This window comes from Thalia democratica, chromosome 3 (assembly GCF_965202585.1).
Source record: "Thalia democratica chromosome 3, ktThaDemo2.hap1.1, whole genome shotgun sequence".
In the NCBI taxonomy this organism is placed as follows: domain Eukaryota; kingdom Metazoa; phylum Chordata; class Thaliacea; order Salpida; family Salpidae; genus Thalia; species Thalia democratica.
Window position 1 is genome coordinate 42379956 of NC_139167.1, and position 288358 is coordinate 42668313.

Genomic DNA, 288358 nt, shown 5'->3' on the forward strand with positions numbered 1-288358 from the left:
ATTTTTTAATATTGATATATTTTTTAAGTCATTTTTATCAACATAAATTAAACTTTCTACTAAAAATAAAAGAAGGAATTGTACTTTCAAAAACTTTGTTTTGATGCTTTGAACCTTTACTTGTAAAATTTCACCGATTGTTGTGCTTCGCTTTGAAACTAAACCAAGAAATTCTATTAAAATGTCAAAGTTAGTAAAAACATCTCTAATAAAAATTCTCATATGAGCAATAGTTTTTTTTGTCAGTGCTCTCATATTAACAGATTGATTAAAGTCCTAATTTGATTTATACGACTATAACCTTAATGCATTTCCTAAACACGACGTCTAGTTGTCATTGAAGAAATAAACAAAAGCTTTTCATTACCGCCAACATAAATTCTTTAGCAAAGTTTTTAATTATAAACGGTATCTCATTTTAATTAATAAATTTTGCTACTTTATAACTTGCCTTAACAATTTTTTCTTATCATTCTGTAGTTACTGAAGATAATCATGTGCTTTATGAAAAAACTGACTTTGGTGATTTGTTTTTTATCGTTTCTCGCAATAAATCCTAACTAACGTATTTTTTATTCTTGTAGCTCGTCTTATATTTTACAATTCCTATTTTTAAATACAATATTCTTATTTCAGATAAAAAATTGCTAAAATGCTTAAAAAAAAATAAGTTTTTCTACTTCGCTAATGACTGAATAGAATTTTATACTTTTGTAAAATTTGTTTAAAAATCTTAATTGTCCATTCCTGCTGACTTATATTTTTTTGGCATGTAATTTATTTACTGTTAATAACCTTCGTTATTTCTTTATGTTGTGAACTTTATTTTAACTGGGTTGCTACATAAACAGGCTATTTTAAAAGCTTGAAAACTCAGGTGTGTGTGAAACTTTTATTTAAATCACTTTAAAGAAATCTTTCAATTCTCAGAATAGTTTTTATGACTGTAGTGTAGTTTACTGATTGTAATTTTTTCTTTTTTTCTTACATTTTGTGTACTTTTTGATAATGATGATATTTTAACTAGGTATTTAAGCTTGATTAACAACTATTTAGTAGCTTTTTTAACTTTTAATAAACTCAGGCTGGTTTGATACAACTCAGACATTTTTGCTTTTTTAAGTGGCAACCATGTAAAATACTAATTACTAATAAGATATTTTATTAAAGTTTTCGAGAATTAATTATGTTAAAGAATTTGTTTTAGATTTTTGGAATACAAACATGTAATAATTTTATTAAGTTAACTAATTAATAAATTTCCTAATGAGTGTAAATTATTTAACACGCAAAAACTTTTTTTGAAGTAAATATTCTTAGAAATATGAAAAAAGGGTTAATGTTATAACAAGTTTATTAAATTAACCCGTAAATTGTCTTTCAAGTTAGGTTTTTATAGAGAGTTAGGTTGTAAGTAAAATTACAAAAGTATTAAGTTTAATTTATTAAGTGCTTATGAAAGTACATAGTTTATTAACACTTAAGTATATTAGTCAATGTAAACTCTATTCTAATAAATATTAAAAAAATAGACATTCTATGTATAGCTAAAAGTCGTTAAAAAAAATATGGTGAATAAAAGTAAAACCTTTCTTTAGTGTGACTAAAACTAAAACCAAAATATTATTCAAATGTCACTAAAACTAAAACTGCGGCCCGCGAAGACTTTGGAAACTTGAAATTTGGCCCGCGACCACCAACTGCCTGCCGACCCCTGGTCTAGTGTTTCTTGATTAACGAAATATTTTATGAAACTGCAAAATACCTTAATTAAGGCAAAAGTTGAACAATTTACCGAAAAACTTAAGTTTTTTTAAGTTATTAGAACATTAAGCAATGGAGTTTTTGTCCTCAAGTATTTATATAAAATATTAATAAATATTAATTAGTAAGTTTTGAAATATGTAAAATTAACTAAGAAGGAGCCAAAACATCCCACTTTTTCTATTGATTCTAGCACCAACCCAATCAACCTTGACTTAAAAAAGTCATAAGGCTTTCATCCTAAATAGTTCAGCTATACAGTGCTGTATAAACTATGCTTTAAGAACATAAAATAAAGAAACAGTTATGTGTTAAAGTTCTTAAGCCAAGAAAAATATCTGAAACTTTCCTTTATTTTGGAATAAACATTTTAACACGATGACTTGCAAAATTTCAGAATTTATCATACAAAAAATATTAATGGTAGTAATATTGTAACTAGGCATTAAGAGCTATCTAGTAAGTTTGTTTGTTACGTCAGTCGAAAAGTTATGTTAAATATACATTTTTAGTAAAAAGTACAAAATCAATAGTAACTTGTATTTTATACTTGTACTTTGCAACCTATTAAGTATTACAATGTTTTCTGTTCAAATTTCTATGATTTTTTGGGTAAAGTGCTAAAAAGTACAGATGAAACATTAGTAAAATCTAGAGTATATGAAAGAGGCAACAAAAGGACTGAAACTCCTACAAATGAAAATCAACCTGAACGTAAAAGGCTAATTGTGAAATTTACAAGATTCAATGTCGATAGTCCTACACTCGATCATGCAATCGAGGAAGACCTATCAAATGAGTTAGAAAGACAACATGAGTGGAAAAAATCTTTCCCGTCCAGTGTTCAAACAACCACCATTAAAGAAAATGCTGCAGAAAACAAAAGTAATGTTCAAGGCCAAAATGCTGATGATGACGTTTCGGTCACACTTGTTGATGTTTCTGATTCTTGGATTAGTATAAAATAAAAACAAGTAAGAAGGCTAAAGGTTAAAGAAATGGCTGAAGTGTGCGGACCTTATTACAGTTGTGGTGGAAACAGAAGCAAAGTTCAAAGCAAAGTTTTTTCGAAGCCACTACTAGTAGTCGGTCAGAAAGCTTATGGTTTAAAAAAATCGAAAACTATATTTTAAAGATTACAAGGATGCGTTGAAAAGAGTGAGAAGTTACCGACTTGTAAGAAGTCAAACAAGCACAGTTGTTCGAAAGAAAGTTTCTTCGAAGCCACTATTCGTAGTTGGACGTAAAACACCTTGTTCGAAAAACAACAAAAACAGCTTTAAAGATTACATTGCATGCAAGGCTGGGTTAAAGAGATTTACTACTAACCGAAACGTAATACAAAACCAGGTCAGCAAAAGCTTTCAGTTAAAAACAAACAGAAAAAAGTTAAGAGATATCAATCGAATATGCGAAAACACGCATATCAAAAGATTTAAAAAACGGTTATAAGTTTTCATCGTAAAAAGCTCCAAGTTAGTTTAAAGTTTAAACCACTGTTATTTTTATTTAACTCCTTTTATAGTTCAAAATTTTAACAATATACTTATTCTAACTTTAAAAATAATTTGTTACTACTTTTTTCACACTTTGATTTATTTTAGTCAGTAATACTACGTTTTTTTATTTGATTGTACCAAAATAGTTTTTTTTAAGTTGTAATTTAAAAAATTTAATGAAACTAGCTAGCTTTAAATAGTAATTTTAAACAACGCTTTTACTATTCACTTTTAAAATTTTGTAAAATAATTTATGTATCATGCATATATCTTAAAGCTCTAATATATAATGTTTCTTTTATAAATGATAATTTGTTTAGTTTTTTAGTTACATTTAGTCATAAAGGTTTTTGTTTTTGATTATTGTTTTAGTGGTGTTGTTTAACTTAAACTAATATTTTTTACCTTTCAAAATCAATGCAATTTTTATCGTATATTGTTTAAATTAATGGTTTATCGTATAAAAGACTTTAATCCAATTTTACTTTCTTTTATTTTACTAAAATTTTTTTAAATATTAAGATATTTATAGTTTAGAACTAATTAATTTTTTTAATACAAACAAATAAGTATTTATTTCTTGTAAAAAAGTTCTATAAACAGTTTATCTTGTAAACAAGTAGCACATTTTTATTTTGTTAGTTTAATTTAATTTAAATGTTGTTTTTTAGACTTAATCTAAAATGGGTTATCGTTGTTTAGAGCTTTTTAACAACTTTTGCTGTGTTGAATTTTCTATGTTTTAAAACTAAAATAGATAGTAATTTAGATACTATTTTTATAGATATTCTTAAACTGAACTATACAACTACCACTAAATTGGTTTGAAAAGGGAATTTACTAAGCTTCTTAACATTTTATTACAGTATATTTTTATTAATGTTGTTAATGATTAATATTTCTTAAGTTATTTTGTTTTGTTATCATTAGTTTAATGAAATTTTTATACTATTAAAAACAAAAGGAAACTATGTTTCCAAAGAGTTGCAGCTAGTTTTTGTTATTTTGGTATATATGTTAATTGGATTGTAAACAGTATTTTTAATAAATATTAGCTGCAACTCTTTATATGGAAAGCTTCATAGCTAACTTTTAGCTATGTCGGATGCACCTTTTGTAAAGTTTAAAAATAAGTTACTTTCTTAACTTTAAGTAAAAATAAAATTACATATTTTAAAAACTTTACAACTGCCTGCTCGTTGGTCTTTCTGCTGAAATTGTTTTAAAATTAAGGTCACTTTTAAGACTTAATCCAATTGACTAAAGTTCATCAACTATATAAAAAGGTTTAAAATTAATGAAAGCTTTAATTTATTTGATAAAAGTATAATTTTGTATTAGTTAAATACTGTATAAGCTTGTATATAGTATTCAATGTACATAAAAATTGTTTTCCTTACAAATAAACGGTCATTATATCATTTTATCTGTAAAAAATGGACACGGGTCAGTTTTGCACGAAGACACTTTTGCTTGGAGGTTCACTTTTGCATGAAGACATTTTTGTACGAAGGGTTAGTTATGCAAGAAAATAAAAAAAAAAAGGAAAAAGAAAAAATTATAACAAAAATTAACAAAAATAAAAATACTGACCAAGGGTAAGGGGTAACAGTAATGATAAAAATGAATAAATAAACAAAAAAAAATTGTAAATATTTTCAACAAAGGGTAAGACTAATGGGTAAGAGTGATAGCCTTTGCTTTTTATCACGAAATTTAGAGTATCGGTAAGTTTCAAATTACGGCCCAGTATGACTTATTCAATAGTTCCGGACCCCTTTTGGCCTCTTTGCAGCTTATGGCTCCCAAAATTTTTTAAATGACCCTGACACAAGAGGACCTTCTGACCCATTTTGGAAATTCCTGATCTATAATTATACTAAATGTTTTCAAAAAGTTTATTTGTGTTCTAATTATCTTTTTCTTAGTTTTCATTGTTTTTTTAAAATTTGATTGGTATTTTATTAACTTTTTTTTAAGTTTACTCGTTTTTTGTTTGATAAAATTTTTCTTGAAATGGAAGTTAATTAAATTTAAACGCAATGCTCAAATAAACCTGTTACATGGAAATATTGATTTTAAATGTTAATTCTAAGCATAGTTTTTAAACAAACTTCTTATGGTAATGCAAACAACCCGTTAGTTTTTATATATAAAAAAAGACAGATAAAAATCTATCTGAGTTATTCGAAAACTTTTTGTTAGTGGTTGTAATAATACTACTACAAAATATACATTTAACATTAAAAAATAAGTGCTACTGAAACAGAATAGTGTAAAGGAAACTACAAATAAGAAACTTAAGTCTTAGTTACACCTACCTTGTTTTCTTTTCGACCTTTAGGTTTACAGTTATTATTAATAACTTTTAATGTCCACAACTTTATATCTTTCTGTAATGCTAAATCGTCAAAATTTCTTCCAATTATTATTTTTGCATCTTAAAAAAAAACTTTAAATTAAATAAATATTCATAAAAAAGTTTTCGTTTAGTTTTTATTTGTTTTTTAGTCTTTTACTAACAGATTCCATTTAATCTGCAATTTTTTACTTAGTGTTAAAAAAGTCATATATCTCATTCACTTTTTTTATATAAATGATTGATTTCAACGAAGCGCACGCAATAAATTTAAAAATAAAATTTTAAATTCAAATAAAAGAAAACAATTGAAAAGAAAAGTATGTGTTTACCTTATCAAACATCTTTTTATCAAAGTTAAACTAAACTTAAAGCAAAACCAAGCCGCGCATAGGAAATAGTTTAATAATTTTTTGTACTATTATTATTATTATTATTATTATTATTACTTATTTTTTGTATTTTAAGAAAAATATTTTATACCAGTTACTAAAATAAACATTTTAAAAGTTCATTAGTTAACAACAAAACAAAATACAGCGAATATTCAATCTGAGCAAACTGTACTAAACTTTATAACATCAACTACTGTGTGATAAAACCTTTAAAATTTGTAAACTTCAAAAACTCTATAAAAATTTCGAATCAAGTAAAAGGTCTTTTTTTACTAGATCCAAATTATTTTAGGGTAATAATTTTTACTTTTTCAAACTTGCTGGGTCATATCTTTTACTTAATTTAAGTTTTCTTTATTTCTTATTTTTAGCTATCACTGTTACCCCTAACACTTACCCATCGTCAATAATTTTTTTTTACTACCACTTTTACCCAATCCTTACCCTAGCCCCTCGGTCAACATTTTTTATTATTTTTAATATTTTTGTAATTTTTTGTTTTTGTTTATTTATTATTTTTCGTTTTATTTTATACTGTCACTGTACCCCTAACCTTTACACTTTGTCGGTATATTTTCATTAATTTGTGTTTTCTTTTTTACTTTCGTTAAAAATTGACCCTTCGTGCAAAAGTGTCTGTCTTTGTGCAAAAGTGGCCAAAGTAAAATTTGTTTGAAAATAGTTAATTATTTTCCTAAAATATATCTGGGGCCATTTTTTTACTTGTTGAATACTGAGGTCATTTTTTTACTTGATCATTGAAATGTTGCGTCAAACCCATCATTGGACACATAAATAAATAGTCGCATTGGTAAGGTCTCAGGCACTTTCGCTTGTTTGACTGCAAGAGTTTGAAATAACCAAAAGTTAAGCATTTGTACAAAGGCTAACGTTTATCGTTCCTGTGTATGCAGTATTCTGCTATACGGTAATGAAACATGAAAATTAATACTTTTCATCTACGATGCCTTCGTCGCATCCTTAAAATTGAATGGCAACAAAATATCACCAACGAGGAAATGTTGAGACGTACTGGTCTTACCACCATGGACTTTACCCTCAGTCAGTGCAGGCTTCGCTGACCTGATCATGTTCTGAGGATTGGTGCTGAGCGAATCCCAAAGTCTCTGTTATATGGCGAGTTGGTCGTTGGTAAAGCAACCGGGGTCGTCAAAATTACGTTTTAAAGACTTATGCAAGCGCGACATAAAAAGTTTAAATATTAGAACTGATAAGTTAGAGTTGCTTGCAAATGACAGCGCCAAATGGAGATCTACTGTACACAATGACTGAAAGAAAGGGGAAAAATACTTTAATAAACCGAAGAAGATGAAGAAAAGAGAACCAGAGTAAATTTTGGTTATTTATATTTATCATCTGATTATTTTATTTATTGCATGACTAGGATTTCTAATTTATTATTATTATTTATTTTTATTCTCTATACACAATTAGGCATAGCCGATCCCGGCTGATAGCGGGCCTTTTATTACTTTCATATAGATACTAGAATTGTTTTTAATTGAAAAAAAAGTAGCTTATAACTAAATCAATCAGTAGTTAATTTCTGAGATTGTAATAACGAGTTTAACAGTTATTAATTTAATCAATTCTTATGCAGAAAAAAGTTACATAAGTTTTGTGGTAGATTATTTTGGTAATCATTTCTGGTAATAAATTCGCTAGTTTACTCTTTATTTGCTTTTAAACTTTAGCAACTTTTGTTTTTAAGATATAGTATACTATACTCAAAAAAGTTCGTCTAAGGACCTGATGTACGAATGAAATAAGTCGTACACCACTACAATTCATTACGATCAAATAAAAACTATCTTTTAAAATTTAAAGTTTTAAAAATCAACAAATGAAACACACGGTGAAACAAGTAATAAAATTTATGTCGAATATCAATTGGGGTATGCTACAGCATATACAGTGTCCGTAGTCGCTAAACAAGACTTTTGACGCAATCCTGCATTAAAAAAAAAATAGTCTATTTGTATTTATAACGTAAAAGTTTTTTTTTTATGCGTAACTTTTTACACAGTAAATACCCACTTTTCAGAAAAAATAACTGTGTCTTATCTACTAAATATTATTATTTATTATCATATATTCTTACTTGGTATATTTTGCTTTTAATTAAGTTAAATAATGCGTTTATAATTTTTAAACCTAAAAAAGTATCTAATTTTTAAAGTAAAAATTAATAATAATTTGCTTATTAACATAAAAATATTAAATTAAGTTTTTTATATGAGTTAATTTCTAATTACCAAAAGAAAAAGCATTATTTCTATTTAAGAAAGATCAAATAATTGTATGTAAATAAACGTTAAGTTAATATACACGTTAAAAGGTATCCGTAGTGTACGACTTGATAACCACAAGGTCGGATCCCAGGACCAAATATTTTGAGCGCTCATTCTGTCGTTCAATAAACAATTTAATAAATATGTCAGATACTTTTTTCATAGAGTACATTATGTTTATCTATTTGGTATAACAAAAAAGTTGAAAGTTTGTTTTTTGGTGTTTGTTAGGAAACTAGCAAAACTTTTACTAAAACTATTCATCTTAATTGTAATTTTCTAAAAACTGAAGCTTGCATATAACAAATGACAAGCAGACCTACAAAACATCAGTTTAAAGCACAAAATAATGCACTATAAACTTTTGAGATAAATTTTCTTTTTTAGTTATTATTTAAAATAATTTTTCCCTAACTTTAAAAAGTTACAATCTAATATACTGTTTAAATTATTTTTTTTAATGTGGTCCTAGGCCAGTTTGACGATTCCTGGCTAAATTTTAATCTCTTAATTTTTACACTGGTTTTAATCTTAGAGCTTTTGATTTTAGATAGTTTTACATTATAATAAAAATATTTGTATTACTTCTGGTTGATCTTATTTATTGACTAAAGTAGAGTAGAGCTCTTTTTTACACCAGGTCTATTGAACATATTTATGAGGTGTATTTTTTTCTTTTTTTAATAGAATAGTGTGTAATTTTTATGTTTATTAAGACATTTAACATTGATGTTTGTTGTGACGAGAAGGAAACCTATGAAAAAATACTTTTCGGCGGTTGGGTAACATTTGTTAGACAATTATGAATTTGCAAAATACTATAAAAAAGAGAACTTTTCAGTTTTAGTTAGAGCGGAGAACTCTTTTAAGCTACATATTCTGTAAGCCTTATGCATTCATCTTTAAGGACCAGTTTATGTAAGCAGAAAAAGTTTGTATACCAAACTAGACTTTTTTAAACTTAAAGTAACTACTTTCTCGTAAAATTAATTCTTTAAAGTGTAGTTTTATTTTCATTTTTTTGCTGGTTTATTTTAGTTTGATTTCAGTCTAACGAGTTTTATTAGCACAACAAAATTCTACAATATAAGCATTTAGTTAGTTTTTGCATTCGATTATTACCTCATTTTATATTTTAAAACTTTAAACTACAGTATATTCTTATTTCAATTTTAATTCAGTTTAATTTAGTAAGATAAAATTTTTGATAAGACTTACTACGAAAGATCTCAGATAAGTTTAAAGAAAAAAATGAAATGTGTTTTGTTATATATTTTAAACAAGTTATGCACTTGAAAAAAGCTGTAAAAAAATCATACAGTAGATATTTGTTAATTTTTCAAAGTTATGGTAACTAGAATATGTTAAAAGTATAAACTCTTTTAACAAGTTAATTTACGCAGAAAAAAAAAAAGAATATATAACAATATTATTTAAAGCAAACTTTATTCATTTGTGAGCTATATTAAAAAGAAATCAATTACTATAATTTACTTCTGCTAAAATAGAGTTATCATACATAAATATATTAGACATTAGCAACTTCATTAAATAAGTTTATAGTTTTCTAAAGTATTTTTAGTAATACAGCAGACTAGTACAAAAAATATGAAATAAAATCTATACTTTTAGTTATATAATAAAACACAGTTTTCTACATTTATTTCACATATGCTGTTGCGTATGATAGTCAGAAAAACGTTACTTTTTAAATAATTTTTGTAAATTTTAAAAAAAATTTAAAGACGTTATGACGCAGTGATTGATGTTAAAAAATTTAGAATAGTTTGCTCAGATTGGTTACACGCTATATTTTGTTTGAATTAAATATATAATTTCTTTAACACTAAGTAAAAAATTGCAGACTATATGAAATATGTTTATAAAAGATTACACAACAAATAAAATCTAAACCAAACCTATTTTATAAAAAAATATTTAATTCAAAGTCTTTTTTAAGATGTAAAAAGAATAATTGGAAGAAAGTTTGATGATTCAGCATTAAAGAAAGATATAAAGTAAGGGCCATTAAAATTACTAATGAAAACTCTATACTAAAAGTTTAATTAACTTACATGGTTGGTGTACTGAGACTTAAGCTTCTTATTTTTAGTTTCCTCTACATTATTCTGTTTCAGTAGCACTTATTTTGTAATATTAAATATATATTTTGTAGTAGTATTATTACAACCACTAACAAAAAGTTTTCGAATAACTCAGACAGATTTTTTTTTGTCTTTTTTATATGTATAAAAACTAAGTGGTTGTTTGCATAACCATAAGCAGTTTGTTTAAAAACTATGCTTAAAATTAGCAATTAAAAACAGTACTTCCATGTTACAGGTTTATTTGAGTATTGCGTTTAAATTTAACTAATTTAGTTTTCAAAACAAAACAGGTACTCACAAAACTAATTTATCAAACAAAATTACGAGTAAACTTAAAAAAAAATTTTTAGAATACTAATAAAAATTTAAAAAAAAAACAAAGGAAAACTAAGATAACAGAATTAAAATACAAATTAAATTTAAAAAAAACGTTAAGTGTAATTATAGATCAGGGTTTTCCGAAATGGGTCAGAAGATCCCCTTGTGTCCATTTCAAAAATTTATGGGGCCATAAGCTGCAAAGGGACCAAAAGGGGGTTAGGACTAGTAAAGAAGTCATAGTGGGCCATAATTTGAAATTACACTAGATAGACTGGATTTTATGATAAAGAGCAAAGGCTATCACTGTTACCCATTACCACAAGTCGGTATTGTTTTATTCTTCTTTTATTTGTTTGTTTATTTTTATTATTACTGTTATTCTTAAGCCTTGGTCGGTATTTTTATATTTGTTAAATTTTGTTATTGAATTTTTATTTTGACTCTCGTGTATAATTTTCACTCGTGAAAAAATTTCTTTATGCAAAAGTCAACCTCCAAGCAAAAGTCTCTGCATGCAAAATTGACCCGTCTCCATTTTTGCAGACATTGAATAATGTATTTATTTGTATATAAAACAACTTTAAATGCACTTTTATTCTATATAAATAACTTTCTTGAATACTATATACAAGCTTACACAATATTTAGTTAAAACAGAATTACACTTTTATCAAATAAGTTAATATTTTGATTAATTTTATAACCTTTTTATATAGTTGATGCACTTTAGTCAATTGGAATTAGTCTTTAAAGTGACCTCAATTTTAAATCAATTTCAGCAGAAAGACCAACGAGCAGGCAGTTGTAAAGTTTTTAAAATATGTTATTTTATTTTTACTTAAAGTTAAGAAAGTAACATATTTTTAAACTTTACAAAAGGTGCATCCGACATAGCTAAAAGTTAGCTATGAAGCTTACCATATAAAGAGTTGCAGCTAATGTTTATCAAAAATACTGTATACATTCCAATTAAAGTATTTACCAAAATAATAAAAACTAGCTGCAACTCTTTGGAAACATAGTTTCCTTTTGTTTTTAATAGTATAAAAATTTCATTAAACAAAACAGAATAACTTATGAAGTTTTAATCATTAAACAACTTTAATACAAATATACTGTAATAAAATGTTAAGAAACTTTTTATTTTATTTTTAAACAAATCTAGTGGTGGTTGTATAGTTCAGTTAATGAGTATCTATAAAAAATAGTATATAAAATATTGTCTGTTTTGATTTAAAAATATATAAAAATTAACACAGTAAGGAATGTAAAAAAGCTCTAGTCAACGATAACTTATGTTAGATTAAGTCTAAAAAACAACATTTAAATTAAACTAACAAAATAAAAATGTCCTTTTTGTTTAAAAGATAAGCTGTTTATATATTTTTTTTACAAAAAATAAATACTTATTTAGTTATATTATAATAACAGATTATTTTACTAGTTTAACTCATAACAATAAAATACTTAATTATATAAATTTTAACTTATGAAATATTTTAAAATTGAAAAAAAATGTTAGTAAAATAAAATAATGTAGACTTAGATTAAAATCTATTCTACGATTAACCAAAGTTACATTGGTTCTGTAAGTTAAAAAATATTAGTATAAGTTAAACAACACCACTAAAACAATAATCAAAAACAAAAAACTTTATGACTAAAGATAACTAAAATTATTTTAAAACTAAAAAACTAAACAAATTATTTTTCATGAAAGAAAAATTATATTTTAGAGCTATAAGATATATGCATGATACATAAATTATTTTAAAAAATTTCGAAAGCAAACGAAATAAAAGCAAACCCATGAGTTTAAAATTAATATTATAAGCTAGCTAGTTTTATTTAGTGATGTACCGGACCCACAATTTCGGGTCCGGCCGGACCCGGATCCGGACTTTTTTTTCAAACTAGAATCCGGCCGGAACCGTATCCGAACTTTTTTTTCAATTTAGAATCCGGCCGGAACCGGACCCGGACTTTTTTTTCAAATTAGAATCCGGCCGGAACCGGATCCGGACTTTATTTTTAAATTAGAGTCCGCCCGGATCCGGATATCAGACAAAAATGACAATATCCGGCCGGACCCGGACCCGGATAGTGAGTCCGGTACATCACTATTTATTGTATTTTATAAAGTTACAACTTAAGAAAAAAACTATTTTAGTACAATTAAATGAAAATACGTAGTATTATTGACTAAAATAAATCGAATTGTGAAAAAAGTAGTAACAAATTATTTTTAAAGTTAGAATAAGTATACTGTTAAAATTTTGAACTTTAAAAGGAGTTAAATAAAAATAACAGTGGTTTAAACTTTAAACTAACTTGGAGCTTTTTACGATGAAAACTTATAACCGTTTTCTAACTCTTTTGATATGCGTGTTTTCGCATATTCGATTGCTATCTCTTAACTTTTTTCTGTTTGTTTTTAACTGAAAGCTTTTGCTGACCTGGTTTTGTGTTACGTTTCGGTTAGTAGTTAATCTCTTTAACCCAGCCTTGCATGCAATGTAATCTTTAAAGCTGTTTTTGTGGCTTTTCAAACAAGGTGTTTTACGGCCAACTACGAATAGTGCCTTCGAAGAAACTTTCTTTCGAACAACTGTGCTTGTCTGACTTCTTACAAGTCGATAACTTCTCAATCTTTTCAACGCAGCCTTGTAATCTTTAAAAACAGTTTTCGATTTTTTTAAACCATAAGCTTTCTGACCGACTACAAATAGTGGCTTCGAAAAAACTTTGCTTTGAACTTTGCTTCTGTTTCCACCACAACTGTAATAAGGTCCGCACACTTCAGCCATTTCTTTAACCTTTAGCCTTCTTACTTGTTTTTCTTTTATACTAATCCAAGGATCAGAAACATCAACAAGTGTGACCGAAACTTCATCATCAGCATTTTGGCCTTGAACATTTTTTTTGTTTTCTGCAGCATTTTCTTTGATTGTAGTTGTTTGAACACTGGACGGGAAAGATACTTTCCACTCATGTTGTCTTTCTAACTCATTTGACAGGTCTTCCTCGTTTGCATGATCGAGTGTAGGAGTATCGAAATTGATTCTTGTAAATTTCACAATTAGCCTTTTACGTTCAGGTTGATTTTCATTTGTAGGAGTTTCAGTCCTTTTGTTGCCTCTTTCATATACTTTAGATTCTACGGGTGTTTCATATGTACTTTTAAGCACTTTACCCAAAAAAATCACAGAATTTTGAACAGAAAACATAATATCACTTAATAGGTTGCAAAGTTAAACAAGTATAAAATACAAGTTACTTTTGATTTTGTACTTTTTACTAAAAATTTATTTTTAACATAACTTTTCAACTGACGTAACAAACAAACTTACTAGATAGCTCCAAATGCCTAGTTACAATATTGCTACCATTAATACTTTTTGTATGATAAACTCTGCAATTTTGCAAGTCATCGTGTTAAGATGTTTATTCAAAAATAAGGGAAAGTTTCAGATATTTTTCTTGACTTAAGAACATTAACACATAACTGTTTCTTTATTTTATGTTCTTTAAGCATATTTTATACAGCACTGTATAGCCGAACTATTCGGCTTAAAAACACTATGACTTTTTTAAGTCAAGGTTGATTGGGTTGGTGCTTGAATCAATAGAAAAAGTGGGATGTTTTGGCTCCTTCTTAGTTAATTTCACATATCTCAAAAATTAAAAATTAATATTTATTAATATTTTATATAAATACTTGGAGGTTGAAAATCCACTGCTTAATGTTCTAATAACTTAAAAAAACTTAAGTTTTTCGGTATATTGTTCAATTTTTGTTTTTAATAAAGGTATTTTGCAGCTTTATAAAATCTTTCGTTATTCGAGAACCACTGGACAAATAATATTTTATTCATTTAACAATACAGTTATAAAATAATGATAAACCGAATTTTTTTTTTGACTACATCCATAAGTAAAAAAAACGAAGTTTTATATAACTTTTTTCAGTTTAAGTAAATGTCTCAAAAACAAGGTTTAGTCTAGTATCTGGAAAAATTGATATGTTTTAAAAAATAGTCTTATTTGCATAGCTTTTTTAGATTTTCTTATTTTTTCGAACATGCAAAAGGACCTTATTTAATTAAAAAACTGAACAAAAGTGTGCAAAATGCTATAAAATAATAATTTTTTATAAAATAAAATAAAAATCAGATGAGTTTACTTACTCAAGTATATTTTAAAAAGTAATGACAATTTATATCTATTATTGAATAAAAAACAACGGTGTTTCCCCTAATATTTTCTGAACCATCAATTTAACTTTTTTTTTTTAATATTCATACCCTTAACCCTAACCCACCTTTTACCTTTTTTTTCGCTCTCAGCAAGTATTAGGGGATTTCCATCACATCAACAAAAGGACTCCTTTTTTATGGTCCGATTGTAATCTAATGGTGTTTTCCCTTTTAATTACTGAGTAAAAATTTTTTTTTATTTTTTTTTTATTTTATACCCTTATCTCTAATCCACTTTAGCCAAACATATTATAGTTTTATCAAAAACAAATTTTTAATAACTAAAAATAAAAAGCTATGAAAAAAAAACTTTTTATTTTGCTGAATCAGCAAAAACTAGGGAAACCTCCTCAAATTACAACAAGACTCCTTTTTCTATGTGCTTTAACATTGATCCAATGAGTTGGTGCATTATCATAATTTTATAAAGAATTTATAAAACTAAATAATTTAACACAATTGCAAAAACAAATCAAAACACTTAGTATTATAAAAACAGTAACAAAAAAACAGTAATGTAAAAGATATTATAATTACAGGAATACTACTAGCTTAGTATTTTAGGCTCTTTGTAATAAATATTTTGTATGTTCTTGGCTTGAGCTCATCAATACTATTCTTTTGTTGATTCAATTTATATTCTGATCTAGTATTATTAAGTTTCCCTTTGATCAGTTTGCAGGTTTCTCTACCTAATTTTGGATGTTTTGTAGCTGTCTTTATATTCAACTAAACTTCATTAATAAAGTTCTTTTTGTTCTCCAACTAAAATTGTTTTTATAGCTTTTTTACTCATATATAAAAGCTAAGATATAAAACATATTCATCGAAGTAATTTAAATATAAAATTAGTAGCATTTTGTGTTTGTATTAATTTCGTCTAGCTTACCATTTTCGTTTTACTTTTTATGATTGCTGTATAGAAAGAAATAATGTACAAAAGTTTTCATACTAAAAATTATACATCAACAAATTTAGGGGCTATAAGCTTCAAAAAGACCAAAGGGGGTCGTGACTAGTAAAGGGGCCATTGAGAATCATAGTTTGAAATCTGCACCAGATATTCTGGAGTTTATGATGAAAAGAAAAAATGGTCTTTGGCGTATTCAAAAGTAGTTTTGAAACTAACACTTGATCAGGGCTTCCCAAAGTGAGTCCCTTAAAACTTTATGGGGCCATTAGCTGCAAAAGGGGTGCGTAAGGCTATCATTTGAAACTGACACTAGATTTTTTGGAGTTGTTGATAAAGAACAAAATATAAAGTCTTAGGGTAGTTTTTTGAGAAATTTTATTAGAGGAGGCCATTGCTTTATTTTTTCAAAAGAGACTAATGAAAATAAAGTTTGGAAAACCTTGCTTCAAAGCTTCCTGTATGATCTTTTAATCAACCTGAGGCAAGACGCTTTTTATTTTCTGTTTGATTCCACGTTGTATAGTTGAGTTATTCAGTCTGAAAATCTTATGGAGTTTTTGATTCAAGGTTGATTGGGTTTGGCTAGAACTAATGGAAAAAGTTGTAATTTTTGATTATTTGTTTTGTTGTAGTCATTTAATTACAATTACCATTTAAGTCTACAAACAATAGGATGCAAATTTTATAGTATTTTAGAACGATTATTTCTATTTTATATTTCTTCGTAAGCAATGTTTGTAACAAAAGCTTATTATCAATTAATTATTCTTATATTTCAGAATTCCGTTATTTAGTCTGGTATTCTTTTTTCAATATTTTGTTTAACTTGACATAATTTTTAATACACATCTTTCATAAGGAACCTATTGAGTTCTTCATCTTTGATATCTTGTATCTTTAAAATACTTTGAGCTTCCTGAGTTTTAAATATCGTCAAAAGTTCAGATAAAAAGCGAAACAAGGTTTAATAAAAAACGAAGTAAGCTACATCTATAATATTAACATGTGAACTATGTTTAGTCAGATAAGTTGCGAGGTTTATATTTCTCAACCACAATTATTTTAATATGTCTGTAATATGTTCTATGTTGCTACGTTTGCAGCTTCGAACAAGTTTAAACTTACCTTTAGATTACTAAGATACTTAAGTTTAGTAATAACTAATATTTTAAGATACCTTCTATTAAAATATTAAGATTATTATTTAAATTTGTTTTCATTGTATATACATCTATGTTTTTTTGTAAAAGCAGTTAAAGTGTGTTAACTTTATATTCTAAAATATCTTACGGTGAAACAAATTCGTTTTTTTGAAGAAACTAACTCCATGATTTTACTCAAAATGAAACAGACAGCCGAAGCTTATATCGGCAACCCAGTCAACGATGCTGTGATAATAATGCCTGCTTACTTCACTAATTCTTAGAGGCAGGCAACAAAGTATGCCAGCATAATATCTGGACTCAATGTTTTGCGTATAATTAACAAGCCTACAGCTGCTGCTTTTGCGTATGGTTTAGACAAAAAAGCTGTCTATTGTTTGATATTAAAAAAATCTATAGTACTAATCTATACTTCCTTGTTTGACTGATAGACTTTGCTCTACTACTTAACTCTAAAATAGCTATCCAAAACACATTTAATCAATTACTAGTTTTTTTTAGCATTTCAATTTTATAACTTAATTTTTCATTCAATAACAAACTAGCTTGCATGAAATTTTAAGTAACAATTAGTAAAAACGATTCTTATTTGATTAATACTAAGTTTTTATACATGTTTTTTAATTATAAAGTTATTTTCAAACGATAAATTAATGTACTTAAGTTACTACTACGTCGATTTTTTTCAATATATTTTTAAACAGCTGAAAAAAGAAAAACATGTGTTGATATTTGATCTTGGTGGAGGAACGTTTGATGTCAGTATTCTGTGGCAACTGCTGGTGTTACTCACCTTAGCGGTATGTTTTAAATTATTTTTTCTATACAATATGTTACAAAAGTCATATATATATAAATAAAGAAGTTCAAAATTATTTTATCTTTTACTATGTTTTTTTTACTTATACGTTTATTTATTTTGTTATCTCTGACAAGCTGCTTAAACACTTTTGTTTGGTCTTCAAAAACTTATAACTTAATTTTTTTAACTAAAAATATAGTCTAAATTTCTTTGATGGTTTGGAATTTTAAATAACTGTGCTAGTATTTTATGTTGACTAAAAACTATTTATAACTTTAAGAATTATATTTTAGAGTATTTGGAAAGATATAAATTATAATGTTGTTTTGGCATTTAAGTCGACTACCACTTAAACGTTGTACCATTAGAATTACTATAGAGCAATAACTTAAAGCTAAACCTATATTTATAATATTTGTTTTAAATACAAAAAAGGATTTACTTAACTTATTTGCAACTCTTGTAAGTTATTACTAATACTTCCAAAACAATTTAGTTCGTTGCTAACGATACTTTACCTTCTTAAAGTGTAATATGTACAGATGACGAATCATTTATTTAAAACTTGTTATTATATTTAGTAAAATTGATAAAAATCTGTACATAAACCACTTCTATAGATTCGTATCAAACACAGTCTAGCGTACAGTTTATACAAACTTTTTTAAACAAAATTAATAAATTTAGCAGAGGGGTTGGTGAACTGCGGACTGCGAGATACTTTTAAGCTAAATACTTTTAAAAGAATTAAAAAAAATATTTTAAGTAAGCACTTTCAAGGTTTTCATTTAATAGTTAATTAATCGTAATGCTCTATAAATTCTTATTGTATTACATTATGGTTTAAAATTGTTTTTTTATTTTTAATATTATATATTGTTTATTGAACTATAAAAAAGCGCTCAAAAAGTTTGGCCTAGTGACCTGGTGAACAAATATTTTTTATTGCATAAAAATACTTACTTATTTCTACAGATTTCATTACTTAGTAAGTAGTTCTCTACGCATTTTTACTTATCCGTATCCTTTTATTAATCAACTAAGTTTGTTAAAATATGAAAAACTAGTACTACAATAGTCAATTATAGCATTATCGTCGTATATTATAGATAAATAATTTTAGATTAACTTGGTAGTTAATTTACAGATTTGATAAATTTGTCTCAGCACTTAGATCAGAGTTTTCGAATAGGGCGAAATTTTTGTGCAATTTTAGTAAGTAGATGTCTAAATAGCTAGTAAAAGAGCGAAAACAAGAGAAGTTTTGAACTTTAGGGTAGTCGTAGAATTTTTAATCTTTAGCATGCTGTTTTAATAACTTTCGGTTGTTAAAAAATTTTTGACCTTGAGATAAGCTTTAAACAAAAACAATCCTTTTAGCTCAAGTAAAATTTGAGTGCTTAGGACATGGTTTCTCTTGTAGGTGATATCGCCTCTCTCTGGAAAAACTATCAGAGCACAATATATAGTAAGGCAAGCTTTTGTTTTATTAACAATTAAATTGGTGATATCAAGTAAATTTAGATAATAATTTAGGAATTTTTAAAATTTTGCCATGGGGCAATCATAATAATAAGTTTGGGAAACCATGGTAAACATTAGGCATTCTAACCTATTATAACAAAAACTTAACATAGCATATTATTTTTCGTAAAAAATCTTTCTCAGATTAGTTTTTTAAGAACAAGTTCTTACTATTTAGACTTACATGAGCACTTCTAAATATTTATAAAACATATTTATGTTTGAAATGTGGCTCCTTATACAAATTTTAAAGAATTTGAATTGCCATGTAGCCATTGAGAGCCTATACTTCTATTGGATTAGCTAAAGATACTAAAGTCGTGAGTGAATGCGATATTCTTTGATTGGTTTATATTGATCATGTTTCATGTTTGAATAGTTATAAAACTTTTTGTAACAATCAGATTAGAGTTTCCCAAAGTAGGCGATGTCGCCTAAATATTATTGAAATAACTGTTCAAAAATATAGGTTTAATCGTTTGCTAACAAAATCCTAGTGAAATAACTTACTGGAATACAAATAAAAACAAACTGTACAGTAATCATTCATTATTGTACCAACATATGTTTCTGTGTGTTAACGAATCAACACACTTCAACTGGGTTCTGTAAAAAAATAATTACTGTAATGAAAGAATAGAAGCATAGAATAAAGTAGGTGTATACATGTTTTCATAAAAATAAAATAATTTCTACAGGTAATAGTTAATAATAGGTAAAATACTTAATATTAAATCTGACTGTTGAAAAACTATATAATATTTGTAATTATTAATTCTAAAATAAGTAAAGTAAACTAAAGTACACAACAAAACAACAAATCTTTCACGTTAATGGAAAGAATAAGTGATTCAAATTTTACTGTTTTTTTATTTTACTGCAAGTTTATACTTAGCATATGACCACCTAGTTTACTTATTAAATATTTAAAATATATGTATGGGATATTTAATTTAAACTCCCGACTGCTACTTTATCAATCAATTATTTTATTAATTATTAAATACAATATATATGTAATTTAAGTCATTGTGATTTTATGTATGTCGATGTAACTTAATTATTGATAAGTACTTTGTAAACTCAATAACAAGTTTTTTTTTGTGTTTCGTTTTTCTTAAATTTAAATTTTTTTCATTTTTGATTTTTACATTTGAACTAAATCTGCTTCCTAATTGTATACAGCTTTGATTTAATCATTTAAAGCATTTAATATACAATATACATGTTACATCGATTTTCTATGACTTTTATTGTCATCACCGTTGTTAAGTTTTATTAAATTTTATTGATTCACTAACTAATGGTTGATGTTTTATTTTTGTTCAAAATAGATTACAAACATAAAAACTAAATTAACAAACTTTGCAATACAAATTAAATAGTTGAAATAATCCATTTATATTGTGACGTAATTATTAGATGTAACGAATGTATTTTGTTCATTCATTGACAGTAAAATTTGAATCAGTTATTCTTTCCATTTACGTGAGTGGTTTGTTTTTATTATGACTTCTTGTTTTGTTGTGTATTTTAGTTTACTTTACTTATTTTAGAATTAATAAGTACAAATATTATATAATTTTATAACAGTCGGATTTAATATGAAGTATTTTACCTTTTATTAACTATTACCCGTAGAAATTATTTTAATAAAAACATGTATACACCTACTTTATTATATGCTTCTATTCATTCAAAACAGTAATTATTTTTTTACAGAACCCAGTTAAAGTGTGAAAATTCGTTAACACACAGAAACATATGTTGATACAATAATGGAAGATTACTGTACAATTTGTTTTTATTATTTGAGGTATGTATTAAATTAAAATTATAATATATTTCGTACACTCATCACAAAACAGTGATTATTTACAAAAGTTTGTTAATGTATATGATCAAAGTAAAGTGTAATCTTAATTTAATATACTTGTTGTAACTAGTATTTGTTAGTGTTCTTTTTACTTTTTTATGTTTAGAAACAAATCATTTCATCAATATCAATGAATTAGTTTACTAACACGTATAAAATATTCTTCATTTTTTTTTAAACTAAATAAGTAATAATATAAGACATAAATATTAATTATAAGCTTGTTTGCTATTAAGATTACTCCGGCCGGAAAAGAAGCAGAATGAACTTTGTATATATATTTTTTTTTATCATTTGATTATCAAATTAATTGAATCACTAATATTTTTAATTTATGACTACAATTTGTTTTTATTCTCTATACACAATCGCGCATAGCCGATCCTGGCTGATAGCGGGCTTTTTATTATTATTATTACATAGATACTAGCGTTGTTAAGAAATTTTTTAAAAAAAGTAGTTTTTAGCTAAATCAAACAGTAGTTAAATTCTGGGATTGTAATAACGAGTTTAAAAGTTATTAATAGTGTGTATCAGGGGCGTAGCGTGGGGAGGGACGCTGGCGCATGCGTGCCACCCAAAACATAAAAAAAAGAAGTAAAAAAAAATTGCAATATCTTTATCCTTTATTGTTTATTTCTTCTGCTTAATTTGCCTTTTTCAACTATTTTTTCTAGTTTTCTAAAAGTAAAACAAAATTTCGAATACCAATACCAATAAGACAAGTTACAACTGACAAGATAGGGAAATTAATCAGTATACTGATTCGGTGCGTAATTGCAAATGCGCACCGATGTTGATGAAAAACTCCATAAGGAAAAGTTTTATAACTTCATTAACTTCATAAGAATTTAGACTCAAACAGTACGCAACTAGTTAGTGCACTGCAGTAGTATAACCTTATGACAGATTTTTTTTTAAAGGAGAATACTAACATTTTGTTAACAAACCATAAAGCTAAACCTGTTTTATAGTGATAATGATTTAAGAATAAACTAATTGTAGAAAAAATGGCAATAAACAACTGCTAATAAAATAAAAATAAATTAATAATTAGAATAAAAAACATTAAAAACATAATTTAAAAGAAAAATAACAAAAAGCAGAAAAAAAAAATTTAAAGCAAATAATAAATAAACAGTTCATACTGTGATTACAGTTTTAATCTCACTATACAAAATATATTGTTTAAATTATCTAAACTTAAAATTTTTATTAAAAGTAGTTTCTTTTTTTATTAAGATAACAAAAAACTATCAGCCATAAAGTTTAAAAATTAATCAATTTTTTTAGCAAGTTATTTTAAAATTTCTTTAGCCACATCATGAATAAGTTTATAGCAACTTGTAAAACAGAGTTTTTACAATCAATTTTTAGTCATAATTGATTAATTTTAAATTTAAATTTGTTTTGTTTTAAATCAAATTTTAAATGGTATTTAAAAAAAAATTCTTTCTACCAACTATTTGTAATATTTAAAAATGCTATTCCCTAAAGATCTTAGAAAAACTGATTTTAAGATAAGTGAAAAGTTGTATTTCTTGTGAATTTTTAAAACCATTGAAAAAGTTGACCTTAAAAAATTTATCTTTTAAACATTTTGTTTTGTATCAGAAACATTTAGTAAAATCTTTCCACACATTCAGGATAACTCAGGATTTTATGAAGTTTTGGAAAACTTTAGTATGACTCAGTAAAAATCAGGATAACTCAGAATGTTTTAAGTATTTTTAAGCTCAGGCTGACTAAGGATAGATTTGTATGTTTTTTTAACTCAGGGTAGATTTAGTGGTTTTAAAAGCTTTGTTATAAAGCCTAGTTTCTGTTAGTTTAAAAACATTCTTTAATAAAATTTAAAATGCTTATGATGACATATGACATTTTAAAACTAACTCAGGACAGTTATTTTGACTCAAAGAGTGGCAAGGCAATCCTGATATCTTCAAAGTTAATTGTTTTTTTTTTTTTAAATATGTTTTATAATATTGATGAAAAAGTAAACATTTGTTTTCATTAATTTTTAGATTATTATTTTAGAAAATATGCAAAGTAATATTTTATGGAATGTTGCAAGTCTAAAAATATGTCAGATAGGAAAACTATCTGAAGTTCAAAAGCTTGAATTGAAAAATAGCAGACCAAAACCAAATATTGCTATTACTCAAGACTGCAGTTCAAGTGGTATGAAATTTTTATTTTTAATTTTGTTTATATTTCAGGTTTTCTTCATTTGTTAATATTTTTTTTTACAGTTTTATATTGTACTATAGGTAAAAATGTAGACGTTAAAGAAAAAAACTAGCTCTTTAGATTTCTTTAAGCTTGCAACATTTTTTCTTCTTCAATTCTACAAAAAAAATAAATTTAAAAACTTTCAATTTTAATACTGAAGATTTAACATTTTTATATAAAATATAAAAATAGTATATTAAAAGCTGCAACAAACTAAAAGTTAAGTTATTTTGAGTTTAATACAGTTCTTTGTTGTTGATAAAAAATAGTTATTGAACATTATTTAGAAATTGCACAGAGAAAAATGTTTTGAGGTATTAATTGTTATACTTAGTTGAGTATTTATTTGTAGTTTAAGACCATAGGGGTGGGGGGCAAGCTATGTTTTTTAGAAGATGATCTTATTAAAAAAATTTTTTTTTAAGCTTTAAGATGCTTTTTGTTGTTTTAAAAAATTCGAATTATTTTTTGAGATATGACCAGTCAAAGTCGGGCTGCATAATAGGTTCCCTATTTTATTCAAAATCTATCTCCTCCTACGTTTTTCAAGCAATCTTCTTCAAACTTTAACAGTTTAATCTTTATACAATAACAGAAATCATTACTTGTGAATTTAAAAATTTGTAGTAAAGTTTTTTTTTTTTTATAAAATTTTTATTTATATAATTATCTAAATTCATGAGTAACATTTTTTTTTGTAATGTAAGAAACATTTTCTAAAATTTGAAGAAGATTGCTTGAAAAATGAAGTAGGAGATAGTTTTTTAGTAATACTTTAAATTTACGATAAAACTGACCCCGAAAAATTTGCGGCCCAAAAGTTTTAATTTAGGGGATTTTTTGAAAAAAATTTGTGCACCCTCTGACCAAAATACCACGCTACGCCACTGTACACCACTACAGTTTATTACGATCTATTAAAAACTATCCTTTAAAATTTAAAGTTTTAAACACCAACAAATGAAACACACGGCAAAACAAGTAATAAAATTTATGTCGAATTGCAATTGGGGTATGCTAAAGCATTTACAATGTCCTAGACGCTAAATAAGACTTTTGACGCAATCCTGCATTGAACAAAAATAGTTTATATGTATATAATCTTACACTTATTTTTTGCGTAACTTTTTAAACAGTAAATACCTACTTTTCAGAAAAAATAACTGTGTCTTATCTATTAAATATTATTGTTTGTTATCATGTATTCTTATTTCGTAGATTCTACTTCAAATTAAGTCTAAAAATTCGTTTCTAATGTTTAAACCTAAAAATTATTTAATTTTTAAAGTAAACAATTAAGAACCATTTTTTCATTAACCAAAAAATATTAAACTCAGTTTTATTATATGACTTTATATCTGATCACTCAAATGAAAAGCCTTATTTCTATTAAAGAAAGACCAAATAATTATATGTAGGGAGAAATTAAGTTTATATACACGTTAAAAGGTATCCGTGGTGTAAGACTCGATAACCAAAAGGTTTTTTCGTGCACCGGATCCCAGGACCAAATATTTTGATTGCTTATTCTGTCGTTTAATAAACAATTTAATAAATATGTCAGATACTTTTTTTCATAGAGTATATTATGTTTATCTATTTGGTGTGACAAAAAAAGTTGAAAGTTTGTTTTTTTGTGTTCGTTAAGAAACTAGCAAAAAAACTTTTACTAAAATTTTTCATTTTAATTGTAATTTTCTAAAAACTGAAGCTTGCATATAACAAATGACAAGCAGACCTACAAAACATCAGTTTAAAGCACAAACAACTTTTGAGATATATTTTTTTAAATTTATTATTAAACACAATTTTACCTAACTTTAAAAAGCTACAATCTAATATATTGTTTAAAATTAGATTTTAAATGTGGTCCTAGGCCACTTTGACGATTCCTGGGTAATTTTTGTTGTTGTGGCTTCTGATAACCAAAATGTTTTTTCGTGCACCAGGTCATGAGGAACAATAGTTTTTTGGGCGCTTTTACTGTCGTTCAATAAACGGTTAACTGTTGTTAAAAAATATATTTAAATATTATTTACAATCTTGCTTAAAATATAAAAAACATTGTTATGTTCAGTTAAATTTTAAATATTAGAAATATATAATATGTTTGTAACTATAGTAAAAGTTATTAAAACACTCTAGTTTTACTCTGAGAGCTTTTGATTTTAGATAGTTTTACATTATAATAAAAAATATTTTTTTACTACTGGTTGATCTTTTTTATTGACTAAAGTTGAGTAGAGTTTTTTTTACACCAAGTCTACTGACCATATTTATGAGGTGTGTTTTTTTCTTCTTCTTCCAGTAGAATAGTGTGTAGTTTTTGATGTTTAATAAGACTTTTACTATTGATGTTTGTTGAGACGAGAAAGATTGAGTTTTGAGAAGAAATGAGAAGGACAAGACGTTAAAAGAAATCCGTGGTGTGCGACTCGATAACCAAAAGGTTCTATGTACACCGGATACTAGAACCAAATATTTTGAGTGTCTTTTTTATGTCGTTCCATAAACTATAAAGAAAAGTTTTTTGTAAAAAAAATCATACAATATTGGTTGTATATTTGTTTTTTTTTAATTGTAATAACTAAAATATGTTAAAAGTATAGACTCATCTTAACAAGTTAATTTACGCATATTAAAATTGAATATATTGATACTATTTAAAGCAAACTTTATTCATTTATGAGCTATATTAAAAAAATATATTACTATAATTTAGTTCTGCTGAAAAATAGATATTGTACATAAATATGTTTGACATTGACAACTTCATTAAATAAGTTTATAGTTCACTAAAGTATTTTTTGTAATACAGTAGACTAGTAGAAAAAGTGTGAAATAAAACTTATATATTTAGTTATATTATAACAAAGTTTTCTACATTTATTTCACATATGCTGTTGCATATGATCCTCAGAAAAACATTTGTTTATGAGAAATTTTATAAAATGTTTGAAGTTTACAAACTTAAAGACATTATGACGCAGTGATTGATGTTAAAAAAATTAGAATAGTTTGCGGGTAGGACTTTTTATGGGTAGTTTTAAATATTGGGTACTTTTAATTGCAGCAATTTTGCAAAAAAAAAGTACCAAATATTTTGATGATGTTATTAATTTTACTTTGGGTACTTTTGAAGCTTAAACTTTCTTAACAAAACAAAACTGCTGTTGGCCTATGATAAATTCACTCTGTTAGTTTTTCTAAATATGAAAATAACTATATCTGAAATAAAACAATAGAATGTAAATAAACATTTCTCTATTTAACAAATTGTAGAAATATAGTTTTCAACCTTGATATTTTTTGTGTAAGTTACAATTTTAAATTCAAGCACAAATTAAGCTATTGACTTTTTAAATTTTTCTTTTATAGTTTATTAATGACTTTAAGTTATCATATTTTATCAAAATTTCATTTTTTTACTTGTTGAAGTAGTAAAAAAATTACAGATTATTAGGTGATTTTTGTTTTAAGTACCAGATTCTTTCAATTTTTTTAATTTCACAAGTTCAAGGTTTTTCCAGTTTTTGTTTAAACTGTCAAGTTTTTAGATTCCAGGTGTGTAGGCAACCCTGCTCAAATGTTAAGGAAGTATTCCTTTCAATATTAATTAATAAAAAGAAAAAAGATAACATTTAAAACCTACTGTACTCTCCTATTTTAATGTTCATATCAAAAAATTGTTTTGGTATAAAAAATCTGTATAAAGCTACTTGTAGTTTAGATTAATATTTATAAAGTGACATCAACTTGTAATAAAAGTGATCTACACCCTTCCTGTACCTAAGGTGACTCCTAAAGTTTTTTGAAATTTTACTCATTTTTTCTATATTAAATATATTTTTTTAAATGCAAATCTTAGTTACTTTTTTACAAAAATCAAGTGATCAGAATTTCAAGTCATTCTAGGATTTAAGACAACATTCCAAGATTTCCATAAGCATCTAGGTTTGATGGCCACCCTGTTAGCTTTATTTCAAACTAAAAAGTGGTAGCTTTTATACAAGTACATAGCTTATGTAAAACTAGTTCAAATTTTTCTATGACTGAAATTCATCAATAAACTATAAAAGAAAAATTTAAAAAGTCAATAGCTTAATATGTGCTTGAATTTAAAATTGTATCTTACACAAAAAAATATCAAGGTTATATTTCTATAATTTTGATAACATAGGGAAATTTTTAGTTACATTCTATTGTTTTATTTCAGATATAGTTATTTTCATATTTAGAAAAATAAACAAAGTGAATTTATCATAGGCCTAGACAGCAGTTTTGTTAAAAAAGTTTAAGCTTCAAAAGTACCCAAAGTAAAGTTAATGACATCATCAAAATATTGGGTACTTTTTTTTGCAAAATTGCTGCAATTAATTTTATATTGCCATAAAAAGTATTAATGAAAATTCCAAACCAAAAGTTTAAGCAAAATACAGGGTTGGTGTAACTAAAAATTAAGTTTCTTATTTGTACCTTCCTCTACATAATTTGTTTCAATAGCACTTATTTTGTAATATAAAATGTATTTTTTGTAGTAGTATTATTACAACCACTATCAAAAAGTTCTCGAATAACTCAAATATATGTTTAACTCTTTAATTTATATGTATAAAAACTAAGTGGTTGTTTGCATAACCATAAGCAGTTTGTTTAAAAACTATGCTTAGAATTAGCAATTAAAAACAGTACTTCCATGTATCAGGTTTATTTGAGTATTGCGTTTAAATTTAACTAATTTACTTTTCAAAACAAAACAGGTACTAACAAAACTAACTGATCAAACAAAATTACTTGTAAATTTAAGAAAAAAATTTGAGAATACTAATCAAAATTAAAAAAAAAAGGAAAACTAAGAAAACAGAACTAGAATACAAATGAACTTAAAAAAAAACGTTAAGTGTAATTATAGATCAGAGTTTTCCAAAATGGGTCAGAAGGCCCCCTTGTGTCCATTTAAAAACTTAGGGGGCGATAAGCTGCAATGGGGCCATGTCTAGTAAAGAAGTCATAGTGGGCCATAATTTTAAATTACACTAGATATTCTGGATTTCATGATAAAGAGCAAAGGCTATCACTGTTAGCCATTACCACAAGTCGGTAATGTTTTATTCTTCTTTTTTTTTGTTTATTTAATTTTATTATTACTGTTATTCTTAAGCCTTGGTCGGTATTTTATATTTGTTAATTTTTGTTATTATATTTTTCTTTTTACTCTCGTGTATAGTTTTCACTCGTGCAAAATTAACCCTTCGTGCAAAAATTTTTTCATGCAAAAGTTAACCTCCAAGCAAAAGTGTCTTGATGCAAAATTGACCTGTGTCCATTTTTGCAGACATTAAATAATGTATTTATTTGTATAGAAAACAACTATTAATGCACTATTATTTGATAAAAATAACTTTCTTGAATACTATATACAAGCTTGCACAATATTTAGTTAAAACAAAACTATTTTTTTAATCAAATAAATTAATATTTTGGTTAATTTTATAACCTTTTTATATAGTTGATGCACTTTAAATCAATTGGAATGAGTCTTTAAAGTGACCTCAATTTTAAACCAATTTAAGCAGAAAGACCAACGCGCAGGCAGTTGTAAAGTTTTTAAAATATGTAGTTTTACTTTTACTTAAAGTTAAGAAAGTAACATATTTTTAAACTTTACAACAGGTGCATCCGACATAGCTAAAAGTTAGCTATGAAGCTTTCCATATAAAGAGTTGCAGCTAATGTTTATTAATAATACTGTTTACAATCCAACTAACGTATTTACCAAAATAATAAATACTGGCTGCAACTCTTTGGAAACATAGTTTCCTTTTCTTTTTAATAGTATAAAAAATTCATTAAACTAACGATAACAAAATAGAATAACTTAAGAAATATTAATCATTAAACAACATTAATACAAAATATACTGTTATAAAATGTTAAGAAACTTAATAAATTTTATTTTTAAACCAACTAATGGTAGTTGTATTGTTCAGTTTAAGAGTATATATAAAAAATAGTATCTAAACTATTGTCTGCTTTAGTTTCAAAAATAGAAAAGTTAACACAGCAAGGAATGTAAAAAAGATCTAGTCAACGATAACTAGTTTTAGATTAAGTCTAAAAAACAACATTTAAATTAAACTAACAAAATAAAAATGTGCTTCTTGTTTACAAGGTAAACTGTTTATAGATTTTTTTACAAAAAATAAATGCTTATTTAGTTATATTATAATAACAAATTATTTTAATAACATAATTAATAACTATAAAACATTTAATGGTATAAATAATAACTTAAGAAATATTTAAACACCGAAAAAAAATGTTAGTAAAATAAAATAATGTAGATTTGGATTAAAGCCTATTCTACGATTAACCTAAGTTACATTGGTTCTGAAAGTTACAAAATATTAGTGTAAGTTAAACAACACCACTAAAGCAACAATCAAAAACAAATATGACTAAAGATAACTAAAATGATTTCAAACTAAAAATTTAAACAAATTATTATTCATGAAAGAAACATTATATATTAGAGCTTTTAGATATATGCATGATACATAAATTATTTTACAAAATTACAAAAGCAACCGAAATAAAAGCAAACCTTTGATTTTAAAATTATTATTATAAGCTAGCTAATTTTATTTTATTTTATAAAGTTCAACTTAAAAAAAAACACAATTCTAGTACAATCAAATAAAAAAACGTATTAAGGCCATAGGGGGGGGGGGGGGGGGGGGGGGGGTAGAAGCCATTTTTTGACCAAAAATTACATATAGACTTATATTATAGTAAATTTTATAATCTTTCAGATGCTTTTTTTACATTTTAAAAATATTAAGTAACTTTTTTTTTATGACCGGTTATATAAAGGGTTGTCTTTATAAAGGGAATATAAAGGGTAACTTTAAAGCCGTTTTGCTCGAGTTTTTAAAAACGGGCTTTAAAATCTATCTTCTCCTTCATTTTTCAAGCAATCTTCTTCAAATTTTCAGGAAATGTTCCTTACATTATGGGAAAAAAACGTTATTTGTGAATTTTAAAAAATAAAATTTTATGACAAAAAAAAAAAAAAAGTGCTTTTTTATCAAAAAAAAATTTTTTTTTCAAAAAAAAAAAGGTATTTTTACTTGAAATTTTTTAAAGTCACAAATAAAGTTTTTTTGTTATTGTATAAAGAATAGACTGTAAAAGTTTGAAGAAGATTGCTTAAAAAATGAAGGAGGAGATAGATTTTGAATGCATTAGTCTTTTTTCGCCGTTTTAGTTTTTCCTTCCCCATAAGGAACCTGTTATGCGGCCCGACTTTGGCCGGTCATATCTCAAAAACTAATTCGAATTTTTAAAAACGGTAAAAAGAAACTTGAAGCTTAGTAAAAACTCTATAAAATAAGATCAACTTGTAAAAAACATGGCCTACCCCCCCCCCCCCCCCCCTATGGCCTTAATATTGACTAAAATAACTCAAAGTGTGAAGAAAGTAGTTAAAAATTATTTTAAAACTTATAATAAGTATAGTCTTAAAATTTTGAACTATTAAAGGGAGTTAAAGAAAAAAAAACAGTGGTTTAAACTTTAAACTAACTTGGAGCTTTTTACGATGAAAACTTATAACCGTTTTCTAACTCTTTTGAAATGCGTGTTTTCGTATATTCGATTGCTATTTCTTAACTTTTTTCTGTTTGTTTTTAACTGAAAGCTTTTGCTGACCTGGTTTTGTATTACGTTTCGGTTAGTAGTAAATCTCTTTAACCCAGCCTTGCATGCAATGTAATCTTTAAAGCTGTTTTTGTGGCTTTTCAAACAAGGTGTTTTACGGCCAACTACGAATAGTGGCTTCGAAGAAACTTTCTTTCGAACAACTGTTATTGTCTGACTTCTTACAAGTCGGTAACTTCTCAATCTTTTCAACGCAGCCTTGTAATCTTTAAAAACAGTTTTCGATTTTTTTAAACCATAAGCTTTCTGACCGACTACAAATAGTGGCTTCGAAAAAACTTTGCTTTGAACTTTGCTTCTGTTTCCACCACAACTGTAATAAGGTCCGCACACTTCAGCCATTTCTTTAACCTTTAGCCTTCTTACTTGTTTTTCTTTTATACTAATCCAAGGATCAGAAACATCAACAAGTGTGACCGAAACGTCATCATCAGCATTTTGGCCTTGAACATTACTTTTGTTTTCTGCAGCATTTTCTTTGATTAATGTTGTTTGAACACTGGACGGGAAAGATACTTTCCACTCATGTTGTCTTTCTAACTCATTTGACAGGTCTTCCTCGTTTGCATGATCAAGTGTAGGACTATCGAAATTGAATCTTGTAAATTTCACAATTAGCCTTTTACGTTCAGGTTGATTTTCATTTGTAGTAGTTTCAGTCCTTTTGTTGCCTCTTTCATATACTCTAGATTTTACTAATGTTTCATCTGTACTTTTTAGCACTTTACCCAAAAAAATCATAGAATTTTGAACAGGAAACATAGTATCACTTAATAGGTTGCAAAGTTAAACAAGTATAAAATACAAGTTACTTTTGATTTTGTACTTTTTACTAAAAATGTATTTTTAACATAACTTTTCGACTGACGTAACAAACAAACTTACTAGATAGCTCCAAATGCCTAGTTACAATATTGCTACCATTAATACTTTTTGTATGATAAACTCTGCAATTTTGCAAGTCATCGTGTTAAGATGTTTATTCAAAAATAAGGGAAAGTTTCAGATATTTTTCTTGACTTAAGAACATTAATTGTTAGGGTTATATGCTGCAAAGCGGACTTTTCTCCTTGAGAATTACTGCTAATATTTAAATAAATACAAGATGAAGACATTGAGTGTATTTTTTACATCTTTACATTTTATTGTCATCAAACCTAAACATTCGCAAATTAAGAAGCTGTGTAGTAAACCAAAAAATTAATATTAAATTATATGTTTGATTAACCACAAGTTTGTTTTTGTTACACAACTTAATATCTTAACAAAGCTAAAGGTCCTGACTCTTAGATATGACATTAAACTGTTCTGGTGTACGATTTGATAACTGAAAGGGTTTTTTTTGTACACTAGGTCCTTGGACAAAAATTTTTGAGCTAATTTTGGCGTTCAATAAACAATACTATACATTTGATTACTCTTTTGGGTTAAATGTTTAACTTTCTGTTATATAAGTAAATATAAGGCATTAAAAAGAATCTCTTCAAAATGCAACTACGTTGATGTAATAAACTAAAACATAATGTTTAAGTTTTTCGTAAGACTGTATTTGTTAAACGTATTTGAAATCTTTATAGTACAGGTAGAACTTAATAAATAATAATACTGTGCTCACAAGTAATAAATTTTTAGCATTTAACTAAACTACTTATTGTATGTTTTAAATAACTAGTAGAATCTAATTTTCATAATCACCGATTAAATGAAGTGAGGATTCTAACATTATGACTGGACATTTTCTAAGATAAAGTTAAACTGCTTAGGTGTGCGACTCGCTAATTAAAAGATTTTTTGTACACAACGCCCTTGGATAAAAGTTTTTGAGCGATTTTTTTTGTCCTTCAATAAATAATAGTGTGAACAATATTTAAAATAAATACAATTTTAATAAAATCTACTGAAGTCTGAACAAATCTTTGTATCTATCTAGTTTTTTAAATACTAAATATGTTTATTATTTAAAGTATTTATGGTTAAGATTTTTTTTTGTTTGAAGTATTAATTTTAAGTGTATAATTAGATTAATAGTTTTAATAGTAAGAAGGTTATAAGTTAACTAATATCTGAATAAAATTTTAAACTTTACTATCTAACAAGAATTTTCGTTTAAATGTTATCTATTTACAAAAATTCGTCAAAAACTTAATGTAATTGCTTTTTAATTGAATTAATTTGAGTTAGTATTCAATAATTCGAGTAACTATATACAAAATATATTATAGATTCGGTTGTTTGTAACAAGTTACTTGCCACTACCAAGTGAAAATATTATAAATAGTTAAAAAATCAATTTACTTTTTAACGAAATCGAATATAGGTGTTTTAATTTGAAAATAAGTTATAAAATATAGAAAAAGGTTAAAAAAATCATGACCTGATTTACAGTATATTCTTCCATTAATTAAGAAAAAAAAAAGCAATTTTATTTAAAGCTAAGTAAAAAAAATAGTAATTTAATTATTTTGTAAAACATTTACACTATACAATATCGTTTTTTAAATTTAAAATTTAAACTAAAGAATTAATTCTTTTTTATAGTTTTTATCCTTCTTAATTAAGTAGCTTTTTTTTTTTTTGTTTGCATAAATTCTTTTGTTTGTTTAAAAATTAACGATCTTTTATTATTCACTTTCCTTTTTTGTTGCTGAATTGACTTATTAGCTTACATATTGTCTTTAATTAGTTTGAGTTGAACTTTGAAAAATAGTACTTATGTGCATATTTTGTGCTCAGTAAAGCTTAGTGAACCAGTAAAAACTGGTGTATATTTAAAGGAAAAAAGTTCACGTTTGGCAAGACACCCATACTTTTTGTATGATAAATTCTGCAATTTTGCAAGTCATCGTGTTAAGATGTTTATTCAAAAATAAGGAAAATTTTCAGATATTTTTCTTGACTTAAGAACTTTAACACATAACTGTTTCTTTAATTTATGTTCTTAAAGCATATTTTATACAGCACTGTATAGCTGAACTATTCAGGTTGAAAATCTTATTACTTTTTTAAGCTAGAATCTTAAGGTTGGTGCTAGAATCAATAGAAAAAGTGGGATATTTTGGCTCCTTCTTAGTTAATTTTACATATCTCAAAACTTACAAAATAATATTTATTAATATTTTATATAAATACTTGAAGACGAAAAATCCACTGCTTAATGTCCTAATAACTTTAAAAAACTTAAGTTTTTCGGTATATTGTTCAATGTTTGCCTTAATTAAAGTATTTTGCAGTTTCATAAAATATTTTGTTAATTAAGAAACACTAGACAAATAATATTTTGTTCATTTAACAAATACATTTATAAAATAATGATAAATTAAATCTTTTTTCTGCTACTACAACCACAACTAAATAAAATAAATGATAGTTTTTTTCAGCTTAAGTTAATGTCTCAAAAACAAAGTTTAGTCTAACATCTAGAAAAATTAATATGTTTTATAAAATGGTCTTATTTGCATAGCTTTTTTAGATTTCTTAAAATAAAATACTTTTTGAACATGCAAAAAGATCTTTTTCATGAAAAAACTGAAAAGAAAAAATGTGCAATATGCCGTAAAATAATAAGTTTTTATAAAATAAAAATCATATGAGTATATTTACTCAAGTATAATTGAAAAAAGTAATGACAATTTATATCTATTGTAATGTTAGGCTTATTCGAAAAATTACAAAATAGTTATTTATTTCTAAGAACGCTAAAATCAAAAGATATTACGTAACAAAAGATAAGTTTTGTCGTTTTTTGAAGACACTTTTTTATATGGCAGAGTTGAATGATAGGGCTTGAGTTGACATTATATGTATTGAAAGTAACATGTTAAGGCTTCAGAGAACTGCTATCTTGTAAATACTGTTTATCTCTCTTTATTATCTTTAATTGCAAGTTTACATTTCTAATTTATTTAATAATAAAATTTAGTAAAAATTAGTTTTTGTATAATATACTAGTGATTTATCTAGTACAGTGGTCGGCACGCTACTTCAAATCCGTGAACCCTAAATCACAAAATTAAAATCTTTGCACCCCAATTTGCATTCTTTAGCGCCGCTAGTGTTTAAGAATATGTAAACACTTTTAATCGTTTTTTTTTTACAAACAATTTGGTAACACTCAGCTAATTTTTACACGCTAACTTTAACTTTATCAGTTTACCCTATCTATTTCAATAAACTTTTAATATCAATGATCAAATTTTTACAACAATATTTTACTTGTATCACCCAGGTCTAAAATACTAACTAGTACTAATTGGTACTTTTAATTGAATGTTAAATTTAAATATTTAGCTAAGTTATTTTAATAATTTTTTATTAAGTGATTAGTATCTGTGTTTAACAAAAGTATTGCCACAAACAAATAACAAAAAAAAAAGACACCAAAAAATATCATAAAAAAGACATAAAAATTATCACAACTAAATCCGTTTGTTGATCTGGAACTGTATGTGTGGGTCGAAGGTGGAAGAATTTTTACATAATAAAACAGAATAGAACTAGGAGAGTACAAAAATGGTCGTTTTATTAACAACAAAATGGTCAATTAGATATCAAGGTCGAATATGTCTTAAATGTGGAAAGATTAAAAAAAAAAACTTTAAATTACTTTCTGCGTGAAAAAAAAATCATGTACCCCAAAATAAGTTTCATGCACCCCAAAAGTCTCGTGCACCCTAAAAGAAATTTAATGTACACTAGTGTGCATCAGTGTACACCGTGCCGACCACTGATCTAGTATATTAGTGGTAGTTTATATATATAAGTATTTATTTTATTTATATATAATAATTTAGAATTATTAGATCCTGTTAAATCTTCATATTATTATTAGTTTTTGTTATTGATTCCATATATTTATATTCCCTATGTTGATATGCATATTTGATATTCTAATATTGTAAGTAACAGTATTTTAAGATGATCTCAAGTTACTCAGAGGCAGTATCTGTTCCGTCGTGGCTGCCAGGCCCTGCGAGTGGACATGGTGACCCGTACCAAACACTTGGCAACAATGTCATTGTAGAACACAACAACCAATTAGCAACTGACCACCAAATAGCTACATGAGACACTTCTTCAGCAATAGAGCAGGGATGGGATCTCGATAGAGCAAAACAGGGGAGCAAACAGCTTGAAAGATTAGTAAATGAGAATGCATTTGAGATCGAGATGGCAAATCAGGAGCAGAAGCGACTGGAAAAACTTATCTTAGAGAGAGAGGACGAGGCGTGAGCAGGAACGGATTGAACGTCAAAACCAAGAAGTTGAGTTGATACTTGAGCTCATGAAAGCCAGGTGAGAGGCACTTGAATCTCAACTACGACTTGTTAGGATGGATCAGTAGCTTCAGGAGGTGAAGAACAGGGTTAGCAGACTGAAAGCTACACTCCCAGCAGTGAGAGGGAGAGTGATTGTGGGTTACCAATCTCACACTGAAGCTGTTCACTCAATAATTAAGACCACCCCCAGACAGCTAAACCCAAACGCCAGTTGCCACATCAAAAAACCAACCCTACCTACCCAAACAATTATATAAGAAATATTATTGCCAGTTAAAAAATTAGATTTTTCCAATGTACCAGATGAGAAATCAGTTAAACCCGGAAGTTCAACTAAGAAAAATGACATTTTTAGGGCAGAGGAGCTGCCAAAGGAAACGGTGTCCAAGAGTTGTACAAAGAGGAACCACAGTGACATCCAAAAGGCAAAAATGTCACCAAGAAAAGAAACTTCAGCGTCGTGCACAAAAAAATGCAGTTAAGTGGTGGATAAGGAGTTTTCACCTATAGCAAAAGTTATTAGTAAGCCTGATCTTGAAATTATGGTTGAAAAGCAAAATATGAAAAAGTATTTAATTGGTTTACCTTTCACATATGGCCATACATAACTTGAGATGTATCTGATGTAAATAAGTTTCATTCTTAATTTTTTACAAATGGCGGCACAAATAATCTAAAGTCTAAACTGATTAAATATTAGGAAGGTGTTTTTTTAATTTTTGTAAGTAGTAATTTCTTTATTCAATTCTTATTATAATTTACTAAACATTAAAGTACAGTAATAGTATTATATTATATTGCTAGCAAACTAAAAATGTTTATAGTATTATTATATAATAGTACTAATAATAAGTAATTTTTCTTTGCTAAATATGGGTTGCTTGTTTATTGTGTCTTTTTAAATTCACTTATTTTCCTACAATTTTTTCTTTTACTTCTTTGTTGACAGCATAAAAAGACAATTAGTATTTTTGTAGATGAATAGTAGTTTGTTTAACCCCCTATTTCCTTCAGAGTGTTGTCTGAAATAGATGAATAGATATTTTTTGGTGTAGTTTTTTTTTTCTCTGCAGTAGGCTTCGGCTTGTTGGTATATATATATTTTTTGTTTTTTTTTTGATTCAATGGGTTAGTTTTTTCTGTTTTTGTTTTTCAACAGTTTATTCAATAGCATTTCCTCAACCGGTGAAGGTTGTCACTGACAGCCACTGAAAAATAACAGTAGCAGATGCATTTCATCAAGAGTTCAACAGTAGGAGTGAGCAGCATGTTGTCACAGATAGCCACTGCAAGATGACGGTGGCAGTCACATTTCATCAGCGAGTCGACAGTATGATGAAACAATTCTTTGTCACAGACGGCCACTGCAAGATGACAGTAGCAGTTGCATCTCATCAACTGTCAGGAAGCAGTCCACTGCAAAACGATGGCAGCAGTCCAATACTCAAAACTGTCAGCATAGCCGGAGACAACCAGGCTAAGACCGTGGAGATGGCCTGTGGAGAAGCAACGATGTTGGAGCCAGCAGCGGGTTACTGATCTGAGGAGGAGAGTCAGTGAAATGGCGTTTTGGAAATCCTGATTGGCTGCAGGATTTGGTGAAATTTTGCAAGTTTAACACTGTAAATTAATGATATTACTAATTTTTTTTTTGCTGAAAGTATTTTTTTAATAAAATATATAAAACTGAATTTTTATGCTTTAATTTTTTTATTTTGAGTTTACAACTAATATGTTACTTTAAAATTTTGATACATAAAAATGGTAAATAACAATTCATTTAATTTTTCTTTGTAAAGTAGTATTATTTTAGTTTTAAATTCAAATTAACTGTATCAATAAAGATTTCACTGTTAATAAATATTATCTTAAAACTAACTTTTATTATAGTTTAGTTGCATTTAGTACACCAAATTTTTTATATTTTAAGTTTTTATTTTTGTAATTAGTGCTAAAATTTACTCCATTTTTTTAGGTACATAACAGCAATGTATTCCTAATTATTTTTGTTTACTTTGCAATTAAATTGATTGACTGCACCACATATTTCTTGACCATGTGGCAACCCTGCATAGATATTGTAACTAGTATTTGTTAGTGTTCTTTTTACTTTTGTTCGTTTTCAAAACAAATCATTTCAGCAACACCAATGGATTTGTTTGCAAACACGTTAAAAATATTATTCAAATTTTTTAAACTAAATAACTATTAATATAAGACATGAATATTAATTATAAGCTTGTTTGTTATTTAGATTACAAACAGCTTAAACCTTTCGGACTCCAACTATAAAAGTGTAAGGATTCAGTTTAATCTTTGTTTAAAAAAAAGATCCCGGATCCGGTCGGATCTTAGTTTGAAAAAAAAATATTACGCAGTGCAAAAGTGACCCGTTACCCTAAATTATATATAAATTATACCATATAAACCTATATTTTAAGACCAATTTTGTAAGTTGCGCTTATGGTAAAGTAAGCTTTGATTCTTTTGCTGATATTATAAAATTCTTAAAATTGAAATATATATAAACGTATACAAAAAAAGTTGTCATCAAATTGTACATTTTATTGTTTATTATTAGCAGCTATTTTTATACTACTTTTATACATGCACAAAAAAAAACAAATAGTTAGAGGGCCTTTTTTACGCTTATTTATTTTTAACATCAAGAAGAACTTTGTTGCTATTTTTCTCTGGAATGTATTTAGAAATTGCCTCTATAAGTTATCATATAAATAAATTTTGATTGAGTTTGAGAGAACTAATCGAAAAAAGGTAATCAAATACTAAAAAATAAAAAATATCTTCAGAATGGATGTAAGCGAATCAATGTCAACATTAAAGAAGTTTCTGTTAGGTTTTTTAATATTTTTCTGTATTACCTACATATTTTCCCCTGCATTTCTTTCTGTAAAATAAAACTGATTGAAAATTAGTTTTGTCAAGCTTAAACTATGATTTAAATTAAGAAAAAATATCATGAAATCTAGTTTTTTCTTCTAAAAGCTTTAAAATCAAGTTAATATATGTTAATAAATTAAACGGTAGTAAAAAGTTAAAACAAAAAAAAAAAAAAAAAATACATACTTAAAATACTTTAAATAATAAAAAGAAATACCTTTAAATAATTACTACTATTCTAATTGACTTTTACTCGCTTAAAACTAAAAGTAATTTGCTTAAATAAAAGTATTTTATAATGAACATTATTTTCTGTTCAAAGTTTATAAAAAATTTAAACGTCTCAAAAATCGACCCGGTTAAAAATCACAAAGCTGTGATAAAAACACACCACAAAGTTTAAATCATCAATGAAATAAATAAATAAAACAATTATTAATATTAGAAAAATAGAATTATACGACATGATTAAAAATTTAAAATATTATAACAGTTAGAAAGTTGCTAAACGTGAATTTGTGTTAAATTAGTTAGCTTTAAATAAGAATTATAGTTAGTCTTCCAAGTACTAATTAAGTTAGTGCATATTATTTTCCTAGAAAAGTTATAATAACAAAAATGTTGATAGTAATAAGTTTAAGTTTAATTGTTATTGAAAAAAGCTACTAAAAAAAATTAGTAAATATTTAAAAATCTTTTTTTTTTTGTAAAACCCCAGTTTTATTTTAGTACATTTATATACCTCCTTTTACAAATACAACCAAGTTGATATAATTAGTATATGTTTACCTTAAACTTAAGTTTTAAAACATTATTATTTCATTCGAATTGTGATGCTAATGTTAATCTTTAAGTTAAACGGAAATTTGTTTCACGTTCAATTAATGATGTAATGGTAGTATCAATATATGTAATAAAAACGTAAAGCAAATACGGTTATAAAAGTTCAAGAAGGTTATTAATATGTATATAACGATGATAACTTCATAGTAATAAATTAACTAATTATTTTAAAATGCTTTTAAAATAGTTATATTTAATCGTGTTTTAAAATTATAAATTTTATCACTTATAATGTGAACTTTATTAGTTAAGTATTACGTTTTTTGTTTTTTTTTTCGTGCTAAAAAGGGAGATCAAAGTTTTTTACTAGCATAAAACAACAAAAATGTTTAACTTTTTTTTTAACCAATAAAGTAACAAAAATTTGTTTTAGTTGACGTTTACACAAATAAGACTGCTTAAGTAAATAACCAAACTGTTTAAAAAAATCATTTTGTGTTACGTAGTACAAATTTGTTCATATGTTAACCTTTAAGTAAAAATAATAAACATTAAAATACTAAACTAACCAGGGGATCGAGCTCCTTTTTGTCGACTAACTTAAAATGATTGACGAAATAAAAGAAATGTTTGTAACATGCGTTTATATGAGCTTCGGCTCCCATGCTCTGTGATATGTTTATTTCAAACTAGCTATAATACAGTTTAATGTTTATACAGCTTCAATCATTTGTACTACACAAAACAACAAACAGCTGGTATTTTACAAGTAATTTCAATAGAAAAAATTTACTTCCCAATTTTGACGGGTGCATGACTATTCAAATTCCGACAATTTTAACTCTAAAAAAAATTACAAGGCCACAACTTAAAAAGTAGTATTTATTTGAAAAAAATATATATATATATGTATGTTGGTCTTATTGATATCTACAAGCCATTTTTTTTTTCTAATTTAATTTTAAAAGTAAAATATTAATTTTTTTTTTTTTGATATGGCTAAACTAAGTTTTAAAATATACTTATTTTTAAAAATTTGCTAATATCTTAAATAAAATTTTATATTTTACAAAAAGAAAAAAATGGCTTGTAGGTATTAATAATACCAACACACATATTTCTTATTTTTCTTAAATATATAATACTTTTTAAGTTGTGGCCCTTTGAATTTATTTTTTAGAATTTGAGTTGTCGGAATTTGAATTGGCATGTATGTAACCATTTTGACATCTATTCATGATGTTAAGTTATAAAAGAATAAATGTAAAAAATTGAAACCACAACCGATCTACAGTTAAACTAGTCTACCTTATTAAGGTATTGTAAAAAATTAGTATTCTTAATCCTGCTTTTACTACTAGTATTAGTACTACTTTTATTATTTAAAAAAAGCATTAAAGTCAAAATCTAGTTTAAGCATATAGTATTATAGTTATGAATATGTTTTAATTTTAAAATATATAACTTGATGTTTTCGCTCTAAAAAATAACACCTCAATCCTTATACTTTCACGTCTAATTGATACCACTGTAATAGTTTAAATTTTCAGAAACTAAAACATTATGTATTTTAATCATGTTTTTATAGAACAAATTTTTACTAAAATAAACATGACACTGTTGCAAAAGACAATATCTTTTAAAACAGATGAAAATAAATATATAAAAATGACCGCATTTTAATAGTTGACGTCTTTCCATAAAATTTTAACAACCAAACAAAATTGATATTAATCTGATGCGTTTAATATGAAAAGTCATTTTAAGAAAAGAAAATTGTGAGTTATAAATCTACAAAATTAAAAACATACAAGTAGAAAGTAAACTCTTCTCAACATATGCTGTAAAAAAAATTATTTTCAATAAATATGTTTCTTTACTTCTTTAAGTTTTAAATTTTTATCTTTTATTTAAACAGAAAACACTTTACCGAGAAAAAGCAAATACTTTTACAAGTTTATTATGTTGCCACAAAAATTGTTTATTTTAAATAATTTAGAAAAAAATGTTCAAATATAAATTTAGCTAATATATTAATTAATATACATGTAACGTAAAAGAAAACTTTAGTGTTTTGAAATTAAACATGTAAAAAAACACTGAATATTTATTTTTTTATAATATTTTAGGCATAGGCCAAGTACAACCAACGGGCCGGATCCCTTCAGTCAAGCAGAAATAATTGACTTGCTACGTTTTTTTTTTTCGATAAAATATGTGCAAAATCAAATAAATTTAGAGTATTTTAGCTAATAAGTATAAAATGTGCTCTAAATTTTATCTTAAGTTTTTAGTAGTGCTTGGTTACAAATTGGTTACAATTTTGCTTTTTAAGGATTTGTGACAATATGGCCACAAAGACTTTTTTTAAGAAATCCGGCTCGCCTATTATAAAAATTCCCACTTCTAGTCTAAAGCATAAGAAAAATGAAAATTCTACCAATAAGTATGTGTTAAATACCTGGACTCTATCAAAATGATGAATATATACATGAACAAAAACTCTATGAAGACGAGTCAATATTTTTTTGCATGTACTTTGAAAGGATCTTGGAAAGGGAACACCTAAAATTAAAACATATCGTAATATTTGAAACAAAAAAGCAGTAAGCATCATAACTTTTTAAAGTATGTGTATTGTTTAAAAAATTCCAAACTTAAATTTTAAAAAACCTTAACAACATTTTTTAATTATATTTTAAAAAACTATTATTTATAAAACACAATTTATATACATAAAGATAGTTATAAAAAATCAGTCCTCATCAAATACAAATGAAGATAATAAAAACTAATTTTCACTAAGTTTTTTAAAACTTAGCTATTTTTATATAGTTTGAACTATAAGTCTAAAACCTAAATATTATTTGTTTATTAGTTATTTATAATCTAAACATCAAGAAGTTTTCAACAGACTCTTAATTATGAAACTAATAATTTGTGTACAAATTAAAGTTTAAAAAAGTATTACTTATTCTAAACTGCAGAGAGCTGTAGTAAATAATCTATTTAAATAAAAAACCTCCAAAACATTTTTGAAGTAAAAAATATTTTTTATAAGTTGTACCAATAAACAATAACTTACCAACTTTTACTGGAAAAATGTTTTCATCATTGACAATATTTTCAATCCATGCCATCAACTCATGAACATATGTTCCAGCTGTTACATTAGTTGGTTTTTTATACTTTTCATTATTGCTATCTTGCCATCTGTACTCATACCTAGGCCCACCGGACATAACTGGACATGACTAAAATTTGTATATTTTTAAAAACTTAACTAGTATTCGATTTTAACATTATAAAAGGTTTTACTACTATTAGCAGCAAAGCATAAGCATTAGGTATTAAATTTAAAAATAAAAATAAAAATCAACGACCATAAAAGAGGTACTATATTTTTTTAATTTTTTTATAATTATATAAATTTATCTTAAGAATATTTTAATGAAAATTCAAATAATTGGAGATATAAAGTTCAATTTTTGATAAGTACGCAAAGCCTTTTTAATGGAGAAAATTTAAAAAATATATATAGATATATCATTAAACATCAGTAATATACATAAACTTTTACTAAAGTATACTTTACTTTAATAGTTTATTATAATTCTTTTTAACACTTACGAAAACAGTTAAAACTATATAAACCTCCTGTTACACAAACAAAATATTAAAGAGTTGTTTAAATCAATCTGATGTGCAACTTTAATTAGTATAGGAGAAACATTGTTAAAAGAAACTCATCGACTAAAATTTATTCGTGATAACTTTATCATTATAAACCAAAATAAACAATAATAAAATGCGTAAACATATATATCAAGCTAGAGCAACACTATAACACCAACTCGGTTTTTCATTGTTATGTTTTTAAAATTTTTATTATTATAGCACTCAAAAAAATCAAAATATTATATTAAAAAAGAGCTATTTACAAAGCTGGAAATTTAATCTAATAGTTCAAATTAACATAAAGTTAACAAAAGACAAGTGGTAAAACATGAGAAAAAAAAATTATTGAAGTAAATTAGCTTAATCTGATTTTAACTTTTTCAAAAAACTATTTTCACTTTCTTAAAAGCTGATAAAACTAGGCTGAGTATTTCATGAAACCTCAAAAAAGATCCAAATTATTTAAAAAACATGATGTAACTTAATAAATTTTTAGATAATGTTCGATATTATACAAAACTTCTATGCATTTTATAAAAATATAAAGTATAGGTATTTAAAAAAAGTAACGAATTTGGGTTTGTTAATAAAACTTAGTGATAATAAAAATATCAAAGGAAAAGTCGAGCATATTAAAAAATTATTTTTTATCAAGTTTTACTATACGTAATAAAAAATAATGGATAAATTGTTATGAAATTTCAATTGAACTATCACTATTACTTACTCATTACTTAATAAACAACAAGTTTTATTAGAAATTACCGAATTATATAATAAATTATATAATTAATAAATACAATAATTAATTAATTTTTTGCTTTTAATGGAATCGAAAATTGGCAAAGTTGCCCATAGCCATAGTTTGCTGACCCCTGCATAAATTCTAAATTAGAATAATGTGTTATTTTAACAGGGTTGTTAGACACCCATGCTATTTTAATATTTTGTAAAACTTAGGTTATTTAACCGAAGTGAAACTACTACCGCAAATTAAAACGACAAAAAAAGACTATTTCACTAAATATCTATCTTTTCCTACATTTTTTGAGATAACTACCTCAAACTTGCAGGAAATGTTCCCTGCAGTATTTAGAAAGTTCTGTCGGATTGAATTTATAAAAAATATATAAAATAAAAGTTTTTTTTTAACAAATAAACAAAAACATAGTTTTTTTTTTTATAAATTTTTTATCTTTTAATTTTTCAAATTTTGTTCCGACAGATTTTTTTAAATATTGCAAGAAACATTTCCTGAAAGTTTGAGGTAGTTATCTCAAAAAATGTAGGAAAAGATAGATTTTTAGTGATTTCTAGTTATTCGCCCTTTTAAAAATAGTATTCTATCTAAAATAAATACATTTTCCGATTACAAAAACACCATATTGAATAAAAATATATTTATTTATTTAATTTTTTCTACTAACTATGTGTCCTAAAAATGTTTAGTTAATTCAATCCATTATTTGCTTTTTTAATTACTAACTCTAGGGAACAAAATAATAATTAAATAGTTCAATAAAAAGTACCTCATCGGTGCAAAACTCTAATACTGTACCATAGATAAGGTTAATCCTGTTAAAAAAATCAACAACATGAACAGCTATCCAATCATTTTGCTCTTCTCCAGGAGGCAAAATAACTATGGACTTTAAATCCAATCCTATCAAGAAAAGATAACATTTAAAATATATTTAAATTATTTATTGATTTAATATCTCAACCACTCAAAAAAATAATGAAAATACTTAAACATGCTTTAAAAACATATTTTTAAATCTAAAAAATTATATTGAACCTATACTGCATAATTGATTACACAAAAAAAATTCAGTCCATTCTTTTAGAATGTAATAAATAATGGATATTCACATTTCTAACTATTATAGTCAATTAATTTTAAATTAAGAAACATGGGATACTGGGGTCCACACAGTGGACTGTAAACTAAAATTAGTAAAATAAAAAAAAAAAAATAATAATAATGTCAGTACTCAAAAAGAGTCACATTTCATCAAGTTCTTTAGAGGCATAGGGGGTGTAAACACCTTTTTTTGGTAATTGATCTTATTTTATATAGTTTTTACTAAGCTACAGGATGCTTTTTACAGATTTTAAAATTAAAAATAATTTTTAAGATATAGCCGGTCAAAGTCGGAGGCAACAATAGGATCCTTATGGGAGGCGCAAACTAAAACAGCAAAAATAGACTATTTACCTAAAACTCTATCTTCTCCTACTTTTTTTGAGATAACTACCTCAAATTTTCAGAAAATGTTCTTGATATATTTAGAAAATTCTGTCGTAAGGAATTTAAACAAAAATAAAAAATAAAAATTTTATATAAAAAATAAAATAAAAAAGTTTTTTTTAGTTTTTTTGTTATAAAACTTTTATTTTTTAATTTTTTTAAAATTCCTTTTGACAGAATTTTCTAAATATTGCAAGGAACATTTCCTAAAAATTTGAGGTAGTTATCTCAAAAAACGTAGGAAAAGATAGATTTTTAGTGATTTCTAGTTATGTGCTGTTTTAGTTTGCGCCTTCCATAAGGATCCTATTGTTGCCTCCAACTTTGACCAGCTATATCTCAAAAATTATATTGAATTTTTAAAATCTGTAAAAAGCATCTTGTAGCTAAGTAAAAGTTATATAAAATAAGATCAAAAACTAAAAAAGGGTGTTTACCCCCCCCCCCCCCCTATGCCCTTAAACTAAATGTTTTTAAACTTTGTTTTTATTTATTTAAAACTTTTTAGACAAATGTTTGTTTATTAGTCCTTATTTATAATTTTATGTAAAACCTTTTTTTATAGATTAGACTAACTTTAAAAATACATATATATAACTGAATTATTTAAATGAAGTTTCTAAATTGTATTTTATACACTAAGATAAGTCTAGGATAGGGAGTGTCAAACATATTTTTTGAAAAAAAAAACATTAGCCCTTATATAAAAGTTAACATTATATGCTATGACATACTTTTACAGAATTAAAAGAAATTAACTTTTGAGATATAGTCAGTTCCGTGATAGTTTCTGAAACAAACTTATAAAGAAGAAACTTTTTATTGTATATTTTCTCAGAACTCAAAAGATATACTAAACATTTATCTTCTCCTTCGTTTTAAATCAACTAACCTCAATTTTGAAGAAATTTTCCTTGCATCAAAATTAATCTTATTGTAACAATTTAAAAAAAAAATTATGAGTTTCATGAGCAAAGGAAAAAAACAATTTATTCTCACTCAAAATTAATAAAAAACTTACAATAGGATTGTATATTATTAAATTAAGATTAAACTAAGAAAGTTTAAGAACAATTGCTTAAAAACTATAGAAAAGAAAAAAGTTTTTAATGAAACTGTTGTTTTTTATTTTACTTCAGTCCATCCATAAAGATCCTATTGAACTCTCCAACTTTGTACACACAAATGTCAAAAACTAATTTTAATTTAACATAACAGTAAAAAGCAACTACTAGCCAAGTTTAAAATAAGATCATCACCAAAACAGTGTTCATTAGATTTACATAAGAATTTAAGGGCATAGAGAGATAATCATTTTTTTACAATTTGATCTTATTTTTTACCGTGTTAAATAAGCTACAGGTTGTTATTTACAAATTCCTAAAACTCAAATATCTTTTTTCAGATATAGCCATTTTAAGTTTAGGAGTACAAAAGGATCCTTTCAAACGGCAAAAACTAAAACATCAAAAAAAGACTATTTCAGTAAATATTTATTTCCTCCTACCTCTTTTAAGAAAAATATCTTAAACTTTCAGGAAATATTCCTTGCAATATTTAGAAAAAACACTCTGTAAGGAAATGTTAAATTTCTGATTAAATTCACTTTTTCTTTTATTAAAAAACTAAAAATATACCTACATTTTAGATTTTTCAGTCTTTGATGTTTAAGTTTTTTTTTTTTTTGAATGATTTTTAGAAACATTGCAAAGAACATTTCATAAAAGTCTGAGCTATTTGTCTTAAAAAACATAGGAAGAATGTATTTTTAGTGAAATAGTCTTTATTTTTTGCTTTTTTAGCTTTTGCCTCTTACGAGGATCCTATTGTACTCTCGAACTTTAACCAGATATATCTCAAAAACTTGTTTAAATTTTAAGAACCTGTTAAAAGCAACTTGTAGCTTAGTTGAAACTCAACAAAATAAAATCAACTTGTAAAAAAAGTGACTTACCCCACCTCACAAATATTTCATCTAAAACAAAGCATTATATTTCGGATTTAAGTATTAGTCTAATTTACTTGATTGCAACTGGACAGTAGTAATAACAGATTTCTTATTTATTATTCAAAGAAATTAATTAATTAGATCATTTTAACTATTTTTTTCATGAATAAAAAACTTTTAACACATACAATGTCTTTAAATATACTATTTTAGAACATTGATAAGACTATGATAGCAAATTAAAAAGTATATCACATATGTAAGTACTAATAATAAATAACATAAAAAAGTAAACCTGATTTCAAGCTGGCTTGTGCTTTTTTGTGTAAATCAAATTTAGTTGTTCCTGGATCAAACCTCTTTTTAGGTCGGAAAGTTCTTTCTTTTGAAAAAACACTTTTAAGCTTCAAAGGCCCTCTAGACATATTTACAGAACAAATAAACAAAAATAACAGTAAACTAATAATTCAATCTGTAAAGAAATATAGTTTTTCTTATTTTTATATTTTAAGTACTTATTTGATTTGAGTAGTTTGTTTGATTAATAAATATATAATCTTTATTTTTTAACAATGGACATTGGAGGATGGGTAATTTGCTTTTTTTCAAACTTGATCTTATTTTGTTGTAATTAACTAAGCAATAAGTTGCTTTTTAAAGACTTCAATATTCAAAACAATTTTTGAGTCAAAGACTATAAAAGGTTCCTTATAGAATGCGCAAACTAAAATGCAAAAAAATACAACTTAACTAAAAATATACCTCCTCCTGTTTTTTTTTGAGATAAATACCTCAAATTTTCAGTAAGTGTGCCTTGCAACATTTATAAAAATCTGTAAGAACATTTTTTCTAATTATTGCAAGGAAGATTTCTTGGAAATTTGAGATATTTATTTCATAAATGAAGGAGGAGATATATTTTTATTTATTCAGCGTTTTAGCTTTCTCCTCCCATAAGGAACCTATTGATTGTACTCTCCAAATTTAACCAGTTATATCTTAAATGTTATTTTGAATATAAAAAATCTGTAAAAAGCAACTTGTAACTCAGTTAAAACTCTACAATAAAAGATCAAGTTTCAAAAAAAGTGAACACCCCTTATATGCCCTTAATTGACTGTTATTAAATAAGTAGATTAAAAAGTAAACAAAATATTATTTTTCTTAAATTAACATAAATTTTATTGGTTTTTTTTATAACTTAAATGTAATTGCATAAAAAAACATAATCAACTATTTTGTTAAAATCTTTTCAAAAAATTTGTTTTATCATTAGATAAAGTTTCAAAAGTATTTTGTTTGACTGAATTCAAATTTTCTAAAATTACTATCAAAAAGTCAGCTTGAATGACCAAAAACTTGCCTGAGTTTCTGAGAAAATTTAACAAATTAATTAATATAAGCAAAAAACTTTGGAAAATAAAACTATTAATCAACCTTAAATACCTTTAAATATCAAAATAATTACATAAGGACTTGATAAAAACGCAAATTAATAAATATAAAACATTCAAAATAAATAACAAAATGGTCAAAGATTAAGGAAAAATATGAAAACTAGCCTGAGTTTTTCAAAAACAAAATCAAACTAGCTTAAGTTGGCCTGAATTTTTCAAAATTTCAAACTAGCCTGAGTGTGTGGTGACCTTAACAAAGAAAAATACTCAACTATAGAGGTAAAATCATATATTTAAAAATAAAATATAGTTAATAACTAAACTTATAAAATGCTACAGAAAACATGCTAAATAAACAAAATATATGAAGATAATTAAAGGCATATAGGGTCCAATTTTTATTTTTTAAATAATTATTGAGTCTTAGTTGAAAGCCTTAAGTATATACTGTAAAATGCTTTTTATAGAACAAAAAAAATTCTAATGAAATAGTGAGATATAACCAGTTTTGTAACAAAAAAACTGATACAATAAAGGGAATATAAAAAAATTCAAAGCAGACTTTTTCATAATTAAAATGAAATCACTAAAAATCTAACTCTTTCTTCAATTTTAAAGCAGATTTAAAATTAAAAAATGTAGAAGATAGATTTTTAGTGAAATAGTCTTTTTATGCCATTTTAGTTTATTCCCTAAATATAACAAAATATTGAAACTAAATTTCATATAAAACCTAGAAAAAATTCTATTCTGAAATGTTTTTTAACTTCTTAAAACTTTCCTGAGGTTTTTATTTAAAAAAAATAAAACTATTCTGAGTCAACCTGAGTTTTAAATAAATCAAAACATCACAAGTTATTCTGAGTCTGTGACAAATGTTTAATAAAATGTTATTACTGCAATTTTTTCAGCATTAATTTTCTAGGAAATTTTAAAAATCCCTATAAATTTTCCTTCACCTTTTTATTTGAGCTAGAGACCTTAAACTTGTTGTAAACATTCATATTATAGTAAAAAAAAACAACCTTGGGATTTCAAAATAATTTTTTTTTTTAATTTAGATTAAACAACAAAAAACAAAAAAGTAAGTGATGTTTTAATAGTTTTTTTGTTGAAAAAATTCCTGAATCTAGTCGATTTAAATACTAGTAATGGACTTTCTGTTAAAATTTGAAGAAGATTGGACTTTCTGTTAAAATCTAAATAAGAAGCATATAGATTTATAGTGAAATAGTCTTTTCTTGTTTTTTTTGTTTTGAGCCTTCCATTAGGAATCTATTCAGCGCACTGACTTTGATCTCAATAGTTACTTAGAAGAGTTGTCATTAGTATCAAAACAATAAATGTATTTAACTTTTTATCAACTTATTGTTAAATTTGTAATACTTAGTATTTACCATCACAAAACCATTTTATTTTATATAGTAAATGTTTTTTTATATTATCTAAAGATAAAAGTTAAGATTTACGATCTATCAAGCTTTAGATAAAATCTGTCACTAGTTAATGTTTAGTTTGCTGTTTTCTACATGTTTACTTAAACAAAAAATATTCTGATTAGTATATAGAATTTTATGTTTATAGTTTGGTATTAGTTAATTAAAATTTTGACAACAGCCGATTGTTGATTTACTTTGGTAGCAGTGATTACATAGTTTGATTATGGATGTATTTTATTTTACAAATATTTAAGGATTTGAGCTTAATAATTTTCTAACACTTTGTGTTTTTAATGAGACACATTTTAATTAGACTTTAACCTTGAAATTGTTTGCCATAAGTGTCACCAGGGTTTTTCATTAAAACAATAGATTTTACTTTAAGATAACTTAATATTGATTTTATTTAAAGAATGAGGTAGTATTACACATGTTATGACCCTGTTATAGAGGGAAAAATGGTACTTAAGATTTAATATCATTAAAAAATATTTAAATTGCTTCACACCAACTATGATGTCATTATGCATGCCTTTGCTACAGTTGTATAACATTTATAATGATACACTTAATTTTTTTTTTAGTTTTTTGAAACTAACAAATTTGTTTATACTTTTGTTCAACAAACTGACTAATGATATGGGCTTATAATCAAAGAAAATAATCGACAAAAATATACAGAACCGAAACATGGACTTTTGTATGCTGTGAGACAAGCTTAAACTAACAGAAGGTTTGATCATACCAATTTGATTATCAAACCACAAGCGTATACTAAGACCAGTTTTGTCCTGATTAAGATGCATCAGTCTATCACAGCCGAAATTTTGCAGCTATCAAACTACAAAAGACTTCTAATCATGAAGTGACCGGTTGCTAGTATTGATCAGTGACGTTAGCATTGTCTTTTGCTGTGCAATGCTTAATTCATTGTCTAATAGACAACACAGCTGGACAACAGATGTAAAACATTTACAATGATATACTTAATTTTTTGTCTAGTTATTTGAAACTAAAAATTTATACTTTTGTTTAACAAACTGACTGATGATCTAGGCTTAATTTGAAGGCAAGGAATTAGTGCTAAAATTATCTCAAATTAAATAGAGTACTTTATTTATACTTTAATAAAATACATACATCTGGATAAACTCAGGACTTAATAATGCCTAGAAACTATTCTTTTTCAAGCAGATTACACAAACAGGGTTGCCAAATGTTTTTGGAAAATCTTCTCCATGTTTTCATAACTTCTTCCGATTTTTAAAATTACATGTTTTAGTATCTATTTTAAGGTTTAAATTAATTTGGAGGTAAAAAACTGTTTTAAATTGTAAAACGACATTGAATAGATATCTTAAAGCTTCTTGAAACATGTTTAATAAAACATTTTTTGATGTTGACAAAAAAAAATTATCTATATGATAGATTTATTGTGTCAAATAGAAAATTTTACTACTTCATTAACATGTATAAGTTGTTTAAAATTCCAGATTTTTTTTTTAATTCAAGGTTTTTTGGCAACCCTGCACAACTTTATTCATGTGTATGCTTTTTTTTTAGGGTAGAAAAACTTTTTGTAAATAAACTGACTGAAATGAAAACATGTAAAAAATTGTTTTTTTGAAGAAATGTAGTGTCTTATTTAGATTCTATTTAATTTTATTTTAATAAAGTCATTCCAATTTAAATTGAGAGGGTATCTTTTTATAGTGTAATTGTCAATATTATTCTGGTAATATATGAAGCATGTCATTTATAAACATAATAAACAATCTAAAATGTCTTTTTTATTTTAACAACAACATTTATCGGGTCGGCTGCAATTGTAAAGTTTTGAATTTTTTTTGTTCATAGTATTATGCAAATAAAGTAAAGCGATAATACAGCAGTAAACTAAGAACAACTATACCCTTATCCCTAACCCACTTTACCAAAAAAAAGTAATAATAAATAAGTTATACTACTCAAAACTTTAATTTAAAATAGTTAAAAAAAAATTCAATCAGAAGCGCCTTAGATTTGCAGCTAATGCATATTAATTAAAGTATGTTAGTTACACACAGCATTTAGATGAATAAAATTTTGAATTCACAAAACAATAGGTAATATAATTGGAGTGAAAAAACTTTACGAGAATCTAGCATCACACCATAAAATTTCACTTAACCGATTTTAGCTATACGACAAAATTACAACAAAAAACTGTTTAACTTAAAAAAAACAAACAAAGTTATTTTACTATACACTTTTAGTTTTTCTAATGTTGTTAGCAATTTATAACTATCGCTGCACAGTGAATTGCAAAGAAAAGCTGTTATTTTTGCCATTTTCTTGTTGATAATTAAACTATTATTTTACAGCAGATTCACGATAGTCAATGATTTTTCAGCTTTTCTAAAACCTTTACTTTTCTACTTGTTGAGACATGAAGATCTAAAAGTAAAATATCTTAGCATTTGTAACTTCTTAAAAAACAAAACCTGCTAGTTACGGTGAGTATTGTCGTAGTTAATTTCTTTTTAAAAACTTGCCGAAAAACTAAAAAAAATGTTATTTAATGTTTATACAATCAACTAAAAACATCGAAAAAAATGTACAGAGCCGAAGCTTGGACTTTTGTATGCCGTGAGACAAGTTTAAGTTAACAGAAGGTTCGATCATACCAATTTGATTATCAAACCACAAGCGTATACTAAGACCAGTTTTGTCCTGATTAAGACGCATCAGTCTTTCACAACCGAAATATTGCAGCTATTAACCTACAAAAGACTTCTAATCATGAAGTGACCGGTTGCTGGTATTTATCAGTTACGTAAGCCTTGTCTTTTTCTGTGCAATGTTTAATACATTGTCTAATAGACAACACAGCTAGTACGTTCATATTGAATACGATCAACGAAAAACATTGGTGAAAGTCTACAGAGCGTATGCCGTGATTACTTTATGACTTTGTAGATTTATGACTGTAAGTTTTTCGGTTGCGACTGACTGATGAGTCTTATTGAGGACGAAACTGGTCTCGGTATACTGAAGGCTTGTGGTGTGATCCTGATGATCGAAGCTTCTGTTAACTTAAATTTAAACAAAAAACTGTTATTCAGTGTCCGAACTTTTTATTTTTGGAATTCTGAAAACTTGCTGCACATTGCAGAAAAACTTCAAAACCTTTTACAACAACACTTTATGATAGCACGCATGCTCAAGATTATAACCATATAGTTCTTTTAATTTGATAAATATTTTGTATTTTAGCAAAAAACTATTAGTACTGACCTTCAAAACCGAAATTTGCTATAAATAAGACAAAATTTACTTTCGTATACTTTAACTATAAGAATCACTGAGTTTTGTGAAAAACTCTAATTTAAAGCTTTGTTTAAAAATAATAAAAGTTAAAAAAATGTTCAAAATAAGATTATACTTGTTAAACTTAATGTGTAATAATTTTAATTTAGTTTTTAAATCAGATTTTTGTTATACAGCTAACCCCTATAAAATACGTGTTATTAACATTTATTTGATTTTATTTTTTATTGCTACGATTTAATTTAAAAAAAGTATACTTTTTAACGACTGTTCAAAAATGTATATTTTAGCAAAAAAGTTTTGTTTTGTATTAAGTTTCTGTTTGATTAAAAAAAAATTTAGACTTTTATTTGTAATAGTATTAATTTTATGGTGAGTTATAGTTCCACAAAAAAGAGCTCAACTGAAAAGGAGCAAATAAACAGTATTTAGACAAAAACAGGTGGGGATACTGGAGTTTTTAAATACCAATTCAATTAGAAACACATTCTAAGTTTTAAATTTATTCGCATGACGACGTTTCGACTTTCCATTAGTCATTATCAACAAAATACTGTGAAAAATAACTAAAAATTAGTGTTAAACAACTAAGTATACAAAAATTTAAAGTAATACAATATATAAACATTTATAAGTAAAATTACAAACTACAATAAAATAATATGTTACATAAATATTTACAAATCTTTAAACTAATATATAGCAAACTAATTAATAATTCTTAGTGAATTGGTAATACCAGGTTTAATTAATTGTTTATTTAAAGTTGGATTATAACGTTTAATTAGCAGAGCTTCACTTATCAGGGTCTCAAATTCATTTCTACATTCTATCAAAATTCCAAAATTATTAACAGTTGTTTTTTCATTTTTACAAACATTACAATTGCTAATGAGGTCAGATACAGCTGTATTGCCTTTTAAATGATCTTTAACTCTTTCTACTAATGGTCGTGAAGTGAATACAGTATACTTAATACTCTTATCATAAGAGCATTTATACTCATAGACCACGTTGGATTTTAATTCATAGGGTGTCTTATATTTATTACTGAAGTAATTGCTTACTTTTGTCGTGGTAAAAATTACTTTGAAGTCTTCGATGTCTTCGAAGGCTTTTCTTTTTATACTCATTACTAGGTTTTCCAATATAAAGTACCTTTACGATATTTTTGAAGTCTGAGCTACTTAGTTTTTTCTTAGTGCAGTCTTTATTAATGTTAATAGATCTTTCGATTATGTCATCAACTAATTTCTTTGGATAACCATTTTTAAAGAATTTTTCTTTTAAATTTGTGATTTCTTGTTTGTAAATGTTATGCGTAGAAGCTATAATTCTTGCTTTGTTCACAAACCAAAGTATTAGAGCTCTTTTCCATTTAGTTGGTCCCACTGCACTAAAATTTAAAATTACTTCTGAATTAATTTCTTTTTTGTGTATTTTTGTTATTATCTCTTCTCTCTTTAGTTTGATGTTAATGTCCAAAAATGGGAGTTCGTTTCCACCTAATTCATATGTGAAGTTAATAGACTTATGTAGTTTATTTAACTTTTTGTAAAAGCTTTCGAATGAAATATCTTTTCGGAAGATACAGAATATGTCGTCGACATATCGAAGGTATAAAACAAGTTTTAAAATAAAATTTCCTGAAATGTGGGCAGGTGTAAAAGCCTATATATACCTTGGTTTCGATCTGACTAGTGATTGTCGCCTTATATATAACATTCTCCTGCAAGCACTTGCCACTTTAGGGGCAGGAGTCTTTGTCGAGGCAGTTGCACGTCTTATTCTCTTGGTCTAACTTATGGTTCAATTTACTTAGTATCTTCTTGTTGTGGCCACTTATTAATGATTTGACATTTTCCATACAACAGTACGATACTTTGCAATTGCTTCTGTTAAAAACTGTTTTGAAGTGTTTGTCAATGAGATCCAAGAATTTTTTCCCAATCTTAGATTTGACTGATTGGCAGTAGGGAGGATTAAAGAACACAATCTTTCTTTTTTGTTTCCGTTTCTTTTGTCAACAGGGTTGGTTTTGTTTTCATGTTTAAGTTTGTGTTTGAAGTTAGACTGGCGTAGAGCAACTTGATAACTATGGTTTGCATTATCAAAGGTTCGTTGGTCTGAAGACAGCCTATTTAATATTTTCTTTATCATTTTAGGTAGGTTTTTCTTGATCATCGTCGGGTGGTTGGAGCTATTGTTGATGTATCTGATTAAGGTATTTTCTTTTCTATATGGCATATAGAAAATTGCAGCTAACAAAATCAGACCAATTATAGTCAAATTAAATAATTTAGCATCCAAACACAGACTGTTAAGACTGAGAGATTTGAAAATGTTTAATGGTGAAATTGAATCAAAAGTCTACATCAACCCTGACAGAACTCTCTTGGAAATTGAAGCTTTCAGAAAATTGAGAAAAGAAGTTAAAATAAAGCAAGCCATCGCTGATGAGAATAAATTGGACATAAAATATGTTATAAGGAACAATAAGATAGTTGAACTGACAAAACAGCCCTTTCGTTACCGCTCCCAGGACATCTGGGATTAGTGGAGGAAATTGTGAGTCAACGGGTATAAACTTATTAAGTGATAGGATTAATTTTAACACTAACAAGTTTTCCTATATAAATTGTAACAACAACTATTTAAAAGTTTGTTACACTAATATAAGATCTGTTTTAAATAAATTTTATATTTTAGAGAACTATATAAATTTGAATAACATTGATTTATTTTTTTTGACTGAAACATGGTTGACTAATAAGGTCAACGATGCCACAGTGTGTCCTTTTAACTATAACATTTACCGAAGTGATAGGTCTAGTAGGGGTGGAGGTGTTGCTATCCTTTTCAAAAATTCGCTTAAAGTTATTAAAGTTAAAAACGATTCTATCTCTACTAGCAACATCAATTTTGAATACCTATGTGTAGACGTAATTTTTAAAAAGATGAAATTAAGATTTTGTTGTGTCTACCTTCCTCCACTGTCTGCTAGATGCGCACTGACTGTTCAAAATGTAATCAAAATGTTTAAAATGGTTTTTCCAAAAGAGTGTTCTTTTTATGTTCTTGGTGATTTTAATATGCCAAATATAGATTGGAGGATTCCTAGCACAGATTTCAATAAACCCCATGAGTGTTTTCTTGGTTTTTGTACAGACAATTTTTTAACCCAAGTAATTGAAAATCCAACCCATAAGAATGGTAACATTCTTGATCTCATAATTTGCAATCATTTTGGTCTAGATAGAATCATATCACACTCAACTAATTTTCCATTAACAAACACTTGTGACCATAACTTGCTTTCACTAAAAATTAAAATTGAAAATAAAATAGTACCTATTGCTAAAGAAGTCTCATATGACTATAAAAAAGCAGATTTTGAAAGCATCAATGATTTCCTGTCAAAAATTAATTGGACCTCTTTATTTAAAAATTCAGAAAATCTCCAGCATTTCTACGATCAATTCATCAGCTCAATCCAAATCTCAATCAAACGTTTTGTTCCAATTTTTTCTAAAAATAACAAAAGTAAAAAATATCCATCTCATATTAAAAAGTTATTAAAAGAAAAAGCGAATCTATACAAAAAAAGTAAGACAAATAAATCACTTTTGATAAAATACAAAAACAAGTCTAAAGAATATCAATTAGCTGTTAAAAAATACAACTTTGAATATGAAAACAAATTCTGCAAAAACCCAAATTTAAAAAAGTTTTATAGCTACGTGAAATCTAAACTTAAGTTAAATAATTCCATACATCTCTTATATGATAATGATAAAAACAAAACAGTAACCTCAGATTTTGAAATAGCAACACTTTTTAACATAAATTTTCAAAAAGTTTTTAAAAAAGACGAGAGTTACCAGTCTTTTAAGCTACCCCAAAAGAATTGTAGTAAGATGCAAAATTTTTTCATAACCTATGAAGACATTATAAGTTCAATTAACCACTTAAAAGATAAAATCATAAGAACGCCAGAAAACATTCCACCCTATTATATCAAGCATGTTATCCAATCAATAATATTTCCACTTTCATTAATATTTAATTGCTCTCTAGAACTATCTGATGTTCCTAAACAATGGAAAACATCTTTTATTATTCCTGTGCACAAGAAAGGTAATATACACGATGCATTAAATTACAGACCAATATCTCTAACAAGTAGCTTTTCAAGAATTTATGAACATATTGTATCTGTAAAAATTCTCAATCACCTCTTTGATAACAAATTATTAACTAACAAACAGTTTGGTTTTGTTCCAAACCGCTCATCAACCATTCAACTGTTAACATGCTTACATTCTTGGTTAGTTCCTTATCTCAAAAATGAATTTACTAAAGTAGTTTATACGGATATTCAAAAAGCCTTTGATTCAGTATTACACAAAAGATTATTAAAAATTTTAAATCAGTATGGGCTACATGAAAGCTTAATTGATTGGTTTGATAACTTTTTAAATAATAGATCACAAAGAGTACTCATCAATAATACGCTTTCTGACTCTTTAACAATCTACAGTGGAGTACCACAAGGTGGTGTAGTTGGTCCCCTTCTCTTTTTAATTTATATTAATGATATTTGTTCAAACATTAATATTAAAAGTGAGTTAAGCTTATTTGCAGATGATGCCAAAATCTTTAGTCAGTCAAATACTTCATTACAACTATCTTTAGATAATATTTACATATGGTTAAAAACAAGAAAACTAAACTTAAATCCTAGCAAATGTAAAATTCTAACCATTAACAAAAAAGAATCTTCTCCAACTGACCTCTTAATCAATAACATCAAGTTACCAGAAATTAAAGTTTTTAAAGATTTAGGAATTTATATTTCCAAAGATTTGAAATGGAATGAACATATCAACTATTTATATAAGATTGCAAAAACTACATGTTATCAAATATTGAAAAGTTTTAAAACTAATTCTGCTTCAATTCTGACAAAACTATTTAAAACATACGTTCGCCCTAAACTTGAGTTTAGTACCCAAATTTGGTCACCCCATTTAAAAAAGGATATTAACAAAATTGAATCTGTGCAAAGGAGTTTTACCCGTCATATTTGTAATCGTTGCAACATATCTTACACGTCATATAATGATAGAATGATTAAATTTGGATTGAAATCACTGGAATATAGAAGATGGGAATTTGATTTATTAATTCTTTACAAAATTATCAATGGCAAATATAAAAGTTTTTTTAACCAGTTTTTTAATTTTTCCCAAAATAAATATCAACTAAGAGGAAATAATTTGAAAATAAAATGTAAACATGATTTTCAAAACAGTCAATGGCAAGGCGCATTTTTTCACAGAGCAAAAGCTATGTGGAACAGACTACCTCAGGATATAGTATCTTGTGAGAGGGTAGAAAAATTTCGTTTAAAGCTAAAAAGATTTGACTTAAATACGATAAATACCAGTAAAATTAACTAATTTTCCACTGTAACAAAAGGAAAAATATTCGTTTCCCTACGCCTCCCCCCTACAAACTATTAGTTTACTTATATATTTTGTAGTTATGAATATTGTTTTATAAGCCATGATTTTAGACAAACTTCTTTACTGTGTGTACTAAGTAATATATAAATTTGAATTTTTTGAACTGAATTTACAATTTAGTTCATTTGTTTATCATATTGTGTTTAACTTTGTGTTTCCATTTAAATTATGTTTGTATATATATATATATGTATAATTTATCTTAAAGTTTTGAATATAAATTTATTTTCTTTTTCTCTTTTTGTGTGTCCTGTTTAAGTGGCTCAGGTTTTGATGCCTGAGTCCAACATTGCACAATAAACAATATAATAATAATAATAATAATAATATGACAACTGTTGGATAGATCTAATGTGATGTCTAAGAAGTTACATCTTGTCATACCGATATTTTTAAAGATCTTTATCGTAAGACCATAAGAAAGAATTCCCACTCAACATCGAAATCATCCCAAGCAAGAATCATCTAGGTAAAATAGGCAAGAACATACAAGAAAATATTGTAAGTAACACAAATAAAGAAGTAGACAACGATAACCCAATGGAAAAATTCATACGAAGTAATAGAATGGTTTGATCATATAAATGAAAAATCGAGCAAATGTTTTGTCAACTTTGACATTCAGAAATTTTTACCAAGCATCAAACTGATATACCTTGAAAATGCAATAGAATTCGCAAAAAAATTTACAGAGATAAGTAAAGAGGATATAAAAGTCATAACCCACACTTGTAATTCAGTAATCACTTACGATGGAAAAGTATGAACCAAGAAAGATTAAGAATCATCTTTCGACGTCCCAATGAGGTCATACTTCGGAGCTTAGTTATGAAACCTTATTGGCCTATACATTCTTGGTAGATTAGGGAAAACATACATGTCAAACCAAATAGGCCTATATAGGGATGATGATTTAGCAATCATCAAGCACAAAAACAACCAGGACCTTGAGAACATAAAAAAGCAAACGATAAAGATCTTTAAGGATATCGGTTTTAGTATCACAATAGATATTGGTATGACAAGGTGTAATTTCTTTGACACCACATTAGATCTAGCACATCAAAAGTTTATTTGTTTGGTTACAATAACAGTGGTTCAGTCTAAATTGCAGCATTTTCTCTTTAGCTATTCTTTAGATTATTTTTTAAAGTTACTGTTTTGAATTAAACTCAGAATACTTACAAACTTCTTCTGTTTTTTCTAGCATGCCCAATTACCCATGTAATAGTTTAGTCATAGATATACTTTTGAACAGAGAGTTAAGTATATAAATAAATGGTAATCTGAGACTTGTGTTTAAAGTAAACTTGTCATAAATTAATATAGATTTCTAATGAAACCTATAGAATTTAAAAAAGATTTTTTTAAATTATTTAACATTACATTTAACATCTACTAATTACTTACAAGGTGTTACAAAATAAACATTATTAAAATAATATTTTACTTGCATTACCAATAAGTTTAAAATAAATCTATTTTATGTTATATAAAAGCATTAAGTAAGAGCACTTAAATAATCGTTTAATTGAGTCTAAAAAGTTTTGTTGTGATAGATTTTTTTTTACTTCACATGAAACTTAAATTGAATTATTCTTGAGTTATACTAAGAAGATTTTTGTAAGATTTACAAAAACTTTGTTTATACAAAATTTCAATTATACAACAAGTTCAGGTAATTCTAGTCAACTGTGACCACCTTAAAGTTTTACTGTTTTAACTGTTGTTTGCAAAATCATACCCATAGAGCTCAACAGAAATATTATTTATAAAACAAACAGTCATCCAGAGAGTAAACACTCTTAAACAAATTTATTAAAAATCATCTTTCTAAGCAGTATCTTACTCTAATAATTTACACAGTTTATACAAAAAAAGGGATCCTCATTTTTATCAGAGAATAAACTTGGTGATTCAGATGATATAAAGCAATTTAAATTAATTCATTGCATACATCTATCACAATAGATAGAATCTACCCTTGAAGTTTAAAGTCTTTTTTGAGGCAATTTACTTTATTTTTAACATTAAAAAAAGCAAAACTATGTGTTTCAGATTTTAAGTAACTCATATGAAACAATATTTCTTCATGCAGTTATGAACAAATTAACAAACAATTAATTAATTTGATGTTTTTACAAGATCTTTAATTGAGTTTACTATGATAGCTTGAGAATTCCATGTTTTAATAACTCTGATAATGCTTCTTTAGTTCAAGCGTACTTCCAACTGCTTTCCTTTCTGAATTTTCTAGCGTGGCTAAGGAGGTTCCTACTAGCTTTTGTCACAAAACAATTTTACTAGCATTTACGTCCTCAAAAGTAGCGGTATGTAAAATTTATACATATAAGCAACATGCAAAAAAATACAAGTTTTAATATTTACTTGTTTCGTTTAAATATTTTATTAAAATAGAACATGAACAAATAGTAACTGAAATTTAATTTATACTTGATTAATATGGTCGGATAATATCCCGCAACTAATTTTTTGTTTGTTAAATCTATCCTCGACTAGAAACAAGAAAAAAAATCTCTTTAGAAAGTTTTTAACCTGAAGGCCAAGATTCTAAAAAAAAAAACTGAAGTTTTGTTGATTGGCATGGCGAAGTTACCAAAAAGGACTTTTGCTCAAAAAAAAAAGATAACTTAAATTAAAAAGTCAACCCCGAATAAAAAATATTTAAACATAACTTAAACAAAAACATTTTTATTTTATTTTACATAGTTTGGAAAGAAACTTTAAAGTTTATTAATGATTTTAACGAATATATTTTCAAAAAACTTCATAAGTAAAAATGATACCGGTACTTTTTGCAATATTTCAAGCTCTAAGCTTAGTAAACCTAGAACGACTACAAAATATGGCAAGTAGAGACTATTAAGACACATTGAAATTTCTGATTAAAATAATTCCAGTAGTGTTAAACTAGAAAGGTTTGTTATAGCTGATTTTTATTAACGAGTATCAAAATTTGAATTTAAGGTCCGAAAATTAGTGGACAATACAATGCTGTTACAAAAAAGTATTTAAGAGTAGTACCGGAAATAAACTTTTAATTTTGGTTTTTGCATATGCAGCGATTACTGTTTTAAGCCTTTTCGGGCAGTCTACAGTTATAGTTTGTTGAACGACAAAAAAGAAGACGCTTAAAGTATTTGGTCCTGGGACTTGGTGCACGAAAAACCTTTCAGCTATCGAGTCGCACACCACGGATACTTTTAAATGTCTTGTCCAGTACACAGCTTGAAACGCTCAGTTATAGCTTAAGATAGTAATTTTTTTTAAGGTATACGGTTTAATTTAAGTGAGAATTTTCTTTGTTTCCTTTTAAATTATTACTAGACACATTTAATTGAAATATAAATGTTATTGTTTCATTTAGCTGTTTTCTACGCTTGTTTTACGAACAAGACAGGCTAATCAAACGCCTAACCGATACTTCAACCTGAAGTTTAATTTTAGAACAAATCAACATAACTAAAGAGTTTAGTCAATAAGAAGTTTGCATTAGATACTTGCCAGTTTGTAAGAGTGTTTTTTTATATATACTTTCAACAGTTAAAATATTTCATCAAAACAGAGTTCTTCAACTTACCTTTTTTATCAGTTAATAGAATAGTTAAACAAGCTAATAGTAAATGAATATAGAATAAGAACTTCAGATTTTATTACAAAAGCATCTTCTAATTCAGTGGTCGGTCAACGATATATTTTACAGCTAATATAAATACTTTATTAAAACATTCAAAAAACTTAGTTAAACTCTTATTTTTATAGCTAATGGTGCTTCATTATAGCTAATTTTGTATTTTTTTAAGTTAAAATAATGTTTTTATACTGATTAACACATCTGTTTTAAATAAGTGCGGCCTAAGACTTATAAAATGCTGTTAACCTCTTTTTCAACTAATGAAATAATTTAGTTGTAGAATTTTAGTAGTTGTTTCAAGAATATATTTTCTGTCTTTAGTCTAGTTCAGGGGTCGGCAGCCTTGTATAAGTCGCGGTCCAATTTTTATAGAAAAAATTGCTCGCGGGCTGCACTAAATAGAGAAAAGTCTTCGCTGACTGCTGTTAACTAAACATAGTTTTTATAATCAATACAAAGTACTGTTTTAAAGCAAAAATGTGATGAAGTATGCATCAAAATAGCATTAGTGGAGAGTAATAATGGAATTAATAGCTTTATTGTAACTTTTTAACATAAAAACTTCTCATTTTACTGTTTTTAAAATGTTTATATTTAGCTAAAAAGTACTTTGCTGGTTGCACAGTTTGGCTTTAAGGGCCGCATTTACCAACCCGTGGTCTAGTTTAACCTCGAAAACTAAGTAAAAGTTAGTTTAATACGAAGAACATAATTGATTTTTTATTACAATGAATAAAAAACTGTAAATATATTAAAAAATTATATTGAAGTTTTATTATACTTAAAAAAAATAAGAACTATAAGACACACAATGAATAAGAAAATTTACATAATAATTGTAGTTACTACGCTCCACACTAATACCGTTAGAAGTTTTCATCAAAAAAAAGATAATATTTGCACTTATTTTAAAATAAATTATACTTCGTAATCACAAGGAATAATAAAATTAAACTGTTTATAAAGATTTTAATTATTGAGATCATATAGCTTGAAAATCAGCAATTAACTATGACAGGGTTGCCAAAATACTTTTGAGAAATTTCTTCCAGGTTTTCCGAATTTCTTCCTGGTTTTTAAAAGTACACGTTTTTGGGTCTATTTTTTATTTAAAGCTAGTTTTAAGGTTAAAAACTGTGCTAAGTAGTATAACAACATTAAAAAGATACTGTTAAGCTACTTTAAATGTATTTTTTAATAAAAGTTTTTTGATGATGACAAAAATTGTCAAACTAAAATTTTACTACTTAACATGTGAAAATTGTTTAAAATTTCAGGTTTTTTTTTCAAAATTCCAGGTTTTTTAGGGGTTTGTGTTTAAAATTTCTTTTTTTTTTTAAATTTCTCAAATTCCAGGTTTTTTTGCCTAAATTGTCAAACTCCAGGGTTTTCCAGGATTTTTGGCAACCCTGCTATGATTAAAAAGAATATTCGAAACGAAAAGATATTAAAAACGAAAATAATTTTAACAAAAAGTTAAGCTAGTGGTAAAAGTGAAGCTTAAAAGAGCAAAAAGATAAAGTTAAAACTTTGAAATAGTCAGTGAGTTTTTTTTTCTAACTGTTAAGTTATAAAATGTTTTGATTTTCTATAAGCAAAAATTATCTATTAAAAAATTTTATCAATTGCATTTTTTATAAAGATACCGTCAGTATTTCAAAACCTTAATACTGATTCAATCCGACTAAAATTTTAATTACAACTTAAATCGAATGAAAGGTGTTGTGGTAATAGTTAAAACAATTAACTAAAAAAGGCAATTTTTTTTTGTACCAAATATAATAAAACTTATACTGTACATTTTAAATTTTCTAAATTTCATTATAGGTTTTTAATTTATTATGGTCATGACTAGTATCACAAAATACATGTCTGACTGTCTTTGACTAAAGGGGATGAGAGTTTATCTTCATAAAACCGTCGCTGTTGTTCTAAATCACGTTGAAACAATTCTTCTAGTCTCTGTAAAGTGTTATCAATTTAGGAGATGTAAAAATTATTAATATAAAATATTATTATTTTTTTTACAACTACTGTTTTATTGATTGATTATTTTTAGTGTAGTTTAATTAAATGACTGACTATAGATATTACTTGATAAGTGGTAACCATAATACAAAGTATCAAAGTTCTACAAAAATTAAATGTTTTATTTGGAAAATTAGATACTTTTGAAACTTATCAGATTACTAAAATTAGAATCAATAACTAAATTTTCAAGACAAAATTGTACTAGAAGTAGCTTTGAGTCAAGCATGTTTTATTTAAAAAAATATAGTTTTAGCCAGAAGAAAATGCAAGAACAAATTAAAACATTAACGAATTCTTGCAACTCAGATATAAAGTTTGTAAAAAAAAGAAGGTTTTTTGAATTTATATGATAATTATTTCTTTTTGAAATATTATAATTGTCAGTTATATCATAAATGAACTTTTTTTTTTTAATTAAAAAACAAAAAAGTATGTAATTAATTAATTCTAAAATAAATCAACTTTAAATAATCAATAAGTTCAAGTAATATGTTTATACTTTTAATAAATCAAAAAAAATATTGAGAACATTTGGAAGGTTTTGTCGTTTAGTAATGTTTAACACACAAAAAATTTAATAAGAATTAGTTGTTTTATTTCTCAAAAAGTGTATTTTTTTACAATTTTCTTAAGTTAGCTTTTAAAATGGTAAAACATATAAATTAAATAGAAAATTTGTATAATCACAAGAAAAAATTAAAAACTATAGAAAAGTTTTTAGACAGTAATGAATATATTTTATTGTTAATTAATTTTTCTAACAACTCATTAAGCTGTTTTATTCAAAATTTATGTATAAAGCAAATATTTTTTTGAGAAAAAAAACTGCTAGTTTAATACCAACTGAGCTAAACCACTTGTTCAAAAAAAAATAATTGCCAAAAAATATATGCTAGTATTTTAAATCTGTTTTGGACTGATTAAATTAATTTATTTAAAACAAACTTAATAAGTTAACTTAATTTAAACAAGAAACTAATTTACTGATATTATATTTAGTTACTTAAAAGTTTTTAATTTAGAAAATTTAAAGTTAATCTTTAACCATGAAAACCTTTGTTTTTGCTTTTCTTAATAATATAGTTGAAGAAAAAAAGGTAATTTCTAATAATTCAAACAATTTATTTAATTAAAGAGTAATTAAAATAATTTCTCAAAAACTGTTGACTTTGATAAAATCAAAAATTAATTAAGGTGTTATATTTACATATTTAATAACTTTAAATAAATGAAGTATAAGGACTACAATAAAATCATTTCTTTTTCTCACAACATATATTTTTGATTTACGGCAACTGCAAATTTTCAAGGTTTGTTTCTTAAATTGTCTAGTTTTACTATAATAATTTTGATCAACGTATTAAAAAAATTAAAATTGGGAGAATTATATAAATAAAACGTTGTTAACCACATATGTTTGTATTAAAAACAAGCTACAAATTAGGCGCGCGAACTTTTTAGCGTACATATTTCTTTGTAAAAAAATAAACTAGGCGGTTTTACGCAGCAAAAAAAAAAGAAGCATTTAAAGTTATGCCATATTCATAATTCGAATGCACTACGTTATAAGTTACTCAAACCTTAAGTTTATGTAAAAAATTGTCTAATAATGAGCTGGGAAAAAAATTAATTTCATGCTTATTACTTTAGGACTATAGTTATAGAGACGACTTACACGTTTTAGTACAAAAACTTTAGTCAGTGTTACATATTTTGTAACTATACTAAATTCAAAACTAACAGCTAAGGCAATACCTTATACAGTAAATATATTTCATAAGAAGTTTGGATAAGTATTTATTTTTTTATTTTGTTACTTAGCTTATTAGTTTGCTGTGTCGCTTTAACACGTATAATTATTTCCATGAATAACGCTATACATTATTAAATACTTTAAAAGTATAACACTTAAAAACTTTGAAAAATCAGTTTCATGCACTTAAAAATAAGGCTTCATATCTAAACTTAGGTTTAGAATTCACAATAAATCAAAATAATTTGACTTCCCTTAATTGATTTTTATTAGGGTTGCCAACCTTTCAAGCAAAATAGCTAGTCTATATAACCAAAATATATCCGGAGTTTATCAAAAATCACAGTTATGTTTTTGTATTTTAAACAATTTACATTTCTTTTATCTATATAGTAAAGTTGTGTTTTACTTATAATCAATACAAGTATGACTGTAAACATATGATTGAAAACTCTATGATTATAAAACATACATTTTCTTTTTTCTTATATTTTATCTAAACCAGGGTTTCCCAAACGTTTTTTTCAAATGGCCCCTTTTAAAGAAATTAAAAAGGTTATTGCCCCCTCCAAAAACACCACTCAAAAAACTACTATTTGAAACACCTGAGACCTATTTTTTTTGCTCTTCATCTGCAACTCAAGAATACCTAGTGTAAGTTTCAAATTACTTATAAAAACTCCTAAGACCTTTTTTTGCTCTTCATTTGCAACTCAAGAACATCTAGTGTAAGTTTAAAAGTTTTAAAATCACCCCCCCCCCCCCCATTTTGCCCCTTTACTAATTATTGCCCCCCCAACTTACTAAAATCGTCCTCACTTTGGGAAACCATGATCAAAACTAATAATGTTATGACCATCAATCTTAATATCAGCACTCAATTTTTTTTTATGTTTACTTAATATAGAAAGTTGCAATACTAAACATTTTACCTTATAGTTGTTATCAAGATTGCAAAACTAATTGGTGGTACTTAAGTTGACTAATAACTAAATCAATTCAATTTAAGTTCTAACAAAAAAATTGTCTGAGTATTTTTTCGTAAAACCAAACTGGCATGAATGCAAGGTAACCCTGTTTAATGCTTGAAATTTCGTAAAACAGACGTATAATACAAAAACTGCTACTAACATTGTTTTTCATAAACTAAGATTGATGAGATATTAGATAAGTTTTATAGTTTAGTTTCTTGTAATACTTTTAATATTTTGCGTAAATATATAATCTACAAAACATTCTTAAGATTAAAACAATTAAGGTGAACGCGTTTTAAAAGTTTTGAAAAATTTACTGCACTTCTCAAATAGTAATTAGAGGATCTTAATATGTGAACTAAATAAATTAATATTAATCCTAAACTTCTTAATTTCCCGACAATTTCCATATACAACTGTAACAAGCTAAAGAGATTGTAATAAAAGTATTACTGGTAAGTAATACTATAATATAAAATTACGATGCAAAGTTAAAGAAACGAACTAGTCCAACTACTTTTTGTATGTTTTTTTTATAGAAACCAAATTAGAGTTAATTATGGCTTATAGCTTTTCTTTTTGGGAGGAAAAATTCAAAGCGGTAAACGGTTTATATAGTATGGTGTAGCAAATAATAGTTTAATATTTATTTCTTAATCATAATATATACTTTATAATTTCATTCATAAATGACAAATACTTGAAATTTTTTTTTACGTTTTAATAAAATATATTTTTATCGAACAAAAAGTTTACTGCTTTTATTTGAAAGTTGTTTATAGAGTTATATGGCTTCGAAGTGTTTAATAAAGTCGACTATTTAGATCTACTTTTCTACATCGCCTGTTTTAACTAAATTTTACAATGTGTAAAAAACAAATATACTCATGATAGATGTATTAAAAAACGTTTTAAAAAAGATTTTTAATTTGACTCGATTTTATTTGATAGCACTTTCTGCTTTATAAAAATTAAAATATACGAGTAAAAAAAGTTTTACTTAATCAAAATAAGCTTTGCTAGTGCAGAAAAAAAAATTGGCAGGTTTAAAACTAAGACAATTAAATTTACTACTGTCAGCAGTGTTCGAGGTGAAATTATTTGCATATTTTTGTTACAATACATATACTTTTGTTTAAATACAAATTACAGTTTGTTTATATATTTTTATATAATTATTTAAGATTCGTTAAAATTTATTGCAGTAAGGAATCACAAATAACTTTATTTTTATCATACTTATTAAACCGCTTTAATTTGTAAGGAATATTGCTCAATTTTTCTTGCTGAAGATATTCATATTTTATTTAGTCTTATTTTAAGCTAAATTTAAAGTTGTATTCGTTTAACCTAAAGAATAAAAAACGTTATTAATAACTAATTTTATAACAGACTTTACTTTAGATCCGTGTTCTAGACCAGGTTTTTCCAAAGTAAAAAGGATGCGAGAACGTAAATAAGTAATTAACTAGTGAAGGGGCGATATTGTAAAAGGAGAAATAATAATTGTTTTTTATTTTTGCCAAGTGTATACCCATCAATTTTTGTACACAAATCAATGTTACTTTTAATTAAAAAAAAATTTAAAACTCACTAGGGCAGGGTTTCCCAAAATTACTTTAAAAAGGCCCTCGTTGAAGAAATTAAATAAGCTTTGACCCCCTCTCTAAAAACTAATTTTAAATGCGCTTATGACCTTTTTTTTGCACTTCATCATCAAAAATATATTATCCACAATGAATATTATAAGTTTCAAATTATAGCCTTATGCGCAACTACAGCAATCAAATTTAAACTTTTCAAGTACATTGTATCAAAAAGGAACTTCTTTAATTAAAAAATCATAATAAATTAAAATGTAAAATAAAAAAAAAAACAATTAATTATCGCTAAACCGGCATTTGAACGTAAATACCTGTTTTAATAATGATACTTACTTATTTTTATCAAATTTGCATCATCAAAAACAAACAAAAACTATTTATTTAAGGCAAATAATACTAATAGTTTTAAAATTTAAATTTTTAGATTTTTAATTATTAAGTAGAAAACTTAGTCAGATGTTATTATAATTATATACTTTACAAGTATATTTTAGTGGTGTAGGTAGTTTTGATAGTAACTTTGTAAATTTTGTTTAAAATTTATTGTGAATCAATAGAATATAAAAGTTAAAAAAGAATTTGTAAAAAAGGTAGTAATTGAAACTCAGCTACAGTAAAATATTTTAAAACACCCTAAGAAAATTAAGTTGTGTTTTGTAATTAATATATTAATTGTACCTCATTAAGTTGAAATAAAAAAAACAATTACTAAAAAAAATTATTTATTAAGTAAAAAATAAGCTAAAACGTGATATTAAGCTTTTTACTCATTAAAAAACTCTAATATGAATAAATGTATTTTTATTGAATTAATCATTTTAATATTATTCCATCAGAAGTGCTTATAAATTTGTTTAGGATATTTTAATTAGTAAGTGACAGTCAAGATTTTTTTGCCGGAATCATTAGAACTAAAACAAACCAATAATTAAAAGTAAACGTTGAATTAACCGATTTATTTTCGATCCCAGCATGTAAATTATAAACATTAGATTGTTCAAAAGATGAACAACCAAATTTGATAACTTTAGAATTGCAAAAACAAACTATTAAATGTCTCACTATGAATAATTATTTTTTCAATCAGCTAAGACAAATGGCTTACTGAACATACTTTAACCTTGTTTAGTTCAAGTTGCTTTTGTTGTTTAGCAATTCACTGATGATTGTTTGCTCATTGGTATCATTTTCTACTTTTAAGTCATCAGGAGAAACAAAATCTGTTGTCGTTTCTTCAACTACATCGCTTAAACTATGTTTATATGGTTGTTTTTCTTCTGATAAATTATTTTCTAAATTTAAATTGGTTGTTTTATCCTCTAGCCTAGTGTCATTGTTTTCATTTGTTGGTCTATTTTTTGATTGCAGATTATCAAAAGTTTCTTTTTGTCTAATACTAATATTACCGCGTGATGAAAACCCTTCATTTTTATTTCTGATTCTAATAGAAGCAAACGATGTAACGCTTATAGCATCATTATCAAATATTGGTGCTTCAGAAAAATCTTCCGCTGATGAAGCAAACTTAGGAACTGTCGCTTGTTCATGAAACTCATCAACATAAATATCTGAGTACTTTCTTATTAATTTCTTTGCAATATTATCTGTAAGTACATCTGCTTCTGTTTCAAGCTTTGATTCCAACTCCTAGTTTAACCATTTTTGTCTCATAACAACAATTTCGCTATAACGTGGTCAGTAGAAACAACGGCTAATACTATTTTATATAATTAAAATGTTGCAGCAGACTCAAATATCCACTGCACATCATTAATCGATAAAAATTATACTACAGTTTACAAAAAAAGTTCAATTATTTAATTTAATACTTCATTTCTGGAAAAATATAAATAATTAATCACTTTATTTTAAGCATAACTACAAATAATATTTTCTTTTTAAATTATAAAAAGGTTAGCATTTGAACAAAAAGTGTCATAACTGATGATCCCCAAATGAAGAGTAATAAATTGTAATTAATAAACTACTAAAAGATTAAAAATGCCTTTTTCATCGTGAGATTCAAGGTGAAAATTTCTTTTTTATTTTTTCAAAACTAAAAATATACAAAAATATCGAAAAAACAAAAATATATATTTACGTTGAAATTATTTTTTTCAAACAGAAAATATTTAAAACTACTTAATCATACAAAACTTTTAATTAAAAAAAATTAAACAAACTTGTTTCCTTGGTCTTAGTCCTTCTCTCCAGGCTTTAATATCGCCTTGATAACTTTGATCGACTATTTTAAGTTCTTCAATTTCCCGTTCAGTAAGTTGTTTTTTCTTTTCATTTTGTAGGTTTTGAAGTTCACGAATATCTAGTTTTTAAAAATTCTATGAAAACTAATGACAGTTAGCTTCAACGCATTAAAAAAAAATATGACACCTAAAATATTTTATATCGAAAAAACTTAACAACGTAAAAATATAGCAAAAACTTTATAATATGAAAACTATAATGAATTAGAGAACTTTGGAAATTTTTTTAATTTATAACAAATATAAACATGGTAGTGAACAGTGAGAACCTACTAAATAAAACATATCGCTCAAAACTAGATAAATATTTCGAGTTATAGTATAAAATAAAGTACTTGTTTAACATTTATATGATAGATAATATGTCGTTCGGATAATTTGATTTAAAGTACTCTATACTTTATGGACAAAGTAGAGCAACATATATTTGACATAAAACAAACTCTGATTTTACATACTTCTCAGATTTGAGTTTGATGCATAAACATATGAAACACTTGTCAAACCATTGTTTGTGACAAGATTTAAATTGTAAAAGTCATATATATATAAATAATGAAAAAAAATCTTACTTTGTTCACAACGTGTTTGAAGCTCCCTTTGTTGAATGGAATGCTTATTGTTCAAATCTGTTTTCTGCTGACGCTGCCGCTTGCTTTCGCTTAAACTGAACTGTTAATAAAAAATTAAGATGATGTTAAATACTTTTACAAAATAGCATATAACAAGCTTCTGTTAACTATTATTACCTTGATTTTTATTTTATATGTAATAAGGATCTTAATTTATATGACCATCATTATAAAAACTATTGTTGCTAGCAGTTGCTTTTTTATTCCTTATTGTAATAAAAAGGCTTATCAAACCTATCAATATAAGTTTTTTAACTAGAATTGTTATTTTAGGAAAAAATATTCATAAAAACAAAATATTTTATAACATTTTTTAATGAATACACTTTATTATAAAAATTTTGTTTTCAGTACTCAATAGTATAATGAAATTAAAAAAATGATATTCGACATTAGTTTTACAAAATGACAACGTAGATTGACTTGAAATAAGAAAATTTTAGCTTCAACAAAAATGTTTTAAACTACTTTTAATACGTGTTTTCAAAATATTTAAAAATAAAAGTAAGCATTGAAACTAAATAATTCACAAACAATTATTTTTATTTAAAAGTGATTGCAAAATTACTACACAAATAATGAACGTTAGGAAAAATATAATTATTAATATATAATGGAGAAATGCAAGCAAACTGTTAAAGTACAGAAGTTTCAAACTATTTATTTAATACATTTATTATTTGAACTTAATAAAAGTATATAGTTAAAATATATTGAGCTTTAACATAAATATATATTTACATAAACTATCCAAAATATAAACTTAAGCGTTTTCTAATAACAGGGTTGCCAAATGTTTTTGGCAAACTTTCTCCAGGTTTTTAAAAGTACACACTTTTGGGTCTATTTTTAGTTTAAAGTTAAGTTTAAGGTAAAAAACTGTGTTAAATAGTATAAAAACATTGAAAAGATAGTCTAAAGCTACTTTAATTGTCGTTTTTAATAATCTTTATCTATATGGTAGAATTTTTGTGTTAAATCGAAATTTTACTACTGAACATGTTAAAAATTCCAGTTTTAATTTTCAAAGTTTCTCAAATTCCAGGTTTTTTAGCAACCCTGTAATAGATATCCTAGCGAAAGTAGTTCACTGGAATATATAATAATAACAAACTAAACCATATTCTTTCTTTGTTACACTAATCAATATTTATTTCGGCCATCATCAACAAAGTTGAGATGTTCGCGCTATCAACAACTAATAACGAACTTCACCACACGACCAACAACAACAGCATCCGTGAGAACCTACGACCGGTTTCGTCCTTATTAGGACTCATCAGGCAAGCATAGTCGCGAAAAACCGCTGTTTTGATCTTACCAAGCGGGCTTAAGTACAAATCATTGAAGCGACCGTTTGAGGGTAAAGTTGAAAAACCCGTTAACACACAGAAACATGTATTAGTGTTATAAAGAAAGAATACTATTTAACTCGTAATTATTATAATTACATAAACAAACTAATTGAATTAAAAAATAGTTTGCAGTAATGTAATTCAAAAATCAACAACGTGAATTGTTTCTGTACATTTACTAATTCGAGAAGTAGGTTTTATTTACTAGTTTACTTCTTTTATGCATAAAGTAATTTTTGTAACAGAGAAAACTTTGAAAAACTTGAAATTTTTTTATCTTATAACATTAGGATGATGCAAATTGTTTGCTTTACAAAAAGTTCAATTACAATCAACATAAAACAGTTTTAACATGTAATATACTTCAGAAAAACAATTAGTAAACATCTAAATTAGTAATTGTATTATGTAAGTAAAAAATAAAAACAACTTTTATAGTCTCTAAGTAATTAACCAAAATTAATTCTACTACTTCTTTTTCTAAAACTAAAATAAATGTACAATGATTACTAGCTACTGGCAAAATTAATAAGTGAAATATCTATTTGTTGAGAACAGTTGCCGAAAAAATTACAATTTGAGATGATATTATTACTAATAAAAAACGTTACATTTCTTTCTTTTTCTCTCAACTTTGAGTCACTGGTATACCCAATCAACATGTCAAAGTTTGATATAAATCCACTCTATTTTAGCAAAAATAATCTTATTTTACTAAGTACTTTAATAATATTTTATTAGTACTGCTCTAATAACGAGTATCAAAATAATCGTAATGTTAAAAAATCACAACTTAGTTTTAAATATATATACAAAAGATTGTCTTCAGAGCTTTGTTTCTAGCTTTTATTAAATTCTAAAAACGTTTATGTAAGTATTTGACAAAAACGGCCAAAACAAACGGACTTAATAACTTTTGTTTGTAAAAAAATATTTAATTATTATTAAAAGTGTTATAAATACGTAAGTGTTGGGACCGTTAGTTGATTAAAGGCCAGAAGGAATCAAGAATTTTTTAATGAAAACATTTTACTAAAAATTCATATCAATGTAGCTGATTTTTGATATTAAGTAAAGTTTAATTGATATTTTTTAAAGTTTTTAGTCGAAAAAAAGTATAAACTATACAAAAATTTTATTACTACAAAAAATGCACAATTTGAAAAATGAAATTTTTAATCAAAAATTAGGCAATCAATAAAGTTTAAAAAAGCATTTTTGAATGATTATACAACTCGAAGGGTTTCATTTTTAACTTTGGAAACTTTTGACGAAATCACATATCGTTTTTATTTTTAGAACACTAAAAAAACCGTAGTTTTATAAAAATATTGTTTCATCAAGTTGTAAATTAATGTTTCACGCCTGTTGTTAGTTAATTTTCAAAAGCATAATTTGTTATTGATTTAAGTTGTTTTTTTAGCTAAGTTATTTTAGCTGGAACTGTTTAACTAAGTATTTTTTTTTACATATCATTGAATATGTTTTTCTATTATTAAGACAAGTTAATTACGAATTTTGATCAGTACTTTGTTTTAAGTTTCTTATATATAAAGTATTTTGTTATTCATGTAAGCTTCACAAAGTATTGGCAAAATTTTCTTATTCTCAATAAAAACAGGAATTAGGATTATATTTCAGTTTTTGTTTACTAAAAACTAAAGAACTGGATGACATACTAAGATTTTTAGAGCGAGAGCTGAATTAAAACAAATAGTGAATTATGATACAACCCAATTTTTCCTAAGGTAATAGACCATAAAGAGAAATTGTCAAAATTAAACTCGCTTCTTTTTAAATTAAAAAACTAAATGAATAGACGCATTTGGTAAAATGGCAAATAGATCATTTTACGCTTTTCAATATTTATGTCCACTCTTTTAACCCATACTTATTATCGTTTTTGTTAGTATACACCTTTTTAGATTCAAACTAAAAGTACAAAATTAAAAAAAGGGAAAGTAAGAAGATCTTCGAAATGCTTGAAAACAGCTACTTTTTGGTTAAAAATCCCGAGGAATGTATTTCTCTACAAGGAACTTGTTTAAGACAATGGCTTGAGCAAGGACAGATCTTTCCTAGCGGTAGCTGTCAAATTTGCACGAGCGTACAAAATTGCACTAAGACACTTTTGCACTGGTTGAATTTTTTTTGTATCATTGTTACCCCTAACCCTTACCCTCAGTCGGTAGCTTTTTTTTTTATTTATTAATTTTTTTAAACCATTTTTATTTTATATTTTTAATAATTTTTATTAGTTGTTTTTTAACTTTTACTATCACTGTTACCCCTAACCCTTACCCCCGGTCAGTAACTATATTTTTCTATTATTTTTTTTATCAATTTATCTTTTAGATTTTATTTCTGTTTTTTTTACTCTCGTGCAAATTGACCCTTGATGCAAATTTGTCTTCGTGCAATTTTATCCCCTCGTGCAAATTTGTCTTCGTGCAATTTAGTGCCCACGTACAATTTTGCCTCCGTGCATTTTAGTCCCCTCGTGCAAATTTGAACCGTTCCCCTTTCCTAGAGCCAAGACTAAGTCTATTTCACTAAGCTAAGGAATACATTAAGTTTAAAGTTTTGTTAAACTTACATAGATATAAACTTAAATTCCGTAGTTTTCTATATTTAGTATTTTTTATATTTAGTACTTTTAGTTGTTATACAATTAAACAATTAGTGTTTTTCTAATTAAGATTTGATATAAAATTGATATTTATCTAATCAAGATATTGTATTTTTTAGAACAGATTTCTTGATAATTCGGTATAGATTTAAACACATTAAGTAAATATCTTTTAAACTTAGTACAACTTTTAACTGTGGTTAAAACAGGTTATTATTTCTTGTTTAAATATTAGATTGTTATTAAATTAAGAAGTATTAGCAATTTACTTGTTTTACTCGGTCTTTACTGCTTAAAGACGAATTTGCAAAATGAGGCTCTGTCGAAGGAACTCCAGCTTGGTGGTTAGGGGAGTACACTGAAGATATTCTAATAGACTTTTTGAACATTGACATGCGAACTTTTGCTTCTTTCTGCTGAATCTTTGGTAGTCTCAGTTTTTCAATTCGTTGCTTACTGAGCAACTCATCTTCCATTACTTTAAATTGTCGATTCATTTGTTCTATTTCCTGACAAACATCAACACATTAGTTTTACGTGAAAACTGAATGTTTCTAAACAAAAATTAAAATAAATGCGATAATTTTAGTTTAAAATTTGTGATATATTCAAAAAATAATAATTACATATATATTATGAACATTGAATGCATATATTCATTAAACTTTAGTTTTAGAAATATTTTGAAAATTATAGTAAATTAACTTTGAATACAGATAATACAAATAAGATTTAGATAAATTAGTTAACTTTTTCTACGACTATATTACTTACTTTTTCACTTCGCTGTTTAAGATGCTGTCTTTTCAATTGAAATCTGTCTTTTATTCTGTGTTTTTCTACTTGAAAATGTTCTTGCTTATGACTTTCTTCCAACTTCCAAGTTTCAGATTCTTTTGCTAAAATTTTTTATTGCAATTAACAAACTAAGAAAAATACTACTTCAGCTATAATTTAAAGGTACACTTTTATCCAATTAAATTTGCATTACACTTGGCAATGATTCAATTTTGAACAGCTTTATGTAAATTGTAACTTAAGTGGCAGAAACCTTTAACTCGAAACTTTTTTATTTTTAATATTTTCAATCATGATTGAAACATTCAAATAGTTTCCATTTAGCTTAATAATTAAAATCCAAATTTAAAATATAGTTTGAAATAAAAATTGTTTACTAATACAGTTATCAAATTAAGCTTGTTGTTTAGTTACAACCAAACAAAAAAAATGTTTTTGTATTGTTTTAAAAACATGTATAAACAAATATAAAGCCTTTTTTATTTAAAATTACAATATATTTATTAAACCATACCAATTATTTAAGCTTAATAATAAGCAGTACAGGTGAAATACATGTTATAAAAGAAGCTTCCACTTCGTAAAAATTAAACAATCGAGTCTAATATTCAATACAGGGAACATGAAAACTAATTACTTTAACCTTTTTTATTAAGACGTTGAAAAGTGTATTTATAAGCACAAGTAGAATTATATTACTTGTACAAAAAACAATGAAAACGTCTTACTACCTATGTAAAAAAAATCATAATTTTTAATTTCGAAGCTTATGAAGAATAATAATAGTATTTATTAAATTTTTTTATTGTAATAAATTATAACTTTTTAAGATTTCTCATGGCTAGTCAAAAACAAACCTAAGTCATAATTTCTGGTATTTTTGTAAACATTTAACATTTTCATAACTAATAATGACCTTGAGAGAACAATTTTTAAATAAATAGTTCTTAGTAGAAGTTTAGGAAAAGGTTAGATAGCAAGCAAACAGTTCTTACATCTCTGAAGATCTTGCTTTTTAAGCAAACATATTTTTTCTGTTGCTGCAGCTTCTCTTCTTTGTTCTTCTGATAAAAACTTCAACTTGTTTTTCATGTCGAGCCTCTGTTGTTTAAGAAATTCTTCTTCCTAAAATTTAATCAATTTTATTAAATTTTTTTACCAATTATTATTTATCATATTTGTTACCTGTTTTTTATGAACGTTTTCCCATTGTAGCTTCCTTTTTAGAGCTTCTTCTTTTTTTTCTTTTTTGCTTAAGCCATTGTTAATATTTTGTAGTTCTGCTTTCATTTGTTTGTATGAAAGTTTCATATTTTCAGCAAAATATTTTCTGTATAGAAGTTTAAACTTTAGTGTCAAAAAATAACTTAAAACAAAAAAAAAATATTCAAAATATATTTAAAGCTTATATTTGATTCTAAGTACAAAAATTGCTTGTTTTCAGCTCAAACTCTAGTTCTTTAATAATTGGGTTTTTGTGTACTAGATAACGTATTTTTATACTCTCGGAAAGCAGCTTATTATTACAACTTTCAATAAAATCAGAAAAAAAACCCTTTACATATAAAAATAAATAAAAAATAATAAAACTCTTACTAAAAAAAATAAATACATAAATGAGGTCATAATTGTAAGTACAGTAACATGCTGCTTGAGTACGCACTTTGAACACAGTGTAAAAGTGGGTACTCATCTGGCAGAAAGTACTGAAGAAATCATGGTATTTATTAATTTAAGGTCTTTAGATCAAAAGATTAAAAAGTAGATTTATTTTTAGTGAAATCTTAAACTTGCGAGAAAATTGACAATGAAAAAATTGCAGTCCAGATGTTTGTATCGAAAACGTTTTACAGAAATGACTATGCCTTAAAATTTAATGAAAATTTTTATATTTTAAAAATACTGACTTACAGTTTATACTTAAACTTTAGTGTAACATTCAATACTAATTTTTGTAAAAAAAATGTCTATACTCCTCTATGCTTTTTTGTACACAATATTCAAGTAAACTATTTTTATCTTACATTAGCTCGTATAATTTGCTTTGAACCTTGTAAGTGGTCGTACTGTGTAGTAGTGAGTTTTTGTAACTTTTGTTGTTTTCTTAAATGTTGTAGAATTTGGTAACAAGTAACTCATTTTGTTAACACTAGTTTTTGTTTCAGACTATTCATTAAAAAAAATAATTTAAGCAAATAACAGAAGTAATTATTCATATGTAAACATTTTAAAAAGCATTTTAGTTTTCAAAACAGTTAATGTATTCAGCAGTGCTTTTTCTTATACCATTTATAAAGCCAATACATAAGACTTTTTTCTAAATTGATAAGTATTCAAAAAGTTATAAATTTTAAAGGAAAACAATTAAACAGCTTGATGTTGTACATAATGATTTAGTTGCAATAAACTCTTAAGTTACCTTTTTCTTTCTTGCTCTTTACTAGTAGCGTTTATAAGCTCGTTTCTTTTCAGATCGTGCTGTTTTTCCATTATTTCTATTTGTTGTTTATGACTTTTTTCCATCTGTTCAAACTCATGATCATATTTCCGGTGCAAGTCCTGAAACATGTTCGTATAATGTTCAAAATATAAATAATTATTACATATTGTGAAAAAAAAAAATTTTTAATAAGAGAATCTTAACTATCATCTAAGACTAGAAAGTAATCATTTAGTATAAACTAAATAATAACTAAATATAGTATAAACTAAATTAAATTTATTTATTAGACCATTTAATCATGCAACTCAATTTAACCCTATACTTAACTTAAATTTTATTATTTGGGATCTAGAGTAAGGGATCAAACATTAATTCTTCAAAGAGCTCAAGTAGGTACAACGGTATAGTAACAACATTTGAAACATAAGTTAACTTTTTGAGCAAGGTAGCATACGGATAAATCTATACCAAGAGTTTAATTTTAAAACGTCTTAAAATATTAAAACAAGTTGATATTACGCAGTTAATACTTATTAATAGCTACAATGATAAGCTTATATTTAACAAGTTAGAAATTGGCGATATTTTAGTAAAAGTTAAAATAGAAACCCTAAAAATTAGTGTAGGTTTAGATTTTTCACTACCAGCAAAGCTTTAATAAGTAACTTTTTTAAATAGACTTTAATTTTGTATTAACATTTATCTATCAATGGCTTGTTGCTAGAAAAAAGAGTTTTGAAAATTATAAATGTATAAAAACTTTTAAACAGAGTTTTTCAAATATTTTATATAGTACGAGTATGTGGTCACTCGGTCATTTTAGCTCAAAACTTTTTCTATGTTATATTTAATTTATAAAAGTCATGATTCAAGTACTGTTTGTAATGTTTCAAACGCTTACTTACATGAATATCTTGCTTTTCTTTGTTCAACATTTGATTTTTTTGGTGGGCTATTTTAGCTTCTAAAATGTCATTTTGACGTTCTGTAAATCTATTAAACTTTCTCATTTCTTGAAGTTCTTGTTTTCTGAAAATAACACAAGGTTCAAAAAACAAGTTACAAAAAAGATTATACAAAAAAACCCAAGTTCAATATATAATTTAAATCTATTAAAATTTAGAAAGCATTTTTAAGAACCTAAAAAATTGAAGTATTTGAACATCACATATAAAAGAAAAAATAAGGTAGAATTATTCTCACTTGTTATTAAGTAGCATCAAATTTTATTAAAACTTATTTATTTTTCTTCGAAAACGCTCTAGAGCTTTAAAACAAACTGTCTAAGTGAAATATACCAAAGCATTCATTTAAAACTTTTGTTGTTTACTAAGACATTATTATTTGAAAATACGGCTTTTTATACGATATGTTAAATTTGAACTAAGCCATTTATTCTACTTTTATCTTTTTACTAAAAACTTAGCTTTTTAAAAAATTTAAAATTAAACAGTAAACTATAATGTGTGTCAAAAGTCCTCCTACTAGTTCAAAAACGGATAGTTTGCACTAATCCATGGAGTTTTAGCCCACCTTGTAATATGCAAAGTACATTAATTTGCTTATGTATTTCAACAAGTCGCAAAATTTCAAAAGATAAAACTAAAATCACCCCTAAAATTATAAAAAATAAATTTTGGGAAACGCTGGCCTATTGCTTATTGTATATTCGCAAAGCTGAGATGATTTTGCAAATATACAATAAGCAATAGGCCAAAGTTTCCCAAAATTGTTATTGAGAAACCCTGCAATAGACGAATGGACCACACGACCATCAACAACAACCAGGGTTCGTGCGCGAAATTCCTTTCCATTTAGTCTGACAGAGACCTATTTAGCCTGACATTTTTTCAAAGTAGAAAAAATCACCTTCAGATGGCATTTTGGGTATCGGGGGTCTTAATTAGCAAATTAACGCAATAAAAGTATTCACAAAACTACTTCTAAAGAAAATAAAAATTCAAATGAATTATTTTTCAACATCTATCAATCGCTTACTCAGCAACTTGAATATTTTTAACTGGTCATTATAATTTCTGCTCCAATGAATTCATACATTTATTAAATTTTGGGGCTTAGTTACATCCACCACTTATCACCCATATACAGGGTTCGTGTCAATTAGTACTTGAATTCGTCAACTATAAGTTACATGACTGGACCAGAAGCTTTTATTAAAACAGAAATGTGACTTAACAAACTGCTAAGAGTATTAATCTAAAAAGTATTTGGTATAAAGCCTTTATATTAGAAATTAAAACAGTTTAACCAACTAAGCTCTGAAAAACAAAACTCATGTAAACAAATTCAGACAAACAGTTAAGTTGTTGAACTAAACTGTAATGTTTAAACTGTACTTTTTTATGAATTTTTATAATTATGACGTATATAATGTACTAAAAACAAAATAATGAAGATTCTTAAAATTATTTTAGAGATTCAACAAAAGGTTTTAAGCACTTATTTTTACAAAAAACTGACTGATTTTGTCTTTAATAACTAAATCTTTATTTAGAAATAAATTCACATCTCAATTTGATCTTAATTAAAAAAATTTCATGCATTTGAACTGACAAAAACTGAGATTCTCAAATTTTTAAACATAAAAACTGATTTAGCCTGATGTTTTTCAACTTTTTTCAAAAAAACTGATTTAGCCTGATTTAGCCTGACTTAGCCTGACGCGCACGAACCCTGAACAACAACCCACGTGACATTTTGCGACCTGGTTTAGCCTTTATTAGGACTCATCAGGCAGAAGTAATCAGGATATATATTAGCACTGCAGCTTCCGCTTATGGAAAGAGTGGAAAATATTGACGTAACTAAATCATTCACAACTCAACGTCTAAAATATTGTCAGTTTCAGTGAGTGATTATGGTCTACGCTTGATAGATCAGTAAACTATTAGCAATATTTCGGCTTTCTTCAGGAAGCTAAGATGTTTTTGCCACCATACAATAAGCACAAAGCAGTCTATTGATTTAGTATTTCATTAAGATTTTTTTTAACCAAAATCTTTACCTATTATGGGTTATAAGGAACTTTAAATAAGTTAAAACTGAGTGTTAATCACTCTTTACAAGCACTAACCTTAGATTTCGTTGGTCTTTTTGGTTGTTAGAAGCAAAACTGTCAATGACTTTTATTGATGTGGAAGTAACTTCAACACCGTCAATCATAAACTTTCGAGTTTTTTTCATTGTTTTGTGAGATTTTTTTACACTCTGTAATAAACAAATAAGAATAAATTAACTTATAAAAGCAGCAAAAAAAAAACTGTTTTTTTTTTTGGAAAGAAATGATAACCTTAAAAAATTAAAACTATACATGTCTTAAATAATATGAAATATTTTTTGGTAGCAGTAATAAAACAAAAATGGTTTGAAAAATGTATGTTGAAAAATTTATTACCAATTTTTCAGAATACCTACAAATCAATTTTACACCCACATATCTATTTTATGAACAGTAAAATTAATGAATCTTTTTTAAAAAATATGTTTTTAAAAATTAAGTTTAAAAATCAAAGTAACAAAACTGTAAAAATGTTTATCTCTTACCTGCTCCTTACTGTATGACAAGTAAAATTTGTAACGTTAAATTGATTATTTAACATGTAAGTTTAAGTTTTAAATACATTATTTTATAAACCTCTTGCTGTTGATTCTGAAACTTTTTTCTTCTTAAAACACCGCCAGTTGTTGGTTTTTGTTCTTTGGGAACTAATTGTTCAGATATTACCTCTTTTTTCTCTTCATTCTCTAAAATTTCATCTAGTATATCAATTGCTTCCATTTCTTTTTGTTTAGAAACGTTCTGATTGTTTACGTCCTTTTCAGATAATAAGGATTTGGCAGAAGCACGAGAAAATGAAGTCATTACGTTTTGTGATGTATGAACCGCTTGGGTTGTAGGTGCGTGCTCATCTGTTTTCGCAGAGCTAGCGTGTACTGGTGAACTGGTTGAAGAGCTACCCAATGACGCAAGGGAAGAAGTTGTTCCATTTGAGGTGCTCCTTTGGTGTCCATCCTTTCCAATATCACAAGAGGTCGCCAACGAAGTTTTATTAGTACTGGAAGAAGCTTCTACAAGCGTTGACAACTTATCCGTAGAGTTAGATTTGTCAGTTGAACTTCCAATACCTTCGTCGCTGTCGTGAGCTCCATCAGATTTTGTTTCAGAAATTTCTATTTTATTGGTTTCATCTACTTGCTGCTTCGTTTCACCAAGAGAAACATCACCAACAGTTTCGCTACTCTCCGTTATGGTCGACGCGTTACTTTTCAAACTTGCGTCTTTGTGGTTGATTTTTAACTCGTCTTTGTGCGCAATGTCCCGATGCTTCGCTTCGGGAGATGTCTGAGGAGTTGAAGTTGTTGTGGACGAGCTTTGACTCAACGACTCCTAAAAATATATTTAGATAATTAATTTAAATTGACGATGTTTTTTTTTGCGTAAGTTCTACGACAAGTACAAAATATTATAACTAACAGTTTGACCGTATTTTAAATTTGGAATTATATTGGAAAAATACTAACAAAGTTATTAAAAACAATGACTACAGAAAATTAGCTGTTTGAAATGTTTATCAGCTTTCAGAATATGCAATACTGATGCTATTTATGAATGTGTTTAGAACAAACGCAGTCTTCTTATCTTCACATGCAAATTAAAATTTAAATTGATTAGCTTGAGTTAAGTACCACTTAAAAGTTGACAAATTATTTGTCAATTAAATGCACAAAAAAAACTTGTACTGGTTTAGTTTTTGAAAAAAACACATACATTGTTAGATTTAGGTAAGGTAGTTTTTTAAAGGTTTTTATTAATTTAATAGCTTACTTTTTATCAATTTCTAGCTTGTATTAAGTTTATTACTATGTATTTTAATAACATATTTAGTATTTTTCTTTTCAAAATAACTAAATTCATCTTTTTTACTTAAGTATATGAATCAGAAGATAAAAATAAATGGTTTTAGTTAAACATTAACTTTTTAAAATACAAAGTTGACCTTGTGTAAAATCCATGTTCCAGTTATACAGTTATAAAAATAGTTATGTACAATTAAATATTTCGTTATTGCTTAAAAAAAATTGAATAGTCTAAAACACAAATGATAATTAATACAGAATAACCAAGCAGTATATTTAGAAAACTTAAACTGCTTTACACACACAAAATAATATATTTAATTTAAAAAACGGATTTTTTGAGCTTTTATTTTCAGTTTAAAAATACATAAGTAATTTCTAATTAGATTATGAGCGTTTAAAATGTATAAAACTAACACAATACAAGAAAAACAAATCAATAAGTATTTACCTAATATAATAACCTTTAGCAAATTTAATAACTTAGAAATCTTATAAGAGAATTTGTATCAAAAAATATGTGGTTTTTCGATTATATCAAACTAGAATATAAATTTAAAGCTTATAATTTTAATTAATTCACGAAACTAGTGCCTATTTTCATTTAAGCTTAATCATTAACCAGTATTCAAAAATTTCGGGGAATTAATTGTCGGAGCAAAAAGCTAGCTCGCGTTTGTGATTAAACTTTTTAGGCAGTTAAAGTTCAGTTTAACCTTTAAATGTCTATTTGATATCAACCATTTGAGTAACTATACACATGATTGCCACAAAACACTAAAATAGATATTACATTCAAAAAAAATTCTTTAGCTTGTTTCTGATTTAAAAATAGGTTCATTTCAATTTATTTTCTAACAATTTAAATTTACTTATAAACTCACAAAAAAAACAATATCATATACCAATACACATAAAACAATACTTTTAAAATTTCACATATAAACAATTAAGGACATATATGAAAATAAACACATACACTAAGTTCAACTTCAAAATACTGTTTTAAATATTATGAAAATTTTTTATTGAAAGGCTAACTAAAATTGTATTTTTTACAATAATTTTAATACTTAAACTAGTTTTGATAAGTAAATCGAAAATTTGTTTTAGTCAAGTTCAAAATATTTCTCGTAGGAGTAAAACAAAAAAAATATGACCAATTTATCAAAAATATCAAAATTCTACAATTATTACTACCTGAAAAGCTTAATGTTAGACATTAAACAACAAATGAGAAAATAAACATTTTAAATAAAGCAAAGAGTTTTTTTTTTATTAATTGTTTTAATAGCCACCAAAAATCAGGCCAGTTGTCAGCCACTTTACTAAATAAAACATAACATAAACCAAAACGTACACATTTAAAGCTAAAAGTATGAAAGCATTATTACATAATTAAGTTAATCAATTTCTAAAAAGACATACTAGAATTTAAAATTAATAAACATACATACGTAAAAAATCTTCTTAAAAATTATACATTCTTGAAACTATACTTTTTTTTTTAATCTTTACTTTATATTATAAACCTTTACTTAATAAACTAGCACTTAAAATACAAAAATATAATTAAATATTTTACATCATTTTATCATGAACTTTAACTAAATAAATTTTTAATGGAACTAATAGGTGTAAATAAAAGTCAATAGTATTAATAAGACATAAACTTAAAGGTGGCGAAGATACTTATACAAAAATTCTAATTTGATTAATTACTCTAGCTGTACATACGAGTAATCGTAAATATTATTTATTCTTAAATATCTCTTAATTAAATTGCTTCTAAAAGTACGATCTTTTAATTAGCTTCTTACTTTTTCTTATATTTTTATGATTGAATTTAGGGCAAATTTAAGTCTTTTTAATAAATTAGTATACGTTATTTTTATTGATACAATAGTTCCTAGCTTTTTATAAAAGTATTTAATATAATTAGCCCTTACATTATCGTTATCAACTTCCTCTTCAAAAACTTCAGCTTTTGCCTCAGCACAAAGTTTTACAAGAACTTGTTTGTCAACTTCGGAAGTGGAATTAACAAATGGGTGATTTAGTAGTTCATCTATGTTTGCTCTGTCTTTTGGTTGTTTTACCAGACATCTTGCAATAAAATTTGAAAAATCATTGGACCTAAAATTACAATTTAAACAAATTATTAAAGTTTTATAATTAATGAGTGCTTTATATTTTTAACATACCACTTTTTTGGTCTCAGTAGCTTTGGTGGTTCAGACTTTGTGATTCTTAATAAAACTCTAGCAGGATTTAAATCGTTGTTGGGAGGTTCTGTCTGGGCTAATTCAATTAAAGTTATTCCTAAAGACCAGACGTCTGCTTTATATGAGTACGGAGTATCCTAAACCGTTATTAATAAGTAAGTAAAATACTATGTATGCTAGAATTATAAAATTTCAAAAATTTAAGTTGGTTAAACCTATAAAAACTCATTATTCATTTCTATATATTTTAAATTTTATACCTCATTTATTTAAATACTACTATCTATAAAAATATATTACTTGAAACTAAACTAATATTATAGTAAAAGAATAACTCTTAGAATTTTTCCAATATAAAACACTACTAGCATTTGATTACATACAGGGTTGCCACTCGTTTTTTCAAAAAAATTTCCAGGTTTTTAAAAGTACAGATTTTTGGATCTATTTTTAATTTAAAGTTAAGTTTAAGGTAAAAAACTGTGTTAAAGAGTATAAAAACATTGAAAAGATACTGTAAAGTTACTTTAAATATGTTTCTTAAAAAAAAAAAAAATGTTGACGAGGACAATTTTTTTAATTTTTATGATAGATTTTTCAAGTCAATTCGAAATTTTACTACTGAAGATGTAAAAATTATTAAAATTCCAGATTTTTTTAGTGATTTTTGTTCAAGACTCCAGGTTTTTATCAAAAGTTCTCAAATTTCAGGTTTTTCCAGGTATTTTTGCTTAAATTGTCAAATTCCAGGTTTTTCCAGGTTTCAAGATAAAGTGGCAACCCTGTACATAGTGGTTTCTTAGTTGTACTTATAAAAAAAATTATAAAGTGCTACTGAAAACTATTTTAAATCATTTATAGGTAGAACTAACATAAAATAGTTATAAGTTTAAAAGTATCTATATAAACCTTTAGACATGCAGACATTGATAGCATAGTTACAATTTATATGTTTTTAAAAATTAAAAAATGCATATTAAAATTTTTAAACTATCATAAAAAAGTAACAAGTTTTGTCAAGGTAGTGGTATAACTCAAAAATATCTCAAATCCAGATATAAATAGCATAAGTTTAAAATAGTACTAGGATATTTATATTTTTGCTTGGAGTCGAAAAAACTATGTTTGAACTTAATACTATACTAGTTTTTTTTAAAGCACTTTAAAAATTAACTTATATGTGTCAAAATTGTAACTTATAAAAAGTTTAAAAAAAAGTTACTATCTTAAAAACAAACGAAAATTAAATTCGAACTACTTGGTAAATTTAGCTGTTCAAAATATTTTTAAATAACATTACTAAAAAATAATCATTAAACAACACTGACAAGTTATTTTACGTAATAACATAGCATATGAATCACTATACATACATGTTATTAAATTTTTAAAAAATTACAAGGCAAAAATTTACATTTTTATAAGCAAGATTTGTTTAATAACAGGGTTGCCAAATGTTTTTGGAAATTTTTTTCCAGATTTTCAAAATGTTTTTAAAAGTATATATTTTTGAGTCTATTTTAGTTTAAAGTTTAATTTAATGTAAGAAACTGTGTCAAATAGTATAAAAACATTGAAAAGATACTGTAAAGCTATTTTAAATGTGTTTTTTATTAAAAATAAGTTTGATGATGACAAAAAAGTTTTATCTATATGATTTTTTTTTTGTGTTAAATCGAAATTTTACTGCTTAAAATGTTTAAATTGTTAAAAACTCCAGGCTTTTTTTTAAATAATTTCTCAAATTCCAGGTTTTTCCAGGTTTCTAGGTTTTTTGGCAACACTGTAATAAGTTAATACATGTGAAAAGTTTACTAATTTCAAAAAGTCAGAAGAACTTTATTCAATTGAGTATGTTATTAACACAGATTTAATAAACAAACATCTGAATTAAATTGAATGGACTTTTACATAGAGCTGCAGTTTAATTAACACAGTTACTAAACATTTTTTAAATATAGTTTGTAGTTAGTAATTGAAAAAAATTTAGTAAGTTACTTATTAAGACTCACTTTAAAAGTTTCGCACATTATAACCTCTGGGCTCATCCAGTACGGAGTACCAATAAAGGTTGTTCTTTTCTGATAATCTGAGTCATTTTTAGCTGAGACTCCAAAATCAGCTGTAAAAAATTTCATAACTCATATTTTATAAAAACAAAGTTCAAACAGCTTTATATTTTGATGTTTTTAAATTATTAGATTTATTTAATATATTTAATAACTTTCACGTCATGAAAAGTTGTAATATTTCAATTCAAATGATTATCCATAACTTTAATGAAATCTTCCGGATTTAGCATTGTCTAAAATATTTGAAATAAGCTGTTTAATGATAAATAAATTTAGAAATTACAAACCAAGTTTAACATCACCAGACATAGTGAGAAGAATATTTCCTGCTTTTAAATCTCGATGTATACATAAATTTTCATGTAGATATTTTAATGCAATTAATGCTTGGTGAGTAACAACACGTATTTGATCTTCTGTAAGAGGCCTTTCCAGTTCTGTTGAAATTTATTTAAGATACTTTGTTGTTAGGTTTATATTACGTTAAAGAACAATGCTAATTCTGTATATGAACTTTTTTTTAAATGTGAATTAACTGTTAATTGTTTCAGTCATAAGTTGTAAACAATAATTGAGTTAAAACTAAAGAAATTTAAAACTGGTCAATACAACATGTTTAAGAATGGATCAAAGCTTTAAAGTATATAAAAATTGAAGTAAGAGAGAATTAAAATGATTACCTATCATCATGTCATCCAAAGCTCCAGCGTTGCAAAATTCTATTAAGATCTGTGAAAAAGTAACAGGGTATGTTATTAATGTTTTAATTTGTATGGTTTTATGCTAAAAAATACCGAGTCAAGTAATATTCGTTAAGCAATAATAAAATACAGCTATATTTTAAGTTTTCAGTAGAGCTGTTTTTACTTTATAAGAAATGAAATGTTGATAGATGAATAAAAGTAATTTGTATAAAAAATAGATGGTTTAATTTTTTATTTTAATTTACTTAAATATTAAAACATTTAAAAGCTTAAAACTTACTTAACTTCAATATAAAGCTAACTTTTGTTTTTGTTTTAAAGCAATTTGAAACTATACAAGACTTATGATTAAGTATTTATTTTTTCAAGCAGCTATCTTTCAACAACAATACATTTTTTTTAAATTGCTAACCCATAATGTATTTTCATAATAATAGGCATCATAAAGCTGAACAACATTGGGGTGTTTGCATGCAGCTAAAATGTCTATTTCTGTAGAAAACTCATTTAGGTCTTCTTCGTTGGTACATTCAATTATCTTTGCTGCAGCTAATCTTCCATCTTCCTTGTTTTTAGCCTATGAAAAATGTATATTAAAAACTAGTTATTAAAAAAGTATTGTACAATTTTTATAAATTTTTACTACGGTTTTTGTGATTAACTTTAAAACCTAAAACCCTTTTTAAAACTTTTAAATAAGCTTTTTTTTAAATGATAATATCTCATTAAAAACTGTAAGATTTCATGTATCCAAATAAACAACTGATATAATTTTTAGTAAAACTAACATGTATTTAAAATAAAACTTTAATAAGTTCTAGAAGTTTTTTTTTATTTATCAGCAAGTATATGTTAAAAAAAACACTTAAAATAGATTAAAAAATAGTTGAAATTTTTATAACCAATAATTTTTTATTTTAGTTTGTGTTTTGTAGTCTATACAAGAGCAAATTTGGGTGCAGGATAACTTTAATTCTGACTAATCAAATTTAAACATTTAAAACTCGATTAAGTCTGAGTCTGAGTCGTTTATTTTTTAAAGCATTACTTATTAATTGTTTTACCATCATAAGCCAGTTAGACTTTCACAGTTTTTTTTTCATTTTTTATATAAGTTTAATTTTTTTTGGTATGACAAAAAAAGTTTTAAAATTAACTAATTCATGATTATATTTAGTAATTTTTATTTTTCACTTTTAATAGATCTTATTTAATATTTATATTACCTTCATGTTTTTTAAAACTACACCTACAGAATTTATTAATTTTAAGATATATTTTCTGAGATGTAGCTCATTAAAACTTCATTTTGGAATTTGAAATGTCATGTTAACAGAAATTACAATAGTCTAGATTGATTTTACAACATTTCTTTGTTGTAATTTAAATCATGTGTATAGTAAACAATAAACTTTTTATAATGGGACATTTCATTTCAACTAATAAATAAAATTTATTACAAAACAATATTTTATTAGAACTATAATGTATATGTAAAAAAAATATCTTTACAAAATTATTTATAGAGAAGACGGTTTTTAAATTGTTTATACCATAAAAAGTACTGGTTGTGATCTAAATTTTCAGGTTTGAATAGTTGAAACTTAATTACTTTTCTTTAACTAGAATTCAAACAATCATACTTACACTTGAAAATCTTATTTTGGAAACTTACAGGATTGCCACTCTTTAAGTCAAAAAACTGCTCTTAGCCACCCTGGGTTTTTTCTAATCCTTTAAAACAATATTTAATTTATTTTTTATAAATATATTTTTAATGTTTGCCTCTGGCTCAAACTACTTTTGCCTCATTTTCTTTTTATTTTCTTTTTTATGATTTACAGTAACAATATTATAATATTTAAGTTTCTCAAATAGTGCCTTTTAGGTATGTCAATTATTCTTTGTGATTTTTTTTTATCTTAATTGCTGAATATAAAAATTATTATAATTCAAAAATATATCAACAAAGATGTTATTTTACACTCATTACATTGCTTGAATTCCTCAGCAAGCAAGTTGTTTATAAACTTTTTAATATTTTAAAGGAAGGTTGTATGTATGTGCTGCATTCTGTTTCTGGATAAACTAAATCTCATTCTAGATCTAAAAAATAAATCTTAAAACTATCCTGAGATTTTCATAAAAAGTAACAACAGCCCTGAGTCATTCTGCGTTTTTCTAAAAACTCAAAATATTATGAGACATCCTGGGTTACCTTGAGTCTCCCTGAGACTTTCTATAAATTCAAAATATACTGAGTTTTCCTGAGTATCTTGAGTTTGTAGAAACCCTGAACTTAAAATAGTATTATTTTTTTTTAAATCTAATCAAAAAAATTTCATTTAATTTAAAATTTTTAAAGTCATTTTCTCTAAACTTTTTTTTTTAACTTAAGTTTACCAGTAAATAATAGTGTAAGTTATTAAAATTACTTTAAACAAAAATGTATTTATTTATTTCATCATAACAAATTTCTTTCCATTATAGTTGTAAATTTTTAAATTAGATACTTCAAAAAATAAAATGATATTTATAAAAAACAAATAAAATAATGTTTCAAAAGAATTATGCTTAGCTTGAACCAACAAATTTAAAAACAACTACTGAATTAAAAACAAATTTTGATATTTAGTGTTATTTATCAGCAAAATTAGGTTTTATGACAAAAAATTATCCAAGTTTAATGCATTGTCGAAAGAAAATCTAATAACAAAATTAAAAGGTTTAGTTACATTTGTTTTTAAGATAAGGTACTTAAATAAATTTTTGTTATACAAAAGTACAAAGAAACACAATGTTCCATAGCTTTAGTAATTTCACTTTTATACTAAGCCATAAAATAAATACAGAATTTTTTTAATAAAATGTCATTATATTTTATCAACAATAAGTAAACAGTTGGAACCAGGCAATAAGCACAAAGACACTTTGGATAAACGTCAAGGGTAAGGGTTAGGGGTAACAGTGATATTTGAAAAAAATGATAATAATAAAAAGTTTCAATCAGTGCAAAAGTTTTACCATTAAAAAAAGACCCTTTGTGCAAAAGTGAACCGTCGTGCAAAAGTGACTCTTTGTGCAAAAGTTTCTTTATTCAAAAGTGTCCCTTTTTGATTTTTGGACACCTACCCAATACAGTTTTCTAAACATTTTATTAACTTAAGCTTAATTACTTATTTAATCACTATACAAAAGTTATTACCTTGTATACTTTCCCAAAAGCGCCATCTCCAAGTTCACCTGTTTTTTCCCATATGGTTTCAGGGTTTATTCCTCGTTTAATGTTACTTAAAATTTTTGGCTTTACAAGTTCTGGGCTAATGCCTAACAGCTTTTTAAAGAAAGACATTTCAAACTAACAGTCTAAAAAGTTTAAATTTAAAGTTGAACTTTAATGATGTTTCTTAAAACAAAGTAAAATAAAAAATCGGAATGATATTTTAGAGCTTGTACAGGGTAGCCACTAGTTTTAAAAAATTTCTTCCAGGTTTTTAAAAGTATAAGTTTTCTTGTTTCTTTTTGATAGAAAATTGAATTAAAAGTTAATAAATTATTTGAATTACTGGAAAGATACTGTAATGCTATTTTAAATATGTTTTATAATGATTCAAAACTTTTATCTTTATTTCTTTATCTTGATTTAAAACTATGTTTAAGATAACAATCAAAGATCTCAATTTATTGGTAAGAAGAATATTTTTTTTTGATGACTTAATTCTATATGAATAAGATTTTATTTATTAAACTTGTAATGTCTTTTTTTTTGTTGAAACGTTATTTTGAAGTTAAATTTTAAAACATTTGAAATTATGTTTTATATAGTATATAAAATTATTTTTTTTATAGTCTAAGTTTCATTATTTTACATGTGAAACTATCTTATAAACAGACTAAAACTAAAACACAAAATCAACTGAACTAGATTTTATACAGACTAAGACTAACAAAAATTATTAAAAACATTTAAAAAATTGCTCAAAATTTCAGGTTTTTCAAAGTTTTTCTAATGATTTTAGTTAAAAACTCCAGGTTTTTTCTAAAAGAACAAATTTCTAGATTTTTTGGGTTGCTATACATAAACTTTCTAATTCCAGGTTACTCTAGGATTCCAGCACAAATGGCCACATTTTTTCTAAATTTTAATTATATAAAATTTAAATGTTATTAAAAATTAGTAAGTTATTTTACAATAAATAAAATTTTACAAACGTAGGTAATCTAAAAAATCAAGTTTGAAACAAATTTTACTTTTAATTATATTTAATTTTTTCTAAAATTTAATAACATACTTAAGATATAACTACTCAGCTAAAGAATATTTGTTTGTAGAAAAAAAATTAAATACTGAAATTAACTGTAATTTTCAAAATTATATCAAAAGAAATAAGGAAATGTATCAAAACGCAAATTTTTGCATAATTATCTTGAAGCAAGCACAGCTGTTTACTTACAATAAAATAAAATTAAAATTTGAAAGTATTTACTAAAAATCTTAAGTTTGTTTGCACATCTTGTTTTAAAGCTAAAAAATTAAGTACAAATTTATATTTTGTCCTGTAGTTTTGCAATAACTGACTTAAAAAATTATTTATAAACTTGAGAAAAGTTATGGTAATAATAAGATACTCAGATTTTCCTACAAAATAAGGGGTGGGCAACATACAGCCTGTGGGCCGGATCCAGCCCTTGAAATATTAATACCCCTCCAAAGATTTAGGTATTTTAGGTAGGGTCCAGCCCTCGAAAGGTAAAACTGTGGTCCACTAGCATGTAAATCTGACTTTGTAAGCTAATTTTTTCAACTTACACCAGATGTTCTGAGATTTGAAACAAAAAAAGTCTCTAGTACAAGTTACAGGAGATTCGAAACTTAAGTACAGTAAAAAATGATCTTACAGAATAGGATTTTGTCAAAATAAATTGAACTAGTGAGTAATTTTGTGAAATAAATGAAATTTAAGTGGACTGGCCCCAAGGACTAAACTTTTTCATATCTTGACCACCAACTAAAAACCTTGCCCACCCCTATACAAAATACTTAAAGAAAATAATCATACTTGAAGTACTTATGAAAAGTGTGCGATCTGATAAGCCAAGTAGTCAATTTGTAAAACTAAGTGCAAAAGTTATTTCTCCTTATTTATGTAAACTGTTTAACAAATGTGTAGAGTACTGTGTGTTTCCAGAGTCGCTTAAATATGCTGAAGTGGTACCAATTTACAAGTATGGTAAAAAAAGTGATGTTAATAACTATAAACCTATTTCCCTTTTATCTCCTTTTTCAAAAAATTTTGAGTCCTTAGTGTGTAAGAGGTTGAATATTTTTTTGTCAAATGATGTTTTGCATAAAAAGCAGTATGGTATTAGGAAAATAGTAAAACTAAGCTGGCTGTGAATCAGATAATGGATGAGTTGATTGAGGCTGGTGAGAAAAATGTACTTAGTTGTTCTGTCTTTTTAGATTCAGCAAAAGCATTCAATACGGTCAATCATAAAATACTCTTGTCAAAATTAAAAGGTTATTATGTTAAAGGATCTATGTTAAATTTACTACAAAGCTATTTAAAAAACAGAAGCCAATCAACTTTTATAAATAATGTTGTGTCTGAGCGCGAAATTGTGAATGTTGGAATACCGCAAGGTTCTTGTTTGGGTTCTTTGTTGTTTCTTGTGTATATAAATGATATTTTTTTCTACTGAGATTAATATGAGATTGTTTGCTGATGATCTGCTTAAGCTACCAACATAGTGATCCTGCTTGTGTGAAAAGTGTTATTAATGAAAAGCTAAGAAAAGTTGATGTATGGTTGCGTGCTAATAACTTTTTCATTAACTATTCTAAAACTAAATTCTTGCTTTTTAACAATGCGTCTAAAAAATGTGATTTTAAGTAAATATAAATGAATTTAATATTGAACAGAGTGAAAGTATAAAATATTTAGGTTGGGTTTTGGATGGAAAACTGAATTGAAGGGCTCACTTAAGATCTCTCAAGTCAAAGCTGTCTCACAGTTGTTTTTTATTGTCAAAATCAAGGTACTGTTTGGATATTGAGTACACTTAAAATTGTTATTATAGTTTGTTTTATCCTCATATTCAATACTGTATATCTGCTTGGGGTGGTGCTGATGAGTGTTATTTGAAACAAATTGTTAGTATGCAAAAATAGTAGTTAGGTATGTTTGCCTTGATCCTGCTTTGACCCCAACAAACCCACTGCTTGTGAAAACTGGTCTGCTGAAATTAAATGATGTGTTTAAAATGCAAGTTTGTAAATTAATGCTGAATAATATGACTGAATTTGATGTAAGCATAAAAGTTTTACTTTTGCTAGTTCTCTTCACTCACACAACACAAAGTTTTCCAAAAATTAAATTTTATAACTGAAAGACGTAGAACAATACTTGGCCTTAACTCCTTTAGGTATTTGGGTCCAAGGTTTTGCTCTAGTGTCCTAGAAATTAAAAACAAAATAAAAAAGATGAATTTAAAAGCTTTTATAAAAATTTTCTATTAACTTGCTACACTAAAACTGGAGTCTGTTTGTAAAATTACCGTTAAAATTATGTAAAATATGTCTATATATATTTCTTTATTTTCTTATACTTTTGTGCATTTGTGTATAAACTAGATTAATTGTATACTTTGTTTCTTTTTTAAATTTTTTATAAACTAAAGTTAGAATATTTTATATTATATAACTTATATTTATTAAATAAAGGAACATTTCTGTTGAGATTTTGTTTCTAATACTTTGTTATGAGAGAAATAATTTGTCAATTTTTAAATATTGATCAAGATTTGTGTTAACTTATTGCTTGCAATAAATTATATTGTTTCTTTTTTTCTTTTTGTAGTTTGTTGTTTTGTAGTTGTTTGTTTATAATTTATACTGCTTATGGTATTTGCTACTTAAATTTTTAACAGCTAATTGTGGAATTACTGGTAGTGAGATCACAATTGGATTTTTGTTATTGTTGTTTTTTTTCAGAATGTCTGCACCACTTGCCTCGGGATTCAGGATTTTACCACACTATGTGGTTTTTAATGTTGAGATTTTAACCTTGTAAGTGTTTGCCAAACAACGTCTCACCAGGGATTTTTTCAATAAAGGATTAGGATTAGTTTTTATTTTTATCTTGGTTATTTAAAAATAAAAGTTCTGCTTTTTTTATATAGATTAACTTAGTTTTACTTTTTAATTAAAAGGATAAATTTTTCTTGATAAATTTAAAGATAGGGCAGGTGGAATAACACATGATGAGCTCAAACTCACTCACTTGATCTTCAGAAAACGTTTATTGTTGCAGAGGGGAGAGTGAGTTCTGGTGGTTTTCTACCTTAAAAAAAGGGTAATTATTAGGATGATGTTGCACCTATATCAAGCTGAAACTATATTATATTCCATGTCTGTTTTAACTGTAATTTTAAGCTAAAAACTAATATTTTATAAATACAGAAATTAAATTAAAATTGATTATCATAAACTAACAAATAAATATCTTAGTTTCTATCAAACAAATTTAATTCTTACTCCGTATTTATACAGCTTGTTTAAAACAAAGTATCTTTTTAGATTAAACTTGTTAGGCTTAAAACATAGATTTTTAAGCTAAACTTATGGTTTAAAAAGACATGGAGTATAATATAATTTCAGCTTGATATTGGTGCGACATCATCTTAGGTAATTTATTATTACAACTAAAATGAACTAAAAAACTGCTGCTATTGGATAAAATTAATAATATTTTATTTCTAAATACAACATAATAAAGATTTTCTAAAAACATAAAACTATAAGTTTCTTTATTTATGAGTATTCTAACTCAAGCTATTAAATAGTAAAAGTTTATAATATAAATAAAGCTAGTTAAAAAATATACTTGAAAATGTGAGAAGAGAGAAATAAGACATGCTAAAAATAATGTTTTACAACTATTTAATTGTTTGTTTTACTTGAGTGAGTTCTCAAGGCGTAGTTATACATAATGACTTTTTACAGTGCAATGCAAAATAAGTTAGCAGTGTAGGTTGTTTTGTTAGTGTTAGTGATTTCTTTTTTATCTTTTGTTACAAAAATTATTAGAGTGAGTAGTTTTTTTTTTTGTATTTTGATTTCCAAAAAAAATTCTTTAAAAAATCTTAAGATCATATGTTTTTAAATAGTAAGTTAAAAATTCCTACATACGAAAAACAAATGTTATGTAAAATTGTTTTTTTTATCGGTTTTTATTACTTAACTTAAATTGTCCTAGTTTACTAAAATTTATTCTGGTTTAAGTAGAAAAAAGAACAAAACTTCGTTATAATGTACTTAACTAACTAAAAGATGTATGCTTAAAACAAATTAACTTACATTTAGTTTTTATTTTGCTGCGGTTATAAAATCTGATGACAATCCTAAGCAAAAATGTTAATAATATACAATACAGTTTATAAAAGATTATTTTTAATAGTTAGATTAATGACTTTTCTTTACACAAAAACAACATTAAGTATTCATAAAATGTTTTAAATATTTCTTTGTTAAGAATATAAACGTCAATGAAAGAGATTAAAGTTTAGAAAAATAAAAAGTTATTAAATAAAAGTTAGAAAAAGAAAACGTTTAAAAAAAATGTTTTTATATGTGTTTAACTTTTTTTAAACTTTTTAGATACTTTTATTAATTATTTATTTGTTGATGTAAACTTCTTAAGTATGTATTAACAATCTATGTTTAATACTTTAAGTAGTGACTAGTGAAAGAGTTTATGAAAAAAAAAATTTTTCTTAGTTTTATTTTTGTTAAGTCTCACTAAAAATCGTAGTTTTAAAAATTTCTAAATTAATCTTTAGTATAATTAATAACTTCTCATCTAATACAAAACGATATAATTTTTTTTTTTAATTATTTTTTAGACTATCAACAATTTAATTTTACAACTTTTGTTGCATTTTAATGTAAAATTTAATATTAAAATATGTTTTTAACTAATTAAATTATTTTTTTTGCTACAGTATATTAAAGAATGACTTAAGCTACAAAAATCAAACTGATTGTATTCGATAATTTCTGAAAACTTTAATGTTTCATAGTAAGTTTTTAACAACAAAATGATTTTTATTAAAACAATAATACCTTTAAAATAACTCTTTATTAAAGTCTTAAGTTAACTAAACCCGATCAAAAATCAAAGCTCAATAAAATTATCAAACAACTATCGGTCATCTCATTAGATTACAGTTAGAATAATAAAAGTTAAAACGTAATAGACAAAAATTTAGTTATTTTTAATTTCAAACATTTATGTACAACATAATTGTTTAATTACTAAAGCTTAACAAGATTTTATTATTGTCTGTTTAAAGTAAAAATTGTATAAAACAAAATATGTAAAAAGAATAATTATTCCTGGGTCTTGGCCCACTTCTTAACATGACGTTAAACTGTTCTGGTGTATAACTCGATAACCAAAAAGTTTTTTGTACAGCAAGTTCTTGAATCAAACTTTTTGAGCGAATTTTTTTGTCGGTCAATAATATTCTTATAAGCTAAATAAAAAACTGTGTGGTTTTTATGAAATTAAGTAATGAATACGTAGATTACTTATTTTACCAAAGTAGTATAAAATTGTATCTCCTTTTATAACTATTAAATGCATTATTTGGCAGCGTAGTAGAAAGTTTAAGTTTTTATAAGTTTACTGATTGTAGAATAGTAAGGCTTAATCAAACCAATTCGGTATTCAAACCACAAGCCTTCGGTAGACTGAGACCGGTTTTGTCCTGATTAGGACACAACAATACTCATAACCGAAATACATGCACTTATCTATTATTCAAACGGTATATAGGTGCAATCATGAAGCAACCGTTTGCTGGTATTGATCAGTGACGTCAGCGTTGACTTTTGCCGTGCAATGTTTTCATTGATGCAGGTTTTTCGGTTGTGACTGACTGGTGTGTCCTAATCAGGACGAAACCGGTCTCAGTCTAATGAAGGCTTGTGGTCTGACGATCGAATTGGTATGATCAAACCTTATATTAACTTGAGCTTGTCTCACGGCACATGAAAGTCAAGGCTTCGGCTCAGTAGACTTTCGCCAATGTTTTCGTTGATAGAATTTATAGTTTAGTACACGTATGACGTACGTTATATACTTTAAATGAATTACTATCTCTACTAGATAAGAGAATAAGTTTTAACGACACTGCTTTAAAAATAAGTTCAATATTTTATATAATGTTGTGGACTTTTGAAAACTTGTATTTTAAGCATAACTGTTGTAAATAGATTTTTTTAATCTTTAGCTGTTTAAAATCTCATAAATTTTGGCATTGAATTAGACCAAACTATAAACATTACCGTAAAAGTGTAATAAACTATTAAAATACTGCTTGATTTACAAAAGCTCGAATTATGATGACTACTTTGGGCTATAAGCAGAATGTGCGTAAAAATTTTTTTTAAAAAAGCAGTAAAAAATTTAAAACAAGGTTTTAGTTATTAAAGTTTTAGTTAAAAAACTAACTAAAATTAAACTAATTTCATTTGAATATATTAATTGCCAGTATGATTTAGAAGTCAAATATTTTTCAATTCATGTTTGCACTGGGAACCGATAATTTCTAACCCACGATAATTTCTAACCCGATCATTTAGTCATACTAACACTTCCCACCCGTGCACAATTCCCACCCGAATCAAATCCAACTCGACCGATTTCCACCTGAATCAAATCCCATCCGATCAGTTCTCACCCGATTAATTCCCATCTGAATCAACTCCCATTCGATTGATTCCTACCCAAGATGTTTGTTATTTTTGCTAGGATCTTTTTTATGCACGGTGTCATTTTCATACGGGTTTCATTTTTGCACGAAGCGCCACTTTTGGACGAGTATCCACTTTTTCATGACGTCAGTTTGCACAAATAGTTGTTACTGCTTAAAGCAAATTGTTTTTAATTGCTTTAAATGTTTGTTTACTTCTAAGTTAACTTTATAGTCTGTTAAAAGGTTATTGATGATATCTTTTTATCCTTAATTTTTTTAAGCTAAAGATAATTAAATTTTGTTTTATGTATTTAAAACCATTATAAGTTTAAATAGTTAAATACGTAGTATTTTAAATCTTTTTTAAAGTTGTATTGTAAGAAGTTATTTAAACATGTAAATTAATTATTTTTTTTATTTCAGAAAAAGAGTACTTATTTTGCTCTTAAACTCAAGCTATATTAACACATACAGACTTTTTATCAATGTATGATAAATTGTAAATGTATGAACTGTATTATGATAAAATTGTTTAGCAACATACTAATCTATTTCGTATATTTTAATATATTTGTTTATTTTTTGTACATCAAAGTAATTTTAAACAAATTTAGCGTTTATTTTAAATTAAATATAAAACTACAAAATATATAATTTTAAGTATATACATTTTTTAAAATATTCGAATTAAGATGCATTTAAACTAATGTGTTAAATACTTTTAGCTTAAAAGTTTGCCTATTTCTTTCTAATTCCTTGAGTTTTGTTTTGATATTTCAAATTAGAAAATTTTTAACTTGACAACGTCAATCTGCAGCACCCCCTCACAAAAAGACCACGCGACGGCACTGCAGTCAGCTAAAACTAAAGTTGGGAAAAAATATAAGGTCTAATTGATAAAAATTTTAGAAACGAGAGCATGAAAAATATTTTTAATAGAAGCAATTGCAAAGTATCCTACTGTTGTATGGAAAATGTTAAATCATTAATAAGACGTCACAATAAGAAGGTACAAAGTAGAACGAACAATAAGAGATATCAAGACAGTAATGTGTGCAACTGCCGCAGCAAAGACTCCTGCCCGTTAAATAGTAAGTGTTTGCAGGAGAATGTGGTATACAAGGCAACAATTACTACACAACACGAAATTAAGGAGTGCATAGGATATACGGCAAGTCTATTTAAATAGAGATGTTACGCGAATATAGGTGACATAAAAATGAAAAACAAAGGAACAGAAGTATCTAAGTACTTTTGCAAATTGAAAAACAATGACATATGCTACGAACTTGAATTTAACATTATGCATAAGACTGGGGAATTAAATAATATAAATAAGATCTATAAAACATGTAACCTAGAAATTTTTTAAATTGCACTTCCTAATAAAAAACGAAATTTAAATAAAATGAACTTTTTTTCACCTGCCCGCACTTTAGAAAACTTTGTTTTTGCTTTTTAATTTTTACCGTACTTTTACTTGTTCAATGACATTTCGATTTGTGTTGCTATAAGCTATTTTTGCTATAAGTATCTAAATCTATATACAACATATTAATATTTGTAAGTATAAAGAACTTTGATTATCTATGATTTTTTATTTTTGTTTGCTATAAAAACAATGTTAAATCAGCGTATTGATTTTTATAAATTTTATTTTATTAATTGTTTTACACTTTTTATCGAATTACCCATCGTCATCATTTATTTTTACTTTTCAGACCAGAAGATCCCACTTTTGGGTGAAACATCGTTGTCTTTTTGTAAATTAAATTATTACTATAATTTAAATTTAAGTGAAAATTTTTAGGAAGTTTGTTAGACGAATGATAACCCTTGTACTTTTTGTATAATTAAACAAGTCTGTTAAAGTGTTTATATCTAAAAAATAAGATTTCCCACTAAACAAAACAAAAGTATCTAAGTTTGCTTGAAATTAATTAGAAATTCATTAACTAAAAAGGTCTGTGCAAGTTGTAGAAAAATTTTTGCAAGTTTTTAAGCTTAAAGTAGAAAAATTACTGACTATAAAATAGTAATAGATGAGTCAACAACTGTACAACGCTGGAGCTAGACTTTCAGCATACAATCGAGACTGTTGTATGAAGATCTTTGTATCTGAAAATTACATTTTCAACAGTTTAACTTCTAAAATTTACTCGCGTTAAACACATATTCTAGTTACATAAATGACAAGAAGATATAACTTAAACGTAGTAATAACAGTTTAGTTTAGGAATTTAACAAAGCAAAATTAAAACTAAAATTAAAACAATCTAGTAAATCTTATTTAATCATAAAAAAAAATTTGATATAAGCAGGTTTATATAAAGAAAAATTCAATATAAGGAGAGTAATTTAGATTATAAAAAGGAAAGTATATAGATTGTTAAAATTTTATGTCAGTTAAAAATGTATAAATATTAAGTTTTAGTTATAACAAAGAAAACTATACTTTTATTTAAGAACAATTTTGTTAAGATCAATTTGTTTGTAAAATAAATACTGAAAAAGGTAATCTAAAAAGTAACAAATTTTTAGTGATCGGGTTAGAAGCGATCAGATTAGAAATGATTGCGTTAGAAATGATCAGGTTAGATATAATCGGGTTAGAAATGATCGGCTTAGAAGTAATTGGGATAGAAATGATCGGGTTAGATATGATTTGGTTAGTTATGATCGGGATAAAAATGATCGTGGGTTAGAAATGATAGTAAACCGTTTGCACTAACGAATTCATTTTTTCTTAAACTTAGTATAATTTTTTTGTTGGCATACACTTGGTCGAAAGGCAAAACTTACAAGAAATTTGAGGAAAAATACTTTTTCAGTCACAATGCTGAAGTATAATCTGAAAATGTTTGATCTTGATCTTTAGATTATATTCCAGCTTTGTGACAGAAAAAGTTTTTCTCTTCAAAGTTTTTGTAAGTTTTGCCTATTGACCTTGTTTACGTTAACAAAAAAATTGTTAAACAAGTATAAAAAATTTACAACACATCACAATTAAAAATTTATAACGTTGCAAAATTCATTCATTCTAGTTTTATAAAACATAAAAGTAGTTTTAATTACAAAAAAAAAAGAAATTTATTTTGCATAAGGGAAGTTTAAAACACAAAAAAAATGTTCAACAAATATATGTTTAATCTCCTTCATTAGATTAATAAAAAAAGCTCAAGTACCTATACTTATATAAAAAAAAAATTTAATTTTGTTTAATGCTTTAGAACACAAAAGTTAAAAAAAATTTTAACTAAAAAGTGAAATAATAAAGCAACAGTGTTTGAGAATTTTTTACCTAGTTTTAAGTCTCTGCTTATATAGCGAGTCATTGACAATTGCTACCGAGATCGTCTAAAACTACGTTGTAAGGAGGTTTTCAAACGCGATCTGGAGAGCTTGAATATCAGCGAGGGTTACTTTGGCTAGAAAAGCATTTTATGCAATTTAAAAGAAATGTCCTCACTTTAGATCCAATTATTTTCCTTATCTTTAAAGCTAACTTAGACTTTTTTTAATTCTAAAGAATGCTCCTTTGTCTCTAATTTGAAAAAATCCATTGGATTAAGGTTTGAATTTAGTAGTGAGGCCCTTTTAAAAATTAAACGTTTTTTTAATATTTTTTTACTTATTTTAGTTTTTCTTAAAAGATAAAATAAAACTTTTTTTTTTAACTTACTTATTAAACTAAGTTTTTATGATGGAAATTTTTTTTTTCAAAGATATCTCCAAATAAAATTTTCCAAAATATTCAAATTTATCATGGATTTTCTGCAAAAATATAATATTTTTCAAATAATTTTTGTTATCAATATTCTTATTTAACTAATTTTTATACTAAGAAAAAATTATTTTTTTCAAATTTTCTTTATTATATGACCTATGCAATTTTTACATAAATTTACATAATTCGAGAGATTTCTGGCTCAAGTGCAATGAATTTATGCAAAACTTGTATAGGTCAAATAATAATTAAAAAAAAAATAAAAATCAATATTTTCTTAATATAAAACTTAGTTAAATAAGAATATTTATAGTATAAATTATTTAAAAAATATTATACTTTTGCAGTAAAGCCATGATAAATTTGAATATTTTGGAAAATTTATTTAGGTATATTTAAAAGAAAATAAAGGAATAAAAATATTTCCTTCATAAAAACTTAGTTTAGTAAATTAAAAAATCAAAAAAATAAATTTTTATTTTATTTTTAGAGAAAAGCTAAGATAAGTAAAAATGTTAAAAAAAACATTTAATTTTTAAAGGGGCCCAACTACTAAATGGATTTTTTTAAATTAAAGACAAAGGAGCGTTCTCTAGAATAATAAAACAAATCTAAGTTAGCTTTAAACATAAGGAAAATAATTGGATCTAAAGCTTGGACATTTTTTTTAAATTACAAAAAAAATCTATTCGAGCCAAAGTAAACCTCGTGAATATCAGCCTTTATAAATTAGATATGCTTGCAAATTACCACGACAAATGGCAATCTACTATATTCAAAAGACTAAAAGAAAAGGATGCAGAAAAAGATGGGAATCAAGTTGAACTTTATTTTATTTATACATCTTTTTTTTTCATCCATTGCTTCACTGTTTTTATAATACTGTTTTAAATCTTGTGTTAGCCGTACATAAAACGTTTTTTATATGCACAATACGCATAGTCAATTTTAGCTGATAGCGAGGTTATTATATGATTATAAGTTTAATTAATTTTTTTTTTCGAGAAAAACCTTTTTTAACTATAATTTTATTCTAATCGTTCAATATAATTTTTAAAACTAATTTTTGTTTTGTTCATAACGAAACAAAAACAATTTTGTAAAATATAAATAAACTAAAACTAAAAAATCAGTAATGAACAGTTTGAATAAAATATCCGTTTACTTCAATTATCAATTAATTATCTTACTTATTATAAAACAAATAAATATACAAAATAAGTTTTTAAATTTATAAATAAAACTGAAGTAATCAATGTTATCCAGTTTTACAAAACTTAGTTTTTTATAATACACTTAATAAACACTTAATTTTAAGTACAATAGTTTAACATAGTAGTTTTTAGAAATAGTGTAACAATAAAATTAATATAACTTTCATATCTAAAATATTTTTTAGTTTTTTAAAACTTAGGAATTTCTTAAAACCAAAACAAAAGATAAAAGCTATTAAAAGTTAATAAAAAAAAAGTTGATTCTTGCGGCAAAAACAATAGTAATATAAACAATAACCACTAACCTAAAAGTATTTAGTTTTAGAGACTTATCATTATTAACTTTTAGCGCATTAATGCGATCAATATCCTTAAAACTCTTGGAATACAAAACATACTTACTTTCAATAGAAATCTCGTACATTACAAGATTAATTTTTATGTTAGTGTTTTCAGGGAAAGTTTAAGCTTTATAATCAATCTCTACAAATAGTAATACAATTTTTTGTAATTATCAACAAAATTGCATCATATACGTCAATAGACGACATTAATATTAATTTTGTATTGGTAAAATTTCAGGAACTTTCGCTCAGGTTTTCTGCAAGAGTTTGCAGATAAACCCAAGTTAACTATCCGCATAAAGTCTTAATATTTATTTTCCTGTGTATGCATGCAGTATTCTACTGTAGAAGTATACACGACATTGACCGTGTTAAATTTATAGGAAAATTCTACCTCCCACCAACAATTTCTTCGTCGCATTTGAAAATTTAGGTGGCAACAAAATACTAAACGTACTGGTTATACTACTAAATGTACAAAACTCTAAAAACGAAACCATTTTTTGTCGGTCATGTTATGAGCGACGAGCGCATTCCAAAAGCTTTGCTATAGAGTGGTTTGTTCGCTAACACCAGTAACATTCGTCGACCAGCTAAGTAGTTTAGGTACTTCTAAGTTGTAGGAGTTTATTTCTAAGATTGAATCTTTTTAAAAACGCAAACATTTTGTTTTTACTTTAATAGGTAAACAAAAACTTTTTAAATACCTTATTCTAATTTGCTTTTAAAATGATGAGTTTTTATAATTTTTTCATTTATTATTTTTTTTCTGGATGTGTCTTAAAAAATGTCTTTTTTTTGCACTACACTGTTGTCTGCATGCACCATAAAGAAAAAAAATATAATTAATGCGTTTGCAGTACTAAAAGTTTTTTAATTTAAGTGTTAAATATAGAGTAAGTAATATTTAAAAAAAACATGTCTTAAAATTAAAACTTTTAAGTAAATACAAATAGATAAAATAATAAAATATAACAAAAAGAAAACTAAATTTGAATAGTGTAATGGCTTATTGTTGTACGTCGTGCAGCCAAGAATGTAGTCGTAATTGTTAACATAATTGTTTAAAATGTAGTCATAATTGTTTAAAATTGTTCAAAAAGCAAAAAATTTAACCATTATTTTTAAAAAAATAATAAAGAAAAGATTTTTTGCTGATACAGCAAATATGCAAACTAGACTGGACTTAAAGTATATAGGCCCTTAGTATTTATTATCTTTTACTTGAACTATAGTTTTAGGTTATAATTTATTACTTTTTATTCGACTACTGCAAGTTGTAACTAAAATATAATAATAAAAAAATGCAAGTTTGATTAATGTGTAAATAATCGTTTAAAAGAATATACCACATACTATTTTCCACTAGTCTATGACATTTTGATTTAAAATTTTTACAGTCAAAAGCGCTGTAAGTGTCTAAAAAATTAAGCTAATGAGCTACATTTGGTAAATATAATGTTTTCAAAAAAACGTGTCTACAATTTGTAATTATAGTATATTACTTATAGTACCCTATTGAGAAACTTTCTTTCTTTAAACAACAACTTAATTGAAATGAGAAAGAGTTTCAGAAATTGTTTAAAATACATCATACTAATTTTAGTGTATTGTGTTGTAACTATTTAAAGCAGTAACCAGCTCTTTTTTAATTGTATTCACTCTATTAAAGTTTTTAATTTGTTTAGTATAATGAACACAGGCTTACATGTTGCTTATTTGTATTTTGTCTAATTTTTTTTAAGGTCTTGTTTTTTCATATTTATAAGTTTGATATATAGCCAATTAATAACTGATTTTTTACATTTTTTAAACTTATGATTTCAGACTTATAATTTTATATTTAAGTGTTTATAGTTTGAAACTGCTAAAATTGATCATAAAAAATGTATGGAGGAGTTAACGGGTAAGTTTATTTTTCTTGGATCAACATAATATTTAGATATCATCTATAAATATTTTAAAATGTTTTAGTTATAAAACACATTTATATAACTTTTACATTAATTAATATTTATTAACTTAACAACAGAATTTTTTTAAATTGATTTAGTTAGGAGTGCTTCTATGCAACTAAGTAGTTGCAGTAGCAAATAAAATGTAGTTGAAATAAAGGAAACAATGTTAAAACAAAATTTCAAGCAGCGTATGTAAATGTTTTTTAATTTTTTCATAACTTTAAGGCTTCTCAAAACAATAAATAGTTAATTTAAAATATAATATAACAAATATAAATAATTAAATAATTATATTGCAATATGATCTACTAAAAAAAGTTGATAGTTGAAAGTTAGCTTTTAATAATTTGTGCTTTAGATAAAACTTTTACTATAAAAAAAACTTACTTGCTAAAAATCTTTATAATAGTTTAGAAACAGTTGAATGATATTTCAAAGTTTTTGTCCCCAATTTAATTATTAAAGTCAGTTCTATTTTTTGAGTAGCATTTACTATTGTATAACACTAAAATTAAGTTGATTTTTCATTAGTGATATAATATATTATCTTTATACAAAAATTTTAAAAGCACTTAGAATATAAGTTAAATCAAAACTTTAAAGCTTTAGTAATGAAACATTAAATTAAACTTGGTTACACATTTTATGTTAAATTTATAAATCTTAATTTTGATTTTTTTAAATAAATAGAGGAGGAAGTGGATCTGAAATTGTAATTATGAATGAAAATGGGAAAATTTTAGCTTTTGAAACTGGACTTGACACCAATGTTTGGGTTTGTTTAAAGCTTTTATAAAATAAAATTTATGATAAGGGATGTTGTTTGTGTTTAGTAGTGAATATTTTAACTTAATTCATGTATTTAAATATCCTAAAAATAGATAATCTGTTATAAATTTTTTGTGGGACAATATATTTATGATTGATTTTTATATTCAACTAATTAGTTATGTTTTTAATAAACAGACCAGCTTTATTTTAGTTTTACAAACCTATGAATACAATTTTTTCATAGTCTTTTTCTCTGAAATTTCTATATTGGCTAAAAGTCTTTTTATTTTGAATTAGAAACCTCAAATTTACAGAAATTTTGCCTTGGAATAGTTATTTTTGTCCTGGTCAAGACATTAAAAGGTATCCATGGTGTACGACTCAATAACCAAAAGGTTCTTCGTGCACCAGGTTTTAGGACCAAATATTTTGAGCGCTTTTATTTTCGTCGTTTAATAAACTATAGTTATAAAAAATTGAATGAATAATTTTAAAAATATAATTAAAATATAAAAGTATTATAACTATAAACATTGAAACTATGTTTTTTGTTAATTTTTGAAAATAAAAATCTTTTGACTGATTTTCTAGTTTGATGATATAAAAAGTACTGGTTGCTTAGCTATATATCTAAAAGTTAGACTAAAAAAATAACTGATACATCCCTACGCTATTATTGTTTTTCTGTGAACTGTTTTGATTTGTTTAGAGTCTTTATTCAGTGTGTGCAATACATTGTGTATAACATTTCAAACTTTGATAATTTTAAGCTTATGTATATTGTTTTCAAAAATAATTTTTTACCATTATAACCTTCATTAGATTGACTTTCTGGTATGTTTAAATTTTTTATCAATTTCAAATTATTATTTAGATATGGCCAAAATAAGTTCATTTATTTTCAAACATTTAAAAAAAGGCTTTTTAAAAAGATTATTTTTGTATTATATAAAAAAAAATAATTCAATTTTATTCATATCATAAGTTTTTGAAATAAATCTTCTGGTTAGTTTTAATTTCTTCAATATCAAATTATTTTTTAGATAAAGCCCCTTAAATAACCTAAGATTTGAATTTTTAAAATTTGAATTTTTTGGTAACTATTATCATTATTGTAAGATTGTAATTGTAATATCCTAGTTTTATAATGAAGATATACCATAAATACGATGATATCTGAAGCACTGGTATAATTTTTTATTCAAATCATGAACTGAACTGAATTTAAAAGACTTTTTTTATAGATATGTAATTGATCTAGAATTTTTTTAGCAAATCGATGAAATAGAAGTATGTAGAAGAATTGATGAAATGGTTTCTAAAGCAAAAAAGTCAATTGGTATAGATAGATGTATAAAGCTTAAATCCTTGGTTTGTTATTCGAACATATTTACATATAATATTTTCAAAGTAGATGTTTTATGATTGAGTTATAACTTAGCATAAATTTAAAGCATAACTTAAATCATAAGTTTTTCTGTTATAAAACGGTAAAATATTGCCACTCATATCTATCTTAATATCTCTTGATTAAATTTTTCCTAATATACATAGTTCAAGTACTGGAAACTGACTAACTTTATATATAACCTTTAGAGTTATGTATATTGATATTTATCTAAATTATTATTATTCATTGACAGTAAATCTTGTTTAACAAAAATAAAATATAATCACAAGAAATACATGAAACTTGTTTACGATTGAATATCTTTTAATGGATGAAATCTAATATTTTGAATGTCCTGCCTGTAAGCAGTGCTGAAAGAGGCCTTACTAGCAAATATATATTAGTAAAAGAGTCATGCACAAGTGATAATTGAGTTAATGAATAGAGAATATAGTTTAGGATTTACATAGTTAAATGTTGGAGAAATAAAAAATTGGTCATCTACTACATTAGATTCTTGTATTGAGTTGCTGCTATTCATCTGCTACAGTGTCTTGTATCAAGTTGTCACTATTTATCTACTGAATATTCTTGTATTGAATTCTAATTCTTTGTTTCAGTTTTCTTTGTTGATAAATCTAGGGTGGGTGTATAAGTTTTTAGCTATCATTAAATGTTCAAAAAATACTTGTTAATAAAGATTCTATCTAAACAAGCTCCTTGGAATAAACAGTATTGACAAAAAATTGCACAGTACTTGATTTATTCAACTGACATACATTTCTTTATGTTAAAAAATTAACACAGTTCTATGGAATTCTAAAAAGGATAAATACTTCATAAAGAATAGCAGGTAAAAAAGCTTAATATGAGTATGATATATAATTCACTATATATATAAAATTCACTAATGTAAATATAAATATATAAATACAATCTATAGAATGACAGTAGTAACATTTGAGAACAGTAAGCAATATGTAAGGTCATCAGATTTTTCGTTTAAAAGTAGAAACAAAAGGCATAACAATAGTAGCGAAATCAAACTTAAAACTACTCTTTTAAGATATATTCGGGACTTAAAAGAAAGGAATGAATATTTTACTAGTTATTAGGAATATTTAACAGACAAAAATTAAATTTAACAAAAAACACAGCTGTACTCTTTGTAATTTGGAAAAACTATAAATTTCAATGTTAAACCCAAATTTAGATTAAAATTAAAAATAAAAATCTGATTGCTACAATTTTTAACTGTTATATTAGATAGTTTTGAAAGTTTATGCAAAGTTACTTTATCTACTTATAAACTGATTAATCAATGGTATAACAATGCTTGAAAGTTTAACCTTGATTTAAGAGAGTTTTGACGTATGTTTTATGTTACTATCTTTTTAATAAATTTAAAAGTCCAGGTTATGGCTGTGCTGATTTTTGCTGTTTTACGCACTACTACTTTTATCGACTTATTTATTATGTTTATTTACTCTATTTATTTTTGGGTTTTTAACTTTAACCAACAATAAGCTCGATTACTATTTTTATTAGTATTTTCATTTTATTTTTACATTTTAAAGTATTATAACACATTAAATCAAACACATCAAAGTTTAACAATTTAATTTCATTTAGTCCTTTGTCTTTGATTTGATTTTATTTCATTTTTTTTTAAATTTAGTTTTTGCGAGTTTAAACTAGAGATACTAATAAAATTTACTATTTTAAAAACTTTTCAAATTTTCAAAGCCAGGCATTTTAAAACAAAGTTTACTTTAAAACTTGATTTATAATTACGTCATAATATACTTTTTTAAAACTTTTTATATGCAAGAAAATTTTGAATTAATTCAGTTCTAATACAATTGCCTACTGAAGACGAATTTTTTTGAAAGTACTTTCGGCAATGTAACGAGAACTTATAATTTGGAAGATTTTTTTGTAAAATAAAAAATATTTTTTATTTAAAATGATTTTGATAAAGACAAAAAAATCACGAAGAACAACACACAACCAAGAAAAGATTTGAGATACTTGAAATTATAATATTCTTACTGTAGTTAAATGAATAAATATATTTATAAATTTAGTAATCATCAAATAGCATAAACAGTGTTTTAGTTTATAATAAGTCCAATAAAAACAATTTTTATATGTGCTTTAGTTTTAAATAATTTTAAAGAGTTATTTTTTAAAGGGTCTTTCGCTTAGTGGAGCAGAACAAGTACAAAAAGCAAGCAAAATAGAGAAACTAATGTTATCAGATTTTCCTCATGTGACAGAGCGTGTTGTGATCAAAGGAGATACCATGGGGTCAATTGCCACTGCAATAGAAAATCGTAAACTGTTTTAATTTGTCATATTAGTACAAAAAATAACTGATTAGTAGCATCAGGAGCAAAATTTTTATAGTCGTAAAAAAATTGTTAAAAATATATGAAACGTTTAGATAACTTAATTTTGTATTACTATGAAAGTTTGTAAAGTATTTTTGTTAGGTACTGGCATGGTGTTAATATCAGGCACAGGATCAAATTGTGAGCTTGTTTTAAAAGATGGGTCCACTAAAAGATGCGGGGGTTGGGGTCATGTTATTGGGGATCAGGGAAGTGCTTATTGGATTTCTATGCTTGCCATAAAATATGTTTTTGATCATGATGATGGCTTGTTAGTTGCTCCTTATAAGCCTGAAGTTTGCCGCCAACTTATTTTTGAATTTTTTGAAGTGAGTGTTTATTATTACCATTCAGATTAAAAAAAAAGATAAGTAATCACATTAGAAGTTATAAAGTATTTTAGTTTAAAATAATTTTTGAAAACACACTATAGGCTTGATTTTTAAAATAAATAAAGATCTATACTTCATAAAAGGTGAACAAATACATTTTTGTTTTTATTAAAAATAAGTATAAAAACTATATGAAGTATAGTGCTCAATCTATTTTAAAACATTAAAGAGCTTAATAAATATAAGTTTATTCAAAACAAGCTTTCTGACATAGTGTTGAATAATTTTCTAATATTTTCTTTAAAAATTTTTTTAAATCTAGTATTAAGTTTTACTATGTTACAATTTCGAACCCTTAAAAGATTAAACCAACAAAAGCTGTAAAATTACAATGTGACCCACTTTATTTGATTAAAGGGCTTCTATGCTCATTGGGATTGATTGTTTAACGAAGTCTTTTTTGACAGCTTATTTCGTATTTGTTTGACTAAACTTTCACACGTTTAATTAAATTAAGAAAGTTTAATTGGTAAAAAACGCATTAGTTAGATAAAGTTGATCATATTAAAAATTTATTAAAATATTATCCTATATGTAGAGTTTTTAACTTAACTTGTAAAATTGATTACCTTTCTGTAAATTATGATAAATTCTATTTTAAATAAGGTCTAAGAGTTTAAAGTTCTTTTTAATGTTTTACTCTTTTTAAAATCTATTTTTCAAGATAGAGGACCGAATGCAGCTACTTGATGTGATGTACACAAACTTTAAAAAGAAAAAAATAGCTAGTTTTTGTAAACATCTTTCACAAAAAGGTAATTTTAATTAAAACTTAGAATTTCTTTTAAAGACAGTTTTCAGTACTTTTTCAAAAAAACTTTAAATGTTTTAATCATTATTTCAGTGGGCTTTTGCCTGTTAAAAATAAAGATGTATTACTTAATTGATAGGCTGTGATGAACTAAATGATGCTTTATGCAAGCATATATTTACCCAAGCTGGACAAGTTCTTGCGGATCACGTGACGGCATTGTCTTCTTTTGTTCAAACCGAGGTATAATACAAGATTTTTTATTTAAAGCTGTTTATTTCTTAAACCCATAGCTTTTTGAAATTAAACATGAAAATGATCAAGTAAAATAGGAATACAAAGTTGCTCAGTCTAGGAAATTTTTGGCAATATGCGACAAAACAAACTTAAATACTAAAACAAAGTGTAGCTGTAATTTATTATTTTCATCATAAAATTTAGATAGTAGTATTAGTGAAAATTGAATAATTTATTTACTACCAGGTTTTATCGAGAAAATAATTCCGACCTTGTCAAGTATAATAAAATATTAAACTGCACTTAACAATTTTGCTTATCTATATTTTAATTTAAAACTTATTAATGAAATTCCTTTCATAAAATTTATGTCAGTTTATAAAGTTTTTGCAATAACAAAAAAAATACTTATTTTAGATTACAAAAATACTCGTATTTATAATATAGATATTTTTCCTTTTATTTACATTTCATTACTGAACGTTATGTTTATTTGTGAACATTAGGTCAAATAAATTCTTTAATTTGTTTATTTTTTAAATTTTTCTTAACCCATGATATTATTATACTAAAAGGAACGCCTCTTTAACAGTAAATATTTGTACATATTAAATATTTGTTTGATCATATCATATTTATCTTATAACAATCTTTGTTTAATTTTAAATTTTCTACTAGCTTTTCTCATTATAAATTACTATGTAAACTGATATATTAAGAACTATAACAGATATATTCAACTTTTTATTTTGTTAGAATGTTTAAACTTTTTATAAATAAACTTTTGTGTAATATTATTTGTTAGAAATAAGTTTTGATAAAAATTGTAATAAAATATTTTCATCATTTAAAGTAAAATTATTTTTTATGTTCTCCTTTTTACAATAAATTCCGCAACAAACTAAACGAAATGTAATTTATAATTCAGTATTATTTTACAAATTTAAATTTAGGACAAAAAACAAGAAGTATTAAAAGTCGTATGTGTCGGATCAGTTTGGAAAAGTTTACATCTTCTAAAAAAAGGTATTTTTTAGCGTTTATAAGTTGTATGTCTTTTTTATTACCTTATCAAAAAAATTATAGTAAAATTTTTAAAGTTCACCGCAAAAAATTAATTTAAATCAAAAACTAGTATAAAAAAACTTGATACTAATCTATCAAATCATCATTTCAAATAGACAAATTTGTAACTGACAAATTCAACTGCATCGTTTCAACCTTAATGTGTTGTTAGTATTTTTTATGATTATATAAAACTTTATTATATTATTTTACTCAATTAAACATTTAAGAGATTTTAAACTGAAATAGCTTATATATTTGAATAAAGTTAAGCTATAGTTGTAACTCTAATCATAGAAGTGTATTTTTATAAATAGATCGCTTATAAAATGAAAACTAATTTGATTATACTATAACTCGAAGAGATATTAAATTGATTAGCACTTAGTTTGAAAAATATTTGTAAAAGTTATTATTAAATAATAATATTTATTTGATACCTTATTAGTTTAGAAACTCTTAAAAAATTATTTTTATAACAAACAAGTTAAGACATAATAAAACAAAATTTCTTTCACTAATTCTAAAAAAGGATCTACTAAAAATAAAAAGATATTTGAAAATTGTACTCAATAATAAACACTATCATTATAATAATTATTCAAAGTTTTTGTAGTTTGGGTCTCAGCATATTTAAAAGGCTATTTTTAGTTATGTAATTAACTAAAAATTATTTAATGTAATTAGATTAACGACCGTAATTAATTGAGCTGTTCTACTTTCACAATAAAAACATCGTGAAACTAAACTTACTTTGATATTCTAGTAAATAGTTAATTAAACAAAAATACTTTTTATTCTGATAAGTTTTATATTCATGAAAAATTATACGTAGTTAATATAGACTTAGTTAAAGTATATATAATTTAATATAAGCAATTTGATAATTGAGGTCGTTATTTATAAATATCATAAACATTTCTCTAATCATAAATAAAAAAGTTTATAAATTATATGCAAAAGTAGACAAGTTATTTTTATACACCTGGTCTAAATTGAATCATTAAAGCAGTTATGTGACAAATAAAATTTGGACAATTAGAATTTCAACAGTTCAATTTTTTTTTAAGGGCCACAACTCAAAAATTTTAACATATTTGAAAAAAAAAAAAAAAGTGTGTGTAGGTATAACTACTACCTACAAAAAATTTAACAATTTTTTTTTTCATACGAAGTATTTTAAAGTATACTAGAAATTACTACATTTTAAAACCTTTTCTAGATAATATTTATAAAATTTAAAGAAAAAAAGCGTTTGTACGTATCAATTAGACCTACATAAGCTTTTTTTTAAGTATATATTACTTTTTGAGTTGTAGCTCTTTAACAAAAGTTTAAGAATTTAAGTTGTCAGAACTTGAGTAGTAGAAATAGAGAAAATAAGCAATGTTTTAAAGTAAATGTACTAATAAAATGGTTGCAAAAATTTTAACCAGCTTAGAGCAACATGTAGTAAAACAAAAACAAACATTTAGAATAGCACTATTAGCATTCTGGCATCTCTGTCAATAGGTATGTTTAAAAAGTTTCTAATCATTAAGAATATTGAAATTTGCGTCTTCATTTATTGTTTTGTAAATTATTTATATTAGTTTATACTATTATAGGAAGGTTTTTATACGTATTTATATATCATTTGCAACTTATTATATAAAGATAACTCATTTTATTTTATTTCACAAAGCTTTTCAAAACCATACTAGTTTCATTTTCAAGTGGTAAATGTTAAATGAATTTGCAAAAAGTTTTTGGTTAGTAAAACATTTAAAAACATAAATTTAAATTATGACGTATGAATAGATTCAAATAGATACAAACTTTAGAGTTTAGCAAGTAAAACTAAAGTAAAGATATGTTAATTAATAAATTGTTAATAATTCTGCTTTTCCATTTAATGCTATTTGCGTATTTAACTTGAGTCGTTCTTCCTCAATCAATATTGATTCCAGGCTGTAGAGTTCGATTTGTTTACATCGTTTCAAACTTTAAAGTTTTGAACTATGTTAGAGTTTTGACAATGTGTGCAATTAATTTATGTGTGCAGTTAAATTAGTTTGTTTTATTATACAAATATTTTGCGTACACGACAGTTCAAATCTAAAAAAATTAATTCTGAAATTTCAATTTTTGATAATTCCGAGTTATACTTTTCTTTTTTTTTTAGTTTATTCGGCAAACTAAATTTTTCTCAAAGAGCCCTTTAGTGCTTGTAAGAAACTAAAAAAATTGATGAATATGTTTTTAAAGTCATAGAAAGTGAATTATTACCTTAAAGTTAAAGCTAAGTAACTAAAATGGCAATAAAATATTAAGCCATAGTTATAAAAAAACACGGACTATAAATCTGGAGCTTTAAGAATAAAAATTAGTTAATCTTGGTTAAAAATTTCAAAATAATTGGTCAATATAATATCAGGTTGCTCCCTATTTATTTTGTCTGACGTGTTGCCACTAGTACTGTTCATAATTTACATATTTTATATAAATATAATATGTAAATATTTTAGTAACTATAATTATAAAGCTGTATTTATTTAACTTGAAGTTGTTAAAACAACTTATTGGTTTCAAACTAAATAAATAGTTAATCATTGCAAATTTTCAACAAGTATTTATAAATTTTTTAGGATTTGATGAAAGTCTTCGAAAAGGAATGGTAGAAAAAAATACAAATTGTAAATTTAAAAAAGTTGAGTTGGTTGAATTAACAATCACAAGTGCTGTGGGTGCTTGCTTATTAGCTACTAATTTACCCCAAAACTTCACAGAAAATTCAAAACTACTTCATATTTTTCATGTTTAATTTTTTCTTTATCTTATTTGTAAAACATTTAAAAAATTTTAAACTGTAATGCACTACTTCATTTTAGTATAAAAGCTTCACGAAAACCTACCTACACCAGAAAATATATTATAAAAATATAAAAATATTTAAAAGGTGCTTTTTAACATGTTTGCTAAAAATTAAGCATTTTAAAATTTAGTAAACGCAATTTTTTTTTCTTCATTAATATATGATATAAGTATAAAAGTATGTAAGTTTAGTAACCGCTGGATTGAAAAAATTACATCCTCCTATTACTTCTCTGTATAAAAAACAGAGTCAGTTGGTATTTAATTTGATACTTTATGGCAACTATGATTTTAAATGTACTATGCAAATTTTTACCTTTAAAATTGCATTGCCGTAACGTAAATTTTACTTTACTTTTTTTAAATTGTAATTATGAAACTGTACAATTTTTCAAGTCACAATCACAATAGTTTGTTATATTATAATAATATTTTAGATCCTAAAATCGTCTTTTTAATGTTAAACCTTAGTAACTTTTTGTTATTATCTCCTACTATTTTTGTATAAACACTATGCTATAATTAATCTTCGGTTACTATTTTCAGCTACCAAGTTTTGTTTTTAAAATATCGATAATGACTTTTTAAGAGCTTGCTTAAGAGATAACTATTTCTTTTTAGTTAAGCTTAGTATGCATACTTTGTATTTAAAGCTTAATTTTTTGTTATAGTTGAACTTTTTTAATACAGCTTTATGTATAACATCTTATACTTAGAAATACAGTTTTAGCTCATTATTAGTCTAATAAAGCATTTTCACCCAAAAAGTTGTATATTAATTGTGATTGGGTATTTTTTTTACTAAAATACCAAGATTCGAAATTTTATGTTTAAAATAATTAATCTTTGTTTACAAGTAATATCGTTTTTGAATTAACTGTTCTAAATTATTTATTTTACCTTTTTGTTTTAAAGTTTTTCTTCGTTAAATCATTTATTGCAGAAATATTTCAGCCAAGTCTTTTCAACACGAAATCTTCGTATAACAGAATGAAACAAAAGTAAGATTTAAACAAAACATTTAAAAGTTTAGGCAGAGAAAATGACGTTATAATTAAAACATGTTCTGTTAAATGCTTTGTTTAAGCTATGCACCGAATAAAAACTATAAACTTTTATCACCAAAATTTATATAAGCAATTATATAAGGTTAGATTATTTAGAATTTTTACTTTTTATACCATTCATTAAGTGTAGCATATAATTTGAATAAAATTACGAGGTATACTGCTACTTTCATTAAGTCTATTTTGTGATAGAGAAAAAATAAAGCAAACAAGGTTTACGAATTTTACTTTGCGTTTTGTATCGCAAGAACACATCATCTTCAAAAAAACTTTGCATTTTTTTTATCACTCTTGTTTTAAACTTGATGCTTGTTTAGATAAACTGTTTTTAATCAACAATTTTAATTCTAAACTGTTCTGGATACATTGCATATTTGAAAATTTTTATTCTTGAAATTTAATAAAAATAACAATTTTAAAAGTACTTGTGTTATTAAACTGAGGTACGTTTCTCTGAGTTAAACTAATGACACAGTTTCACAGAGCGTTTACAAGCTGTCTTATTAGTTTAGAAGAGAAACGTATGTCATTTCTATAAAACAAGTACTTTGCAAATTGTTGTTATTCTTATATTCCAACGAATTCTTTCATTCAGATTTCTTTTAACAAGCATATAAGCATTCTAATTTTTTACTAGGTTTGATAATTTTTTTTTTATAAATTAATTCTTAAAACTCGTAAAGTGTTATAAAATATTTATTTGTTTTTTATACTATCATAACAATGCATTTTCCTTATTCAATTTTTTTTAAGTTTGACTTATTTGATTAACGCCAGTCTTTTCTAAGAAAGTTAACAAAATTAGAATTATATTAGCCGTTCTAAGTCTAACTTTTTAATAATACTTATTCGATGACCATGAATTCTTCATACACATCAGGTTTTTTGACCATATTTTTGAGCTTCGTTCCCTTTATTGTGTTCAATTAACAGTAGTCTTGTGCAAGATCACCTTTGTTTCTTAAAAGTAAAATAACAACGTTGATTACCAAACCCTACAGTAGTTAACATGAACAATACTTTTAAAATTTTGTTCAAATTTTCAAAAAATTTTCGCATTTAGGGAATTATTGTATAGAACTTTGTTGTTTTTAAAATATCTAAATTCTTTCATAGGTCGTAAAGACTATACAGTTGTGATTTATCTGTTTCACTTGCTCCTATAAAATAGAGCATTATCGAGAAAAGAGGCACACAGGCTGCAAACTATTTGCTTCTAAAAAGTAAGTTTATTAAACTCGAAGTCTTTACACATCGGTTTTTTGCGATTTTCTAATAGCCTAAACATACTGACATATATTCTTAACTTTATGTCTATGGTACACACACTACTATTGGTAAAAGTAAAATATTAGAAGTTAAATCTGCTATCTAATTACTAAACTACTAGTAGTCGATCTTTTACAATCAATTAAGCCTTGATTGAATATATGTATAACTGCTTATAACCAAAAAACAAAACAAATTTTTTGCACGGAATCTGGTGAAGCCACTAAGTATATAATAAACTATGAAATTTTTTTATGAAACTGACGCGGTTGTATAATATTCTTTACGAGTTATTGAGTCATTTGTAAATAGAAAGAAAGTTTTTTAATTTAGAGATGTATACAACTGTAATACTGTTTTTAAAAGTAGCTTCGGAAGCGTAAAATCAACTGTTTTCAGTAGACAGCATCGCAATCCTCTGAAGCTGTGATTCTTATTTAGGAAATCAAGATACGGTTTGTGTTTAATACTGGTACATTAAAGCGATTGACTATATTTTATAGCCGAGTCTAACTTTTAATTATCACAGATGTAGCTATAGAGTCAGGTATTATTCTAACGTCTTTTAGGGTAAAAATTTGTTAAAAGAACTATTTTTTTAGTTTAAGATTTGGTTTTAGTTATACAATACAACAGTTTTTATTATGACTGTTGATTAACAAGTATTACTAATCTCTGTTGTAAGTACTGGGTAGGTGTCAAATATAAATGAAGGGACTTTTATTTTTTACTATAACTTTTACCACTAACCCTTACCCTCGGTCGATAACTTTTTTTCTTCTTTTATCAATCTAATTTCTTGTCTCTATTTCGTTAATAATTTTATTATTGTTAATATGATACCTAGGCATCAAAACCAAGGCCACTTAAACAGAAAGACACATTTTGATAAAAATCAAAAATAACACAAAAAGTTTGTTTTGGTAATAAATAGATAGTAATTATGAGTAAAAGATAATAAAATGATAGATAATACAAGCTAAGTTTTAGGTAAAAAAAACTTTAGACTTACTAGCCCTCTGCAACGATAAACGTTTTTAGAGGGTCAATCAAGTAATATTCATTAATTGTAATTCCGTCTGCCTTAACTTTAAATTTTAAAAAAGATTTTTTTTTGTCTAAGAGAAACAATAAATTCAAAATGTTTTTATAATCAAAAACAGATTTACCAAAATGAAAAATTTGAACCTTATTCTAGTTTTAAACAGAGTTTGATTATAAGCTTTAGTAGTGAACGTCATAACTATTAACTAGATTGCATTATTTGTAAATACACTTAAAGTTTTATTACAGCATGATAGCTTAAATATTTGTATCACACAAAAATTTTTGTGTCTAATACTGAAATGTTTTGAATTTTTTTCTCGACTGAAACTGTCCGAATAAGTGAGCGTTCGGATAAGTGAATAAGCACTGTACTACCAAAAAAAAATTTTAACAATTTACTTATTTTTAAAAACTTTTTTATTTCTATTTCAAAATAAGTCCAAACTAAAACAAATTAATCAATTTAGAACTGAAATATATATTTAAACTTTTAATTAGGGGTTTATAAGCGATCTATCGGATTTAAAAATCAAGATCTGGTCGAACTTAGATAATTCAACCTCCAAAATAATTATTACTAAACTTTACTCGAACTATAAATTTGTTTTTCTTCTACTATTAGCTGTAGCAATATTTCATCAAAGCTGAGATGCTTTCGCCATCTTAAATGAGGCTTATAACTGTTTTCTAGTTTATAATTAAGTGAAATTAAACCGATAATTTCTGGGTCACTATTTTTCAATTCAACTTAGTTATAATACAATGTACATAGGATAAAACATATGAAAGTAAGTGATCTAATATCATAAAAATCTATTAGAATTTTAAATCTAGGAAAAAAGTGCTTTGTGCCAAATGCATGCATTATTTTATAGTTTTAAGAAAGAATTTATTTTAGAACACTATAACAGCTGTAAGAATAAAAACATTTTCTAAGCTTTCTCAAAACAATTTTCTAAATTTCCAAAACATCATTGTTTATTCGAAGGAGTTAATTTCTTTCCGATGCGTATATATCGGCGTTTGTCTATCAAAAACGCGTTATTGTTCTGCTGGTTTAGCGTTCACGATCAATGAAGTTAGAATGATCAATGCGTCATCAAGTTAAGCTTAAGCCTATCAAGTATAAACAACATCGAAGAAAATATACATTGTCCAGTGAAGAGCAGTCTATACTTTGTCAAGCGACCAGAACACTTTGTTTCCATCTAAGAACTAACGCCGTGAAAACTCTTATTGTAACGATTATTTTGTCAACATTGTAAGTATTATTTCATGTTTTGTGATATTATAGACAAATAATGTATAAATTAATATAGTTTAATTCTTGAGGCTTAATAATGATTACTTTATAATAAACTACTTGATATTAATTCAAATTGTGATTTATTCATAACTTAGGAATAGGTTACTTTAAGTAAGACCAATATTTGTAAGTTTAGTACTGTAAGCTACTTGTAGTAAGATACGTAATTTAGCTAAGTACTTGGGGACCACATATTAAAGACCACAAACATAAATAGCATTATAAATACATCTCTGTAGTTCATAGAAAAAAGGAAGCAAATGACAATGAATCTATCAAATGGTCATACATTATTCCAATTTAATAAAATACATGCTAATAAAGTGCAAGTTAGAAATTTACATGTGGGTTTTACATTAAACATTTTCTACAGAAAAGAGAATATATTCATCAATATTTACAAGATAAGTCAATTATTTCCACAGAAGGATCTTACACTGTAGATTTGTTTGGGCTTGACGGTTTGCTTATAGCTCGAAGCTAAACAGGGTTATTTTATTATAAATTTGTTGTGGTTACTAAATTAAATTAAACACGCTTTGTTGCTACAAAAACACTTGGCTCAATGCTCTTTAACATCAATTGAATCCGGCAGGATCTTAGTTAAGATTCGAATCTTTTTTTAAAACAATATCCGGTAGATCACTAGTTATGACCAAATACTTTATTGTCAAAACTATCAAAATATTTTTTTCATATAGTTATTCTAAAACAAATAATTATGTACAGTAACCTCTCGCTTATTTACGCACATTGTGTCCACAGAAAAAGTGCGTAAAGATACGAGACGTACCAAATATACTTATTATAATGGCTGTTTTTTGATATTGCTTCTAGTTAAAAGCAGACTGGGGACTATCCCACTTTTAATAATTTAATTACTTTATTTATAAATATGAAAATAAAGGATAAAACTATGCATATTTTAAAAAACAAAAGGATTGAAATTTATACAAAAAAATAATACTTGTTATTTTATTAATTTCAATAATAAGTAGATTTTATCTTTATTAATATGTGGCTTATTTGATACTTAACATTTGTATCCTATTCTACTTAGCAAATTCAATTTATAATTAAGCATTTGTTTACAATTAAGAAATGGTGTGGTGTCTATATTAAAATTTGCGTCTATAACCTTTTACAAAAATACACATTTGGTGCTGTAATGGATTTCTTCATATTTGAACAAAAATATATAAAATAAAATGTTTAATAGAAATTGTTTATGTTACTACAACTTTTTTAAATTTGACTTTTGCCCACATAAGGATAAACTTGTCTTGCATTGTATTAAAGATATATTAATGGATTTTTTGAGTAGGAATTAGGTATAACTAAATGTTTATCAATTAGTCAAGAAACATAAGTTTACAAAGTCTAAAGATATAGAGAGGTGAATTTAAATCAAAAATATACAAAACACCTAATTTGTGCAATAATAGAAAAAATTAAAACTTTTATTTTAAAAAAATTTGAGAATTCTTAAATGCGTAACTAAACGAGAGTGCGTAACGTCACGAGTGCGTAAAGATGTGAGAGGTTACTGTACGTAAGAAATTAAACAAAATCTCTATGCTTTTATATAAAACGGATATTTACTATTTTTAAATTTCTTAAATGACAAGACATTTCGTAGGGCGCAGTTTTCTAGTAATTTAATTGTTATTTGTATCGCATACAGATTTTAATAACCTGCTGTTTCTTAGTTAGTGTTCCACAATAAGTTTCATTTAATCTGCTCATTGTTTCAGTTTGTTTTTATAAAAGTTTCATCTTAAACCATACTAAGTGTTCGTAACTTAATAATATAAATTATTTAAGGCAAGCGCACGCAGAGCCATCTCTGACCATAATACTCTTATTCAACCCTTCAGCACTACTCCCTACTTAGCCTCGTTATGCTTTCACCGTTTAGATTTTTAATAGTTCATTTATAAGAAAGTTATACAGTATGAAAATTTTAAAGAAGTCAAAAAACAGTTTACATGGTCAGGATTATTATGTAGATTTGCAGCGGCAACCATGCGTTTACGAAATACAGCCACATCGTGTATTCTTGAAAAATAACTATATAAGTGATTTGAAAAAGAAACGTTTTATTTACTAGTTATATTTCACTTTTAAACTAATCCACAAGTTGTTTAGAGAAAACACTTATTATGATACTAAATAAATGTGTTTATCTGTTTATATACACTTTCTTATTGTTTAAAAAAAACATGTATTAAATGGCTTAAAATTTTCAAATAGTATACTTTTTCAAACAAACAATTAAAAACTTGATATCTTCAATTTTATTCAATCGAAAACTTTTAATTAATTAAAAACATTTGTAATAAAGTGGTTGATGATTAAAATAAAATCTAAAAATAAAATGTAAAGCTTGAAAATGATGATTTTAATAAAATTTCATAACACTTATTCAATGCTTATTATCAATTAAGTATTTCAAAAAGTATTAAGCAATAATATCTATTTTAAAACCTTATGATAACAAACTTAATTTACTAATTATTGTTTAATTACAGAAAATAGAAGACTAAAAACTTTAATTTTGTGTTATTATCGTAGAATAGTTCCAAGTAACCAGTTTAAATAAAACTTTGTGACATTAGAAAAATTAAGTTAAGAGATCCATAAAAAATGTACGTTTAAAACTAAACTTTTTTTTTAATTAAATACTAATAATAACACATGGAAATACAAATAAATAAAAATATAAAAACATCTATGAATTAAAACAACATTCGTTAGCTATAAATCATATTTCAATGAAGTAAATTAATTTAATTTATAGGAATATATAAAAATATAAACAATCTTGTACAAAAAACTAATATTTGTAATATGTGTTTATATAATTTCTAAACTAAAGAACTATAAATTCAACCAAAATGGTAATTTAATAGTTATTAAGGGAAAATCTGAAATCAAACAATTTAAAATTATGCTCAATAAAAAAAAACACATACAACAACGTAGAAGTTTTCACTATAAAGGAATAGACTCGTTAAGTAGCTGCTGAGTAGTACTAAGATTTAAATTTTCTACCTTTGTTAACAGCTTTCCTTGTTTTGTGACGTAACTACTAACCTTACATCTTACACGCTCCATCAACCAAAACCATTTTAGTCTTGTTAGTTCTGCCTCGTCCAGTTTCAAAAACTCACTCAACTGTTATGATTTTTTACTTTGTGGTATATTCAGTAAACAGTATTTATTATTATTATATTTTAAATCTCAAACAAAGGTAAGTTTTTTTTGGTATCAAAAATGCAGTTTTGGTCTATCACCCGTGCAAAGCTGACGCTTAATGCAATATGAGCATCTAGCGTCATTTCATGCAAAACTATGTTATCCTATGACTTAATTTTTAAAGATTTAGACTCACTTTCATTGTAATTTATCGAGTTGTTGACATCTTAATTGATTGAACTAAATTCTAAAGCGCAATTTAAATTTTTTAATTTGTAAATAAAATATGAACACTAAATTTTTTTTTGTAATTTAAAAGAATAAACATTTTTTTGTTATTTATATTTAACAACTATGGATACATTAGGAATTTTCAAGATAAAACAAAATGTACCTAAAATTAGAAAATGACGCATTATACAATATGTTATACTGAATAATTAACTATTCTTAAAAATTTTATTACCGGTAGGTCTTTTTACAGGTATCCTCGTTTATCGGATTAGTAATTGCAGCATTACCTTATGCAAAAATCTTCAACATTTTTAATGATGCCGTTATCAAAATAGTTAACGATTAGTTTTTGTTCTTTAAAGCAATAATATATAGTGGCTATAACAGCAGTCGGCAGCCTTTTATATGTAAGGGGATAATTTTCCTAGAAAAGTTTTCTCGCGGGCCATTTATCTAAAATAATTGTAGTAGTTGTAACAAAATTACTATTTTAAGCCAAAATTATGATAAAATCTGCAATAATATAGTACTTTTTTTTTACTGATTATTATATGAATAACCTAATTATATGTTTAAAATATTATAAAAATTCTTCTGTTTAAAAAAAAGTTTTTTGCTGACAAGTACATTATGGGCCGCAATTTACCGACCCTTGTTTTATACTAATGCGTCATTCCGAGTGCATTTTGAAACAATTAGTTTATAAACTTTTTTTTTGATTAATGATTTGTTTAAGTTTTGCTTTAAAAAAATTCTTTAAAAAACACTGTTTACAAAACACAACAAATCGTTTCAAGCATTGTATGGCAAACTACCTTACGCAAAACAAAAAAGTATTTTAAACATAGATTTGCTTTTTAAATATTTTTAATACAAAAGAACATAATTTTTTTCTAAACAAATATATATATTTCAACATTTCTTCAGTGTGAAAACATTTTAAATAATAAATCATTTTAATTTATATGTACATTTATATCATAATTTATATGCTTTTTAACATAATGAACAAAATGAAAAAATTAATCAAATAATCATTATTCGTGTTACTTTTTTTATAAATTAATTGATTACGCTTGATTTACTCTGATTCTTTTTTGTTTTTGGTTTTATTAATATGGTAAATAAGTAAAAATGTAGTTATTTATTACAATAACTATATCCAATATTTATTTCAAAAGTTTATTACAAACAAAACAATGTTTCACTCCTATACTTGCATATAGGAGATCCTCAGTTGTTGTAAATAGGTCTTATTCAAATAGAATAAAAAAGATTCTATTTGAATAAGACCTATTTACAACAACTGAGGATCTCCTATATGCAAGTATAGGAGTGAAACATTGTTTTGTTTGTAATAAACTTTTGAAATAAATATTGGATATAAATCTCCTTAAAGACATTTAAGTCGAGAACTTTAAATTGTTTGATTTAAAACAAGTTACATTACAATAACTATATACACAATTAAAGTAAATTGTGGAAGTATATATGCGTTGTGAAAAAAAGTTTGATTTATTATTATATAAAAAAGATTTAAAGAAGCATTTTTGAATATTTTTCTAGACACAACATAAAACTATTTAGAATTAGACTTTTAAGGAAGTGATTGAATAAATAAACTGCTATTAACAACAAATATAAACAAACAAATATTACTTCTTTATAGATAATTAATTAAAGTTTTTTTTAATTTTTTGGTTATTCATTTTAAAATATTATACATATAGTCAAAATTTTAAAACTTGAGCTTTGTTTAGCTTAGTTCCTTGTCATTTTTTAGGTTCTAAACTCCAGCAAACAACAAGCATTACTATTTCTTATGATTTTTAAAGTTTTTCTAGTTATACATTGCAAAATATCTCACTACGTCAAAGTTATAGTTTTAGTCTAAAATTTTCTTTAGCGTTTCTGAAGTTTGTAGGTATAAAAAACGGTTTTTAAGCAAAAGGCTTCATATTACCATTTTAACACAGTTAAAACTTATGTTTAGCAAATTTCTAAATATAATTTAGTTATTATTTTTTGTTACGTCGTACTCTGTTTATAATTTTACTCCAGAAAAATTTGTTCTAACAGTTTTTATTCTGTCAGCTGCAAAATTAACGTTATTATTTTACTTGCTTGCTGAGGAAAGTTTTAAAAGTACTTGAATCAAAAATTAAGTTAAAATGGGCTTTGTAGATAATTTAAACTTGTATTAAACCCAACGTCGAGCAAAGAACAGAGAGGATTTTAATACTAGAACAGAAAGTAAAACTTCATAATACTAGATTTTTATTTACTATGACAATTCTTTTTTTAATTAGCGTTATTCCCCACAAAACATTCTGCCAATTACATCCTTAATGCGTTGTTATACTATTTTTAATCATTCACTGTAAGTTACTGACACTCTTACTTTTAATCGCATTGCTTTCTGTATCTTGGTTGAACGAATTATGGTCACATAAAATTAAAGTTTCTTTTTTCTCAAATACCTTAATGGTAAGTTTTTTTTTGCTACATTTGAAAACTCCTAGATGTTTAGATAAATATAAAAATCTAATTTGTCCATTATTGCAATTGATTAGGCTATTTCACTGTTTTTTATCAATTATTTTATGTAAATTTCTTGTAGTTTAAATATAACTTTACATATACATTAGTAAAAAAACTGACCTTCATATTAAACAAGTTTTCGGCAGCTTGATTTGTTAGTTTAGCTTGCATTATCGTACCAGTGTGATCGGACAGACCAACTTTAACATCATATACACAATTGAAAGTAACTTGAGATTGTGGTTGACTACATTTTAAATTAGGGCACGAAGTGACACTACCGTCATTTACTGGATAGTTGCATAACGAACTATGATTAAAAAATACAAATATAATACTTAAGGTTAGAAATTGAATGGTCAACTAAAACACATTTAAATGTAAAGCAGCTATGTATAATGTCATATAACAAAACTTTATTAAGTTTGTTATTCGAAATATTGTGAACTATGTGGCTAGTAATTAAAAAATTACTTGTTAACTTGCAAAATTATGACAGTGTTTATTTGTCTAATGCCTTTTTATTTTCAGCTTCAAGAAGAAAATTAAGAGAGATTTTTTCAAATACATCTTTAGTAACATTTTTTTTAAAAGTTGTTATGTTTGTAGTCAACCAATAAATTTTGATAAAAAGCTCTATAGTTTTTGTTTATATCTAGTTCTAATTTATTTATGTATGCTTTAAAGTGGTTGCAACGTAAATCTCATAACTTCAAAAGCCGTTTATGACTTTACTGACTTTTATATGTCTACTAGTTAAGAAAAGCGGTTCTAAAAATAAAATACTGAATATTTTTTTAATTTACTAACTATATTAGAACCACTTTAAAACGTACACATCTAAAAAATTGGATGATGAAGCTATGTAGCTCTGCTGAAAATAGTAAGATGCATAGCTGTCTAATTTAATTCAAATACTTTAGTTGTTTTAATTTATATATTTTTTAGAGTTTAAAAACTGATTTACTAAGAATATGGTGAGTGTTTAACATAACAATTCTTGAAAGATATCATTTTTTCAAACAAGTTATATGACATTGATAAAATTTTAATAAATTGAAATATAACTAAATTATATTGAGATATACTGGAGCTGTAAAAACATACTTTAAAAAGATGATTAACAATAAAAGAATATTTTTCAAACAAAAAAGTTTAAATTATAATTTCAGTACTCTAAGGTAGAAAGTTTCTGAAAATTTTGAAAAAAAAAAGTATAAAGGTATTTAAAACTTAATCTATTGTGTATATACATTTTTTAATTTTAGAAACTTAATGTAAATACTATCTAACATAATTTTGTCCAGTTCAGATAAACATTCCTAATTAATTTTATTACAAACATGTTTGAAAATCCTTCATACTTTCGATCTCAAAAGATTTATGTTAAATACAAACTGTTTAAATTATAAACAGGGTCGCCAAAACTTCTTCCAGGTTTTCAAAAGTACAAGTTTTTAGATCTATTTTTAGTATAAAATTATTAAAAAAAATTAAGGTGAAAAACTGTGAAGACAGCATAACAGCATTGACAAAATACTGTAAAGCTACTTTCAGAGTTCGTGCGCGATTTTTTTTTAATTTAGCCTGCTTTAGCCTGATTATGACCGATTTAGCCTGATCTTTTTATCAAAGTAAAGAAATTCCCCTTTAAAAGTCATTAAAAATTAATGACTTTAAATGGGAGGGTCTAAAATAGTAAATTAACAAAATAAAAATATTCACAAACACTTTTAAAGAAAATAAAAACTTAACAAAGTAATTTTTCAACATCTATCAATCGCTTATCCAGCAACTTGAATATTTTTAACTGGTCATTGTAATTTCTGCTTCAATGAATTGTTATCTTTATCAAATTTTGGGGCTTGGTTGCATCTACCACAAATCACGCATATATAGGGTTCGTGCCAAATGATCCAAATGAATTCGTCAATTATAAGTTACATTACTAAAAAAGCTGTCTAACAACCTCTGTGTACAACTATCATAACTGTTAAACATAAAAACATTGACTTGTTTGATGATTAGCTGCTCGAATTCAATTAAACTTTTATCTCCAACATAATAACCAATAATTTTTTGCTGTGACAACCGTTGTACTAAATTTTGAAAGCGCAATAAAATAGCGTCTTTCCCCAAAGTTGACAACTTTGATGGATTTAAAGAAGTCGTTTTATGGAGAAAAGACGATCCAACCAGAAATCTTGACTTCAATTTTTCAATAATGCTAACAACAAATGTCTTTGCCTTTTCAGTTATACATAGGGTAAGCTTTTCGCCAATTTGATTAGTATTTTTAGTTGGTCTAGTTCAAATTGACCAGAACAACCAAAAAAGATAGTACGCTACTTAGCATTAGTTTCACTGAAATTAAATTTTTGGAGATGCTTTAAGTTGAAGACGTTACTAACATGGCCTGCTTTATAAACTATACTCATTAAAGTTTTAATTATATCAAGAGCATGATCTGCCATTATTGGCACACACGAATCATTGCTCTGATACTTGCTTAAATACGGCTTTAACACAGAGGATAGAATTTTCATAACTATGACGTATATAATCTAATCAAAACAAAATAATAAAGATTCTTAAAATTCTTGTAGAGATTCAACAAGAGGCTTTAAGCATTCGTTTCTACAAATAATGACTGATTTTGCCTTTAATAACTAAATTTATATTTAGAAATAATTTTACACCTTAATAAGACTTACTTAAGAAAAATAAAAATTACTATCCATTAAGTTTTCAAGCATTTAAAATGACATAAACTGAGATTCTAAAAATTTCAAGCAAAAAAACTGATATTTTGCAAAATCTTAAACTTTAACTTTTCAAAAAACTGATTTAGCTTGATGCGCACGAACCCTGCTTTTGTTTTTTTTTAATATAAAAATTTAATGACAACAAAAAACTTATATCTTTATATCTATATGAAATATTTTTGTATCAAATTGAAATTTCAATACAATACATGTTAAAATCATTTAAAACTCCAGTTTTATTTTTGAAATTTCCAGGATTCCAGGTTTTTTGGCAACCTTGTATATAAAAAATAATTTAAGAACAGAACAATTTATCAGTGATTAAATATGATTTCAACTTTGCGGGTTAAAATTACAATAAACATATTTAGTATAGTAAGTTAGAGTTTAAAACTTAATTTAAAATTAAGGTTTTATTATAATGGTATTTTACTTGGAAATACTTTTTTTTATTTAAATCTCAATAATAACTTTTAACAACTTTAACTGTAAAACTTTTATCAGTATGCTTTTTTGTGTATTCTATAACTACATAAAGTATATCGAAATAAATAAAATACTACAACCGTAGACGAAAATTTAATGTATCAATTAATTTTAAAATATTTACTGATGACTTAAAATTTACTAAGAAAATACTATAATGAGGCTTTGCAAAAGTAGCTTTTAGAATAGGGGTCGGGAAATTTTTCAATTAATAATAAGCTTATTACAATAGCTTAAAATGTGAAAAAGACGCCTATCTAGTAAAAAACTGTAAGGTGTGAAAATGATTATTATTGATATTCCAATAGTTAGAATCACATAAAAAGTCGTATAAGTACTAAATTAAATCTAGTTTTTTTTTAAACGTACCATCTATAAATATATAAAGAATTCGTATTAGTAGAATCAATATTTAACTGTGTTATAGCACACATCAAAATAGCCTTTTCAGTGCTACCTTCAATATTTGAATTCATTTTTAATTCTTCTATCGTTTTTTGCGTAATTGGACCGTTGTTTTCAAGCTCATCTTCTGTGTAATGTGTTTTAATTATAACTGAAATATATATTTTAATGAAAAATTTAAAACTTAACATCTTTCTTACTTCCTATTGTGGGCCCTATGTGGGTTTAAAAAAAAATACTGTTATTTACTTTTTATTTTTAAGTGTATTGTACTGTCGCATATTTAGTTATTTAGCTGTTATCTTGTTGTATAGTGTTTTATAAAACGTTTCATCTAATCTGCACTTATTTTATTTTTCAACACAAAATGTCAAAACACAAAATAATGTTAGCGCTTTTCATACTAGCAGTAAAATAAGTGATAAAGTCACGAACAGAAAAGGCCGCAGTACCTAATTAAGTTTAACATCAACAACTAAAATTATTACAAAACCTCTAATGCTTACAGTTTTGGAGTAATTGTTAATTTTAAAAGGATAGAAGAGTATATCACAGTTTTAGTCATAAGATCATATATATATTTTTTAAAAGACAATATTTTTTTTGTTATTCAGGTTAAGAACTCATTTTCAATTTGACGTCTAATTAAAAGAAACAGGAAAAGACATACTTTAAGTACATATTTTTTCAATTTGAGAGAAAAAGACGACACAAAAGTAAATACAAAAAGAAACACATTTGTATATGATCTTTTTTACAAAACCAATTGTGTTTTAAAAACTAGGAGAAGATTTTATATTCATTTATACTTTAAATATTTTGTACATTAATTTATAGTTTGTACTTAAATTTTCTTATAAAAGCAAACATTATTATTATTTTTTTTTTAATATAACATTTTATAAAAAATACCGTTGTGGTAGATATGTGATGGTTGAGTTGTCGCTAATTCTTGTGCAAAATGATTCAGTTCAAGTGATTCATCAGTTTCTAAAAAGTTACCAGATTTAAAATTACTATAACTATACCACATAGAGTATAAACTATTTTATTGCTAGCCAAATCTCAGCTTATGATTGAATTGTTTATTTATCAAAAAACTAAACATCGAGCATAGCAATTGAATCAATAAAACTTTTTAGTAATTTAAATGACTTTATTTTCACCTGGATTGCAAATGAAAATAGATTTTGAGGAAGATGATCCAACAATTTTTTTCTTATATTGACTATACGATATTTTAATGTCAGTTGCAAACACAATGGTTGTAAATTCATTCCATCTACTCGCATACTCACATGATGTTTTATCCCATCTAAAATTTTTATAATAACATAGTGAATTACTTACAAAAAAACATTTAAATAAATCTTACAAAGTGTATGCATATTAGTGATTTATTGTATCTTTTTAACTGAAATAAGTTTTTTTTTAGAAAAATAAAGTTTTTTTTTTAAACTTTCAGATACAAAAAAATCTGAAAAGATACAAGTAAACCATAAGGCATAAACTTATACACAGTGTTAGACATACTTCCAAATCTTTTCTCGTTGCTGTAGAATGGGGTTTCAAAAAAAAAAGGCGATACTGGGAGTAATAAGTAGTAAGGAGTGAAAGGGGGTTGCTTTTTAATTTTACCTCTCTGTTTTCAAAACTTTAAGCTGCTTTTTGTATTTTGACCCTTGGGTAAGATTATAACAAAAAAAAAAGCTTATTTTTTTCAAGTAACATAATGATAATAATAAAAAGTGCTTAAGACAGGGGTAGCAAAATTGGAGGATAATTAGTAAAGCGGCAAAAAGTAAGTGGATTATCAAGTAGTGAAGGGGCGATATCTAATAAAGGCAGGGGTTGGCAAACTACGATGTAAATCTTTCCCCAGTCTCAGGCATAATTGACGGTAAATATGAAACTAACACTAGATATTGTAGCGTATGGAGTTTTCAAAATTTAAGTTATTTTGGGGTTAATAGAAAAAAAAAGTCCTGTTGTAACTAAACCTACAAGTGCGGCCTGGTAAAATTTTGTCCAAATTCGGCCTACGACCAATAAATTTCTGCCGACCCCTGAATAAAGGAAGGTGATTATGAAAATGATTTTGGAAAACCCTGCTATAGAAGTTACTAAATATAAAATGAAAAATACAAAGGTTTCAATATGTTTTTTATAAGATTATGCTATCCTAAATTGTATTAACAGAAGTATGTTGACTAATTGATTCTAGAAATTTCGTTTCCTTCTTTTTAAGGAACACAAACAATATTTTGTAAGTACTGTTTTATTTATTTTTTCATAACTTTATAAACCTCTGTTCTTTTTTTCAATGTTTAATAATAGGACAGGGCAACTTCTCTAGTCAGTGTGGCAGTCTTTCGTAAATAGTCAGTTGGATTAAGGCGACATAACTTTGTAAAATTATACTAAAAACTATTTTTAATGTGTTTAAGCAACAAATTAAAACAACATAACCATGACATTAGCATCATAGTTTACTCTCAATTCCATTCATACCATACCATAAATTTTCGGCCAAACTGTTCTTTCTTTTTTTGCAATTTTTTTTATAGTTTACCTCTTACTCTATGAAAACGTTGACTAATATTAAAATTCAATAGAAAGGATATTTTATCTAATTTAAGTAGCTAGAACATAAAGTTAGGACTAGCAACGTACAGTACGTGTATATCACCAATAAAGATCCCTACAAATGAATCCCAATAAAATCAATATTCCGTATATCATTTTAACAACACGTAATAAGTAGATAGAAAAAGTTTTTGTGCACTAAAGCTTACAACCTCAAGTAAACAACATTTGTTTTGTAACAATCTTATTTTCAATATTTTTGTACTACTACTTCAAAATTCATTTATAATATTAAAAATACTTTATAGGGAACCGCTCAGTTCCAACCCGCGATCATTTCTAACCAGCACAATTCTCACCCGATCAAACCCGAGAATCGCTTACCGACCAAGGGTAAGGGTTAAGGCTAAAAGCGATAGTAAAAATTAAATAAAAAACAAAAAATATAATAAATAAGTTAACAAAAAAAGAAATTAAAACACATTTTTAGGTGAGAATTGTGCGCGGGTAGGAAATGATCCGGGTGGGAATTGTTAGTATACCTTATAACTATTTTTTTAGTTTTAGAAACCAAGTATATGCTTATAAAATTCTAAGAAAACTAGTTAATTGCTATAAACTTGTTAAAATAAAAATTATTCTTATTTTAAGAATATTTATTTTTATAGTAATGCGTTAAAAAAATGGTGGTCACGAAATTAATATATACTTAAATATCTTTAAAGTCTTTCCCTTCGATAAAAATCAGTTATTATTGAAAAATATGATTTTACTCTAGTAATATTTTTCTATAAAAACAAAATGTAACTTTTTCAAATTGGTTGAATAATTAAAATAATTAAGTTTATTATTTTTTGACAATGAGTTAATGAACTAATCCCCATTTAACAAGCAAGGTCGTCACTCGTTTTTTTTTTAGAATTTTTTTCATTTGTTCAAAGATTTATTTAATACAATTATTTTGAACCCTTTCTAGTGCAAATTTGTATTTAAGCTTAAAGAACACTAAGGATTGAAATTTTAATTTTCCTTAAATTTGTTATACTTCACTTTACATGAAATGTTATACTTAACTTTACATGCTTTTTACCGAATCTTAAAGCTCCTATATACAGCAGTATTTGCCACTTTAATAATAATAAATTACTTTTTACTGTTACGTTCAAAGTACTAACAATAATTGTATAACAATGTTAATAAAAGTAATCTGCGGTCATTAGCTTACATAATTCACTTTAAAAATATTAAAAATTACAAGGAAATAATCTTACAAATCACTAAATTAAGATGTTATATTTTATAGTGATAAATAGTTAAAGTAAACTTTAAGCTAGATCTGTTAAAGTAAAATTTTGTGGATAGATGTTTTTAGGACTACTACTTCGTATATATATTTTAGTAACTGAAACTTATTGAGTCATTGTGAATATATCTTAAGTTTTAGGCAATAAATAGGGGCTTAATAAATATTTTTTAAAGTAATTTGTGCTTTTATAATGCTTTTTAAGAAGTACCTACATTATTACACTTTAAGTAAGATTAAAAACTTCTCGTATAAACGAATATCTATTCTTTTAGAAACCTTGATGTGGATAAAAATGCTTAATTAGTTGTACAACTCTATAAAATCAACTTGAAACATATCCAAATTTTTACAAATAATTTATTTTTAAGAATCGGCATGCATCAACTTATTACAGTTTTGCAACCCAAAAATCACGAATTGAAAAATAATAATAAATATAAATGCCTATACTATCAGTTTATATAATAAACTTTCAGCAACATTACAATGTTTGATGGTTATTATAAATTAGAAATAGAAAAAGAATAACTTCTTTTTTAATAATTATTCTTAAGAACCATCCTAAATCTATGAAGACAATAAAATTTAATTAGTACATTATTTTATCGTTTTATATAGGACATACATTCTTTTTTAGATTTACTATAATTTGATATAGTATTTAACACTCATTTACACTTTAGATACGTTGATAAAAAAGCAATAGTCTTTTGTTCACTATGCACGAACTGTTTGAAAAATGTTCTTCAAGTTTTACAGTAGGTAAATACTCTACCTTGTTATTTTGAATGTAATTTTATAAATATTTTCGAAACTATTAAATAAATAGTATAACAACAAAGACGTTTTTATTTTAATAAGAAAAATTTTGTTTTAAATGGTCTAAATTAAAATAAGATTTAAGAGCTTAGGGGGAATAAATACTATTAGCAATTATAGTAAATAAGTACTTATTCTTATTTTTTACATAAAAAAATTAGCTACCAGTTGTGTGTTATAGTTTTTACAAACCAAATAACTTTTGAGATATAAGCGATCAAAGTTAGAGAGTTCAATAGGTTCTTTATAGGAGGCGCAAACTAGAAAAGCGGAAACAGACTTTTCACTAAAAATAAATTTTCTGCTTCAGTTTTTGAGCAGTTGTTTTAAAAATTATTCAGTTTATTCTTTAAAAAAAATAACAATTTGTAAGAAGCATACTTTAATAACTTTTTATTTAATTTTTAAGGAATAAAAATAAAAACTTTTTTTTTGGTCATTTTTTTTCATAAAATCCGCTTCTCACAAATTGTTTATAATATTAAAAAGACATTTTCTAAAAAATTGCTTTTAAAATGTAGGAGACAGATGGTTAATGAACTTTTCATAACTCTGAGAAATTTGGAAATGAATTTTTTTTTGTACCATACTGTTGTACTGATTTTTTTTTAAATAACTGGTTATATCTTAAAAGATAATTGAAAATTTTAAGTTCTAAAAAAAGTATCTTATAGTATATAATATAAGCTTTCAAAAAAAGCATTAAGAGGGGTTAGTTAAAAAAATTAGGACTCACCTTTCCTTTGGCCCTTAAACAAAATAAAACATTTATCAAATAGTCATGTGGATTCAAATATAGCATAAAACACATCTAAACTTATCTATATAATATATTTTTGAGTTGGCAACCAGGCAATGCCAAAACAAAAACAATAAAATCAAACTTATATACAACATAATAATATAAAAAGAATAAAAAACAACTAAATTGTTTCAAACACTTACATAGTCAAAAAAAAAGAACTGTTAGTTTTGTCCATTAGTAGCACGTCTAATTTATATAAATTCTTTCCACTTCGAGTGGACTTCAATTGCTGTACAGTTCCCACCTATTAAAGTGGTGATTTTTTTTAAGCAATTCAAAACCTTATAGCTAATTATTAAACTTCAGCTCAATTTAATCTTTAACCTATAAGTTTATGACATACCATTTAACTATAACTACTAAAAAATTTATCATGTCGATTCGTTAAAGGTATGTTATAAGAATACTGGCGACTTATTTTGCAAATACAAAAGGAATAAGGTAGGGTAATCAAGTCTGTAACGTTAAAGGGACAGGGGGTTCCACCTTGCTTTTTGATGATTAAACTTATTATCTTATTAATTATCAGGACACTAAACCTTTTATGGTTTAAAAGGAGCAAATAAGTACTATATTATTAAGTAAAAACAAATTGTACAGTAATCTTCCTTTATTGTACCAACATATGTTTCAGTGTGTTAACGAATCAACACACTTCAACTGGGTTCTGTAAAAAAATAATCACTGTAATGAGAGAATAGAAGCATAGAATAAAGTAGGTGTATACATGTTTTCATTAAAATAAAATATTTTCTACAGATAATAGTTAATAATAGGTAATATACTTAATATTAAATCCGACTGTTATAAAACTATATGATATTTGTGATTATTAAGTCTAAAATAAGTAAAGTAAGCTATATTACACAACAAAACAACAAATCATAATATAAACAAACAACTAACGTTAATGGGAAAGATAACTAATTCAAAATTTACTGTTGTTAACTAACGAAAAAAATACATTCATTACAACTAATAATTACGTCACGATATAAACGAGGTTATTTCAACTATTTAATTTGTATTCCAAATTGTATTTATTTAGTATTTATGTTTGTAATCTATTTTGAACAAAAATAAAACATTAACCATTAGTTAGTGTATCGATAAAATTTAATAAAACTTAACAACAGTGAAGGTAATAAAAGTCACAGAAACTCGATGTAACATGTATATTATATATTTAAAGTTTGAAATGATTGAATCAAAGTTATATACAATTAGGAAGCAGATTTAGTTCAAATGTAAAAATTAAAATAATTAAAAAACTAAACTTTAAGAAATACAAAACACAAAAAAAAAAGTTATTGAGCTTACAATGTACTGACCGATAATTAATTTACAGCGACATACATAAAATCACAATGACTTAAATTAAATATATATTGTATTTAATAATTATTAAAATAATTGATTGGTAAAGTAGCAGTCGGCTGTTTAATTTAAATATCCCATACAGATATTTTAAATATTTAATAAGTAAATTGTGTTATATATAAAAGTTAAAATGTAAAACAACAAGGTAGTCATATGCTAAGTATAAACCTGCAGTAAAAAACCTACCAGCTCTCTTGGGCGTAGTAGGTAAAAAAGCACGGTTTATCTATGATTTGAATACAGGCTTCCAATTAAACTTGGAACTTAACATATAAAGGTGTGAAGAATTATAGTCAGAGGGTAAAGTGAATATATGAAATTTCGGAAAATAGAAAGTAACTTGTGTGAAATAGATATAAAAAATAAACAAATAAAACTATATGTTACTTAGGATCTATAATTATATTAATATATATTAAGTGAATGTCAGTCAGTTTATTAATTATCAGGTCAGTACATTGTAAGCTCAATAACATTTTTTTTTGTGTTTTGTATTTCTTAAAGTTTAATTTTTTTAATTTTTCATTTGAACTAAATCTGCTTCCTAATTGTATATAACTTTGATTCAATCATTACAAACATTCAATATATAATATACATGTTACATCGAGTTTCTGTGACTTTTATTACCTTCACCGTTGTTAAGTTTTATTAAATTTTATCGATACACTAACTGATGGTTAATGTTTTATTTTTGTTCAAAATAGATTACAAACATAAATACTAAATTAATACAATTTGCAATACAAATTAAATAGTTGAAATAACCTCGTTTATATCGTGACGTAATTATTAGTTGTAATGAATGTATTTTTTTCGTTAGTTAACAACAGTAAATTTTGAATTAGTTATTTTTCCCATTAACGTGAGTTGTTTGTTTATATTATGATTTGTTGTTTTGTTGTGTAATATAGCTTACTTTACTTATTTTAGACTTAATAATCACAAATATCATATAGTTTTATAACAGTCGGATTTAATATTAAGTATATTACCTATTATTAACTATTATCTGTAGAAAATATTTTATTTTAATGAAAACATGTATACACCTACTTTATTCTATGCTTCTATTCTCTCATTACAGTGATTATTTTTTTACAGAACCCAGTTGAAGTGTGTTGATTCGTTAACACACAGAAACATATGTTGGTACAATAAAGGAAGATTACTGTACAATTTGTTTTTATTTATACTCCAGTGAAGTTACTTCACTAGGATCTTTTATTAGCAAACGATTAAACCTATAATTTTGGAACAGTTATATTATTAAGTATTAATTTACTTGCAATAAATATTCTATAGGAAAATATAGAAACATATTTACTATTATAGGAAGGTTTTCGAACGTATTTATACACTATTTGCAACTTAATATCAATAGATTATTCATTTTGTTTTTTATATTTTATTACACAAAGCTTTTCAAAACCATACAAGATTTCTTTGTCAAGTGATAAATTTTAAATGAAATTTGAAAAAATTTTGTTAAGTGAATAGCTTAAAAAATAACTTTAAATTACGACGTATGAATAAATTAAAATAAATACAAAAACTTGAGATTCAGTAACTAAAACTAAAGGTATGTTTATTAATAGATTGTTGATAATTTTGTTTTACCATTTAATGCTACTTGCGTATTTAAGTTAGGTCGCTCTTCCTCAATCAATATTGATTCCAGGCTGTAGAGTTCGCTTTTCTTACATCGTTTTAAAACTTTAAAATTTTGAACAATGTCAGAGTTTTGACAGGATGTGCAATTAAAAAGATGTTCAAATATTGCGCTGTTTTTATCTGTTCCGCAGTGGTCTGTAATTCGTCGGAATATTTGCCGTGATGTTTCTCCAATGTAAGAGATGCTCTGATCTGCAGAGCAGGTATATTTATAAATAACATTTGCGTCAAATACTTCCGAGCATATACTTTTGTTGCTGAAGTAGTCAGAAACCTTTTTGCTCGTGTAGGCCGGTTTAATATTAATATTGTGTTTTTGAAATATGGATGCTATTTGTTTTTGGAATCTTTTGAACAACTACCAACGTAAACTGTTGTGAAATAAGCGTAGTTTTCGGTTTCTGTTTTCTTTTCATTTTTTGTGTTAATATTTTTATTTTGTTTAAATGTTGAATTGTCGATTTTGTGAGCTTCGAGAAATTTGTTGATTAGGACTTTATAAGGTTTATTGGATACTGATTCTTGAGTAATAAGTTTTTAATTTTTGTAAGTTCATCTTTAAAAGCGGTAAAATTTTAGCATATATTAAGCGCTCTGATTAGATAAAAATTTATTAAACCGAGTTTCCAAGATTTAGGACAAATACTAGTATATTTCATTATTAGACCTGTGTCTGTTGGTTTTCTGTAGTTGGTTTGATATTTGTTTTACTTCAGTGTCGAGAAACGGTAGTTTTCCGTCAACGGATCTTACTGAAAACAGCGCTCTTAAATATGGAATTAAACATAGTATTTTACCCAAAAACATAGACAAAGTTATACTACGTGCCAATATTGACACTTAAATAAGAAAAATCTCAACAAGTAACAAAATTAACCTAACCTTTAATGACAAAATTGATCTTCGTGACACAACAGAAAAGTTTATTAATGATGCACAAAACAAATGTGAAGCCAGACCAAACCAATTAATACATAAAACACTTAGCAATCTTCCAAAAAACTCATCAATAGTTGTATGGAAAATGGATAAAGGTAATGGAGTTGTCGTCTTAAATAAGTCAGATTATTTTAAAAAGTTAGATAAAATAGTTCTAGACAAAAACTGTTTTGAAGAAATAAAGTATAATCTTAGTTCCGTAAACACAAAAGATTGTAAATTAGCCTCATGGATTATACAAGAAAATAAAGTCATTTATTATTGCAGAAATTATATTAAAAACATAGTTAACCAAAAAACCTATTACAATATTTATCCACGAGGCTCACAACCAGGCAAATTATATGGTGTAGTAAAAACGCACAAAGAAAATTATCCAATAAGACCAGTATTATCAGATATCAACACTCCAGAGTACAATCTAGCTAAATGGTTAGAAAAACAAATAAAAAGTTGCTTGTATGACAAATATAGCGTTTCATCATCAAATGAATTTGTTAACAAAATATCCAAGCTAAATATAAAACACTCAAACGCTTTTGCTAGTTTAGACATCAAAAGCCTATATACACACGTTCCGCTAAAAGAAGTAATTGAAGACATATTAACAACAATTTATGACACAAATATCAAATCAGCTTTCAAAGAAACTAAAATTACTAAAAATATATTTAGGAAAATTTCACAGTTGTGCTCCCAAAGTATTTTCCTTTATGGTGAAAAAGTCTACAAACAAATAGACGGTGTTGCAATGGGCAGCCCATTAGCCCCAATCCTAGCCAATTGGTTTGTAGCATCAAAAGAAAATCACCAATTACAAACAAATTCAAAAACAAAACCTCTATTCTACACAAGGTATGTAGATGATATATTCGTAGTCACACAAGACCAAACTGAACTAACAAACTTCTATAATGAAATGAATACTCTACACCCAAACCTAGAATTCACTTTAGAAAGATCCGTTGACGGAAAACTACCGTTTCTCGACACTGAAGTAAAACAATCAGACCAACTACACACAATGTACAGAAAACCAACAGACACAGGTCTAATAATGCAATATACTAGTATTTGTCCTAAATCTTGGAAACTCGGTTTAATAAATTTTTATCTAAACAGAGCGCTTAATATATGCTCAAATTTTACCGCTTTTAAAGATGAACTTACAAAAATTAAAAACTTATTACTCAAGAATCAGTATCCAATAAACCTTATAGAGTCCAAAATCAACAAATTTCTCGAAGCTCACAAAATCGACAATTCAACATTTAAACAAAATAAAAATATTAACACAAAAAATGAAAAGAAAACAGAAACCGAAAACTACGCTTATTTAACAACAGTTTACGTTAGTAGTTGTTTAATAAGATTCCAAAAACAAATAGCATCCATATTTCAAAAACACAACATTAATATTAAACCGGCCTACACCAGCAAAAAGGTTTCTGACTACTTCAGCAACAAAAGTAAATGCACGGAAGTATTTGACGCAAATGCTATTTATAAATATACCTACTCTGCAGATCAGAGCATCTCTTACATTGGAGAAACATCACGGCAAATATTCCGACGAATTACAGACCACTGCGGAACAGATAAAAACAGCGCAATATTTGAACATCTTTTTAATTGCACATCCTGTCAAAACTCTGACATTGTTCAAAATTTTAAAGTTTTAAAACGATGTAAGAAAAGCGAACTCTACAGCCTGGAATCAATATTGATTGAGGAAAACGACCTAACTTAAATACGCAAGTAGCATTAAATGGTAAAACAAAATTATTAACAAACTTTTAATAAACATATATTTAGTTTTAGTTAATAAATCTCAAATTTTTGTATTTATTTTAATTTATTCATACGTCATAATTTAAAGTTATTTTTTAAGCTATTCACTTAACAAAAATTTTTCAAATTTCATTTAAAATTTATCACTTGTCAAAGAAATCTTGTATGGTTTTGAAAAGCTATGTGTAATAAAATATAAAAAACAAAATGAATAATCTATTGATATTAAGTTGTAAATGGTATATAAATATAGAAACATACTTAATGTTAAGTATAGAATTAGGACTTTTGTTTTATTAACTAAAGTTTTAAACTAACTAAAATAGACCACTCAAAAAACTAATTAACTAATTCTCAGTTGGTTAGTACAATTGAAATAAGCAGCAGCACAGTTGTTTTTGTTTAATCAATATTAGTTTTATTTTTAGTTGAAGTGTTTATAATTTGTATGATCTTTTAATCGTTTAAAAAACACTTTTATTTTACACAAAATTTAATTTTGTAAGTCTTTTAATCTAAATTCAAATAATTAAACTTTCTTTTAGGCTTTTTTGATTCTAAAATATAATTTTTATAGAGCACTAGTAATTTCTTGATGCTAGATAAAATTAGTTTCACATACCAAGATATGGTATGCCACTAGGCCCATCCTGTTTAAGTATAACTTGTTGCAGACTGCCAGCTTACTTGCAAGTACTAGTTTATTATGAAACAAATACGCAAAAACTAATAGTTGAAAAAAAGAGAACAAAGTACAAATGTTCTTTGAAACCTAAGCTACTAAAATTGTTTGAAAAAATGAAAGTTCATTATGAAAAGTCTTGTACTGATTTGAAAAATAGACATCACTTAGCATAAGTTAGAAAATCTACTACAGCGTCACAAGTCATTAGTTAAACGTAATAAAGACAAAGTAATAATTAGACACAACCATGCGCTTATGGATTATGGATACTGATAGAAAATTTTAAACAGATTCATCTTAAGAAGAAGAAAAACTATCAAAACTTATTTGCAGTATCTTCAATAGGGCGCTTATTTGTACATCTACTTTTGATTTTCCAGCTGGAAAAAATTTATGTTTCGAAAATATCATATAAACACTCTGTACAAAAGTTTAGATGATTTAAAGAAACTTTCACCTTGGCACCAACTGATTTTCTAAAAACTACCCCAATGCAAAATGTATGAGATCCGAAAATTGCGACCTTGGAGTTTTAAGCTCAATTTTTTTTACATGTGGCTAGTTGTCACACAAACACACTGTTTAAAACAATTTAAAGAAAGTTTTATAGTTGAATTTCTTGATTTTCTGTAATTTTTATCACTTTTTGTAACTTTTTTTTTTTAAGTTCCTGTTTTTTTAAACAAGAAATACCACCATAAAACTTTCTTTAATTCGTTTTAAATTGTTCAGTGTGTTTGTGTAACAATTAGCCTTATGTAAAAAATTGAGCTTAAAACTCCAAGGTCGCAAAAAGGAACTAATATGACTACCGCTCAATTATCAATAAACTATTTCAGTATAGAAAATATAATTAACTCAAGTATTCTATGATTTTTAATAATTTTCAAAAAAAAAGTTCAAAACTCAGGATCAAAAAAAGTTCAGGATTTTCCAAAAAGTATCAAATTCAAAGTTTTTCTAACTTATTGTTACCTAAAAATTTTAAATCTATAACTTTCCAAATTCCAGATTAAATGGTCACCCCTGTTAAAACAAAAACTCAAAACAATAAAATTAATTTATCACCTTGTACAATATTTTTGAATTATTTTATATGTTATGTAACGACTTTAAATTAAAACCAGTAATAAATTCAAATATTTGATCAGTATTTAGTTTTTGCACATAATTTTATATTTATTTTACAAAAGAATTAAATAACATGATATAAAAAGATGTAATTTATATTATTTTCTACAACAAATTTATATAACTAAAAAATGTTGTAAAATAACTAAAAGAAACTAATAAACTACTTTTTTAACACAAGCAAGCAAATTTACACAGCTTTGCAAGTTTACTCCTTCATCACATATTTCTTCTAATGTATAGAAATCTCGTGGATTACAGACTGGAAGGTTACTCAAATTCAAAAGTCTGCTCATATAAGCTCCTTTGTATAGTTGAATTGATGAATTACATTTTTGACTCAAGCTTATACTCACTTGTCTAAATTAAATTTAAATTTGAAAACAAAACAAACAAATTATTAATTACATGAACAGAAAAACCAAAATTAACGTTAAAAAACTTTCAATTAACCTTAATCATAAGCTTAATAATAGTATGAATTAGAAGCTTAAGTGAAATAATGTTTTGGAATTTTATTCTTATAAAATTGTACAACTAAACATTAGAGGCTTATAATAAGAAAACTACTTAATATATTAAGAAAAAATTCTAAAGATTACAACATATTTTAAACTAAATTTTTTAACTTTCAGCCTATAATCAGTATATATGAGTGGTATACTATCAAAATCCACCCGCGTTCGAAATCCACCCATTTTTTTAAATGAATTCTTTGTTTATTAATTTATTTTATATATTTTTTGCATCTTTTTTAAATTTATTTTTCACTATCACTGTTACCCCTAACCTTTACCCTCGATCGGTAAGCGCTTCTCGAATTTGACTGGGTGGATTTTGATCGGGTAGATTTTGAACGTGTACCATATGAGTGTTCTTAAAAACATTTTTATTAGTATGTAAAATTTGTATTACTTATAATATAAAAATTTCGTAGTACCTAATAATTCTGGACCAAGAAACGAATCGCTACTACATTCAAACATCTTTTACTATATTTTATGTTATTTTGTTGGTAGCTTGACATAATAATATAAAAAAAAATTTAAAACATTGTACAGTGCTTCCTTGCTAATTAGACCATGTTGGGCAAGCTTTTTTTTTGCAACTATGGCCGAATTAGCCTTAGTTGACAAAACATTGTATTTCTTTAAAAAATATTTCACTTTTATATTTTGCAATGCATGTAAAAAATTGAACACTAAACTTTCTGATAATGTTTTTCATTTGCATTTTTTTTTTAAATTTAACAATTAAAACATACAAACAGAAACAAAACTTTTAATCAATTTAACGAAAACAAATTAAACTGTAAACAATTTAATTTTTATCGGTTTTAAGTTCTAAAGTAAAAACATTGATTTAAATTAAATTGACTTAAATTAAATTCTCGACTCAAACTGACCAGATTATTGAGGAACCGGATAAGTGATAATTGGATAAGAGGGTTACATGACTATTCAAATTCTGACAATTCAAATTCCGTCAATTCAAATTCGGACAACTCAAATACGACAATTCAAATTCATACAACTCAAATTCCGTCAATTCAAATTCGGACAACTCAAATACGACAATTCAAATTCCGACAACTCAAATTCCGACAATTCAAACTCCGACAACTCAAATTCCGACAATTTAAACTCCGACAACTCAAATTCCGACAATTCAAACTACGACAATTCAAATTCGGACAATTCAAATTCCGACAACTCAAATTCGGACAATTCAAATTCCGACAATTTAAACTACGACAATTCAAATTCCGACAACTCAAATTCAGACAATCCAAATTCCGATAACTCAAATTCAGACAATTCAAACTACGACAACTCAAACTCAGACAATTCAAATTCGGACTACTTAAATTCCGACAATTCGAGTTCTTACCATCCAAACTCTAACATTTCAATTTTTTAAACTGAAAATGTAACAATCTATATTTCGATAATTTAAATTCGGACAATTAAAATTCGATATAATTAAATTCCAGCAACTTAAACTCCGACATTTTAAACCTGACAATCATTATTTTGACAATTCAAATGTCGTCAACTAAAACTTCGATAAATAAAACCAACAACATAAGATAAAGTTTCAAGAATTATTTATTTTTATAGCAAGTAACCTTGTTTCAGTTTTTGCTATTTAAGCTTTGACAGCATTGATTGTTTAATTTATTATTATTTTAAATAAAAAATTATAGTTTTAAAACAAACACAAAAGATAATCAAGGTAAAACTATATTTTATAAAAAGTTTAACAATAAGAATATATTTTTATATTAACTTTTGATTGTATATCTCCATACTTGTCGTTTTTAAGCGATGTGTTTTTAAATTTGTTAAGTTTTGTTTTTTAGTCTTCAAGATGTTATGTTGGCTTTTAATCTTCTTTTGTTACACAGTAGGGTTTGGCAACGTATGACCCGAGGACCGGATCCGGCTCTCAGAGTGAAAATGACCGGCCAACTAGAGTCAATATTACAAAGTTTTTATTACACCAAAAAACTGTAAGAACTTGACTAAAAAGAAACATATTTAAAAAAATTAAATTTAATTTATGTATAGCGATAAAAACATCATTTTTGTTGTAATATTTTGTTTAGTTTAAATACAGAGGTAATATCTTTACTTATATTAAACCAATCTAAAGAGACATGTTTGGTTATATATACTCGGTCCTGGCGGTTACTGGCTTTAACGCGCCATTAAAATGATATATTTAGGTAGTTATACGCTACTTTTTAGACTAATCTCCTTAATTAATAAAGTAGGTATATAAAAAATAAATTAGACTTATACTATTATTTTAATATATTATAAGTGTTGATTGAACCTTAACTGCTGTTTATTGAAATAGTTAGATTACTTAAACTATTGTTTATTGAAGTAATTTTGAAAGATTGTTAGAAAGAAAACTACTTGTATAATGAAATTGATTCAATAAGTTTAGACTATATTTACAATAAATAAATGTGCGACAAAAAACAACAAACTGTACTAACAATATAGTTCGACAAGAAACACTTCGGCTTAATAGCCGAAGCGACGAAAACAAGAATATTATGGATTAATATAGTGTCGTACAAAACGTTTTAGAAATTTAAACTTTTTATGTAATAAAGCATTACACTAAAATTAAAAATATTTCGTATTATTTAAAAATAATAATGTTTTTAAACTTTAAAATTACCTGTTCTATTATTCAGAGATACTTACGACGACAAAATTTAATATCCCTTAATTTGTGTTTGTAAAAAAGTAATAAGTTATCAAGTAACTGAGGTTTTTTTTTACATAAACAATAAATGTTTGAACTATACTGATTTCAATAACTTTTTTATAACGAAACAATACTTATTAATTACATAAATAAATTAAATTGATATCATCATTAGCATAACCACTATAAAAAAGTACTAAAATTGTATTCCGAACAGTTAGTAAACATTAAATGTTGTAATAAATAATTACGAAACATAATGTTTACTTTAAGAAAAGTTTGACTATAAAATGTGATCGTTTAATTGATTGTTTTATTACTAAAGATTTAGATATTTAAATAATAAAAAATTATGTGTAATAACTCGTAAGAAACTTTATAAGTATGTAGTGTACGACTCGATAACCAAAAAGTTCCTTTGTACCCAACGTCTTTAATTTTTTAAGCGCTTTTTATTATCGTTCAATAAACAATATTAATACTGATAATTTATTAACTTACAAATAAAAAATAGATATTTTTTAAGATTACTTAATTTTTATGTCTAAATTATTCAAAAAATTTTAAATATTATCTATATAGTCGTTTATTTCTATTACATAATTCTATATCTAACAATTTGTTTGTTTATTTTTTAGAAAAACTTAAATATTTCTTAATATGTAAAAAATTAATTCTATATAAACTTTAAAATTTCAAATCTAAAAAGCAACATTTGATAAAATTTATAATTCTCATTACATAATTTATTGTAACATATGCGTATATTTTAGTCGTCTTATTTAAATAGTTCAATCGTCGTAGTTTGAATTATCCGAATTTGAATTGTCGTAGTTTGAATTGTCCAAATTTGAGTTGTCGTAGTTTGAATTGTCCGAACTTGAGTTATCGGAATTTAAATTGTCCGAATTTGAGTTGTCGGAATTCGAATTGTCCGAATTTAAATTGTCCGAATTTGAATTGTCCGAGTTTGAGTTTTCGTAGTTTGAATTGTCGAAATTTGAGTTGTCGGAATTTGAATTGTCTGAATTTGAGTTGTCGGAATTTGAATTGTCCAAATTTGAGTTGTCGGAATTTGAATTGTCGAGTTTTAGTTGTCGGAATTTGAATTGTCCAAATTTGAATTTTCGAAATTTGAATTGTCAGAATTTGAATAGTCGTACACCCGGATAAGAGAGGATGTACAGTATTTAGAATGTAACTAAACATAGCTAACTTACATATAGATTTTTATATACTTTATAATAAAAAATACACTATTACTTACCCTATTAGACTTGCATTGATATTAAATGACGCTTACATTTTTAAATAAAAATAAAAGTTACTTTATTAAACCTAGTTCATTAAAAGACATATTATCTTTAAAGTTAAATTAAAAATAATCTAATATTTTTGTGCTTGTAATGTGCTGGTAAATAGTAACAGAACTGGTAAAAATATAGTGCTCAAGACCTGGATAAGTTTATACAGACTCATTAAATTTCATTGCTAAAAATACACATGTGGTTCAATGTAAAAAAATATTGACCACATCAATTTAAATAATTCTGTTTGGATTTTGTGGTTTGCTTCCAAAAATCTGGTATTAAATATATATGTTTCAAGATGCTTATTATTGCTCATTATTCAAAACACAAAAGCTAGTGTTAGAAAAACAATTTTACAAATAACCAATTTATTTTCTATGAAAATGAAATTCTAAACAGGTCATACATTTTACAAACTTGCATAATAAACAATATAACTTTTAATTTAACTTTTTTTTTAAATACATAGCTATAAATAGTCTTTGCTTACAGTGTGTTAAACGGGTTGAACTTTTCTTGACTTTCTGTTTTCAGCTGGACTTGAAAATTTCTAAGTTCAACTGCCATTAAGTAGACTTGTTATATGGTACAAAAAAACATAAACTTTTGTGTAAAAATAGACAATATACGTAAAGTAATATACAGTAGAATCATCAAAAAATTTCAGTCTAAAAAACTTTTGGTTAACCTTGATAACAATTAAGTTGCAAAAAAATACATGTAAAATAAGCTTAAATGAAATAATCACTCTTAAAATAATTTATTTTAATAGTTATGTACCTATATCAATTACTTTTAGAACATTAACAATCATATAAATGATAAAAAATGTTTCATAGCTACAAAAAAAGTATCTCACGGCAATCTCCAATGTCAAAAAGTTCAAAATTTATATCAACAAATTGCTCATCTCCCCAAACGTTGCAGTTTATCCAATGTGATGCCGAATCACGCAATGTAAAGCTAAAAACTTTTCTTGAAGGAGAGATACCTTCTTTAGCTTAAAGTTAAAAAAAATATCAACTTTTCTTTCAAAAATTTGTTTTTAAATCTACACCATACTATTAATTACATTACTAGAGATGTTTAAAAAAAATCAATTATAGATCTACTAAAAACCAATTATCATTAAACAGTCAAGCAAGTCAGCTGCAGTAATACTGTTTTGGAAATTATTTATTCATTTTTTGTATGCAAAAGAAAAACAGTAATAATACATAAGTACAGTACTAAAATTTAAACCCCTATCCTTTTTACCCATTTTACCAAAATTTTAAACCTAAGCCCTTACCTTAAAACTCGTTACTCAAACATATAACAAACAGCATTTTGATTAACTATACACGACTTAAAATTATTTCAACTTTAAAAAATATAAATCAAACTTTAGCCTATCAAACTTGAGCAGTACTACTGCAGCTGGCAGATAAAATACTAGTCATGTGTTACATTAATTAAACTAAGATTTTAAAAAAATAACTTAAGATATAAACAATAAACTTATTTAAACACTTTGGTTTATTTCTAAATAGTTGAACAGTACTACCTAAATGTTATAATAATATAAACAATAGGTCACCTATAATCCAAAATTGGCAATGCGTATATTTTGCATAGAAGAAAGAAAAAACGTTATGTACACTGCAGTAAAATCAGTTATATACACAGTGATGGAACAGATAAAACAAAAACAAAAAACAATAAATAAAATTTTAAAACAAATCATTTTAATTCTTATTTTTTTGTTTGCTTTGCTTTCTTAAAGCTTTTTTCAGTCTTTTATGTAAAGTAGATTGCCATTTGACGCAATCATTTGCAAGCAACTTCCATTTACGACTTCTTATATTCAATTGGACAACCTTGGTTGCGTTTGCCAAAAACAAATTGCTATACAACAGAAACTTTGGGATTTTCTCTTCAACTATCGTTAGATCGAGCCAGCAAAGCCTGCATTGACTGAGGGTTAAGTATGTGACATAGGCATTGTAGGTGGAAGGTGTTGATTCTCTTTTCTGCATGCTATACAACTTCCTTGTTTTGCTACCGTATAGAAGAGAGCTGCATACGAAGCAAAAATAAAATTTAGCCTTTGTGAAAATGCTAAACTTTTGGTTATCCCAAACTCTTACATTAAAACATGAGAAAGTGCCTGAGGTTTTACCAACACAACAATTGATCTGTGTCCTATGATTCATTTAATGCAATATTTGAGCTAAAGTATACAAAGTTTTTTTTACATTTTTGATATACTTGTCATTGATCTTGATTGATGGTAAAACATTTGTTCTTTGGCTTGGTCTATTCATAATTCCAACCCACACACAGTTCCCACCCAGTTTGTTTTTTCTTTATTTTTCATTCATTTATTCAATTATATTTTTTATTGTCACTGTTAGCCTTACCCTTGGCTGGTAAACGGTTATCTAATTTGATTAGGTGGGAATTGTGTGGTTTCCCCTTGGACTTAAGTTTTTAAAACTAATTGTAAGGTTAAAAATAAAAGTTTAGTGGTCTTAAAAATAAAAAATACATAAAACTAGTTTTTATAACAAATAATTTACTCATTTCTAACCAAAAATTACTTATAAAGACATTAATTTTGACAATTATTTATGTGGTATTGTTTACAGTTGATATTATATTGCTTGATGCTTTAGAAATAAAGCAAGGCAAATGATGTTTTAAATAAAAAAAAACTCATTTTTTAATTTAAACGTATGTTTTAGGTTTAATATTTAACAATCAAAAGGTCTTCAGAAACAATAAAGTTTAATAAAAAAGTTTTACAAGTTTTATGACGTCGTAATGAAATTTAATTTAATTTCAAGAATTAGGATGATAACTAGAACTAAACTACTTATAAATATATATACTTTATTTGTACCCTAAACTTTAAAACCGTAACAGGTATAAAACTAAATTAAACTGCTATATTAAAAATTGTACTAGCTAAAATCTGTTTCAAGATTTTTTTAATTTATTTACCACTTAAAAAGCTAAACTAAAACTCTATACATATAATTTTATTTTAAAATTTAAGAAATTTGTAACACACAAAAAAAACACTTTTAGAATCTTAAAATAAAAAAGATGTTGTAATCAAAAAAACTTATAGTAAGGAGTTTATTAAAACAAGGGAAAGAAAATATTTTGTTTTTGTTTTAATATACTTTTTGGTTTGAGAAATAGAAGTATTTATTTTTTTATATATAATAAAAAAAAGATTTTTTTTTAACTTTATTTATAATACATTTTATTATTAACAGCATTGGTTTGATATCTAAAGACTTACACTAAACTAAAAATAGTACTAAAAAATAAATGAAAACAAATAATATTAAAACTAAAAAACTTACATGTAGAACTCTGAAAGGAGTTGGGTTCTTTTTTTCCTATAACTAATCCAATTACAACCTGTTAAAAATTATCAAGATACTTTATAATCATTAAAACTGAAGGAGATAAGGAGGGAGAGTAAATCATCTTTTTCACAATCTGATCTTATTTTGTTGAGTTTAACTAAGCTACAAGTTAGTTATACAGATTTTTTAAATTCAAACAATTTTTTTTATATATAGCCAATGAAAGTCAAAGAGTACAATAGGTCATTTATTATCAAATAAAAACTATACAAAAACTTGAAACACAATTCATTCTTAAACATTTTATTGAGCAAACAAGTAAGATATATTTTAGCTTATCCTTATTTCATAACTTTTTTTTGCAACAGAATATTCTAAATATTGCAAAGAACATTTCCTGAAAGTTTGAAGTAATTATCTCAAAAAAGTAGGAGAACATAGATTTTTAGTGATTTCTAGATATTTGCTGTCGATTTTTCTCCTTCCATGAGGAGCCTATTGTACTCTCCAACTTTGACCAACTATATCTTAAAAAATTACTTGAATTATTATAAATAGAAAAAAAAATCAACTTGTAGCTTAGTTAAAACTCAACATAATAAGATAAAATTGTGAAAAAGGTGATTTACCCCCTCCCCTCCCATTCCCGTAACTACATGGATTAAATTAATATACTTATTGGTAATAAATATATACAATAACTAAAAAAACTACTTTGCTACATATGCATCTAAAAATAAAAAACATTTTTACCAATTTTCTTAAAAATTAACGAAGAAAAATACTAATATTTCGAAAATTAAAACTCAATTATTTTGTGTTTTTAATACTTTTTTTAAAATAAATACTCTTAAAATAATGCAAAGTTTATTTTTAGATATTTCAAATATCATGCAATGTTGTAATAAAAACAAGACTAAGTCTAAAAAAGAATTATGATGACAAGCAAAAACAACTAATGAGTTTGAAAACATATTCCGACTTTTTTTTCCAACTTTAAAGGATTTTAATTAATTTTTACAATTTGAAGGCTTTGGAAAATAAGAAAATTTGTAAATTTAAACTGACAAATCTGATCTTTTTTTTTTTTTTATCAAAATTCCTGACTTTTTTTCAAAACCCCCCATTTTTCCTGACTTTTGTCATTTTTTTTAATTTTTCCTGACTTTTCCAACCCATGTGGCAACCCTGATTATATATATATATAGTTATTATCTATGCTATATTACTAAACTTTATTCTAGTTTTATGTAGTCAACTTTTTATTTACATTATATAGTTAGTTAGGACAGTTTATATAGGACTACATTAACTATTAATATCAAGTTATTTTCTGTACTTTCAAAGATTTAATACACTGTTTGTTTTTCCTACTATAAATTTAAACAAAGTTTTTTGAATTTTATTTCTATTTTTTGAATTTTTCCAGGTTTTTGAAAGTACAAGTTTTTTTCTCTACTTTTAGTATAAAATTAAGGGCATAGGGGGGGGGGTAAACACCCTTTTTTGGTTTTTGATCTTATTTTATATAGTTTTTACTAAGTTACAAGATGCTTTTTACAGATTTAAAAAATTCAAAATAATTTTTGAGATATAGCCGGTCAAAGTCGGAGGCAACAATAGGTTTCTTATGGGAGGCGCAAACTAAAACAGCAAAAATAGACTATTTCACGAAAAATCTATCTTCTCCTACAGTTTTTGAGATAACTACCTCAAACTTTCAGGAAACATTCCTTGATATATTTAGAAAATTCTGTCGGAAGGAATTTTTAAAAAATTGAAAAATAAAAATTTTATAAAAAAAATAAACAAAAAAAACAGTTTTTTTTTAGTTTTTTTATTATAAAATTTTTTTTTTTAAATTTTTTTAAATTCTGTTCCGACAGAATTTTCTAAATATTGCAAGGAACATTTCCTGAAAATTTGAGGTAGTTAGCTCAAAAAATGTAGGAGGAGATAGATTTTTAGTGATTTCTAGTTATTTGCTGTTTTAGTTTGCGCCTCCCATAAGGATCCCATTGTAGCCTCCGACTTTGACCGGCTATATCTAAAAAAATATTTTGAATTTTTAAAATATGTAAAAAGCATCTTGTAGCTTAGTAAAAACTATATAAAATAAGATCAAAAACCAAAAAAGGGTGTTTACCCCCCCCCCCCTATGCCCTTAAGTTTAAGGTAAAAACTGTCTCAAATAGTATATAAATATAATTATTATTTAAATAAACATTATTGTAGGCAAAACACTTTTTGTATCTATTTAAAATTTACATGAAAAATTTGGTTAAAATCCCAGGTTTTTTTTCTCAAATTTCAGGTTTTTCAAGGCTTTTTTTTTGTCCAAATTTTCGAATTCTAGGTTTTTGGAGGATTCCAAGTTTTTTGACAACCCTGCTTCAAGTTTTCTGAGTTGAAAAATTTATCAGGTGTTTATTATTACAGATGATTGTGCGTTCACTTTGTTGGTATGGAAATCTTATTGGAGGACAGTTTTTGTTTTCAAACAGAATCTTGTTTTTTTTTTAAATTTACTCCACTGCACTAGAATTATGAAGATTTTGGTAATTACCTAGGATGATGTTGCACCAATATCAAACTGAAATATATTATATTTGATGTCATTTTTAATCATTTTTTTGGCTACAAGTTTGTATTTTATAAATATATAAATAAAATTTGACTTATTATATTTATAAACTAATAAAACTTTACTATTTAGTTGCTTTTATTTGACAATATAAGGCAATTATATTAATACATTTTTATTGATTACAATATTGTAAAATAAGGACGATTAAATATTTAAGTTTATCAAAATTAAATTTAATTCCTGCAATGTATTTATAAAGCTTGTTTAAAACAAAGTATTCTTTAGATTAAACATATTACGCTTAAAACATTGACTTTTAGCATATAATTATGGTTAAAAAAGACATCGTTTATAATATATTTTCAGTTTGATATTGATGCAACATGATCCTAGGTAATTACCAAGATTTTTATACATACTGTTGAACTTATGTTGTTTTATTTAAATTTTAAGTTGGAACTTTTGAACTTTTAAAATATATTAAAATTGTAATTATGAACACCATATTTTTACAGATCAAGTTCAAAAATGGTTTGCAAAAATAAGGTTATTAAATCAGAGCTTTCTTCCAGTAAAAAGTCTATCTTTGGTGGCAGTGATTGCACACTTGGACTGTAGGTGTACTTTTTAGGTAAAGGATTAATAAACACTCTTGGGAGTTTGAACTTTATAAATTTCCAACACTTAATGGTTTTTAATTTTGAGATTTTTCATTTTAGGCCATTTGCCTAGAAAACAACACAAATATCAAACTAAAATAGAATTATTGTTGCAAATGGTGAAGTTTGAAAGTGATTTTTTACCATTAAAAATAGGGAGGTTCAAATTAGTTTTAAGAAAAATTAATATAAATTCTTATTTATTCTTATTTTAGAGCTTAAATTATATACTTCTATATATAAAATTCATTAAATAGAACTAAAAAATCAATTAAGTTTTGAATATAATTTGTTTTATAAAAACTTTGAATAAAAATATATGCATTAGAAACTTTTCATAACCTGTTTTCTCAAAATATTGAAGAAATTACCAAAAATCTACATATTAACATAAACAGCAATTAACTTAAATTTTTTTAAATATGTTCTTAATAACATTTTTAATATATCACTTCTTAGATTAGTTTCTATATAAAAAATAAAACAATTACCTCCCCATTAGACCCACAACCTTGTAATAAATCTTGAATTTGAACATATTCAGCTTCACTCATGGCTGTTTCTTGATTTTTAATTTTAAAAATTAATTCACAAATGAAAATATTAGTGTTGCAAAACATGTTTTTAGTTTAGAGCAACAACTGAAATATTTTATTAGTAAGGTAAAATAGAAAAGAGAAAATCTTTAGCACGCCGGTATAGTTCTAAAAAAAAATAATAAAGATATTTATTTTAAAACTTTTATAAAAAGATTATTAATATTTTATTCTGTGCATACTTTCTAAGCCAGTATAACTGTCTGTCAGTGTTGCGATAAACTGTAGCAAAAAAACTTTAACATCAAACTTTCGGTTATAACAAACAATTATTTAATAGGTTTTCCGGATTTTTTTCCTGGACACATTTCTCGAAATTAATTTTAGAGCACAATTTAATTGAAGTTCCTATCAGGGGCGTGTTTTGAACGGTTTCCTATTTCCTGTGCACCCCCCCCCCAGAAAAAAAGAAGTATAAAGAAAAAAAAGCTTATATTATTCAATTAAAATGTTATCTAACCGGAGACTTTACATCAGGGCTTCTTAAACCTTTTTTTAAATGTCTCCTTAAAATAAATTTAAAGGCTATGGCCCCCTCCAATAAGACTACTCAAAAAAACTACCAATTAAAAATACCTAAGATTTTTTTTCTTTTTATTATTATGCTCTTCATCTGTAGCTCAAGAATATCTAGTGTAAGTTTCAAAATTTTATGATTGTCCAAAATTTTGGAAACCCACCCACCCCCTTCCGCCCCTTTAGTAGTTATTGTCCCCTGACTTACTAAAATTTCCCCCAGGGACCGGTACCGCCTACTTTGGGAAATCCTGCTTTACATGTTTAAGTAGATTTAATTGTTTTTTTTTGCTAAACTTTTGAATAATGTTGAACTAATATGACGTAGTATTGCAAGTTTTATATAGAAAAAAAGTAAAAATACAAAGTATAAAAATGTTATAATTGCAAAAATTGCACTAATGAAAAATGAAACTTTTGATACAAAATAAGTCAATCAAAATTGTTTAAAAAAACTATTTTTAAATGTATTACAACTTAAAGGGTTTCATTTTTAATTTCGGAAACTTTCACCTTTACTGATAATTCGTTTTTAAAAACATAGTTAATTTTTGATTAAGATTTAACGTTTAGCTAAATTATTTTAGCTGGAGTTGTTTGACTAATCAATTTATTTACATATCATTGATATATTTTACTAGTACTAAGACTAATTAGTTACTAAAATTGCTCAGTTTCTTATTTGTAAATGTTTTCATTATTCATGTTAGCTTCACAATGTAAGGCAAAATTTTGACATTGTCAATAATAAATGACCTTGGTGTATATTTTAATAGTTTTACTAAAATTTTAAGAATTGTATTACTTATCAAGATTTTGCATTCTGTTTGACTAGTATTTAAAAGAGTTATGTAGCTATGAAAATTTTAAACAGTTATACAGTAGACATTTATGAAAATTTCTAAAGTGTTTATTTAAAGCTACAAAAGAAATTTATTTTTTTGAACAAAAAAATGTGCTACCCCGCTGACAAAAAGCTTAGACACGCCCCTGGTTCATATGCTAACTTAAATTAAGTTGTATATAGTAGTCAAATAACAAACTTAAAGTAATAAGAAAATTAACTGTCACTTTTGAGAAATTTTTGAGCACAGTCGTTATAAATAAAATTCTGCTAAAACTAGCCGTTTTAATATGTAGCTCATAGCAGCCTTTCCAATTTATTTACAGCTTTTTACAAAAGTTAATCAAACAAAATATTTTTTGAAATTTATTTAAATTTTATTTTTATCAAAATTAAGTTTTTAGTGTAAGGTTGGCATAACAAAATTAAAATTTTGCAATCTTGGTATGTAGCAAAATGACCAAAAGGTTTTTTTTGACCTTACATTTGAGCTTTGATTTTTTTATAATGTTTAGTAAACTCGCATTTAAAACTTTTAGATTATGACCTTAACTAGGTTAAACAAGACGTTTGGGGTTGACAATTTAGGTTTTAATATTCTAAACGGACAAAATGAAATTAAACAATCAATATGAAAAATATACTTTTTAAAACTAAAAACTCAATTCAAACCTTAGTTTAAGATTAGTATGATAACTATAAAAATTTATTAATTGAAATTTTAATTCAAAAGTTTTATTACCAAACAGACATTTAAAAGTTATAAGCTGTTTATGACTTTATTTTATTACATAATCATAAGTGATAAATAAAATAATGTTTATAAAACGACAAAAAAACGCCCAAAATATTTAACCCTAGGACCTAGTGTAGTAAAACCCTTTCGGTTATCTAGTCGTATAAAACTTGGATACAGTTTAACGTCTTGTATAAGACGTATAACTGCTTAATTTAGATTTGAGAAGACCTAAATAAAAAATATTCTTTTTTAGACAATTTGAATACTTTTTATATTTAAATATTTAAAAAATAACAAAATATTTATCTTTTGTAGTAAGTTATTCTACTCAAAAAAAAACTATTAATCTTAACATACTTTACTTCTGTTTATTCTTTATTTTCTGATTTCGCTTATGTTCTGAAAATATTGTCTTGAGCTGCCTATAGTACAGACACATATATACTTTTTATAAATATTTTGATACTTAAAATTATATATTTGTTAACTACTTGTTCTATTTTGTACGTAACAAATAACTTAATAGTTCAATTTTTGTTACTACATTATAGACAATTTTACAAACTGACCTAAACTAACATAAAATTTAGTATGCAAAACATGTTTATTAAATAGTAAAACAACTGTTAAGGTTTTGAAATGAGCACTAAGAACAAAGAATTCGATTATTAAGTAGCCCATATACTAATTGAGGTAAAAGTTTAAATTTCAAATAAAATATAGGCTTCATAAATTACTTCAAAAATTAGTTTTCTAATATACCTTTTGCACTACTTACAAAAAAATCTTGATCATAAAAAAATATGTAGTTTGCACAATTTAAGTCACCTTAAAACTTAGAAAAGTAATCTCCCTTTAGGAAGAAAACTTAAAAGAACTTTTCATATTTATTAACTATCACCCCTTTACTAGTTAATTACTAATTTATTAGTTTGATGTTTGTCTAGTTATTTTTTTAATCGCAAAAATTACTCTTAAAGAGAAATATTTCTAAGCGCTTAAACTTTTTTTTTTTTTTTTTAGCTTATGGACTCTTTTTGTTTAAGTATTACCTTAGTGTCAAGCATAAAGTAACAAGTTAAAAAATAAAAGTTCTATGACTGCTGTAAAGTTAAAAACTGCTCTCCTTCCTTTTGCCCCTTTTTAGGAAGCCCTGCTGTAGTTAAACTACCTAATCTGCCCATGCAACTTTCGACAAGTAGTATAAAATTTTATTTATTGTATTGTTTTCATATAACATTTTTTAAAATTTGTTTATAAACCAATCAACTATTTTATTTTTTAAACTTACATTAGTTTTCCAAAAAACTATTTTTTTTCTAAAATGCTTTTGTTACAGATATAATAGACAAGTTATATATATTTTAAAATATAATTATAATACTGACTAGTTGTCATTTTTATAAGAATTACCTAACTTGTATATTTGCTATTACGAATAACTAAAGTGCAAAGGTGGCAACAACAACTCTGTGTTTAAAAGTATTTAAAACAAAAAAAATAATTAAAAAATAATTTTATTATCTAGTTTAGGAAGCGGTTTTCTAATAAAGGAAAATTTATCTTTACAACCTTAAAAAAAAAGTTTTAAGTTTACTATGGCAAATTAAGTTTCACAGCTGAAAGAGTAGATAAAAAAGAGAAAACTAACTGCTTTTGATATAAATGACTTGATACTTGCAATATTTTTATCAAAATAATAAAAGTTTTCTTCTTAAACTTTAGCTGTACTGTATGCTATAAGTAGGCTTGTCTTTTTAAAACTGATATAATGTTTAGAACTTAGCTATTAAGGAATTTATTATGAGATTATGTTCACGGTAGTGTTAAAAAGTTGTAATTTAGGTTAGTTGTCTATCGGATCTAGTTTTTGGCCGAATGATAATTGGGAAATTATACACGGATGTGGCCGGAACTTAGTTTGAAAACAAGATATTATATTTCGTTTTTGTGACAGTAAAAATTTAGTATTAAGTCAAACGTAAAAAAATATTTGTATTTAGTTTTCTCTTTAAACTGTTTTAAAGTCGAAATTCAATATATATCTCTTTTAAAGCTAACAAACAATAAAACTATCTTTATTGAAGTTTATAATCTTGTCAAAATTTTAAACTGAGATTGCATGTATGTAGATTGAGATTCTTTTTTTCTTAGCAAGACGTAAATTTTATTTTCCGTTTTTAAAATTCAGTATTTCAATAATACCAATGAATTTATTTATTAACATGTGAAAAATATTTCAACTTTTTTTATTTATTAATTAGTAGTACTTAACACTTTTTTTTGTAATCTTGTATTCTGTTTACATTTCCAGCATCTTAAAATCATTAAAATCCTAATTTTAAAACAAGATCCGGATCGTGACCCAAAAAATTAGGATCTGGATATAAATAAGCATTCTTTAAAATTCCAATTAAAGGCTATTTTAATGATCAATACATACATTAATTCAACGTTTTAGATATTGTTTACCTACTCTGTGAATTTTTCGTTCCTGATAATTTCTATTATGTGTTTAACCAGCGGGTTTGATCTTGCAATTTTCATTTGTTTAATTTTACTGATAATCTATTTGAATCTGCCCAGATATACTATTTTAATGGATTCGGTAAATTACTAATTTAGATAAGCTGTACACATAAACCCTTTGTATAGTACTTTTTTTTTGGTTATTGAGTTGTTATACAAAACAATACTTAATAAAATTAAAATTTGTGGCTAGTGGAGTTTTGTATGCTTCTAATTTGAAAAATAATAAACATTTTAATAGTTAATATACTTTACCTAAGTAAAAGTATTTAACTAATAAGTTGAAGAAATTGAAGTTTCACGTGATCAAAGAAAGCATAAATATTTTAATTTCAATAAGCTTAAGGTAAAAGCATAAAAATTTAACATAAAATAGTTTCAATGAAGTAGGTACAGCTAATCCACATTAAAAATGTACTTATATTTTTAATCTTTTTGTATACTATTATAATTTCTAAACTTTTGTAATTAACTCTAAACACTTTGGTAAATATTGTTTATTATTATTTCTATTTAAGCATCTTATGACGTATAAGTATTAAGTTTTACATTACTTCCTTTTGTTTGTAAACTTACGGAAATTTAAAATTATGACTTTATGTTAGGAGAATCGGTTTGTTTACATACATGTGATAGAGAATTGCTGTCAACTGTAATTATTTTCAAAAAAAAATGTTCTAACTTAACTTAGTCAAAAGCTGACAATGTAGCAAAATTCAATAAGAGTCTAATACTGTTTTAGATTAAATGTTTCATTTATGTATTTCATTTAAAAGTTGTACCTACAATCAGAGTTAGCAAGAATTTTTAACTCCTAGTTTAAAACATGTATTAAATACGTGTGGCTTTAAGCAGGTTAAAACCTTGCAACTCTACTCACAAGCCACAAACAATTAGTTTTAAAGAAAATATTCAGAAAAAATGTTAGATAGTTGAATCAAGTATAGATACACCCTTGTTGAAATTATAACACAGGTTTTATTTGCAAAAATCTTTCTTCTTAAGTTTGCATAATTTTAAGAAACAAAAATATGGTTTGATTGACCATTCTTCATTGAGACAAGTTAAGGTAAAAAAAAGCTTTACATTAAAAATGAAAGTAAACTTAATCATACACCCTTAAATATATTTATTTAATCTATAGAAAACTTAAAAAAATGTTTCAATGATAAAGAACAAAGTAGAAACTTGGTTATAAAATTTTTCAAATTTGTACAAATTAAGTAAAAAAAACTTTAGAGTAATTTTTTTCTTTGAGAAGACCATATACTAGGCAGAACAGTGGCATTTTATACAGTAATAACAATAGTACTCAGTAATAACAAATTTGGTAAAAAATATAAAACTTTAAATTAAGAGTTCGCAGAAGGAAAGAGTTAAGTTAAACATGGATATAAAACTAACCTTTATAAAACGTCAGACATTAGAAAACAAAACTAAGTATGAAGGATATGGTAAATTGAAAATACTTAATACGGTGTATCTGACATATTTTGTATTTATAAAATACAGAACGTATATTTCAGTCATAGCATTACTTAATTTTAAAATGTTTGGAATGCAAATGTTTCATATTGAATACTCAGGCAAAATTGTTAAAAAGCACGATTGGCAATAAAAAACCAAAAAGAAAAATTTATTTTGCCATTTTACCTCAAAAGTTGTAAACTAATTTAAGCTCTTGAACTTAAATAATTTATGCCTGAAGAAAACTTATATCTAAATTTTAACAAAAAATTGTATGTGTTTGATAAAATATATTACCTTAAAACCTTGTCATAAAATAGTTCAGTTTTTCACCAAAAAAAGAATTAACCAAGTATTTATTTGTTATTAAAGCAAGTATTATGCATTTTTGCTAGACTTATTAAGCCCTTGTTTTATTTTCAAAAATTCAGGAAGTTTTTCCTTCTTTTCTTCTTCTTGCTCAGCCTAAAAAACATATACAGAAATATTAATGTTAATAACTTTTAAGTAAAGCAATATTTTATAAAAATTAAGGCTATAAAAACTAATTACTATATTTTTATACAGACTAGAAAAAGGCCTGAAAAAAAAAGATAATTCTTATTCTTACTATAAGATTTAATTTCAAAAGTAGCATTTAAATACACAACTTTCAGGCATACTATAACTAAGTATTTTTAATCTACATTATAAATTTAAAATATTATTAAACTTAGCTATAACAGAGTTCATTGTGCTATTTACCAAATTAAAAACAGTATTGAAAAAAGTTTAACTAATAAGTAGTATTTTTAGAACAGAACACTTTTATAGTCAAATAATAAATTACAGACAAATGAAATTGACACCACATAGGGCAGGTCAAAGCAATTTTTTATATAAAAACATTAGCCCTTATTTTAAAGTTTGGGAGTATAAACAATTATTAGGGAGAGATAACTTTTGAGATAAAGCAAGTTTTGTAAAAAGTTTTCGATGCAAAAATATGAAAAAACAGTTTATCATAGCCAATTTTCTCAGAAATTTTCCTAACTTATTTCCTTCTAGAATTTCGAAATTAATAACCTCAAGTTTTAATAAACACTTTATTGTATGATAATAAATATTTCAAGCATAATTTTCGAAATAAATAAAAAGTAAGCATTTAATGACCAAGAAAAGACGTTAGTAAAACACAATATCAAGAACCTTTTGATGACGCCCATGCACTACAGAAAAACGAGGCTTATAAATATTACACAAAGTGAAGCTTGTGAATTACAAAAGTGTAAAACAAGTTGTTGCTTAACACGTTTAAAACAATTAATTAGGTTTTCAAACACTGATGAAGTACTTGGTTATTTTTTTATTATTTAGCTTTAAATTACTTATGGAACTTTTAGCAATTCCTTCGTAAGACAGCTGTCAGACAAGAATCTTAGAAAAAAAAACACCTGTTTGTATTAGTGAAAGGTTTGGTGTAATTTTTATTGAAAGCTCACAAAAAAAGTCTTTTTTATACTTAGTTATCAAACATTACAATCATATTTTACCATCGATACTTCAAAGTCTTAATTATTTTTCCATAGTTGCTATAAAAAAGTTCGGTTTGTAAACTCTATGGTTTATAGTCTATGATGTTCATGGGTCTAATTTGAAATAAAGAGTGCAAAACAACTTTTTTAACAACTTTGCCTTTAAAACAAATTTACATTTATCTTTGATTTTGAACGATTTTAATAACTTTTCCTCACTGTAAAATAAATTTTACCTGCTTAAAAAAAATTCTATTGATTTTATTCTATGCTGTGTTAAATTAAATAGAAAACATTAGCTAGTGTTTATACTTAAAATAAAAAAATCAGTGTTTAATAGTTATATTTTAGAACCTTAAATATTATTTATTAAAAGTTATAAAGAAAATTATATAAAGAGCATGTATAAAAAATATTTAAACTAACAAACTTATTTTATGAATGAGTACAAAGGTTAAATAAAAATATTATTTTTTTATTAAATATTATAAATTTGTTAAAAGATAATAAATCAATTTATGAAAACATATTATTTAAATAGTTTCACAAAATACTAAATTACAATAATAAATATATTATTTTTAATAAAATACAGTATGTTTATTTATTAGCCTGGTTAAAAAGTATTTGTCATTTGTAGTTTTACTTTAATACAAATATCAAACAAGTAGTTTTGGACAAGATTAAAATTTGAAAAAATACAGTAAAAACATTGTTATGCTCATCAAATATGTGAAAAATTAATGTTTAGTTCAAATAGTTTCTATTATAAACAATAAAGAAAAATAAACTGACTAGTTTTAGTTAGAAAAACTATAGCTATGTTAGTCTTTTAAAGTGCTGATTGTGATGAATTATTTATTAGTGAGTAGTTAAAAAGTTTTAAACACATTTTTATTGTATAACAAGCAAATGCATAACAAAACTGCAATTAAGAAATACTTTATAACGAGGTTAATAAAGAAACATACTGTATTTTTTTAGCAACAATTGATTTAAATAAAATCATCATCTTTTAAAATAACTTTATTCTTAAAAATTTCATTATGTTACTAGCGATTGCCTGTAGTATATTAAGCATTAATTATTTATTATCTTTTTTTTTTTTAAATTATTGTAATAAAAACTAGATTAAAATTTTATTTTCTCAATAATAAGTAATTAAAAAAACAGGAGGTTTTAAGGTATTAGCTGAGTTTGTATGATTGCTTCATATACATGCAACTTTTTTTGGAAAACTGTTAGAACTACGGTGAGACTAAAGCAGGGTTTCCCAAAGTGGGCGATTTTAGTAAGTCAGGGGGCAATAACTAGTAAAGGGGCAAAAGGGGGGCGATTTTAAAATCTTGGGCAGTCATAAAATTTTTACTTTTTAGCTTGTTATTTAACTAATTGTAGCTTGCTATTGAATATTTGACCCTGAGGTAAAACTTGAACAAAAAAAGTCCATTTTGTTTAAGTAAAACATAGAAAATTTTTTTTAATTGCTTAGGACTACTATTTTTAAGTTAATTACATATTTTTATTCATATCTTTTCTCATTTAACAACTACATAGGTCATATATGAATGGAATCCCTCTCACCATTTCATAACCTGACATATATGCTATTTAAGATCAAAAATTGTTTATTAAAAAATTTATCTGTTATAAACTATCACATCATGATATTTCCAATTGTTTATTGAAAGGTCACTTAGTTAGAATAAAAAATCAAACTATATTAAAGTCAATTTTTCAATAGAATAAAAAAGTTGTAGTAAATAATTAAGATATATTTTGTAAGTTATGTATTGAAATCAATATTTTGTTTTTGAGCTTGCACTACTAAATTTAAAAAAAGTAACTTTTGATTATCATGTACTCACATGGTAATCAAATATTTTAAGTATAGGTAGCTGTATATGTGGGTAGCTGTCAAATTTTCACGAGCGTACAAAATTGCCATAGATGCTTTTGCACGGGTTAAATTCTTTTTTTATTTTATTTTTTTATCTACTATCACTGTTACCCCTAACCCTTACCCTCTGCTGGTAATTTTTTTTTTATTTTTTATAATTTTTTTTAATAACTTTTTTCAATTTGTTTTTGATTTAAATTTTTTAATAATTTCTTTTTTCTACCACTATTACCCCTAATCCTCGGTTGGTAGGTTTTTTTATTTTTGTTTTTTATTAATTTATCTTTTATTTTTTTTTACTGTCGTGCAAAAATGTAACTCATGCAAAATTGACCCTTGGAGCAAAATTGTCTTTGTGCGATTATGTTCTCTCTTGTACAATTTTGTGCACTTGTGCAATTTTGTTCACGTACAACTTTGTCTTCGTGCAATTTTGACTCGTTCCCAGGTAGTTTTTATACAAATTAGATATTAGTGTAAGTATTTGATAATCACAATAATTTAAGTATATTGTGCGGCTTAAATAAGTTACTTAGCATTAACTACTAAATGTCCGAAATTCGTTATATCAGAGATTATTATAATGTCAGGTTTCAGTTAAGATTTGGTCCGCTAAATAACTTGAAAACTACTTGTGCAAAACAGATAAAGTTTAGTTTTTTGATACATAATAATTTTAAATATGCTTTCAATTTGGTTTTCAGTTCACAATGGCACTTCCTAGATCACAATAATACTACATCATTTTATTACAATTTCGCTCGTGTTTTTTAAATTTCTTTATATGTTAGTTTTTTTAAATAACGTAGCCCGTAAGTACGTTTTTTTTTGCACGAGGGGATAAAATTGCACAAAGACACTCTTTCACGGAGACATTTTTTTCACAAGTTGAATTTTTTTTAATTTTTTTTATTAATTTTAATTTAGTTTTTTTTTACTATCACTCAAACCCATATACCTTACCCTTGGTCGGTAGTTTTTTTTCTTAATTAATTCATTTTATTTATTTTTATCTTATAATTTTTATTAGTCATTTTTTTATTTTAATTTTTACTATAACTGTTACCCCTAAACCTCGGTCAATAAATTTTTTTAGATATATATTTTTTTAATTCTTATTTCTTGTTATATATACTTTTTTTTAATTCTTGTGCAAAAAGGTGACTCGTGCAAAATTGTCTTCGTGCAATTTTGACCCGTTCCCCTAAAGAGATATAAGAATATAATTTAAAGAACATAAATATAACTAAACTATCCAGCTTATACTCTAGTCTTACAACCATTTTTGTGAACAATTTAATACTTTTATGTGGCGAATTCAGCAAACCTTTGAGATTTTCTACTTTAAACTGAAGATTAGAAGATTCTCTATTCAGATCAAACTTTATTTGAAAAATGTTGTTTGCGTTTTTATGTAGTTATTTTAACACAAAAGAGCACAAATCTTTGTTCCGTTAATTATTACAATTCAATGAAATTTTCTTTGTAACAATTTGTTATTTTAAGTTTTAACTAATGTCAGTTGATATTTTAAACAATACATTTTTAAATTAAGCCATTTCATTATCAGATTTCTTTCAAGTATGTTCTTAGACAAAGGCTGTTGTTCTTCCATCCTACCCTTATACCATCTACCAAAGAGGTATTCCCACAATAAAATTAGGGTCATTAGAGAAAAGCTTAGTTAAAAACACAAATTAAAAGTTCAAAAATTTTACGTAAAGGAGTATTTTTTTAATGTCACCATTTTTTTCATAATTTACTGTTTTAAATGAAACTATTTAATATGACAAAATAATCAACTTACTTCTTCAATATCTAATCGTCTCTTATTAATCATCTGCTCAAATTCACTTAGTTTGTCACCAGTCGTTGTTTTTTTCTCCATCTTTAAACTTTGAAACTTTTTGCTTAGTTCTGATTTTTGATTGAGTACATTGATACCGCTGAATTTTATTACTTTTAATAAGAATTTTTATATTGTTGGTTTATTTTCAATTTTAAGAATATTAAGTAAGTTTGTTTTTAGCTTTTGATGAGCCTAAGAAAAACAAAAGTTTTATAAGTGTATTTATATAGTATAAATAAAATAAGTGTTATCTCAAAAAATAATTTGAATTTTAATACTGTGTAAAAATAACTATAATCTATTACTTATTTTAAGTTTCTGTAAGTCATATTGATTACTACAAAAAAACTTGAGAATTACCAGCTCTTACTTATAGTAAAGTAAAAAAAAATGCTTGGTCTTATTTAAACACCTAAAAGTATAAAATAAACAGTTAAAACTAATGCTATTTGTTCTACTGGACATAAATTAACTACAATAAAAAGTCAATTTAATTTAGAAAATAATTCTTAAAAAAAAAAACTTTCTGTTTGAATATGCATCACTAGACAAAAAATATATTTAAAAACTAAATTGTGAATAAAAGTTTATGCAAGATTTTGAATAGTAACAACAAATGTACATAAACATAATTGCTAAAAAGTTCTAACTCATTGAGAGCTAATATACTTTTAATTATTAAAAACGATCAAGGTAAAACATTTATCTGCTTTGTATAGGGTTGAACTTACTGTCACTTTCAGTTTGTCATTTTAGTTACCCTAGAATTTTTTGTAGTCACTGTACAACTGCTACCACTTTTATGTTTTTAACTAGAGCCACAACTTATTAAAAGAAAAAAACATTAATAACTAGTATTGAAACCTATTTCAACTTTAAAATTCTATCCCGCTTAAAATTTTATAACTGATGAGTCATTCTAATGAATCTTGGTATTAAACTAAACTCTAAATTTATTCAAGTTTTGAACTCTAATTGTTTTGATATTTTATATACATTTTATATTAATACATTTTATCACAAAAAATATTTATTTAAAACAATTTTTTTTTGTAAAACTAGACAAAAAGTGGTTAAATTAAGAAAAATCTTTTTTTAAGATTTTATCAGGCATATCCAGGGATTTTTTTGTAAAATGTGAAAAAGCAAAGGATCCATGAAAATAAAGTAAAGTGGAAACCTTGGTTGTAATATCAAAACATCTTTAAATTCTTAAGCTTAAATTAATTTGTTCCAAACATTACCTGAAGTACAAGAATCTTAATCTATAGCTTTTAAAAAAAATATACTATCAAACTAACAGTTTTTTATTAATTTTAATTTCTTGCTGCATTTGCCTGTGATTCTTAGAATCTAACACAGGATTGACAAGCTTTTTAGGTTGGACTTGAGTTACTAATTCTGGTGGACAGAAGACTTTATCATTTGGTAGCTCTCTCTTGTGAAATTCTACAAATAAATAATTAAGACTATGAATAAATAAACATAAATTTTTAATTAAATACTATTTGCAACTAAAAAGTAAAATAGTTTTATTCATTGTTAATTCGAAGTTTTTTGTCTTACTTTCATAAAATTTTATCAAGAATGAAAGATGAATTAGTAATTAGTTTTGCAATAAGTTTGTAACTTGTAATATTATGATGTAAACGATACATATTTTAGATTTAAAATGTTAAAAGTGTAGATAGTAAATATGCTAACTTAACAAAATTTGAAACAAAGATATAAGAAAAAATACTTAAAACATTTAAATCAATATATATTTAAAACTGTTCGTTTTCAATTCAAAGTTAGTTAGCATATTTACTATCTACAGTTATTAACATTTTAAATCTAAAATATCTATTGTTTATGTCATAATATTTCAAGTTACAAACTTATTGCAAAACTAATTACTAATTCTACTTTCATCCTTAATAAAATTTTATGGAAATAAGATGAAAAACTTCAAATTAACAATGAATAAAACTATTTTACTTTTTAGTTACAAATGGTATTTATTTACAACGAAATACCTTCCAACAATAATACATATTTTTAATTACTTTTAGTTAATTTTAAAACAAATTAAACTAAAATAACCTTTGAAAACTGCTTCGGCTGCTTTTTTTCTACTTTCTGTTAAAATATAAATTTAGTGTTTGTTACACCTCTTTATTCCTATAAGAAAAAATAACTAACCTTTAGGATCTTCCATGTTTGTCAACTGCTTTGTATAAATTTATTAACAGAAAATTAAGCTAAATTAAATTATTTTGCTCTTCTCTACAATAATCAATTTCATAAATTATAACAATTTATTTTAATGATGTATTTATAAACAGTTACAAGTATTTCAAAATAAAATGTTTGCTACTTTCTAAAATAAGTTTTGCATCATAATGGTTTGAAAATAAAGTCTAATATTCTTTTCTTCTTGTAACTCCAAAATTACAAAAAAGGAGTCAAGACAATTAAAGTTACCAAAAAAGGAAAATATAAAAAATAAGAACTATAGATAAAAATTTGAACTAAATATCAAAAATTTATTGACTAAAAGCAGTCGAAATATAAAAAATTAAATTAAAGTCCTAGGGTGTAAATTTTTTATCTCAATTTTTCACGGTTGTCACTATTTGAGTCAATAAACTATCCTGAGTGAACTAAATGTCCTGGGTCATCCTGAGATTTCTAGAATCTTTAAAAAATTCTTAAATAAAATAATATAAAATTTATATAAACTTTTTACAACAACAAAAATTTAGTTTTTGAACAAAGTTTGTAACAAAATATTATAATATTGAAACTGGAACAACTAAAACTCATTCAAAACTTTTAAAAATGGACAAAAACCTGAAAAAAAAATCCTAAGTTTTTAACAAAAAAAAATCAAACTAGCCTGAGATTTAAAAAAACATCAAACTGACTGAGTTAAATTCAGCGTGTTGTAGCCTGTTTTTTACATTAATAACTTTCAATAGCTATCAGTTTTTTTGTGTCATTCATAAAATTAATAGTAACTTTTAAGATACAAGCAAGCTAAGTTTGAGACATTCTTAAATTCCTTATGATAGGCAAACATGACTATTTCACTAAACATTTATACTTTTCTAGAACTTTTAAGAAATTAACCTTTCTCAGTCTAATCTTTATAAAACGTGTAGGGAGAATTTTAAGTACATTATTTTTTTTATATAATAAAATATTGATTTTTTTTGCTTGTGGTTATAAACTTATATTTCAATTTAAAAAAAGATTTCCAATACACCTACCAAATATTGCAATACATAAAAATTTGAGGTATATAACTTAAAAATAAGTAGATAAAGTTGAAATAAATTTTAGAGAAAACTAACAATAAAAAATTTAGTCCATGTGTTTGTATAGCTACCAGTATATAGGAAGTTCGTCAAAAAGATGACTGTGACTTAAAAACTAATTAACTATTTATATTCTCAGGGTTTCCACTCTTTAAGTTAAAAACTGTTCTGAAAAACCTTAAAATGTCCTTAGTTAACATGAGTTTTGAAATTCGCAAAAAAAAAACAAAAAAATATTAACAATAAGTTAGTTCAAATCAAAGGTCACCCTCAAATCAAAAGGTCACAGGTTCAAATCCTAGTGATGTAACTTAAAAAAAAATAATTTTAAGAATTCTAGCTTAAACAATGATAAATGTTAACAAAAAAGTAAACGTTTTGAAACAAAACGCAGTTCTACTTACTTACTGTCTTATTTCTTGATGCTTTTTAGACATATTTTAGTTAAGTTTTTGAAAGATTCCCTATATTTTAAAACAATTCCAATGAATAAAATAGATTTTTTTTCAATTCTTTAATTATTGTAGATCACTATAAAGATAAAACTTAAAAAAAATAATTAAATATAAATTGAAGAAAAAAATTTGAAATTGATTGAATTATGTTTCTGTTGTCAGCTACAATGATACACATCAGTTTAAGTCAAGTACTAGATCATTTATATGACAAAATTAAAAAGAAGTATAGCCAATAACTGAAAAAATTAAAACTAATTAAACTTGAAAACTTAAATGCTTGGTTAACAAAAATAACTTATAGAAGAAAAATCATTTATTGAAAAAAAAATTCTTTAATTCATAGAGAGTAGCTTGAGATTAAGAAAAAAAAATTCAAATTAGCCTTATTTTGGCAAAGAAAAATTAAAACAAGACTGAGTCAGCTAATTTCAAATTTACTTGAATTTTTATAAAACTTTTAACTAGCTTGAGTGTGTTGCAAAACTAATTTTATCTTTCTAGTAGATTTAAAATGACTTAGTAATAATCATACAAACATAAGTTCATATTTTGATATGATTGGACTGTATTTTAATTTATCACAAAAACCTTTTGATGGTTACCATAAAAATCACTATACCAAATTGAAAAAACTAAAATTTATTTGTTAAGAAATAAATATAAAGAGCTTTTTTTATAAATAAATTTAAACTTTTTACAAAATAATTTTTTTTAATCTTGATGGATGTTACTATCATGCAAAAAACTACAAATCAGTTGATTCTTAAGGTGTTACAAAAAATTAGTCAAGAGCAAACTGGTCACATTATTATTTTTTTATAGTGGAAAAATATCAGTCTTACTTTTCCTTCTACAAAGATAAACACTTTTTAAAGGTGAAGAAAGTAAGTAATACATCATGTGGAATTCTCTCTATTTTATAGATCCACTTGTAGATTTCTGGAATTATCATATAAGTTTAAAAGTTCTGACTTTTTTTGATTATTCAGAATGTAAAATAACAACTTGTTTGGTTTTATAAATAAGTTTAACCTATAAGGACTTAATATACTTTTTTATTTACTACACTTATTAATAACTACATTACCAGCAGGGTTGCCGAATGTTTTTGGCAAAGTTTCTCCAGGTTTTTAAAATTGCAAATTTTAGGGTATATTTTTAGTTTAAAATTAAGTTTTAGGTAAAAAACTGTGTTAAATAGTATAACAATATTGAAAACATATCTTAAAGCTTCTTTAAATATGTTTTAATTTAAAAATTTTGATGATTATAATTTTTTTTTATCTATTATACTACAGTTCTTTTGGTTTTAAATTGAAATTTTCCTACTTAACATGTAAAAGTTGTTCAAAATTCCAGTTTTTTTATTTTTTTATTTCAGGTTTTTAATCAAAATTGTAAATTCCAGGTTTTTTGGCAACCCTGTACCAGTTACAGGGTTGCCACTTGTTTTTTTCCAAATTTTTCCAGGTTTTCCAAATTTCTTCCAGGTTTTTAAAAGTACACATTTTTTAGGTCCATTTTTAGTTTTAGCTAATTTCTATATAAGGAACTAAATTAAATAGTATAAAAATAATGAAAATATACTGTAAAGTTACTTTAACTGTGTGTTATTAATAAAAAAAATTTTGATGATGACAATAAAATCTTATTTAGGTTTTACACACGAATCGGGGCACACGCTTTTTAGCATTATTGGCAGGAACTTTTTCCTATTTTATATGACGTTCTTTATATATTTACTACCAGGTCCAAATTTCTTCAATGTGCCTTTTAAAAAGTAAAGACATCGGTAAGGTACGCACTTTGAGAGGTACGCACCCGCTTAAGGTATGCACTAATTTTTTAAATATTTTAAAACTATTTATAATTATTTTAAAAAAACTTATTTAAAACTAACAACTTATAAACTTTTTACAGGTGTTATCAGAAATGAAGACAAGCTCTTTAAAGCAAAGAAAGAAAACTGTAACTACTAGTGACATTTCAACTACGTTTGACATTTTTACTGTATCAAAACTTTATCGTCAAATAAATAAAAACTATCGTTTTTATGAAACATATGTTTGACTAAAACTAAATAAAAACAAAAAATTATAATTAGGTTTAAAATAAGTTTAGTTACACCAAAGTTTAATCAAACTTGCACTAGAACTGTTTTAAATAGAAAATTAATTAAATCTATCAGTAGATTAGAATGCAACCATTTCATAGAAATGAAACTTTAAAATTTATAAAACTTAAATAGAATATAATAACTTTTTAAGTTTAAAATACAGACCTTTTTTTAAATGAATAAATAAATTAACAATTTGATTTTAATTTTCAAATTTGATTCATCAATTTTTGTCAGGAAAAAATCTGATCATAGCGGTAAAAGATTTAAATAAACAACTGTAATACAAAAACTAATCTAATAATCAAACACAAATCTAATTAACAAAAGAATATTTTAAACTAAGACAAAACGAGTTTGAATTAAAATTTTTGTTTTTACACAATTAAGATTTTACCATTTTAACCACTCAATCGTGAAACAAGTGAAATTGATAAGTAATAACAATAATATATAGCTTGTTTAGAATTATTGTACTTCTATTCTTTTAAATTTTAACAATTTGAATCAAAAAATTATCTTATAATTCCGAATTCTGGATTTTTGTGAGCTTAGAGACCAGCTCAAGTTATCATAAAGTTTTGATTATACCATTTCAAACATTTAAACCAAGATTAAGCCTAACTAATGCTCTTTAAAAACATAATATAAAACTAAAATAAAAATGATTAAACAGTGTTAAAGTAAACGAGTAAAGAATAAATTAATTGAACAGGTTTATCTACTAATAGCAAATGATATTAACTTAACTAATAGTTTAGATATATGTTATAAACCAGTTAAGAATAAGTTTAACTTAGTTGACTGTACATCTGTATCAAGACTCCAGTCGGGGCACCATATTTAAGTGTAATCAGACAATAAATACACCTATTTGGGCACGACTGTTTTTTTAACTCTTTTGAATTTATTGTTGAAAAAAAAGTTTTTCTGTACATTTTGTTTGAAATTTACTAAATAAATAAACTATTCACAACTTTCGTATTACTTGTTTTATTTTTTTGTGTTTGTAATTTGTTGAAGATAAAAACGAAACTTATGTTATTAATCGTAATAGGTTGTATGAGAATGTTGTGTACGACTTGATAACCAAAAGGTTTGATCTTACACTAGCTCTTTAGACCAATATTTTTTAGCGTTTTATATCGTTTGATAAACAATATCAAAAAGTATAAGCTTCAGCCGAAATTTTGATCTAAATAAAAAACTAATTGGCAATCTTAAATATACCACTCTTAATTTATTTCAAAATGAACTATTATTTGTATAAGAAACTTAGCCTCATAAAAGCTTAAACTTTACCCTTTTTGATTAAAAAAAGCTTCTACCCATGACTCATACTTGTTTTGGAAACTAAAGATTATATTTTAAGCGTAATGACTACATTGTATAACTGACTTGACTTGAGCAAAACATAAAGTTTATTTTGATGTAGTTAAAAATGCTATAAATCATAAATTAGTGCATAAACTTTTAAACAGAAATCTACTTTTTCATTGTTTAAACATATATAAATATAAAACAACTTATGCTGCTTTTGTATCAATGCTTTTTATAACTTACAAAAAAACATTTCAATAATACTAACAACTTATTATAAAGAAATATCTTAAAATAAACAGTAACGAAAAATTTTAATAATTTTAACTATTGACTTTAATCTAACTGCTAAAAACATCATTCTGTTCGTACAGGAGTGGCCTCCCGCACTTAACTAGCATTTTAACTAAAGAACGAATTATAAACGATAACCTTTTTAGTACTTCAAACTTTTCACTTCAAGTTAGCTGAAAATTAGTCTTCTTCATCGTACGGGAACGACTTCCCGCACACAATTAACAAATAATGAAACTTGTTTATTTTGTGCTTTTCAAACCAAATATCTAAACAAATTTTGTTCTATTTTCATCCATTTGCCGCGACCACTTATGTGACCCTTCAGATCTCCCAAAAACCTTTCTACCGTTATGGTATATAGTTAAGCTTTAGCTAAATAATCATATTTAAGAAAATCATTTCGAAATTTCCCGGTTTAGTTTTTGACAAAGTGTTTAAATATTTTAGAACTAATTAGACTTGAAATAAATTTAATACTTTTGAAACCTTAATTGTATAAGAACGGTCTAATACATTTTTTTTAACTTAATGTTCAGCAAACAAACCAAACGAAAAAGAAACACAGTTAAACGAAAACTTCGAGTAGTATACTTACTATGAAAATATAGTATATTTATTATACTTAATTAGTTTTGAAAATTAAATTCAAGATGTTTATTATTTTACAAAAAAAAAGTTCTGTAGTTCAAACTTAAAAAGTTATTATATTTTATTTAAATTTGATAAATTTTAGAGTTTCATTTCTTTGAAGTAGTTGCATTCTTTATTTGTCTACGGATAAATATAATTAATTTTCTATTTAAAACAGTCCTAGTACAAGTTTGATTAAACTTTGGTCTAACTAAATTCATTTAAACCTAATTATAATTTTTTGTTTTCATTTAGTTTTAGTCAAATATATGTTTCATGAAAATAATAATTTTTATATATTTGACGATAAAGTTTTGATACAGTATAAATGTCAAACGTAGTTGAAATGTCACTAGTAGTTACAGTTTTCTATCTTTGCTTTAAAGAGCTTATCTTCTTTTCTGATAACACCTGTAAAAAGTTTATAAGTTATAAGTTTTAAATAAGTTTTTTTAAAATAATTATAAATAGTTTTTTAATTTAAATTAATTTAAATTAAATTTAAATTAATTTAAATTAAATTTAAATTAAATTATTTAGTGCGTATCTTAAGCGGGTGCGTACCTCTCAAAGTGCGTACCTTACCGATGTCTCTACTTTTTAAAAAGCTCATTGAAAAAATTTGGACTTGGTAGTAAATATATTAAGAACGTCATATAAAATAGAAAAAAGTTCCTGCAAATAATGCTAAAAAGCGTGTGCCCCGATTCGTGTGTAAAACCCTTATTTATATGATAGTTTTTACTACTGAAAATGTTAAAGTTATTAAAAATTCTAGGTTTTTTTCAAAATTTCTCAAATTCCAGGTTATTTATGCCTAAATTGTCGAATTCCAGATTTTTCCAGGTAAAGTGGCAACCCTACAGTTACTTATTACCAGTGTTTTAAATTCAAGGTAGCTTTTAAAATATAACAGATCAAAGTTTAAGAATTTCATTGGCTTCTTATGGACATTTCAAAAGTAAATTGAAATTTTTCATTCTTTAAGAAGTAGCATATAGTTCAAACTTTAAGCAGTCATGTTATATGCAAGAATCGGGGCACACGATATTCAACATTATTTGAAGGAACTTTTTCCTGTTTTTTTATTGATATTCAATATATATTTACTACCAGGTCCAAACATATTCAAACTGCTTTTTAAAAAGTAAAGACATCGGTAAGGTACGCACTTTGAGAAGTACGCACCCAAACAAAGTACGGACTAATTTTTTTTTTTCTTAGAACAAAATGTTTATAAACTTTTTACAGGAGTTATCAGAGACGAAGACAAGCTCTTTAAAGCAAAGAAAGCAAACTGTAATTACTAATGACATTTCAACTATGTTTGACATTTTTACTATATCAAAACTTTATTGTCTGACAAATAAAATTATTATTTTTTTGAAAAATGTTTTTGAATAAAACTAAAAAAAAAGTTTTTAGATTTAAATTAAGTTTTGTTAAACCAAATTATTTATATTTATCAGTATATAAAAGTAAAAATGCAACTATTTCAAGTAAATTAAACTCTAACATTAATTTAAATTTAATAACTTTTTAAGTTTAAACAACAGACTTTTTTTAATAATTAAACAAACAACTTAAATTTAATTTCAAAACTAATAAAGTAGTCGTTCCAAAATAGTTGTATATATTGTCTTATTACAGTTAAGTATGCGTGCCCCGACTGGAGTTTTAATACATATGTACAGTTGACTAAGCTAAAGTTATTCTTATTAGATTAGAAAATATATTTAAATTATCAGTTAAGTTAATATCATTATCTATAAGTAGATTAAGCTGTTTAATTCAGTTAAATATATTTTATAATCGTTTACTTTTACACTTTTTAATCATATTAAGTAAAATTTCATATAAAATAGATTAAATTATTCTTATAAAGCATTAATTGGGCTTAGTCGTGGTTTAAAAATTAAAAGAGCATAATTAAAACTTTATGTTGATTTGAACTGATCTCTCAGCTCACAAAAATCCAGATTCAGGCATTGTAAGATAATTTTTGTTGACATTTTTTGATTTAAGTTGTAATATTTAAAAGACTAGATCAAACATAGTTCTAAATAATTTATGGTTTATATTGTTTTTACTTTTTATTACGATTCAGTGGTTTAATTTGTAAAACCTTAATTGTGTAAAAACGAAAAACAATAGTTAAACTCATTTTGTGTTAATTCAAAATATACTTTTCTTAATTAAGCTTGTGTTTAATTATTAGATTAGTTTTTGTATTATAGTTGTTTAGTTAAATCTTATACCGCTGCTAGGGTTGTGACTGGTTTTTTCGTGACAAAAATTGATGAATCAAATTTTAAAGTTAAATACAAGTTGTTTAACTATTAAAAAAAGTATGTAGTTTAAACTCAAAAAGTTATTATATTTAAATTAATGTTAGAGTTTCATTTCTTTGAAATAGTTGCATTATTACTTTTATATACTGATAAATATAATTAATTTTTTATTTAAAACAGTTCTCGTACAAGTTTAATGAAACTTTTCTTTAACAAAACTTAATTTAAATCTAGTTATTATATCCATTTAATTTTATTCAAATACATTTATCATAAAAACAATAATTTTTATTTGTCAGACGATAAATTTTTGATATAGTAAAAATGTCAAACGTAGTTGAAATGTCATTAGTAGTTACAGTTTGCTTTCTTTGCTTTAAAAAGCTTGTCTTCGTCTCTGATAACACCTGTAAAAAGTTTATAAACATTTTGTTCTAAATAAAATTAAAAAAATTAGTCCGTACTTTGTTTGAGTGCGTACTTCTCAAAGTGCATACCTTACCGATGTCTTTACTTTTTAAAAAGCAGTTTGAATAAGTTTGGACCTGGTAGTAAATATATATTGAATATCAATAAAAAACAGGAAAAAGTTCCTTCAAATATTGTTGAATATCGTGTGCCCCGATTCGTGCGTATACCATAACCCTTTACGAGCATAAAGTTAATTTTATAGGCAAATTTATTAATTTTTCAAAAAACATAAAACTCTAATGTGAATTATTTTCCTTATCTTAAAAGCTATCTAAAAAATTTTTTTTTTATTTTAGAGAACGCACCTTTGTCTTTAATTAAAAAAAAATATTTGGTTCGGGGTTGGAATTATTTCATGGGGTCCCTCCAAAAATAAAGTTTTTTTTTTGTTTTTTTTCATCATATGGTATTAAAACCAAAAATAAATGTTTTTCTTTTATATTTTATTTTTCCCTTAGTTTGCATGTTATTTAAACTCTTAAATGTTTATTTTATAATTAATGTTGATATTTTTCTACGATTTGACCCCAAATCAAAATGATGTATACTACATTATCATTTGCCTTGGCCATTTCCTAGATAAAAAATTTATAAAAGAAAAAAAAAATAATAAGAATTTGAATTACAACAAATTTAATTAAATTGTTTTATTTTAATTAAATTTGATGTAATTCACATTCTTAATACCTTTTTTTTTCCTTTTATCAATTTTTTATCCAGGAAATGGCCAAGGCAAATGATAGTGCAATATACTACATTTTGATTTAGGGCCAAATCGTAAAAGATATTAACATTATTTATAAAATAAACATTTAAGAGTTTAAATAACATGCAAACTAAGGGGAAAAAAAAAAATTTATTTTTGGTTTAAATACCATATGATGAAAAAAGACAAAAAAAAACCTTTATTTTTGGAGGGACCCCATGAAATAATTCCAACCCCAAACCAAATATTTTTTTTTTAAATTAAAGACAAAGGTGCGTTCTCTAAAATAAAAAAATATTTTTAGATAGCTTTTAAGATAAGGAAAATAATTGACATTAAAGTTTTATGTTTTTTGAAAAATTATTAAATTTGCCTATAAAATTAACTTTATGCTCGTTAACCCTTTAAGCTTTTGTAAGGTATTCTAAGTCAATTAAAAAAAGAACCCTTATAGTTTATTATTCAAAAAGAAAAATTGAACTTAACTTTTCTGTCTTAAGTACCTGAGTACACAAAAACACCTATTAGTCATCGAGTTGCATTTATATATTTTTAAGTCTAATTTGTAAAATAATTCATAAAACTTAGAAAAAGAGTGCAGTGTCTATTTATTAAATACATTGACTTAATTTGTAATTCTCAAGACAGTTTTATTGCTGATTTGGTAGTTTTGTAAATTCAAAATTATATTCAAAAATATAAATTTAAGCAAAAAATTCTAACAAAAATCCGAGCGAAATAAGTTTACTGGAATATAATAATGACAACAAATTAAATAGTATCATTTCTTTAGAACACTAACACATGTGTCTGTTTGTTGACGGGTTAACACTTTTCAACGGAGCTCTGTAGAAAATAAATACTGTAAGGAAAGAATAGAAGCTAAAGTAGGTATATAATGTGTTTATTAAAAATAAATACTATATATTAAACACATGTGGTGTACGACTCTATAAGCGAAAGGTTTTTTCGTACATTAGGTCCTTAGCCTAAACTTTTTGAGCGCTTTTTTATCGTTCAGAAAACAATATACAGATTAATGTATATTAATGGAAATTATTAGATACAACACATTTCTTACTGATTTTTTTCCAATTCTATTTTTATTTAAGATTAAGTAAACAAATGAAGTAAAATATAACTTTTGAATAATTTCGAAATATTTCGATTGACATTTTTATGTTATAAACAGTCAAAACATTACACGTTTGTTTTTTATTAGCTTCTAACTTCATAAACATATTAAGAAACAAATCTGACTTATCTTTTAAGCCTCCTAGATTTTAAAATAATTAGAGATGACAAAAATTTTATACAAAACTTAAGTTTATGAAAAAATATATTTACACTGTAACACAAACCAAGGCAAAAAGTATATTAAATAATGATAAGTTATTAAACATCCAAAATAAAAAAAAAATAACTGCATTGTAAAACCAATTTGAGATAACTTTTTAAGATAAAAACTTAAATGATATTATTTATAAACAGTTAAAGTTTATAAGTCACAAATCCAGATACTTATTTTGGTTTTAAACTATTAAACTCAAGCACTTCAAATTATACGTTTAGACAAAACTAATGCTATATAAAACTAGCTTGAGCTTTTAAAACACAATTTTAAACATAATTTAAAACTATCTAAAAACGTTCACGAACGAATTTGTAACATAGTTGCAACAATTGGATTGTTGCGTAAAACAAGCAGTTGTTGAGTACTATAGTTTCTTAAATCTATTGTGTTGATGACTTGAGGTCAAAAAACTAAACATTTTTTAAAGGGTTGGATTTAATCAAACTTAAGTTAAAGGCTCTGCTAAGAAAAGAATGGTTAGGAAAATTTGGCGAACTAAATTAAAAATTTTTTGTTCTTGTTTCTACCTCAATGCGGTTTTATAAAATTATTAGGCATAACTTTATACTTTGTAATGCCCAAAGAAGTTTTATAAAGAAATAACTATCTTCTATTTCGTTTTTTATACTTTATAGTTTATAGTAAACGAATAAGTATCCTGATTTATACTTCTAATAAAAAAATAAAAACTACTAAGGTTTTAGAGGGATATTGAGTCAAACAAAAGCAAAACTTTTATTTAACTAATGATATTCAACAAATTTTATTTAAAAAATTTTAAGAAAAACTACTATGCACTGTATAAGTGTTTACGGTAAGATTACTATAATATTGTAAATTTAGTTTCTTATATTCTTTTTTTGTTTTTACTTTAGAATTAAAACAAAGTTTGTATCTTTTCAAAAAAAAAAAAGAAAAGCTTAAAGATAAATTAATTCATTTTTAAAGGGAAATGTTTATTGTTATTGTAATTATTTGACAAAAAAAAAACTTACTGAGAGGTAAAGAAATAATAATTTTCCTGCACCAAAACTTTTTTTTTCAATATTTTACACAATAGCGCAGCACCTTTAATTTTTCCAACAATATCTCCATAGTTTAAGCAATTCCTAACCAGCAACAAACAAAAACTTTGTATGTTTTGGCATGTTCATTATTTTATAGAAATGAATACCTGATTTACTTAATGATAACTTACAACATGTTATTTAGTTAGAAAAAATCCTCAAAGTAAATAAAACACTTATAGTTTTTTTTATTTAGTTAGAAAAAGTTTTTGAAGAGTTTAAAAATATTTTATTACAAAATTTATCTTAGTTTCTAATATATATATATATATATATATATATATATATATATTAGAAGTTCTACATCGGCTTATGCTCCACTCAATTCAGATTTCGGTATGCCAACCATAAAAAATCCTTTAAAGGTGGTGTACACGAAAATGAAACTGAGCTTTCGAAGTATGTTTGCGGCCTTAAGCGCAAAAACATTGATTTTAAATTAACTTAGGGGGTGATAAAAAGAGCGCAGCCAATAGCAGATGGTAACAACCCTGTTTGTAGGCTGTGCTTAAAAGAATCAACAGCCGTTATGTATGCGTTAAAAAGAAAGATTGTTTAAATAAGAGGAGCGAATTTATATCGTCTTGTCGACATATAAAAAAGCTTCTCTTAAAACACAACAAACTTTGAAGCATTTTATAGTCAATTAACTGTTGTTTTCGTTAATTTTAGTTGTTTGATTAGTTAGAAGGTAGATCGATTTTTGTACTGAATATTTGTAATGTACAATATTACGTCATACTGTTTTTTGTTTTTTTGCATAACTTTTGTATCTTTGTTTAGTACAGTGCTTTTTATTTTGAATTTAACTGGCTGATGATTAAAGCTTTATGAAACATATGTTCCAGAATTTTTAAAATCGCCATTTCAATAAATTATTTAATAGCCCTTCAAGTGGGCTCAGTTAAAAGTGTTTAAGTTTAAACATTAACCTTATTTTATATATATATATATATATATATAAAATAAGGTTAATATTCAAACTTGAACACCTTCTACTGGGCCCACTTGAAGGACTTTTAAATAATTTATTGAAATGACGATTTCAAAAATACTGGAACATATGTTTCCATAAGACAAAAAAGTTTGTCTTTAATCATCAGCCAGTTCAAATTAAATTTTTTTTTTTTTAACTTGAGTCCTTTGAGTTTTACATCTTTGAATAAACTTATATATATATATGTTTTAATTTGTTTATCTTTCATGGTTGACTTAATGCATTTTCCTTGATACTCAGTATAAAAAACCAAAGTTTGAAAACTTTTTGTTTTGTAGTTACAGTAGTAAAAATATTAAAAAGAGCTTTTTTCTCAAATACAATTGTTTTATTGAGACACAACGTTTTTAATAACTAGAAAAACCATTTTTAGGAATTCTTAAAGTTGTCTTGGTTTAGTTATTTTATCAAAACAAACGTATTTTGGAAGTTTCTTTGAATGATTTTTTTTTACAGCAAAAGTTCTTTTAACCATATCTAAACAATTACTGAAAACTAGTTAATACTATTAAGTTATTTTTTTAAAGGTTTTGCTACTATAAAATTTAAGTTTAAAATAATACCTATTTGGGTAAGGATTGGTTAGGGATAAAAGAATACATTAGGGTAAGTAATGAATTCAATAAAGATGTTGTTACTTTTTTTTGTTTTATTAATAATTTCTCCAGTTTGCATAAACAAAAACTAAATAAGCGTAAAACGCTTGAAAAAAAATCAATCCATTTTTTATCACGACCGTGGTGTACGACTGGATAACCGAAAGGTTCCTTTGTCGCCAGGTCCTTAGACCAAACTTTTTGAGCGCTTTTTTATCGTTCAATAAAGAATAATAATATTAGAAAATATTGAACTAGACTAAAAATTGGTTTTTAAAAAGTACTTAGTGAAACAAAAATAAATTTACATATCTTGCAGCTAAAGTTTTTAGAACTATAGAAAACTTAGGAATTTTGTAAATGGTACTGTAATTATAGTTCATGTTATTTTAACGAGAGATTTATTGATGTTTAGCAAGTTAAAAACACTTTTAAAGTAACCTGTAATGATATAAAGAACTATCTAAGCTCTTATAATTTTAAAGGATTTATTAAAACACTTAAATTTTTTTCTATACTTAAACTTAAAAGAACTTTACCTTAAATCTTAATAATACTTGACAACATTTCAAATTTTGAAGTTAAACATGTATAAATTTTTAAAACACAAAGTTTATTACAATCGTCTTCTTCAAATGTAATAGAATTAGTTATTTTTCACTTCTAACAACATTTGTACTAAAATTTAAGTTTAATTGACATTATGTCTATATACGTATAAAATTATAATTCAATAACAGAGTAGTTTTTTTATTATATATATATGTACATGTACTTTTTTAAGATAATTTTAGTATTTTAACGTTTTTTTTTGATTTGCAGTATAAAAAGATATTCTAACTAATATGATTTATTAATAATTTTTTTTTGAACTATGGACTAACTTGTAGCTGTGTGAATGTAGAGAGCACGAATAGGTAGGTACTTTATAGAACGCACTTTAGTGTTGCACGATCGATTTAATGCAAAGGATGCACTTTCGCATGATCAAAACCTTTTAGGCTAAGGGCTAAATGTTAGTCTGTACAAAACATGTTTAGAGCAAAAGTGACATTTAGAGCTAGTTGCTCTACCATTTATTTTTGACACTAACTCATTTTTCAAGCTTATAAGTTTAGGTAAAGAAATAAAGTTAAAAAAAACGTTGCTAATATCGCTTATGCTTTGACTTAAATTTAGAAAACAAAATTTCTATTCTAACTAACATTATTGCCCTTTTGACGATAACAAATTAAAGCCTACAGAAAATACTTAATATCTAAAGCTTTTATAATTAGTAGACTAAGCTTGTAATTACTAAATATTAACCTTGTAGATAAATTTTATATTTTTCTATTGATAAATATTTTTCTTACATTGTTTATTGGTCGTATACTAAAAGTAAATTTCTAAATGTATCTACTCTAAACATGTTCGTACATTTAGTATACTTGTATACAAATTAAAAAAAAAATAATTTGAAAAACGTTACTGAACAATGAAATCAGAGACCATAATCTTGAGATTTTTATCTTAGACCTTTATCTAAGAGATTTAATAGTTTACTAACCAACAACAACTTAATATACTTATACATTTGGAGTTATGAAACAAGTTAGGTTATAACAATTGAGGTGTAGGCAAAATACGGCCTGAAATTTAATTTTTAGCTAAAAGCATGCTATTTTAAGCAACAAAACAAGTGTTTGTGGTGTATACCTCTTAATCTTATAAAAAGAAAAACTATGGCTCTGTGCATATTTTTCAAATTTTATGTCGTATTTTTCTTGATTTCTTAATTGACTTCAACTAAAAAAATTATTAAATAAATTGCAGAATGCTTTTATCTTCACAGTGCAATCCGCCAGTAACTATTCACAAAAAAACAGCCCGTTTTTTATATTAGTATGCCAACTCCTGGTCTGATTGATTTTTAAAATAACTTAATAATTTTAATGTTTTTTGTACAATTTTTTGTTAATAAACCTTACTTGATTCAAAAAGCTGTGAATTGCAGCGAAACAGTTGTAGGCAACATAAAAAATTGTTTCAATTTCAACTACAATTAGTAAATGAATTATCAACAATTAAGAATCTAATTTACGATTTTAACAAATTTTAAACATTTAGAACAGTTTTGAACCTTCACAAAAAAGGTTACACAAAATCATAATCAAATAAAGACTTGGAATTGAAATTCTTGCTAAAAATTAAATCAGCCTGTATATTTTTATAATTACCAGTTACTCACAATTCAAGAAATTTATTACTATTTTTTTTATTTATAAAATATTAAACTAGATAACAAAAACTACCAAACAAAAAGTAACATAAATGCAAGAAGAAGTTGATTTAATAAAGAATTTTGGGCAAAATTAAACAAAAATAATGAATTAAGGTAAAAATAAAATAGTTTTTATTACCTTAAAGTTTTAACTAGTAATTAAATCTATATATAGCTGTTTCACTTTTATTACAAAAAAAGAAGAGTTTGTAAAGTTGTCTTTATATAAAATTAATGCATTATATAAGTATGCATTACTAGTAATGCCTAGTATAGTCTTGATAATTTAACGATATATGTTGTAATTCTTATGGTATACAAATTCATAGAACCGATTTTTTACTACTGATTTAGAACTCTTATAATAAAATTTTTTAATTAAAGTTGTTTTGTAGTTTATGAGCCATTAAATATAGAAATCTGCAACTACTAAAGAATATAATATATCATTTATGTAGTTAATTTTCACTTTAATTAATTTATTTACTTAATCTGCTTTTGTTAAGCATACAATCTTTTTTTCATTTGATAATAAATACTAATTTAAGTTATTTAAAAATATCTGTTAATAATCTTTCTTTTTTGCTTTTAGTTTAAGATATCAGATAATTTACATAAATAATAAAAATAAAACTCAAAGAAAACAACTTAAGTTGCTACAATGCTTTTCAAAGTTAAAAAATAAAATTTGAAGCTAAAACATGTAAGTCACATTGATAATTCAATTAATATTTCATTAAATTTCAGTTGTTTATTGCATACTAGGCAGTTTTTTTGCGTACATACAAACTACTTTTAAACGCTTAGTCTTTCATTCTGACTCGTCATATAAAAAATACTGCTAACTCTGATCTATTTGATTATTATGTTACATACTGTTTGCTATTTGAAAATCGTCGTTTACTATTTTTTTAAAGAAAGTATTTAATCTATGGTTTGTTTAATATTAAAACAATTAAAAAAACTTTCAGGAAACTTTTGTATAATAACTGATAATATATTCAAGTTCGAACCGCATCAAAAGCAGTATTACTTTTGTAGTAAAGTTTAATGTTTAAAAAAATTAGTTAGTTTTAACTTTAAAATATCATTACTTACATTACATACTTTGTGTTTTAAAATGAAACTTATTGTGTTTAACTTATGACTTTTAAGTCGTTAAAATGTACGTTGCATATAGATTGTATTTACTTGAGCTAGGTTGCATTATTCGAATGTTTATCCATAGAGTAGTATTTATAGAAAATAAATAAAGTTGCATAAAGAAATACGATTTAAGAAACTGTTTTTTCATAATTTGGTATTTCAAAACCTGCATTGCTTAAGAGTTTTCGAGCTTTGCTAATGTTTTCATTTATTTTTTTTTTCATTTCGTTTGAATAAGGATCGAAATCTAAACTCTTTTTTTTTCTTTTAAAAAAGCCTTTCAACTGCGAGGACAGGCAAAGTAACCTATTTTCCAGTACTTCTTTGTCAGGAACTATGGATTTTAAAGGTGAAAAGTTTGTTAAGAGATTTCTTACTTCCCTTATAGGGTCCTTAACAAGGTCTTCATAAACAACTACATACAAAGGAATATTTTTTGAAGTTAAACTCTTTGAAAGAAAAAGAAGTGTATCTTCGTCATATAGTTGAAAGTCTGTTAATTAAAAAAGTAGAATTACAATTCAAAATAATTTTTTTCAAATACCAAGAAATGTTTAAACTACAACAAATTAGTACTATACAAAACTAATAGTATTCAAAAAAGAACAAAGTTGCTTAATTTTATTTATCCTAGAATGAATACGTTAGAAATGTAAACACTAGTTTGTAATAGTTTAAATTTTTAGGACAACAGTCCCTATTTGAAAAATAAACAATAACTTTTTCTACAAAATTTTGTTAAACAAAAAATTTGCATTGAAGTGTTTAAAGTAGCGTCTTCAGTAAATATTATTAAAACAGAAATTTAGCGTTAGTGTAAAACTAAAAAGCTACATTAGGAATTTTTTTCCAAGTGGAAAATTTTTATAATTAAGTAAAATGTTTGCGCTAAAAAGAGAAAAAAAAAAGTTTTTCATAAGATAATGAATATAAGCCTTAACTAAAATATTTTTTTCCCTATATATAAACAGGGTTAACAAAATTTAAATTAATTATAGCTTAGTTTTTTAAATTTTCAAAATAATATACAGTTCTTTAAAACAAATAATTAGAAACAAGATACAGAAAAAACTGTTGTCGATAGAAAGGACTTACTTTGATCAACTTTATTACATTTTTACAAAACTGTTGGTTTACGTAAATGAAATAAAACAGTTTGAAATTTTGTAAAAATAAGAAAATTAATTATGTAGAACAAGGTTTGAAATAAAAAGTACTATTTGGTACTATGGTCGGAACCATAATGGCAAGTATGCTGCAGAATATAAATAAGTATTTCTTTTTACTTTAGAAATATTAAACAAAGGTAAACAGTAATAAAAATAATGAGGGATAAGGGTAACATTAGTAAATAAGAATACTTTAAAACAAAAATTGCTATTAAAAAATATTGTAAGTTGCTACCAAATTTTATGAACCTTGAAAGTTTCCTAATAAGTCAACAACTTAGATTTCGATTAGCTTGATTTGATTTAGTTTTAAATTAAAACATACTTATAGTTGTCTTAAAGTTTAAATATCCCTTGACTAATTAAGATATTTTTCTTAAATATAAAAATCAATAAGCAATACAGTTCTTTTACCTAGTTTTAAAAATAATTTCCTATTTTATTCTGATGGAGCTGAAATAGTTTTATACACCAGTTAGTTTGGTTATATTTATGGATGTCAATTTATTTTCGTATGCAATGTACTAAAGTATGATAAATAAAGTATTAAGTAAGACTGATCTAAGACAACAGCCTAAGATGTTTCTACTATGTTAGTTTTATACTGAATAAACATAAGTGTTCTAAATCATACAGAATAGCCTGGAAACAATTTATGAAAATTATGTTAAACTATAATTTATTTATGTCATTACTACTAAATTTCTTAGAGTAAAATCAAGTACTAATATGTTAAAGTTTAAAGAATATTATCAATGCTTTGCATACAAAAACTCTAAGTTAATAATCACACTATTTCAATAGAATGAAATATCAAAGTAATTTGTATATAAAAACCTTAATTAAAAAAATAAAACTTTAAGTTGAACTGTTTTCAGACTTCTATATAATAGTTTTTAGTTTTATACAGTGTCTTTAATTTGATTAATTTATTGAAAAACTCATATCGTATTTTCTATCTTTGAAAAAAATACTGTGACTTCTTGCAGATATTCTAACGGCTAAGATGAAGTGAACAAAATAAGAACTGAATAGTATAAACATATAAATTATAGCTAGAACTCAATTTTTAGTTTCACAAAAATAGTTCTTAAATTGTTTTAAAGCTTTTAAATAAGAAGTTTCATAATTAATTTGTTTACCTTTTTTGATAATTTCCCTATCAACTACACCAGTATGGCTTGATGTTTTCTGTCGTTTAAATTCAGCTAACATGCTATCGTAAGGGTTTCTTACAATAAAAACTGCTGCATTATATCGATGAAACTGTTGGTCATAAAAATGATCCTTCACAATTACAGTTTGATCGGTCATTTCACCTAAGTACCCTGTTTAAAATTGATAACAGTACTATTTGACTAATTATGTAAACTTAATAAATTTAAAAGCTAAAAAAACTATAAAATAAGCAAATACAGATATATAATTTTTAAAACAAATAGTCAATAATAATAAGTTTAATGAGCAAAATTTTAAAGGCTTAAAAAACTTAGTTTAAGACCTGTTTTAGAAAAAGAACTTGTTGTCATCGAGTCAAACATCACATGCTTAAATTAGCTATCTTAAGCTAAAAAATAATCTTTTAACTGTTTAAAAGTTATACTTAAAAAGAAATTCACAATTAAGGTTTGAAAAAAAAAAAATATTGTGACAATGATTTGAGTAATAAATTAACTTGAAATAAAACTATATTTAAACGGATATAAAAAAAAGGTTAAAGGTAAACTCAGTCATGTTATTTCCAATAATTTCTAAAAAGTACTTAACATATAGTTATAGCTGTTGAAAACTGTGAGCTCTTAGGAAAAGAAGAAATTTAAACTTGTTTCCAATCTGAAAGTTTTCACAATAGTAAATTTGTCTAGATGTTTAAGTTTGACAAAAGAACATGTAAAGTTTATTTCAGTATATGTTATTTTTTGATTATAAAGTTGACGTATTTTAACAAATAAATTATTATATGGCATAATACTTTTGCCAGTGTTATCATTTGAACTGAAAAAAGTTACAAAATCAAAATTTAAAATAAATTATTATTGTTTATAAAGCTGATAATGATAATATAAAAGATAATAATTTTTTCAAAAACTTATTATCACATAGGAAGTAGGGCTGTACCTAAACAATACTTTTAGATCTTTCAAAAAGTATGACTTGGTTAAATTTATAAAAGTATGTTATGAAAAAATGAGTAATGTTTAAAATTAACAGTTATATGCGGTTTACATTTCAACCTTATAACTTCAATTTAAGGGTAGGTGTCAAAAAAGCACGAAGGAACACTTTTACACAGCGTCACTTTTGCACGGAAACACTTTTTCACGGATTGAAACTTTTTTTTAAACTTTTTTTAAATATTTTTTTTCTATTATTGTAACCACTAACCCTTAGCCTTGGTCGGTAACTTTTTTTATTGTTTTTTTTAACTACCACTGTTACCCCTAACCCTTATCTTGGTCGGTAACTTTTTTTTTATTTTTATTACCTATTTTCTTCTTATTTTTTTTTACAATCACTGTTACCCCTAACCCTTGGTCGGTGGTTTTTACTTTACTTTTATTTTTTGTAATTTGTTTTAATTTCATATAATTTATAATCTTAATTATTAATTTGTTTATTTATTTAATTATATTTTACTCTCGTGCAAAATTGACTTTTTTCGCATAAGTTCTTCGTGCATATTTGAATGTGTAAGCATTATCTGCTTATTTTTACTTTAAAAAAAGAAGATATTTTTCTGTAGTGTATTACTTTATAAAGCCGTGCGCGGCTTGAAATGGTGAGTTTTACGAGTATACTTGCGTAGAGTTTTAAAACTTTCAGTGCAGTTTTTTAACATTATTTTGTAGAATGTTAAAACTCTCGTCGTAGTTAAGCGTCGCAGGTTTTTGTTGAAAGCGATTTGCATGTTCATTCACTTTTTGTCCGAGCTGACTATCATTGTTAGCAAGAATACTTACAGTTAAAGCAAACTCTCTATTGTTCTAGCAGGCACTTTTTAGATTCTTTGTGAAAAAGATTTCACTGTTTTTTTTTTAAATTGTGAACTTTTGACTTAGTAACAAACGAGACCTAGAAAGACGTTTACCAGAACGTGTTTCGGTCTAGTTGTGAACGTCACCTAGATTGTATTTTAGCTATTATACGCGCTCAGCTTTTGTTTATTTGGCGATTATTACTCAGCATTGTACTTATATTGTAGTCCGCGGACTTCAGTAAAAACAGTAAACAGTAAACTTACGATTGAATTATTCACGCGATAACTGTTTGATTAATGTCAACAGCATATTTATTACATTTTATACCTGATAAAATAAATGTTTTAGGTTATATAAGTCTTATATTGCTAGTTTTACTTTTAGTTTAGTTTATTACTTTCTATATTATGTTTTAATATTTTCTAATCTCTCAAAAATTTTTTGCGACTTGTTAAGCTAATGAATAGCGAGGAACATAAAAGAAAAGTACTTTTATTATTGTTTTGTTTATTTAAATAACCAGAACTTCTCCAGACTTATAGTCAGTTAAAGATATTTTGAAAAAAACAACTTCATGATAAAAGCTACTAATATAAGCAATTATTTACTTCATTTTTTAACATTTATATCTGATATTAATTAGCTTCCTTTCTTATCAACACACGCTAAAATTTAAACAGATAACAAACCTTTTTCAAAAACTGGTTTGTCTTTATAAATGCTTCCAGTAAAAAAACCCGAAGCCTTTTCCAGAAGATACCGTAACCAGGTATTACCAGAGGACGGAACTGAAGTAAGAAGCACATGTGGCCCTCTATCGTACTTGTATCTATATAAGGTTTCATAGTTTTGCAACAAAAAATAGTTTATTAAAAATTATTTACTAAACACTTTATTAAATAGTTTAGTTAAAGGGCAACAAACAATGAAATTTTACAAGAATTATAATGGTAAATCATTCTGTTTGTCATAAGTAGAAAGTTGAAAATTTAAAAGTAGTGTATAGACTGAAATAAAAAGTTTTAGTATAAAAGTAAAATAATTTATACTATGATTCATATCAAAAAAAGTTCTAATTTTCATATTATATTTAATAAAAATAAATCAGCTTCTTTTAAAACAGAACATTATTATTTTTTCTTAATATTCTGTTTCAAACAGAATTATAAGTTTACTTTAAATATAGATTATTTTAACTTTTTATTTCGGGTCACTATATGAATTTTATTTACCACCTGTAGAACGTTATTTTCAGCTACTGCTTTAATAGTAAATTTTTAAAAAAACTTTATTTGGTTAATTTTTGAAAAGGAGTATTAAATCTTAAAAATAAACTATAAAATTTAAATGAAACTAAGTTCAAAAAATTTTAAGACTGTCGTTATTTATGTAACATTATTTTAACTTTATTTAAAAAAAAAGTCATATGATAAAATAAGTATGTTTTTCTACACTATTTGAAGTATATCAGTTTTGCATTTTATTTATTAAAATTTTTATGATTAAGAAAAATTAAGTTATTTGTTTCCTGTAAACTTTATAAGTCTATGTTATAAGTAGTATTCAATGTAATTTTTTACGAAATTTAAAAATACAAGTTACAAAGTGTAAATTAAAAACCAAAAATCAAAACAATACTTCATATCTGAGCAACGTTTATCTTCTGCTGAAGTTTTATACAAAGTAAACGTGTTCAATTTACTATGTAGCTTGTTTTCTTTTAAAAATGTGGAACAGTTTGTGTTAGATAATTTTTGATCCAAGTTAAACCTTTGTAAAACTCAATGTAACTTAAGTTATTCTTGCATATAAAATTAATTTAATTTACCAATTAATTTTTATTTTAAATTTTTATACTAAAACTGAACATACTTAAGAAACTTAAACTATAGTTTTTAGAAAAACATTGATATGTACCTTTTACTTATATGTACCTATTAATAGGTACCTTGATAGTTTTTATTAATATAATGTTTATACCGTAGCTTAAAGCATTTAATTTTAGTCGATTTTAATACTTTTGTAAAACTAACTTTTTTGAAAATATACCACATATGCAATCATCAAATAAGTTAAAACCGGATACTGCAAAAGAATTATTTTCGCAATAAGTAAAACAAGACAGAGTGGTTTTCTGAGAAGAATGTACCCAGTTTTCATCTAAAAATTCAGTAAAATATTCGGTACCTATAAAACAGCCTAATAGGTTGTCTTGAAAAGAGATAGGCTCTGAAATTAAAAAAAAATGTTGAATTAAAAATCATCATTAAGTTTTTATACTAGCATATTTAGTTTATCACTAACCATAATGCATTTCACTGCACTACACGTATATGTTAACAATAATGGCAGTAATTTTTACAGCTTTATAAAATCTAATTGTGCTGATTTTATTAGTTTTTTTAACTAACCTTGTAAAGAATATATTTATATTTTTCAAAAAGAATAATAAAACTAAAGTAAAGTACACGTTTAATACCTTGTAATTGATTTTAAACTACAACAGTAAGACGTTTAGCTATGCATGCATGATTATAATATATGCTAGAGATTATTTTATATTTAAAGTTATTGAAAAAAAGAGTAAAGTGGAAATGATATTAATATGATGATTTACATATGATAATTGAAACTTTTAGTTTTGTCAAATAAAGATGTTTAAATGCTATTTTTAATCATAAGTTTCAATATTTAAAAGATAAATTGTTTAAGTTTTAAATTTTAATTATTAAAATATTCAAAAATTTATAAAACATTGCTCTTTTTGGAAACAAACCTTGACTTGAAATTTGTACAAAAAGAGGAATATTGTTGTACTTTTACTAACTTAATACATATATACAACATAGGTATATAAAGTTTTATTGATCTTTAAAAAAAGTAAACATTTTCAAATTTATTAAATTACAAAACACTATAGAAAAGATGTAAAAAACAATGAAAAATTAAAAGTTTTAAAAGGTAGTTGACCGCGCCAAATGTTTGTACATTTCAATAGCTTTTTTGACGTTGATGGGTGCTACTTATTTCTTTAGAAATCAACTGAACTTTTTCATAACAAACTTTTAATTTTAAAAAGCTTAACTTACAAATAAGTAGAACAAATACAATAACTGTTGATAATGTTATTCATAAAATCTTATGTAGGACTGTTTAAATAAGGTTTGCTGTCTTCATTTCTTTAGCTTGTTTTCTTTAACTTAAAAGTTTTGCTGCAATTAAAATTGACTTTTCTATTGTTTAGTGACAATGATGTTAATTTTTTTTACTGAACAATAAAAGAAAAAAATCAGCGACAAAATCTAGACTTTTATTTGCCATGTGATAAGCTCAAATTTTGTTGACAAGAATTTTTGATCATATCACTTCGATCATCAGACCAAAGCTCTCGGTAGACAGTCAACTGAGCGCTAAAAAAGTTCGGTCTTGGTCTACGAAAAAACCTATAGTATAAAATTTCTGTATGAACTACTTTTGAGTAGTTTAAGAAACTAGGTATTAAAACCTATTACTCATGTCGTGTACTTTTATTGGTTCTGTAGGGGAAACTATTAAGTTACAAAAGTTTTATCTAATCAGTTTTTAATTACTAAATATTTAACTTAAACGTTATAAAAATTAGAAGTTTTGTATTGGCAAAAGTTTAAGTTATTAGAATATAAACGATAAAAATTATATTAACAGTATTTAAATCAGTAAAAGATATTTGATTGAAATTAGTCAGTAGGTTTTCAATAATATTAGTTTCATATTTGTTATGTTGTATTCAGCAAGAGTAATTAATAGTAAAACGAGTATAGTTGTGGAACTAATAAAGTTTAACTTTCTAAACGTAACCGAAAACAAACTAAGTAGAATCATAGTATATGCTAACTAAAAGTTACGAAGTTTATTTATTTTTATTAACTTTTTAAATCAAATTATGTGGTCGTTTATCGAAAATAACAAAAAATATTTTCCTAGTTTAAAAAAAAGTAAAACAATGTTTGTAAATCTATTTATTATTAATTAAAAACTGTATTTTAATGTTAATCTACACAAACCTCTATTAAAAGGTGACGTAATATAGTACAAGTCTACACTTTTTTTTCCTCCACAAGTATCTTTTGGACTTCCTATACACGTAAGGTTACAATCATAAGCATTTTTAATATGCATAAAATTTCTTACGTCATTTCCACAATAACAAGTAGTGTGATGTAATCCCGCGTAATTTGTATTTCTGTTCGAGATCTAAATTAATTAATTGTATATTTGAAAGTTTTAAGTAAATATTAACTTTTCAAAATGTTAAACTTTTGACAACTTGTTTTAAACTGTGATAAAAATAATCATCAGTAACATTGTAAAAACTTTAATACTGATACCAGTACAAAAACAACTGTTTATAATTTACTAAAAAGAGCAAAAGTTTTTTTGCCACTGGTATTGTAAATATTATTTAAATTATTGTTATTATGATTATTATTAATATTGTTATTATTATTATTGTTGTTATTATATATTCAAAGAAGTAAATAAATAGAAAATATGTAAAACATAAACTAAACCCATTAATGACTTAATGAGTAGTTACAATATCTGTTTAAAATAAGAATTTATCATCCTTTTGATTTTTTTGCATGTCTGTTTTATAGTTATGCAAAAAAGATTTACTATTTAAATTGCTTAACATGTAGTTTTGCTTAGTTATTTTAGACCTTTTTAGTTAAAAAATTGATTTAAATTTTAAATTTTAATCAAAAATGTGCTTTGGTTTTATTTTGTAAACTTATTTTGCGTGTAAGCGTATTGCTACGGTGAAAAGTTCAAGACAAAGGCGGAAATTACAATAAACTATCAAGCTAATTGAATAAAAAAAAACGACGATTGAATATTTTATAGGCTTTAGATGGCTACACAATTTTTTATAACTTTTACACTAGTCTGTTTTAGTCTAAACATTTTCAGGTAATAACAATCAAGTAGTATAAAGTAAATTATCCTAATACTTTTGAGCTTTTAAGCAGTTTAATAAATAAGTTGGGAACAAACTAAAATTTGTTACGATTTCTAAGTTTTAAAAGTATTTATAAGCGCGTTTTTGAATGTAAACAAATTTTTTTTTGATGTTTTTCGAACTAAATTACTTTTAAGTAATGATTGAATAACAATTTACATTTAATCTATTCTATAGCTTACAAGATGTTTTAGAAAGATAATGTTACACTTACTAGCTCAACACATGAATCAGTTTATTTTATTATGAAACTTGCATACTGAAGCATTTGTGATTTTCTTCTAAGTATAAAGTTATATACTTATTTGTCTTAACTAAAAAGATTGCTCAATTTACTGAAATGTAAAGAGCTTATTCAAATAAAGGTGTGCAAATTAGATATTTTATTCACGATCTATTCGGTGGCAAAAAACTGCGACCTTTTCATTGTTATGTGCAGTTATTGTTATGTGCAGTTTAATATTTTTATTTTGCTTGAAGAGGTCGCAATTTTTTTTTCACCGAAACCGGTCGTGAATAAAATATTTAAGTTGCACAACTCTATTTATAAAAGTTGTAAAAATATAGTTGATACATAGGCTTTTATTCAAAACTAACAATAAAATTGGATAAATTCCGTTAGCTTCAAAATATGTTATTATGTAGAAGTTTTAAATATTATGTTTAAGTTTATATATTTTTTAACTTATGTAAAATCAATTCTATTTATTAAAAAAATGCTGTTAGTGTTGTCCGACTTGAAGTAAAAGTTCGTAAATGTATATTTCAAAATCTGTTGATATTCTGAATTTTGGTAAACATAGATTCTAATTTTTAAGTTTAAGTATCTTTTAAGTAAACTTATTCAATAAAAGAAAGAACAAATGTTTTAAATCATACTAAAATAGTTATATGAATACTTATAATTTTTTTTCCTTGAGTTTATAATAGCACTTTTTTTTATATTTTTAGGTCATACTTAAAAACAAATTTGAAAAGAAATATCAACAACTGCTTTAAATTGTTTTTAATCTTTTAAATTTTTAACGCTTTAATTTATGATTATAGCTTAAATGTTTTATATTATTAAAGCTACATTAGTTTTTACTTATTCTGATAGTTAGTATATAAAACAAGCTGTTTTTGAAATGACCATAAAACTTAAAAAAAATTTTTAGACTTGGAAACATAAACACAACATTTTTACCAATACTTATATGTAAAAATAAACGTCTGGCTTTACAAAAAATTACCAATGGAAGTAATCTTTCAGTAATGTTACACTGCGTATATTCTTTACTTCTAAATATTGAATTAAAATGATTAATTTATTTAAAAAACTAAAATTAAAGGTACACTATCAAAATCCAACCGCGTTCAAAATACACCCGATTTTTTTTATGTTTTATTTATTTATTAATTTATTTTATACATTTTTTGATTTTTTTTTGTTTAATTTTTATTTATTTTTCACTATCACTGTTACCCCTAACACTTACCCTTGATCGGTGAGCGGTTCTCGAATTTGACTGGATGGATTTTGATCGCGGGTGGATTCTGGACGTCTCACAAATTAAAAAAATATTATAAAAAAAGTACATTGTTAAAATATGTAGTTTTTATATTTCCAAAATTATTTTTATATTTTATTAAAATTTTATTTAATTTTTCAAGTAGTAAAAGATTGTATAAAGTGAAAAAAAAATTTATCCATTAAAGCAAAATACTATTAGCTTTAATTGGTCTATTTTTATTTAAATTATTAGTAATAACAGTCTAGAAATGACTTTAACTTAATATTAGTAATTTCTTGAACGTAAATTTTCCAAAATTTCACCTTTTTGAACAGTACTCAATGCAGTTATTTTTGTTAACTTTTTTACCGAAATCTATTTCAATTCTATTGAATCTTTTCGGAACGTCAGCAAGTTCAAAACAGCCAAAATGTTTACCTGTTTTTTATTAGTTTCGGTAGATTGGAAATAAACTATAGTTAAAAACTATAAAAAAGTATGTACATTAATAAGAAAATTATATTAAAAGTTATTTTTTATTTAAAAGCATTATTTTTAACATCTCCACTTTTTCACCTAACAAAAAGGTATAAGCATAAAAACTCGAAAGTATTGTTAAGAATAGGCATTGAAGTTTTTAAAATGTTTTGTTTAAGTAGCGTAAACAATTTTTTAACAAAGTAATAGAAAACTGAAAACTGTTTTAAGAGAAAATAAAATCACTACAAACTTATTCCTTAAAAATGTTATGAATAAAATCTTTAAAAAGTTATAATGTATTAACAAGTTTCAAACATTAAAACAATTATTTTTTATGTAGCTGTAACACAATGTTTTAAAAACATCTATACAGAACTCTCTTTTAATTAGTTTATATACACTTTTTAACATTTTGTATACACCATAAAATTAACGATCTATAAAACTATGTATTTTTTTATACCGAAAAGAGTAGTTGTTTAGACAATTTAGAATAATTATCTTGTAAATAGGTCATAAATTTTTTGTTAGTAATTAATTTTAAGTAATCTTTAGCCTTATTGTAACTCCACCTGAAGTTTTTTGATTAGCGGTTTTGGTCTATTTTCTTAACGTAAAAAAAAAATTAAATAAATTTTTTTAAAAATCACTAAATGATATTATTTCAAAAATAAATTGAAATCGAAGATCAAATCAATAGTTTAAAATTCAAAAAAAAAAAAAGTTATTGAAAACAAAGTATTATAGTTCAGTTATACAAAAAATAAAAACAATATTACTCTTTGGTGTTTTTACAGCTGTTTTTTTTTAAATAATGCTACTTAAGTTATTTTTGCGGCTGTTTTTGTTTAAGTAGTTTATTATTACGCAATTATATATATCACAAAATATACTTAACAAACTTTAATATATACTTAAACAAGTTTAAAGTAAAAGCTTCATTTTACAACGAATAAATTAAAAAACTGAAATGAAAATAAAATAAGTTACATTTTATAAATAATTTATAGGTAAGTAATAAATAAAGTGAACTGTTAAAAAAAAATTACTCTATATACTACTTTTAAAATTTTGTTTAATACAAAACGTCAATAATTAAAATAAAATATTAAGTTTTACTTTTAAAATGACCATAAACAAAAATTTATTTAAAGGTCATTCAAACAAATGTATTAACTCGTTATAAGCCTTAAAAGTCTATCAGTATAAATTTACAAAAATACTAAACTATAATAAAAAATTGATGAAAATATGTAATAAGAAAGTAAGACGTTTTTAGCTATGACCTGAAAATAGAGTAATTTAAAGTTAAAACGTTGATTTAAATGAAACTGTTTATGGTTTATTGATTTGGGTGCAGGACTATTCAAACTCGGACAATTCAAATTCTTAAAAAAATTTGGAACGGCCACAAATAAAAAAGTTATGTATATTTGTCAAAAACAAAAAGTACATATGTTGATCATATTAATATCTACAAGAATTTTTTTTCTTTTTTCAAAAAATTAAATTTTTTTTAAGATATGGTTTAAAAAAAGTAAAAATCATAGTTATTTTTAGTAATTTTAAAATATCTTGAAAAACACTTAATTTTTGCAAAAAGAAAAAAAAAAGCTTATAGATATTACTAAGAATTACATATGAATTTTTAATTTTTGCAAATATACATTACTTTTTTATTTGTAGCTGTTTTAATTTTTTCTTAGAATTTGAATTGGCGGAATTTGAATTGTCCAAATTTTAGTAGTCATGTAACCATTGATTTACATAAAATTTATTTAATAATTTTATTCCTAAAAAACTACTAAACATTTAGTGTTTTATAACATCTAGATTTGGGATTTAATACTTAAACTTAAAAACTTATAGTCTAATTAATCAAACCTTAGACTAACTAGCCATTTTTATACTAAAAAGTATATAACTTTCCTATATAGTTTAAAATGTTAACTTTTAAAGTTTAGAAAACACCATAATACATTATAAGGGCAAAAGAAGGTAGTAGATTGATTTATTGATTATAATAAAGTCCTGCCTTTGGGAAATAACTTCAACACTGTCACCAAAAAGTTATAACTAAACTTGAAATGTTTGAAAGATGAAAAATTAGTTTTGTTAAGTGTTACTTTTGAATTTAAGTACTAATCAGTTTTCAAAAATTGTTCAGAAGGTTGATAAAACAAACAAATGTATCTTTTAATTGTTTTTGCATACTTAACGCACATTTAAAAAAAAATTAAACACATTATGAATAAAATCAATCCGGGCAAGCTTAAAAAAAAACAAATCAACTTGGTATTTCGAGAAATGACATAGTTTTTAGAACTTTTAAGATCTTGAATTATGTTTTGAACACTAATCCGTATACAGAAACAGTTTTTCTACTTAATTTAATTTTATATTTTACTTTATAACTGCTTAAAAGCTTATTTTTTTGTTATAATAGTTATAATATCAAGTAGCTTATATTTTTTGAACCTTAACATGAATTCAACTTTTAATATTATGATTTTGCTAAAATGATATCTTTAAATTATAATTTTTATTTTGTTTGTTGTTTTTACATATAAATTCCAGTTTTATTTCAAGTTAAGCCACAGTTTTCAAGCACGAGCATAAAGTTAATTTTATAGGCAAGTTTCTAAATTTTTCAAAAAACATAAAACTTTAATGTCAATTATTTTCCTTATCTTAAAAGCTATCTAAAATATTTTTATTTTATTTTAGAGAACGCACCTTTGTCTTTAAATTAAAAAAAAGAAATTTGGTTTTGGGTTTGAATTATTTCATGGGGTCCCTCAAAAAAAAAAGTTTTTTTTTTATTATGGTATTAAATCCAAAAATAAATATAATAAGAAGAAGAAGGTTTAAGATAAGGAAAATAATTTACATTAAAGTTTTATGTTTTTTGAAAAAATTATAAATTTGCCAATAAAATTAACTTTATGCTCGTTTTTGAAGCATGTTTATATTAAAAAAGTTGCAGATTTTAATATTCAACAACCGATCTCTTTGATTTATTTCAAACGAATGAAATATTGTCTTGATAATAAAATTAGAGTAAATAAACATTTATAATAATAGTTTTTTAAGCTTTAATTTATTTTTTGTAACTATTTAACTAGTCATTATAAATATATACCAATTCTGACTTATATATTTAAAGTCTTAAATAAGTTTTTATTGACATGAACTTTAAGGTGGCAGAAAGTCTGTAAAAACAACACAAAATAAAAATTTCATTTATATATTTTATATTTTTTCATAATTATAATTTTTTCATTAGATTTTATCTGTTTTTACCGCTTGTATATTACCAAGCTACTTTTATAATACTTAAAAAAAACCTAAATTATAAGACATTAGCTTAGAAATGACATTAAAAGTCCAAAATTTAACCTTTTTAGATATAAACAAAAATTAAACTAAAACTTGTAAATTCTTGTTAAATAATTAAAGAAAACAAAGTATTTTAGATAAATAAATAAATATATACAAAAAAGTTCTACAGAACAGAAAGTAGCTAACTAACTTTCGCATCTTAAATTAGTTACATTTTCATCAAAGACAGTATCAGTTTCTTTTTTTTGTTGAGTAAACAATTTTCTTTTATTGCTGGGGACATCAAGCAAACTTTTGTTTTTGTAAGTTTTTAATGGTTTAGTACCAAGATCAACGTTATTTATAACACTATGCCTTTTATAATTGTTGGGCGTGTTAGATAACTTTTTTTCTTTAACTTTGTTTTGATAAGTTTCCACCCCATAGTCAAGATGGTTGGGTGATAAACTATCTTTTGTATATGTTTTGATATTTTTTACTTCATCAAAAACTAAATCTTCAGTTTTATAAAAAAATGGATCATTTTTTTTATCTTTAAAACGTTTGGTTAGGTTCTTTGTCTGGATATCTCTTAAAAATGTTAAAATTTACTACATTGTATAAACTTTTAGTTTAATTTTTTTAAATAAAATTGATAGTCTAAAAATGTAACAAATATTTATAATACTTTTAAAAAAGTCTATAAATATACTTTACAGCTTGTTCTAGTGCTTATATACAAAAAGAATTAATATTTTTAACTTGTTTTCAATTTAAGGTACATTTAAATAAGTTTTTTGAAATTTCAAAAAGTAAATAAAACACGCATAAATTATAGTTATCAGTTTAAAATTTTTGAATATTATTATTAACAGTTTATAGAAAAACAAAACCAATTTAATGAATTTAATTTCATAAAGTATTTTTCAGTTTAAGAAACTTGTTTAGTTCAGGTACTTTATAGTAAACTATTATGGGCATAGGGGGGGGGTGAACAACTTTTTTTGGTTTTTGATCTTATTTTATATAGTTTTTACTAAGCTACAAGATGCTTTTTACAGATTTAAAAAATTCAAAATATTTTTTGAGATATAGCCGGTCAAAGTCGGAGCCAACAATAGGTTCCTTTATGCGAGGCGCAAACTAAAACGGCAAAAATAGACTATTTTACTAAAAATCTATCTTCTCCTACGTTTTTCGAGATAACTACCTCAAACTTTCAGGAAATGTTCCTTAATATATTTAGAAAAGTTGTCGGAAGGAATTTTGAAAAAAATAAAAATTTTATATAAAAAATAAACAAAAAAACAGTTTTTTTAGTTTTTTTGTTATCGAATTTTTGTTTTTTAATTTTTTTTTCAATTCTGTTCGGACAGAATTTTCTAAATACTGCAAGGAACATTTCCTAAAAACTTGAGGTAGTTATCTCAAAAAACGTAGGAGGAGTAGATTTTTAGTGATTTCTAGTTATTTGCCGTTTTAGTTTGCGCCTCCTATAAGGATCCTATTGTTGCCTTCGTCTTTGACCGGCTATATTTCAAAAAATATTTTGAATTTTTTAAATCTGTAAAAAGCATCTTGTAGCTTAGTAAAAACTATATACAATAAGATCAAAAACCAAAAAAAGGTGTTTATCCCCCCTATGCTCTTATATCAACTAAAAAAGTTGTTAATAAAAATATCAATTAATAGTTTTTAAAGAGAACTTTTTATACAACAAAAAATAAGTGTATTGTTTAGTTTGACATATGTTTAAGTTGTAGTACATTCTATATTGTTTTCGAATATAAAATGTTATAGATTGCTGAAAGTAACATTGAATAAAAATACTAAAAACAAAACAAATAAATCTGTAGCTATTTGCTAATAGACGTGTTAATATCAGAATACAATAATCTCAAATTTTTGTTAGAAAACGCTAGAAACAAAAAACAGATAAAACTCAATAAAAATAGGTACTTTAAAACAATTTTAATGTTTTATTAATATATGTTAATTGGAAATATTTTTATAATAAATCATCATAATTACTTGGTTCAAGTATAACAAAATTAGATTAAAGTTTAAAAAAACCTGTGAACTGCTTTTTCTTTTTGATTTTTGCTTATTGTAACGTAGAAAAAAATTACTATCACAAAAGTTGTTGCTAGTTTGACGTATTTTGATACCATACGATTCATTTTATTTTTGTTTTTACTACCTGAAAACACGTTATTTGATACTGAATGCCTTATTTGACAAACATATTTTTATAATTTTTAATGAATAAAAGAACACTCAATTTTTTTCTTTCCAACATATTTCGTCAAATTCTCTTCAGTGAAATTGCAACTGAAACAATACAATAAACCACAACAAGTATATATACAAAAATTTTACAAGTAATTAACTAATCGATTAAGTAAACGTAGATGTAATCAACAAAACCTTGAAAATCAACACAAAATAGTCTTAACTAAATAAGGCTAAAGTGTAGTCAAATTCTTTCTTTTTACATAAATTTGGTTTATCTAAATGTATTAAAATGACTTCAAGTCTAATTAATTCTAATGTATTTGAACATTGTCGCATTACACTGAAATTAGATAATGCAAACTTTTTTCCACAATTTGGATTATTCACAAGGTGTTCTGCTATCGCAGATTTTTTTATTGCATTTTTGACTGCAACACTCTTTTTGTCTCTTTTGTCTTTAATATACGAAGTGATACACTTAGGAACATGTTCCTTTATTCTAGTTGTGAGGTGTCGAGAAGTTTGGCCAATGTAGCTGCTGTCACAGCAGCATTTTAACTTGTAAACTTTAAGACTTTATTTTTTTTTAGTTTTTCCTGACCTTGTGGTAACCCTGATTAAGAAAGAAAGGGGGTTTAAAGGGTTGACTGTTGGCTTAGAGACCTTTGGCTCTGAATGCGAGCACTCTTTGCTAGAGTCTGAACCATAGTGTCTGGTAGACACTCTGGATTTGGACTAATGATACGAGACATATTATTTTGTTATAGTTGGAAATTTAGTTAAACAAAAACTCTTTTATAACTATGATTAGGTGTAGTATACAAGACAAAATAAATGTATACGCTGTTTATGAAATAACTTTGCAATAAATAAAATAAAATTGTAAAAGTTAGTTAACAGGTATTTTTAAACAAAAAACTCAAAAGTAAACCAGTTTAAAACAAATTAAAAAAACTTAAAGAGAATAAAGTAGTAAAATTAGATCAATATTACAATAAAAAACTCAGGTTTAAAAAATCGATTAAATTTTATAAACTGTCATGAATTTTAAAATCAATTGTATTAAAAATAGAGAAAATAAATAAGTTTGACATATATCACACTAAAGAACTTAGGTTCAAAAAAATCAATAAAATTCTATAAATACTGTAAGAAAATTTTTACTGGCAATACACTGTTCACAAAAGTATATGAGTTTACTGGATGTTAATTGTCACTGTGCAATTTTTGCTGCAACAAGTTAGTTCACAGTTCACACTCTACTACAGGGGAGCCGATCATTTCTAACCCGATTTATTCTAACCCGATCACTTCTAACCCGATCACTTCTAACCCGATCATTTCTAACCCGATCACTTCTAACCCGATCACTTCTAACCCGATCACTTCTAACCCGATTATTTCTAACCCGATCACTTTTAACCCGATCTTTTCTAACCCGATCATTTCTAACCCGATCACTTTTAACCCGATCACTTCTAACCCGATCATTTCTAACAAGATCATTTCTAACCCGATCACATCTAACCCGATCATTTCTAACCCGATCATTTCAAACCCGATCACTTCTAACCCGATCATTTCTAGCCCGATCGTTTTTAACTCATTTTACTTATATTACGTTTTTATTTTTTAATCTGGATTTCATGCAAAAACAAACTATTCTTAATGAAGTTGTTAAAATAATAAAAAAAAAAAAACTTTTATCCACTTTAAAACATAATGATTTTAATGTGTGACGTAAATATATTTATAGTATAAATTATAATTTTAGTATTAACTTAACATAATCTTAATATATTTTTGTTACCTCATTTTTTGATTTTGTATCCTACAAATAATTTTAGTTTTTTTCTATTATTTTTTTTTGTTTGTTCAATACACTTTAAGAGATGTTTTTCGTTAATCATATACAATTTACTAAATTGTTTACTTTAAAGTATTTTGAACTCTTCTTTGTAGGATTTTAAAATAAGCAGTGATAACTTTATTTTAATTGGATCTAATTGTAATTAACGTTACTACAATAGTTTTAACATAAGCAAATTTTAAAAAGTGAACTCTTACAATTGTAATATTCAGATACAAAAGCTTTTATATTACGGTTTAAAAACTACATTTAAAGTCTGACGTAAATGTTTCATTATTGCTTACTAATGTATTAACCTTTTATAGTAGGGTAGTTTTAACTTTCATCTTAATAACTTATACAAATTGTTATGCAACTTGCATAGGCCTGTTAAGATAATGGAATTCAAACAAACATTAGAAGAAGTTAAAAACTTTTGTTATATTAAGTGGAAAAGCATGGTTTTTAATAGAAACTAGCTATTGAATAGTTATGTCATATAACTAAACCGCAAAAGTTTTGTCATGTCGATTGACCGTCTAGATTTTACATCATTAATAAATTTCTATTTAGTTTTAGAGTAGTTAAACACTAATAGTTAAACAGACAAGTTTATTTGTATAATAAGTTCGAGGGTAATTAAATCTCGCCTATGTTTTAATTGCGACTTAAATTAATACTTTAATAGACAGACATTTCTTTAAAATTACTTTATTATGAGCAATTGAATTAACGTAAGTAAAAACAAAATAAGTAGTAAAAATAAAACATTTTGAAATAGAATAATAAATTAAATATAGTTAAATTAAATATAATTAGGAGCAGAATTTTATAAAAACTCAATTAAGTTTTTGTTTCTTTTAATCAAAAATTTTTCCATATGATTGTTACACAAAACATATTTATTTTTTATTCATTACAGTAAAGCCAGCTTGCAGTCTATTAACTTTATTCTCGGTGGTTATTTGAACCTCTAAATTTCTATAAATATGGTGAGTTTTTTCTTAATTAAAAAATTTAAACCTATATAATAGGTTTCACAATACAAACTGGTTTTATTATAAGTTTTTAAGTTATATAGTTTAATCTAATAATTTATACTTACATTTCATATTTAATGATCGCTAAATAATCTAAAACTTTTGTGTTTTTGAAAACCTGTGAAACAATAACTTTAAAAAGATATCAAGAAAATTATTTTAGAAATATCTACTATTAATCGTGAGAATAATTGTGTTTTTGCAACTATAAATTTTGAAAACTTTTAAATTTTTAAGAAAAATGTAAATTTATTTTGCCCTACATAAATTTTATTTAAAAAGAAAAAGAAAAAATGCGTAATAATAAGTTTTCGACATTAAACTTTCATAGTAAAGTTTATTATAATAAATTATAACTTAATTACAGTTAATATTTATATACAAATTACCAGTTGATTTAAGATTAAAATTAAATTAAAGTTCGAGTAAATGACAAGTTCTGGATATTTAAAAAACCTTCTACTTCTACTTTTGGCTTTGTATTAAACAGTATACACTTTCGTTTAAAGAACTTAGAATTTAATGATATTAATTTTAAATGAAACCATCATTATAATTACAGTTACTTAATTTCATTAACTGTGTTATTTAAAGTTTCATAAATTAATAATATTATATGTATTATATCAATACTGATATTAATATTTTTAAAAAGTTGTATTTCGTATAAATTCTCCCTGAATTTGGAGGCAAATTGGTAATCTGGTTTCTACACTTAAAAATATATATTAACAATAAAGAATCATTTCAAAAGAAAGTACAGAATAGACTTTAACCGCTGCGATACTCATTATATTTCTTACATTGACGACTATCAAAACTAAATATTTAATCATTAGAATACAAAAGACTTATACATTTTCTAATGCTTTTTAAAACTAATTAACTACACTTAATTAATAATCCAATTTTAAACCTTTTTGTCAAAACAATAAATGAACCAATTAAAATCAACAATTAAATTTTAACAAAAGCTATCTGAACATAAGGTTTATTTTAAACAAAATAAACTAAACTTCAAAAAAAAAATTTTTGAGACTAATTTGTTTTTAAAACAAATCCTTATCTTAAAAAAAAAATGTAAACATGTTAATACAGATCGGTTAAATAAATCTCGGGTTAGATATGATCAAGTTAGAAACGATCGGGTTAGAAATGATCGGGTTAGAAATGATCGGGTTTAATTGGGTTAGAAGTGATTGGGTTAGAAAAGATCGGGTTAAAAGTGATCGGGTTAGAAATAATCGGGTTAGAAGTGATCGGGTTAGAATTGAACGGGTTAGAAGTGATCTGGTTAGAAATGATCGGGTTAGAAGTGATCGGGTTAGAAGTGATCGGGTTAGAAGTGATCGGGTTAGAAATGATCGGGTTAGAAATGATCGGGTTAGAAGTGATCGAGTTAGAAGTGATCGGGTTAGAAATGGTCAGGTTAGAAATGATAGCGAGTTAGAAATGATAGTAAACCCTACTACAGTCCTTCTGCTCAAATGATTAGGCTAGCTGATGATTAGTCGCTATAGCAACTAATTTCAAATTTCTTCTAGTAAAACTTGTAAACATCCTATTTGTTGTTTACAAACTTGCCAGACAACAGAGTGTTTCCAATTTAAAGATAAAACAATTTATTATCAAATAAGGTTCCTTTACAAAATTGTTTTTATTTTTTCATAAAAAGTATTAATGAAGGATAATTTAATAAATATGTTTTAATATTTAAGTTTTTATGACAACTAAATGTCTCAAGAAAACAAATACCCTTAGGCTTACATCTTTAAATAAAGTAAAAAGTGTTGCAAAAATCAACTGTCATTTTTATGCATTTATCTATGGTATTATTTGTTGTTGTTTTAAGTGTTTTATTTAATTTTTTTAACTCTTTAACTAAATATTGATAAACTAAGTTTTGTCTAACGTATAAAAACGGCTAACCTTTGTACTAAAATCACAAATAAACTTTCTAGATAATATCAACAGTTACTTACTTAATCTTTAATTTCCTTTTATATTTTACCAATTGTATGCACAAGTTTTGTTATTGTGGTAATAAGTTTATCAATAATTAATTTAAAAAAAAATCTAGATATACATTTAAAGAGATAAGTATAGTTTAAATTGTCATTTTAAACTTTGCTATAATTTTTTTTATTAGCAGTAACCTATACTACTGTTTTCAAAAATATAAAATGTGGCCAGAAATATATAAGAACATTTTCCAACAACTGATATTTTTTAGATTTTTAAAAATAGTTCAACATACGCTTGCAGTTAGTTTTTCTAATGTTATAAAACTTGTGATTTTTATTAAAAAACTCTAAAGCTGAATGGTTTATTTTTGTTATAAAGTACCGTCATAATCAAGTTTAAATTTGAAAATATAACCAACTTCTATCAAAAGACAAATAACTTTGTTGTAGACAAAACAGTTTTAAAAGGCATTATAAAAGTATTTTACAGTTCACGCAGAAACATCTTTAAAAAGTTTAAATTTTTAGCATACTTCAAAATACGTAAATAAAAAAAAATGGAGAGGAGACATTTTTGAAGAATTTTAAAAACCTTTAAAAATAGTTTACATTTTTTTTGTAATCAGAATAGTTTTAAAGCATTTTTTGCTAAAAAAGAAAATTATTTAACAAAAAATGCTTTCCTAAGCTTTATTTGGCCTTGAAAATAATAATAACCAAGTTAAATTTTTATTAAGCTACTAAAAAAGAATCACATTAACAAAAATAAAACATCATAAACAAAAATAGTTTTTTTTGAAAAGTCTACTTAACTGTTATAACTTTTTAAACAAAATCTTAAGTAAGTTTTTGAGAAGAAATGAAATATTACTTAGAATATACTTTGTTTTAGGCTTTAGTAAAAATAATTTTAACAAAGCTACTTGAAAGGTTTAAAGTTTTAAACTTCAAAAAATCTTAAAGTATTTATTTATCAAATTAGCTTTTCACATCAAAAAACATTTTTTAACGTATTTATCAGCTATCTTTAAATTAAAAGTAACCTGCTAACCACTCATGTATAACTTACTTGTATAACAGAAAGCTGCCTAACTGCAATATATAGGTTTTATCAAAGATTCCAAGCAACGTGTTATATGAACTGCTAAAACTTTGAGCGATTAATAAATGTTACCGCATAACGGTAAAAATATTTAAGTAACACTTTAACTAAGCTTTACGATATACCAGTTAAACTTTATCATTGATGTTTAAAACTGTTTTTGTTTTTCAGAAACAAATGAAAATGTAGTTTTGGTCAGAATTGCCATTTTTATCTATCTAAACCTTATACATATCTAATAGAAGAATTACACACTATTTGTGGTATAAATTTAGATTTCAAGCTTTATTACTTTTTAAAATTTGGAGCTTAGTTTGTTTTGATAAAAATACCAGACTTTAAAAATACTGTAACTCCTAATAAAATTTTTATTTTACCAATTATACTTCAAAAAATGCTTTGTTTAGCATAAAATAAAATGGGGTAGCTGTCTAAATTGCGCGAGCGTACAAAATTGCACAAAAATATTTTTGCACAAAGATACTTTTGCACGAGGGGATAAAATTGCACGGAGACACTTTTGCACGAGCAGACAATTTTGCACGGGTTAATTTAGTTTGGTTTTACTTTTTAGTTTCTTTATTATTTTTATTAATTTTTTTATACTATCACTGTTACCCCTAACCCTTACCCTCGGTCGGTAAGTTATTTTTATTATTTTATTTTTTTTAGTTTATATTTTTATTTTTATTTTAATTTTTTTTTTTACTTTTAATCTTACCCCTAACCCTTATCCTCGGTCGGTAGCATTTTCTTTTAATTGAATTTTTTTTTTTAATATTTTTTTAAAATAATTTTTTTAGTTATTATTTTATTTTTACTATCATTGTTACCCCTAACCCTTACCCTCGGTCATTTTCTTTTTTTAATTAAATTATTTTTTAGTTTATTTTTCTGTTTTTATTTTATTTTTGTTCTATATTTTTTTACTCTCGTGCAAAAATGTAACTCGTGCAAAATTGACCTTTGGTGCAGAATCATCTTCGTGTAATTTTGTTCCAATTTTGTGCCCATTTGCAAATTTGGCTTCGTTCAATTTTGTGCATTTCTGCAAATTTGTTCTCGTGCACTTTTGTCCCCTCGTGCAATTTAGTAACCTCGTGCAATATTATCTTCGTGCAATTTAGACCTGTTCCCAATAATATGATCTACCTTATATACTTTTAAAAACTAAGCAAGTTTACGAAAAACAATTGTTTCTTCGAACTAAATAATTAATAACTTAACACAAAGAAATAAAAATAATTAATAAACCATAAAACATACACTCCCAAATATAACAAAAACGAAATAAAAAAATACTTTGAACCTCTATTATAATTTGTTTAGATAAACTGTCTAAATTTTACTTATTATTTTTTTAAAATGTAATTTTTTTTGAAAATGGAAAAAATAATGCAATGTTATAAATAAAATTTAATACGTTAAACAAAACTTAGTTTATCAATATTTAGTTTTAAAGTTAAATAAAACACTTAAACAACAACAAACAACATCATAGATAAATGCATAAAAATGACAGTTGATTTTTGCAACACCTTTTACTTTATTTAAAGATGAGAGCCATTAAGTTGACATGAAAACTAAAGTATTATTACGTTTTTATTAAATTATTTTTCATTAGTATTTTTTTGGAAGAATAAAAACAATTATTACTAAATATGAGAGCACTTAAACTTATTATAGGTTAAAATAGATATCTTTTATTTTGTTTTAAAGTTTAAAATTGACATTGAAGTCTGATTACATACAGTACAGCAAGCTAAAAACTGAATTAAGGTTCAACTTTGGACTTTTAATTCATATAATAAATAAACCATCATTAAACGAATAAAGTAATAACAGTTTATCTCTTATAAAAAAAAGTTTAGACTTGAAACTTAAATATTATAAAATACCTTGATCAAATTTTTTTTTTAAATGTTATATTATAATTTTTTTAAACATAAAAAAGTCAAAATTTTACAGTTTAAGATTTGTTTAGTTTTTTTAAGAATTTTATACAAATTTATATATATTAAAACACGAGCCAATATTCTTTTTTAGCCACAGTTAAAAGTCCATTAAAAATAAAATTTTAAATAACTTGCTCAAAATAAGTTCCTATGTCATCTCATTTTTAAAGTATCTTATTGGTAAAGAATATGCATGTTTAGTTCAGGGTTCGCATACTGTGGCTGATCAAACAGAAATCAGTGTCCCGCGACATATTTTTTAGCTTAAAAGAAAAACATGTGCTTTACAAGAAAAATTAAGATTTATGTAATAAGTTTTCGAGTATGCTCTTAATTTAATTGTTGGTAAACGGTTATGTAAAGTTTATTTCACTATGAGCCTGTGCACAATATTTTTTTTCTGATTTTTCTTAAGTTTTAAATTTTACGGTGACTAAAATATTTTTTTTATATGATCTGACCCGCAAACACTTTTTGTTGTAAATGTGACCCGTTACATGTAAAAGGCTAAAGACCCCTAGATAGGTTAGCTATGTTTGTCTGAAAAAGACATAGCTTAAAGTAACAACAATAAATAAAGCCAAAATTCGGAGATTTTTGTATTAGAACTAAATGTTAAATCAATAAAACAGGGGTCGATAGCGTTTAATGAGGAACAAGTAAAATTGACTAAAAATACACAGTTTACTCACAAGCAAAAAAAAAGAGTATGTCCCTTAAACATTATATAAAAAACTTAAATTTCCTTCGGAGTTAGTTTATTTTTGGCTAAATTGCGCGACGTAGGACATATTTGCCGACCCCTACCAAAAATTAAAATTCTAAAATTAACAAAACGTTGGAGGTTTTATTATCATAATTGGTATTTAAATAATCTCAACATTATATTAACATTATTTAGTTGCTTTGATAAAATTATGTTTTTGAAATGTCAATTTAAAACTATAATATAGTAAAAAAGCTTAAAGTTTGCCTTTAGATTATATTCTTTAGTTTATTCGGAATTTTTTTTATTAGTTTTGGAAAGTGTGATACGCAACTTTATAAGCATGAAATATTATAAATGCTAGCTTGTTTGAATGCGATAAAGTTCATTTAAGTAATTAAAGGGAAGTATGGTTACACAACTAAACTATATGCTTGAAATTTTAAACTTCTTGTTATGATCAAAAAGAAGTTGGTTTAAAAAAATTATTTTGTTCAAAAAAAAAAAAAAAATGAAATGATATAAAAATAATTTTTGTTATCTCAAAGTTTTAACTAGTATAAATAGCTGTATTACTTTTATTACAAAAAAAGAAGAGATTGTAAAGTTATCTTTATATAAAATTAATGCATTATATAAGACATGCCTAGTATAGTCTTGATAATTTAACGATATAGGTTGTAATTCTTATAGTATATAAATTCATAGAACCGATTTTTTACTAATGATTTAGAATTCTTATAACAAAAAAATTTAATGAAAGTTGTTTTGTAGTTTATGAGCCATTAAGTATAGAAATCTGCAACTACTAAAGAAATTAATATATCATTTATGTACTTAATTTTCACTTTAATTAGTTTCTTTACTAAATCTGCTTTTTTTAAGCATACAATCTTTTTTGCATTTGATAATAAATATTAATTTAAGTTATTTAAAAGTGTCTATTAATAATCTTTGTTTTTTGCTTTTAGTTTGAAAAGCATTGTAGCATTTTAAGTTTTTTTTTTTTGAGTTTTATTATTTATGTAGATTATCTGATATCTTAAACTAAAAGCAAAAATTAAAGATTATTAAAAAAAAATTAAAAAATAAAATTTGAAGCTAATTCATGTTGTAACAAAAATGTATATTTTGTTGTTTTTAAATGACCGCCAGGGGGCGTTAGACGATTGTTTATCAAATCAACACACAATAAAACTTTAATAATGTTTGTTATTGCGCTCAGTTAAGCCATAAGACCGTGCGAGAGGCACATGAATTGATTATAATTTTTTTATTATTATTTTTATTTTATAAGATCTTGATGTTTATTCGCATTATCGTATTATAATTATATTGTGCTTAGTTTAGCCATCGTTGTGCATGAAGCACGAGATATATTAAGACTCTTTTTATTAGTAATATTATTAGTAAGACCTATTTTGTGTTTAAGATTGTGACATTCAGACAATTTAAGAACATTATTAAGACATTTCAGTTTGTAGAATTTGGTGTTTACTTGTTGTGTTTATATTCGCAGTTTTATTCTACTGATAAATTAGCTGTTTTATCACTTCTTATTCTATTTTTCATATTAACATAACTTATTCAATAAAATAATTTCACTAAAGAAATTATATATATATATATTAAGTTTATTACATACTTATTAATTACTAAGTTAAATCTAATGAGTAAGGTAAATCCAGTAAAAGCCTTAAGAGCTAAACGCGCTAAGCGTTTGGCACAAAAAAGGGGACTTCCCCCAAATAAAGGCAGTTCCTACCACAGGCCCCTGAGGACTACAATGTAAGTCACATTGATAATTAATATTTCATTAAATTTTGGTTGTTTATTGCGTACTAGGCAGTCTTTTTTGCGTACTTTTAAACGCTTAGTCTTTCATTCTGACTCGTCATATAAAAAATACTGCTAACTCTGATCTATTTAATTATTGTTTTACATACTGTTTGCTATTCGATAACGTCGTTTATTATTTTTTAAAAGTAAATGTAATTTATGTTGTGTTTAATATTAAAACAATTAATAAAACTTTCAGAAAACTTTTGTATAATAACTGATAATATATTCAAGTTCGAACCGCATCAAAAGCAGTATTACTTTTGTAGTAAAGTTTTATGTTTAAAAAAATTGGCTAATTTGACTTTAAAATATCATTACTTACATTATTATATTTTGTGTTTAAAAATCAAACTTATTGTGTTTAACTTATGACTTATAAGTCGTTAAAATGTATGTTGCATACAAATTGTATCTACTTTATCTAGGTTGCATTATTCAAATGTGTATTCATAGAATAGTATTTATAGAAAATAAATAAAGTTGCATAAAGAAATACGATTTAAGAAACTGGTTTTTCGTAATTTGGTATTTCAAAACCTGCATTGCTTAATAATTTTCGAGCTTTGCTAATGTTTTCATTTATTTTTTTTTTCATTTCGTTTGAAGAAGGATCGAAATCCAAAGTCTTTCTTTTTCTTTTAAAAAAGCCTTTCAACTGCGAGGACAGGCAAAGTAACCTATTTTCCAGTACTTCTTTGTCAGGAACTATGGATTTTAAAGGTGAAAAGTTCGTTAAGAGATTTCTTACTTCCCTTATAGGGTCCTTAACAAGCTCTTCATAAACAACTACATACAAAGGATAATTTGTTGAAGTTAAAGCTTTTGAAAGACTATGAAGTTTACCATCGTCATATAGTTGAAAGTCTGTTAATTAAAAAGTAGAATTGCAACTCAAAAGAAAGTTTTTTAAATACCAAGAAATGTTTAAACTACAACAAGTTAGTATTATACAAAACTACTAGTGTTCAAAAAATACAAAGTTGTTCAATTTTATTTATCCTAGAATGAATACGTTAGAAATGTGAACAATAGTTTGTAGTAGTTTAAATTTTTAAGACAACAGCCGTAATTTGAAAAATAAAAAAACTTTTTTTAAATTTTGTTACACAAAAAATTTGCTTTGAAGTATTTAAAGTAGCGTCTTCAGTAAATATTATTAATATATTAAATTTTTTTTTCCAAGTGGAAAATTTATATAATTAAGTAAATTGTTCGCGCTTAAAAGAAAAAACAAGTTTTTCATAAGATAATGAATAAAAGCCTTAACTAAAATTTTTTATTGGCTAAAGTTAATCAGGGTTAAGAAGATTTAAATAAATTATAGCTTAGTTTTTAAAATTTTCAAAATAATATACAGTTCTTTAAAATAGATAATTAGAAACAACCTACAGAAAAAACTGTTGTCGGGAAGGACTTAGCTTGATTAGCTTTATTACATTTAAACAAAACTATTGGTTTACGTAAATAAAATAAAACAGCTTAAAACTTTGTAAAAATAAGAAAATTAACATACGTTTTATTAATGTTTATCATTTTATAGAATTTAAAATTGTTATAGCTTTTTGCTTTAGTTTTAAATTTGTTGTTTATACATACTTATAGTTGTCTTTAAGTTTAAATATCCCTTGACTAGTTAAGAAATTTTTCTTAAATATTAAAAATCAATAAGCAATACAGTTCATTTAACTAGTTTTAAAAATAAGATTCTATTTTATTTTGACTGAGCTGAAACAGTTTTATACACCAGGTCATTTGGTTATATCTATGGACGTCAATTTATTTTCGTATGCAATGTACTAAAGTATGATAAATAAAGTAGTAAGTAAGACTGATCTAAAAGAACAGCCTAAGATGTTTCTATTATGTTAATTTTTACTGAATATACTTAAATATTCTAAATCATACAGAATAGCCTGGAAACAATTTATGAAAGTTATATTAAACTATAATTTATTTATGTCATTACTACTAAATTCCTTAGAGTAAAATCAAGTATTTTTATGTTTAAGTTTAAAGATGCTTTATACAATGCTTTGCATACAAAAACTCTAAATTAATAATTACATTATTTCAATAGAATAAAATATCAAAGCAATTTTTATATAAAAACTTTAACTAAAAAAATCTAACTTTTAGTTAAACTACTTTCAGACTTCTATATACTAGATTTTAGTTTTATACAGTATCTTTAACTTGATTAATTTATTGAAAAACTGGAAATATAATTTCTATCTTAAAATAATACTGCGACTTCTTGCAGGTATTCTAACGGCTTAAAAAATAAGATGAAGTGAAGAAAATAAGAACTGAATAGTATAAACATATAAATTATAGCTAGAACTCAATTTTTAGTTTCACAAAAATAGTTCTTAAATTGTTTTAAAGCTTTTAAATAAGAAGTTTAATAATTAATTTGTTTACCTTTTTTGATAATTTCCCTATCAACTACACCAATATGGTCTGACGTTTTCTGTCTGTGAAATTCAGCTATCATGCTATCGTAAGGGTTTCTTACAATAAAAATTGCTGCATTATATCGATGAAACCATGGGGTATAAAAATGATCCTTCACAATTACAGTTTGATAGGTCATTTCACCTAAGTACCCTGTTTAAAATTGATAACAGTACTATTTGACTAATTATGTAAACTTAATAAATTTTAATTCTGAACAATAACTATAAAATAAGCAAATACAGATATATAGTTATTTAATTAAATCGTTAGTAATAATAAGTTTAATGAGCACAAATATTAAAGGCTTAAAAAACTTAGTTTAAGACCTGTTTTACAAAAAGAACTTGTCATCATCAAGTCATACACCACATGCTTAAATTAACTATCTTAAGCTAAAAATAATCTTTTAACTGTTTGAAAGTTAAACTTAAAAATAAAATCACAATTTAGGTTTAGAAAAATTTAATTAAATGTGACAATATTTTAGTAATAAATTGACCTGAATTAAAATGATATTTAAACGGATACTAAAAACTTGGTAAAAGTTAAACTCAGTTAATTTTCCAATAATTTCTAAAAACTACTTTTAATATATTTATAGCTGTTGAAAACTATGAGCTCTTAGGAAAAGAAGAAACTAGAACTTTTTTTCAAACTGAAAATTTTGACAATAGTAAATTTATCAAGATGTTTAAGTTTGACAAAAGAACATGTAAAGTTTATTCCAGTATATGTTATTTTTTGATTATAAAATTGACATATTTTAACATCTAATTTATTTTATGGCATAATAATTTTGCCAGTGTTATCTTATTAACTAAAAAAAATTACAAAATCAAAACTAAAAATTAATTATTATTGTTCTTAAAGCTGATAATGAGAATATAAAAGATAATAATTTTATCAAAAACTTATTTTTACATAGTAAATAGGGCTGTACCTAACCAACACTTTTAGATCCTTTGAAAAGTATAACTTAATTAGATTTATGAAAGTCTGTTATGAGAAAAATGAGTAATGTTTAAAATTAACAGTTATATGCGGTTTACATTTCAACCTTATAACTTGAATTTCATGGTAGGTGTCAAAAAAGCAAGAAAGGACACTTTTACACAGCGTCACTTTTGCACGGAAACACTTTTTCACGGATTAAAACTTCTTTTTAAACTTTTTTTAATATTTTCGAACTATCACTGTAACCACTAACCCTTAGCCTTGGTCGGTAACTTTTTTTTATTGTTTTTTTTAACTACCACTGTTACTCCTAACCCTTACTCTTGGTCGTTAACTTTCATCTTTATATTATTTTATTTTCTTCTTATTTGTTTTTACTATCACTGTTACCCCTAACCCTTACCCTTGGTCGGTAGTTTTTACTTTACTTTTATTTTTTGTTATTTGTTTTATTTTGTTTATTGGTTTAATTATATTTTACTCTCGTGCAAAATTGACCTTTTTAACAAAAGTTCTTCGTGCATATTTGAATGTGTAAGCATTATTTGCTTGTTCACTGAGAGACTTTCAAAAATAAGATAGTTTTCTGTAGTGTAATACTATATAAAGCCGAGCGCAGCTTGAAATGGTGAGTTTTATGAATATACTTGCGTAGAGTTTTAAAACTTTCAGCGCAGTTTTTGAACATTATTGAGTAGAATGTTAAAACTCTCGTCGTAGTTAAGCGTCGCAGGTTTTTGTTTAAAGCAATTTGCATGTTCATTCACTTTTCGTCCGGGCTGACTATTATTGTTGGCAAGAATTGTTGGCAAAAGCAAACTCTCTATTGTTCTTGCAGGCACTTTTTAGATTCTTTGTGAACAAGATTTCACTGTTTTTTTTGAATCGGGAATTTTTGACTTAGTAACAAACGAGACCTAGAAAAACGTTGACCAGAACGTGTTTCGGTCTAGTTGTGAACGTCACCTGGATTGTATTTTAACTATAATACACGCTCAGCTTTTGTTGTTTTTGGCGATTGTTACTCAGCATTGTACTTAAGTTGTAGTCCAGTGACTTCAGTAAAAACCGCTGAGAAACGAAAGTTTGTGTATCTCAATAAACTTTTCGGCTTTCATTGATCGCTTATAACCGTTTTTTTGAGCGTTATTCTACGGTGGATCAATTGACCTCTGTAAGTAACGCCGGAAAACTAGAGTAAGTGTAATTTGGTTTGAATATATTTTGAGCTTTCGTTGTTTTTTTGACAACTGCTTCAAAATAGAAACTTCTATTGTACTTCAACCAAAGCGGACTTTTAGACGTTTTATACGCTTGGTCCTAGCTTTTCTCTGACTTCAGTAAAAACTTATGAGAACTGAATACAAACGCTAATACATCTAGTAAAAGTTAACATGCAAACAAACCAGCGAGCACTGACTTGCACGTGTGTCAGTGATCTTTTTATCGCTTTATTTTTAAATTGCAAAATAAATTTAAGTGCTGAATCTATATTTTTAGTATTATCGGTAGAACGTAGATAAGTAAATTTTATATTGCTAAAATTAGCTTATTGTATTTTATTCTATACTTAGATTGTATAGTAAGTTATACATAAAATTACTAAGACTAAATCAAAGATTTACCTTTTAGTCTACACTTAGATTATATATAAGGTTATATACCAGAACCACAGTAGACAAAAGTACTATCTAGCTTATATTAAAAATTTCGTGAGATATTACATTAAATTATATCTTAAGACCACTAGTTAAATTTAAATAAATACAGCCTAGTTTAGTCAAAAATAAGATGTTTAACTTTTATTAAGCTATGAGTACTACTAGTAAAAAACCTATGACACTTTCGGCCGCTAGCCTTACAAAGCTAGTTTCTAGCTGAAAAGCGTCAGGTACTAGTAGGCATACTCGTAAAAGTAATCCTAAGCCTAACACAGTTCCTGACCAACACAATATGTTATCAGACGATACTGTAATAGCAAAGTATTAGAGTTTCACAATTTATTTTGTATAATTTTTAAACTTACGATTGAATTATTCACGCGATAACTGTTTGATTAATGTCAACAGCTTATTTATTACATTTTATACCTGACAAAATAAATGTTTTAGGTTATATAAGTTTTATATTGCAAGTTTTACTTTTAGTTTAGTTTATTAATATCTATATTATGTTTTAATATTTGCTACTTTCTTAAAATTTTGTTGCGATTTGTTAAGCAAATAAATAGCAAAGATCATAAATGAAAAGTACTTTTATTACTGTTTAATTAATTAATTAATTAATTATAATTATTGTTAACCAGAAATTCTTCAGACTTATACTCAACTGAAAATATTTCGAAAAAAAGAACAATTTTATGATAAAAGCTACTAATATAAGCGATTACTTACTTCATTTTTCAACATTATTTGATATTAGTTATATTTCCTTTCTTATCAACACACGCTAAAATTTAAACAGATAACAAACCTTTTTCAAAAACTGGTTTGTCTTTATAAATGCTTCCAGTAAAAAAACCCGAAGCCTTTTCCAAAAGATACCGTAACCAGGTATTACCAGAGGACGGAACTGAAGTAAGAAGCACATGTGGCCCTCTATCGTACTTGTATCTATATAAGGTTTCATAGTTTTGCAACAAAAAATAGCTGATTAAAAATTATTTACTAAACACTTTTATAAATATTTTAGTTAAACTGCTACAAAAAATAAAATTTTATAAGGCTTATAATGGTAAATCATTCTGTTTGTCATATATAGAAAGTTGAAAATTGGAAAGTAGTGAATAGACTAAAATAACCAGTGTTAGTATAAAAATAAATTAAGTAATACTATGCTTCATATCAAAAAAGTTGTAATTTTATTAAATAGATTTAATAAAAATAAATCAGCTCCTTTTAGAAAAAACATTTTTTTTTTCTTAATATTCTGTTTTAAACAGAATTATAAGTTTACCTTAAATATAGATTAATTTAACTTTTTAATTCGGGTCACTTTATAAATTTTATTTACCACCTGTAGAATGTTGTTTTCAGCAACTGCTTTAATAGTAAAGTTTTTTTTTTAAACTTTATTTTGTTTTTTTTTGAAAAGGAGTATTAAATTTAAAAAGTAAATTCTAAAATGTAAATGAAAATAAGCTGAAAAAATGTTAAGACTGTCGTTATCTATGTAAAATTATTTTAACTTTATTTAAAAAAAAATCATATGATAAAATAAAGTCTGCTTTTTCTATAAAATTTGAAGTATATCAAATTTGCGTTTTATTTATTAAACTTTTTATGATTAAGAAAAATTAAGTTCTTTGATTCCGCTAAACTTTATAAATTTATATTATAAGTAATATTCAATATAATTTTTCTCAAAATTTAAAAATACAAGTTAAATTTTATTCAAATCAAGTGTAAATTAAAAAAAAAAACAAAACAATACTTCATATCTGAGCAACGTTTATCTTCTGCTGAAGTTTTATACAAAGTAAACATGTTCAATTTACTATGTAGCTTGTTTTCTTTTAAAAATGTGGAACAGTTTGTGTTAGATAATTTTTGATCCAAGTTAAACCTTTGTAAAACTCAATGTAACTTAAGTTATTCTTGCATATAAAATTAATTTAATTTACCAATTAATTTTTATTTTAAATTTTTATACTAAAACTGAACATACTTAAGAAACTTAAACTATAGTTTTTAGAAAAACATTGATATGTACCTTTTACTTATATGTACCTATGAATAGGTACCTTGATAGTTTTTATTAATATAATGTTTATACCGTAGCTTAAAGCATTTAATTTTAGTCGATTTTTATACTTTTGTAAAACTAACTTTTTTGAAAATATACCACATATGCAATCATCAAATAAGTTAAAACCGGATACTGCAAAAGAATTATTTTCGCAATAAGTAAAACAAGACAGAGTGGTTTTCTGATAAGAATGTACCCAGTTTTCATCTAAAAATTCAGTAAAATATTCGGTACCTTTAAAACAGCCTAATAGGTTGTCTTGAAAAGATATAGGCTCTGAAATAAATAAAAATGTTAAATTAAAAATCATCATTAAGTTTTTATACTAGCATACTCAGTTTATCACTAACTATAATTCAGTTCACTGCACTACACGTGTATGTTAACGTGAATGGCCGTAATTTTTACAGCTTTATAAAATCTAATTGAGCTGATTTTATTAGTTTCTTGAATTAATTTTGTTAAGAATATAATTATTTTATTGAAAAGAATAATAAGTAAAGTACACGTTTAATACCTTGTAATTGCTTTTAAACTACAACAGTAAGACGTTTAGCTATGCATGATTATAATAGAGATTATACTGTAGTCAATGTAAACTGGTTATGATATAAATATGATGATTTACATATGATAATTGAAACTTTTAGTTATGTCAAATAAGATGTTTAAATGCTATTTTTAATTATAAGTTTGATTATTTAAAAAAAACTGTTTAAGTTTTAAATTTTAAGTATTGAAATGTTCAAAAATTTATAAAACCTTTCTCTTATAAAAACAGGAATGTTGTTGTACTTTTACTAATTTAACACATATATACACCATAGGTATATAAAGTTTTATTGATCTTAAAAAAAAGTAAACATTTTCAAATTTATTAAGTTACAAAAAACTATAAAAAAGATGTAAAAAAAATTCAAAAATTAAAAGTTTTAAAAGGTAGTTGACCGCACCAAATGTTTGTACATTTCAATATCTTTTTTGACGTTAATGGGTGCTACTTATTTCTTTAGAAATCAACTAAACTTTTCCATAACAAACTTTTACTTTCAGAAAGCTTAACTTAAAATTAACTAGAACAAAAAAAATAACTGTTGATAATGTCATTCATAAAATCTTATGTAGAACTGTTCAAATAAGGTTTGCTGTCTTCATTTTTTTAGATTGTTTTCTTTAACTTAAAAGTTTTGTTGCAATTAAAATTGATTTTTTATTATTTAGTGACCATACTATTAATTTTTTTTTACTGAACAATAAAAGAAAAACATCAGCGACAAAATCTAGACTATTATTTGCCATGTGATAAGCTCAAAATTTTTTGACAAGAAGTTTTGATCATATCACTTCGATCATCAGACCAAAGCTCTCGGTAGACAGTCAACCGAGAGTATTGTTCAGATGATTAAATTATTATAATCAAATTGCCATTAGCTTGAAGTAAAAACCATAGTAATAAAATAGTATTAATAGTAACAATATAATTTTCACTTACTATTAATCTATTTTCAATATCTATGCATTGTATTATAGAAATTAAAATACAAACATTTATTAAAATTTAAATGTTTAGCTAATTTTTACATATAATATTATAATGCTACGTTTGTTTTTAAACGACACAAAAAGCGCTAAAAAAGTATGGTCTTGGTCTACGAAAAAACCTATAGTATAAAATTTCTGTATGAATTACTTTTGAGTAGTTTAACAAACTAGGTATTATAAATATATTACTCATATCGTGTACTTTTATTGGTTCTGTAGGGGAAAATATTAAGTTATAAAAAATTTACTTAATCAGTTTTTAATTACTAAATATATAACTTAAACGTAATAAATATTAGCAGTTTTGTATTAGCAAAAGATTACGTTATTAGAATATAAACGATAAATATCATATTAACAGAATTTAAATCAGTAAAAGCTATTTGATTGAAATTAGTCAGTAGGTTTTCAATAACACTTGCTTCATAATAAATGTTATGTATTCAGCAAGAGTAAATAATAGTAAAACGAGTATAGTTGTGGAACTAATGAAGTTTAACTTTCTAAATATAACCGAAAACAAACTAAGTAGAATCATAGTACATGCTAAGTAAAAGTTACGAAGTTTATTTATTTTTATTAACTTTTTAAATCTAATTATCTGGTCGTTTATCGAAAATAACAAAAAATGTTTTCCTAATTAAAAAAAAAAGTAAAACAATGTTTGTAAGTCTATTTATTATTAATTAAAAGCTGGATTTCAATGTTAATCTACACAAACCTCTATTACAAGGTGACGTAATATAGTACAAGTCTACACTTTTTTCTCCTCCACAAGTATCTTTTGGACTTCCTATACACGTGATGTTACAATCATAAGCATTTTTAATATTCATAAAACTTCTTACGTCATTTCCACAATAACAAGTTGTGTGATGTAATCCCGCGTAATTTTTATTTCTGTTCGAGATCTAAATTAATTAATTGTATATTTAACAATTAATGATTGTTACCGCAAGATCAACAGCATCCGAGACAATCCTACGACCGGTTTCGTCTTTTTTAGGACTCATCAGGCTGGAACAGTAGCGAGAAACCGCTGTTGTGATCTTAACCAAGCGAAAATAAATACAAAATACTGAAGCGACCGTTTGTGGGTAAAGTTGAAAAATTGACCCAGCTAAATCATTCACAGCCCAACGTCTCAGACATTGTCAGCTTATTGTGAGCTTATAATCTGTGCTCGTTTGATCAGTTTTAATAAATAGTTATTACGGCCATCATCAACAGAGTTGAGATCTTGTGCGCCATCAATAACAGTTAATGAATTTTACCGCAAGATCAACAGCATCCGAGAAAATCCTACGACCGTTTTAGTCCTAATTAAGACTCATCAGGCAGGATTGTCTCGGATGTTGTTGATCTTGCGGTAAAGTTCATTAAATATTATTGATGGCGCAAAACATCCACAACTTATTATAACTTGACCTACAAATAGTCGCTTCAGTACTCTGTATTTAATCCCGCTTGGTTAAGATCACAACGGCGGTTTCTCGCGACTATTCCTGCCTGATGAGTCCTAAATACGACCAAACCGGTCGTAGGATTGTCTCGAATGCTGTTGATCTTGCAGTAAAGTTCATTAATTATTATTGATGGCGCAAAAGATCTCAACTCTGTTGATGATGGCCGTAATAACTACTGGTTAAAAATAATTGTTTTTTTGAAAGTTTTAAGTAAATATTAACTTTTAGAAAGATTAAAACTTATGACAACTTTTTTTAAACAGTATTAAAAATAATCCTCAGTAACATTGCAAAAACTTTAATACTGATACCAGTACAAAGACAACAAAAATGTTTATAGTTTACTAAAAAAAAAGCAAAAGTTTTGTTGCCACTGGTATTGTAAATATTATTTAAAATATTGTTATTATGATTATTAATATTATATATTTAAAGAAGTAAATAAATAAAAAGTATGTAAAACATAAACTAAACTCATTAATGAGTCGTTACAACACTTGTTCAAAATAAGAATTTATCATCCTTTTCGAATTTTTTTACATGTCTGTTTTATAGTTATGCAAAAAAGATTTACCATTTAAATTGCTTAACATGTAATTTTGCTTAGTTATTTTAGACCTTTTTAATTAAAGAATTGATTTAGATTTTTAATTTTAATCAAAAACGTGCTTTGGTTTTATTTTGTAAACTTATTTTGCGTGTAAGCGTATTGCTACGGTGAAAAGTTCAAGACAAAGGCGGAAATTACAATAAACTATCAAGTTAATTGAATAAAAAAAAACGACAATTGAATATTTTATAGGCTTTATATGGCTACACATTTTCTTATAACTTTTACACTAGTCTGTTTTTTCTAAACATTTTCAGGTAATAACAATCAAGTAGTATAAAGTAAATTATCGTATTACTTTTAAGCTTTTAAGCAGCTTTTAAAAAGTTGGGAACAACTGAAAATTTGTTATGTTTTATAAGTTTTAAAATTATTTATAAGCGTGTTTTTGTATGTAAACAAAAGTTTTTTCGAACCAAATTACTTTTAAGAAATAAATGATTATCAATTTACATTTAATCTATTCTATAGTTTACAAAATGTTTTAGAAAAATAATTTTACACTTACTAGCTCAACACAAGAACCAGTTTGTTTTTATTATAAAACTTTACATACTGTATGGCATTTGTGATTTTTTCTAAGTATAAATTAAAGTTAATTAAAAAAAAATCTTTATACGTTAAGTATTTCAACTTTAATTATACTAATTCGACCATGCGACCACAAGCCCTCAGTAAAAAGAAACCGGCTTCGTCCTGATTAGAACTCATTAGTCAGTCACAACCGAAAGACTTCCAATTATTGATCTACAAACGGTTCATAATGTAAGATATGAATCAACCGTTTGCTGGTATTGATCAGTGACGTCAGCATTGTCATTTGCAAGTCTTTCGGTTGTGGCTGACTGAGGAGTCCTAATCAGGACGCAACTAATATCAGTCTACTGAAGGCTTGTGGTCTGATAGTCGAATTAGTATGTTCAAACTTTTGTTAACTTGAGCTAGTCTCACGGCATACGAAAGTCCAGGCTTCGGCTCTGTAGAGTGTAGACTTATCGTCGATGTTTTCGTTGATTTTAAGTACTTTATGTGTTTTAAATGACAAAAATACCAGTAGTTTTTCATTAAAGCTTTTAGATTTTTTTTCAAGCTTTTTCATCTACAAAACAGTATTAGCTAATAATAAAACTAAAAGTTTTCAAATGTTTTCAATACAGTTTTTTTTATAAAAGTTGGAAAAATTTAGTTGATACATAGACTTTTATTCAAAACTAACAATAAAATTGGATAACTACCGTTAGCTTCAAAATAAGTTATTATGTAAAAGTTTTAAACACTTTGTTTAAATTTTATATTTTTCAATTTATGTATTACTTCTATTTATATAAAAAAATGCTTTTAGTGTTGTTTGAATTGAAGTAAAAGTTCGTAAATATATATTTCAAAATATATTAATATTCTGAATTTTGATAAACATAGATTCAAATATTTAAGTTTAAGCATCAATAAAGTAAACTTATACTATTATTAAAAAAAACAAAACAAATATTTTAAATCCTATTAATTTTTTCAGTTTATTTTAATACTTTTTGTATATTTTTAGGTCATACCGAAAAACAAATTTAAAAATCAATATCAGCAACTGCTTTAAATTGCTTTTAATGTTTTAAATTCTTAACTCTTTAATTTATGATCATAGCTTAAAAGTTTTATATTATTGCAGCCACATTAGTTTTTACTTATTTTGATAGTTAGTATATAAAACAAGCTGTTTTTGAAATGAATACAAATTTTTAAAACAGTTTTTTAGACTTGCAAACATAAAAATAACATTTTTACTAATACTTTTATGTAAAAATAAACGCTTGGCTTTACAAAAAATTACCAATGGAAATAATCTTTCAGTAATGTTACACTGCGCATATTCTTTACTTCTAAATATTGAATTATTTTGATTAAATCATTTAAAAAACTAAAATTAAAGAATACATACAAAAAAATACATTTTTCAAATCTGTAGTTTTTACATTGCCTAAAGTATTTTTATACTTTATTAACATTTTATTTATTTTGTTAAGTAGTAAAAGATTGTAAAAAATAAAAAAAACAATTTATCTCTAAAAGCAAAATACTATTAGCGTTAATTAGTTTATCTTTACCTAAATTATTAGTAATAACAGTTTAGAAATTACTTTAACTTAATATTAGTAATTTTTTGAACTTAAATTTTTCAAAATTCACCTTTTTGAACAGTACTCAAGGCAGTTATTTTTGTTAACTTTTTCACCGAAATCTATTTCAATTCTTTTGAATCTTTTTGAAACGTGAGCAAGTTCGAAACAGCCAAAATGTTTACCTGTTTTTTATTAGTTTCGTTAGATTGGAAATAAACTATAGAAACTATAAAAAGTTTGTACATTAATAAGAATATTATATTAAAAGTTATTTTTTATTTGAAAAGCATTACTTTTAACATCTTCACTTTTTCACCTAACAAAAAGGTATAAGCATAAAAACTCGAAAGTATTGTTAAGAATAGGCATCGAAGTTTTTAAAATGTTTTGTTTAAGTAGCGTAAACAATTTTTTAACAAAGTAATAGAAAAATTAAAAAACAGTTTTAAGAGAAAATAAAATCACTACCAAACTGTTTTAAAAAGCTGTTATGAACAAAATCTTTAAAAAGTTGTAATATATTAACAAGTTTCAAACATTAAAGCACTTATTTTTTAATGTAGCTGTAACACAATGTTTTAAAAACTTCTATACAGAACTCTCTTTTAATAAGTTTTAAAATTTATCTAACATTTTGTATATACCATAAAACCAACGATCTATAAAACTATGTATTTTTTTATACCGAAAAGAGTTGTTGTTCAAACAATTTGGTTTAATTATCTTGTAAATAGGTTATAACTTTTTTGTTAGTAATTTATTTTAAGTAATCTTTAGCAATATTGTAACTTCACCTGAAGTTTTTTGGTTAGCGGTTTTAATCTATTTTCTTAACATAGAAAAAAAACTAAAGTATTTTTTTTTAAATTTCTAAATAAGATTATTTCAAAAGTAAATTGAAATCGAAGATCAAAACAATAGTTTAAAATTCAAAAAAAAAACAAAAAAAACAGTTATTGAAAACAAAGTATTATAGTTCAGTTGTACAAAAAAAAATAAAAACAATATTACTTTCTGGTGTTTTTACAGCTGTTTTTTTTAAATAATGCTACTTTAGTTATTTTTGCGGTTGTTTTTGTTTAAGTAATTTATTATTACGCAATTATATTTATCACAAAATATATTAAACAAACTTTAATATATACTTAAACAAGTTTAAAGTAAAAATTTTATAACAAATAAATTAAAAAACTAAAATGAAAGTTAATAAAAAATATTTAATAGGCAAGTAATAAATAAAGTTAACTGTTAAAAATAACTTACTCTAAATACTATTTTTAAAATTTTGTTTAATAAAAAACGTCAATAATTAAAATAAAATATCAAGTTTTAATTTTAAATGACTATGAACAAAAAGTTATTTAAAGGTCGTTCAAACAAATATATTGACCTGTTATAAGCCTTAAAAGTCTTGCAGTTAAGTCTACAAAAATACTAAACTATAATAAAAATTTGATGAAAATATGTAGTAAGAAAGTGAGAAACCATGTTTTTATTTATGACTCGAAAATAGAGTAATTTAAATTTTTATCCTTGAAATTCAAGATACTGTTTATGGTTTATTGATTTACGAGACAATTATTTAATAATGTTTTTCCTAAAAAACTACTAAACATTATATATTTTATAACATCTAGATTTGAGATTTTAAACTTAAACTTAAAAAGTTATAGTCTAATTAACTAAATCTTAGACTAACCAGTCATTTTTATGTAAAAAAATATATATCTTTCCTCTATAGTTTAAAATTTTAACTTTTAAAGTTTAGAAAGCGCCATAATACATTATAAGGTCAAAAGAAGGTAGTAGATTGATTTATTGAATATAATGAAGTCCTGCTTTTGGGAAATAACTTGAACATAGTCACCAAAAAGTTATAACTAAACTTGAAATGTTTAAAAGATGAAAAATTAGTTTTGTTAAGTGTTACTTTTGAATTTAAGTACTAAATAGTTTTCAAAAATTATTTAGAAGGTTGGTGAAACAAACAAATGTATCTTTTAGTTGCTTTTGCATACTTAACGCATATATAAATTAGAAACACACTTTACATACATTACGAATAAAATCAATCAGGGAAAGCTTAAAAAAAACAAATCAACTTGGTATTTTGAGAAATGACAAAGTTTTGAGAGTTTTTAAGAACTTTAATTAAGTCTTGAACACTAATCTGTATACAGAAACAGTTTTTCGACTTTTAATTAATTAATACTTAATTTTATAATTTATTTTCTAACAGCTTAAAAGCTATTTTTGGTTATAAAATTTATAATATGTAGTAGCTTATATTTTTTGAATTTACCCATTTCACCCATTTGCATTATGATATCATGCTAAAATGATATCTTTAAATTATAATTTTTATTTTGTTCGTTGTTTTTACACGTAAATTCCAGTTTTATTTTAAGTTAAGCCTAATATTTCTTCTTGCATGTTTATATTGAAAAAAAAAACAGATTTAAATATTCAACAGACAATCTCGTTTGATTTATTTCAAACGAGTGAAATATTGTGTTTACAAAAAAATTGGAGTAAATAAAGATTTATAATAATAGTTTTTTAAGCTTTAATTTATTTTTTGTAGCTATTTAACTAGTCATTATGAATATTTACCAGATCTGACTTATATATTTGAATTATTAAATAAGTTTTTATTGACATGAACTTTAAGGTGGCAGAAAGTTGTATTTAAGTTTACATGTCTGTAAAAACAATACAAAATAAAAAACGAGTACTTATAATTTTTTCATTAGATGTTATCTGTTTTTACCGCTAGTATATATCGAAGCTAATTTTATAATACATTATAAAAAAACCTAGTTTATAAGACTTTAGTTTAGAAATGACATTAAACACATTGGAAGCTAGTAAAAGTCCAAAATTTAACCTTTTTAGATATAAACAAAAATTAAACTAAAATTTGTAATTTCATTTATAAATAATTAGAGAAAATAAAGATTTTTAGATAAAAAAAAAATATATATAAAAGTTCTACAGCACAGAAAGTAGCTAACTAACTTTCGCATCTTAAATTAGTTCTATTTTCATCTGAGACAGTATCAGTTTCACTTTTTTGTTGAGTAAACAATTTTCTTTTATTGCTGGGGACATCAAGCAAACTTTTGTTTTTGTAAACTTCAAATTGTTTAGTACCAAGATCAACGTTATTTATAACACTATGCCGTTTATAATTGTTGGGCGAGTTAAATACCTTTTTTTCTTTAACTTTGTTTTGATAAACTTCCATCCCATTGGCAAGATGGTTGGGTGAAAAACTATCTTTTGTATATGTTTTGATATTTTTTACTTCATTAAAAACTAAATCTTCAGTTTTATAAAAAAATGGATCATTTCTTTTATCACTTCCTGGATTTTTTTTATCTTTAAAACGTTTGGTTAGGTTCTTTGTCTGGATATCTCTTAAAAAAGTTGAAATTTACTACATTGTATTAACTTTTACTTTAATCTTTTATAATAAAATTGGTAGTCTAAATATGTAAAAAAATATTTATAAATATTTTTAAAAAGTCTATAAATATGTTTTACAGTTTGTTCTAGTGATTATATACAAAAAGACTTAATATTTTTAATTAGTTTAAAACTTAAGGTACATTTGTTTTAGTTTAAAATAAGTTTTTTTGCAATTTAAAAATGTAAATAGAACACGCATAAATTATAATTATCAATTTAAAGTTTTTGAATATTATTATCAATATATTAAAGAAAAACAAAACTAATTTTATGAAGTTAATTTCTTTAAAAAAAATTCAGTTTAAGAAACTTCTTTAGTTCAGGTATTTCATTGTAAACTATTTTATCAACTAAAATTTAGTTAATAAAAACACTAATTAATAGTTTTTAAAGAGAAATTTTTCTAAAACAAGAAAAAAGTCTTTTGTTTAGTTTGAATTATGTTCAAGTTGTAGTACATTCTATATCGTTTTCGAATATAAAATAATATAGATTACTGAAAATCACATTGAATAAAAAAACTAAAAACAAAATAAATAAATTTGTAGCTAATTGCTAATAGACGTGTTAATATCAGAACACAATTATCTAAAGTTTTTGGTTAGAAAACGCTAGAAACAAAAAATAGATAAAATTCAAGAAAAATAGGCAATTTTAATGTTTTTAATCTTTTTATCATAATTATTTGGTTCAAGTATAACAAAATTAGATTTAAGTTTAAAAAAACCTGTGAACTGCTTTTTCTTTTTGATTTTTGCTTATTGTAACGTAGAAAAAAATTACTATCACAAAAGTCGTCGCTAGTTTTACGTATCTTAATACCATACGACTCATTTTACTTTTGTTTTTACTACCTGAAAACACGTTATTTGATTCTGGATACCTTATTTAACAAACATATTATTTAGTTGAGTTAAAAATTAGTTAGTTGAGAAAATTTGAACAAGTTGATGTAATGCTAATAAATTACATGGACTTTTATTTTCTAACTATTATGAATTTTTAAGTTGTTAAATACTTTATTAGCATAAAAATAACAGTTATAGAGTTATAAAGTCTTGAATACATATTTAGTTCTAAGTAGAATGAAAAAAAAGATAATCTTATCAGTAAATTTTGTTAGTAACAAATACAATTCCTTCAAAATTAAGTAAAACAAAAATTTACAGTTAAATTGAAACCAGAGGTTATTGGCACGCCAACTTCCTACGGTTTATCAAGCAGGGTTGCCACAGATCAAGATAAAAAAATATCCTGACTTTTAAATAAAATTTTCCTAACTTTTCTTAATCAAACTATTAATTTAAACTTATTCTAAAATACATAATCAAACACTTAAAACTATCTAAAGCTTTCAATCTTATTTTTATAAAGCTTAAGACAACAATTTTTTGCTGAATTCAATCATCTAACTTCCACTACATCACTTGAACCATCTTTTATGATTGATGTATTTTCAATAAACAGCTCTACCAGCAAAACATGTTCAGACTTAGCATAAAATTTGTAAAATAAACTAAAGATAATAATATCGAATAATTAAAAAAAAGGTTTATTTAAAACATGTAACACTTATATAAATTTTTCTTTTGGTTCATCAAAATACTACCTAAACCATGTAGTATAAAATATTTTAATTAAAATTCAATAAGAAAAGAATAGAAAAGTAACTTTAAAAAACACATAAAAATGTAAACTATTTATAATACGAAAAAAACAACTCATTTTCGTACCCTTTACTCAGTTTCCTAAAAGTAAACTATACATTTACTATATAAAATATGAAATTTAATTTAATAAAAAGTTAATTGGTACAATATTAATTTTTTTCATTTATTATTTGCTTAAACTTGTTATAGCTTCTGAATGATATCTTTTATTTTGTTTCAAAGTTTAAAATTAAACATTAAAATCTCATTACATTCAGCAAGCTAAAAACTGACTTAAGGTTCAAATTTGGACTTTTAATTTATATAATTACTGAACCATCATTAAAAGAAGAAAATAATAACAATTTATTCTCTTATAAAAAAATGTTTAGACTTGCAACTTAAATATTATAATATATCTAGAACAATTTTTTTTTATGTCCAACTGTTATTTTATTTTTTTTTTAACATAATAAGTCAAAATTCTCACTTTAAGATTTGTTTAGTCTTTTTGAACTTTATACAAATTTTTATATATTAAAACACGAACCAATATTCTTTCTTTAGCCACAGTTAAGAGTCCATTAAAAACAAAATTTTAAATAACTTGCTCAAAATAAGTTACTATGTCATCTCATATTTAAAGTCTCTTATTTGTAAAGAATATATACGTGTTTAGTTCAGGGGTCGGCAAACTGTGGCCGATCAAACAGAAACCAATGTCCTGCGCCATTTTTTTAGCTTAAAAAACATGTGCTGTATAAAAAAACAAAAAAGATTTATGTAATAAATTTTTAACTATGCTCTTTATTAAATTTTAGAAAACGGTTATGTAAATACCGGTAAGTTTATTTCATTATGAATTTGTGCAAAATATTTTTTTTACCGATTTTTGTTAAATTTTAAATTTGACAACGACCAGTAGCGTCGAGTGATATTTTTTCTAGGTGGTGCAGAAAAAAAAATCGAGTTGCCAGTGCTCGATCTGCCCTTACTTGAGTTGTCCCTGCTCGACTTGCTTCTGCTCGAGTTGTCTCTGCTCGAGTTGCTTCTGCTCGAATCGCCTCTGCTTGTGTTGCTTCTACTCGAGTTACCTCTGCTCTGCTTAGCTTTTTTTTCATTTTTTGTTTAGAGTAGCTTGTGGAATGATACTTAAGCCTGTACTGATTTAGGGAATTTTTAATTTAGCTTACAAGATGTTTAGTTTGCGGTAATTCTTGAAGAAATTTTGAATTCATTTGCGGCAGTCAGCTAAGAGTTTGCGGCAGTGAAGTGAGTAAAATGGTCGTTTTCTAAATTTGAGTTTTTAAGAGATTTTGATCTAAAAATAAACGAAAACGTTATAGATAATAAATTTATTTCATACAAAATTTTAAGGTGGTGCGATTGCGGCAGTGCAACACCCCACGCGACGCCCCTGACGGTGACTAAAAATATTTTTTTCTATATGATCTGACCCGCAAACAATTTTTTTTTATAAATGTGACCCGTTACATGTAAAAGGTTAAAAACCCTAGATAGGTTAGCTATGTTTGTCTGAAGAACATAGCTTAAAGTAACAACAATAAATAAAGGAAAAATTTGGAGATTTTTGTATTAGAACTAAATGTTAAATCGATAAATCAGGGGTCGATAGCGTTTAATGAGGAACAAGTAAAAATGACTAAAAGTAGTTCTTCGCAAACGAATAGTATTGACATAAAATTACTTAGAAATTTAATAAAATATCTATAAAATAATTGTGTAATGAAATAAACAAAAACTAAGTACCACAGCTTACTCACAAGCAAAAAAAAAGTATATCTCTAAAACATTATATAAAAAACTTAAATTTTCTTCGGAGTTAGTTTCTTTTTAACTAACATGCGCGACGCAGGACATATTTGCCGACCCCTACCAAAAATTAAAATTATAAAATTGTCAAAGCGTTGAAAGTTTTATTATAATAATTGATAATCAAATAATTTTAATATTATATCGAAATTATTTAGGAGCTTTAATAAATACATGTTTTGAAATATCAATTGCAGACTATAATACAGTAAAACTATCTAAAGTTTGCCTTTAGATCATGTTTTTAGCTCATTCGGAATTTTTTCATTAGTTTTGGAAAGTGTGAATCGCAATTTTATAAACATGTAATGTTATAAATGCTAGCTTGTTTGATTGTGATAAAGTTCATTTGAGTAATTAAAGGAAAGTATGATTGTACAACTAAATTATATGCTCAAAATTTCAAACTTCTCGTATGATGAAAATTATATTCTGTATAACTTTTATATATTGTTTAAGACTAAAGTTTAACGCTAAATAAATTTATTTAGTTTTCTACACCACATGCAAGTAAGGATAGTTTTTTGTTCTAAATGTTATAAAACTATTATTTTATTAATTTTATATAGTTAACCTATTTTAGTTTTTCATAAGTTAAGAGTTAATAATTAATTTCAATCAAATTTCAAAACTTTACAATCTTAAAGGAAAATTTTCAATAGAAAAGACTACTTTTTTAATATTAAGAAATTGTTTACAAGATTTTTATAAAAACAAAGGATAAATCTTTAGACTACTTTAAATTTATTATAAAAAAACTGTAAACATTTAAAACAATGTAAGATTCCACAACCGTTTTTTAATTTAGGTGGGTAGGTAAAACATTTTTTTTAAGTGTTTTTTAATAAATGTATAGTTAGCCTATAAATTAACTTTACTGGTTTTAAAAACTCAAATTAAATTTATAGAAAAGGAAAGTCTAGGTAGCTTCTTATTGATAGGGAAAACAAAACAATAAATTTGAAATTTTAAAAACCCTATTTATTCTTTTATTATTTAAGCTAGCAACCTAAAAACTTCAGGAAAAGTTTTAGCTTGATTTGAAACAAACTCTGTTGACATAATTTGAAAATACTAAGATCTACAAAAAAGACGCTCAAAATATTTAGTCCTAGGACTTGGTGCACGAAGAACCTTTCGTTTATTGAGTCGCACACCTCTTGGATACTTAACGTCTTGTCCAAGACAAAAAAAATATTATGGCAATAGTAATAAAAAAAATTATTTAAACTAAAAAGAACTCTAAGTTATAAAATTATGTTCCTAAAAAGTTAAAAAAAAGCTTATAAATTTAGCTGAAAACTTTGTAAACAATAGCTAATAAATTAAGGAAAATATAGGGTTTTAGTTAGTAGTTCTTTTTTGCTGTTAAACACTTTACATAAAGAACCTGTTGTTGCCTTAGTTATATATCAAGTGTTTTTTTCAATTCTGATCAAAATAACTAAAGTTTTCATTGAAAAAAAATTGTACTACAAATTGCTAGATACATGACAAAGAAAAATCTTAAAACGGAATTGAAAAGGAAGTGAAAATCATCAGATTAAACTTTGTATATGACTAATATATAGAGCTTTATAAACATCTCAATTTTGAACGAAACTAATTGTACAAATGCCATGTATAAAGGTTGTTTAATGTTCAAACAAGTCAAAAGAATACCAAGTTGTTTGATGTTTAAACACAAGTTCATTTTAAGATTAAATTGTAGAAAATCTTTATCATTTTGATAAGGTTTGTTTGGGTTGATTTGAAAATTAAATTGGTATTAAAGCAACAATAAAACAGTTTTTTACAGCTTGATCTTACTTTGTAGACTTTTAACTAAACTGTAATTTTTTTTAACTGCTCTTTGCATTTGAATTTTGACATATAGTTGGTTAAGTTGTGAAGGAAGTACAAAATGACCAACCACAAAAAAGCTTGTTATTTATCTCTGGTTTAATTTTTCAAGCAAATACATTCAATTTTTCAGAAAAAAATTACTTACACAACATAATAAAACATATTTAAAAAGTAAAAAATAATGGTAAAGATGATAAATACGATGATAGAAAATTTTTATACTTCAACTTGTATCAACCTTTATTTCAATTCACGAGTTTCATGCATTTATTTTAAATGAACAAATTATTTAATATTAAGTATATAGAGAGATTGTTAAATTGTTTTTGTTGTTGTTTAATAGTATTTGCTTTAAATCTTTATAATTTCACCTTTTATGTCTTTAAAACCAAGCTACAATCTTTCTTATGGCGTCATAATTTTTTACTGATTAACAAATTTATTTATTTTTTAATAAACTAAGTTTGAACAAAACAAAAGTAATTTAAATCTTTGATAGTTCAATTTATAAACTTTTATTTTTAAACTTTGTTTTTTAGTTTTTTATAAGTTATTGAAAATTATTAAATACTTTTTGCAAAACTATGTTTTTTGTATAAATGTTTTTCGTTATAAGATATTATTACCTGTAAGTTGTTAAATACTTATATATTAAGTCTTAATAAACTTTGATTATTTTTGCTATTAATTTGAAACATTTTTGATGTTTTTAAATAAGATTTTAATAACTACGTTATCTTTTTTCAAATTACTTGGTTAAGTTTATTTTTATTAAAAAATCTGTCTTTTATTACTAGTTAGTTTAGAGCTAGTTTTAGCTTGGTAAATGTATAATTGTGCATTACAGAAACTTTAATCGATTTTAAATTTAAAAAAGTAGCTAAAGTTGTTTAGGAATAGTGATGATATATTAAGGTATGAATGTATGATATGTGTTTATATAGTATTGTTTATTGAACAAAAAAAAGCATTAAAGTATTTGGTCTTAAAAACTTGTGTACAAAAAAACCTTTCAGTTATTGAGTCGTAGACCACTTGGATACAGTTTGACGTCATTGTCCAGGACTTAAAAACTATATATATATACATTTATTGATTAAACATTATTTAAACAAACTTGTTTAAGTTTTTTTTTCTGAAAAAATAGTCTATTTAATCATGTTGCCTTTCTAATTTTAATCGAAACGGTTATAACTAGGGGGTTTTTTAATTTGACAACTTCAATCTGCAGCTCCCCCTAACAAAAAAAAAAAGACCATGCGACGCCACTGCATAGAAGTAAATAACGAGTGTGAAGTTAGCTTGACCGCGTTATTCAAGAATTTTTATAAAATGTCAAAACTTTGAGCCTAATTATTTTCCTTATGTTAATAGCTAACTAAAAAAAAATTCTAGAAAACGGTTTTTTGTTTTTGATTTAAAAGTACATTGGATTGGGGTTTGGTTTTTTGAGCCGGGCCCCTATGAAAAAATTGGTTTTTTTATGAAATTTTTTATTTTATGAGTTTGAGTAGAAAAAAAAAACTATTTTTTTTCAAATCTTCTTGATAATATGTGAATTAACAGCAATAGTTTTTTTTTTACTAACTGTCAATATTTTGTACAATTTGGCGTTATTTCAATCTTTTTACAATCTGGTCAATTTTTTTACTCATTTTCATAAAACAAAAAAATTCATAAAAAAACCTTATTAAGGCCAAATTGTACAAAACATTGACAGTTAGTAAAAAAAAAAGTATTAATATTTTTATTTTTTACTCAATCTCAAAAATCTAAAAAAAAAAAAATTTAAATCCAATTATTTATAAGGGGCCTATCCAAAAAACCAAGCCCCAATCCAATGGATTTTTTAAAATTAAAGACCAAGGACCGTTCTCTAGAATAAAAAAAGTTTTCAACTAGCTATTAAGATAAGGAAAATAATCAGGTCCAAAGTTTTAAAATTTTATAAAAAATCTTGATAAACGCGGTCAAGCTAACTTCACACTCGTAAGTAAATAAAGAAACAAATAAAGTTGTTGTTTAGGCAGAGTTAATCTAAAGAGTTTTAAACCTCGATGTATTTCGATAGAATATTATTAAAATACAAAAACCAAAATATTCTGTTTTGTTTCTGTTTTTTGTAATGGTTAAAATCCCTAAACAAATGGGTTGGTATACTTGAAGGTCAATCTGATTTGCATATTAGCTAAATAAAAGAAAACATTTTTTTTAATGTTGTCTTTAGTTTTAATTCTTAAAACTTTAGTTTTTGATTAATATTTAGTATCGTTAGGTAAGGTGGGTTAGGGATAAGAGTATTAAAAAAATGCTGACTCTGCAAATATGCGAATCAGACTAACCTTTAAGTATATTTTCCAAACAAATGTAGGTTAACAAGCTTTATGATTGATATGTATCTAAATTTGTAGAACGATAGATAACAGAAAATACTTTATTGTGAATAACGAAGTTTAATTTTTGTATTTAGAATATAAAGGTTGTTATTTCTTACAATTTTTTAACTAAACCACAAAAAAAATTAATCATTTATGTTTTAATTTTATATTTTTAGTGATCTACTGGATCCGGCTCTACCTTTATTTAATAGAAACTGCTTACGAGATGATTAGTATGTGTCAAAAATAATCAAAAAATAGATTAATGGTCAATCAGAAATGCTTTTCTATTTTTAAATTAAATAATAAAAAGTTCTAAACTTTTATACATAACAAGTGACAAATTATCAAGATTTTATTCAATATACATATAACAACAAAACAATGTTTCACTCTAGATCAGGGGCTTGTCTAGACTTTTTTCAAAGGTGGTTCACAATTTTTTTTTGTTCTTAATTTCCCGCTGAAGTACGCATTTCCTAGGTATGCACTGCCAGTTAAGTACGCAATATTTAGCCGAAAAATCTGTGTTTAAAATGATTATTTCTTCTTAGAATAAAAAAAAAACATTTAAGTAGCAATGGAAAATTATTATGTTTTTTCATTTATTATACTGAATTAAATTTAGATAAATTAAAACTAAAAGAAACAGAAAAAATTGTATTTGTATTAAAAACATTTTTCAAGTAATTTAATCTAAAAAAATTTAAATTTCACTGAAAAAATGGGTAATTACCTAGGATAATGTCGCACCAATATCAAGCTGAAACTATATAAAATTCAATGTTGTTTTTTACCATAATTATAGACTTATAAATTATATTTTATATATACATAAACAAAATTTACTTATCATAAACCAAAAAAACTTATATATTTAATTGCTTTTATTTTTAAAATAAAACAAATGATACATAACTTTTATACATTACAATACTGTAAAATAAAATCAATTTAGTATTTTAATTTATAATAAATGAATTTAATTCTAACTATGTATTTATATAGCTTGTTTTTAACGAAGTATAGTTTTAGTTAGATCAACCATATAAGGCTTAAAATATTGATTTAGAATATGGGTTTAAAAGAATATTAAACACAATATAATTTCAGCTTGATATTGGTGCAACATCATCCTAGGTAATTACCAAAAAAGTTTTAGACTTATATAATAAAATCAAAATATATTTAAGTAACAATTAAATGTTTTCCTGATGGTGCTGGAATTCAAATGATGACTTCGAAATCTCTTTGAGTTAAAAATTTCAAAAAATCAAGAATCAACTTTGTGGCCAACAGATATATACAAAAATAAAACAACTTAAACAAAAATATTAAAATACCATTAAATGATAAAAGAATAAATTGCCAGGTAGTGTAGTTGTCTAAAGATGATTTTGAAAACTCTCTGAATTGAACTTTTCAAGTTTTAAACCCAATTGGTTGATAGATAAAAAAATTATAAATTTTAAAGTACAAAAGCTTCACACAACATTATTATATACAATCAACTAAGTAAAATAAAAATTTAGTGATTATGTTGGACATTTTTTAAGCAAAATTATACTTACTAGTTCAAAAACAACACTTGATCAAAAGTTATTTAAATTTATAGTGGGAACTAAGAGCATTTTAGTAAAAAGTTTCTAAGAAAAAACCAGCTATCTTAAAAGTTTTACTTATTATGACGTCACTATTAAAATTTTATTTAAAATCTATTTCAGCTGGGCACAAACGAGCATTTTTTGTTAAGGAAACTTATTAATTTTTCAGTTTTATAAATTCAACATTCATTATTCATAGTTTATAAAATAACCAAAACAAAGTCAATAAACAACGTTTTTAGTGATATTCTAACTTGAATATTTTTTTCTTTTTTCTTTTCTTTTTTTTTCAGGGGGTTCACAGGAAACAAGTCAAAACACGCCCCTGCTCTAGATGTTCTAGAGGTCGTTAGTTGTAAACTAAGTCTTGTTCAAACAGATTTAAGTTAGGTTTCAATTTAAACAAGATTTAATTAACAACTGACGATATCCTAGAATATCCTGGACAAGTCGGTAAACTGTATCCAAGCAGTGTGCGGTTTAATAACCGAAGTTATTTTTCGTACACCGGGTCCTAAGACCAATTGCCTTCGACCCTTTTTTGTCGTTTAATAAACAATAATAATAAAAAATAGAACACTTAGAGTGAATCATTGTTTTGTTTTATTAATACTTTGAATAAAATATTTAATGTTATACTATCTTTCCAACTAGCGATCATTTTAAGTTTGATTGTACTAAACTCCATCACTTTAAACTTAATATTTTTAAAATTCGATCATATTAAACTCGATTATATTAAATAAATCACTTTAAAATCGGTTATCTTAATTTTGATAATTTTTATCTTGATTATGATAAACTTTATCATTTTAAACTCGGTAATTTTAAATTCGGTCAGTTTAAGTTTTGTCGTTTTAAGCTCGATCATTTGATTTTTTTTTTCTATGCATTTAAATAAAAAAAGCAACAATAAATTTTAAATATTAAACATAGTTGAAAAAAGACAAATTAAGCAGAAAAATAAACTATAAAGGATAAAGATATTACATTCTTTTTTTTACATTTTTCTTTTTTTGGGTGGCACGCATGCGCCAGTGTCCCTCCCCACGCTACGCCCTTGCTATGATGTAAAGATCAGTGTTTCGGTTGAAGTACAAAATTTAAGGACTAGTTTTTAATGTTTTGTACATAAACATAAAGTAGCAATATTGTTTATTAAAAAACAAACTGATAATTACTTAAATAATAAAGTTTATATTATAATATAATAATTTATATTGTATGCTATTTGTTATACATTTTTAAATTACACGTTGACAAATGATTTAAATTTTTAAAACTTTGTAAAACCTTAAACTCATGTACAATTTCTGTGTTGAATAAACGTTTGTAATGATTGGTCTTTTAAACATTTAATAAAAATTTGTTGTAAAGAAAACAGCAAAACTGCCACTATTAATGGTTGCTTACGGGTAGGAGAGAATAGGAGAGAATAAAAACCATATTAGTAAAATGCAAATGGTATTTTTTTTTATAATATAAACTAAAAACACAAAGAATATTAAATGAACACTACAGAACACTAATCTTAAATGTGATAAAAAAAAAATTTAACATAAATGAACAACATTATAACTAATGATCATTCTTAGAGAAAATACAACGAACTGTCTACATAAATAACAAGGTTGTTCAAATAAAATTTAAAAAAAAGTACTCATCTAAAACAGCTAAAACACTTTTTATGAATACAACAAATAAAAGATAAAGTTTAATAGACTTATAAAAGATTTTAAGCAACTTACAGGTAATAATAACTGTTAATAAAAAATGTTTATGTGAAAAATGCAAATTTTATATAAAGTATGTAGATATTTTCAAAAGTTTTTAAAAAAGTAAAAAGCAAAGTTTAATCAGACTTTATTTTTAAATCACATAATTTACATATAAAGCAAAATTTGTATTAAAGTTCCTTGTTTGCAAATTAGAAGTTGCAAAAATGTCTTTAAAAACTTATATCTAACTTCAAGATATATTAATTTTAAACAACAAACTATTTCTACAATTAAATAATGAAGTCAAGTCAGAAATAGTTTAAATATACAAAAAAAGCAAAATCTATGAAATGGTTCACAATTTGCAAACTAACAAAACTTAAAGTTGTAAAATAGCTATAATCATTAATATCTAATCCAAGGGTCGGGAGCCTTTTGTAAACCGCGGGCTGCACAATTTAAAAAAAAAAAGCCTTCGAAGGCCGCAGTTATTTAAAATAATTGCAACTATCAGTGTAAAATACTGTTTAAACCAAAAATATTGCAAAATAATCAATAACTAAGCACTAATTAAATGTATTTTTAAGAAATAATAGCCTAATTTTAAGTTTTTATTACAAAATCTTTTATACTTATAGTTTTAAAAAGAAATATTTTTTGCTAAAAAGTATCTCGCGGACCGCATATTTCGGCTTTGAGGGGCTAAGTTTGCCGACCCCTTATCTAATCACTGATAAGAAGACTTTCTAGTAGACCAAAGTAATTTTAGTTTAATTATTTTTATAAAAATAAATATTTGTGATGCAATAAGAGAGAGTGTAAACTTAAATATTATGAAAATACAAAAAAAAAAAAAACACAAATAGTAGCTGGTTTTAAAGACATAAAAAGCTAATTAAAAAAAAAAAAATCATCTATAAAGTAACAACAAAAAAGCTCAACAATCTTTCTGTAAACTTCATATAAAATAACTATTTCATTTAAGATAAATGCATGAAATTTTTTATTTAAAAACAAGTTGATATAAGTTGAAGATATTACTTTTCTATTATATTATTTATTTGTGAACAATTTTAAAAACTTTTAATTATGCTTTTATTTTGTTGTGTAAGTTAGTTTTTCATAAAACTTGAGTGTATTTTCTTTAATAAACGAGATTGAAGATAAATTTAAAGTAATTTTTTTGATTCTAAGTTTTGTATTTCCCTCACATGAAGAATATTTTTGTACTTTCAAACTTTAAAAACCATTTTAAAGAGATATATATTACAAATTCATAGTTTATTTCATGCTTGCGCCGTTTCGACTTTTCCTCAGTCATTATCAATAACAAAAATGTGCAGAATACAGTTACATACTAAGAATTACAAACTACAGTAAAATTACAAATTAAATTTATGCACATAAACATTTATACATGGTATAAAGATATATACAACTAATCAAAATTTCATAATGTGTGCGTAATACCCGGTTTAGTTAATTGTTTTTTTTTAATTGGATTATAACGTTTAATTAAAGTAGATTTGCTGGTTAGAAACTCAAATTTATTCCTAAATTCTTTTAAAATACCAAAATTCTTATCTGTTATTCTTTTAAGTTTGCTGTAACAACTTATTTTATTAATGCTTAAATTAATTATTAAGTCAACCCATACGGTGTTATGAATAGTACCTAAGTTATTTTGAAAATAAGTTTAGTTTTTTTGATCAAAGTTTAAAGATCAAAAACTAAGGCAACAGCATGTATTTTATGTAACGTGTTTAAAAGCAACAAAAAACGTTTACTAGAATTCTATCTTATCCTTTATTTTTTTAGTAATTGTTTACAAATTTTTTCAGCAAAAAATAAAATATTTTTGAAATTTTCTAACTACATATTTTTTTAATTTAAGAGTATTTTTTAATTTCAAAAAATTTTTTTCATAACTTTTTCTATAATTTATTTTCTTAATATTTTTAAATTATGTCAAGAAATCTTGATTTAAATCAAGCTAAGAACACTTCTTGAAGTTTCTAGGTCACTAGCTTAAGTAATAAAAGAACAGATAGGTTTTATATTGTATAAATTCATTGTATTTTTACCTCTAATAAGATATTCTTACTTTGACTGGCCTTATCTAAATGGTTAATTTAATTTTTATAAATCAGTAAAATGAATTTGTAGACTAAATAAAGATTCATAAAATAATTTTAAAAAAATTTTCTCCCCCATGACCTTAATTAATAAAAGGTTGTGGATATTACTCTTATTTATCCTGGACAAGACGTTAAAAGGTATCCGTGGTGTACGACTCAATAACCGAAAGGTTCTTCGTGCACCAGGTTCTAGGACCAAATATTTTGAGCGTTTTTTTTTTGTCGTTCAATAAACTAATAGATCATTCTACATAAAATCTGTCCTACTAGGTAAATGCCAAACTTATTTATTAAGAGTATTTCTAGTTTTTGAAATGTTTTATATACATATATTGCATTATCAATGTAGGGCAAATACATTTAAAACTTGCATTTAACTTGTTAGCTACATTTGCTTATTTAAATAGTAAAAACTATCATAAAACAAAATCATTTAATATATAATAAAATACAAATATTATATGTAAATAAGATATGGAGCCTTTTTTTCTCTATATGTTTTAAAGCATTCTGAAAAAAAAAATTGATTTTAAAAAGGTGGTTATTTTTTTAAGAATAATTACCAAAACATTTGTCAGTAAAACACACACAAAGCTATAAAGCTTTGAAATTTTTAAGAATAATGCCTTTTAAAAAACCGTTATAACTTTTAGCTTTGATAGCTTTATTATTGTTGTACATGTGTTGACCACTGGGTTACAATTTTACAACATTAAAAAGTAAACTATACATTCATTACATTGAGTTTGTTTACTCAAATTTAAGGTTATTCAGTGTATTTTCCAATGTTAAAACTAATTTTTAATTCACATAGTGCTACAATCCATGCAGCTTCAAAATTAAGCTTTTCAACAACGTTTTATTCAACAACTAGTCCTGGACATGACATTAAACTGTTCTGGTACATGACTCGATAACCGAAAGGTTTTTTTCGTGCACTAGATCCTTAAACCAAACTTTTTGAGTGTTTTTTGTCGTTCAATAAACACTATATATATATGGAAATTTGAATATGTTTAAAATGCAACGAGCATGAACTTGGCTTGAATGGCTTTTTTGTAACTTTTATTTTTAAGCAAAATTTAAAACTAATTATTTTCAACTTCTTTAATGCTAACTTGAATTTTTTTTTTGTTTTAAAAAACGTTTTTTTGCTTTGCTTTTCATCATAATTTCCATCGAATTGGGGTTTGATTTTTGTAGTGGGGCCCCTTTAAAAATTTTCAATTTTTTATATATTTTTAGTTTTACAAGTTTTTCTCGAATAATAATTTTTTTTTATTTGTTTTTATTTATTAACATACTTGTTAAACTATGTTTAAACTTGTAATTTATTATTTTTCTCCATTTTTTTTTAAACCATAAACTTAAATAATTTTTTCTGAAAAATTCAAATTTTTCACGATTTTTGTCTTTTAGGTTTACAGAATTTTATGCAAAAATAGTTTTAGTTTTAACAGAATTGTATAGTTAAGTTTCATGATGTAATTATATTTTTTTCCCAATTAGTTATTGTTTTTAGAATATATTACCCATTTAAGTTTTACCTAAACTCTCAGCCCTTGAGCAAGAAATTCCTCAAAAAGCTTTGCTAAGAATTTAGGTAAAACTTGTAAGGGTCATATCAGGGGTGTGTCTAGACTTTTTTAAAGGGGGTTCACAATTTTCTTGTTCTTAATTTGCCCCTTAAGTACGCATTTTTTAGGTATGCACTGCCATTTAAGTACGCAATATTAGGCCGAAAAACTCTGTGTTTAAACTGCTTTTATTCTGCTTAGAATTAAAAAAAACATTTAAGTAGTAATAGAAAAATATTATATATATTTTTTATTATACTGTATTAAATTTAGATAAATTAAAACTATAAGAAGCAGAAAACAGTTATAAACTTACAAACTGCATATCAAAATTCAAATCTGTTATTTAAAACAAAAATATTACAGACAAAACTAAACTACTCTAAAGAATATTAATTTTTTTTATAAGAAAACAATATTATAAAATAACTAACACTAGAATAATTTTTTTTAAACTGAATTTCAATTTAGAATTAAATATAAGTATAGATGAAGTTCTGAGAAATTTTTCTTTTAAATTTTAGACTCTTTACATTTGTATATCTATTTATAATAAATATTTTTTTTTCAAATAATTTAATCTATAAAAATTGAAATCTAACTAAAAAAAATGTTTAGGCTTTTACAATTAAAATAAAATATCTTTATAATAATTTATTCTAGTTTTAATTATTTTATAATGTTGTTTCCTGATAAAAAAGATTATTTTTATGATTTTTTATAGAGTAAATTAGTTATGTCTGTAATATTTTTTTTTAAATAACAGATTTGAATTTTGATATACAATTTGTAAGTTCAAAACATTTAAATAAAATTTAAAGAGATTTTCAATTTTGATTTAAATGTTAGTATAGATGGAGTTCTTACAATTTTTTCTTTTAAATTTTAAACTCATTACATTTTTATAACTGTTTATAATAAAAGTATTTTTTTTAAGTTATCTAATCTATAAATACTGAAATTTCACAAATGAAACGTTTAAAATTATACAATTAAATTAAAATATCTTTAAATTTTATTTAAATGTTCGTTTGATGGTGCAGGGATTCTAATGATTGTTTTGAAATCACTTTGAGTTGAAAATATCAAAAAATCAAGAACAAACTTTGTGGCCAACAGATATACAAAAATAAAACAACTTAAATAAAAATATTAAAATAACATTCAATGATAAAAGAATAAATTGCTAGGTAGTGTAGTTGTCTAAAGATGATTTTGAAAACTCACTAAAATGAACTTTTCAAGGTTTAAACCCAGTTAGTTGACACATAAACAAATAATATAAATGTTTAAATACAAACACAACATAAACAACATAACACAAAAGCTTCACACAACATAACATTATTATATACAATAAACTAAGTAAATAAAACTTTAGTTATTATTTTGGACAATTTTTAAGTAAATTGTACTTACTAGTTCAAAAACTATACTTAATCAAAAGTTATTTACACTAAGTAACAATTTATAATGGGAATAAGAGCATCTTAGTAAAAAGTTTCCTAGAAAAGAATACTACTTTAAAAGTTTTACTTATTATGACGTTACAATTAAAATTTTATTTAAAATCTATTTCAGCTGGGCAAAAACGAGCATTTTTTGTTACTGCAACTTTTTAATCTTTCAGTGTTATAAATTCACCATTTGTTATTAAAAGTTTATGAAACAACCAAAACAAAGTCAAAAAAAAACGTTTTGAGTGATATTCTAAGAACCTTTTTTTCTTTTATTTTTTTTTCAGGGGGTTCACAGGAAACAAGTCAAAACAGGCCTCTGGGTCATATATTTTAAAAACAATAGTTTACTGGGGAAAAATATAATTACATCGTGAAAGCCTATTACAGACATTTAAAAGTCACTAAAGTTTAAAAATGACCCTTTATGAAAATCCCAAAAACTATAACGATAAAAATAAAAAATATTTGTTGAAATTATGTTAAAAGTCTTGACTATTTATTTAATACATTTATTTATATGTAAGTTTATATTTATGTGCGTACATTAATATTCAAACCATAAAGCTTTTTTATCTATCTTGTATTTTTTTGTACAGTTAGAATTTATATAGCACATATCGGTGGTGTAGCGTGGCATTTTTCTTAGGTGGTGCAGAAAAAAAAAATGCCGAGCTGCCCGTGCTCGAGTTGCCCGTGCTCGAGTCGCCTCTGCTCGAGTCGCATCTGCTCTGCGTTGATTTGTTTTAATTTTTCGTTTACAATAGCTTGTGGAATGATACTTAAGCCTGTACTGTTTTAGGGAATTTTCAACTTGCTTACTTACCGCAAGATATTGATTTTGCGGTAATACTTGAAAAAAATATGATTTTTTGAATTCATTTGCGGTAGGCAGTTAAGAGTTTGCGGCAGTGTAGAGAGCAAAATGGTCGTTGTCTAAATTGAAGTTTCTTAAAATATTTTGTTTAAAATATAAATAAAATGTTATAGATTATATTTTTTTCTTACAAAATTTTAAGGTAGTGTAATTGCGGTAGTGCAACACCCCACGCAACGCCCCTGGCACATATGATAAATCACTAGTTTTTAATAAATAACGACTTATTAAAAGATTAATTATGCTTTTATTATAATGTGTTTATTCAAAAAAAAGTAGTTTACGGTTTAAAATTTTATTCTACTTAATTGTATTATAGTAATTTTTTCATTGTAACCGGTTGTTCTGGTAAAAAGCAGAACAGTTAAAGATAAAATAATGTGGTGCTCTTAGGAACAAATGGTATAATGATTATATAGTAGACTGTGGTTTCCATATTTAATATTGACAGTAATAGATTTAAGAAAGAGTGCTTAACAATTTTATAACTTTTATAAGTTTATTTATTTCGCTTGTATGTATTCATTATGGTTACAACAATCTCAGGTCACTTTAATTTCAATTGCACTGTTCATTACTTTTGTTTATATAAATTTTGTATGACTTTTAAGTATTTTTATTCCTATGTTTTAGTCATTTACTAAACAAGTTTAAATTGCACTGTTCGTTATTTCCTTAAATAAATAAATTTTAACATGTTTTGTTTTACTTTTGGATTTGACATACAATTTGTAAGCTTATATTTTATTTTCTGGCTTCTTTATTTTTAAAAAGTATAGGACGGGACATATAATCTTTTGAAAACAATTTAATGAGATCGATATAACAATTTAATAGTTTATTTCACTTTCACGGCGTTTTGACTTCACTTTAGTCATTATCAAAAAACAAAACTGCGCAAAATAGCTAAAGTCAGTGTTAAACATAAAAATTTATAAGACAGGTTAATTAACAAAACATATAAAATTAAAAGTTATATAGTACAGTAATTTTACAAAATAAATAATAAAGTCTATGTAGATAAACATTTATATACAGTAAAATGATATACATATTTAGTCAAAAAATTGTAATCTTTGGGTAATACCCGGTTTAGTCAATTGTTTGTTTGGATTATAACGTTAAATTAAAACTGCTTCACTGATCAAAGTCTAAAATTTATTTCTACATTCTTGTAAAGTATCAAAATTGCTAGCAGTTTTTTTGTCATTCTTACAACTGTTACAATTAATAATGTGGTCAGATACAACTGTTTTTCCTTTTAGGTGTTCTTTAACTTTTTCTTTTAGTGCTCTCGAAGTAATTTCAATATATTGGACGCTCTTGTCCTTAGAGCACTTACATTTGAAAACTAAATTAGATTTCAATTTATGAGATTTTTTATCTTTGTTGCTGAAATAATTGCCCACTTTAATTAACTAGTTTTTTATTTCTTTTTTATTCTATACTCGGTTTTCCTATCTAAGATACTTTTAGGATGTTTCTGAATTTTGAACCATTTAGTTTTTAATTAGTAAACACTCTATGATTAATTACAGATCTCTAAATTACGTCATCAACAAACTTCTTGGTATAACTATTTTTATGAACTTTTCGTTTAAGTTTTATGATTTTTTTTTGTAAATAGTATCACTAGAGGCTATTGTTTTTGCTTTATTTTAAAACCATAGTATTAACGCCCTTTTCCATTTAATCGGTGTCATTGAACTAAAATTAAAAATAATATCTGTATCAATTAACCTACTTTAATTTAAGACTGTATAAACTATTTTAAAATATAATATTTTTGTCCTATTACTTTTAGTGTGTTTTTTAAAGTTCAAAATAAAAACAAATTGCAATTTGAACACAACGTTTTTTGGGTAAAAAGCGCATACCTACCCGCAGTTCATACCTAGGAAGTGCATACCTAGGTGGCAGGTTACTGTAATTTAAATACACTACCTGGACTATCGAACTACGAGCTTCCGGTATAACAATACCCAGTTTAAAGTATTTCTTAAAAATTTTACAGATTTTTCATAAAACGGCATCTTTATGATAATATATCAACATTGTCTATGAATTGACGATTACTTTCCTAGGTTACAAATGGCTGTCGAGTTTAAATAAAAACTTGAATCCTAGTATACCAGGAACTCGTTGTCTGATAGTTCAGTTGGTGTGATCAAATATAAAAGAGTCCGTCATATTTTTATTAACAGTTCTGAATAGTTTTTTTTATAAAATATCATAGTACTTTGCAAAACTTAAGATGTTAATCAATTGCTCATTCATTAATAATCTTTTTGCAACTTTTATAGCTGGTTTTATTATGTTGAAATTTCACATGTTGCATAATTCTTAACATATCTAAGAATGCGTTTCGAAAATTTAATGATAATGCGGTATGTAAAATAATAATAAAAATAGACAGAAAATTTTAAGGTAGAATAAAAACTATATAACAAGTGAAAAAGTGAATAAAATGAAGCATTGTTTAATATTTCAAAAATACCACCAATAAGTGAGCCATTTAATAAAAAGTTTTTTATGTGAAAGACTATTTGAATACCTAAAATAAACTCTTTATTTTAAATGTACTAAACAAAGCTAGTCAAAGCCTTGTTTAACTGTACGTTGTAGATTACAAAAGTAAAACTAATTGATACCAGTTAATAAAGTTTTACATGACAAATATTTAATATGTAAAAAAAAAAACAACTTTGAACTCAAGTAAAATTTTAAAACAACATTACTAAAACTTCAGTAATAGAGAATACAAACCTAAATGTTAATAATTTGTAACTCAGTTGTAAAATAATTACATTTAGCTGGTTTTTTTAGGAAACAAACAAGTCTTGTCCTCGACAAAACGTTAAAAGATATCCAAGTAGTGTGCGACTCGATAACAAAAAAAAATTCGTGCACCATGTCCTAGGACCAAATATTTTGAGCATTTTTTTTGTCGTTTAATAAACATTAATTGTTTAAAATCTATTTGCTGCTGACTTTAAGTTATCGGCTCTATTTAATATATTAGAAGTAAACTTAAAAATAAGTTAAGCAAATTTACAACTATATTAGCTAAAATTACTTTCAAATCAAAAGTTATATTATTAAAGATAAATACAGTTTTATGATAATATGAATAGAAAAAGTGTTACATTTTTTTTTACATATACCAAGCAATGTATTTTATTTTGATACTCTTAGTATTTTTAGTGCAAGTTTTGTTAGGTGCTACAGACTCATCATTTAAACAGTTCTGATGTTGCAGCTTTTATTTGCTTTAAATTTTATTTTTGCAAGTTTTTTAACATTTCAGGCTTTTAATCATTAAGTTGTTATCCATTTTTCTAATTTTACAGTTTATTATCAACAAAACAATGTTTTACTCCTTTATTGGGATAAAGGAAATCATCAGTTGTTATAAACAAATCTTATTCAAATAGAATAAAAGATAAAATTCTCCTTAAAGCTAATTATATCGAGAACTTTGAATTGTTTGATTTCAAACAAATTACAATAATTATCTGTAATATTTAAACTTAGATTTTCCATATTTTCCCCTTAAGTGTTTGTTTATATGCATTCGTTTACGTTAGGGGTAAGCAACGTATGGCCCGTGGAGTGAAGATGACCGGCCCGCCAACGTTTAGCAAATTAAGTGTAATCCGTCTGCAGTCAATGAAGAGTTAAAAATTATGCGGCCCATTAAACGTAAAGCCTACGGCTCGCGAAAAAATCTATGAAACTTACTCTAGATATTTTACGAATTGAAGTAAAAAGCAAAAAAAAAGTCTTTCAAAATAAGTTGGATATTCGAGGAATTTTCTTGAAGTACAGTAAATTCTTTGGTCTTCAAAAGCCTAATCTTTACCACATCTGGCCCGCTGACTAAATTTTGTCTTTCCCCTAGTTTACGAGAATCTATTGCGAATAATTTATGTTTTGTGCTTTGCTCTAAAACTTTATAAATAAAAACACAATTTTTTCAACTTTAGATTGTAGTATTTAAATTAATTTATTCTTTAATTTTAAATGTTTTGCATGTAGCTGTTCTCTATGTTCAACTAATGTTGTTGTTACTAAACTTAATGTTTTATCAAGTTGGTTTATAAAACTTATTTGAACTTTCTTCTTAGTTTGATGCTATTTACGTTACAAACTAAGTCTTTTGCATATATTCTACTCTTCCTTTAATTACCTTAATTTTTTATTCTTAGTAATTCAGTGTAAAAAAATACAGAATTGTGTATAACTAACTATGTTTGAAACACTCGTATATTTCTACCATTAAATGAGACAAAGATTAAAAAAAGTTTTATGAAATATAAAAAGTAACTTAATACTATTAAAAAAAAATCCTAAAAATGTTTTTGTTTAGTTTATTTCAAGTAACAAATAATTTTACACTACTACAATACAAACATTTGGTTTTTTCAATTGGTAATAATCAAGTATTTTATTGCTTTTTAGTTTAGATTTTTCAAGTTAAAATAATTCAATTATTAAAATAATGCTTTTTTACCGAACCGGATTTTTTAAAAATTGGTAAGAAAATAAAATTAAATAATTAATTTTGTATCAGCGACAAAGTCAATTTTCCTTTTATAGGTTAATAAAAATAACTCAAATAAAAGATTTCTAGTTTTTAATTTCTTTTTGGTGCAATATGGCTAGCAAACGACAGTAGAATTTTTTTCTAGAGTTTTTTTTCTCTCATACATGAATGAATTCATTTAAAATGTATGGAAAGAGAAAAAAAATCGATACCAAGCTAGTTGTGTAAGTAATTTCATTTTTTGGCTGTTTACTAGTAGCGCTTTAAACTTTTCTTGTTTTTAAAACAACGTTTTGGTTATAAATGTTTACAGTACTTAAGTTATATATGTAAATATGTATATACAGTTTATAAAATTATTGATTATTTTATTCAATGTTAAAAAAGATTTATTTATCAGAGCTATCCTATAGAAAAGGTTGATAAACTAAATTAGTAAGGTTGTTTAAGTTTAGTATATTTTAATACTTTAACTTTTAAGTAGTATCAAAATTTTTAATATCATCCAATGACAAAATTATTTTTTCTAATACTTTGTATAGATATACTTTGAGAAAAGTAAAAAAAAATAATTTGTCTATGATTCTTTAAACTGTGTTTGAATAAAATACGCAAAACTTCTAATTTTTTTTTGTTTCTATTAAACATCTACTAAATAGCATGAAATAAAGAGCTACTAAAAAACGAAATAAATAATCAGTAACTTACTAAAAGCATGTTTTTTTAATTGCTGGTGAACTTACAAATCTTTTTTGTTAAATTTTATCTTTTGTACTTGCTTCTCAGCTAATTTTCGTTAAAAAAATAATTTAAAGATAATTTTTACTAAAAATAAAATTAACAACCTACAAAAAATAGAAACACTTGTTTTTATACTTCTAGTTTATGTCTAGAGAAGCCACTAGAGTTCTCAAATTGAGCTTTATTTTCTTTGGAACTGAAGGCAAACCAGTGCTGCTTCCTACCTTTTCTGCTGAAGTTTTTTTCGCTGCTGTTTAAATCACATTGTGCTCAGCAGATAAATGTCTATGTAAAGGAGTAGTACTATAACTTTTAGTATTATTACCCCTTTTGATTTTGTTGGTGCAAATTGTGCAAACAGCAATAGCATCATCTTCTGAGCGTACGGTAAAATAACTCCACACAAATGACATAATTAATAATAATCTTAGACAAAAATGAACACTGTAAATAGTAATATTAAATGTATGCATTAACTTTAATTTCTATACTTTCAAATTTTGTCTTTTGTACAAACCAAGCTGATAAGATTTAAAATTTGGTAAAAAAATCTTAAGCTAACTTAATTAATCACACCATGTTTTAATTTTTAAACACATATCAATCTTTTCCACGAAATACTAAAACTTATCATTTTTTAATTAGTTTGATTTTAAATGATTTTTAATCAGAATTACATTAGTTTCTCCATTTTTCTTACACTAAAGTTTCAAACTAATAAACCTTCCATGATTTTTGGCGACCAGAATATCACCTAATTTTAGCTAATATCAGGGTTGACACTCTTTGATTCAAAAAAACTAATATGAGTGATTATAAACTTTCCTGAGTCAGAATGAGGTTTTTAAAAACCAAAAAAATAATTACTTAAAGCTAATAATCAGTAGAACAGCTAGCTACAAGGTTGAACATTTTAAGTAATGTTTACAATTAAGGCTATAGAAGGGTTAACAATTTTTTTTACAAGTTGATCTTATTTAATAGAATATTATCTTAGCTACCAAATGCTTTTTTATTTATATTTACAAAATTCAAAGTAGTTTATGAGATATAAGCGGTCAAAGCCGGAGAGTACCATAGGAAGCTAATGAAAGGCGAAAACTTAAAAACGCGGAAATATTCATTTCACTAAGAATCTATCTCCTCCTAGGTTTTTTAAGCTAAGTACCTAAAATTTTTAAGAAATTTTCCTTACATAGTTTAAAAGCTTTTGAGTGTTGGATTTTCCAAAATATTGAAAAATACAAATTTAAGGTCCAAACTTCAAAAACAAAACCTTTTTTGAAAAAAGAGGACTTTTTCTCAAAATAAAATGATTTAAAAGTTAGTAAAAAGTAAACTGTGAAAATTTAAATTGTTTAAAAACTGTAGGAGGAGATAGATTTTCAATGAAATGTTTTTTTTTCGCCTTTTTAGTTTGCCCTTTCTATAAGGAACCTATTGAGCTGGCCGGCTTTAACCCCTTGTATCTTTAAAACTATTTTGAATTTTGTTAAGCTGTAAAAAATATCTGGTAGCTAATATAAAAATCTATCAAATAATATCAACTTGTAAAAAACAAGGAGGACCCCCTATAGCCTTACCAATCTAAAATCAATTAAAATCAAGTTCTTGAACAAAATTGACTAGAAAATCACAAAATATTTAAACTAGCAGGGTTGCCACTGTTTAAGTCAAAAAAACTAACTAGAGTAAGTATAAACTAGTCTGAGTCAGAATGAGGTTTTTAAAAACTGAAAAATTACTTTAATCTAATAATCAGTTGAACAGCTAGCCATAACGTTGACAATTTGTTAGTAAAGTTTTTAATTTTACAACATATGTAAAGAGTTGCATTTCTGAAAAGTTTATTTCATAGTTTAAATGTAAACAAATGTAAATTAGTCCCGTGTACAAAATGAGCCAATCACTGTAGGTGTTTAATTTTAACTGACGAAAATGACTCTTTTTATTTTTCACAGGGTTTGGTATTGAAAAAATACTTTTCAGTATGCTTTTTTATACTAACTAGATCCGAAACGGCTGGATCTCTGTTAGGATCCGGCCGGAACCGGATCCGAACTTTTTTTTCAAATTAAAATCCGGCCGGAACCGGATCCGGACTTTTTTTTTTAATTTAAATCTGGCCAGAACCGGATCCGGACTTTTACTTCAAATTAGGATCCGGCCGGATTCGGATATCAGACAAAAATGACAATATCCGGCCGGATCCGCACCCGGATAGTGAGTCCGGTACATCACTACTAAAAATAGTTCTTCGCAGGCAAATAGTATTGCTAAAAAAATACTTAAAATTTCAATAAAATACCTATAAACTTAAATGTGTAATGAAATGAACAAAAACTAGGTACCACAGTTTACTCACAAGTAGTGATGTACCGGACTCACTAGCAAGTTCCGGGTCCGGCCGGATATTGCCATTTTTGTTCGATATCCGGATACGGCCAGATTCTAATTTGAGAAAAAAGTCCGGATCCGGTTCCGGCCGGATTCTAACTTGAAAAAAAAGTTCGGATCCGGTTCCGGCCGGATCCTAACAGAGATCCGGCCGTTTCGGATCTAGTTAGTAAAAAAGAGCATACTGAAATTTTTTTTTTTAAAACAAACCCTTTGTAAATTAATAAGAGTCATTTTTGTCAGTTAAAATTAAACACCTACCGTGATTGGCTCATTTTGTGCACGTGACTAGTTTACATTTGTTTACATTTAAACTATGAAATAAACATTTCAGAAATGCAACTCTTTACATATGTTGTAAAATTGAAAACTTTGGAATAAATATTTGCATTATTTATTGTTTAAAGTTGAGCTTAGAGAATATTTAGAGTTAATACGGTTGAATGTACGAGCCGATGAGAATCATATGACGAAATGTTTCAAACTAAATACTGATGCAACAAAACATCAGAACATGACAAGCAGTTTATTGTAAGCAGTTAGTTAGTTTGGTGTGAAGCTTGAAGCAACAAAATATCTTGAACTTTTTTGTGAATGCTTATTGTAAGTAGTGTTTTGTTTTAAAAGTGAATATTTCAACTGTTGTTCAACTGTTTAAATATTTAAGCCAGGTATATAGTTTAATAGTTTATTAAAATTTTTACAGTTTCTTGTTTACTAAAAGTTCTATTTAATTTTTAGTTTATTGTTTTAAGTCTTTTGATATAGATTTAAATAGCTTCCAGTTTTTAAAGTGCTACCAAATTAATTAATAATTTTGTATATGCTAGTATTTCTTGTTGTTTTTTATATAAAAGATTCATCACTCAAAACTGTCGTGTCTGATAATAGAAAGTAGTCTCAGTTGGAATTTAGTATTTGTTAGATTATATTAAATAAGGTAGGATTTAATTATGATGGGTAGTACTAATAAGTTAAGTGTACAACAATCAGTCCACAACTTTACTACCAAATTGTCAACCTTTGCTAGCTGTTCTACTGATTATGAGATTAAAGTATTTTTTTTCAGTTTTTAAAAACCTCATTCTGATTCAAGCTTGTTTATACTCACTCTAGCTAGTTTGTTGACATAAACAGTGGCAACCCTGCTAGTTTGAAAATTTTTGGGAATTTTAGAAAATTTTGGACTGCCTCAGACTAGTTTAGTTTTTTATAAAAACTCAGGCTAGTTTTCTTTTAGATTTTGAATGAGTTTGAGCTGATCCAGTTTTCAATATTTTGTAATTTTTTAGTGTATTTTGTTCAAGAACTTGGTTACAGATTTTTAATTGAAAGTAACACCTAAAATTCTAAACCTTGTGGCTAGCTGTTCTACTTATTACTAGATTAAATTTTACTGATTTTATTACTGATTATTACTGATTTTTTGAAGTTAAAGCCTTTGAAAGAGTATGAAGTACACCATCATCAAATAGCTGAAAGTCTGTTAATTAAAAAAGTAAAATTGCAATTCAAAAGAAAATTTTTTAAACACCAAGAAATGTTTAAACTACAACAAGTTAGTATTATACAAAACTACTAGTGTTCAAAAAAATACAAAGTTGCTCAACTTTATTTATCCTAGAATGAATACGTTAGAAATGTGAACAATAGTTTGTAATAGTTTAGATTTTAAAGACAACAGCCCATGTTTGAAAAACAAACAATATATATTTTTTAATTTTGTTACACAAAAAATTTGCATTGAAGTGTTTAATGTGGGGTCTTCAGCAAATATTATTAAAACAGAAATTCAGCGTTAGTGAAAAAATCTATAATAAGAATTTTTTCAAGGTTGAAAATTTTAATAATTAAGTAAAATGTTTGCGATTAAAAGAGAAAAAAAAAGTTTTTGACAGCCCCTATTTGAAAAATAAACAATAATTTTTTTTAATAATTTTGTTACACAAAAAATTTGCATTGAAGTATTTAAAGTAGCGTCTTCAGTAAATATTATTAAAACATTAAGAATTTTTTCCAAGTGGAAAATTTATATAATTAAGTAAATTGTTTGCGCTTAAAAGAAAAAAACAAGTTTTTCATAAGATAATGAATAAAAGCCTTAACTAAAATTTTTTATTGGCTAAAGTTAATCAGGGTTAAGAAGATTTAAACAAATTATAGCTTAGTTTTTAAAATTTTCAAAATAATATACAGTTTTTTAAAACAGATAATTAGAAACAACCTACAGAAAAAACTGTTGTCGATAGAAAGGGCTTAGTTTGATTAGCTTTATTACATTTAAACAAAACTGTTGGTTTACGTAAATGAAATAAAACAGTTTACAACTTAGTAAAAATAAGAAAATTAATATACGTTTTATCAATGTTTTATCGTTTTAAAAAAATTAAAATTGCTATAGCTTTTGGCTTTAGTTTTAAATTAAAACATACTTATAGTTGCCTTTAAGTTTAAATATCCCTTGACTAATTAAGAAATTTTTCTTAAATATTATAAATGAATAAGCAATACAGTTCTTTAACCTAGTTTTAAAAATAAGTTACTATTTTATTCTGATGAAACTGAAATAGTTTTATTCACCAGGTCATTTGGTTATATTTATGAACGTAAATTTATTTTCGTGTGCAATGTACTAAAGTATAATAAATAAAGTAGTAAGTAAGACTGATCTAAAACAACAGCCTAAGATGTTTCTATTATAATTAATTTTATACTGAATAAACATAAATATTCTAAATCATTCAGAATAGCCTAGAAACAATTTATGAAAGTTATATTAAATTTTGATTTATTTATGTCATTACTACTAAATTCCTTAGAGTAAAATCAAGTATTTATATGTTAAAGTTTAAAGGAATATTATCAATGCTTTGCATACAAAAACTCGATTTATAGTTACATTATTTAGATAGAATAAAATATCAAAGCAATTTTTATATAAAAACTTTAATTTAAAATATCTAACTTTTAGTTAAACTACTTTCAGACTTCTATATACTAGATTTTAGTTTTATACAGTATCTTTAACTTGATTAATTTATTGAAAAACTGGAAATATAATTTCTATCTTAAAATAATACTGCGACTTCTTGCAGGTATTCTAACGGCTTAAAAAATAAGATGAAGTGAAGAAAATAAGAACAGAATAGTACACATATATAGAATATAGCTAGAACTCAATTTTTAGTTTCACAAAAATAGTTCTTAAATTGTTTTAAAGCTTTAAAATTAGAAGTTTCATAATTATTTTGTTTACCTTTTTTGATAATTTCCTTATCAACTACACCGATATGGTCTGACGTTTTCTGTCTTTGAAATTCAGCTATCATGCTATCGTAAGGGTTTCTTACAATAAAAATTGCTGCATTATATCGATGAAACTGTTGGTCATAAAAATGATCCTTCACAATTACAGTTTGATTGGTCATTTCACCTAAGTACCCTGTTTAATGTTGATAACAGTACTATTTGACTAATTATGTAAACTTAATAAATTTCAATTCTGAACAATAACTATAAAATAAGCAAATACAGATATATAGTTATTTAATTAAATCGTTAGTAATAATAAGTTTAATGAGCACAAATATTAAAGGCTTAAAAAACTTAGTTTAAGACCTGTTTTAGAAAAAGAACTTGTTGTCATCAAGTCAAACACCACATGTTTAAATTAACTATCTTAAGCTAAAAATAATCTTTTAACTGTTTGAAAGTTAAACTTAAAAAGAAAATCACAATTTAGGTTTAGAAAAATTTAATTAAATGTGACAATATTTTTAGTAATAAATTGACCTGAATTAAAATGATATTTAAACGGATACTAAAAACTTGGTAAAAGTTAAACTCAGTTAATTTTCCAATAATTTCTAAAAACTACTTTTCATATATTTATAGCTGTTGAAAACTATGAGCTCTTAGAAAAAGAAGAAACTAGAACTTTTTTTCAAACTGAAAATTTTGACAATAGTAAATTTATCAAGATGTTTAAGTTTGACAAAAGAACATGTAAAGTTTATTTCAGTATATGTTATTTTTTGATTATAAAGTTGACATATTTTAACATCTAATTTATTTTATGGCATAATAATTTTGCCAGTGTTATCATATTAACTAAAAAAAATTACAAAATCAAAACTAAAAATTAATTATTATTGTTCTTAAAGCTGATAATGAGAATATAAAAGATAATAATTTTATCAAAAACTTATTTTTACATAGTAAATAGGGCTGTACCTAACCAACACTTTTAGATCCTTTGAAAAGTATAAATTAATTAGATTTATGAAAGTCTGTTATGAGAAAATGAGTAATGTTTAAAATTAACAGTTATATGCGGTTACATTTCAACCTTATAACTTGAATTTCATGGTAGGTGTCAAAAAAGCAAGAAAGGACACTTTTACACAGCGTCACTTTTGCACGTAAACACTTTTTCACGGATTAAAACTTCTTTTTAAACTTTTTTTTATATTTTTGCACTATCACTGTAACCACTAACCCTTAGCCTTGGTCGGTAACTTTTTTTTATTGTTTTTTTTTAACTACCACTGTTACTGCTAACCCTTACTCTTGGTCGTTAACTTTTATCTTTATATTATTTTATTTTCTTCTTATTTGTTTTTACTATCACTGTTACCCCTAACCCTTACCCTTGGTCGGTAGTTTTTACTTTACTTTTATTTTTTGTTTATTGATTTAATTATATTTTACTCTCGTGCAAAATTGACCTTTTTAACAAAAGCTCTTCGTGCATATTTGAATGTGTAAGCATTATTTGCTTGTTCACTGAGAGACTTTCAAAAAGAAGATAGTTTTCTGTAGTGTAATACTATATAAAGCCGAGCGCAGCTTGAAATGGTGAGTTTTATGAATATACTTGCGTAGAGTTTTAAAACTTTCAGCGCAGTTTTTGAACATTATTGAGTAGAATGTTAAAACTCTCGTCGTAGTTAAGCGTCGCAGGTTTTTGTTTAAAGCAATTTGCATGTTCATTCACTTTTCGTCCGGGCTGACTATTATTGTTGGCAAGAATTGTTGGCAAAAGCAAACTCTCTATTGTTCTTGCAGACACTTTTTAGATTCTTTGTGAACAAGACTTCACTATTTTTTTTGAATCGGGAATTTTTGACTTAGTAACAAACGAGACCTAGAAAAACGTTGACCAGAAAATGTTTCGGTCTAGTTGTGAACGTCACCTGGATTGTATTTTAACTATAATACACGCTCAGCTTTTGTTGTTTTTGGCGATTGTTAATCAGCATTGTACTTAAGTTGTAGTCCAGTGACTTCAGTAAAAACCGCTGAGAAACGAAAGTTTGTGTATCTCAATAAACTTTTCGGCTTTCATTGATCGCTTATAACCGTTTTTTTGAGCGTTATTCTACGGTGGATCAATTGACCTCTGTAAGTAACGCCGGAAAACTAGAGTAAGTGTAATTTGGTTTGAATATATTTTGAGCTTTCGTTGTTTTTTTTGACAACTGCTTCAAAATAGAAACTTCTATTGTACTTCAACCAAAGCGGACTTTTAGGCGTTTTATACGCTTGGTCCTAGCTTTTCTCTGACTTCAGTAACAATTTATGAGAACTGAATACATACGCTAATACATCTAGTAAAAGTTAACGTGCAAACAAACCAGCGAGCACTGACTTGCACGTGTGTCAGTGATCTTTTTATCGCTTTATTTTTAAATTGCAAAATAAATTTAAGTGCTGAATCTATATTTTTAGTATTATCGGTAGAACGTAGATAAGTAAATTTTTTATTGCTAAAATTAGCTTATTGTATTTTATACTAAACTTAGATTGTATAGTAAGTTATACATAAAATTACTAAGACTAAATCAAAGATTTACCTTTTAGTCTACACTTAGATTATATATAAGGTTATATACCAGAACCACAGTAGACAAAAGTACTATCTAGCTTATATTAAAAATTTCGTGAGATATTACATTAAATTATATCTTAAGACCACTAGTTAAATTTAAATAAATACAGCCTAGTTTAGTCAAAAATAAAATGTTTAACTTTTATTAAGCTATGAGTACTACTAGTAAAAATCCTATGACACTTTCGGCCGCTAGCCTTACAAAGCTAGTTTCTAGCTGAAAAGACGTCAGGTACTAGTAGGCATACTCGTAAAAGTAATCCTAAGCCTAACACAGTTCCTGACCAACACAATATGTTATCAGACGATACTGTAATAGCAGAGTATTAGAGTTTCACAATTTATTTTGTATAATTTTTAAACTTACGATTGAATTATTCACGCGATAACTGTTTGATTAATGTCAACAGCTTATTTATTACATTTTATACCTGAAAAAATATATGTTTTAGGTTATATAACTTTTATATTGCTAGTTTTACTTTTAGTTTAGTTTATTAATATCTATATTATGTTTTAATATTTGCTACTTTCTTAAAATTTTGTTGCGATTTGTTAAGCAAATAAATAGCGAAGATCATAAATGAAAAGTACTTTTATTACTGTTTAAATAATTAATTAATTATAATTATTGTTAACCAGAAATTCTTCAGACTTATATTCAACTGAAAATATTTCGAAAAAAAGAACAATTTTATGATAAAAGCTACTAATATAAGCGATTACTTACTACATTTTTCAACATTATTTGATATTAATTATATTTCCTTTCTTATCAACACACGCTAAAATTTAAACAGATAACAAACCTTTTTCAAAAACTGGTTTGTCTTTATAAATGCTTCCAGTAAAAAAACCCGAAGCCTTTTCCAAAAGATACCGTAACCAAGTATTACCAGAGGACGGAACTGAAGTAAGAAGCACATGTGGCCCTCTAACGTACTTGTATCTATATAAGGTTTCATAGTTTTGCAACAAAAAATAGTTGATTAAAAATTATTTACTTAACACTTTTATAAATATTTTAGTTAAACTGCTACAAAAAATAAAATTTTATAAGGCTTATAATGATTAATCATTCTGTTTGTCATATATAGAAAGTTGAAAATTGGAAAGTAGTGAATAGACTAAAATAACCAGTGTTAGTATAAAAGTAAATTAAGTAATACTATGATTCATATCAAAAAAGTTGTAATTTTATTAAATAGATTTAATAAAAATAAATCAGCTCCTTTTAAAAAAAATATTTTTTTCTTAATATTCTGTTTTAAACGGAATTATAAGTTTACCTTAAATATAGATTAATTTAACTTTTTAATTCGGGTCACTATATAAATTTTATTTACCACCTGTAGAATGTTGTTTTCATCAACTGCTTTAATAGTAAAGTTTTTTTTAAACTTTATTTTGTTTTTTTTTGAAAAGGAGTATTAAATTTAAAAAGTAAATTCTAAAATGTAAATGAAAATAAGCTGAAAAAATGTTAAGACTGTCGTTATCTATGTAAAATTATTTTAACTTTATTTAAAAAAAAATCATATGATAAAATAAAGTCTGCTTTTTCTATAAAATTTGAAGCAAATCAAATTTGCGTTTTATTTATTAAACTTTTTATGATTAAGAAAAATTAAGTTATTTGATTCCGCTTAACTTTATAAATTTATATTATAAGTAGTATTCAATATAATTTTTCTCAAAATTTAAAAATACAAGTTAAATTTTATTCAAATCAAGTGTAAATTAAAAAAAAAACAAAACAATACTTCATATCTGAGCAACGTTTATCTTCTGCTGAAGTTTTATACAAAGTAAACATGTTCAATTTACTATGTAGCTTGTTTTCTCTTAAAAATTTGGAACAGTTTGTGTTAGATAATTTTTGATCCAAGTTAAACCTTTGTAAAGCTCAATGTAATTTAAGTTATTCTTTCATATAAAACTTAATTAATTTACAATTTTTTTTTTCATTTTAATACTAAAACTGAACATATTTTAAGAAACTTTAACTATAGTTTTTAGAAAAAATATTGTTATGTACCTTTTACTTATATGTACCTATGAATAGTTTATGAATAGGTACCTTCATATTTTTTATTAATATAATGTTTATACCGTAGCTTAAAGCATAAAATTTCAGTCGATTTTTATACTTTTGTAAAACTAACTTTTTTGAAAATATACCACATATGCAATCATCAAACAAGTTAAAACCGGATACTGCAAAAGAATTATTTTCGCAATAAGTAAAACAAGACAGAGTGGTTTTCTGATAAGAATGTACCCAGTTTTCATCTAAAAATTCAGTAAAATCTTCGGTACCTTTAAAACAGCCTAATAGGTTGTCTTGAAAAGATATAGGCTCTGAAATTAAAAAAAAAATTGTGAAGCTAAAAATCATCATTGAGTTTTTATATTAGCATACTTAGTTTATCACTAACTATAATGCATTTCACTGCACTACACGTGTATGTTAACGTGAATGGCCGTAATTTTTACAGCTTTATAAAATCTAATTGAGCTGTTTTTATTAGTTTCTTGAATTAATTTTGTTAAGAATATAATTATTTTATTGAAAAGAATAATAAGTAAAGTACACGTTTAATACCTTGTAATTGCTTTTAATCTACAACAGTAAGACGTTTAGCTATGCATGATTATAATAGAGATTATTTTGTATTCAATGTAAACTGGATATGATATAAATATGATGATTTACATATGATAATTGAAACTTTCAGTTTTGTCAAATAAGATGTTTAAATGCTATTTTTAATCATAAGTTTGATTATTTAAAAAAAACTGTTTAAGTTTTAAATTTTAAGTATTGAAATGTTCAAAAATTTATAAAACCTTTCTCTTATAAAAACAGGAATGTTGTTGTACTTTTACTAATTTAACACATATATACACCATAGGTATATAAAGTTTTATTGATCTTAAAAAAAAGTAAACATTTTCAAATTTATTAAGTTACAAAACACTATGAAAAAGATGTAAAAAAAATTCAAAAATTAAAAGTTTTAAAAGGTAGTTGACCGCACCAAATGTTTGTACATTTCAATATCTTTTTTGACGTTGATGGGTGCTACTTATTTCTTTAGAAATCAACTAAACTTTTCCATAACAAACTTTTACTTTCAGAAAGCTTAACTTACAAATAACTAGAACAAATAAAATAACTGTTGATAATGTTATTCATAAAATCTTATGTAGAACTGTTCAAGTAAGGTTTGCTGTCTTCATTTTTTTAGATTGTTTTCTTTAACTTAAAAGTTTTGTTGCAATTAAAATTGATTTTTTATTATTTAGTGACCATACTATTAATTTTTTTTTACTGAACAATAAAAGAAAAACATCAGCGACAAAATCTAGACTATTATTTGCCATGTGATAAGCTCAAAATTTTTTGACAAGAAGTTTTGATCATATCACTTCGATCATCAGACCAAAGCTCTCGGTAGACAGTCAACCGAGAGTATTGTTCAGATGATTAAATTATTATAATCAAATTGCCATTAGCTTGAAGTAAAAACCATAGTAATAAAATAGTATTAATAGTAACAATATAATTTTCACTTACTATTAAGCTATTTTCAATATCTATGCATTGTATTATAGAAATTAAAATACGAACATTTATTAAAATTTAAATGTTTAGCTAATTTTTACATATAATATTATAATGCTACGTTTGTTTTTAAACGACACAAAAAGCGCTAAAAAAGTATGGTCTTGGTCTACGAAAAAACCTATAGTATAAAATTTCTGTATGAATTACTTTTGAGTAGTTTAACAAACTAGGTATTATAAATATATTACTCATATCGTGTACTTTTATTGGTTCTGTAGGGGAAAATATTAAGTTATAAAAAATTTACTTAATCAGTTTTTAATTACTAAATATATAACTTAAACGTTATAAAAATTAGCAGTTTTGTATTAGCAAAAGATTACGTTATTAGAATATAAACGATAAATATCATATTAACAGTATTTAAATCAGTAAAAGCTACTTGATTGAAATTAGTCAGTAGGTTTTCAATAATATTTGCTTCATAATTAATGTGTTGTATTCAGCAAGAGTAAATAATAGTAAAACGAGTATAGTTGTGGAACTAATGAAGTTTAACTTTCTAAATATAACCGAAAACAAACTAAGTAGAATCATAGTACATGCTAAGTAAAAGTTACGAAGTTTATTTATTTTTATTAACTTTTTAAATCTAATTATGTGGTCGTTTATCGAAAATAACAATAAAATATTTTCCTAGTTTAAAAAAAAGTAAAACAATGTTTGTAAGTCTATTTATTATTAATTAAAAGCTGGATTTCAATGTTAATCTACACAAACCTCTATTACAAGGTGACGTAATAAAGTACAAGTCTACACTTTTTTCTCCTCCACAAGTATCTTTTGGACTTCCTATACACGTGATGTTACAATCATAAGCATTTTTAATATTCATAAAACTTCTTACGTCATTTCCACAATAACAAGTTGTGTGATGTAATCCCGCGTAATTTTTATTTCTGTTCGAGATCTAAATTAATTAATTGTATATTTAACAATTAATGATTATTACTGCAAGATCAACAGCATCCGAGACAGACCTACGACCGGTTTCGTCTTTTTTAGGACTCATCAGGCTGAAACAGTAGCGAGAAACCGCTGTTGTGATCTTAACCAAGCGGGAATAAATACGAAATACTGAAGCGAACGTTTGTGGGTAAGGTTGAAAAAATTGACCCACCTAAATCATTCACAGCCCAACGTCTCAGACATTGTCAGCTTATTGTGAGCTTATAATCTGCGCTCGTTTGATCAGTTTTAATCAATAGTTATCACGGCCATCATCAACAGAGTTGAGATCTTGTGCGCCATCAATAACAGTTAATGAATTTTACCGCAAGATCAACAGCATCCGAGAAAATCCTACGACCGTTTTAGTCCTAATTAAGACTCATCAGGCAGGATTGTCACGGATGTTGTTGATCTTGCGGTAAAGTTCATTAAATATTATTGATGGCGCAAAACATCCACAACTTATTATAACTTGACCTACAAATAGTCGCTTCAGTACTCTGTATTTAATCCCGCTTGGTTAAGATCACAACGGCGGTTTCTCGCGACTATTCCTGCCTGATGAGTCCTAAATACGACCAAACCGGTCGTAGGATTGTCTCGAATGCTGTTGATCTTGCAGTAAAGTTCATTAATTATTATTGATGGAGCAAAACATCTCAACTCTGTTGATGATGGCCGTAATAACTACTGGTTAAAAATAATTGTTTTTTTGAAAGTTTTAAGTAGATATTAACTTTTAGAAAGATTAAAACTAATGAAAACTTGTTTTAAACTGTATTAAAAATAATCATCAGTAACATTGCAAAAACTTTAATACTGATACCAGTACAAAGACAACAAAAATGTTTATAGTTTACTAAAAAAGAAGCAAAAGTTTTGTTGCCACTGGTATTGTAAATATTATTTAAAATATTGTTATTATGATTATTAATATTATATATTTAAAGAAGTAAATAAATAAAAAGTATGTAAAACATAAACTAAACTCATTAATGAGTCGTTACAACACTTGTTCAAAATAAGAATTTATCATCCTTTTCGAATTTTTTTACATGTCTGTTTTATAGTTATGCAAAAAAGATTTACCATTTAAATTGGTTAACATGTAATTTTGCTTAGTTATTTTAGACCTTTTTAATTAAAAAAGTGATTTAGATTTTTTATTTTAATCAAAAACGTGCTTTGGTTTTATTTTGTAAACTTATTTTGCGTGTAAGCGTATTGCTACGGTGAAAAGTTCAAGACAAAGGCGGAAATTACAATAAATTATCAAGTTAATTGAATAAAAAAAAACGACAATTGAATATTTTATGGGCTTTATATGGCTACACATTTTCTTATAACTTTTACACTAGTCTGTTTTTTCTAAACATTTTCAGGTAATAACAATCAAGTAGTATAAAGTAAATTATCGTATTACTTTTGAGCTTTTAAGCAGCTTTTAAAAAGTTGGGAACAACTGAAAATTTGTTATGTTTTATAAGTTTTAAAATTATTTATAAGCGTGTTTTTGTATGTAAACAAAAGTTTTTTCGAACCAAATTACTTTTAAGAAATAAATGATTATCAATTTACATTTAATCTATTCTATAGTTTACAAAATGTTTTAGAAAAATAATTTTACACTTACTAACTTAACACATGTACCAGTTTGTTTTTATTATAAAACTTTACATACTGTATGGCATTTGTGATGTTTTTCTAAGTATAAAGTAAAATTAATTTTAAAAATCTTTATACGTTAAGTATTCCAACTTTGATTATACTAATTTGACCATGCGACCACAAGCCCTCAGTAAAAAGAAACCGGCTTCGTCCTGATTAGAACTCATTAGTCAGTCACAACCGAAAGACTTCCAATTATTGATCTACAAACGGTTCATAATGTAAGATATGAATCAACCGTTTGCTGGTATTGATCAGTGACGTCAGCATTGTCATTTGCAAGTCTTTCGGTTGTGGCTGACTGAGGAGTCCTAATCAGGACGCAACTGGTATCAGTCTACTGAAGGCTTGTGGTCTGATAGTCGAATTAGTATGATCAAACTTTTGTTAACTTGAGCTAGTCTCACGGCATACGAAAGTCCAGGCTTCGGCTCTGTAGAGTGTAGACTATCGTCGATGTTTTCGTTGATTTTAAGTACTTTATGTGTTTTAAATGACAAAAATACCAGTAGTTTTTCATTAAAGCTTTTAGATTTTTTTTTCAAGCTTTATCATCTAGAAAACACTATTAGCTAATAATAAAACTAAAAGTTTTTCAAATGTTTTCAATACAGTTTTTTTATAAAAGTTAGAAAAATTTAGTTGATACATAGACTTTTATTCAAAACTAACAATAAAATTGGATAACTACCGTTAGCTTCAAAATAAGTTATTATGTAAAAGTTTTAAACAATTTGTTTAAATTTTATATTTTTTAATTTATGTATTACAGTACACTACCGCTTAAGTACGCAAATTGAATCCGACCAAAAAGTGCGTACTTAGCACGGGTAGTGCGTACTTTTTGAAGACATAGTATAATACAAACTTTAGTTGTTTGTTTTCTTTCTTACAACTAGCCACCAAATAATTAAGCCAAATAAACAAGTCTTTTTATTTTAAATAACATTTAATACATAATTCTAATCTGAAAAACTTTTTATTAGATTTTAAAATGATTTATTTTGTCTATAAAAAGTTTCTACATAATTAATACATACTATTAATATAGAAAGTCAATGTCAGTCAATGGTATAAAAAAGAGTATTATGCCATATTTTGTTTTGTTAGAAGTAAAGTATCAAACTACATTGTGTTTACCAAACATTTGGAAAACATCAATGTTTGTACATTTAAATTAAGTTATGACTTAACTATGTTGTATTTGTAGGTTTTTTTAGTTTTGTCATCTAGATTTATTAATTTAATAGCATTACAGCTCAAATATCGTTATTCTTTTCACTTTTCTGCAACCACTACATAAGTATTTAGTTTATTAACATTTAATAACAGGCCTGTCACAATTGGCCACTTAGACTACTCAGGATTACTCACCCTAGTTTAAAATTTCTGAAAGTCTTAGGCAAACTCAGCATGTTGGCCGTTCTACCTTTCTTGATAAGTGCGTACTTAAGGCGTGATGCGTACCAAAAAAAGTGCGTACTTAAGCGGTAGTATACTGTACTTCTATTTATATAAAAAAATGCTTTTAGTGTTGTTTGAATTGAAGTAAAAGTTCGTAAATATATATTTCAAAATATATTAATATTCTGAATTTTGATAAACATAGATTCAAATATTTAAGTTCAAGCATCAATAAAGTAAACTTATACTATTATTAAAAAAAAACAAAACAAATATTTTAAATCCTATTAATTTTTTTAGTTTATTTTAATACTTTTTATACATTTTTAGGTCATACCGAAAAACAAATTTAAAAATCAATATCAGCAACTGCTTTAAATTGCTTTTAATGTTTTAAATTTTTAACTCTTTAATTTATGATCATAGCTTAAAAGTTTTATATTATTGCAGCCACATTAGTTTTTACTTATTTTGATAGTTAGTATATAAAACAAGCTGTTTTTGAAATGAACACAAATTTTTAAAACAGTTTTTTAGACTTGCAAACATAAAAATAACATTTTTACTAATACTTTTATGTAAAAATAAACGCTTGGCTTTACAAAAAATTACTAATGGAAATAATCTTTAGTAATGTTACACTGCGTATATTCTTTACTTCTAAATATTGAATTATTTTGATTAAATCATTTAAAAAACTAAAATTAAAGAATACATATAAAAAAATACATTTTTCAAATCTGTAGTTTTTACATTGCCTAAAGTATTTTTCTACTTTATTAACATTTTATTTATTTTTGTTAAGTAGTAAAACATTGTAAACAATAAAAAAAAAAATTTATCCATAAAAGCAAAATACTATTAGCGTTAATTAGTTTATTTTTACCTAAATTATTAGTAATAACAGTTTAGAAATGACTTTAACTTAATATTAGTAATTTCTTGAACTTAAATTTTTCAAAATTCACCTTTTTGAACAGTACTCAATGCAGTTATTTTTGTTAACTTTTTCACCGAAATCTATTTCAATTCTTTTGAATCTTTTTGAAACGTGAGCAAGTTCGAAACAGCCAAAATGTTTACCTGTTTTTTATTAGTTTCGGTAGATTGGAAATAAACTATAGAAACTAAAAAAAAGTATGTACATTAATAAGAAAATTATATTAAAAGTTATTTTTTATTTGAAAAGCATTACTTTTAACATCTTCACTTTTTCACTTAACAAAAAGGTATAAGCATAAAAACTCGAAAGTATTGTTAAGAATAGGCATCGAAGTTTTTAAAATGTTTTGTTTAAGTAGCGTAAACAATTTTTTAACAAAGTAACATAAAAATTAAAAAACAGTTTTAAGAGAAAATAAAATCACTACCAAACTGTTTTAAAAAGCTGTTATGAACAAAATCTTTAAAAAGTTATAATGTATTAACAAGTTTCAAACATTAAAACACTTATTTTTTAATGTAGCTGTAACACAATGTTTTAAAAACTTCTATACAGAACTATCTTTTAATAAGTTTTAAAATTTATCCAACATTTTGTATATACCATAAAATTAACAATCTATAAAACTATGTATTTTTTTATACCGAAAAGAGTTGTTGTTCAGACAATTTGGTTTAATTATCTTGTAAATAGGTCATAACTTTTTTGTTAGTTATTTATTTTAAGTAATCTTTAGCAATATTGTAACTTCACCTGAAGTTTTTTGGTTAGCGGTTTTAATCTATTTTCTTAACATAGAAAAAAAAAACTAAAGAATTTTTTATAAAATCACTAAATAAGATTATTTCAAAAATAAATTGAAATCGAAGATCAAAACAATAGTTTAAAATTCAAAAAAACAAAAAAACAGTTATTGAAAACAAAGTATTATAGTTCAGTTATAAAAAAAAAAAAAAAAAAACAATATTACTCTCTGGTGTTTTTACAGCTGTTTTTTATTTAAATAATGCTTTTTTAGTTATTTTTGCGGTTGTTTTTGTTTAAGTAATTTATTATTACGCAATTATATTTATCACAAAATATATTAAACAAACTTTAATATATACTTAAACAAGTTTAAAGTAAAAGTTTTATAACAAATAAATTAAAAAACTAAAATGAAAGTCAATAAAAAATATTTAATAGGCAAGTAATAAATAAAGTTAACTGTTAAAAATAACTTACTCTAAATACTTCTTTTAAAATTTTGTTTAATATAAAACGTCAATAATTAAAATAAAATATCAAGTTTTAATTTTAAATGACTATGAACAAAAAGTTATTTAAAGGTCGTTCATACAAATATATTGACCTGTTATAAGCCTTAAAAGTCTTGCAGTATAAATCTACAAAAATACTAAACGATAATAAAAATTTGATGAAAATATGTAGTAAGAAAGTGAGAAACCATGTTTTTATTTATGACTCGAAAATAGAGTAATTTAAATTTTTATCCTTGAAATACAACATACTGTTTATGGTTTATTGATTTACGAGACAATTATTTAATAATTTTTTCCTAAAAAACTACTAAACACTATGTATTTTATAACATCTAGATTTGAGATTTTAAACTTAAACTTAAAAAGTTATAGTCTAATTAACTAAACCTTAGACTAACCAGTCATTTTTTTGTTAAAAAATGTATAACTTTCCTCTATAGTTTAAAATTTTAACTTTTAAAGTTTAGAAAGCGCCATAATACATTATAAGGGCAAAAGAAGGTAGTAGATTGATTTATTGAATATAATAAAGTCCTGCCTTTGGGAAATAACTTCAACATAGTCACCAAAAGGTTATAACTAAACTTGAAATGTTTGAAAGATGAAAAATTAGTTTTGTTAAGTGTTACTTTTGAATTTAAGTACTAAATAGTTTTCAAAAATTATTTAGAAGGTTGGTAAAACAAACAAATGTATCTTTTAGTTGCTTTTGCATACTTAACGCATATATAAATTAGAAACACACTTTACATACATTACGAATAAAATCAATCAGGGAGAGCTTAAAAAAAAACAAATCAACTTGGTATTTTGAGAAGTGACAAAGTTTTGAGAGTTTTTAAGAACTTGAATTAAGTCTTGAACACTAATCTGTATACAGAAACAGTTTTCGACTTAATTTTATTTTATAATTTATTTCTAACAGCTTAAAAGCTAATTTTGATTATAAAATTTATAATATGTAGTAGCTTATATTTTTTGAATTCACCCATTTCACCCATTTGCATTATGATTATGCTAAAATGATATCTTTAAATTATAATTTTTATTTTGTTTGTTGTTTTTACACGTAAATTCCAGTTTTATTTTAAGTTAAGCCTAATATTTCTTCTTGCATGTTTATATTGAAAAAAAAAACAGATTTAAATATTCAACAGACAATCTCGTTTGATTTATTTCAAACGAGTGAAATATTGTGTTTACAAAAAAATTGGAGTAAATAAAGATTTTTAATAATAGTTTTTTAAGCTTTAATTTATTTTTTGTAGCTATTTAACTAGTCATTATGAATATTTACCAGATCTGACTTATATATTTAAAGTATTAAAAAAGTTTTTATTGACATGAACTTTAAGGTGGCAGAAAGTTGTATTTAAGTTTACATGTCTGTAAAAACAATACAAAATAAAAAACGAGTACTTATAATTTTTTCATTAGATGTTATCTGTTTTTACCGCTAGTATATATCGAAGCTAATTTTATAATACATTATAAAAAAACCTAAATTATAAGACAAAGTTTAGAAATGACTTTAAATACATTGGAAGCTAGTAAAAGTTCAAAATATAACTTTTTAAGATATAAACAAAAATTAAACTAAAACTTGTAAATTAATTTTCAAATAATTAAAGAAAATAAAGCTTTTTAAATTGAAAAAAAAATGTATATATATAAAAGTTCTACAGCACAGAAAGTAGCTAACTAACTTTCGCATCTTAAATTAGTTCTATTTTCATCTGAGACAGTATCAGTTTCACTTTTTTGTTGAGTGAACAATTTTCTTTTATTGCTGGGGACATCAAGCAAACTTTTGTTTTTGTAAACTTCAAATTGTTTAGTACCAAGATCAACGTTATTTATAACACTATGCCGTTTATAATTGTTGGGCGTGTTAAATAACTTTTTTTCTTTAACTTTGTTTTGATTAATTTCCATCCCATTGGCAAGATGGTTGGGTGAAAAACTATCTTTTGTATATGTTTTGATATTTTTTACTTCATCAAAAACTAAATCTTCAGTTTTATAAAAAAATGGACCATTTCTTTTATCACTTCCTGGATTTTTTTAATCTTTAAAACGTTTGGTTAGGTTCTTTGTCTGAATATCTCTTAAAAAAGTTGAAATTTACTACATTGTATTAACTTTTACTTTAATCTTTTATAATAAAATTGGTAGTCTAAATATGTAAAAAATATTTATAAATATTTTTAAAAAGTCTATAAATATGTTTTACAGCTTGTTCTAGTGATTATATACAAAATGACTTAATATTTTTAATTAGTTTAAAACTTAAGGTACATTTGTTTTAGTTTAAAATAAGTTTTTTTGCAATTTAAAAAAGTAAATAGAACACGCATAAATTATAATTATCAATTTAAAGTTTTTGAATATTATTATCAATATATTAAAGAAAAACAAAACTAATTTTATGAAGTTAATTTCTTTAAAAAAATTTCAGTTTAAGAAACTTCTTTAGTTCAGGTATTTCATTGTAAACTATTTTATCAACTAAAACTTAGTTAAAAAAAATATTAATTAATAGTTTTTAAAGAGAAATTTTTATAAAAAAATAAAAAAGTCTATTGTTTAGTTTGAATTATGTTTAAGTTGTAGTACATTCTATATTGTTTTCGAATATAAAATAATATAGATTACTGAAAATCACATTGAATAAAAAAACTAAAAACAAAATAAATAAATTTGTAGCTAATTGCTAATAGACGTGTTAATATCAGAACACAATTATCTCAAGTTTTTGGTTAGAAAACGCTAGAAACAAAAATTAGATAAAATTCAAGAACAATAGGCAATTTTAATGTTTTTAATCTTTTTTTCATAATTATTTGGTTCAAGTATAACAATATTAGATTTAAGTTTAATAAACCTGTGAACTGCTTTTTCTTTTTGATTTTTGCTTATTGTAACGTAGAAAAAAATTACTATCACAAAAGTCGTCGCTAGTTTTACGTATCTTAATACTATACGACTCATTTTACTTTTGTTTTTACTACCTGAAAACACGTTATTTGATTCTGGATACCTTATTTAACAAACATATTATTTAGTTGAGTTAAAAATTAGTCAGTTGAGAAAATTTGAACAAGTTGATGTAATGCTAATAAATTACATGGACTTTGATTTTCTAACTATTATGAATTTTTAAGTTGTTAAATACTTTATTAGTATAAAAATAACAGTTATAGAGTTATATAGTCTTGAATACATATTTAGTTCTAAGTAAGATAAAAAAAAAGGTAATCATTTTATCAGCAAATTTTGTTAGTAACAAATACAATTCCTTCAAAATTAAGTAAAACAAAAATTTACAGTTAAATTGAAACCAGAGGTTATTGGCACGCCAACTTCCTACGGTTTATCAAGCAGGGTTGCCACTGATCAAATAAAAAAATATCCTGACTTTTAACTAAAATTTTCCTGACTTTTCTTAAACAAACTATTAATTTAAACTTATTCTAAAATACATAATCAAACACTTGAAACTATTTAAAGCTTTCAATTTTATTTTTATAAAGGTTAAGACAACAATTTTTTGCTGAATTCAATCATCTAACTTCCATTACATCACTTGAACCATCTGTGTATGATTGATGTATTTTCAATAAACAGCTCTACCAGCAAAACATGTTCAGACTTAGCATAAAATTCGTAAAATAAACTAAAGATAATAATATCGAATAATTAAAAAAAAAGGTTTATTTAAAACATGTAACACTTATATAAATTTTTCTTTTGGTTTATCAAAATACTACATAAACCATGTAGTATAAAATATTTTTATTAAAATTCAATAAGAAAAGAATAGAAAAGTTAATTTAAAAAATACATAAAAAAGTAAACTATTTATAATATGAAAAAAACAACTCATTTTCGTATCGTTTACTCAGTTTCGTAAAAGTAAACTATACATTTGCTATATAAAATAGGAAATTTAATTTAATAAAAAGTTAATTGGTACAATATTAATTTTTTCCATTTATTATTTGCTTAAACTTGTTATAGCTTCTGAATGATATCTTTTATTTTGTTTCAAAGTTTAAAATTAAACATTAAAATCTCATTACATTCAGCAAGCTAAAAACTGAGTTAAGGTTCAAATTTGGACTTTTAGTTTATATAATTACTGAACCATCATTAAAAGAAGAAAATAATAACAATTTATTCTCTTATAAAAAAATGTTTAGACTTGCAACTTAAATATTATAATATATCTAGAACAATTTTTTTTAATATCTAATTGTTATATTAACTTTTTTTTTTAATATAATAAAGTCAAAATTCTCACTTTAAGATTTGTTTAGTCTTTTTTGAACTTTATACAAATTTTTATATATTAAAAAACGAACCAATATTCTTTCTTTAGCCACAGTTAAGAGTCCATTAAAAACAAAATTTTAAATAACTTGCTCAAAATAAGTTACTATGTCATCTCATATTTAAAGTCTCTTATTTGTAAAGAATATATACGTGTTTAGTTCAGGGGTCGGCAAACTGTGGCCGATCAAACAGAAACCAATGTCCTGCGCCATTTTTTTAGCTTAAAAAACAAATGCTGTACAAAAAAACAAAAAATATTTATGTAATATATTTTTAACTATGCTCTTTATTAAATTTTAGAAAACGGTTATGTAAATACCGGTAAGTTTATTTCATTGTGAATTTAAGCAATTTTTTTTGTTACCGATTTTTGTTAAATTTTAAATTTGACAACGACCAGTGGCGTCGAGTGATATTTTTTTTAGGTGGTGCAGAAAAAAAAATCGAGTTGCCAGTGCTCGATCTGCCCTTACTTGAGTTGTCCCTGCTCGACTTGCTTCTGCTCGAGTTGTCTCTGCTCGAGTTGCTTCTGCTCGAATCGCCTCTGCTTGTGTTGCTTCTACTCGAGTTACCTCTGCTCTGCTTAGCTTTGTTTTCATTTTTTGTTTACAGTAGCTTGTGGAATGATACTTAAGCCTGTACTGATTTAGGGAATTTTTAATTTAGCTTACAAGATGTTTAGTTTGCGGTAATTCTTGAAGAAATTTTGAATTCATTTGCGGCAGTCAGCTAAGAGTTTGCGGCAGTGAAGTGAGTAAAATGGTCGTTTTCTAAATTTGAGTTTTTTAAAAGATTTTGATCTAAAAATAAACGAAAACGTTATAGATACTAAATTTATTTCATACAATTTTTTAAGGTGGTGCGATTGCGGCAGTGCAACACCCCACGCAACGCCCCTGACGGTGACTAAAAATATTTTTTTCTATATGATCTGACCCGCAAACAATTTTTTTTTGTAAATGTGACCCGTTACATGTAAAAGGCTAAAAACTCTAGATAGGTTAGCTATGTTTGTCTGAAGAACATAGCTTAAAATAACAACAATAAATAAAGGCAAAATTTGGAGATTTTTGTATTAGAACTAAATGTTAATCGATAAATCAGGGGTCGATAGCGTTTAATGAGGAACAAGTAAAAATGAGTAAAAGTAGTTCTTCGCAAACGAATAGTATTGACATAAAATTACTTAGAAATTTAATAAAATTTCTATAAAAATAATTGTGTAATGAAATAAACAAAAACTAAGTACCACAGCTTACTCACAAGCAAAAAAAAAAGTATATATCTAAAACATTATATAAAAAACTTAAATTTTCTTCGGAGTTAGTTTCTTTTTAACTAAAATGCGCGACGCAGGACATATTTGCCGACCCCTACCAAAAATTAAAATTATAAAATTGTCAAAGCGTTGAAAGTTTTATTATAATAATTGATAATCAAATAGTTTTAATATTATATCGAAATTATTTAGTTGCTTTAATAAAAACATGTTTCGAAATATCAATTGCAAACTATAATACAGTAAAACTATTTAAAGTTTGCCTTTAGATCATTTTTTTTAGCTCATTCGGAATTTTTTCATTAGTTTTGGAAAGTGTGAATCGCAATTTTATAAACATGTAATGTTATAAATGCTAGCTTGTTTGATTGTGATAAAGTTCATTTGAGTATTTAAATGAAAGTATGATTGTACAACTAAATTATATGCTCAAAATTTCAAACTTCTCGTATGATAAAAATTATATTCTGTATAACTTTTATATATTGTTTAAGACTAAAGTTTAACGCTAAATAAATTTATTTAGTTTTCTACACCACATGCAACTAAGTATAGTTTTTTGTTCTAAATGTTATAAAACTATTATTTTATTAATTTTATATAGTTAACCTATTTTAGTTTTTCATAAGTTAAGAGTTAATAATTAATTTCAATCAAATTTCAAAACTTTACAATCTTAAAGGAAAATTTTCGATAGAAAAGACTACTTTTTTAATATTAAGAAATTGTTTACAAGTTTTTTTTTTTAAACAAGGTAAATCTTTAGACTACTTTAAATTTATTATAAAAAACTGTAAACATTTAAAACAATGTAAGATTCCACAACCGTTTTTTAATTTAGGTAGGGTGGTAAAAAATTTTTTTGAAGTGTTTTTTAATAAATGTTTAGTTAGCCTATAAATTAACTTTACTGGTTTTAAAAACTCAAATTAAATTTATAGAAAAGGAAAGTCTAGGTAGCTTCTTATTGATAGGGAAAACAAAACAATAAATTTGAAACTTTTTAAAACTTATTTATTCTTTTATCATTTAAGCTAACAACCCAAAAACTTCAGGAAAAGTTAAAGCTTGATTTGAAACAAACTCTGTTGACATAATTTGAAAATATTAAGATTAGTTTATTGAACTACAAAAAAGACGCTCAAAATATTTGGTCCTAGGACTTGGTGCACGAAGAACCTTTCGTTTATTGAGTCGCACACCTCTTGGATACTTAACGTCTTGTCCAAGACAAAAAAAAATATTATGGCAAAAGTAATAAAAAAAATTATTTAAACTAAAAAGAACTCTAAAATATAAAATTATGGCCTAAAAAATTAAAAAAAAGCTTATAAATTTAGCTGAAAACTTTGTAAACAATAGCTAATAAATTAAGGAAAATATAGGGTTTTAGTTAGTAGTTCTTTTTTGCTGTTAAACACTTTACATAAAGAACCTGTTGTTGCCTTAGTTATATATCAAGTGTTTTTTTCAATTCTGATCAAAATAACTAAAGTTTTCATTGAAAAAAAATTGTACTACAAATTGTTAGATACATGACAAAGAAAAATCTTAAAACGGAATTGAAAAGGAAGTGAAAATCATCAGATTAAACTTTGTATATGACTAATATATAGAGCTTTATAAACATCTCAATTTTGAACGAAACTAATTGTACAAATGCCATGTATAAAGGTTGTTTAATGTTCAAACAAGTCAAAAGAATACCAAGTTGTTTGATGTTTAAACACAAGTTCATTTTAAGATTAAATTGTAGAAAATCTTTATCATTTTGATAAGGTTTGTTTGGGTTGATTTGAAAATTAAATTGGTATTAAAGCAACAATAAAACAGTTTTTTACAGCTTGATCTTACTTTGTAGACTTTTAACTAAACTGTAATTTTTTTTAACTGCTCTTTGCAATTGAATTTTGAAATATAGTTGATTAATTTGTGAAGGAAGTACAAAATGACCAACCACAAAAAAACTTGTTACTTATTTCTGTTTTAATTTTTTAAGCAAATACAGTATTTTTCAGAAAAAACTTACTTACACAACATAATAAAAACATATTTAAAAAGTAAAAAATAATGGTAAAGATGATAAATACGATGATAGAAAATTTTTATACTTAAACTTGTATCAACCTTTATTTCAATTCACGAGTTTCATGCATTTATTTTAAATGAACAAATTATTTAATATTAAGTATATAGAGAGATTGTTAGACTGTTTTTGTTGTTGTTTGATAGTATTTGCTTTAAATCTTTATAATTTCACCTTTTATGTCTTAAAAACCAAGCTACCATCTGCTTTTTAATGGTCAAATATATTTAAGTTTATATTCTTTCTTATGGCGTCATAATTTTTTACTGATTAACAAATTTATTTACTTTTTAATAAACTAAGTTTGAACAAAACAAAAGTAATTTAAATCTTTGATAATTCAATTTATAAACTTTTATTTTTAAACTTTGTTTTTTAGTTTTTTATAAGTTATTGAAAATTATTAGATACTTTTTGCAAAACTATGTTTTTTGTATAAATGTTTTTCGTTATAAGATATTATTACCTGTAAGTTGTTAAATACTTATATATTAAGTCTTAATAAACTTTGATTATTTTTGCTATTAATTTAAAAAGTTTTTGATGTTTTTAAATAAGATTTTAATAACTACGTTATCTTTTTTCAAATTACTTGGTTAAGTTTATTTTTTATTAAAAAATCTATCTTTTATTACTAGTTAGTTTAGAGTTAGTTTTAGCTTGGTAAATGTATAATTGTGCATTACAGAAACTTTAATCGATTTTAAATTTAAAAGATAGCTAAAGTTGTTTAGGAATAGTGATGATATATTAAGGTATGAATGTATGATATATGTTTATATAGTATTGTTTATTGAACAAAAAAAAACATTAAAGTATTTAGTCTTAAAAACTTGTGTACAAAAAAACCTTTCAGTTATTGAGTCGTACATCACTTGGATACAGTTTGACGTCATTGTCCAGGACTTAAAAACTATATATATATATTTACATTTATTGATTAAACATTATTTAAACAAACATGTTTAAGTTTTCTGAAAAAATAGTCTATTTAATCATGTTACCTTTCTAATTTTAATCAAAACGGTTATAACTAGGGGGTTTTTTTAATTTGACAACTTCAATCTGCAGCTCCCCCTAACAAAAAAAAAGAAAAAACACGCGACGCCACTGCATAGAAGTAAATAACGAGTGTGAAGTTAGCTTGACCGCGTTATTCAAGAATTTTTATAAAATGTCAAAACTTTGAACCTAATTCTTTTCCTTATGTTAAAATTCTAGAAAACGGTTTTTTGTCTTTAATTTAAAAAATACATTGGATTGGGGTTTGGTTTTTTGAAAGGGGCCCCTATGAAAAAATTGTGGTTTTTTATGAATTTTTTTATTTTATGAGTTTGAGTAAAAAAAAAATTATAATAATTATGTTTTTAATCTTCTTGATAATATAAGAATTAACAGCTATAATTTTTTTCTTACTTACTGTCAATATTTTGTACAAATTGTCCTTATTTCAATCTTTTTACAATCTGGTCAATTTTTTTACTCATTTTAATAAAACAAAAAAATTCGTAAAAAAACCTAATTAAGGCCAAGTTGTACAAAATATTGACAGTAAGTAAAAATAAAATATTTTTAATATTTTATTTTTTACTAAATCTCATTAAATTAAAAAAAAATAATAAACAAACCCAGTTTTTTATAAGGGGCCTACTCAAAAAACCAAGCCCCAATCCTATGGATTTTTTTTTAATTAAAGACAAAGGACCGTTCTCTAGAATAAAAAAAAGTTTTCAACTAGCTATTAAGATAAGGAAAATAATCAGGTCTAAAGTTTTGAAATTTTATAAAAAATCTTGATAAACGCGGTCAAGCTAACTTCACACTCGTAAGTAAATAAAGAAACAAATAAAGTTGTTGTTTAGGCAGAGTTAATGTAAAGAGTTTTAAACCTCGATGTATTTCGATAGAATATTATTAAAATACAAAAACCAAAATATTCTGTTTTGCTTCTGTTTTTTGTAATGGTTAAAATCCCTAAACAAATGGGTTGGTATACTTGAAGGTCAATCTGATTTGCATATTAGCTAAATAAAAGAAAACAGTTTTTTTTTAATGTTGTCTTTAGTTTTAATTCTTAAAACTTTAGTTTTTGATTAATATTTAATATCTTTAGGTAAGGTGGGTTAGGGATAAGAGTATTAAAAAAGTGCTGACTCTGCAAATATGCGAATCAGACTAATCTTTAAGTATATTTTCCAAACAAATATAGGTTAACAAGCTTTATGATTGATATGTATCTAGATTTGTAGAACGATAGATAACAGAAAATACTTTATTGTGAATAACGAAGTTTAATTTTTGTATTTAGAATATAAAGGCTGTTATTTCTTACAATTTTTTAACTAAACCCCTAAAAAAATTAATCATTTATGTTTTAATTTTATATTTTTAGTGATCTACTGGATCCGGCTCTACCTTTATTTAATGGAAACTGCTTACGAGATGATTAGTATGTGTCAAAAATAATCAAAAAATAGATTAATGGTCAATCAGAAATGGTTTTCTATTTTAAAATTAAATAATAAAAAGTTCTAAACTTTTATACATAACAAGTGACAAATTATCAAGATTTTATTCAATATACATATAACAACAAAACAATGTTTCACTCTAGATCAGGGGCTTGTCTAGACTTTTTTCAAAGGTGGTTCACAATTTTTTTTGTTCTTAATTTCCCGCTGAAGTACGCATTTCCTAGGTATGCACTGCCAGTTAAGTACGCAATATTTAGCCGAAAAATCTGTGTTTAAAATGATTTTTTCTTCTTAGAATAAAAAAAACATTCAAGTACCAATGGAAAATGATTATATTTTTTCATTTATTATACTGAATTAAATTTAGATAAATTAAAACTAAAAGAGACAGAAAAAAAAATATTTGTATTAAAAACATTTTTCAAGTAATTTAATCTAGAAAAATTTAAATTTCACTGAAAAAATGGGTAATTACCTAGGATAATGTCGCACCAATATCAAGCTGAAACTATATAAAATTCAATGATGTTTTTTACCATAATTATAGACTTAAAAATTATATATTATATATACATAAACAAAACTTACTTATCATAAACCAAAAAAACTTATATATTTAATTGCTTTTATTTTTTAAATAAAACAAATGATACATAACTTATATACATTACAATACTGTAAAATAAAATCAATTTAGTATTTTAATTTATAATAAATGAATTTAATTCTAACTATGTACTTATATAGCTTGTTTTTAACGAAGTATAGTTTTAGTTAGATCAACCATATAAGGCTTAAAATATTGATATAGAATATGGGTTTAAAAGAATATTAAACACAATATAATTTCAGCTTGATATTGGTGCAACATCATCCTAGGTAATTACCAAAAAAGTTTTAGACTTATACAATAAAATCAAAATATGTTTAAATTATAATTAAATGTTTTCCTGATGGTGCTGGAATTCAAATGATGACTTCGAAATCTCTTTGAGTTGAAAATTTTAAAAAATCAAGAATCAACTTTGTGGCCAACAGATGTAAAAAAATAAAACAACTTAAACAAAAATATTAAAATACCATTAAATGATAAAAGAATAAATTGCCAGGTAGTGTAGTTGTCTAAAGATGATTTTGAAAACTCTCTGAATTGAACTTTTTAAGTTTTAAACCCAGTTGGTTGATAGATAAAAAAATTATAAATTTTAAAGTACAAAAGCTTCACACAACATTATTATATACAATCAACTAAGTAAAATAAAAATTTAGTGATTATGTTGGACTTTTTTAAGCAAAATTATACTTACTAGTTCAAAAACAACACTTGATCAAAAGTTATTTACTAAGTAACAATTTATAGTGGGAACTAAGAGCATTTTAGTAAAAAGTTTCTCAGAAAATAACAGCTATCTTAAAAGTTTTACTTATTATGACATCACTATTAAAATTTTATTTAAAATCTATTTCAGCTGGGCACAAACGAGCATTTTTTGTTAAGGAAACTTATTAATTTTTCAGTGTTATAAATTCAACATTCATTATTCATAGTTTATAAAATAACCAAAACAAAGTCAATAAACAACGTTTTTAGTGATATTCTAACTTGAATCTTTTTTTCTTTTTTCTTTTCTTTTTTTTTCAGGGGGCTCACAGGAAACAAGTCAAAACACGCCCCTGCTCTAAATGTTCTAGAGGTCGTTAGTTGTAAACTAAGTCTTGTTCAAACAGATTTAAGTTAGGTTTCAATTTGAACAAGATTTAATTAACAACTGACGATATCCTAGAATATCCTGGACAAGTCGGTAAACTGTATCCAAGCAGTGTGCGGTTTAATAACCGAAGTTATTTTTCGTACACCGGGTCCTAAGACCAATTGCCTTCGACCCTTTTTTGTCGTTCAATAAACAATAATAATAATAAATAGAACAGTTAGAGTGAATCATTGTTTTGTTTTATTAATACTTTGAATAAAATATTTAATGTTATACTATCTTTCTAACTAGCGATCATTTTAAGTTTGATTGTACTAAACTCCATCACTTTAAACTTAATATTTTTAAAATTCGATCATATTAAACTCGATTATATTAAATAAATCACTTTATAATCGGTTATTTTAATTTTGATAATTTTTATCTTGATTATGATAAACTTTATCATTTTAAACTCGGTAATTTTAAATTCGGTCAGTTTAAGTTTTGTCGTTTTAAGCTCGATCATTTGATTTTTTTTTCTATGCATTTAAATAACAAAAGCAAAAATTAGTTTTAAATATTAGACTTAGTATATAAAATCACTTTATGTATATAATGACAATAGTTCTAAAATTATGCAATAATAAAAAACATAATTATCAATTATCGATTTAACTAGATTTAAACTTGATAAAAATTGTATGTGTTAATAGCTATGTTACAGTAGTTTAAAATTTTTCTTCTTTGATTAACATTTCTTCTTTAATTTTTTTCGAGCATTATACAAACAGAAGTTCATTTTCAAAATAAAAATGCTTTGAGAAAACAAAGAACTAATTTTACTATAACTGTGAGCGCAACAAACTATTTACTTCATTCATCTAACAAACCATTTTACAAAAGAGTATAAAAAACTTTTAAGTTTATTTACTTATCTATTTTACTTTTTTTTACAATTAAGAAAAAATACGCAAGCTTCATAAAGGCTTGTTATTTGTTTAGTAATTAGTTTTTTGTAAACTCCTTATAATTATTTTTCTTTAAATTCAGTTCAAAAAATATTTTAGCAGAACAAATAAAACATTATTTTTGTCATAAACTAAACTATGATATCAGCAAAGTAAGCATATAATTTATCACTGTAAATATATCAGAGAAAAAAAACTCAGACTAAAATAAATTGAAAAAAGTCATATCTAAAAACTTAAGTTAAAATAGTCAATCTATTCTAAAAATATAATAAGGTTTCTTAACTCAAAAAGTATTTTTATTACAATTTTACCGACAAAAAGTATTATATCAAACAATTATTAACGCACCACCAAATTGGTTGTTTTCATACAGAGTTAAAATCTAAACGACAATTTTATTTCATAAAATATTACATTTTACATGTCATTTTAGTTATATCTTTGCATTATTATATACTATGATGTAAAGATCAGTGTTTCGGTTGAAGTACAATATTAAGGGACTAGTTGTTAATGTTTTGTACATAAACATAAAGTAACAAAATTGTTCATTAAAAAACTAACTGAAAATTACTTAAATAATAAAGTTTATACTATAATATAATAATTTATATTGTATGCTATTTGTCATATATTTTTAAATTACACGTTGACAAATGATTTAAATTTTTAAAACTTTGTAAAACCTTAAACTCAAAATGTACAATTTCTGTGTTGAATAAACGTTTGTAATGGTCTTTTAAACATTTAATAAAAATGTGTTGTAAAGAAAACAGCAAAACTGCCACTGTAAATGGTTGCTTACGGGTAGGAGAGAATAGGACTGAATAAAATCCATATTAGTAAAATGCAAATGGTAATTTTTTTATAATATAAACTAAAAACACAAAAATATTAAATGAACACTACAGAACACTAATCTTAAATGTGATAACAAAAAAATTTAACATAAATGAACAACATAATAACTAATGATCATTCTTAGAGAAAATACAACGAACTGTCTACATAAATAACAAGGTTGTTCAAATAAAATTAAAAAAAAAGTACTTATCTAAAACATCTAAAACACTTTTTATGAATACAACAAATAAAAGATAAAGTTTAATAGACTTATAAAAGATTTTAAGCAACTTACAGGTAATAATAACTGTTAATAAAAAATGTTTATGTGAAAAATGCAAATTTTATATAAAGTATGTAGATATTTTCAAAAGGTTTTAAAAAAGTAAAAAGCAAAGTTTAATCAGACTTTATTTTTAATTCACATAATTTACATATAAAGCAAAATTTGTATTAAAGTTCCTTGTTTGCATATTAGAAGTTGCAAAAATGTCTTTAAAAACTTATATCTAACTTCAAGATATATTAATTTTAAAAAACAAACTATTTCTACAAATAAATAATGAAGTCAAGTCAGAAATAGTTTAAATATACAAAAAAAAGCAAAATCTATGAAATGGTTCACAATTTGCAAACTAACAAAACTTAAAGTTGTAAAATAGCTTATAATCATTAATATCTAATCCAAGGGTCGGGAGTCGGGACCCTTTTGTAACTCGCGGGCTGCACAATTTAAAAAAAAAATTCTTCGAAGGCCGCAGTTATTTAAAATAATTGCAACTATCAGTGTAAAATACTGTTTAAACCAAAAATATTGCAAAATAATCAATAACTAAGCACTAATAAAATGTATTTTTAAGAATTAATAGCCTAATTTTAAGTTTTTATTACAAAATCTTTTATACTTATAGTTTTAAAAAGAAATATTTTTTGCTAAAAAGTATCTCGCGGACCGCATATTTCGGCTTTGAGGGCCGCAGTTTGCCGACCCCTTATTTAATCACTAATAAGAGGGCTTTCAAGTAGACCAAGATAATTTTAGTTTAATTATTTTTATAAAAATAAATATTTGTGATGCAATAAGAGAGAGTGTAAACATAAATATTATGAAAATACAAAAAAACACAAATAGTAGCTGGTTTTAAAGACATAGAAAGCTAATTTCAAAAAAAATCATCTATAAAATAACAACAAAAACAACTCAACAATCTTTCTGTAAACTTCATATAAAATAACTATTTCATTTAAAATAAATGCATGAAACTTTTAATTTAAATATTAGTTGATATAAGTTGAAGAGATTATTTGTCTATTATATTATTTATTTGTAAACAATTTTAAAAACTTTTAAACTATAATAATTTAATTACATTTGTTGTAATTCACATTCTTATTAATTGTTTTTTTTTCCTTTTATCAATTTTTTATCTAGGAAATGGCCAAGGCAAATGATAGTGTAATATACATCATTTTGTTTTGGGGCCAAATCGTAAAAGATATTAACATTATTTATAAAATAACTATTTAAGAATTTAAATAACATGCAAACTAAGGGAAATCAAAAAAAAAAAAAATTATTTTTGGAGGGACCCCATGTAATAGTTTAAACCCCAAACCAATTTTTTTTTTCTTAAATTAAAAACAAAGGTGCGTTCTCTAAAATAAAAAAAAAATTTTTTAGATAGCTTTTAAGATAAGGAAAATAATTGACATTTAAGTTATATGTTCTTTTAAAAATTTATAAATTTGTCTATAAAATTAACTTTATGCTCGTTCAATAAACTAATAGATCATTCTACATAAAATCTGTCCTACAAGGTAAATGCCAAACTTATTTATTAAGAGTATTTCTAATTTTTGAAATGTTTTATATACATTTATTGCATTATCAATGTAGGGCAACTACATTTAAAACTTGCATTTAACTTGTTAGCTACATTTGCTTATTTAAATAGTAAAATCTATCATAAAACAAAATTATTTAATATATAATAAAATCTAAATATTATATGTAAATAAGATATGGAGCCTTTTTTTCTCTACATGTTTTAAGGTATTCTGAAAAAAAAAATTGATTTTAAAAAGGTGGTTATTTTTTTAAGAATAATTACCAAAACATTTGTCAGTAAAACACACACAAAGCTATAAAAATTTGAAATTTTTAAGAATAATGCCTTTTAAAAAACCGTTATAACTTTTAATTTTGATAGCTTTATTACTGTTGTACATGTGTTGACCACTGGGTTACAATTTTACAACATTAAAAAGTAAACTATACATTCATTACATTGAGTTTGTTTACTCAAATTTAAGGTTATTCAGTGTATTTTCCAATGTTAAAACTAATTTTTAATTCACATAGTGCTACAATCCATGCAGCTTCAAAATTAAGCTTTTCAACAACGTTTTATTCAACAACTAGTCCTGGACATGACATTAAACTGTTCTGGCGCATGACTCGATAACGGAAAGGCTTTTTTTGTGCACTAGGTCCTTGAACCAAACTTTTTGAGTGTTTTTTGTCGTTCAATAAACAACATATATATATGGAAATTTGTATATGTTAGTGATGTACCGGACCCGGATCCGGACTTTTTTTTTCAAATTAGAATCCGGCCGGAACCGGATCCGAACTTTTTTTTTCAAATTAGAGTCCGGCCGGAACCGGATCCGGACTTTTTTTTCAAATTAGAATCCGGCCGGATCCGGATATCAGACAAAAATGGCAATATCCGGCCGGACCCGGACCCAGATAGTGAGTCCGGTACATCACTAGTATAAACTAGCCTGAGTCAAAATGAGGTTTTTAAAAAATGAAAAAAAAAGAAATTTAATCTAATAATAAGCAGAACAGCTAGCCACAAGGTTTACAAATTTAGGTGTTATTTACAATTAAAAATCAGAAATCAAGTTCTTGAAGAAAATACACTAGAAAATTACAAAATATTGAAAACTGGATCAGCTCAAACTCATTCAAAACCTAAAAGAAAACTAGCCTGAGTTTTTATAAAAAACTAAACTAGCCTGAGGCAGTCCAAGATTTTCTAAAATTCCAAAAAAATTTTAAACTAGCAGGGTTGCCACTGTTTATGTCAACAAACTAGCTAGAGTGAGTATAAACAAGCCTGAGTCAGAATGAGGTTTTTAAAAACTGAAAAAAATTACTTTAATCCAATAATCAGTAGAACAGCTAGCAAAGATTGACAATTTGGTAGTAAAGTTGTGGACTGATTGTGGTCACTTAACTTATTAGTACTACGCATCATAATTAAATCCTACCTTATTTAAATAATATCTAACAAATACTAAATTCTAACTGAGACTACTTTCTATAATCAGACACGACAGTTTTGAGTGATGAATCTTTTATATAAAACAAAACAAGAAATACTAGCATATACAAAATTATTAATTACTTTGGTAACACTTTAAAAACTGGAAGCTATTTAATTCTATATCAAAAGACTTAAAACAATAAACTAAAAATTAAATAAAACTTTTA

At 25.0% G+C, this 288358-nt stretch overlaps 7 protein-coding genes across 10 annotated transcripts; 1 reads left to right on the top strand and 6 right to left on the bottom strand.

Annotated features, from left to right (window-relative positions):
* Positions 1-39063: 39063 nt before the first annotated feature.
* Positions 39064-48546, bottom strand: LOC145832694 (MOB kinase activator 3C-like). 3 transcript variants are annotated; one of them, XM_082939999.1, is made up of 6 exons: positions 48376-48546; positions 45411-45544; positions 43289-43457; positions 42665-42768; positions 40773-40871; positions 39064-39423 (listed from the first exon to the last, which is right to left on the bottom strand). In XM_082939999.1, exons 1-6 carry the CDS (start codon positions 48503-48505, stop codon positions 39382-39384), a joined length of 678 nt encoding a protein of 225 aa, XP_082796125.1. In that variant the 5' UTR covers positions 48506-48546; the 3' UTR covers positions 39064-39381. The 3 variants fall into 3 exon arrangements, with proteins under 3 accessions (XP_082796125.1, XP_082796127.1, XP_082796126.1); XM_082940001.1 differs by having other exon boundaries at positions 39064-39427; XM_082940000.1 differs by having other exon boundaries at positions 39064-39440.
* Positions 48547-70895: 22349 nt separating this feature from the next.
* Positions 70896-93132, bottom strand: LOC145832696 (serine/threonine-protein kinase 10-like). Its single transcript, XM_082940004.1, has 18 exons — positions 92976-93132; positions 90183-90347; positions 89747-89795; positions 89354-89503; positions 89007-89116; positions 86974-87131; positions 86719-86905; positions 83547-84299; positions 82986-83119; positions 80797-80920; positions 79868-80007; positions 78634-78778; positions 78444-78573; positions 77425-77549; positions 76920-77159; positions 72607-72706; positions 71954-72093; positions 70896-71417 (listed from the first exon to the last, which is right to left on the bottom strand). The coding sequence occupies exons 1-18, from the start codon at positions 93120-93122 to the stop codon at positions 70896-70898; spliced, it is 3519 nt and encodes a 1172-aa protein (XP_082796130.1). The 5' UTR covers positions 93123-93132.
* Positions 93133-107640: 14508 nt separating this feature from the next.
* LOC145831566 (N-acetyl-D-glucosamine kinase-like) lies at positions 107641-118272 on the top strand. 2 transcript variants are annotated; one of them, XM_082938862.1, is made up of 10 exons: positions 107712-107722; positions 108465-108549; positions 108860-108956; positions 109818-109916; positions 112130-112271; positions 112431-112657; positions 113385-113475; positions 113611-113714; positions 114662-114734; positions 117401-118272. In XM_082938862.1, the coding sequence occupies exons 3-10, from the start codon at positions 108915-108917 to the stop codon at positions 117574-117576; spliced, it is 954 nt and encodes a 317-aa protein (XP_082794988.1). In that variant the 5' UTR covers positions 107712-107722; positions 108465-108549; positions 108860-108914; the 3' UTR covers positions 117577-118272. The 2 variants fall into 2 exon arrangements, with proteins under 2 accessions (XP_082794987.1, XP_082794988.1); XM_082938861.1 differs by lacking the exon at positions 108860-108956 and having other exon boundaries at positions 107641-107722; positions 117401-118268.
* A 1266-nt stretch (positions 118273-119538) lies between these two features.
* Positions 119539-156757, bottom strand: LOC145832303 (meiosis-specific with OB domain-containing protein-like). The gene is made up of 7 exons (XM_082939621.1): positions 156695-156757; positions 137601-137704; positions 133111-133259; positions 131972-132071; positions 128409-128598; positions 125412-125492; positions 119539-119604 (listed from the first exon to the last, which is right to left on the bottom strand). Exons 1-7 carry the CDS (start codon positions 156755-156757, stop codon positions 119539-119541), a joined length of 753 nt encoding a protein of 250 aa, XP_082795747.1.
* A 5651-nt stretch (positions 156758-162408) lies between these two features.
* LOC145831603 (protein FAM107B-like) lies at positions 162409-170435 on the bottom strand. Its single transcript, XM_082938909.1, has 5 exons — positions 170342-170435; positions 170243-170278; positions 169459-169606; positions 168116-168254; positions 162409-163359 (listed from the first exon to the last, which is right to left on the bottom strand). Exons 1-5 carry the CDS (start codon positions 170355-170357, stop codon positions 163273-163275), a joined length of 426 nt encoding a protein of 141 aa, XP_082795035.1. The 5' UTR covers positions 170358-170435; the 3' UTR covers positions 162409-163272.
* A 16864-nt stretch (positions 170436-187299) lies between these two features.
* On the bottom strand, positions 187300-203799 carry LOC145832304 (sialate:O-sulfotransferase 1-like). The gene is made up of 9 exons (XM_082939622.1): positions 203685-203799; positions 201823-202202; positions 198134-198248; positions 195362-195540; positions 193352-193547; positions 192957-193088; positions 192008-192147; positions 189483-189668; positions 187300-187664 (listed from the first exon to the last, which is right to left on the bottom strand). The coding sequence occupies exons 1-9, from the start codon at positions 203789-203791 to the stop codon at positions 187300-187302; spliced, it is 1800 nt and encodes a 599-aa protein (XP_082795748.1). The 5' UTR covers positions 203792-203799.
* Positions 203800-216203: 12404 nt separating this feature from the next.
* LOC145832306 (sialate:O-sulfotransferase 1-like) lies at positions 216204-221562 on the bottom strand. Its single transcript, XM_082939623.1, has 5 exons — positions 221543-221562; positions 221148-221279; positions 220188-220327; positions 216726-216911; positions 216204-216217 (listed from the first exon to the last, which is right to left on the bottom strand). Exons 2-5 carry the CDS (start codon positions 221198-221200, stop codon positions 216204-216206), a joined length of 393 nt encoding a protein of 130 aa, XP_082795749.1. The 5' UTR covers positions 221201-221279; positions 221543-221562.
* Positions 221563-288358: the final 66796 nt, after the last annotated feature.

What these genes read in the sequence shown, in the direction of transcription:
- LOC145831603 (XM_082938909.1), bottom strand. An exon ending in AGCCGAAGCAGTTTTCAAAG is followed by an intron (nt 169,607 to 170,242) that starts GTTATTTTAGTT and finishes ATTTATTTGTAG; the next exon opens with AATTTCACAAGAGAGAGCTA. An exon ending in ATTAAAATTAATAAAAAACT is followed by an intron (nt 168,255 to 169,458) that starts GTTAGTTTGATA and finishes AATAAAATTCAG; the next exon opens with CGGTATCAATGTACTCAATC.
- LOC145832306 (XM_082939623.1), bottom strand. Translation starts at nt 221,200, where the DNA reads ATGTTTACTTTGTATAAAACTTCAGCAGAAGATAAACGTTGCTCAGAT. An exon ending in AAACGTTGCTCAGATATGAA is followed by an intron (nt 220,328 to 221,147) that starts GTATTGTTTTGT and finishes AACCTTATATAG; the next exon opens with ATACAAGTACGATAGAGGGC. An exon ending in CAAACCAGTTTTTGAAAAAG is followed by an intron (nt 216,912 to 220,187) that starts GTTTGTTATCTG and finishes AATTTTAAACAG; the next exon opens with GGTACTTAGGTGAAATGACC.
- LOC145832694 (XM_082939999.1), bottom strand. Translation starts at nt 48,505, where the DNA reads ATGTCTAGAGGGCCTTTGAAGCTTAAAAGTGTTTTTTCAAAAGAAAGA. An exon ending in CATTTTTCCAGTAAAAGTTG is followed by an intron (nt 42,769 to 43,288) that starts GTAAGTTATTGT and finishes TTTTAATTTTAG; the next exon opens with GTGTTCCCTTTCCAAGATCC. An exon ending in ATCATTTTGATAGAGTCCAG is followed by an intron (nt 40,872 to 42,664) that starts GTATTTAACACA and finishes AACATATCACAG; the next exon opens with AGCATGGGAGCCGAAGCTCA.
- LOC145832304 (XM_082939622.1), bottom strand. Translation starts at nt 203,791, where the DNA reads ATGAATCGTATGGTATCAAAATACGTCAAACTAGCAACAACTTTTGTG. An exon ending in ATTGAGTACTGTTCAAAAAG is followed by an intron (nt 195,541 to 198,133) that starts GTGAAATTTTGG and finishes GATCTCGAACAG; the next exon opens with AAATACAAATTACGCGGGAT. An exon ending in TAGGGAAATTATCAAAAAAG is followed by an intron (nt 187,665 to 189,482) that starts GTAAACAAATTA and finishes TTTAATTAACAG; the next exon opens with ACTTTCAACTATATGACGAA.
- LOC145832303 (XM_082939621.1), bottom strand. Translation starts at nt 156,757, where the DNA reads ATGAGTGAAGCTGAATATGTTCAAATTCAAGATTTATTACAAGGTTGT. An exon ending in GTTGTGGGTCTAATGGGGAG is followed by an intron (nt 137,705 to 156,694) that starts GTAATTGTTTTA and finishes CCACTTTAATAG; the next exon opens with GTGGGAACTGTACAGCAATT. An exon ending in AGTTCTTTTTTTTTGACTAT is followed by an intron (nt 133,260 to 137,600) that starts GTAAGTGTTTGA and finishes TAAAAATTTTAG; the next exon opens with ATGGGATAAAACATCATGTG.
- LOC145831566 (XM_082938861.1), top strand. Translation starts at nt 107,703, where the DNA reads ATGTATGGAGGAGTTAACGG. An exon ending in GACTTGACACCAATGTTTGG is followed by an intron (nt 108,550 to 109,817) that starts GTTTGTTTAAAG and finishes GAATTTTTTTAG; the next exon opens with CAAATCGATGAAATAGAAGT. An exon ending in TAAACATCTTTCACAAAAAG is followed by an intron (nt 113,476 to 113,610) that starts GTAATTTTAATT and finishes CTTAATTGATAG; the next exon opens with GCTGTGATGAACTAAATGAT.
- LOC145832696 (XM_082940004.1), bottom strand. Translation starts at nt 93,122, where the DNA reads ATGTCTTTCTTTAAAAAGCTGTTAGGCATTAGCCCAGAACTTGTAAAG. An exon ending in AAAACGTTCATAAAAAACAG is followed by an intron (nt 78,574 to 78,633) that starts GTAACAAATATG and finishes ATTAAATTTTAG; the next exon opens with GAAGAAGAATTTCTTAAACA. An exon ending in TTAAACAGCGAAGTGAAAAA is followed by an intron (nt 77,160 to 77,424) that starts GTAAGTAATATA and finishes GATGTTTGTCAG; the next exon opens with GAAATAGAACAAATGAATCG.